Source organism: Erithacus rubecula (genome assembly GCF_903797595.1).
Source record: "Erithacus rubecula genome assembly, chromosome: 1".
NCBI lineage: Eukaryota > Metazoa > Chordata > Aves > Passeriformes > Muscicapidae > Erithacus > Erithacus rubecula.
The window spans coordinates 15,113,511-15,401,868 of NC_136658.1; the positions used below are offsets into that span (position 1 = coordinate 15,113,511).

The window sequence follows — 288,358 nt, forward strand, 5'->3', positions numbered from 1 at the left end:
AAAACTCAGCTGGAAGAAGACAAATATATTTTGTCCAGAAGCAGGATCAAGAGTGCACGGCAAAGAAGGTTTTGCCTGACAAAAATCTCCTCCTCTGCAGAGCAGCAGACCAAGTGGTCCCTCCAGTCCTACATTTTAAGGGCCTAGACCAAACAACAAAGGTTGTGTTAGTCATTTCAGTGATCATCTCAGCTTCCAGACAGGACAGTATATATGATGTTTTCTCCTTTTTTTGCTGCATTTTTCCAGCCAGTCAAGTCCCTATGTGTAATGTTGACTTCAGGCTGCTGGGTTCTAGTGATCTGGTAGATGGGTGGAAATCCTCAAGGGTCCTAGAAAACACAAAAAGAACCCCAGAAAGGATGAGTTGTTGTCACTGTGTTACTATCTCAGGATTTGCTTAGCAGTGTAGTTGCTGTTGGGACAGGAGAAGGAGAAATGCACAGTGGGGAAAGTGAGGAGCAGCAGTTACAAACCCACCCTTTGGTGAGCAACTTCCCTGCTTTTTTAATTTTGGAAATCACACACACTCAGAATATGACATAAGGAATATACACAACCCTGGAAGGATTTGTAAACTGTGAAAAGTAGACCAATTTTCTTCACTTGTAATAATACATCAATAATTAATGAATACACATATATTGCATATGTAAGTGATTTGATATTTCAGAATATCTTTTGTATGCTTGAGATTCAGTTTGCAAATCTATCTTTACAGGGCTTTGAAGAAAATAATAAAATATATGACATCATTACTTTTCATGTAGAGGAGTATGAAAGAGGTTCCTCATCTAATAAACCTGCATTCAGACAAAGTATTTTGTAATGTATTTTGGAATCAGGTATATAAATAATTCTTACCAAGGAAGTGAATGAGAAACTGAAACAGCGAGGCAACTATTCACATATTATAGGAATGCTATTTGCTCTCCCTTTCAGCTGCCAGCATGAATTTTATTTTCTGGTTATATACAAAGCCCTATTATTGGAATGAAAAGGAGAAGAAAAAACCAGAAAATTACTTCATAATGAAATATGAGCACAAATATGATTAACAGGATAGAAATTGTACTAGTCACATATACTAAAAGGCTCCCTGTTTTCAAAGAAAAGGCTTTGTGTTTTAGTAGCATAGACTTCAATGCCTTTCCTTTAGATGTGCATACAAACTCCAAGATATTTCATACACCACCACCTTCCTCCTGGCAGTAGCAAAACAGAATTTATTTCAACCTTCCAGACAAAAACCCCAGCCATGGCCCAGGAGACCAGAGTTCATCCAGTGACCTTCCCCTCCTTCCTCCTTTGCACTTCCTTTTCCCTGGTCTTCTAAATGAAAAGCAGGATAAGGAGCATGCTATTCCCAGCAAAACATGCCAGGGAATACAAATAAAAGAGCAGCAATCCCTGTCCTTCACAATGAAAACAAGTAGTACTAAAGCATGGAAACCTTACAAAGTGTGCTCATGCTCCCTATATATATGATACAGACCAGAGAGTACTGCAGGCACATTCCTGGGAACAGAAAATTAGGTGGAATTACTAGGGAACAGGACCTGTCTGGAAGCACTGTGTGATTAAACCCAGAAAACATCTTCACTTAAGTTGCAAAATATTTATGTCTGCAGGAAACCTGATGGGCAGCCTGAAAGCAGAATTACCCTTTCACCGACATTTTTGTCATAAGGGTTGTTGTTTGGTTTGGTTTGGTTTTTTAATTCCTCCCCATAGTAGCTCTGTTTAAGACTGTTTGTCTATACTGTTTTTATACTGTGATATTTTGGGATTTTTGGTTGGTTGGTTAGCTTGGGTTTGGGGTTTCTTCAGTTTAGTATCAAGATGGGTGAAGGAATGAGGCTGTTGTATACTCATTGTATGTTTTTTTCTATTTTGCAGGAATTCAAAATAGGACAAATATAATCTCCTACTCCCACTAAAGCCACACTTTGAGAGGAAATCAAGCCTCAATGAGCCTCGCCAGCTGGGATGTGACTGCCAGAAACCCATTCCTCTATGAGCAGAGGAAGTATGTCATATCCATCTGTCTCATGAATCAGGGAAATATATCCTGAATTTGTCATGTGATAGTCTGATATTTAGTGGTCTTCTCTGGAAATATTATTCTGAAAGTTCTCCTAAAACCAAGCTGCTACTATACTGTTCTCAACTAACGAATCTCTTCCTAATAAGAAAACCAAATGTCAAAGTAAACACTGAAGAAACATGCCAAGTTGTAAGATAAGAATTGCTGTAATTTTTAACCTAGAGTGTAGAAACAGAGCCTTCCCCAAACTGAATACAGACCAGAGGATACTACTATAATGACTCTTCCAGAATTAATTACTGTCTTTACCATAAACAAAGCAATGAAAAGTGTAACCAAGTACTTGTTCTCATACAGTTTCCCAAAAACTTGAATTCTTGCATAGCACTTACTTCCCAGCCTTCCAGGATATATTTGGCCACCAAAATTTGTGTTTCTCATACCCACATGCTATAGTTGATCAGCCAAGCTGCTACTTTGCATTTACCAGACTTGATTCTAAGCTGTTTGTAGCAACTATCAAATCCAAAAGGCAGCAACCAGGGAATCTTAAATTCCTATGCAGGGTAATAAGTGATCTCCAGCTTATAGCAAAGGGGTACTTTGAACCTGTTTTGGAGTACTTGTCTAACATATTAAGCACCCTGAGGTTCAGCATCTTTTGGTTGTGTTCAGACATCGTAGAGTCATTAAGGTTGGAAAAGACCTCCAAGATCATCAAGTCCAACCTTTGACTGAACACCACCTTGCCAAGTAAACATAACATTAAGAGCAGTCTGCTTACATTTGAGCTCCATAAAATCTCCACTTGAAGGTGAGCCTGAATGTTTTGATTTCCAAACAGGAAAAAAACATTTCTATGCTAGTGCTTTCTGCAGAATGGAATTTTTGGTCTGGCCTAGTCCCTTCCCCTATGACTCTTGAAGTTTTCTTCTTCCAGGCTAACTAATTCTGTTCAGTTTTCTTAACTATTCAATTTCATATTTACTTAATTAGAAGCCCCAATCTTTTCCCCTCGTATTACAGTTTTTTTAAACACAAACATACTATTTGAATATTTCTGAAGCTTTCTACATGGCTAAACCCATATAAGCTACTCAAGAGAGATCAACAGACCAATTAAAAAAACCAAAACCAACCAACCAACCAAACAAAAAACCCCCAACCATTCTGGCCTCTATATTCATTTGTGAAGTAGTCCTTCCTCACGGGTTACCACAAGCCTCCAGAAAAAAAGTATGCGTGGAATTTTATCCCCCTGCAGACTGATGCATCCTGAGAATTAACTATAAAGCTTTTTAATTGGCCAGGCTGAAATAGGAGTGCCCTGCAAGCCATGAAATAAGCAAGTAATGCTGTGGAAAGCATTCAAGTGAGGACATAATTGACAGATAAGTCACAGGAATTTATTCAGGCTAATGGCATTTATTTGGCTTCTACCCAGGCACTTGGCTTCTTAACTGAACTGCTTTATCTCAGTGTGGTCTGTAGCTAAGCTCTATTAGTTAAGTAAGGAATGAAAGGATGTAACTTTTCATCAGATGAGCAGCACCAAGAAGCTTCAGACATGGGAGAATTTATGCCCGGTGATTCTTTGCAGCCTGCTCATTGCACTTACATGGAGTTGGGTTTTCCTGCCTACTTGGTGGAGGATGAGATGTGAATTTTCCAAAGCTGGTGTGTCAGCACTTGCCACAAAGGCTGCTCAGTTTTATTCCAAACAAGTTACTATCCATAAATGTTGTAAAGACACTTCACATGGGAGATTTTCAGGGAGAACCAAAAGGGATGTATGCTTTTTAAGTGGTACACAAGGCAAATGCCTGAGGGATAGGACATCAACTTTCAGCCCCAGATACCTGATTCCCAAGTATCTACCATGAAGAGGAACAAAAATAAAAGCAGAACAAAACTTAACCATACTCTCAGAAGCAAAAGCACTTGGAAGAAGCTTTGTCAGAGAAGGCTCCCCAGCCACCCAGACGAAAAGCTGTTGTTTTACTTTAAAAACTGAGCATCTTGGCAAGCCTGGAGAGGCTGTGCTTGTTATCTAGTGCAGAATGAAAAGAAGTACTGAAATCCCAGACAGACCCTGGTATTCTTGAGCCAGTGCTATTAGCTCTCTATTGTTCTGTTACAAACAGCATGTCCAAAAATATGTGTGTAGGCACTGCATCTCATTTCAGCCAGTCTGAGAACAGGGCAGGGCAAAACCAGAAAAGGGCTTTCTGCAAGATAGTTCTGCCTTTTATGACCAACTACCAGCTACCAACTATGTTATGCTTTAAAAAGCCTAAACATATTTTACAGATGATCAAGGAAATAACAAGTCACCACAAAACCAGGCTAAGAAGTTTTGGGGATTTCCCCATCACTCCACACTTGTGGAGTGATAATACACCATAAATATAAGTGTGAAAAATTACCATAGCTTCACAGATATTCTTAGTATTCTAAGGATGGCCAGAAAAGTGCCACATACATGGAATGATATACAAGATGAACTGTAAGTAACCCTTAGCCACCAGCAGAAGAGAGCATCCTGGGAGAGAAAAAAGAATTAGATGGTGGTGGAGTGATCAAACTGCACCACCACTGAAGTTTTACAGCAAACTAATTAAGGATGCCTTCAGAGAAAGAGATGTAAATTAAAAAGACAGACTGCACATTTTACTAAGATGGTCACTATAGGAAGGAATATGATCAGTTGGTCAAAATTATCCTGAATAAAGTAATTCTGCCTTTTTTAAAAACTGGTCCAGGTCAGTGCATTACATTTTTGAAGCTCAAAACCAAGGTGCAACTGAAAAGATGCAGACTATGGCTGATAAAAACTAGATTATGCTAAAAGAACAGAGACTTAAGGACTTGCAACCTCACTGCAGAAATCACATTCTGCATTAATAATGCATTAGCATTAACCGAAACCCATGAAAACCCGGAAGGAACACAACTGATGTCATTCAAATCCTGCTTTTCTTGATAAACTTTAACCCAACAAACATCCTCTACTAAATGCTGCTCATCTAATTGATGTCCTCTCTCCCACTGAACAGGGATTTATGTTAAGTCTTGACCTTGTGACATGTTGGCACATATGTGAGGCCAGGAATCTTGACATCTTCCCAGGCAGCAGGACATGAGAGCCCACTCCTCTTGGAGACACTGAGGGGTTTCAAGTTTTGAGCCTTTAGCTAAGGAAAAAGAGGTGCTTTCAGTTGAAACTAATGCTTTTCTGTGTCTTATGCTTTCCTTACAAGGCAGGGGAGGGGGCTCTGTTCAGTTTCCCAAATGTAGGCTCTGTTGCTGTGCATCACAGCAGTGACTCCACAGCAGGAAATCGTGTCTTGCATGACCCATGTCATGGCACAAGGATACCTGAAATGGCCTGGGGGCTCCAAGCCTGATACCTAGTGTGTGGTGCAGGCTGTAAGAAATCTGCTGTCACTGCCTACTAGGGATGGCCCTGTTGCAAACTACCACTGAACCCACACAAGGGCATTGCCCAGGGAACTGCTAATATCCACAGGCCAGAGTCATGCCAGGACACATTAACATCCTCAGCTTAAATTTGAACAACTGTTCTTCTCAAGCTGTGTTTCACTGAGTGACACTGGTCCAGCTTCAGGCCCCAGTGCAGACACAGCATCCTAATGTGGTTCTCATCTGCCATGCAATGAAGGGGCTTCAAAACACTGCAGGGCAGCACCTGTGCTTTTTGGCACTCTCTTTTCCTGGTCAATCCCAGATCTGCTCTAGGGGGTGATCCCAAAGCTCTATCAGATCACCTCCACCTCAAAGTCTCTCCTTCAAGATAAGCTTAGTACAAGCTCATTTGTGTTTGAAATGGTTGTTCTAGAATAAAGACACATCTTTCTTGTGAGCATTTAATCTTTTTCTTCTGATCCTTTAAAAAGTAATACTTAAGAAAGAACTCCGTGTGCTTTCATGTTGATCTGAAAATTCAACAAAAATTTTTATCTTCTGAATTTTTTATAGGATCAATGAAAGTCTCACATACATTTTACAATTAAGACATTATATCTGGGGTGTAAGAACTGTTCAATTTTCTTTCTTCTCAGTGAAGACTTTTATGTCTCTGGCAGTAGTATATTCAATAGGTCAAACCCACTTAATAGTAGATGCTGTAGGTCTCTGTTCACAAAAGACAGGTGTGATACTCCTTGAAACCTTTCTTTACTTTATATCATATTATTGCCCTGAAACAGGTATCTTAATAGTCAGGAAATGAGTTAGTATGTGCTGGTGTTTTTAAAAATATTAGTGGAATTTAAAACCAGACATGGAATTTGGATTTAGTTAAACAACAGTGAAACTCCCAATGACTATCAAATTTCTGTGATTTCTGAAGCTTATGGTGGTCCCCTCTGACTTTTTCTGTACACTGTGTTACTACTAATTGAGAGTAAAGAATTGAATTGATCCATGACGAGGTTATTATACACTCAGAGACGTTACACTGACTTCACCTTCTCCTAAATTCATCACTAGGAAACACACTCATGTGCCAAATTTGAGCACACTTCTTCATCATATTACTATATTTGTCTTAAATAATGCAAAGATGGTGCCATCCCAGTAGAAAATGCTTCCCCTGAGAGGTCATCACTCTGCATGAGTGGGCTTCTCTCCAAGGTCTACTTCACCTGCCAAAAATTATCCGAGCATATTGTACTTTGTGGAAAATGTGAAAGATAAATGAATTACTTCTGCTGATACTGCTACTTCAAAGCAAACCAAGAGCAGCATGTCCTGCTCTGCTTGAATCCTCCCCTCAATTTTCAGCCTTGGATTGTCCCTTGGCAGTGGAAAAACAGCTCTTAAACTTACATGCAACTGAGGCAACCTCTAAAAACTGTAAACATATTGCTATTATTATTATTATTATGTTGTCCAATATGACACTCATACCCCCAGTGGTATCCCAACAAAACCTCATTTTTCTCTGCAGGTGATCAGACCTTATTATGAGCTCTAGGAAACCATGCTTCTACACATTGGTGACTTACCACTTCAACTCCTTCTACATAGGATCTTCCTCCAGAACAGAATAATCAGAACTGTGATGACTATTAGAAGCACTGCAATAATGACCAACCAAAGCAGAGATGATCCCTCTTCTGTGAAAACAAAACAACAAAACAACCACATCAAATTAATCTAGTTTACTGAGAAAAAAACCAAAACAAGCCAAGAGGATGTCTGATTAATGACAGCAGTTCCTCTGATATAGTTAAAGGTGTTGCTAAGGTAAATAAAAGCAGCAAGTGCTCAAAAGAGAGGATATACCTATGTATCTTCAAAAATAAACTACTTGCCCACAGAAAATGTGAAGAAAAGATGTGCTCATGGTGAAGAACACTGCCATTCCCATACCTGATAGTGGCTGGCATACACACACAAGCAGAACTTCATACAAGTCTTACTTCCAGAAGAGGTTTTTTTTGTTCACCCAGAATTTTATTGTTTTTACTTTTAAACACTTAACACTGTTGAAAAGGCAACATTAATCTTAAGAAAAGAAGACAGGCTATGTTTTGCTGCCTGGAGATAGCTCTACTTGACAGCTGAATGTAAATGTTTCTCCCTGGTTAGACATTAGCCACTTATTTGGCTGCTATTAATCAAAATAGTATACAAAGGCTCATTTCACTGACATTAGCTGGAAAATTGTATGACTTGAAATTTATTTGACTCAAGCCATAACTATTGTATCTTTTAACAAAGATATCTTGAACTATTCCTTTGAACTTCTTGTCCTCTAAAATAGAAGATTGTTAAAATAACAAGCTGTTAGCTGTTTTGTATCCACTTAGAAAGAGCAACAGTATGAGTTTTCTGCTTTCTGAGAAACACATTTTAAATGACCAAAACAAAATAACATTGGAGATAGGATAAAAAGATTATTATGCTATTTCAGAATTGTAATGTAATTCAGAATTAAAAACGAAATTGCTTTTGAATGTTTAGAGAGCAGATACTGAAAATCATATCCTGTTCTTTACCACTATTCCTATAACAATCACTTCTTGAATATGCAATTTCAGAATTAACCCACAGCTACAACCTGCTTTTCCTGTCTTGCTAATTTACAAGTGGTCTTCAATTTATGTCTCTGGATATAGAGACATGAATTTTAAATCACCCAAGTCAATGCTCCTGTATAAACTAAGAATGGTACTTCAGCTTTTAATGTTTCTGTTCCTTATCTGCAGAAACAGGGTCAAAGTCTTTCCAGCAGAACAGAATGTTAGAAGAAGAAATAAAATTAACACTACAAGATACTCATATGTTACATTAATGTAGTGAAGATTTCTGTATAACCCAAATGTAAGAATCTTCAACTGACCCCCTCCCTGTATGCCTGAAAGTACTATTCCTCCCTGACCATTAAGAAAGTGGACATGTGCCTTAGCAAATAATCAGAGAAATGAAATCATAGTATAGTGGTTAAATACAACAAAACATGCAGTAAGTTGAACTGAAACATTTGACTCACAGACAGTTTGCTATGAATTTGCTATGAAGTTCATCAAGCAACCCATAGAGTTTCTACTCATCTTTCTACTCACAGATATCAGCTGACACATTTATATTAATTTTTGGACTGTTAAAATTATGAAGGCCTACTTGGAAATCTATGTTCAACTTGCTGCAAAATGCACAGTGTCTCTAAACCCCATATCTCCCTAGCTCATTGGTCTGGCATTTTTTTCCCCTCTTGGATAGGACTCCAATATGTAAGTACCTCAAAGGCAACAATGGATGCAAATAGGATTTCCTGACATACACACATCTCATTCCCTCCTCTTCCCAGAAGATTCCTATCCAAATATACTACTGCAAAACATGGAAGCCAAGGGAAAGCTAACAAGTTGCTTGTACTGCTCACCTACCTCCTTTTATTTTCACAGGCAATTCAACTGCTTCATCTGTGTTGTTTACTGTGCAGGTCAAATCCTGTGCACTGATGCTCTGAATGTTGTAGATTTCCAGTTTACTGGTGATGGACACAATCCCATTTTTGTGCTTGACTGTCTGCTGTGTAGGAGTAGAATTGAACAGGTTGTTCCAGGTGATGGTGGGCTCTGGTAAGCCATGAGCATTACAGATGACTATCAAATGATCTTCAGAAATGTTGTGATGGACAGATGCATTGAGACCTTCCAACAGACAAATGAGACAAGTCATCACCACAGTGAGCACTTGGTCATCAGCAGTAGTGGCAGCCTAACCATTACAAATCAGAGCAAAGCTCACTGGATTCACACTGAGCCCAATGGCAAGGAATGTAAGAAGAGTTCCTTGGGTCAGGTCCCCACCATGACTCAATACTCCTCCCCCCACACTGGAGTTTTATACTGTTGTAATCAATCATGCAAGACTCTATTTTCTTCATGTGGGAAAAGCCAATTCTTTATCCACATAACGCATTTTATATAGTTTTTACAAACATTGTGTTCAATTGGTTATTAGTTTTCTTACTACTTCATTTATTGGTCAGAAGGTGATTTTGTGTGTATGTGCTAAGGTTCAAGTGTTTACATTTTCGTTTTGTGCTTTCTCATGGGACAAACCTTAACATTTACACATATGCACTTGTTTTGCACCCAGGAATAGGTTGTTGTGTTAATGAACTTTTCATACTAAGATTGTTTTCACATGGGAACTTGCAAACTGCACTTAGAAGAAGTGACAGGCTAGCTCTAATTTAGCAGAGCAGCCTGATTTTATGAAACCTTTCTTTTATCATTTCTTTACCCCAAAGATTTCATTCAATCTGAAATCCACATATTAAAATATTCTGTTAAGTAAAATAATTTCTTGTTCCTATCTGCTAATTCCTTATCACTGGTAGGGTTTGGCAGAGCAGCTCACAGCACTGGGGTTGTACCTTGCACCAAAAGGAAACTGCAACTGGCAATATTGGTTTGCCCAAGTTCCATCTGGGACTGATCAGGGACTTACAAAGATTCTACTCCTTGCTTTTCAGCTGCTACTCAAGGAATAACAAGTAAGAGCCAAAACAACCACAACAGTCTTGAAGACCCACAGAGTTTTGTGAGTTAGAGTTTTGCTCACAACAGTAGTGCTCTGCTTCTACATCATGTTCCACCAAGGGATGTTCCTATCACTGCAGTTCTTGAATCTACTCAAGGAAATACTGTGGGTGAGAAAACACCTCTTATTTCACTAGAAACACATCCCTGCAGAGAACCTCACCAAAAACACTCAGGTGGATATTTCCTGACAAGGAGCCCACAGGGAAAACACTGAAGAGACACTTGTAATGTCCTGAATCATCCATTCTAGTGTCCCAAAAAGTTATGCTTGTCTTGTTGAGTTCCAAACTTGTGAAATTCATCCTGCTTTTATAGGGCTCATGAATCTTTAGTCCGTTTGTTTTGCTGTATGTAGCTATATTATCATCATTTGATCCTTCTGAGTCCTTTTGCCATGTCACTTGCAAAACTTCCATGGATTTTGTCAGGGCACAGCTCAGAGTTGCATTGTCACCCATCCTCACTTCTGTGTGTCCAGCCTGTGGAACCACTGCAATGACAGTCAACAGTTAATGAGATAGGCAGATATCACACATATTCAGAGCTTAATGTGAATTCTAAAGCCTGGATTACCTACAGACACAATCCCTTCAGTTACATACTGTTTCTATGGCTTTCCCCTACAAAAGAGTCCATCTCCTGCATACTCTAAGAAATCAGTGGAGTTATGTTGGTTTACACTGGCTGAGGCTTTAGCTTTCTTCTAAGCTGTTTAAAAGCCAAAAATACTTACCTATCTCTGTATCCATATCTGCAGACTTCTCTCTTAAATCAGCCCCTGACTCCCTATACTCAGTAAATGCTCAATTTTTGTTCCCTAAGAGCTAGAGGAAGTTTCAATGCATAAGAGAAGTACATGCCAAGCCATTATCAGAGAAGTAAACATCAAAATGCCTTTAAAAGGCTTTTTGAACTGTAGTTTCAGAGTTCATGATACATTTGAGATGAAAGGAAAGAAGTTCTTTAGGGATGCCCCACTCTTGAAAGCTGTCCACTCAGGTTAACAATGGACAGTGTCATTGCAGATATGTGATGCTTCTTGTCCCTCCCATCTCTAAATGCTGGTGTAGGAGATTTTGTGTCACGACTATCAGCTCCATGTCTTTGTCTCAGCTCTTTAAGTTAAACAGCATCAGCAATCTGTATTTCTTTTGTCTCTTACTCTGCTGAAGCCTCAGAAATCTGAAACCAGTTCCCCAAACAATTTCAAGAAGATTTCAGAAAATTCAACTTACCACCTGTCTTTCCAAGTCCAGAATATGCCAAACACAAAACCAGAACTCGTAAAGTCATTTTGGAAGAAAAAATCTGCTTAACCTAAAGAAAGACAAGGCGAGACGACAGATCATCTTCGGGTGATATTGTACATTCAGGGTGCAAAAATTAACAGAAGATTTCTAATGTGAAAGGCTGTTGTTCTGGGGTCAGACAGCAAGGTTTGACAAATCTTATTGCCCTGTTTCCTACAACAGAATTTCAGGGCTGTCTGGAACTGAAGCTAGTGTTAAATTCAAGTGGAAACATTTTGCAAAAAAAATGTCTCTGTAACACACTCTACCCACTGCCCAGTTTTTTTGGCCAGTGCCTGCAAAACTAGCTGAAGTATCTTTGGACTCTGTCAAGAATGTAAGCAAAGCCCAACCTTTCAAAGATTTTCACTGCATGTAAAAAATAAAAAAAACCCAATCAACTGAAAAGGATTTTCTGTATTACACAGGTTAAAAAAGAGGACTGGCAAATAAATAAATAAGAGGAAGACAAAAGTATTTAAAAACAAATTTGCAAATAGCAAACTTGCATACACACACAACCAGTAAACGGGTTAAATTTTAAACATGCTAAATTTCAAAACATGCTAAAACAACTCCCCAGTTACCAAGAATGGAGACCAAGTTGTTATGTGCAGAAACATGAACCCATCAGTAATGAGTGGAATAAAAAGTTTGTGTAGTCAGATATTTGAGCACAGCTGTAAGAAATTCAAATAGATATTCCTACAAACATGCAGAAACCAAGGGCCAGCAGAGCAAGCAGCAGCTACCGAATCACAGAATTGTTTATAAAGCAGTAGAAAATATACCACACCTGCAGGCAAGCAGAGTTTTCAATAACAATCCTTTGCTTCACTGTTTTAGCACCCGTTAAAGCCCTTAATGCACCCTTGCACTCACCCGGGGTAGCTACAAAAATTCACACCGTGAGGAACGAGGCAGTAGCATGTAGCTATAACACAGCAGCTGTACCGGGCACAGAAAAAAAGAAATCTGTTTCGGTCAAAACTCCAATCACAGGTGCCCCAGGCGGTGGGGAAGCAAAATATCAAAACAAACGGGAGAAGGAGGAGAAGAACAAGGAAAAGACAAAAAAAAAAAAAAAAAAAAAAAAAAAAAAAAAAAAAAAAAAAAGCGTTAAAGACGGGGGCAAGTAAAGCTCAAAAAGCTCAAATCCTTTACTGTGCCTTCCCTAAACTATGTCTCGGAGGGCTCCTGAGCCGCGGGCTATGCCCCTCCATGGATAAACCGCTCCCCCGCCACTTCCTGGGAACCGCCTCTAACTTTAAAGAAGTTTAAATTCAGAGTTCACCCTTCTGACGCCACACAGGCTTCCGAATGCAGAGGCCGGCTGAGCCCCCCTTCTTTTCAACAAAATTTCAATTTTACCACTACCTTCTTTTCTACCTTTCTTTCTATCTCCTAGAATCAATCACTATGTCTTAAATCACTTAAATTTCCCTCTGCCAGCCTTCTCCTTTTTGTTCTCTCTAAAAGAGGCCAGCAACTAGCTCAGCAGTCGTTTGAGACTGATGTACCTACAGACTTCACATTCTTTTTGTTTTAATGAGAAAAATGTGCTAACAAGTTTCTTTTGTTCTTTCACTATAGCTGAGGGGATTTTAAAGGGAAGTCCAGAGAGAACTGCCTCTGAAATTTATCCAGAAGTAGAGCAACAAAAGGAGGGAAATCCCAGTGAAATCTTCCTGTTCTTATTACATGAAAATAAAGAGGATGTTGGGGAGATTTGAGTGATATATTATAGTAACTCACATCTACTGAAGTGGAAAATGTCTGTATTTAGGCAAATGTTATTACTTCTTCAGAGGGCTGGAGAAACCTAGAGAAGAAAGAAGAAAATGATGAAAGGGTCTGGAAAACAAGAAGGCTGCTTCTTTAGAAGAGAGGGCATAAATTACAGTTGAGCAGGGAAAGGATGGTACTGAAGTAGTAGGCAAAAACCACAGGTAACATCAGGGCAGACAGAGGCAAATGAAAAATATACCAGACAAACCAGCAATGGTGGAAGATTCCAAATATTTTTATATTTACAGGAGAACAAGGCACAAAAATGCCCTTCTGCCTTATTCTGTGTTCTAATGTCAACAGTTTCTTTTTACAGGAACCTGGCTCAGCTCATTAATCTTTATCAAGTTTTACAAGGTACATTACCTTCTCTGGAGCTGGTGGTAGCCAAGGTGTCATGGACTTTCTGGTATGATAAATCCTCTGAAGTTAGTGAGAAAGAGAGTATGTAGAGAGCTCTTGTCCTAAAATCCAGAGAGGTCTTTGTTAATCTTTATTTATTTATTTATTTATTTATTTAGCTTATGCATGCTGGTGGAAGGAACAATTTAAAATTCCTTCTGTCACAAATGAGGTCTATCCTTTATTCTTTCCTCTGCCTTCTGGGAGGACACATTCCACTGCTAATATCTTCATTTTTGCCTTGATTTCTGGACTTGATTTCTGACCTCTTATAAGCAGAGCCATTTGGCCTACTAGCCAGTGAAACTGTACAGGCTTAAGGCAAATATATAATACAGCTGATCCAAGCTGCTGTTATTTAACACCAAAAAGGAAAAAAAAAAGGTTACTGGAGTCAGTGATACAGATTCCAGTAAAACCAAACACAGTAAGTTTTACTGCCTGCTAGAGGTTTATACCAGGACACCTGTTCTGCTGATTCAACTCCTCTCTGACTCTGCTCACATCAACTAGCATATCCCCCTAAATCATCATGCTCAGACAATGCATCTTCAAGTCACAAATGCTCAAATGGGTCTACAAAAGGTCTAACCTGGTCCAGAGGATCTGTCACCAGCTGTCATTTTGCTGGTGATTCAACCATGGGATCACAGTCAAACCACATCTCTCTCTCCCAAGGTTTTTTCTATAAAACTAGCAAAGATTAAATTGTTTAGAGTTTGAGGTCCTGAAAATTTCTCCTACACAAACTGCACAAGATTTCCCAGCAGAGAAAGTTATCCATGTGGGTGGGGATAAAAGCACAACAATTTTCTGGAGTCCATTTCGGTGTCAATTTATCAGTGTAGGAAGGAATGGGGTGGGTGTGGAATTGGAAGAAGAAGAAAGTGACCATGGTAGTGAAAGCTTTAGCCTGTAACAGGGCAGACAAGGGATTGAGGGGGTGGGGGATGACATTCCCTGCTGCAACAGGTGGTAAGAGCTGAGGAATCCATAGGTGTTAAGGTGTTATATGTATTACACACACACACAGAAACAGTGTTATTATTATGTGTTAATAACAACTGTATTGTTATTAAGGGGTCCTCAAGTGATTTTAGTTTTAGAAAAATATAAAGAAAAAAGCCTAAACAATGCTGCTGGGCTTGTAGTATGGTTATAGAAGAGGGTTCATGAGGACCCATGACAGCCACAAGGGGACAAGAGGGGCTGAGAGAGTAGATAAGGTTGCAGGCAAGAGGCATGAATGATCTAGTTGATGGAGGAGTAGAAGAAAGGATTTTGGGTTTGGAAACCAAGGAAAGGTTTAATCCTGTAGCACAGACTTGTAGAGAAGACGTTAAAATTTAGCAATAGAACCTGTTATAAAGATAGAAGTTTAAGATGTATCAATGTAGGTTTGTGAATATGATTGGTTGAAAGATGGTGCATTGTGGCAAAGCCATAAATAAATAAATAAAAAGCAAAGTAATCAATGATTGGTGTAAAAAGATATTAGCAAACTTTGTAGAAGTATTTAATTGTCTAAAAAAATCAGCATAAGGCACTGTGACTAAGAATTAAGTAGCTTCTGATATTATGGTGTTGGATATAACACCTTTAATGTCTCATCCTTCTATGATACTGATATCATAAGGCAACAAACTGTTGTTTACAACTTCTCTCAATTGCCCCATCTCTTGTAATATTAATCTCCCGGTAAGGAAGGAAAAAAAAAATAACTCTGGGGCAGCAACTGACTGTTTTTGTGCCCTGTACAGTTGTAGCAGTGCTGGAACGAAAAGAAGGACACTGATCATCACCAAGCCAAATGTTAACAGACCAGATAATACTGCTAGAACAAGATGATGTGGAGTTAAAAGTAGCTAACAAGAATCCAGCACTGTTCTTAGCAGCTGTCCTGGTTTGAAAGGACAGGTGTCTGCCAGTAAAGGCAGAAGTTTCCCTTTGAAATAGAGACTTTAGTTCCACTCCAGCCAAGTATTACAATTGTTTGAATCAAGGACTCTGAGGCAGAGATAAGGGGGTAGCAATAACAGCTCTTTTACTAATATATCTAACCGTACAAGCAGAAAACAACAGCAGTTGTTAAAATTGCTAACAGAACAGAATAGATAACTCGGGGTCAGTCCCTTTAGATGCAAGCACGCTGTCTCTGTGCTTAGTCCAGAGCCCGGATCTGCCGAGGGCAGGCGGGAACGGAGGCAGGAGGGGGGGAGGGGCAGCAGTGGCCACGCCGGTCTCGGGCGGGAACGGGCTCACCCTCACCGAGGGCGGCGGCTCCTCGCTCACCGTGTGTGTCCGGGGGATCAGCTGTGTCCGCAGAGGCAGGAGGCTGGAACGGGGCAGATGCAGGGCAGGTGATCACAGAGGGTCTGGCTCTGCTGTGTTCCACAGCGGGGGCTGCAGATGGGGCGTCCTGCTCCGAGCTCCCCAGAAACACGAGTTCCTTCCCCCCCCCCGGAAGCCTCAGAGGCCCCTCCGGGAGCCGTTCCCACCCACCCCTTTTGTCTGGAGTCATCAGAGACCCTGGGTGTAACCCGGCCAGCTCCATTGGCATGATAATGGGAAAAATCCTTTCAATTGACACAGTAATAGAAAAACACTCAACTCCCAACAGCAGCTGACTCATAATGAAAGGAATTTGCCCATGATTGTTTGCAGACCACTGAACAGGTGCACTGAGATGACATACAGAATTTGGAAGACATGGATTGGAAACTCTTTGTGAACGGGAGCAGCTTTGTGAAAATTGCAATCCAAAAAGCCAAGAAAGTCAGTGGTAACTCAGCATGAGGTAATAGAAGCTGAAGCTATAACCTCCAACACATCAGCTCAGAAAGTAGAACTGATTGCATTGACAAGACTGTTGGAGCTCTCACAGGATAAGTCTGTAAATATGTGGACAGACCTAAAATTTGCATTTGGAATGGTCCGTGCCTATGGAGCCATTTGGAGAGAGCTGTTAACCTCCCAGGGATCCTCTGTGAAACATGGACAAATAATACAGAAATTGTTAGAGGGGGTGCAGCTACCTTGAAAAGTGGCATTAGTGCATTGTAAAGCCCATCAGTCTGGACAGACCTCAGCAAATACTGGAAATTGCCTGGCTGACAAAGCAGCCAAGGATGCTGCTGGTGGGGACATCGGATTGGTCTTACTTGAGAAATAACAGAATTTGGACAAGCAAGTTTCTGATTATCAGGGTAAAGATGAGAAACTGGCAGAATTGTTAGATGCTGAAAAGAGTCCTGAAAGATGATGAATTATATCCAGTGAAGAAGTAGTGATTCCCCAACAACTTATGAGGAAAAATCGCAGGGGAAGAGCATTTTTCACTGAGAAATAGAATCTATAGTAGAAGCAATGAAGTCTCAGGTTTTGAACATATGAATGACTGTTACCGTAAAAAGCATTGTTAAAAAGTGCCAAACACTTAAAGACCACTGCATGTCAAATTAGATAGCCTACACTTGTGACTGCTAAGAAAGGAAATTGTCCAGGAGACTATTGGCATGGCAAAAGCAGGTACTTATTGGTACTGGTAGATACTTCTTCTAGATGGCCAGAGGCTTCTTCTTGTTGAACTAACAAAGCTGGTAAAGATTTTGGTAAAGAAAATTATCCCAAGGTTTGGAGTTTGAGTGGGAATGTCACCAGATAGAGGTTCACATCATTGATAAAATAGCACAAAGCCCAGCTAAAATGTTAAAGTGGGGCTTGTGCACTCCATGGAGACCTTGGTCAAGTGAGAAAGTAGGAAGAATGAACCAGAGTCTAGCAGAATATATTAAATCCATGGGAAGGTGTTGTCTTCTCTCCACAGATACGTTGTGCTGGCAGCACCCATGACACTGAATATCACAGCTCATCCATACCAGCCTGGAGACTACCTCAAAACCTGGACTAAAGAGCCTCTCCAAGGAAAGGGGAAGGGACCATATCAGGTGCTGCTAACCATCAACACTGATGTGAAGGTGTAAGAAGTAGATTTGTGGATCCCCAACTTAGTATAGTTAAAACAACTGCTTGTACTTATTGTGGTGTTCTTACTCATGAACTTGGTCACTTGTTGCAATACATACTGCTGTATAGACTAGATCAATACAATAAATGGATATGAGACTATGCAGAAATTATATTAAAGTCCCAAAGGGGAAATTTGTTACTATAGGGAATAAAACAGAGAGTACAATGGAACTAATAAAGGGGCCTGATATCTTGGGCCAAATCAGGCAGAAACTGTGGGAGAGACAAACACAGAAAAATGCTCCCTGTGCAAGAAACATGCTGTGAAACTTTGTGATAATGTTACCAGGTGAGCAATGCCATGAAGAATGTGTAACCCATGGGAAATTGTTACCAAAAAAGGAACCCTATATAAGTGTCATACAAGTAAAACCCTTTATAAATGCCTTGTATACTCAATAATTGGCCTCTGATACAAACTCGAATGTCCCTCTCCCTCTATCACTGATAGTTACCAACAAGTTGTATTATTATGAATAAATATGAATTTTAATATTGATTCATTGCTACTATGAATAAATTATTGTTTGCTTTCTAACCTAGAATACTGTTTGCATAATTTATTTCCTAGTTTTTTGGTGATATAATGTCTTGGTTTAAAAGACAAATGTCTGCCAAGGAGGGCGGGAACCTTTCTGGAACAGAAAGATGACCCGTCCCTTGAAATTACTGTAACTTCAAAATTACAGGGTTTTGAAGCAAAAATATAGGAAAAGGAGTAACAGTTCTTTATTAGAAAATACGTACATGTGCAGGTGTGTAAGAGAGAAGAACAAACCACACCACAGTGACAGAAGTTTCTCACTCTGTGCAGTTATGACCAGTGAATGGACCACTCACTGTACTGAGCCTGCACATTTCCTCTCCACAATTTCCACTTCCTGGTAAAATAAGTTAACATTGAAAATGGAACTTAAACATCATCTTGTGTTATGTTTATACACATACATTGATGGCTTCCAATTATAGCCACAGTGGAAGAACACACGCATATTGATGATAACCATGAAAAAAATACACAGATAAATTCTCAAAAAAGAAAAAAAAAAGAAAAAAGAGATAATAAGCACTTAATCTCAGGAAACTCTCATTTGAGGAATACCAAGTTGCAACTGAGCAACTCTTGCTTAAAACATCACTTGAGATTGATTTCTAAAGGTCCCTTTTCTGAGAAGCCTGTGGTTACTTTCTGAAGGTCCATTCACCAAGAAGCTCAGCTGCATAAAATCCTGCAGTGTGAGGAGGCAACCCTGGGCACAATTTGTCAGAGGAATATTGGCAGTCTAGCTGCTTTCCTGGATGTTACCAAATGGCTGCCATTCCCATTTCTCATTGAAAGGAATGGGAGGAATTCGGCTTTGCAAACAAACTAGTGAGAGATAAGGCAAGAGATAGAGACAAGATGGTTACTAATTGATACAGAATGTTGCTCAACCAACGCCTCGTTAAATTCCTGAACCTAGAAAAGAAGACAGAAAAGGGGTTGTGTGCCCATTAGAAGGGAACATGTGTCTGTATCCTGAAGTCTGTACTTTCCAAGTACCTCAGCCAATGGGGAAAGGGAGAGGGTCATACAGGTAGGAAATTAGGATAAAAAGAGGGCTATGCTCTTCAATGACTTTAGAGACTTCAGGAGAACTGTCCCAAGGCCCTTTCCTTCATTTGAATAAAGTTATAGAACTCTTCTGTCTCCTTTCAGACATAAACCTCTGGCATCATGAATTTATCCACACATCCTCTAGCACCGCACCTTCTACACATTGCTGGCCAGCTTGGAAGCATGGAGAACAGACTTGGGAATATTTCCACATTCCTTTCCCTGGCCCTTTGAAAGCCTCTTTTTCCAGGAGAGGCAAGAAGAACCGATATCCAGGGCCCAGTCCCTTCATCAGTCCCTTTCAACATCTTTTCCAACAGCCACAGTCAAGGCCTGCTGCTGAACAACCCTCATCGTCTCATTTCATCATGGAATGACTTTGGTTATGGTGGTTGTAATTCCTTGATACCAGTTGTGAGAAACAAAACTCACTCTTTAAAATTATGAAAAATTTAATAAGGGATAAAAGGGATAATATCCTGTGCTGGGGTGCCTGAAAAACTGCCAGAAGCACACTGTTAAATATAACAACTCTTCTTATATACTTTCTCATGCATTGGTCAAATGCATGATGAAACCCTCTGGTCCAAGCCTGGACAGTCTGGCTGGTGGTTTCCCCAGGAAATGGCTCAGGTGGCTTCATGGAGAGAGACAGCTTTGATCTGATTGTTCGGAAACAGAACTTTAATGAGGTGAAAACAACAAACTGGAAGGTGTGCACTGTACTGGGAACAAATTGGAAAATAGCAGGGTCCAGGGTAGAGCAGGGACATTTATACACTTGGGTGCAGCGAGGAGTTAAGGTGGGATCTGAGGGAGAGATCCAATGGGAAAGAGCGATTAAGAATATTACAATTTCTGCATGTTACTTTCTGCAGTGAAAAGTAACCAAGAGTAACAAAGAGAGCTGAGAATTTTCTAGTTACAATCTGCATAACTGAACAAGGGGATCTTGGGAGTGAGCCTTTTTTTTACCATGACTTCAAAGGGTTTTCCCATGACCTTAGGCTAAGGTTTTATTCTGTTCTCAGCCTAACTCTAACAGCATATTAATGATTGTTGTCTATATTCAAACATTACTCTCAGTTTACATGTTCTGAGAATTCTTTATCTTAGTTCAACCCTTGACCTAATCTAGAGTACATGCTACAATGCAGATATGATTTTGAGACTGTTGTATTTTATTTTCCTGGTCTGTGGTTTGACAGTTATTGATAGTGGAGGGTCAGTGGTGGATTTCCTCCTTGCTCTTTTGGTGTTATTTCTGGTTCTCTTCAATGCTATCTTATCATAGAGACGTTCTAGACATTTTTACAAATACTTTGAACAACAATAGCTATTTCATTATTGTCAGTTAGTTACAAAAATGAAAGCATTTAATATTATATAGTGTCTGTTTTATTATTATGTGAAGGCCTAAGCTATTTTTACTACATTACTATTTATATAAGCTATACGGTGCATATAAAAGCTGACAGATAATACCGTATCAAAAAGCAGTTAAAAGGGATTACAAATTTTTCAATATCAAAATCATTAGAATTAATAATAACTTGTAAAAGCTAACACATAAATGTGAAAGTCACTATTTATATCGTTGTTTATAACACCAGAGATGGGGCTGTTGGACACTGAAAGACAATTTGAAATTCCAAAGAGGAAAAGCACAGTTAATTCTTAATGGCAAGTTAATATTTTAATGGAAAACTCACTGAAGGTGTTTTCCCTTCAGTGAGTCAATTGGGGATCTCTCCAGCTACTGAATTAAACAACTTAAGTCCAACAGCAAAATTCAGTTAAATAGGGCATTCCATTATTACAGCGCTGGACTCATTCTAGGAATTTTTTTGCCATGAGCATGTCCCATGAGACACAGTTCCCTGGGGTTTAAATACATTGTCACATTTAGGATTTCCTTATAGCCCCTCTCAGAGTCTGCCCAGCCATTACATCCAAGGTGTCTTCTCCAATATCGTCTTGGCGTGGAGCAGGGCTGCCATATAGTGTCCTTTACCCACTATTATTTTGATTAGGGGGCTTTGTTACTTTATCAGAGGGTCTTCATTATTGTCTTTGTCACCTGTCCTCTGGATGATTCTCCTGTGTTGGCAGCTCCCAGATGCCATACATAATTCACATACATAATTCACTTCTGCTAGCTTTCTATCCTACTCTACTGAGTCACTACCATGATATTAATTAAAGATAATCCAGATCTCCTCTTACCTAAAGAATTCTCTATTGAATTTGCTTCTGTAGCGGAACAAATCTCTATACCTAAGTTATTTGAGATGTAAAGGTCTCTGCAGGTTCAAGTTCAGCTATTTCTTCATTTTCTCAGGTTTTTAAACTTCTTTTAATGTTCTACTGAGTTAAACACATTTAATTAAAATTAGAGTACAAAAACCCCCATATAAATTCTAGGGCATGACTCCAAAGTTCAGGGGACTTTGACACTCTTGGCTAAATGAGATATAATTCCTTTTCACTAGGTGGTTATCCCACACAGTGGTCTGTGCTGATGCTGCACTGCCACAGCAGCTGCCAGAGGAGCCTTTGCAAATACATTGGAAGCACACCTCTGAGATACCATGTGTAACGACACACAGAGTTGGAGGGGAGCTTTCCCAGATCAAGGCCTTGAAAAAATACCTTTTTTTTTTTTTTTTTTCCCATTTTTTTCTTTACTTTTTTTCATCCAGATACCAATTCTGGCTTAGTTCTGTTGGTCTTGGCCCATCTACAGCACAGATCCTTCTGCCTGATTGCTTGTGAGACATTAAAGAGCATCCTGGGACATATCTCCTACTCATCAGCTAGTCTGGCTCTACACCTGCTGGCCCTCACAAACTCACCCCTGCTCGCTCCAGGTGCCACACCAGGGACACACAGGCTCTGACCCTGGTCCAGGCTGCTGGCTGGCATTTGGCTTCTCTCACTCAGGTTCCCCAGCTGGCACCCAGCCACATGGGGCCCCTGGTTCTGGCCCAGTTGCTGACAATAGGGCCCCCTACACACATGCACACAATTTGGGCTGTCCCTCACCCAGGAGAAGAGTTAGAAATGGAGTTTAATGAGAAGACAGGACAGACTGTGGTAACAGAGCACTGGGCCAGCCCGGACATGTATACTGACCAGCCTCCTGCAAAAATGAAACCAGACTCTTATATTCCTTCATCTATCCATTTTCCCAGGCTAATTATTCCCAGATGTCCTTGATTCCTCCCTTTCTCACATTTGTTTCCTCCCCTAAGAATCCCAGTCTGGTGCAATCCCCAAATGCTCTTCACTTGCAAAGCATCATGTACCCATAGCCCTTAGGCAGTGATGCCTTGAGTTCAAAAGGTCACTGATGGACTCATCTGGATGGGTTTCCCACATAGACCCTAGGGCTTAGGATTTCCTGGGACATCCCTGGGCAAGCTACCCTTTCCTGAGAACTTAGTGTGGGCTACTGACCATCCCATGGGCCCCTGTGCTCCTCTGGGCTTGTGGAGATGGCTGGTGTCTCTTTTCCTCTGCTGGGCTGGGGAGCAGCTGGGTGTCACTTGGACTCCTTCCCCTGCCATTGCCTCTCTGTCCTCCTTCATGGGATAGTAGCCAAGCTCCTTGATGGATAACCCAGCAGGTCCACTCTTCAACTCACTTTGCAAGCTGCTGTTCAGGTTCTCTCCTTCCTCTAAAACCAAATACCTCCACTTTTTTCTCAATCCCAGGTTTCTATTTGGCTTTCTGTCAAGCAGAGAGCCTGGTGTCTGCTTCTGCAAGAGACCCGGAGCAGAGTGGTGTGGTAATCACTACAGAACTCTACACTACCTGGAAGAGAGAAGTGATGAGTAGACAAGAGGGTTCTGTATTGATGTAGCACAGCCTGTGTTTTGGCAGCAAGAAAGGGCCACAGAGGTGGCATCTGTGAGAAGCTGCTAGAAGGTGTGGCCATGTCCAACAGAGCCAACCTCTGATGGGTCTGAAGATGGACATGGTGCTGACCCAATTGGAGAGGTTGGTAACGCCTCTGTGATGACATAGTTAAGAATATTTAAGAAGAAAATCAAAACAGCACACGCAGAGTTTTTTCCGGGCTGGTGAGGTGCGGCGGTGGCCGTCACCATGCCGGTGTGACCCGTGGCCAGCCTGGCCCGCCCGGCCGCCCCAGGGGTGACAGTGGCAGCTCCCCCTTCCCAGCCCCACATGAGGAGAGGGTCAAACAGCGCCAGCCCCCAGCGCTGCCACTGCCCGCGGCATGGAGGCCACAGGGCCTGGGGGAAACACGGCGAGCGGGGAACCCGAACGAGATCAAACTGCTCGGCACGGCGGGGTCCTGTAGGAACCTCTGAACTGGGGGAACTTGAGGGCAATGGCACCTACAAACAGCAGTTTCTCTTCTGCCAGAGAAGAGGAGGAAGTGAGGACACGTGAGGGAAAACAACATGGTGGCACCAAGGTCAGTGGGAAAGGAAAGAAGGGGAAGAGGTGCCGCAAGCATCAGAGCCAAAATTCCTCTTCAAGCCATTGTGAGGATGGTGGTAAAACAAACTGTCCCTCTGTAATCCATGAAATCCATGGGGGATGCAGAGATCCACTCACAGCCCATGGGAAAAGTGGTCGTGCTGGAGCAGGTGGATGCCAGAGAAAGCTGAGATCCAGTGGGAGACCAAACAGAGAGAGAGGCCTTGATTCCAGAGATAGAGAGAGACCTTGATTCCAGGGATAGAGAAGAGAGGGGCCTTGATTCCAGGGATAGAGAGAGAGTGGCCTTGATTCCAAACTAGAGCAGCTTGTACTTAGAGTACTGCACCCTGTGGTTGAGTGAGCCACACCATGGCAGTTTTGGGAGAACTGTTTGCCTGTGGGAAAGACTGACACTGCAGCAGTTTTGGCAGGACTGCTGCTTGTGAGATTGGAACCACGATGGAGAAGTTCATGAGAGTTGTCTCCTGTGGGGGGGATCCCATGGCATAGCTCTCCCTGAGTGAACAGAAAAAGGTCTTAGGTGACAAACTGACCAAGATCCCCATCCCTGTTTACCTGTGTTTTGTTGGGAAAGAGGGAGAAGCAGGGGGGAAAACCAGGTGTTTAAAGGCTTATTTTACTTCTACATTATTCTCCTTGACTCTGTTAATAGTAAATTTACCTTATACTTATTAACTTGAACCTGTTCTGCCCTGTTTTCTCAACTTAGTCCTTATCTCAACTCATGAGACCTTTGTTAATTTTTTTCCCCTCGCCTCTGCTCAAGTGTAGCAGGAGAGGATAAGCAATGACTTCCATGGGTGCCTGGTGTTTGGCTAGTCAAAGCACAACAACTTCCCAGTTACAGCACAGGAGTACCAAGAACTTGCAGGGAAAACAGGGAACACGTGGGAGGTCAGAGCAAAGTGTCTAGTGGGAGGGATTCCCAGCTGTGACCAATTACTGGTTTTGTCTGTGGATACCAGCAACCCTCCAAAGCATCTTTGAATCTGCACCAGGAGGTGGGCAGGGCAGACCCCTGTGGAGAATTTTTTGTGTGAGGCTGCTCTTAACAGCACCCAAGCTCTGCAGGGCTCCCTGGCCTTGTCCAGAAGGGACACATCCAGTGTCCCTTTCATGCCTTTGCACCTAAATAACTTTGACTAACTTTTGTGCTGCACCCTCCAGGACAGTGGTGCAAAACTTTAAGCAGTTTTCCTGATGGTTGCTAGAGGGTGCACGTTGAGTCATCTATCCAGTGTGACTGTCCCATGCAGCAAAGAACGTGGCAAACAGAGACCTCTAATGGAGGATGTGAATAATCACTAGAAGCCTTAGGTCTTTTTGTGTGTGCAGACTGAGAGGCTCTCTCACCTAGGTCTTGCTGTAAGCCTGTCTCCTTTGCAGGAGTTCTGGGTGCACCTGGGTGTGTCTGCTGCCTGGGAAAAAAACTCCACACCATCACTCAGTCACAGGATGCTCAGTATACCCCTTGTAATTTAGAGTGAATTATGCTATTTTAAAGAAGCTGTTACCAGCTAGATGGGTTTCCAGAACAGATATCTAAAAATACGAAAAAGAAAGAGAAAGGCAAATTGCAAGGCACCTCATTTTCAAGAAAAGGGAAACTATTCTTACTTGTTCTTTCTGCTGTTATTTAGTCTCATGACACAATGGATCAAGAGCAGTTAGAGCAACACAGCTGCTAATATCAGTGTGATGATGACTCTGTTCTTCTGAACATCTACAAAAAGAAACCAGTAAGTTCACACAGAACATGAAATGATACCAACATGTTTCTGCTGTCCTCTTCCAGGGGCTGGGACCCAGAGTGCAACATCCAGCATTGTGTGCTCATTTATTCTTTGAAGGAGAGAAAGGAAGAGTGTAACAATATAACTCTACCAAAGTGGAAGGATTATTTTATGTTTTAAAATAAATACTGACAATGTCTCACATTTCCCTGGTATCAGGTTGTATCAAACCCCAAAAATTTTATTCTTTATCTATTTTGTTTCTCTTTCTGCTAAAAGAAATTTTATCACAAGAGAAGTGTCCCATCCTTCCTGAGACATATCCTCCAGCAAGATATTCTATGTGCAATGTTTGTCCCCAGCATTTGTCTGCCAGGAGACTGCTCTGCTGGTATCTCACATTTGTGTGTACTGCTACTCTACATATATAATTATGTAGAAATGTAGACATACTGTGTATGAACAAATGTACATGTTTATGCCATCTATATGGAATCCACCCCACACACATAAAGGCATCACAGTGGGGAGTCTTCTGGAGTGTTTCAGATCCTGAAATGTTCACCTGGCAGAAGATCTGATCTCACAGAAAGTGGTGTAGCAAGACCTATGTAAGTACAAGATGCTCTCCCACAATTGCACATCCTTCCTTCCCTAAGTGCTCCCCAATACCTGTTACCCATCTCCACACAACTGCAGCCTACCTTCCATTTTCCAGGTGAAGGGTCTTCTTTTTCCTTCCTTGTGGGTGGTCAAGGAGGCAGAACAAGGCATGGAGGTGGCTGGCAGAGAAGTTTAGTCTGCTTGTCACTGTTGCTGTTCTGTTGGTGTTTTGGATGTGGTGTATTTGAGGTGTCTCTTCCAGGCCTCTGTCATCCAGCCATGTGATGCTGGGGGCTGGCTTTCCTGTTGCTGAGCACACTGCAGTGAGGAGACCCTCAGCAGGCAGGAGGGAATGGAATTCCATTGTGAGCTCAGAAATTGCTGACAGCAAAAAGAGAAGGTGCCTTTTACACTCTCTGGTGAGTTTACAGTCAAAACTGGGTGGGTCTCTCTCTCTGTACAAGGTTTTTATCCAAAACATCTGGTAGCTTATGTGCCTTCACTTCCCTTGAGGAAAGGTTGCCTTGGAAATAGAACAGATATTCCCCAAAAAAGTTAGAGTGAATATAAAAGTAAATCTTTACCTGAAAGCTTTCAGGTACACAATATGGCAAAGCCCACACATAGTACAGTAATTCTTCAATTGTTAAAAGGTCAGTTGATGATTATTCCTGTCATTTATTGTTCAGTTAAAAGGACTGTTGGTTAGGTAATAATTCTGGTATGGCAATCTGGACAGCATCCACCCAGGAGATGCTGCTGCATGGAAAATTTCCATGTGGTGGATAGCATAATGATATCCTCACCTCCTGAGTACATCAGACCCAAACTGAGTGTCAGAAAAGATAAAGTGTTAGTGGAAAACTTACTTTGGATGTTGAAGCATATCTCTTTGCTGAAAGAGCCATGACTGAACACACTGAAAATGCATCTGTAATAATAGTCATCCTTAAGAGTGAGATTTTGGAGGGTGATAGCTGATGCACCCATTGCTGGTTCCACTCCCTGGCAGCCTCCACTGAGCAGCAGGTGGCAGAGTTCAGCCCAGAAGAGCAGGGGGAAAATCACTGTGGGACAAAGTAATTGCCCAGGAAAGCTCATCCCTTTCCCCACTTCCCTCAGAGGGCAGCTGAGATGACTAAGGGGACTACAGAAGATGACATCTTTTCTTAGAACACTCCTCATGGCCAGTCAGCAGCATCCTTGTCAGTCATTAATTACCACTGGCTGCCAGAAAGGAAACAGAACAGGAACTGCTTTGTTCTTTCCTTGGTTTTCTTTCTCTCCATCTGCAAAGCATAGTGATATCCCTTGTTCACCCCATCCTGCCCAGCTCAGCTACAAACTATCAAAAATACTTGCACCTCTCACGGTGTAAATTTGGGATCTTCCTGGTATGTAGGGGAGGTATCTGATGGAGAGGGAAGAAGCAAGGGGCCACAGACCCTGACAGACCCCATTCCCTTTCTCTCTGGCAGGAAAGGGATGGTGGACAGGAAGGTGCTGCCTGTGGATCACTGTCTCTGAGGCTTGCCAGACACCACCCTGTGTGCCAACAGTGGAGTCCTCAGGGAGACCACTTTCCTCCTTGGATCTGGCACAGAGGAATCACAAATAAGAGCAACAGATGATCAGGAGGGCGGTGTGGAGACACCTGCAGGTGCCAGTGCTTTGCCACAACCCATAAGCAAACCAGAGCCACCAACTGGACTGTGAAAGGAGTCACTGCAGGGGGCAGGCTTGGCTGAAGTCTCCTCATTCCAAATGTGTGATGTAATTCCAGCAGGGGAAAGCCAGGGGTGTGACAGTGCTCCTGGGCTCAGAGGTGATGCCCTGTGCCCCAGGGGTTCATGGTAAAACTGCACAGTGCAGCTCCTGCCCCCACAGCAACCCAGGGCTGAGATCATGCACCATGTGAGGTTCCAAGTTGTTCTTACAGCAGGTCACCCATTGCACTCTACACAGGCTTTCTGCAAGAAAGGGAGAAGTCTATTTTACAGGAAAATATGAAAAGCAATACCAGTCTCTGTTCATCTCTGCTGTTTATGAATTTGACTCTTTCCTCAATCAGGGGCAGCAGCATCAAGTCATCTAGTTCTCACAAGCTCCATGATTTCTTACAGCTCTATCCTGTCCCTTCTCCCCATTTTGTAGATGAATTCCATACAAGGTGAAATGCAGAACATCCCTCCTGGAAGTTCCTTTAGGGGAAGAGGCTCCATCCAGTCTCTCATTCCTGGCTACAGCACCAGCTTGCATTGCAGGAGAAGAGCAGGGCAGTGAACCCTGTGCACACCACCATGTCACAGCCTTTCCACGGGGCCCCTCAGGGGTTTTCAACTTCTCTCCCCTGATGCCTGGTCCCATCCCAGCCTCCTCTGCCCCAAGACTTCTGCTTTGGGCAGCAGGGTAGTAGGTAGTAGTGCCAGCAAGGCAGAAGCATTTTGGGCTAGGACTGAATGCCCAGGGACTGGCTGAGAGATGCTCCAGAGCAAACTCTATGACATGGAGCAAGAAAGTAATGAAAACTCACTTTTGTCCCCTTTGCCAGGATCAGAAATGGCAAGAAAATCCAGACTCTTTAGTAACAAACTCAGAAATCTCAACAAACATCAGAGGTTTTGGCAGAAGGATCTCAGGATGAGAAAAGACAGGTATTTGTGAGAGGATGCAGCTGATGCTGCTGAGCTCACACAGGGAACTTTGCTGGCTCAGAAAGGCCAAAGAGCCCATGGAAGTGAATATGCTCAGTGCACACAGGCAGCTGCATGAAGGCAGGACATTACTGCCCCAAGCAAACATTATATAACCAGCACAAATACCAACCACTGCAATGTGTATCTTGCACCCAGGACACAACAGACATAGCAGAACAGATCTGCTCTTTTCCATCAATCCCCAGAGCCTGGTTGGAGATGGGAAAGCAGACCCAGGTGCAGGCATCAGTGGAAGGTTACACATGTAGAGTTTTGTGGAGGTACCTCTTCAATTTCTTTCCTCTATAAGAGGGGAGATTGGTGCAGTCATCCTCAATAATGACTAGTTCTTCCCTTCTAGAAGTTCTTCATTGTCCAGGCAACAACGTGGGCTCAGATATTTTGACTACAGCAAGAATCTTTATTCTCAGAACCTCACTGCATTTTTTACCTGGGCAAGGATTTTACTGGCCAGCTGTGTGTTGTGGAGCAAAACTTAGATACAGACAGAATGACAACATACAGAAAATGCACGAGCATCTCCAGAAGGTCCTGGCACCAGGTCAGATTACAGTAACAGAAGCTGTCCAACTTGTTTCCTACATGCCCCTTCCCCAGCTTTTGCTTTTTCTTTTGTGCAGTTCCTGAACTTTGCTCACCCAAATAAGCTAGCTGTTTTTCTATTTTCAGTCATTTATCAAAGTTTTGGAAGATGCAGTTGTTTGTTTAAGCAGAACAGTCAAAGGGGACTGTTTGTCCAAGCCAGACCTTAATGCTTTTAACCTTTCAGATAAAACATGTTTAGACTGTGAGCACTGGAGAGTGTCACATTAATTACTATATTTTACTTTCTGAAGAAAAAAAAAAAAAAAAAAAAATTCAAAGTCTGCCTAATTGCCCTATGCTTAAATTGAAGAGGCAACTTTCTGGGGATTTCTCTCTTTTGGTCTTTAATTTTCTGCTGATGCCAAAGAAAACAATTACTAATGAAGAGAAAGACAGTTCAACAGCAGCTTTAGAGCACTGTATTTCCCTCCATTTCTGGTGGTTCATGTTTGTTATTTTCAGTTTTGTCAGAGACCAAGAGGCATCCTGCTCCTGGTCACAGCCTGTAAATAAAGGGGTGAGGAGAAAATGAAATTTTGACTGCAAGGCCAGACTCCAAGAGGGGCAGACATTCAACTAGAAAATGCCATGAGAGCAGGTTTTCACCAGAAAGGTTCATTCACCTCATTTTCTATTGGTAACATATGTACTTCTGTTAGGAAGTGATGGGAATTTTATCAGAAATCAGTTGAAGAACAAAGTGATATCCAGAGCCAGACCCCTCCTGCAGCATCAGCTCCCTGCTGTGCTCAGTCTTTATCTTCCCTGGCTGCTTTACCCATAGCCAGCCTCATGTCCCATCAAGGGACAAAAAGGAGTGGAAACTGCTCCCATCCATTGCTAATTATCTCTGCAAACTTCACAAAACAGAACAGTTTCTCATAGTCTTAATGAGTTCTCTTTCTAAGCACTCCTCAAATTAGTTTTACCCCGTATCTCTGTGGCTTTGCTGTCCAACTGGTCAAACTTCTCAAATTAATTATTTGTTGATGCCTGCAGAAGTGACAGGCCACAGAGAGCTACCTACAGATTGCAGGTAGCATGCATGTTTCAAAGCTAATTTTGGGAGAAGTTTTGCTCCTGGAAGCAGCCAAGGCCTAAGCTCGTGTTTTCTAACAAATTGCCAACTTGACAGTTTTTCTGGGAATATTATTTTCCTGTATGGCTCCACTTTGAGATCCTTCCCCTGCCTTCGGTCTCTCTGTGTGTGCCCTTTTGCTCTCTTCTCTCCTTCCCTCCTTCCTCCCTAGCTCAGCCCTAGGACAACCCTGGATGGAGAAAAACAAGAGGTGCCCAGCTGATGAGAGGTGATCCAGGTAGGTGCATAACCTCTTCAAAGGTGTGGTAAGACAGAACAATGTCAGGGAGACAAAACTACCAGGAGAGGCAAAATAGGTGGCTGAGTCAAGCAACAAGAATACAAAATACAAATGTTTTTTGAGGCAGAGATACTGCACTGTGGGATAGTTCAGCATCAGGTCATGAACCAGAAAAAGAGCAAAGAAAGAATAAATGTGTTGAGGGAATGAAAGAAGCTGTGGGGAATCAAGTAGGGGCCTCCCAAGCCTTCTTGCTCTCCTTTCAGGGAAAACATCTGTCTCACTGTTGATGACTGATGCTGTTACTTGGCAGTTTCTGGCTTCACTTTTTCCAAGCTTCCCAACCCATGTCTGCCAGACCCACAGCAGAGTGATGGAGAGTCACAAAGCTGAGACTAGAGGCATTAAAACCTGCATGATGACCACTAAATCCTTCTGCTGGGCCAGAGCTGGGAGAGCCTGGTACATCACATCCTTTTAGCATGGGATGTAATTACCTGTGACCCCTTTTTCTTTTGCATCCTAATCAGAAGGTTTCCAGTCCAGGGGAGCCTGCAGGGGGCTCAGCACTTTCTCTTAGTGATGCAGCAAAGGTCTTGTTTTCCCTGTGCAGCCTGAGCTAGATTCCAAAGAATGTCTTCCAATTGTCTTGATGTGGTTGGAAATTGTTACAATACAGACTTCCAGAAAGAAAGGTTGAAGTTATATACAAAAATACCGAAGTATTGAGTAGACAACTGACACCTTATTTCTGTTAATAAATCCTAGAAAGTAGGCAGCTTACACTTAATATGCTTAAAATTAAACCATTCTAAAGTAGGTATGAAAAAATTCTCAGAAAACTACACTAGGACATTCTCCCTTTTTCCTCTTTGTGTATAGGTGCTGGTATTTAGAGAGAAACCTACAGCAAACAATGATATTTCTTGCTACTCAGATGATGGGCAGCTAAAATCTCATTTATGGAAAAAGCTACATTCCTGTAAACGAGGAAAACTCAAGGCAAATTGATTTATTTAAACTGAAATGTAAGCCTGGGTGTTTGTGATGAGACCTGGGCTTTCTGTAATTTACCTAAAGGATAATAGCAAATAAAATATTTTGATTAATATTTTTTTAACTAAGAAACGTAGGGTTCTTTTTCTGCAAGATTTTTCCATCTTAGCCTTTCATGTACAATTTCAAGTGCTCTTTTACTAGACAAAGCTGCCTTTTCCTTAGGGCAGTTAAGGACCACAGCTTCTGACAATTTAAAACTCTGTGTTGTGTAAGGGTCTTGAACTGGGGATTCTCTCAGGCTTCCCAGAAATTTCAGGTAGCTTTTCTCAAAGTTGAGCAGACTAGAACAGAGTCCATCCACAAAGAGTTGGACAAGTATTCAGTGCTCCTTTCACACATGTCCAAAGATGAAAGCAGAGATATAAGAAGACCCTTTGTATGGTTTCCAAAAACATGAGCAATTTCTGGTGTACTGAGAAAACAAAAATACACTTGATTTGTATCTGCCTGGCTGGATAGTCTCATTTATAAAAGAGAAAAATGCAATCAATTAGTGCAATTCTCTTGTTTCCAGGGGCTTAGTGCTGAAGACAGAATGAAAAAACAGTATTTTCTCTCATGTCTGATTTCATAAGAAGATTTCCTGGTGTGGTATTTTAGATGAATCATTCTCCCTGGGTCACATAGAAAATTGATGAATGATGCTTTCAAAGGTATATCACCAAAACAAAGTTTCTTTTCACTGTACTAATTTAGTCCCATGCTTCAGCCAGCACTGGTTTCACAAGAAGAATATTCTTCCTGTTTCAGCCAGAGCCTGTAAAGTATCTAAGACAAACATTTCAAAGTCATGGCTTCAGCCAGAGCTGTTGGGACCAATTTGGTGGCATCTTACTGCTCTCTTAGGATCAGGAACCCAGTATCTAGGCAAAATAAAATACCAATACAAGACACCTCTGAAGTAGCCTAGCATGCCAAAACAGAAACATGGACATTTTATACAGCCTGAAGAACCTTTATTCTATCTATCCATTTAAAAGGACACCTTTTACATGAGTTAAAATCTTAACCTAAACCAGCTAAGGTCAGGGTCAAAGATCCCAAAGCTGAGAGGTGCAGACTACATTTGCTTTATAAAGAGAGACACATTATCCAGAACCAGTTTTATCAAAGTGAGAGGCAAGTAGGATGGTGGCATTCCCTCTTGCCTTTTTTCCCATTAGTTAGGAGAAATTATACCTTGCATCAACACCACTGTCCCTAGGCTGGACAAAATGCAGTGACACAAAGTGGCCAAAGGCAGAGTTGGGTGAGACTGACAGATGCCCAGCCTCAAAACAGGCAAAACCCCTAGTTTTGGGGTTTTTTTTCTCTCTTTTGTTTTGCTTTTGTTGCTGTTGTGGCAGTAGTAGCTCAGAACATTCCCATGGAATTTATTTTGAAAATATGGTCTGCTTCCATTTAGTTACAAAATTAATCTGCTTCATATCCCTTGTACTGGAGCAGAAAAATAGAGCAGTCTAGTCACTTAAATATCCTACCAGTTTTATTTCTATTTCTCATTTCAAGCTCCACACCAACCTCACCTACCACTTCCACCTACAGCCATGCAGGGTCACAGCAGACAAAAGGAGTTGGGGATCAAACCCACCCATTTATTAAAATCACATATTTATTAAAACAAATCTGTATAAACCCATTTGAAATATAACCTCCAAGGAATTCTTACAAATTGTTAACAGAAGTAACTGAACAGACAAGCACAAACTAATCTCAAAGAAATCTCATAACAGCAGTTAGGATGTTCATCATTCATTGTCAAAACTTCTGATTCCCTCAGTTATGCTTTTGTTTATTCCACAAAAGATGGTTTGTATCCATTTCATATTCTTTTTTCCCCTATAGCTATCAGCCAGCCAATTATCCACAGTCTGTATTCTTGCATTCATTTCATTGCTATGTGAAGCCAAACACCATAGCAGTAGCACAGCATTTCATGGCACTGCATCTTAGTAGATGGCTTTGTATAGCATAAAGGTAAATACATGTATTGGTTTTAAGTGTTCTGTGACTGGATGTCATATTCTCATTCCCATATCATGAATGAAAAAGTGGATCTTGTACAGAATTTTACCTGCAAGCCATTGCATCCTTCACTCAGCTGCTGGACCTGTTGTGTTCATAAGCAGAAACCTCTAAAAGCTTTAAAAATTTCCACATTCAGCTAAAAAAATAAAAGCAGCTTCAAACCCATACCTAAACAGATACTGTTGTGACTCCACGCCCTGCTTTCCCACACTCCAAGTGATCAGCTTGCAGAAAATAGAAAGAAATTACTGCAATTTTCCTGTGTTTGAGTAGATTTTTCACTGGCACTATGCCTTTCTCTCTTCCCTCAGGAGATCCTTTTCTTTACCCATGTCTAAACTCCCTATTTCTGCAAGAGATTTTTTTTTTGTTTAAATTAAAAAACCCCAATGAACCAAAAAACAGAAACAATAAAACCTTAGTGTAAATATATCAAAAACTTTATGTTAAAACTCAAATAAACTGCTCTAAACTGCAAGTGCAGACTCTGCAAAATGGCAAAAGCTGAGAACACACAGCCTGCTCAAGAAGGGTGCCAAGGTCTCCACCCCATTCCTGCCCTCCACAAAGCCAGGGGAAAACCTTTTTTTTTTATCCCATGGCCTCTTCCCTCATCAAGGAAGAAATTATGAAAAGAAGCAATGGTGGAAAAGTTTGGACAAACCATTACTTCCTCCTTTGACAATGAGGGGGCTACAGAGAAAAAACCCCAATTGTAACAGCTGCAGCCAGTTCCTCTTTCTCCTCACTCACCAGCTGTGCTACTTTTAGATGCTAGAGTGGGCCTAAAATAACTATTTTATAGCCAAGACCAGGTTTACTCATTCTCAATTCCCTCATCTTCATTTCAGTTCACTTGACTTTCTTAGTGATCCATGTGGGATGCCCATTGGAAATACATGGCCAAGGAAAAAACAGATTACATGTATTTACTCCAGGAAGCCAGAAGAGGAAGCAGCCTGCACTGGTGGCTTCCCACAAGACCAGCATGAGCCAGGTGGGCTCACTTCTCCTTCCCTAAATCTACAAGACTTCATGAGCATATGGTGCAATTCAGGCAACTACAGAAGATTATAGATCAGATCTGACCCACATCTTAGAAGCAAAGAATTGTCAGAATAGGGAACACCCCTTGCTCTGCACTGGTGCTTTATTTCCCATGTGGAAATAAATAAAGCACCCATTTCCTCAGGCTTCCAGCCTGCTGCTTCCCACTGCACTCACCTGCCACTGCACCACGGCACAAACAAAATACATTACACAACCTAACTAGCTCTGCAATTGCCCTTTTATTGCCCTGCTTCCTCCTGCAGTTGGGTGTGATGCCAGGAAACACAAGGTAGTTGTGAAAGATCAAGGACATTAAGAAGGGGGCTGTGGAAATCCTTGAGAAAGAGAGAAACACCTGTGTGCCTTTTACATTGCTTTCTAGGAGACGTTGCTGGAAATTGGACTTGGCACTTCCTCATGACTCCTGGCTTGAAGCCTGTTGCTCCTGGCACTTGGGTTATAAGTTCAGGCTGGCTGCAGTCTCAGCCTGATCTCTTGTGCCCTTCAGGGAACAAGTTCACCATCTGAAGTTCAGAGCAATGTGCTGGGCTGCTCCACAGGTTTTCTGCAGCCCAGCTCCTGCTGGGGGCTCCTTTGGTCCATCAGCAACACTTTCCAAACCAGCAGCCTTACAAAATGCTGACTTATTTCAGATAATCCCCCACCCACTTTTGAGCTTGTAATGTTAAAATATCAAAAAGTAATAAACAATGTTAACCTCCCCCTCAAAGTACAAAGCATGAGTTCCACTAAGTGGATCCACACAGCCAGCCTGAGTTTCAAATAAATACTTTACATTTTTTTCTTACAAAACTGAATATTACAGTGTTTATAAAATAAATAAATATCTATTGTAAATGGTTCCTTTTTATATTTCTCTTGGAGAAAGTCACAGGAGGTGTCCTTGGAAGCTTGAAGTGCCATTTTAAGAGTTTCTCTCTTGCATGTGTGGGTTGGGCAGCTTCTCAGGTGTTCAGTGTTGCACTGAGGCTGGGGGACACTGCAGGAGCCCACCTTCCTACAGCTCTGTACTCCCTGCACTTCTTGGCCTTGGTGCAGGCAAAAGGTACCTGATGAAAGAGAGGTGGTTGTGTTTATTTCTTCAAAATATATGGATGTTTTAGTTGTGAAGGAAAAGATCCTGGATATTTGTATTGCCACGTGAGACCTTGCATCTCTCTGAGGGGAGAGTAAAGTTTCTCCCTTGCAATTTCACTAGCAGTCTTCAGCTTGGACTTAGAGGTGTAACACCCATGGAAGTGCATAACACACTTCTAACACACAACTTGGACCTGTGTTGCATTTCCTCCACTGCTTCTTTTTCTCCAAAATTTTCACCAAAGTCCAGGGTGCTAGGAATATACTATATGCTAGGAATATACTGCAGGGATGAGGATGCTTTACAAACCTGGTCTGTGATTTTCTGAAATGATGGCACTTCACTCAGCTTGCCCCCACCTGAAGCTTGTATCCTGCACCCCCTGCACTAGGATAGCCTTGGTGGACAACCACAGTGCCTCAGCCTCTGCCCAGCGTGGCATCCTGGGCTTCCCTCACAGAGGCACAGTTTTCCTCTAAGACCACATTTTGTTTGAGATCCATCCTCCAAGTTGCTGCCTTCGAGCTGCATTGCCTGTGCTGAGGTTATTTTAGGAGCTGCAGAAGACTGGTGCAAGGGTCTGGCCACTGCTTCCACAACTGTTTTGTCCATAAACATAGTGTAGAGTGATGCTTCCACCACAGCATGCCTTGTCATGGGCACAGTGAATGTTTTCTAGCTGCCAGCACTCTTGGGCACCTGTAGCTGGCTGTGCAGTCAGGTTTCCCCTTCCCAGCTGTCTGTCTGAGGGCTCATTCCTGTGTCCCTCTCCATTCCAGGTTCAGCCTGGCTTGGGCAATGTGCAGGCAGCCCTGGTGTGGCTGGGCAGGGCCAAGTCTGGATTCTGGGCCCCAAGACCTGTGGGGGGGATTGCTGCAGCACCCTGAGGAAAGGCAGACCTACCCAGCAGGGCCAGGCTGGGTTCCTCTCTGGGTCACGCAGGTGCCTGAGGCAGTGGCACAGGAGGCAGGCGAGAAGCAGGAAGATCAGGGGGAGCAGCACCCCCACTGCAATGGCAATGGCTGGTGCCACGCTGCTGTCTGGACCTGTGGGGAAAGCAGCAGGAACTCAGTTTGTGCATGAAGTGAAAAAACAACTCAAAACCCATCTCAAGCATCCCTTGGCCATTCTCTGACGTAAAATGGGGTGGATAGGAGCACTGGGAGCACATTCCAGCACCATGCACACAAGTGGCACTGCCAGCAGACCTGTGCTTGGGGTCTGATGTGAGGGTCAGGCATGCAGAACAGCCCCTCTGAGCTACCCAGTGATGGCACATCTTGGTTTGTCACCTTATGTGACCGGGAACCCTGTCACAAAGCGTCCTTCACAGCGACAGGGATGCTCATGGTGGGTAAGGGGACCTGAGGAGCAGTAAGGCATTATGTGCCATTGGCCAGGGCATCTGGACATTCCATGGCACCTCCTCCATCCCTCCCAAGCCCAGCCACAGCTGCTCTTCCAGCTACCTTCCCCACCTGCTCCCAACCCTCTGAGGGGTTTTCTGATCTACCCCAGGAGGTGCTTCCCAATTTCTGCCCCACTCCAGAACAGAAACAGAGTTTCATACTGACCCTGCTCCAGGCTGTCTGTGGGCAGGACCAGGGTCACGTTTAGAGAAGGGTGTTGGATCATGCAGGTTATGGGGTACTCCTGAAGGATTTTGGAGTGGGTGTGGGTAAAATTGCTGATGACAGTCACAGTCTGGTTGCTGAATTTTATGTGGTACTCCCTTGGTTTCTGTTGCAGGACACTAGGAAGGTGCCAGGTTATTTTTGGAGCTGGTTTCCCTGTTGCTGAGCATCTCATCTCCACCATTTTCTGAGAGTCCTCAGCTTTGTCTGGACTGGGTATAAGTTTAGTTTCCACTTTGGGGTCTGAGATGGCTGTAAATAACAAAGTGACAAAGTCCATTAGTTTCTGCCTATGTTTGAGCAAAAAGCATGTGTATTTACAGTTATCTTGGAGGAAAAGCTTGCTATGGGAACTTAATTCCCCCTTCCCAAAGCCCCAGCAGTGACAAATAAACATGAAAGTGATCATGCAGCAGTCTGGAAGTGAAAAGCCAGAATAAAGAAAGGGCAAGAGGGTAGAAGCATCTGTTTCAGTTCTGTCACTAGCAACAGCATCCCAGCTGAAAAGTGGTGATTATGGCTGAGTTAAAAGCAGAAGGTAATGAAATTGTGAAGTCATATGCCCTTCTCTCTCTAAAAGTGCTGAGCTGCTTAAATAAGTTAGAACTACTTTCCTTTAAAATTACCTGCAGGATTAGCTTTACTGCTCTTTGAGGTGTGTAGGGTTGCAAATCAAAGGACTAAATGCATCTACTTGTGCAAGACAGTAATAGTGAATTTGTTTGTGGTTACACCGTAGGATTTCACCTGTGGAGGGTTTGTGCTTGCATAACCTTGTTTCCTCTTGTAAATGGGTTTTGGGTGCATCATAATATCCCTCAAAACCATCATGGAAGACGACTTCTTCTGAACACTCTCAATCCAGATTTGTGGATGCTGTCACATTTAATTTTAGTCTGGAAGAAGGATGGACTCTACAGGCATCATTCATGCTTACTTACTCACATAAAGCCTACTTGTTGATTCCCATTATACAAACTGAATTTGCAAGGAATAGATAAAAGTGAGAAGAAGTTGGTTTTAACCTGGGTAGAGTTCCAGGTGAGATATGAACATATAAGGTGTGTCCCATGTGAAAAATAATCTATTTATCCTTTGGTTTCAAATCATAACATAATTAAGATCAGAAGGGACTTCAGGAGACTGTCTAGTTCAAGTCTGTGCTCAGTTTGGTAAGGTCAGTTTGCACAGGCCAATATCTATGAAGGTGTGTAGTTCCATTTGGGAGTGCAATCCATGGGTTTCTGCATGGCAGCTCACCTGCCTGCCTTCACTTAGTCCATGTGCTGCTGGAATAGGGGTCTGAACCACACTCTACTTCTAGGTGTCTGTTTCTGAGAATATTGAGAACATTGCTTTTTTCAAAAGCATTTAGGCACAGTGGCAGTTCAAGTTTCAATCAAGTCTGAGTTACCATGAATGCCCTCTGATTAAAAAGGTAACCACTATGATTAGTAGAACTCCATGTGCATATTACTATGTACAGGAGAAAAATAACTGTGGTAAGTGCAATATTTATGCTGAAATTAATTTTTATCCGAACATTAGAATGTACCACTATAATTTAACAATCCTGCTTTTAAACAAGCAAACAAAACTTATTTTCGTCCTTCTTAGGAAAAACAGTGATTTTTCCTTTTGTGAGGTAAATAAAGATTTGGCTGTGAGGTGTAGCAGACACTGCAAAAAAAGGAAAAAGGTATGTGCCAAATGCATAATGGCACCTATAACCTCCTGTCACAATTCCAGATGTACCTCAAAAGGTTGTCTGTCTCTTGTAAGCTATAACTGTCAGAGGGTGAAAGCAACATATTGTATATCAACAATTTTTCTGCTTTTTGTTTGTTGTTTGATTTTTTTACAAGCCAGACTTTATTTACTTACTATGGTTCTGTGAGCCTACAAAAAAACCTTGTATTTCTCACTTTTTGCATCAACCATAGACGAAAAAATTAACCTCCACAGAGCTGCTGAAACCTCTGAGAAAAACAAGGAAAATGTGTAGGGGAATTTCAGTTGGAACTTCTCAAAATCCCCCATGTACAAAAAGAGTAGTATCACAAACAAATTATGTTTTGATTAATAAATGGTCTCTGAACTTCTTCTTTCACTCACAGGATGCATAAAAACAGCAGATCCACCCACTACATTTACTTCAAATATTAGGTTGCAAATTTCAAAAGCAATCAAAGGGAGAAAACACAGATGTTACCATAAAGGATAAGAAAAATTTCTCAGTCTCTTGCCATAAACACATACACTCTGTACGTGCTGCTCTTCTGACTAAGCAGTTCTTTCTCTTCTCACAATGGAGCCCAAGGAATGATCCTGTAGGGCTGAGCTCCTCTCCAGCAAATATCTGTAACAGATGCACTGTCAAAACCTGTAAGTGCTTGTTTTTGCAGTGAAGTCCTGCATAAACTGATGTGCTGGTGTGTTCTGGCTGTTCATGTTTGATTCATACACTTAACTGCTTCTTTTGCCTTTCATCAAAATATTTGTTTCCAGTGAAAAAGTCTTTGCCTGAGATGTTGTGTGCCAGTACTTGCTGAAGTCTCTCTTGTAGATCAGTATTGCAGATGTTCCCAAAATTGAGGTCTGTCAGCATTCTCAAATATTTGAAAAATGGATCTTCTGTAATGACTCTCTGTAATTAGAGGGGGACCATCAGGTCATGATATGTTTTTAATGTTTAAAAACATAGCAGTGGTGTTAACACAGAATGATAAAAGACTGTTGGAGTGAAAATATGCCTCATGATGACAGAAAGCTTCTTCCAACCATATGGGTGTTCACCAGCAGTACTGTGCCTTGGTTTCCTTGTCTAAGAAATTATGATGGCATTTTTCCAACTGTGCTCAAGGCTTCCAGGCAAAAGGTGCCACTTACATTGAAGGCAAAGGCAGGGAGTCTCCAAGGACAGCACAGCAAACATCCAAGGAATTTTGTGACTCGGCAAGTCTTGCTCATCCTCAGATGGTACATCTCCCTCTCTCCATACCTCACCCTTAGTTCTCATCCTGGATTTCATTCTCATCCTGTTTGACTATGAAGGTTGGTAAAATATTTCCAAAGTAAAATGAAGGGGGAAAGCAAAGACTACCAAGCTTACTTGAAACTATCCTGTTTCAAAATGGATTTTGCTGCAAGGTAGGACATTTCTGCTTCTTCCTGGGTTTGCTGTTTTCAGCCAGGCAGGTCTGACATCCCTCCAGTCATACCTGTTTCTTTTTCACAGTATTGTATCCAGTCCTTAGGTGGTTTCAGTTCCCCTCATCACATGGCTCTGGTGCCCCTCCTGTCCCAAAAAGGCTGCTGTAACAGGAATCACCAGCTTGTAAACCCCCTGGCAGTCCCCTCTTGAGGGCAAAGACGTGGCAGGGTTTCATTTTCAACTGGTGACTCTGATTTGCTCACCTTGCTCTGAACCTCTGAGCCTTGGGAGATTCCTGCAGGCTTTGCTCTCCCTCGTGGGACACCCTCTGGGCTTGTTCAGACAAGCTGTTCCCATCATTAGGAGATGAGGAATAACGAGCCAGACTGACTTTTAAGTACCATCATATTAATTAGCCTCAATGAAATAATCATATACAAACTGAAACCTCCTGTCAGAGTGCCAAAGGCTCAGTTTGTCCATGGTGACCCTCCAGGGCTGATTTGGCACAGCACATTACAGGAAAGCCACCATGCCCTTGGTGAGGCATCCTCTGGCAGTGGCCTTTGAGAGAAATCAAACCCTTCTCAGTTGATGCATTTTCATCTGAGGTGCAGGAAGAATATGTGTGGCAGCAGAAAAACATCCCAATTTTTTTTTAGAAGTAGTGCTCTGGTGAAGGACAAACCATAGCCAAAAATTAGTGAGTTTGGGAAGGAATTCCCCCATTTGGATAGAAAAAAAACCAAACCAAAACCAAAAGCCAAAAGAAATCTCTGTGTTTAGATGTACATGATTAAAGAGAATGAGAACCCTCTGCAATGCACTTCCTTGTTTTTCCTGTAAAGTATAATCAGTGTTTGCCCTCTGAATCACTCAGAATGGGATTTCTTTAGGAACTTTCCTCTTCATGTATGAAATACTGCATGAATTTCTCCTCAATTCTCTTTTCTGCCCTAGTTTTCCCAAAAGAGATGGGAAATAATTTTTGTCCCAGACTTGGTTTTCCCTTGTATTTCCCACTACCACCTCCTTTCCCCTGTAAGTTAGGAGCTTCCTTTCTCCACACAGAGAACTCCAGAGACATGCATATGGACATATGTGTCTGTGTCTTTGTCAGCAGAAGATATTAGGGATAAACAAAATACTCTGCAGGGGTCATGCCACCAGTGACAGGGCACAGACACTGATACTCTTCACATATGATCTTTGGCAATCTCATTTCCTGAGAGAGCCAGGAGCAATAGGGTGTCCTCAGAGCATGTTTAATGTATCAGCTTTGTCAGCTGGACAAAACCCAGCAGCTTTCCTCAAAAGATAAGCAGCTTTTTACTCTTGGTTCTTTTGAGATCATCTATTTGTCTTTATTTCAGGTTGCACATGCTAGTTGATAATTTCACATGGAGGTGAAAAATATCATCATCTTGACTCATGATTTGTTTCAACTCTCTTCTTTAAGCTAGTTGATGCTGACCTGCTCAAAATATTCATGTGTCAAATCCCACGAGCTGTACAGTATTTTTGCCACCTTCTTTTTATTTTTTTTTTTTTTTTCCTTTCATCCTTTTCCTGACTCCAGCCCAACCACTGTTATTTTTACTCTAGCTTGAAAACGAGCTTCCAGCTATTTAGGCCATGCACGTGCCTCCTTGCCTTTTGAATACTTTGCAATTTTTTTACTACCAAATGCAGAGCAAGTTAAAAATTGCCTGATTTCCAGGATTAGGGGGTGAGAGCAGCAGAGAAAGGAAGCAGAGGGGCACAAGGGTCATGGCTGTGGCCATGCAGCTGTCAGCACAGCACAGGACCAGGGAAACTTGGAGGAAGTCATGGGTTATGCATCAGGTTTGAATCTTGCTGTGGCTGACTTGAAGGGAAGAGAATTAAAGAACTGTTGAACACTGGTTTCTCATCAGAAGTAAAACCAGTGAGGGAGAGGTGCAGGGAGAACCATTTTTCCCATGTCAGTGTAGCAGTGTTAGGGAAGGTTTTTCACAGGAAAGATGACTTGGTCCTCAGATGAGTGCCCATACACAATTACAGTGCCTTACCATAAACCTTGAGACACATCCTGCCGGTGACAGCTCCCAAGGGAAAGGTGTTGAAGATGCATTTGTAGCATCCTTCATCCTGGAGGGTGACTCCATGAAGGGAGATGGCCGAGGCTTGTAGCTCGCTGTGGGCCAAGCTCATGCGGCTGGCGTAGGCCTTGGCTATCTTTTGGCCATTCAAGAAGCTGTAAGTTGCTATGTTGTCTTCAGCCCCATCTGTCTCCTTCTGCCAGGTCACCTGTAGCACGTCTTCTTTAGTGACTGACTGGCATGAAAAAGTAACATTTTCTCCCGCCTGGACTGACTGGACCTTTCTGTTCATCACCTGCACAGACGCTGGGGGAGAAGCAGGTGACACACTCAGCATTGCTCACATTCAACCCCTGCAGCCCCTCACCCTCATTTCCAAGCTGAGCAACTCTGGAGGACTTCTCTATCCCTCCATCTAGGGAAAAATTGGAAATGCAGCTTGAAAGAGCTACTCAGAGAATTTCACCAGAATTGTCACCTCTCACACCAAGCATGTCTCCAGCCTGATACCTGTGCTGCAGAGAGCACACTGAGAAAGGCAGCTCTGGTGCTGGGAGCCACTGATTTGTCTGCTAGGACTGCTATTCCACGGAGACATTCCCTGAACTTTTAACCATGCTGATGACCAAACAGCCCAATACCACTTTTTATCCCTCCTGTGGCATGGGGTGAAGCAAATCAGTAAAACTGCTAAAAATTATTATGTCTCACTATACAGCATGCAATCACACTTGTCAGAGACTGGCAGATCAGAAAACCAGAAGAAAAAGGAAAGGTGGGGAGGACCTGAGGTAAACTACATCTGTCCTCTTATCTCAGTATCAAAGTCATGCTGCAGAAGAGTCACCTGCAGAAGAGACCCTACTGAAGGCTCACAGGCACAGAACTTTCACATCATAAATGCCATAGTATTAAAAGTCTCCAGGAAAAAGAAGAAAACAATCAGTCTCCTCTTCCAACTTGTAGAACAATTGTTAAGGGTACAGGCAAGGTGAAACTGACAGCTCAGCTCCACAGTTCTCTTGGCATAAATAGTTTTCAAAGTTTATTTGTGCATGTCAGCATGGGAAGGGAGATATCAGCAGTAACAGTTGCAGCACTGAAAACATAATTCAATTTACAAGAAAGGGAAATACCTTTGCAGGGAAGGGTGAGGCTGGTTGCAGTGCCCAGAAGTACATTTACATTAGGCTAACCCACTCAACAAAGTGCTCTGAGACTCTGGCTGTGACCACGGCCAGGCAGATTTGCATCAAAGACCAAGAAACCAGTTGTCAAACTGTGCCAGTCACTTTGCTTTCCAGACCTTAGTAATGCCATAGGCAGCCTACAAACCATGGTCATGGAAGCTAGCTTGAAACTAATTCATCCTTTTCTACATGAATTTTAAATACAATACCAGTATTATACATCCATCCTATTGATGGTCTGAGCAGATACCTACAAGCACAGTTTTATAATTTCCTGCTTTATAATTTCCCCATTGCAATAAATTTATACATGAGTCCAGAATTTATAAATGCACTGGTGCTAAGTTAAGAAGTGGATGCTGTCAATGCAACCAGCAGTGACATGCCTGAGGCTCAGGAAAGTAGTACAGTGCCACAAGTGCTGCTTGCCCCAGGAGGGTGCAAGGTGGGGACTGCAGCACCCAGCAGCACAGAAGGAGGCTGGTACAGCCACTGAGGTCCCTGATGCTTTTGGGATAATGACACAGACACCCAGACAGACAAGGGAGTTACCTGGAGCAGCAATCCAGATGCTGGAGAGGATCAGGCAAGTGACTGTCATCATCTTAGCTGTGTGCTCAGTGAGACGAGCGAGTGTTTCTCTGACTGCTACTTCCCCATTCTTATACACTAACTCGAGGGATATTCCCAGGCATACAAATACTGTAAGCTACACCCAATAAAAACCTTGTGCCTCTGACATGTGACATGACAAGAAATGCCAGAAACTCAGGTTTTCCCAGTTGTGCTGCTAAGCAAAGGTACTGGGTTTTTTACAAGAACTTTGTCCATAAGGTTGGGTTTTCATAAGGATCTAAATGCAAACACAGATTTCAAAACTGGCTCAGCACCCAGTGTCTGTGGGTTGCAGGAGGAAAGGCCACCCTGGCCCTGACCTGAGCACCAGGAAAGGCCATGCTACAATGAGTGGTGCAAATGTCCCTACGTGTATCTCAGGAAACATTCTGGGGTCTGCAACCATCATGTAAATCAGTGAAGACCCAGGAGCTGCTGATGCCTCTGAAACACAACTCTTTTTCTAGGTTAAGGAGACCAAAGCAAGCCAAGAGGCAGACTCAGGCCCTAGGTCATGTGTTGCCTTAGGGAAACAGAGCCTTGGTCTCAGCTCTCTTCCACTGAGGTTGCCCCCATCTCCACAGATTCATGATCCTTTCCCAGCCCTTTCCCTTGGAAAGACACAGTTACCCTTACACAAGCACACCCTTCTTCCTCCACCATCACCTTAGATGACATAAAAATAGATCACAGAACTTGTTGAGTCATTGTTTTTGGGCATTTTTTCTTTGTCATTGTTATGCCTGTGTTCCTCCTTCTGTGTGGCTTGTGCTCACTGCAGAAACCAGCCAAGCCCTCAGCCCACTGCTGGCTCTCCTATGGCACAGGGGGCAGCCAGACTGAGACCTCATTTGCTAATCAAACTTCTACTAGTAAATTCTATTTTATGTTTCTGATTTCTGATTAGGTGGCTTACATTTTTGCAAATTCTTACTACCCCAAATGAATGTGATAGCAAATGAAATGTTTATTCTCAGTCAAATGGCTGCACAGGTTTGCCTCAAGTTATGCAAATCTGGCAGCAGGCCCAAACCATAATGTGATGCAAAACATTCCCAAATACACTTTCACATTTATGGCTCTTCTTCTCTGTAGTGGCGACTAATCTGAAAACAGAAACAGCTCAAGTATCAGTATTCCTCTAAAGAAACATTTTGGTTGTGCTTTTGAATAGGTTCAAGAATTCATTCCCATAAATCTGAAAAAATGCAGTTGCTTCATACTATTGTCTTTTTCCTTTGAGGTATCTTATTTTCCTTTCCTTGAGTTATTTGCATAGATGGACCTTCCTGCAAAATTTCTGGAAGGTCATTCTGGCCTGATCAAAATGTGAGATCACAGTTAGCGATCACAAAAGGAGCTGCACTTGATTTTAAAAATAATTGCAAGCCCAACTGGTGTGTAGGAAATATTCTTGTCAGCTTTAACAACCTTATTTTCTCCCAGAAACTCTGATCTTCCAGAACCCTTAAAAACTGTGTGCTGCTAGAGGAAACACTTTTCAATGAAGAGCAAACTTTCAGTCTTAGCAAAGGACAGAGATGTCTCTGCCAGTGGGAAAAATAGGTTGGCTTTAATTTGTTCCAGCATCCCTGGTGAGAAAGAGCTGTGTATGCTGGCTGCTCCTTCCCAGCTCTGCCCTTCCTCTGACAGCTCCTGGTGCCACAGGGAACCTGAGCCTGCAGGGACCTCTCTAAGAGCCTTCATGAGTCACTGTTTGCATGCACATCTGGCTGCTGCAGCATCTCTGACCACTCCCCTTTCCTCAGGGACCAGACAACATCAGCAGTTGATTAATTGCTTTAAACACGACATTTTACTCACAATGCGAGATCCATTAACCCGACCACTTATTTGAAATTTGTGAATGTATCTTTAAGTGCATGTGTTGCTGCTCTGTTCATCTTTGCATAGACCTTTGATGGATTACAGACCTTCTCCTTCCTTGCCAGTCAGATCCCATGTACTTAGCTTCAGTTGCACAATGTGCTCATTTCTGAGAACTGCCTGAACTTCAGTCACATCCCAAAGACAGCAAAAACTTGGGGATAAATTTGGCAGAAGTAGTTCTGCAACTACTGCTTGAAAAGCACAGTCATTTGTATTATTTTTTTTCATTTCTGCTTCACCACAATGTTCTCTTTAGTTCTGAGTAAATTAAAAAAGGGACATACAAGAATTGCACAGTCACAAAATGCCAGTATGTCCCCACAGATCAAGTGACTAATGCAGTTAATAATTCACACAGTTGAGCTTCCAGAAAACCTTGCTAAGGGAAGTCACTCAGGCACAATTAAAGTCTAAAACATTGGTTTGTCAACCACCAGGCTAAACCACTGTTTTTTCAGATATCCAAGCCCAGGCTAACAACTGGACATCTGCCTACCTTGTCAGAAGGATTCAGTGCTACCTCTCAAGACATTGTCTGTACAGAGAAAAAAGCAGGTGGAGAGGGTTTCATCCATTTCTGAATTGCAGAGACATTTTGGGAGTTGGTTCCTCAGCTCTAGTTGTAGGTGGAGCTGTTGGGAAACAGCTTGAATGCAATTGAACAGGTCTGGAACTTTATAACATGTTTGAGTAGTGCCTGCATATGGCAAATCTTCATCTCTGAGTTTGGAGAGCTGCAGTACACTGGGTTAAGACAGCAGCTGCATCTACCAACATCTGCTCCAGCCTCTGGCACAGCATCAGGGCAGGCTGTGGCAGTTCAAAGCCAAAGGATGCTGCAGGACCAGGTGCTCATTTGAACAGGGTTGCAGACAAATTGTGTTTGTGCACAGGTTTCAGATCAGAGCACACAAGGGTACACAGACACAGCTGCTTATCCTTGTCATGTTTGAATTGGAGGTGTGGGATCTGTGAACTCTCCCCAAACTGGACTCCCTCCCCCTGCTATCACTCTGCTGTCAGCTGCAAGTTGCAGCTTCTGCTGCTGAAATCTGGTGTTGGGCTGCCTAGCCAAGTGCAAAACAGAATAAAAATAGAGGGCTGCTCAGTGGAGACCTAGCTCATGGTGGTGTACCTCTCTCTGCAAAACCACACGTTCCCAGGGGACAGTGTTCTTAGAGTGTCCTGTTTACTGCCTGACACTTCTTACCTCTGAGGTTTGTTGAAACAGACACCTGAAGTCACACAGATTTATTATTTTTTTTGTCTGTCAATGTACGGCAATTACAATGTGTCAACTAAAACTTGCTTCCTCCCCAGCCAACAAGCCCTGCAAATTATATTCAAATTCTATTTTTCCTCTTCTTTGTATCTCAGGAGAAAGAAAAGGAATAAAAGTATAATTTTTTTTTTTTTTAAAGGACAGAAAGGAGACATAGAAGCACAAAAAGACTGTACTGGAAATCTTCAGTAGCAAAGGATATGTTTCATTGTGGTTTGAAGTGTTTGTTTTTTACCATTCAGTTTGTCACAGCATTTCTCAGAAGAGAAGATGGCTAGTGGTTTCCTCTTGCCAAAAGCACCCTAAGTTGCTATTTCAGACTGCAGAACCAGAGTGAGTCCATTCTGCAGCACATTAGCCCTTTGTGGAGGGCAGCAGCTCATCCCTGCACCCCAAGAAGCTGCATCACTCATCCATTCCACCCCTCTTCCTCTCCCACCCCCACTTGTTAATGTCTGCATGCAGTGGAGACCTTGGGGTGGTTTTTGGTTTTTTCAGGTGCGCAACCTCTGAGTGCTGCACATGCTTACAGTGAGATAACGACCTGCTTTGGTCACTGAGCTCCATTCTGTAGAACAGCCAGTACAGAAAACAATTCAACCACACCAAAACTGGCTACCAAAGGGTGCAGAGATCCAGTGGAAGAATGGGAAACTGCCTACCAAAAATAAGGTAGGTCCAATACCATTTTATATTTAATTACTGAACAATAGGATGAAGAGAGTGATCCCGAAACAAACAATACTTGCAATCAGCCTCAAGGGATCATGCAAGGCACCATGAGGAGCTTCTTGATTAACAAAACATAATTTAGCAAGCAAATTAAGATGAACAATATAGTTTTTTGTGTGTCAAAGAGTATTGCCTCAGGATGATGTTTACAGAGGTGACATTGTCTGTAAGGTCCCAGCAGAGAGTATGCTGAAGGGAGACAGGGAGTCCACTCTGGTGAGGAACAAAAAGAACAGAGAATACCTTTCATCTGCTCCAAGTTTCCAGGCAGGAAAACTACACTTAGAGAAGATTCACCTTGTTATCTCTTATCTGTTGCTGCCAGGTCTCATAAAGACAAGCTTTTATATATAGACTATATAGAAATAGACTAAATTCTACTATATATTTCAATGCTGTACATGAGATATGTGAGTATCCTATACTTATGTACAACAGTGATCAGGAATATACTGTCTCCTAAGGAATTATAAAGACAGAGGAGGATGCTCAACAGGAACCACCTGGGATGGGTGGAAAATTCCCTTTCTTGTTCATTGTCTTCTTGATAGGTCAAAGAAAAGTCATGCAACCTCTGAGTAATGCACTCTGACTGCATACTTGGTCTTAAGGAGCACAGATGAGGCACTTCATTGCCAAAATTCAACATTCTTCTTGTTTGCAAAGAGAACACATTTCTCGTGTCTCTTTGCAGGTCTGTGGTCAGATGTCCATGTTGTGACCACATTACCTGGCCTTGAGGAAAAGGGCAGAAGTTCCCCAAAGCATGAAGCCTTGTTCTCAGAAGCAGTCTGAGCTGAGGCAAACAAAATGCATGTGAAACCTCACCTGTGGCAGCAAGAAGCAGTGATGAGCTCATGTGCCTTAAGGATCTCTGGTCCAGCCCTTAGCTCCCAGGCTCACTGGACCCTTCACTGCTTTAAGTGGTCTTGCCACCCTTACACGTGGGATTTGTGCTGCTTTTGAAGTAATTCCTGATTGCTTTCTAGGAGCAGGAATAAGAATTTTTAATAAGAACTTTATAAGCAAGGTTTTTGTAAGGCAGGTTTTTTCTGCTATCTTAATGGGGCCATGAAACTCATATCCCCCTCAGAGGGGAGGGGGCACTGCCATAAAGACATCACTGGCACAGTGCTGTGCCCCAGTCTGTGCTCATGCAGCTCCACACCCTGTTTTCTTCACTTACAAAAACTCCAGCAAACCACTGCCAGGAGAAGTCATTCAGGGAGAGCATTGACCATGGCAGACTGCAACTGCAAATCATCTCACTCCAGCTGCTGCTGCTGAGCTGTGCCAGCTTGGGGTGATTTTTGTGCAGCACATCTCAGTCATAGCTGCTCCACTGCTGACAAAGCCATGCCTTTCAGAAAAATCATAAACTTTGCAGAAGTTCAGAGGGATGGAGAAATGACGAGGGTGGGGTTTTGGATTTGGTTTTGGTTTTTTTTTTCCCAGAGAAACAGTCATTCCTATGCGGCGACTCAGCATCCTTGCAAAACTCTGGTGCTGCAGAGGTCCAGTCCTGGCCACTGCTGCTCTCCAGGCAGTATGAGAGGCAGAGACTGAGGGACAGCTAGGAAAGGATCCTCTGCTCCACAGCACAGGGCCAGCTCAGAGTCAGGCTAAAGGGAAAGCTCAGGTTACAGCACAAAGTTTATGTATATCTCAAAACAGGCAGCTCATCCACATAAAATTCCTAAGTAATGAGGCTCATGAATTTACATCATCCAGCTGTCAGCATCTCTCCTGAGTAACTTTAACTAGATGTGGAAAAGAGTCAAAGTAGATGCTTTGTCAAGCAGCCAGCCACAGAGCAAGAATGGCACTTTTTATTTGGTGCCATATGGGGAGTTTTGAGGGTTTGGCAGTTTTGTGTCAGAGGTGGTGAGTTTAAGGAGTCGGGTAAGAATTGGGTATTTTTGGAGGAAGGTCCAGCTCTTTCTAGATCAGCAACCTCTTATTGTGGGACACCAAGTTAGACAGAGCCAACAGCTGCAGCAGGTCCCTCCTGAAGCCCCACAGCAGCTCAGAGCAGCTTCCCATTTCTGGAAGCAGGTGAGTCTGGCATCACCCCTCACTGAGGTGGCTCTGTGGGTGTGACCTTACCAGCAGCAGCCCACAAACTGCCCAGGATGTGCCCCCTGCTCCAGGGACAGAAAATGGTATTCACTGCCCTGTCTCAGCCCTTTGGCAGCTGGGTTGAAGTAAATTCAGACTGAAGGCAACTTTAGTTTCAGGTGTACAAAGCAGGCAACACAAACTTGAGCTCTTGAGCTCATAAGCAGCAGCTGCTAGGAGAAAATGTTGCAGACCCTACCATTTACCTGTAAACTCTGCTGCTTTCTCTGTAATCAATTTTTTTACTCTTTCCTTCTTCCTATACATCCCCATGGCTACCATTTCACCCTTTCTGTTTGCAGTGTTTGCTTTTGATAGACCTTTCTTTATTTGGTTTGACCACTTCCCGAGCATGACAAGCCCTATAGCATAGTTCATGCAGCTTCTCTGCAAAGAGATAATGAAACTATGGAAAGAAAGAAAGAAAAGGAAATCCTTTGTTCTTATTTTAATGAATCACATTTGTTCTCTTTCACAACTGCTGCCCAGAGCTATTTCCCAGCATTTTTACTAATAAAGTTATAATTGCTTCAATAAGCCTCAGCCCAATAAGAGCCAACCCTTCAGAGCTCCTCTCCACCCACAGGCAAGCTGGGCTCCCTTTCTCTGACTGCTGGGGACCTGCCTCAAAGAGTAGCATGAATGCAGATGCTGAGAAAAGCTTTGAATTCTCAGACCATACAATGCATATTCCTTGCAGGATTACATGATTGACTAAATAAGAATTTATCTAAGAATTATGCATCAGTTTACACATCTAATTTGCTATAGGAACATATTCTATTTATCCTTTGACAGTCCAGGGGAAGAGCTATCCAAACCCAACAGCCTTTTCATCTGAGCAAGACTAAAAAATCCAACTGAAATTCTGGTTTCAGAAACCAACTGAAAATAAACAAGAAAAAGTGGAATAAATAGACAAAACAAAAATACTTATATCAAACTCACAAGGTCTGACAGCTACAACAGCCTCGTAACAGCCCATTATAAATACATACACATTATATTTTAAATGTAGCTCATGGGACTTCCATTGAATTGTATGAAATTGTCACACTGTCATCTCCAACTCAGCTAGAGAATTTTATATCCAGTATAGGCAAAACTCATATATATAAGTCAAAGAAAACCAGGTAGGTAACCTGGAATGAGGTAGTATTATAGCTTTAGTTTTATACCCAGTTGTAATGAAAGCTATCTAAGTTCTCCCACGAAATAGAAAATTGGGAAATTCACTAATATTTGCAAAACTTTCTGCTACTCTTATAAGAGCATCAGGGACATCTACAGAAAGAAATTATTCCAGGTGAGTTGCATAACTTAGGTAGTTTATAAAAGAAATGAGACCTAAGAGCACACATTTAGCAAGGAAAGTATCAACAGCAAAAAAGAATAATGGCATTACCTGTTTTCCTCAGTCCTGGGAAAGAAAAAAATGCAAATAAGCAATCTGAGGCTGATTCATAATGTACCTCCACCCGCATGCTGTGTGTAATCCCTGAATTCATATGACTTGGCAGCTTTACATCCCTTAGCACATTTTTTAAATATGTATAAACCTGGCACACAAATATTAGGACTACATTGTGAAATGTTTGTTAATTACTGGCCTATTACAAGAGCAAAATTGTAAACCATAAGCAACAGTACACACCCCAAAAAGCCTAGCTCTTATTACCAAGAAACTTGCTAACAACAACCTGAACACCATGTAAAGGTTCCTAACTTTGCCAAATAATTTCAGTACTTAAGCCTGCAAGTAAAGTCTTCTGCTTGAACCAGGAGGGATTATTTCAACTGCTAGAGATCAGATCTGCTAGCCTTGCACTCACCCCCATGTGTCTGCTCTTTTCTGTTGCACTGTTAATGTGTTTTTCTTCCTTTTTCTTTTTCCCAAGACATGCTAGAGGTCAGAGTGATGTAGATCATTTGTGGGAACATGAGACTGGTTCTTTCTTTCCTATCTCTTTCCAATATTTACTGCTAGAGCTGTTTAATATGGACAAGCCCAGAAAGGCTGGATGCTCCTCCAACCCCCAATCTTTGCTGCTGTTCTGCCAGGGTTCCCAGGGAACAAAGGCTGTACTTCCCAGGAGCAGCTAAATGCTGTAATACCTGCCAACAGCTGCCACCCTCAATCCCTGGACCTATGATTTGTGCCTCTCTGCCCTGTGGCAGTCCTTGCTTCTGAAACCCTGAGAGCAGGGCTGGGTTCCAGCCTCTGGGGGAGAACAGCAGCAGGGAAGCTGCATAAAGTGCTTGTCCAAACAGCTGGAGAAGGCATCTCCCTATGCATTTACATGTGCCCCTGGCTGGCAGCAGGAGGTGAGGACCATGAAGCCCCAGATCTTCCTGCTCACCTTTATTTCCATCCCCTAGGTGGAAAGTGCCCGTCTCCATCCGGAGAAACAGATACTCCCACAAGCACAGTAAGTAAACAAGCTGCTGGAGCCCCTTGGGGATGGTGTGGCATGGCCTGAGTGGGGACAATGGGGAGCTCTCAGCATCCACTGGGCTGCCAGCACAGCACAGCCTTATCTGCTCACACACCTGACCCTGCTCCCCTGACACAAGCACTGCTTAGGTCTTTCTGTAAACACACATCATCAGTATGAGGTGTTCTCCTAAAAAAACCTGTTTCTTCATACTGAGCATGCAAATAGGGAGACTCTATGATACCAGGATCATGTGCTCATGTGAATCAGGAGGTCTTGGTTTAGGTTCAGGCTGCTGCCTTTCCCCTCTTTTGACTAAAACCACTCATGTAGCAAAGGTATAATATTTTTACCAGTTTCACAAGTTGCAGTATTAGCAAAAACCTTCTTGTTAGTCATCTACATTGTCAGTTTCATGGCAGTGTAAAGGCAGCACAACAATGTTTGAAAACATCATAAATTCTCTAAGATGGCAGCTTTAATGCAATCTTGAGAGACTGACATCTCTCCTGTCATGTTGCAAAACAAGTGGGCTTAAAAAGCCCTGTTATCTTCAGCAAAAGTGAAATTTCAGCTTTGCAATTTTACAGGAACAGCATGTTCAATCCACCTCATATTAAGAACCAGCCAGACTGATAAAGACAAAGCTAGAAGAAAGCAAGATGTAAAATGACAGTCCTCTGCCACCTAGATGTTTATGGGACAGAGACACAAATTTCCAGAAATCTCCATAGTGCCAAACCTGTGCAGACAGACACCAGCACATGTGGCACATGGTAGTGCCTCTGTGCTTCAGCACCAGCCAGCAATTCCAGGCAGAATTAAGGCTGCATGGGTCATAAAGCTAAAACACAGTCAGAAAGCAAGAACTCTCATTTCTAAGACAGACATGCAAAACTAATTTCAGTTAGTTAAATGAAACAAAACCAAAACAAATCGAAAAACCCAAGAAGATTGCACGGCTAGGTTTATTTCAGTTTAGTGAGCAGTGACGTGTGACACAAGTGTGTATAAACTAGAGACAAGATAAATCTCAAAAAGCCATGAGATTTATTTAACTCTCAGAGATTCAACCCTTTTCCCTGCTATTGTCACAAAAGTTCATGCTTTTGCACAGCCTATGTTCAGTCTGTCAATAAATGCTGTGCTGATGAAAATCCTTGTTTAGTGTTGCTACACCAGAGAATGACAATCACATGTGTTTTCTTCCTCTTTCCTCAGCACAGACCTACAGCCATCAACCAGGTTCCATCAAGGTAAAGACTAAAACTGATTTTCCCTCCCCACCACTCACTGGGCAACTGAGTCCAAAACATCCACATATTAGAAGGACAAAGTGTCCATCATGTTCCTGCAGAAGGAAGAAAAGCCCATAATCAGACTATTGCTCAGGATGCAGAAAAACACCAGCTTAAGCCTACATACAAAATAAATGTATGCACATAAAACTGTAACTCTGAGATTTAGCCCCACTCTTGGGCAGCCAGTGGCCAAACAGATTGCAGCACATACTCATCATTTCTGAGGCTGAGTATAATTTGTCTGGCCCAAATCAGACAATTCAGGAGACTGAACCTTGGGATGAAGTCTTGGTGAATGTTCTGTGACTTACAACTCACAGCTGTGAGGATGCTTCTCTCTCCTCCTCCTCCCCTTCTCCACTCAGCTTTTTGGTAGCCAATCTCTTGACTACTGGCATGTTTCCCAAAAGAGTTTCAGCATGACATTTTCTAAAAGGAATTTAAATGGACTATTGCCAACCAGGTTTAGTAATAAATCTTCTGTTGAAAAACAAAGGGAGATTTAATACTTTGAGGCTTAAAGGGTTTTTAGTTAATCTTTGCACTATAAAAAAATGGCTGATGTATCAACAAATGGCTGTCTCTTGGAAAAGACTAAGGTTTCCCCTTCCAGTATCTCACTGCCTCTAGAAGGAAGAAAAGAAAGAAAGAAAAAACTCCACAAAAACCAAACATGCCCTTTCAGGTTGCACCTTTAGTTTCTGATAAATCAGAATAGAGCAAATGGTTGTAATTGCAATGCAGGAAAGACTGGTAAGATGAACACACTGCCTGTTCATCTTACCTCCCTGTTTTGGGGACAGCTTTAGGAGTTCTGGCAATGCACCCCAGAGAAATTTAAGAGGAATTCTGTAACTTGGTGTGTGCCCTGCTGCTCGGCTCCAATTTATCACCCTGGAAGGCAGGGGTGGGGGAACAGCCACTCCCCAACTGTTGCACCTCACACCCTTGTGTGGTTATTTGTCTGTGGTTCTTTGTGTGTATTAACATGCTGAGTTCCTAGAGGCAGGAGCTGAGTGCCTGTGGTTTGCTGCCTCTGTTTTGTAAAAAGTTCATTTTAGCAGAGGGTAAATGAAGTTACTGCTTGAGTCCCTGATGACAAACTATCACCAGAAGCCCCATGTACTGCAGAACAAAGTGCTGCCCTTTAGCAGCCTGAGTTGGTTTAGTTTTGGTTTCTTTCCTTTTTTTTTTTTTTTTTTTTTTAAGAAAGATGACATCAGTATAGCGAAAGTTGGTGCCCAGAAGATAAGTGGGTGTTTAGCAAAAAATTTTGAAGAAAGTGAGCAAGATGACAGAAAAGGGTGTGATGAAATGACTTCATCATGTGTACCTGTGAGCGTGGGATGGACTGTGGGGGAAGAGAAGGGGGTGGAAATGTAATGGGGAACCTGCCAAATAGCTGTCTTGTTTTGAGAGTTTTTGGTGTCCCAAGGAAAAGCCCCAGAGCATGGTTTGAAAACAGTCCTTGCAGAGCTGTTAGTGCAAGAGGAGAGATGCCCCTTCTGAGTGTTAAATTTGGCCTGTGAATAATGGAAATTTTCACACTTGCTCCATTGGCATGTGGGACAAATCACTCCACCTCTGCACTTCAGTCTCCCTGCTGATAAGAGGTTGATGATAACAGCCTTTCAAAACACGATGATTGGAAGGATTCTGGAAAATGTGACTCAGAGCAACTCTTGGTCAAGACTTAGTCAAGTCATAGACCTATGTGTTTGAAGGGATACAAGAGATACTCCAGACTTCACTGAGTAGATTGAGAGTCAGTCATGAAAATCAAGAGCCTACCTCTCCTCATGTCACATGCTAAGAGAAAATCTGCTGTCCTTCTTTGCAATCATGGCTAAGGGAGGAGAGAGCCATGCACCTGATGATAAGCAAGTCTACCCTGATTGTTCTGCTCCTTAAAATTTCTGGAATTTCTACATCTCAAAACTTTATAAAACTTCTAATCAAAAAATCCGAATTTCTTTTCACTGAAGTGTTCTCAAGGTCAGGAGATGTTCCACACAAAGCAGAATCTAAACAGACAATATGATTTATATAAACTTGGAAAAGCCAAGGTGAATTCTGCAGGAATTTTGTTCTAACACTGTTGTTCTTCTAGGCTTAAAAGCTAACCCTTTGAAGTTTTTAACCCATGAAACAGAGACCTCAATTCTACTTACAGAGTGTGGAAGGGAGCTAAAATGTCACCAAGAACCCGGCAGCACTCATTCAGAATATTCAAAATACTGCCAGTACTGCAGACAACAGAGGAAACCACTATAAAACTGGTGTTACTCACTGGCTTCAGTACTCAGTGCATTCCAATCAAGAACATAAGGCAAACAAATTATTAACTTCTGGCTCCAAGTACTTAATCAGTGATCAGTGCACAGTGGCACAAGATTTAATGAGTCATCCTGCCAGATATTTAATGCACAATCACCCACAGCCCATTAGCAAACAGCTTCAGGAGGCAAAAGGAGGGACAAGTCTAAACAGAGCTGGGAAGGCATTTGCCCACAGAATCTTACCTCCTCCTTCTTTCTCTTCCTTCTGTTTCCAAGGACAGCATCAGATGAGGGCTGCTGGGGATGGGATTCCGTTTCTGGACAGTTCATCTCCTGAACAGCCACACACACACACTAAATTGCCTCCCAGACCCTACAGTCTCTCTGGCAGCTTGTTGTGACTCCTGTCCTTTTCTCCCTCTGTTTTCTTATGCTTTTCATTCTACAAGTCACCCTGGCCCCCTTCCTTCAGTTCTTTCCCTAAACCCCCCACATTGTTCAACCCCCCCCAGTGCTCTCCCTTCACATGCATGGGTGCAGTGTCCCATGGAGCTCTCCCTTCGTGCCCATCAGCTCCCAGTCCCTGCTCGGGTGGGTGTCACAGGGCTCATCTCTCTCGGGACAGCCCGGGGTGATCCAGGCTCCATCAGTGCTGTGTGCTCCCTCCTGTGGTGATAAGCTTTTCCCAAGGCAGCACTGATTTACCAAAATACTGTATTGGTCTGATAGCACTACTCAATTGTGATGGAGGTGAGGAAATCTTCTAATACACACTGCAGAATTGCAGGTGATCACAAAGTCTATTTATTAACAAAAGCTTCAAACAAATATATATTCATAATAACAGCCCCTCCCATCCCTCAATTCCTATGGTAATTAGCTTGAATCACTATTAAGCATGTGTGGTTGGCTTCTTAAATTAAGTCTGGGATTCTTTTTGTGGGGAGGGGGTCTTAAAAGGACGAAGTAAGGTGAGTCTTCCTCGCCCTGAACTCTCAACCTTTTATATCATTGACAACACAAGTAGTTTCCAGGGATAGTCCAATTTTTCGCAGAATAGGTGTCTGATTGTATTGTTCACATCTCTTTGGGGTCTGCTTTCTGGCTTCATCTTTTCCCATTGTAAGCACAGTTGAGCAAACATAAAATGACAGGCAATCAATTATTTACGTTTCAGACAGTTATCTCAAGCCCAGTTTTCTTCTAACTTTTAATTATTTTCAGCAAGGCCTTTTAATTAATTCTAGTAAATAGCTAACTTTAACTAAAAGCCTAATTTTTCTAAGATTAGTGTTTCAGCACTGCTAAGGGGGCTGGGGGGTGTTGGGCTCTCCAGATGTGCAGCCACAGCCTGCTCAGCTGGGAAACAACTGTGGATTTACTAACCTAACACTGCATGTATTAATTAGTCAAAAGCACTGTGTGAGTGCACAGGCTACACCAGGTCTGCTCACATCTCCAAACTTCCTCAGGGTATAATCCTACTACTCTTTCTCTCTTCCTCCTTTTCCCCCTCAGGAACACGTTGCCAAAAAGGATTCAATGAACTCCAGTGAACTGTGGTACTCGACTGTCAGCCACGAAGTAAAACACGAAGTCTCTGTCATTGACAGCAATAATGAGACAGAATATGCACTTATCAGTGTGCCCAAGAGGAAGGCAAATGTCACCAGCCCTGAAGAGCATAGTGAATATGATGATGTCCTGGTAACTTAGAAGTCACTGTTTTTTGCAGCCAGGGTAACCATCTCACCTCAAACAAATCTCTCTTTCTTGTTATCAAGCTTACCCATTAAGCTGCATCTATCAGTCATTTACTATGAGACAAACCTGTCCACAAACAGCTGATCAGAGAAAGAAATATGGACTGGGTGCTGGACTTGAGAACTAAACCAGGAGGAATCAGTAGCCACTGCCATCATAAAACAGTGATCCTCTATAGAAAATTAGCAGCTACAATTTTTCTGGACTTTTAGAATACTTATTTTTTTAAAAGGGCCTTAAAGAACTACTGATATAAATCTCAAAAATACAATTATAAAAGGGTCTTTCTGTTTGTTTCATGTTTTAAATAAAAGCATAAACCTTGTGTTAGAGGCACTTAATCTTGTCAAAAATTTTTCTGACATGCTTGATTTGTATCATTATACAATGCAAAATTTTTATAAAGAACTAATTTCTGAAATTCCCCCCTCTCCTTTCTAATGTAATACTACTTATTGTGAAGTCTTAAATCTGGAATTAAATAAAAAAATAAAACCAATATACTGCATGTAAAACAAATATTATGCCCATGAGCAAACAGTCAATACTGATCCTGCCCAGGTGGTAAATACCTCTGAGAAGCAGAAGTCCAGGTGCTGCTTCCATGACACAAAGCTTCCACAAAACGGCATGGGAGAAAATATTGAACAGTTTTTCTGATTTTAAGCCTTCTCTAGTATGTGGTTGCTGGCTGCAGCCCTGGCTTTGTGACTCCCACCTGCCATTTCCATGCTGGAATGGCCCCATGGGTCCCACAGAGCAGTGCATGGACACCCTGCCAGCATGTGCAGGTATCACTGCTGTGCCAGGCAGCTGAGAATGCCCAAAATTCATGCTGGCTGCTGTGGCTGCACAGATGAAGATTTTAAAGGGCTGATTGTACACTCCACAAGCTGCTTTTTAACCACGTCTCAGGTGTCTCAGTCATTAAAGTATTATTCTAATTCCTTCTATTAAAATTTATACTGATCATTCACACAAAATATCTAACTTGATATAATAATGTGTTCTCACTCTGCTGTGTCCCTAATGGATTGAATAATAACAAATTCACTTTTTAATTTTCTTTTACATGATCAATTTACTTCATAGATCTATAACCAGAAACCACTTTTTTTGGACACTTTCTTCAATGAGAGGTCAAACCCTGACTGGATCTAGTCTGTAAAGGCAGACAAGTTCTGCTGAATATCACTTTTTACTGCAGTTGCACCTCCTTCTTTCCTGTGAGGTTCTGGGGCAGAGGTATGGATGTAGAGGAGGATGGCTAGGAAAAAAATTAATGCTTGACTCCTTTCTCAACTCTTAATGCCCATATGGATATCACCATAAAGAAGTCTAATAATTACATTATTTTTCAATTCCTAGAATCAAGATAATGAAGTGTTCAAGGAAAGGATCAGGTGGCTTGGTGAGAGCAGTAAGATTGAGCAGCATCTCAACAGCACTTTATTTCTTTGCTGCTGGTACCTTTATAGCCTGCTGCTTTTTGGGACAAGCCATGCAAGCCATGAAGTTTATCCTTCCCCAGCATAAGAATCAAAAGGAATCTCTCTTCTAGCTGTATGCTGCATAGACTATTTCAGCAAGAGAAATTATAGTTCTTACAGTCAATGCTGTATCTCACAAACCAAGAGGGAATCAGAATAAGTCACAAATATGAGAATCATTCAGACTTCTAATTTGGTCCTGAATGTTCACCAAGCTCAGTTTAAACACATGCAACAACAACAGCTATGGGTTTGAGTGCAGAGCTCTGACAGACATGTTTCATACATTTAGAATTCCAAGGGCTATTTTCCAACTCACACAGCTGAAAGACTAAAGCTGCTAAAGAATGAAAACAGTCACTTTAAGAATAAAAATAAATAATTTAATGCACAATAACATTGTCAGATTACTCCTTAAAAAAACCAACTAGTAATATCAGAGAAAAATAATTTTCCATTACATATTTCTTACAATACAAAATGCTTTTTAAAATAAAAGTGTCCATGCAACAGCAGTAATATTCATAAAGCTATAAATAAATGACAAGATATACTTCACTCACATGGTGGTGAATATGTTCCATTCTGCAGAAAGTTAATGCTTAATTTTTATGTTGTAGCCTGTCATTGTCTGTAACTTTCATGCCATGGTGGCCTATGTTGTTTGCTTTAGCACCTTCCTTCCTCTTGGCACTGGTTCATCTCATCTGGCCTCTCATCAACAATTTACTGCCTTATTAAGGCAAATACTTTACATTTGTTCATTTTAATCCCCTGTGCTGGGCAGGAACTATAATTAAGGGTATAGTCCTCAGATTTACAAAAAGAGATCAAGTATCTATTAACTTGTAGCAAAAGCAGTAATTCTCCTAATTTGATCCTCTCAAGATTCCTGTGACATTCAGGTGCTTTAGTAAACAAGACCTGTCTCTTCATGCTGTTGCTTTCTTCTTTTGTATTCCACTTTGAAGAAGAGAAAAATAGAGAAAAGAGCACCTTATCCAAGGACACTGTAGGAAGAATAAGGAAATCATGAGAGTTAAAGCATTCTTAAGAAGCTAGTGCAAAGGTGTTGCATGTAATTAAAGAATCCAAATATATATATATATATACACACACACACACACACATATATATATTTAGATTTTCAGGCTGTTTTACAAGGAAAGAGCAACAAGGAAATGTGGCATATAGTTTGGAAGGAAAAAAAATAAAAAAATTGAGTGGAAGCATTGAGGTGGAGCTGTGCAGGCAATTTTGCATAAGCCAAGAGAAAAAGAAAGGAGCCAGGTGCAAGACTGCTGTTAAAGTTCATGCAGAGGCTTCAGATTTAATCAAAAGGCAAGACAAAGCAGATCTTTCAAAGTCAAGAGAGCATGCATCAAATACATGATTTTCTCAAGGGTGAACTGATTATTGAAATATAAAAGAAAGAGGCGGTGGTGTTGTAGCAATACAACACTGTCATACCACATTTTCCATTTACAATATTGCATCACAGGCATTATTTATAGGAGAACAATTTTAGAAGTGTTTCTACCTAATGAATAGTTCCCTGCCCTGGGATTACTTATAGATAGGGAATCCCATCTCTTCTAGATGGTGATGAAGATGAGGAATCTTTCCATAATTTCTCTGAAAGTTAAAACAGTACAATATCAATATTAAAATGAAACTTTAGATATTTATTTCAATGTATTCTTTCCTGTTTGCTTTTCACACTATTTTTTCTAAGAATCCTGTAAATATATAAGGAAAAGAATGCTTCTAAAAATTGAAACTCATGTCTCTTGATCTCTTTGATGTCTTGTTCCTTGGTAAGAGTCCCAAAAACCCCCAATACGATTAAATTGCAAACCTTACTTACCTACACTACAATGCTGAATTGTTAGCCTAGGATTATTCTAAAAGCACATAGGTGTGACTTAGTAAATTGGGACTGGGGAAGGCAGTTCCATGAATTGTTTTCAGTATAACTTCAAAGCTCATGTGACTTTCATACAGGCATTCCTATCAGAACAAATATAAATGCACTGGAATCACTATCTAGTCACTGGTAGTCATTAGAGTCACTGCCTAGAAAACACCTGGAAGAATGAACATTTAAAAGCATTTCTTTGCATAATAAATTTTCAAAAAAATACAGAAAGACAAAAATCAGGGGTCTTTTTTGTCCCTTGGATTAAAATTTGTTTTGCCAGTATTCAAAACCAAATGTACAATAAGGAGAAATATTTTTAATTGTTTGTCTCTCCATTATGGTACACACACATATGAGAAGAATGCAATATTAGATCAGAAAAGTTTGGTTGGAGTCCACAGCTAACTGATCTGATCACTATCCCCTTTCTTATCAGAGGACCAAACTGTGAGTCCCAGGTTTTAAGTTAAGACTTTCTGAAAGCTCTTTTAAAATGTTCTTAATATTGTTATGCAAATCATATATACTAGTGAATCTCAATGTGTTTCTAGAAATATTTCCCTCCTTTCCCATAAATACTTCTGCTCTTTGTAAATAGTTTCTCTAATGTACAGCACTTACATGTGAAAGAAGCCGGGTCGAGTTTTAATCTGACACATTCAGATGTCCCAGGATTAAGAGCATCTTCATCATAAATTTTTTGACGTAAAATGTTCCTGATAAAATCTGGGTTCATACTGTTTTCCATAAATCCCTCTATTGACGGTGGTACGGAAAACACTAGCTGATAATTTACAGTGGAGCTTTCATTACTGAAAAACAAAGTCATGCATTAATGTCTTCAAGCTTAAACAGTATTTTTTTTTTTTAAGAAGGCTAACTTTTCATATCAATGTTGGATATGGAATGGATTAACAAAACCACATTTTTCCAACAGAAATATTGTGAAAGAAAACTGTTAAAGATGCCAGATTATGCCTCCCCCCCCCTCCCCCACCCTTCTCAGAAAGAACAGCTCTTTAAACTGGGGACATACTTGAAGCCAGCAAGAGACGTCTTCAAATGCATGAGGGGCAATTGAACACATGTTCTGATGGGATGTGGTTTTCAGCACTGGTGCTTCACAAGAAGCTACTGGTAAGAGGTATTGCAATATCCTGTGCATATTTTAGCTAGGAAATAGCAGGAAGGCTTTTTTTTCCTGTTAGCAGTACCTGGGACCACCCATCTGGGCTCCTCCCTCAGCTCTGGAGGGGATTACACAAACCAGGGACTGGAGACCATCTCTGGAGACTTCATTTTTTGTGGTCTATCAGAACTGACTACATCCAACAGTTACCTTTTGTACTCATAGAATCCTAAACATTTTGAAAAAAACACTTGAATGGGGGAAAATAAAAGGAAAGGAGAGGGAGACAGCAAGAGAGATATCCAAGACGCAGAGAGGGAGAGAGTTGTTAGCTGATCAATATATGTGCAGGTCCTAGGTTACAATGTAAAGATATGCCCGAAGGTATGTATTCTATCACCATCTGCTGAAACCAGGTGGGGCAGTGACTCTTATCTCTGTAGGAGATATCCTCTGCTAATGGGCCAGCTGTTAAAAAACAGGTGGGGCAATCATCTTTATCTTTCCCATGACCCATCCTCCCTCCAGGAAGATTTCATCTGCTGCTGGGCCATTCAGTCCCACTGCATGACTGATAAAATTACATCATCCCATGGGAGATGCTCCACCCAGGGGGAGGAGCCAAACATTTCCTACCTAGATAAAAACTGAGATGTTAGAACATCAAAACAGCCCTTACCCACTGGTTTCCAGAGGACAAGAGCTACCAGACTTTTCTGCAGAAGCACTACTTCAAGAAATCCACTTCATCTGGACTTCTACCACCACCCTAATTAGCAGGGTTTCAGGTTGTATTCTGACACTATCAGTGGTTTTTCTTTTGTATTACTGCATGTGTTTTATTTTTCCCTTTTTTCCTATTAAATTGTATTTCTGACTTAGAGTCTCTCACTGTTTTTGCTGTCAAAACCATTACAGTGCAGAACTACAGCTTTGTACTTGATGCTCTAAGTCATAAAGAGCACCCACAAGGTTCAGGGGCTGCAATTCACTGTTGAGCAAAGCTGGCAGGGCAAGGGAGCAATTCCTCCAGGGAGCAAAGTGCCCTCATGACTGCCCCTTGCCACATTCCAACGTGGCTGTTCCTCTGTCCTTGCTATCTCAAAGGACCTGGGACTTTGCAAAACTGCTTCCCTTGATTTTCTGCTGGCTTTCTGATTTCTTTTCTAAGAGTTCCTTTTTCAGAAGTCCTTGGGGAAGCTCTCTGTCTTCCTTTGCTTCTCTTCTATTTCTCCATGACAGGAGACACGTGTTTTCCTCTTGCCTTTATCTCTTTTGGGAGCAAACTTATTCTCTCCTCCCCATGAACCCTGCTTTATTTATCTAAGATTATTTAAAATATGTCAATCTTAAGTGTCTCCAGCAATCAATTTTCCTTTTAATAAATATCCTTGAATATGTTTATTAAGGGCTGCAACTGGAACCAAAAATAACAGATGTGATACCTCACAGCAACAATATGTGGCTGTCATTATGTAATTTTAGCAGCATTTAACAGCAGGGGATCCTTTGACCAGTTTTCACTGCCTAATACACATAATTTACCCCAAACAACCTATTTTTCACAGATTTAAATATTGTACATATTTACATAAGCACATGAATGTCTCATCAAAAGCCTGTAATTTTCAGATAAGTTTGATGACAGAAATTGCTTACCTGAAAGAAATCACCTGAGCTGACCTAAAGTAACGTCCTAAAGCTGGAGATGAACTGTAGACTTCTGCTAGCTGAGAGAGTGAATAAAATTATGTATCTTCTATTCAATCTCTTTTCCCCCATCACAAAAAAAAAAAAAAAAAGCAGCAGCAAACCCCAAAAGCCCCCCCCCCCCCCAAAAACTAAACCAAACCAAAAAAACACAGCAAATCATTCCTACTACGTGCCTTAAGGAGCATAAAATTCGGTGCTGAAGGTCAAATAACAGCAAATATCTGCTTTGGAAAAGGTAGAGAGTAATTTAAATTTGACAGACAAGTTAATTGTTTGATTTGATTGAGTGATTGCTATGTAACCTTAACACAATGGAGGCACTCAGGGTGAACTAAAAGTCTGTGCTCATGCTGCTGTGTGCAACTGATGTTGTTAGGTTTGGCATTTCATTAGTACCAGCTTCTAACTCTTATTTTGTGGAGGGGACAGTCTCTCTCCTGAGATTGCCTTCCCACCATGTCCAAATGATCACTGCCAGGTAGGCTGAGATTATTTCAGCTGTAACTCAGAGTTGTGCTGGCTCAGCAGAAATCACAGCTATAAACCCAGGCTGTAAAAAAACACGTAAGAGCATGCAGCAGGATGTTCAGCCCATATTGTGTTTACATGACTTTCACAGGCCTCTCCTAAATTATTTAATGACTCTATGAAAAAGGTGAAGACTGTGTCTTAACAAATGGTCAAATTAAAAGGAAAAAAAAAATCTTATTGTGCTTAAAAGCAGACAATTCTTTTTTTACTGGTTCAAGACTTTAAAAGTACAAATTTTATTTGTGAATTTGTAAATGACCGAGTTGCTACGCAGAGAAAGAGAAATTTCTTAAAAGGCAAAACACTGAAGTTGTGTTCTAAGCAGAATCCACTTTGCCAAGGATCACATAAACACTTACCCTCTTAGTAATGTTCTCTGAGGAGAAGTGTGGGAGACCACACATTAACTCCAATGTTCCTGAAAAATAATGAAAGTTTCCAGTGCTTAGTAGTTCATCAGGATCCCAGTAGTCATCCTCATCTGTGTAAGTATCTAACAAACAAAAGGAGATAGAAAGGGTAGAAAAAAAGTTTCAGTTAGCTGAGGTATTGAAAAAAACCCTCTTGGCTTCCTCCACGGTGGCTTTCTTACAAATTTCCTAGGGAAAAACAGAAAGAAAGTGCAAGTCACCTGAAAAAAGTGACAGCACATGGAGATCAATCATCCACCTCCATTAGCAAAAGTCATCTGCTCTGAGAACCTGACAGGCAGTGACACCATGGCACCTAAGTCATCCATGGCACTTGCTCCAGCATTACAAACAATTTCCATCCTCATATCCAAATCCCTTCTTGTGGTATTTTCTCACTTAGCTACAAACTTGAATTGCCACCTGATCAGGATGCAAATTACTGTTAAGATAAAAGCATTCACAACAACTACTGAACTACACCACCACCCTCTGTTGTCAGTATCCCAGCTCCTTCAGCACTTTACTGAAGGAGATTAAAGGATGTTTTTGTTGCATTTGTGTTGTTTGTATTAGTGTAACCCAGAGTGAAACACTTACTAGAATAAAGAATTGGGCTGATGATAATGACCAGGAAGATCACTATAAATATCGTAGTTATAACCATCCATAATTTACACTTCCAGAAAACTACATTCCTGCATGATTTCCAGGGATCTCTCTCCTCCTATAAAAGAGAAGGGCATATTGAATAATCAAATAAGGCAGGAAAAAATATTGAAGCATTTCTCTACTGTCCCATTTAGAAACAAAATCCCCACATAAATGGGAGAGCCTAATTGGTAAACAATGCCCTACATCAGTGGTTCCCAGCCTGGACTACTGCTGCAGGAGAAAATGCAGACCTAGAGAAGGTAAAGGACATTCACTTGAGAGAGATCATTCCCTTCTGTGCAGAATTGCCAACTCCTGAATGGCCTATAAAGCTAAAGTATTGAAAAGGTGATTTCTTGGCTCCATGGTTTGTTTTTTTTTTGACTATGTGAATTAAATATGCATATTCCACAAGCTCTCCTTTTAATGTTTCTCATCTCTCCCAACTGAAAATGTGTCTCTTTTCCAAAATCATTCACCTCTGCAGCACTGATGTCACCCAAAGCAAAGGCAATGCTATTCAATAGATACTATTGCATTAAACCCTCCATAAAATAATTGAGACTTTTAGAGCCGACTTACTTTTTCTTTAGAAGATTGGAAACTTGAAGGCTATTGAGTGTATATAAAAGAGAGTTTAATGCAAATCTCTCCTGTTCTATGAGGTCAAAAGAAAACTTCATTCAAAGTAATTGTGCATGTGTATACATTCATGTGGGAAAGAAAGGACATTACTTTGCCTGTTATTTAATTTTTAATAAGATTGAAAACCATGACAGAAATTAGTCTTTTAATGAGTTAATCCAGCAGAATGAATATTAAAAAAAAAAAAAAAAAAGAAAAAAAGAAAAAAGAAAAAAGAGGAAGGTTAGATGATAGCTAAACAGAAAAGTTAATCTGTTTTGTTGCACAGCCAGAAGAATAAGAAGACTGAAGCAAGGGCTTGAATACATAAACAGGCCATGCTTTCTCTTTAATTAGTTGTCTATCTCCCTCTCCATCCACCATAAAGGCAGCAGAAAACTCCATGTCCTTTTTGATCTCAGTACCAGATCAGGAAAAGCACATGCTGCAGGTTGTCTGGACCACACACATGCAGATTGGCAGGAACCAGCCTCTGCTGGAGGCACTAATCCAGGTTTCCTTCCCTTTTGAACTTTCTAAGAACACAGAATAACAGAGAGGCTTTCACTGAATTTAGCTGAAGCAAGCAGCTGGCAAAAAGCTTTTGTGTGGGTGGTAGGGGAACAGGGAGAGAAAACAGACACACAGAGAAAGATCTTACAACAGAGATCCCTCCAGCAGAGGCAGAAAAAGGGAAACACTGTGTAGACACCTCTGCACACAGAACTTTGCTCTGCTGGAGAACGAAAGGCAAACACTGAGAATGGTTTTGTTTACAGCATGCTTTCAGCTGCGGCCACATTTGCTTTTTAAAAATTTGATTTTAAAATATTTTAGAAGTATGATTTTCAGTTTAATACTTAACACTAGCATGTGGTTCTGTATTTTAAAAATATTTAGAAGACAGTAACTACTGCCTAGAGTGCAACTATGAGATCGTGCATAGCTTTATCAGTTGAGACAGACAGCTGTCAAGCCCAAGTTTTGATTGAGACACTACGTGTTTAGACTATCAAAAAGCAATTCTTAATCACGTATAGCAAATTGGCTTGGTCCCAAGAAAACATTCAGCTCCACAATTCGTCCCACACCTTCTGAACTTTGCCCAGGAGCTGGGAAGAAGCAACAGCAGCTGAGAAAGTCTCTCCCTGGTGGGGAGGGCATCTGTGATTAAATTAACCTGCCACTGAGCAGAAAGCAGAGCATGGCAACTTCCCAGCAGTGTGTGTAGGATGGGCAGCCAGGTGTTATACTCAGCATAAAGAGACCTCGAATGAAAACAGCTCTGGAAAGGGGAAGGACAAACCCAAGGGTGAAGTTTCTCAAGAGAGTCAAACAGATCTAGCTGACCCCTGCCTCTCCTCCCCCCTCTCCTGCTCCTCTTTGCACCTTCTGGAACGTGTCTGACCCTGCAGTGAGCTGTTTCACCTTACCAGACCCCAGGAGAAGTAGCTGACGCCTGACACCACAGAACAAAGGGAATTTTGTCTCTCCAGCAGAATGAATCCTCCTGCAGTAAGTTGTGCAATTCACCATGCAGCAGGCGGGTGTGAATCTGTTATTGCTGTGAATTAGTCTGTTCAATAGGTTTCAACTAAGGGATTAGGAGCTACCTCCCTTGGGATTCACGTGCTGATCTTGTCTGAAGTTCTGGAGTGTTCTATTAATACAAATTCATAATGTTTAACAACTAAAATTATTCAGAGAGTAAGAGAATCCAGCATGCTCTGTTCGAGGACATCTTATTTTTGTTTAGCAGCACTGTTTCCTAGTTAACTTCTACTGAAGGAAAGCCTGGTTTTAAAACTTATTTCAGTTTTTCTCAGTTTTTTTCTTTGTTTTGAACTGAATCCCACTGATAGCACATGAAAAGAGAAAGCAAAACTCAGAAAACCAATTACAGTTTCAGTTCCTAAATTACAGCTTAAATTCCCACCCTCATATTAGAACACTTCATTGATCAAAAAAGAAAAAATTACATTTAATGGATTTTTTAGCCTCTTTCCCTCAAACCACAAATTAAATCACCCCTACAAAATGTGCCATTTCTCTGGCTGAGGAGTACTGCCTCCACCAGAAGGATCAAATGAACAAGTGAAATTCCTACCTTTCTCGTTTGGCCATTTAGACTCTTGTGGTGATCAGCCTTGTTTTCCTCCATATTATGCTGCTGGAATTGAATCACCTCATGGTGCTGAGCAGAGTTCATTGCTTCTGTCTCTGGAGAGGATTCTCTGCGAGGAGCTCTGTCTCTGAAGCGAGCACAGAGCCAGCTCATTTCCTCCTCCTTTCAGCCACTGCTGTGGTCAGTAGCAGCTCTGACACCAGGCTGGACACGGGCAGGGGGGATGGTTTTCACAGGAGAGGTCCCAAATGCTGTTGAATGAGGGGAATTCCTTGGAGGAGCAGATAAAGCGGGCTGCCCTGGCTGCAGAGAAGGGGAAGGCGGAGGCAGTATCGATTTGTGGGAACTCTGACTCTCAGCTGTGCAATACCCGGCTTTCCAGTTTGCCTGCCTTCCTGAACCAGCCCTCTACAAGCAAGTGACTAAACCTTCAGCAATGCTGTCATTTGCTGGGATGATTTTCAAAGGAACCAGAGTGCTTTCAGCCAAAACAATAAAATGTCATTACTGTTATCCATGCAGCTAAGCAGATGTGGTTCTGAACAGCACAAACTGAGTAAAAGTTCATAGAGCATGTTATTTGCTTAGGCTGACGCTTTGTCAACACTTGTAATTCTTGTCTCCCTCTGTAACTGAACACTAATGACTTTTGTGCTCTAAGTTGTTCTCCCTCAAGCTATTATGCTGCCTAAAATCATATCTGGTGTTAAAGAACAATTTATATCCTTTAACATACAACCCAAAATAAACCTGAGAAGCTGCTTTCAGGTAAAAAAAAACCTCAAAGGATATAGCTAAAAAGAAGAGAAAGATGGCCTTGAATTTCAACCTGTGCTCTACATGCTTTTATGAAACAACTGTGATGATTTTGTCTTCACTAGCTTCCCACATGAGCTCTCACGTGCCCTTGGAATCACTCACAACAGCTCGCTCCTTTTTCCTGCCAAGGGCTCAGGGTCCTCTCCCCTCACCCACCATTTGAATTTTCTCTTTGTGCAACTCACCTTGGTTCTTGCCACCAAGATATCACATCACATCACACACATCCAGGCAAAGGTACTCTCTCACCATGAAAGTGAGCACATCTTAGGTTAATCCCACAAATAAAAGGAACTACAAATTGCATACCCCACACCTTTTGGTTCTGGAGGACTGAAGGTGAAGCTGAGCAGTCATCAAGAGCAGAACATGCATCTGGATCCACAGAATCTTACTTGGGACATCTGACACTAGCAAAGCCTTTATCTGGTCCTCACTACTGCTGGATATCAGGTTCATTTGTTTAATTTCCATTCACAGTAGACCTTCCTACTGGATTGTCTGAAACCAAACTGTTCCTCTAAAGAGTTAATGATTATACAGATCTCACCATGCAAAGGCCAAAATCCTTATTTTATATATTTGTGGAGAAACTCCTTAGCTTCTTTCATAAAAGAAAGTCTTTCTTTCATCTGGAGGATCCAACTTCCACACTTGATACATTTCTTCCATGTGAAATACTGACCCTTCTGACATGTTGCTGAGAAGCTCTCAGAGAAAATGGGAAGTCAAGAAATGAGCTGAACTTTCTAGGCTAGGCTTTTATCTGAAACAGAACTGCAGGAAAGCTATTTTCTTCCCTAGGCAGGATATTTCTGGTTTCAGCAAAAGGAAAATAAACTTGTGCCCTTAAATGTACATTTTATTAACAGGGGCACATTAGGCTCAGTTTAACAAAACCAGGAAAGCCCAAGGCACCAATGAAGTTCTGATTGCACTTGGGGTTTAGAGTTTCAGAGGCACATCCAAACAAATAAAACATAACCTCCTCTAGTCTTAGCACGTGTTTATTAAAAAGGAAGATGTGAATAACTGAGTAGGCACTAAAGAAACAAACCTCCTAACACAAAGGCTTTGAATATAACCTGTGAGTTTGACATGAGCCAGGGCAAGATGCCCAACAGGAGAAAGGAAGGAAAAGCAGTAGCAGTGTTGGAAAGGGAATCTCACTGCATGCAGATTACAGTGCTGGTTCTTTTCAACATTTCCCCCACACTCTGCCAAGGTGGGTCTAACACTAAGCAAAGATCACACACATACTGCAGGGTAAGTGTGCTGTGTGGACAGCAATAAAAGGTGTTCAAACTTCCAGCTTAATTTTTAAAATATATATTAAAGGTGAAAGCTTAAAACTTCCAAATATTGAGCACAACTTAAAGACCATCTAAATGGCCTTAGGGCCATCTAGACAATTATTTTATTAAGCTAAGTACTGGTATTCCCAAGTCCCATAAACAGCTTTGGAAATATTAAATTGGCTAGATTTGGAGTGATAAGCTCATCAAGTGATTAAAATGATAAAACCTAGCTTTACTACCAGGCTTAAAGGAATGCTTCTGTCATTTCTTCTTTTACTTACTTTGAGCCCAAGGATGCATTCAACCACATAAATCCATTTTCCTTCTATGTCCATTCCAATTTAGTGTGGTCTTGTGGGCACAGCCCAGAAAGATACGTAAAAGAAATTCCCTGAGCCTGAAACTCTGCTTACTGTGGACCAAGGACAGCAGGAGAAGCAATGCTAACCTATCAGAAACATGCTAAAAATCCACAATGTCTGCCAGAGCTGCAGAAATGCACCTGTAACATATTGCAAACATTAAACCCTACAGTTTGTGTAAATTCTGAAGAGAATTTCAGAAAGCATTATAGTTTCCTTTTGTTTAAAGAATTAATTCCATTCTCATTAATTCCTTCATTTTATTTAGACATTAGTCAAAGAACCCAAATTATGCTTTTCCACTTATTTAATGATGATTTCTTGCATCCTAACATTTTTGAGCTATATACCTGATATTTTTAAGAAAACACAGTAGAGACCCCAAAAGTTACAGTCCAGAAAGTAAAAGTCATGCAGTTGCACATAACTACAAAGACAAAATACACTATTCATATTTTTGAGAACTATGAAATAATTATGTTTAGAATCCTTTTATATCCTGAAAGAGTTGAATATATAAAGCATGTAGCCATTTTTATCCAGATATGCATATGTGGAAACAAACACAGGTAACAAGAGACAAGGAAGGAGTGGAGTTACAAATGAGGTATGGATGGAAATTTGTTACAGCTTCTGATCCATTTCATTCTGTTTTTAAGGCAGTGCTGTTTCTGCAAATAGGCATAAAGAAGATGAATCCATAAACACTCTGAAGCTCCTCTGAGGCTGAGCAATTATTGCTAGGTGAACCACAAATTTGTTCACAAGTTTCTTCATTTAACAAGTGTATTCTTTCACAGAGGAACAGTCAATGGCGTTTTCATGTGGCACCATCACTGGCTGCAGCAGGAAGCAGCTTTCACACAGAGGAGATCTGCATTTTCTCCTTGGCTTTCACACAGAGGAGATCTGCATTTCTCCTTGGCTTTCACACAGAGGAGATCTGCATTTCTCCTTGTCTCATCAGTTTGTGTTGTGACGGATCCAGTCGTGGAGAGCTGTCACCCTGGTGTACACCCCGGGGCGATTGGGCCGAGCACAGCCCTCGCCCCAGCTCACAATGCCAGCAAGGTACCATCTATTGCCCTTCCCTGTGCAGGCCAAAGGACCTCCAGAATCTCCCTAAAATGAAGGGAGTCCAGCCATTAGTGCACACTCACAGAGCACTGTCGCAAAAAATGGGTTATTTAAGAACAGTAAATACCTGCCGCTCTTTTTCTCGAATTAAAACTTAAGATTAATTAAAACTTACTTCTGGCTATAATGTACAGAGCCAGATATCATATTTATTCAATGATTTTAACTTACAGCATACTTATCAATATAAAGCCAGTGCAAAAAGCAGTCTATAAAATTACTCCTTGATAATGTCCCATTGCAGGAATCATAGAATAACTCACCACAGCCCAAATATGGAGAGAAGACAGGGATAGAAATAGGGAATTATACTACTATTTCAACATAAATTGTTCACAGGTTGAAGGCAGATCTCTTATGCTGCAGGTTAAATAGGAACAGAAGGATACCACATACCCCAAATCAGAAAGGCCAACAAACCAAACCAAACAAATCAGGCACAATTAAATATTATCAGCAGCTTTATAATCAAGACTGAGTCTACAGTAGTCTACTTTGTAGAGGGACAAAGACCAAGGAATGTGCAAATAAGAACTGGCTTCTGGAATGGAACATGCAGATTTGGACTGCAATGTAGAAAAATAAAAATTCCCATTCATTTCAGTTCACAGGATCAAAATGCACTGGAGGTTATCAATGCTTTTTTGCCTTTCATTGCTTTGACCTTGTATGTCTTCTGTGAACTGGACTGTTCACAGAACTCTGGGCAGCTACAGTACAGCTCCTCTCTGCAGCTATTCCTAATGCACAAAAGGCAGTTAACAGCCTCCAAACTGACCCTGGGGTTTATTTGAGCCCCCAGCTGGAGCCAAAACATGTAAGAGGTCAGGGGAAAGCTATGTACTGAGAGAAGTATAACAACAGAAAGCCTTCATCACCCACCAAACAAAATTATCTATTATGGTGGTACAAAATTATCTAGAGATAAGAGAAGAAGCCAGAGCTCTTCTCTCTGAGGCTGCTGTCATACTAGGAATGAACAAACTGGATGCTCACAAGTCTGAAAGCAGAGTAGAGGGGGTTTAGGGTGCTGTGGGGGTTTCCTGAACTCCCAGTGTCATTAAAAGAAAAACAAAAACCAAAGACGCTACCCAGACTAAAAACTTAAAGATCCAGAGACCCAGAGGGCCAACATGCTAGAACTCAAACACAGCATGTCATGCTGGAAACTGGCCAGTATGATATACAGCTGAATTGGCTAAAAATGCATTGCTTAAGCAACAAATTTTTGGAGGAATATCACCCCTCTAAAATTAGCATATTTTAACAAAACAATTCCAAGGTCAAAGTTTGCAGACAAACTCTATATTGTGTTAATAAAAATAATAAAATAATAATAAAATATATTTAAAATAATTTAAAAATTAATATTAATAAATGTCATGTTAATAAAAATAACAATCTCATTAGATATTAAACACTGTAAGAAAATTCTACAAATAGTTCACTGTGTTAAAGAATTTTGACCCATTATGAGCTACAATCTTGCAAAAGTTGTCCTACTGCATTAAAATAATAAAATCTATATATTACACAAAAATTGTACCAAATTGCCTTAGTCTAATAATCAGTTACAAATTTCTATCCCCTTTATATGGTAACTGGTATAAAAAAAATATGTTTGTAAAGTTGATATTCATCATCAGAAATCTGAACATCAATGAAGTTCACAACTATACATATTGTACTAGGAGAAAGAAGGCAGGACAGGTGAAATATGACCAAAAAGCAGTTTCTGATTGGGTGTGCAAACAAGCTGGGTTTTATAACTTATACTACTGTGATGTAGTCACAACTTCTAATTATATTCATGAATGAAATTAAAAAGCATCATTGCAGCTGCATTTCCCAAAGCTAGCTTAGTTTTTCCTTTTGTAATTATTTGCAACTGTAACAATACATTACTCATCATAATTTTACATTTTTTAACAATTCCATACCCAGGTATTAAAAAAGGCAAAAAGAAATTAATACAAATAGCATAATTCACAGATGGACCTTGTATCACAGATGATTCCTTTTATCTATATGTATTTTTGTTCTCTTGTATGAAATATAACTGCTGAAGATGAAAAAGAATTCTTCTCAACATATTATCCCTTTCCCTTGCAAAATGATATTTCTCAAGAGAGTCAAAGATTATCTATGATAAAATTTCTTCCTTATTTTGGTGGGCTTTTAGTTGCCATGTTAAATTAACCATAAACTCGCACTCAAGACATCTCAAAAAAACCCAACAAAAACCAACCACACAAACAAGCTAAAACACTGGAGAATTTTCCAGTGCAAGCAAACATTCATTTGCAGTTTTCCTAGCAGTTGCAGATTACCTGGCATGCATCCACACCCCCATTAAGATTCCCAGCACACAGCATGCGTGAAGTAATGAGATTGTCATAGAGCTTGCTGCAAACACTTTGGTTAATCATTCTCACTCGAGCTTCTTGCAGAGTTTTGGCAAGGTGACCTAGAGAAAAAATACAAATGGTATAGCAGAGGTTAGGGTGGCACAAATTTCTTATGGAGGTACCAATTATCAAAACAAAAGAGAATTGCTACAAACTCAAAATCTACCCAGCCAATGACAGCAGAGTAATTTCCATTCCCTTCAAGTTGCCTGCCCTAGTTTTTGAAAGTTGTTGTCCACACAACCCTATAGCTATAGAGATTCCAATGCACCACCTTTCCATTTCCCTACACTTTATCCTTATGATCTTGTTCTGCTAGGAAGTGGTAAAAGTGCCATGCAAATTGTAAGATAAGACAGCATACAGGGTGACTAAATTTGAATGCCATTTCAAATTATGCTTGAAGCTTTTGTTATTATTTACACCATGGTCATGCTCCAAACAACATCCAAGCCCTACAAAATGCAATTTCTGTATTGTTTTCCATCCACTCAGTTCTAGAGAAGAAACTGAGGAATAAAGCTGAGCGTGGAAAACCAAATTATTTTTAAAAAACCCCAAAGAACAGATTGTAACTCACCAAGAGCTTAATTCTGTACTACAGTATTGACATTAGGTGCTCTTTTGAGCTAAATGTCCTGACACCTCTGATGTGCTGAGATGCTGCCCAAGCCCAGGTTTCAAGGTGTTTAATGCTGAGATAGGGCAAGGATCCCTCAGGCTCCCCTGCCACCCCTCTCTAACTCAGTGTGCTTTTTTCCTGCCTCTCCACTGCAGCGGCTGCTCCAAGCTACACAGAGGCAGAACTCTTCATGAGGCACACTTTAAACTACCTTTGGTTAAGACAGAGAAAATGAAAGATCCTCCACATTTTTTTTTTTTCACTTATTGCTGCTTATGGCCCTGTATTGTAAATCAGAAACAAATCCTTTATCTGCAATAGTTACTGATCTCTTTGTCTGCAAGGTTCCATTCACCAGATGAGTCATCAGCATGAAAATGGCCCATTTTTGTAAATCTATAATAATTTGCTTTTTAATGATCTGTGATACCTTAGTATGCATTTTCTCTATTATCACCTGCCACCCAAGCAACCATTCAGAATTCACAGACTGTAGCTAAGGAGATCCTTTACAGCTTTTTATAGACACAGTAAGTAAACTATATGGTTTTTTTTTTGTTTGTTTGTTTTTTTTTTTTTTTGCTTACAAGTATAAATTTCCATTGTTAGAGTTTAAAACTATGCCAAACTTGCAAAAAGTATATCCAGGAAATGAACATACTATTTTCTTTTATGGCTCCCCAGCCAGTTACATAGCAGACAGTTCCATAAAGAAATACTCTAGAGGTGCTGGGTAAACAAATGGGCTGTACCAGCTCACTGAAGAGTACAGGTGTCTCCATTTCCAACAGGGCAATGTCATAGTCTGAGATAGATTTGTCATACTGTGGGTGGACAATAATCCTTATGATTGATCTCATAGCTACACCATTGCTCTTTCCATTAATAGTATGTGAGCCCATATATGCTCTCCATCCCTTGGGAACAGAGTATCTGGAAAAAAAATGGTTTTAGAACATCCCATAGGAAAGCAATGCAGTGTTAATTTACTCCATTTTAACTACTTTTCAGTATTTAGGACATTCATCAAAACCAGAGTGCATGGAGTAGAATATGACTTCAGAAGATAAATGCCCTCTAGTCTCTGTCTGCTAAAACATTAAGTAATGTTTTTACTTGCTGTTATGAAAATAATTAATTTCCTAGAGCTAAGACCATCTCCTTGCTATGCATCATGCTTTGGAACTCAGTTCTATCTCCTCCTTATCACAAGTAGGAGGTATGCATTTTCAATTTACACTACCTAAACTGAACATCAATGAGGTTTTCACTCAAATAGGGCATGTCTTGGGATAAAAGGCCATGTGTATTCAGAAGACCTCTGCCTTTTAAAGGATGGAAAAGAAAAAAAAGGTGTTTACCCTAACAGGACAGTGTCCTATCATGAAGGATTCACTGGCAATGAAAGCAAAAAGAATAACTTCAAAAACTTAAGATTTTTGAAGCCAGCAGACTACACCAAGTGCTTATTTAGTGAGGTCATGTCAACAAGTTATAACGTGGATCAACTTATCTAGACAAGGAATAGCTTCTGCAAATTATTGAAAGCAACTTTTGAAGGTTATTAAACTGCAAATAGTCTAGAAGAGTATAATCTCTTCCTACCTCACAGAATCAGAATCCAGGAAGCAGTGGGCAGCAGATATGAGCCATCTGTTGGAAATCACAGATGCTCCACACACGTGGCCCTGTGCCCCCATGTGCAAACTTGCTTGCCAAGGCCACTTCTCAGATCTCGTATCTTCACCTCCAACAATTCTGCTTTTCTTAAGCTGGCGTCTGCCACAAGCTAACAGAAATCATTTAATTAATGAGTGAAAAGCCCACCAGTTAATTTGCCATGCTTGACACAAACTTTTACTCTTGGACCTTACTGTGCAATTGGTAAAAAGGTGAGTACTTGCCCGTTTTCACTCTATGGGCAGGTGAGATATAAGCAGTCATCCTCTGTAGCTTTCTAAAGAGTTGAATAGCTCAAAAAGGGATTAAGCACAATTTAAAAGTTTATTTGAATCATTCTTGCTTCTTTTCCCTCCTAAAAAACACAGCTCCTTGACTGCATTTCATTCAGCTCAAAAAAGTAGCAAGACCTTCCAGCTTATCCTGGAAGTGCATTGCTTGAAATAAGTCATCATAGACAGAATGGATTAATTGATTTAAAAGAAACAGTGCAAAATTCAAAACAGACATTTGCACACAGTGTTACCAGGAAATAAATTTTTTAAAAGTAATATCTGATTTAACCAATTCTTAATCCAGTAATGCTTATTAGTAACACAAATTGCTGACTAAGTTTCCAAAGTAACCAGCAAATTTTAAAATAAATGTTACCACACCACAGTTCATTTCATCAGATCCATCTGTACAGTCTCTTTTCCCATCACACTCAGGATTTGGTTTCAGCAAGCATTTTCCATTGAGACATTTGTATGCATAAGGGGAGCAATTTTTGTAGGCTGAAATAAGAGACAGAAGATAGTGTCACATGTTTGGAGTCATGCTTTCAAATTATTAACAAAACCTTGCACTTTCAGAAAATTGTTCATAGCTACACATTCTAGCCTGCTTAAAGTTGTATCCTACACTGGTGTGAACTGGTCCTTCTATGGTGAGGGAACAGGGGAATGATCCACTCTAATAAATGATCATACTAATTTCAGTCTCCACTGTCCCTGAAAAAGAAGTCCCTCCAACTCTCCACACTTCCGTTTGACATAACTCTAACCTGAGTAAGTGTGACTTCTCAGATCTGTTCTTTTGCCTTCACCAGCACTACTGGCATTACAAATCAAATCTTCACAGCGTCTTTTAATTTTCAAGTGAGATTGAGAAAACTGTGGAAGAACTTAAAAATTCCCTCCAATAAATTTTCTGACTAAGGAGTATCATAGTATACCATGTGAGAATCCTGGTAGATCTGAGCAATTGACTTCCATTACTATTATTCTTACTACCAGTTTTTTTCAAGGAACTCTAAACAGATGGTTTTTTTTCAACAAAGATTTACTCCTGGCTACCCCAAGATGGAAAGCAAGACAAAAATTAGATAAGCAAAATGCAACAAGTCACTGAGGAGCCATTGGTAGTACCAGCAATGTCCACAAACGTTGTGAATTTGCAGTAAAAAAATCATCAATGTGGCAAAAGTACCCAGCCTGCTATGTCTCTCCTCCTTAAATTATGTGGCATAATTTATATAATATATATAATTTATTACTTTATATAATTTATGTGGTACTTATCTGGCAGCATTTGGGGGGAAAGTGCTCTTCCAATAGGATCACCAGCAAAACGTGGTTTGGTTTTCTTACTAAAATCCCTGTTATCTTGGATTTGTCTTCATTAACTGTCTAAACTCTCCCAAAACCTAGTTTTACTCTCCATGATTTATGTTCACTATTATGAAACTTTTACTTTGTGCTATGAAAAAAAAAATCTAAAAACAACACATTTAACCATTTAAAGATGCTGCAACCTTCCACTGTCTTTCGGAAAATAGCTAAAAAGACATACTTACAGCAATTGTTTTCATCACTGTCCTGCCCACAGCTGTCATCATCTTTACAAGACTTGGACTTAGGTTTGCACTTCCCATCACCACAGTTCGATTGCTCTGGATCACAACCTGAAGAAAACAGGTCAGTAAATTTCTGACACAAACCACAGACTAACAGCCCTGTGCTACACTCCCTGCCAGAGGTCCCTGGATGTTTCTGTGCCATTTCTGTCAGACACTTTCCTGCCTTGGTTTTGGTAGCATCCAGTGACAGAGAAACTTGTGCTGTACCCTCTGACCTTGGAGTACCTCCTGTCACTGTTTCTGGCATCTTTTGTTCCCTCTCTTCTTTGACATGCAGTGCCTGATTTGGTTCAGTACTCTAGCTGAAGCCTTCCCACTGATGATTGGGAAGGTACTTTCAAATTCCTCTCTTGCATCCTTGTGTGACACTTAAAAACCCCCAGAACAAAGGCAGCCAACCAACAAAACACCAAGTACAAACAGAAGTATTTTGTTTGTCACAGAATGTTTTGTGACTGACTCACAAGCCAGCTTTTGAGCGGTAGTCATTCCCTCAGCCATTTTTTAGTAAAAGAAGCAACTTAGGAAATCCACATGTGTTTAATTGCTGCATTCAGAACTTCACAGAATCACAAAACATTCTGAGTTGGAAGGAAGCCATAAGGATCATCCAGTCTGACTCCTGGCCCTGCACAGCACCATCCCCAAGAGTCAAACCCTGTGCCTCAGAACATTTTCCAAATATTTCCTGAGCTCCAGCAACCTCAGGGCTGTGACCATGTCCCTGGGGAGCCTGTTCCAGTGACCAGTCGCCATCTGGGTGAAGAATCTTTTCCTAATATTGAACCTGATATTCCCCTGATATAACTTCAGCCCATTCCCTCGGGAGTGTCACTGGTCAGCAGAAATCAGTGTCTGCCCCTGCCCTTCCCCTCACAAGGAAATTGTACCTGCAATGAAGTGTCCCCTCAGTCTCTTCCAGGCTGAACAAAGTGACCTCAGCCCCTCCTCACACAGCTTCTCCTCTTCATTACCCCATGGACACTCTCTAATAAATTATTATTTTTTATATTGTGGCACCCAAATCTTCCCCCAGCACTTGAGGTGAGGCTGCCCCAGCTCAGAGCAGAGCAGGACAATCCCCTCCCTTGTCCAGCTGATGATGTTCCTGATGCCCCCCAGGACACCATCAGCCCTCCTTGCTGCCAGGGCACTGCTGACTCATTCTTGTCTTTATTTTTCTCCATATATATTCTACAGCTCCTCAGGACCACTTACAAATACACTCCTCTTAAATACATCCAACTTTCTATTGCGTAACACTTTTCCTGCCTCTCTAATCTATAATTTAGACCATGAACAAAAATTTTGTGACATTCCATAACAAAATTGGCAGAATGGTATTAAAAATATCCTTCCTCTTTGGTAATGAGTCTTGACCAATCATTCTGTGGGAACTGTTTCCTTTTTTTATTCCTCCCCACATTTTCTTTACATACTGATAAGCTTGTCATGCAAGACCTTGTCAAAGTACAATTTGTATATTTATCCTCTCACAGCAGAGAGCTAAAACAAAAATTTAATTTTCCATGCTGATTTTAATATTCTTTTCACTATTTACAAATAGCTTACTTTGGCTACTTCTTATGCTTTTTTTTTTCCCTTTGGAAGGTCAACTTATAAAGAGTGATGTAAAATTCCCTTTTGATTTTTCTGTTTTCCCACTCTTTAAAGAGACACATTACACACTCTCTTTTCCACACTTTTACATCTTCACCCACATGATTCATGTGATCTTAAAGATTGCCAGCAGTATTTTAGAGATAATTTCAGCCCATCTCTCAACTTTGTGGAAGAAACTTTTTACAAAAAACAACAAACAAGAAATAATTGCTCTACCCCAATCCAATTCTTCACTACCATGTGGGTAGCCTTTCCAGCATTCAAACTGATTTTTTGAAGGAATGCACATTCTGTCTGCATATCTAATGACAAGCTAGAAAAATAAAAAAATCAATGACACTAGAAATATTGATACAGTCTAAATGCAGCAATACAGGACTCTACCATGAAGAAATATTAAAATTACTACTAAAAATTAAAGTTTGTGTAATTTATAAAATAAATTGAATGTTAAAAAAGAAATAATATCTTGTGTGCTACAAAGATATCAAGGAAATCTGTCAAATATTTTTTATCAAGCAGTCTGAATTAAAGGAGTCACTTAAATAAACTTAGCAAATTAAATTCACATTAATTGCCTCTAAAGGCTGAATGGCATTCACCACAGATACATAATTACTGATAGAAAGCATTTCTTTAATTTGTTAAGGGAATGTGTTTAATACAGGAGAATCTAAGGAGAAGGAAAATTAAATCAAAATTAGGCATTCTCTTTAGTATTACAAATACATATTTCCTGATATTAAAATTTTGTAGAAATTATTCTCTGTGTTACTACACTCAGTGTCTGGTGTGAAAAAGTGCTTTATCAAACACTTCCCAAAACTTGCATTGTCATTATTAAACAGCCCTTAACCAAGAATTTCTTTCACATTCATGTAAACTAACTACTAGTTTAGATGCTAAATTGTTTCTTTCCAACATATAAAAATGTTTATTCTCTTTCAGATGTACAAGAGAAAAAAGTCTCTGAAAGACTAAGTAGCTCAGACCACACCTCCTTCTGCCCAAGTGAAGTCAAATTAAACTTTCTCCCATTTAGCACCATAGGCAAATTAAGAGCTACATCAGATTGAAGGACCAAATCCATTTGCCCCACAGTTGTCTAATCTGCTCCAATTTGGAGTAAATGAATCCTCTTCACTGCCTTGCATGTGATGTCAGTGGGAGGAAAGCACACACTCCCCAGCCCCCAGCAGCTCAGAGCAGGAGTGTCTCCATATTTTGTCACCTCTCTCTGAAGTTACCCAGCTGAGGGATGGCATTTGCTTTCCAGGGCAGCTCAGAGCAGTGCCTGTGGTTTTTAATATCTCTGCTTTGATAGGCACTCAACAATGGGAAAAAACTAACCTCAGGTGGGTGACTGCAGGTGCTCAAGATGTGGGAAAACATAAATTTATTTTTTCCTTCCCTTATTATTACTGGCAAGACTGGTATAGACCAGTTCTCTCAGTCCATGTTGATATCTCAGCCTTCCCCAAACTACTGCATCAAGTTAATACTGACACATCACAGCCATTCCACTCCTCCTGATGAGCCTTTATACACAGTCTCCTGACTGTGACTAATTGATTAAATAACTTTGAGCCATCTGCTTGCTGGCTCAGTGCTAGAAGCAGAGCACAGATACACACAATAAAGACTGGGGATTTTCTCTGTTAAAAAAGGTGTTCTTAGGCTTAGACCCTTAACCATTTTTGAGGCAGTAACCAGAGTAACCAGTGAATAGTTTGTAACTTTTTCTATTGGAAAGAGACCCACATTGGTGGAAGAAGAAATCCCTGAAAATCTATGAGTCTTACAGAATGACTGACCACAAAACACACCACTTACTTAGAGTGAAAGGCAGGAAACAGAAAGCTTTACCTTAATACTTAAATGCTTCTATGTCAACAAGGAACAGAACTACATTCTGACAAGCAAGCTGAGGATTTGAAAAGGCTTCTCAAATTTGATGAACTGATTGCTTGAAATCACAGAGAACTTTACCTAGACATTAATTGGTTAAAAAACCTCAGGCATTTAAAAAATTCTAAATTGCGTATTTTTTAAGAAATGCCACAAGTAAATATGTGTTTCTCCTGAAAATTCCTAACATGGATCCAGAAATACATGGAACGGGGAGTTAGAAAATGCCATAAAAAACCCAGATGTATTTCTACAACATATTCTAGCAAGGGGTCCTCTTTGACTACCAGTAAAACTTAAATAGTTTGTTTAAACCTGGGAACTGATCTAGAGCACCTTGATCTGTGATTTAAAAGAGAAGATTAATATTTAATAATAATAATAACAACAACAACAACAGCAACAACAACAACAATAATAATAATAAATATTTAAGATTAATATTTATTCATGGTTAACTATTGTTGGCAGAAGAGCCATGCTTAGAGGCTCTTTGCCATTCTACTTTCATGTTGCAGCTTGGCTATTTTAAGGTGCCAGCAAAGTGCCATATAAGTAGATCTACAGAAACTGAGAAATTTTACTTTTACTCCCCATTTTACAGAAATGTTGATAAAAGTTAGAAAATAAGTTAGCTTCTAAATGCATCTTATATTTAAATTTGGACCTCTATTTGGTCAACTAAAGACACAACATTTTACACATTTGTCTCCTGCAATAAGGTTAAGAAAATAGGCAGGCTGAGTTGTATACAATTGGTCTGTCAAGCAGGGTTTCTCAAAGGTTTCCCCTTAAAAATTAAAGTGTGTGCTTGATAACTTACGGTCTGTGTGACTGAAAGCTTTGTATTCAATATAAAACCCTCTGTGGGTGACCAGCTCATCAGAATGGAAGTTGATTGCAACAGAATAGCCATATTCTCTGTTTCTGTTGTTTTCTGAAAGAGCTTTACAGTATCTAGCAAGGCAAAAGTGAGAATTATTAATTTCTAACCAAACTGACCTCTACCATCCTTACTGAATGGTACTGATGTTAAAAAGCTTTAAGACAATGCAATGAGGATCAGCTGTGTTTTGGTCTTAAGAACTGCCCAACAAAAGTTTTAGAAAGCCTATTTACAAATTTCTCCCACTCCATAACTTTTTTGGGGATTAGTGGACTTTGAGACAAAATATGGCAAGATGATCAACCAACCTTATGAACATAAAGAGCTTCAAGCATGCTTGATTTCAAATTGCCCATTTAGGTTTGCAAACCCAAAAGTTCCACATCCAGGAAAGGATTAAATCATTCAGCCAAATTAACAAACAACAGCTCTTGCTTGTTTCAATATGGTCCTTCCAAGAGACAAAATTCTCGGAATAGCATTATTTTACTGTTTGTGTAACAATTGCAAACACTGAAGAGCAAGTGGTAAAGAAAATGAAACTTCTGATTACACAAACTCTTCAGCCACATCAAGACCACAGTCAGGAATTTACAGTTCAGCTGCAGCTGCATAAAATCCTATCGTTTTCTACATTATTGCACTAAGGGGAACAAAAGAAAAAGTAAATACCTGTAAGAAAAAAAGCCAGGATGCCTAAATATGCAGAACTTCAATGTACAAAGCAATACACCAGAAAATAATATATTTACTCACCTAACTCCATCAATTTCTAACCAGTCTTTGTCACATTTACTGGACCCTGGAGACTTCTCTTGAATTTGTATTACAAGGATTTTTATTGAGAGTTTGTAGCCAGGTAATGGTGCCTAAAAAGCAAAAGATAAAAATACTGACATGCATGCACAAAAGACATTCTACCTATTACAGGACTGAAATTGCTGCATTTCTATTATTGAAATTACAGCCTCTGAAGACCCAAAAAGCTTTGCTACTTTAAACATCTATAGAAGTCTTTTTAACCCAGCTTTTGCTAGGCTGAGCCTGATGAAGGAGTGTTTCTGCAGCCAGCATAAAGCATTGTGTGTCTGAGGTTCAGGCTGGGGTTGTAATGCCATGTGTTCCTGTCCTGCACAGAGGAGGGTTTTGTGCTACAAGCTGTTAATAATACTGTGAAAGGCAGAGACTTACCAAGTCATATACTTGAAAAGTCTGCTTTACAAGGGAGACTAAAAACATAGATAAATGCTGAATGGAACAGACCAACACATTAGGTATCTGATAGAAGTCATGAGCAGATTTTAAGTCTTGCCAAAGGACTTGCTGGAATTCAGAGGTAAATTTCTGAGCCAGAGAAGGTCCTGGCCCTGCAGAATTCAGGGAAATACAGTGTGATATCCATCATGTGAGGCATGATTTACATGACCTTTTTTCTTTCTGGCATAGAAGAAAAGCCCTGATTATTATTAATTTTCTCTGGCTGCTGGGACTTGTCATCTTACACATTAATTTGTTTCTGTCACAAATAATGCTCAGACTTCTGGAAGTTGGCAGTAATCCCCTCCCATAGCTGGCACCTGCACACAGGACAGGAAAGAAATGCCTGCCTGAGAAGAAGTCAGCTTCAGTGGTCTCACTAGGTTTTTCTCCCTGTTTCACCCACATCAAAAGCCATTTCTCCCAATTTTGCATCTACAGAAGATTAAGAAAAGTCATCAGTACTCAGAAGAGTTCCCAGCACTCACCTTGATAATCCAGGTGCAGTCAATGTTTGGTGGGTAGTAACTTGGGTAATAAGGGGAACTCAGTGTCCCATTCCAGGAGATATAATGACCACCACATACTAGGAGAGAAATACATCAGCAAGGAACACAGTTATCCCAGCTGAACCCAAGTCTACTTCACTTGCTAGGACCCTTCTCTATGTACAGAGTTAGAAAAATACATTGTGACAGTATTAAACTCACATTTTTCTGCATTTACTGAAAAGCACTTAACTTCCACCTCCACATAACACTGAATTTCTCTTATTTTTATCAAATTACAGCTAAGGGTAAGTACAAAAACCTCTGACTGAAGTATTTCTGTTTCAAAATGGCATTTTTTTGTGGTAAGTGAAAGAAGCAACTAGATGTGGATGCAACAAACCTCCCCCTTCTAATTTACTTCTGACAATTCTGTAGGTATCTTCAAAATTAAAAAGCAGTCAGCCCAGTGAAGTGAAAACTGATTAATTTTGTTTAAACAAAGGAGTTAGTCTATCAGTTCTCAGCTTGAAAATTCATGCCATGTTTGAGTCCTCATACCAAGGACTCTCCTAGATATCCAGTCCTTAGTGCTTTTGGTTCCCTCTAGGTAACATTGTGAATGCAAACATAAACATAACAGAAAATAAGATCATTTTGGAATTTAAAAAAATCTTGTGGCAAAACCCGAGATAAATATAATTTGAAATGCCCATCCTCAGAACAATAAAGCCATTTTAATTAGTAATGTGCATGGGGTAAGTATTTGGATAAGCAGCATGCAGAGAGACAAGCTGAAATGTGGCTTTGGAGGAGTTTATCCTCTGTTTATTCTCTGTTAACTTGTTCCACATGTTAAAAAATAGTCACTTGCTTCATTGTCAGAAACTCTTTACCAAATATACCTTACCAAATAACTGTGGCTAAACTTGACCCTGTGAAGCCCCTTTATCTCTTCTAAAATTAGTACTACAATTTAGCTTTACTCAAAATACTTCACCACACTGCACTCATGTAAAATCTGTAGTACCCCAAAGGTTTGGAATGTACTTAGGTGTGGAACACACTTGTGTTACTCAGTTAACTACACTGAACAATGCTTTCAGGAAAAAAACAAAGAGACATTAGAAGTGTTTGCTCTTGATTTCCATTTTCTTTAAAATCATGCTCTACAATCTGTGGATACATTGCCAAAACTGCTGAAGTAGCTGCTCTGTCACTGTCTGGCTTTGCCTAGACACACAGTGCCTGTGCCTGTCCTGCTGCTCCTCTGCCACTGCTCAGTGTTACCCATGCAAGGACTGGCAAGCAAGGCTTGAGTGGTTATCAGGAAGACAAAATCTCCAGAACAAAGATGTTCTCTCCTCTTTGTTCAATTCTCAGCCTTTCTTAAAATGGTTCAGAATGATAATTCCCTATTTTACACACCAACATTCCCTCCCCCAGATTTGTTCAAGGCAATATCAGCTTTTCTTAGAGGCAAAATCAGCAATAATTGTGCTTCCATCAGACACTTGTGTCTATTAACTACGTACTGATTTTAGGAATGGCTTGAAAGTGAGCTTTTAAAATGTTGCTTTCTCCTCTCTGGTCCAGTGAGAAGGTAAGCAGCATTACATTACTTGATGAAGTTAAACGCACAACAGAAGGAGTCCAGGCTCCAGGCCCACACCACCTGGAAGGTTACAAAAAAAAAAAACCAAACAAAAACACAAAACCAAAACACATTAAAAAAAGTAATCCCAAAACATTTCCCACATTCCTTGCTGGGAAACTGGGCAGAAGTAATACTGATCTCAGCATCTGTGTTTTAGAAGTGTTCCCTTGGCTGCCACGTCCCTTTTGTTCTCCCACCCAGCTGACAGTACATGGGATGCTTGGGCTTCCCAGCACTGAGGCTTAGTCACTGTGTGTGTACATCACAGTTTTCTTGCTTAACAAGCGCCCTGGAGTTTTCATACCTATAGAAGCATCAAAAAGCAAGGGCAGACTGTGTTACTTCAGTGGTGATAGAGGCACCCAGAAGCAGAGGTTAGGAATGAAAAGGCAACAAGTGCCATTGCAGCAGTGTTGAGCAGCATCTGTGCAAAGCCCAAAACATTTCCAGTTTATTCACATTCATTCTGTTTTTGTGTCACAAAAGCTATCACATAAAATGTGAAGCCCCATGCTTTTCAACTGTTACTTCCTATTGTTCTTTTACTTGTTAATGTGAGATGCTATTTCTTGCATCTGTAAATTCACTCTTATGCTTATTCCATTTTGCAACCTACATCATATTTTGGACTTTTAAAATTTATTTATAATTCGATGATCCTTGTGGGTCACTTCCAATTCAGAATATTCTGTGATATCTGTGAATCTATGCATTGAAAACTTCTAACAGATTTCTCTTTTTCAATGCACAACAAATGAAAGCAAGTAAGATTAGCCCTCACAGTAAGAGTCCATCTGTTACTGTGTATTTCCATCACAGCTCTGAATCAAGTTCTTGACGTCACTGAGATCCAAATTGGCAGCATTAAAATCAAATTTTGTAACCTTAAGTTGAAAGTAGCTGTCTTCTGCTTTAGCAGCCTGTTCCTTTCATGCATTTGGAGTGAGACTAGTGAATGAATCTCTGCTTTGCCTCTCCCGCAGACATTATTAAATCCTTTTTGTCATAAGAGCTGACAAAACATTTATAAAATAACAATTTAAGTCATCTCCACAATGCCATGTGGAAATTTTTTCAGCATCTTCATCATCCTAGTTGTCTGCCCTGCCTTATCTTCTATCTGTACATTCTGTCACAGTATCATCAGAGCAGCAAGGCAAGCTATGAGAAGAGAGGTCCACATGAGATGCTTACTCTCACAGCACACCTCACCATCTCAGCTTGGACATGCTTTAGGATTTGCCACTGAGCAGATGTATTACTGCAGTGTACAGAAACTGGTGAGCATCAGTTCAGTCCCCATGTGTGACCCTGGACATAAACATCAGGGCTGCTATAGTTACTGGCTCTCTTGGTATTGGACACACCATTATTATTAGTTCTACTTTATGTGTCTTAGCTATGTCACTAGGCTGCTTCTGACACAAGCAGAAAACTAATAGACATATGCAAAACAACACATTTTCTAGGGTGGCAATAGAAGCAAGCAGAAAAGTCATTTTTGTTGAGCTATCATCAGGCTTTTAACATAATTTCAGTCACCAAATTCTGTTTTGGTTCTTTAATAGGCAGACATCAATGCACATTCTTGAATTTTGTCTTTCAGCTTACTGCATCTATGTTCTCTCAATGTGTTAGATCAGACCTGTGTTGGTCTTGCTGTCTTCCAGGTGTTTTCATGCTCATGGCCAGCTCTACATTTGTAGTTCCTAAAAAATCTGAGCCAGTGGTAACAATGCACAATGAAGTAACAGCTGCAGATATAATCCATAATAAGTAGCAGAACAGATGCAGGCCCACATCAGGGACAGGATTCTCCTCATTAAGCTGCAGATTGAAAGTAACTCTTTACAAAAACCTTGTGTCCATTCCATGCCAACAATGGCAATCTGTTATGTCTTATTGTATAGAGAGCATCCAGTACATTAATAGAGCTGAAGAGGACAACTGCTCAATTAGGTTAAAGCACTCCTAAACAAGCGCATTTCAGATTCCTAGCTGAACCTTCGTGCCCAGCTAACCTCTTCCTGAAGGTTCCTAAAAGAAAAAAATTAAGTAAAGTTCCCCTCTTGAAACCACCCATCCCCAGAACCTACTACTTATTTATTTATTTGGTTGACAGAATAATCTGGAAGACAGATCCCTTGTGCTTATACATGAAATTTGACTCATAAAAGTGGGAGCAGTGTAGCAACTCATTTAAATATCTGAATTCACTTATGCAAATAGACTACACAGTGACTCTGAGGATGAAGCTTTCCAACCCCCCTGTTATGAGCAGGAACTCAGCTGTGACTGGACTGGCATAAAACATATTCTAGTATTATATTATAATACTCTAGATAGTCTGTATCTTTTTGAGTTGTGAGAGCATTTTTATGGAAAGGAACCCATTAAGAATTAGTCATAGTGCAGAATATACCCCACAGAAATTTGTAACAGATTCCCCAGCGAAGGGGTCATGGCACCAACCCTGTCAGAGTTCAAGGAACATTTGGACAATGCTCTTAGTCAGATGATTTGGTTTTAGGTAGTCAGCTGAGGAGCAGGGAGTTGGACTTGAAAACCCTTTTCAATCCCTTCAAACTTTTTTAGAAGATCTTTTTATTACCTTACCCAAAACTTTTCATTAACTTGTATTTCAGATCTCACATTTTATCAATTTGGTACAGTTTCAGAGAGTTTCTGTACAGGTCAGTAAAGCATTGTTGTTCTGTGTATCATACCTGGTAATGATCTTGTTCTGCAGTGGGAGAAGGAAATCATATGCTGAAAGGTGGTGAGATGCACAGCTCTCTGGAGTGACACCATGCAAAGTGATAATTACCAGTCTCACCACGTAATTAGAAGGAACTCGAAGTCTCCATTGATAAAAAGACTTTTTGGGATTCATCAGAGTTAGAGTCCTGTTGTTACCTGGCTTGGCATACAGGTCAAAGGACACTGCTACAAAAAAGAATGCAGATCAGTATGGAAAAACTGCTAGATTGAAAGGTAAGTTCTTGGATGGGATTTCAGACAAAGTAGAAGCAATCACCTACCCACATTTCTTGGCTACTCTATTTCTTTTTTGCTCTTACATTCTGCCCCCTTTTCCTTATCAGACTGCATCACCTTCTGCTCTGGCCAAGGAATTTCAAAGCCTCTCCATCACCAGCTCCTGGCACATTCCACAAGCAGGAGCTGATTCAGCTGCAAGTGCTGCAATATCTGCTCACACCCACTGCTCCCTTTGCCATTTTCTCTTCTTCCTTCTCCATGCACTGAGAACACTAAGTACATGAAGACAGATCTCGAGATGTGCTTCATATGAAGAAATCAGGCAAGTGAATTAAAGCTCTACATTATCTGACTGATCACTAACAACATATAACCAAAATTGTCAAATCACAAGCTTGAATTATGTACAGTTTTTTAGAAGTTTTGTTGGGTGTGTTTTTTGTTTTGTTTTTGTTTTTAGAAATGGCAAAAAATAGGAGCTACAGCTCACTGCAATTCAGTTTCAACGATTAAATTTCAACCATTCTAGTCAGAACATCAGAATAAAAGCTGTAAGTTATTTTCATTTGAAACACATGACATGGAGATTCCATAGTCTAGTTTAGTTCATAAGCCTTACAGATATAAGAACAACTGGAAAAATGCCATTTATCTATCACAGGATTCCACTCCCCTCCCCAAAGTGGTATCACTTGGGATTGAAGATAATTACCTGATTTTTGCATCACATCATATTCTGTGAAATCTGAAACTGAAATGTAATAATTATCAGCTACACAAGCCAAAGACACAAAGTGGAGAAAGAAAAATAGACAGAATAGGTATTAAATGACAGGTACATTGTTACCAAAAAGTTCCATTGTATCAAGATCAAAATCTTTCTCCCCAGAACTGAACAAGGGAGCAGCTTGTTTACTACAGATATCTTTTTGTTGTACTGGCGTTAATTTTTTAAGAGAAGCAGCCATATCTTGTGGTGCCCAGAATGTATTCCAGAAGTAAGCTCGTGGCCCAGATTCTCCCTCACTGTGAAAGGAAAAAAAAAGCATCATAAATATAGTCTAATTGCTATTTTGGACATGGTTTCCACTGGTCTGCATTTTCGGCTGGCACAGTTTCATAGCCAGCTGAACTTCTGTGCCCAATAGCTGCTCCTAAACAAAGTGACAAAAAGCTCCCTTGTTTAACAATTATTTTTGCTATACAGAAGAATTATTTTTTACATATATGGCTTAACCAGCTACACAGTGAGACTGAAAACCACACCTTGAAATCCTTCAATAATTTTTATGAAATTGGTTGTTACAATCCCTGCTGTTTAATTATACATTTTTAAGATCATATAATAGCTCCAGGCACACTGTAATTAATATTTTTAATAGAAGTTAGCATTATAGAACAACTCAATATTATGCCTGTACTTTGATACAGCATTTCACACAATCTTTGCTGAAATAAAAAATCCTTGAGCATACACATAAAAGTTATTACTTTAGTGATTCCACCACAATCCTTTTGAAATTGCCTGTGCACTGACCCTTCAGTTTTTTCAGAAACTACCAGGATTATAATAACCTGCTGCTCAATGGATTTAGATTTTTTACCCAGAGCTCAATTAGTGTTTTGCCCCAAATTACATATTTAAGGATTTGTTTTCAGAGGTTAAAAAATAACTTCTTTTGAATGGACAAAACCAAAATAAGCTCCTGCAAATGCTGAATTGTTATTTCAAAAATTAAAAGTAGGTTAATATACAACAAAACAACTCACAGACTCAGGAACAATTAATCAAACTTCATTTCTCTCACCAATTCTACAAGGCAGGACAGAAGTAACACTATTAGCTTAGCTCATATACTCAAATGCATTTCTGTATTTTTAATTCTCTTACAGAGATGTGCATGTTCTTCTAGATAGCTAATTTAAAATGCATTAAAAAAAAAAACCACAGCTGAATATTTCAAATTTCTACTGTATGCTGAAACAGCACCTACCTGAAAGCAGCCACTTCAGACTTCAAGAAGTACTTTCCCAGAAAGGAAGATTCATATGTTTCTTCCAACTGACAATGAAATAATGGTAAAAGAAAAGGTAACATTATATTTTAGTGCCAGTATAATCTCTAATACTATAAAGTGCTTTTTCATTCTTTCTTCTTCCTCACTCTCTTCCTCACATTACCAGCATTGTCCACAACTTTCATAAAATGCATCAAATAAGGATCATAAAGGTGCACTAAAAATTGCTTTTCCACAGCACATTTCAAGACCATTGCTGCAGTTCTTAACAATTCGTAATGAATGCATTCATATTTTTGTTTCAGTCTTTAAACTTCCAGTGTATAGGCTGTGGACAAAGCACCTTTGAGACACCAGATTAGTTCTTTTGGGAAATACAGGCTAACAGAGAACACCTTTGTTTTCAAAACTGCTGTCCACATCTACCTAGGAAACAGCACTGATCTCACAAATAGAAACTCATAAGAAGGGCAAGAAAGCCTGAAAGAATGATAAGGAAAATTTAAAAAGTGAAGCATTGAATAGGAGGTAAAATTAAAAAGCAAAAGAAAAATGTAGAAGGAAGAATAAAGTTTGAATAAAGTAAATAAAACCCAGTCTCCTATTCCCTTCAAGACAAGTAATTTGTCCATAACTCTGAAACCTTACTACCTAGAAAACATTGACCTTACTCTAAGACATACAGCCCCATCTGTCTAGCTGCATTTCTAAAATAAATACTGAAAAATTGCCAAGGCTCTTGCTAGCTTTAAACTTCCTATTTCTAAGGAAAAAAAAAAAAAAAAAAAAAAAAAAAAAAGTTAACTGGACTCCCCTCCTCATTCCCAGCTGATTCTGTATAAATGTTTATAAAGTATTGCTCTATTTATGTGGGAACTTACATAGTTTTGGATTGCTTTTGCTTGCAGGAGGAATTGCTGTGATGTTGGATTATTAAGGTCATTTGTATAAGTCAAATTAGGAATTTCTACACTTCCACTGATATAAATAAAGGAAAAAGCTGGAGCTGAGGAAAAAAAAAAAAAAAAGGTAAAGAATTAGCACACCTAATAACATTACAGAACAAGAGGCTTGCAGAAGTGTGTGGTTTGTCCTTGGCATTTACAGGTATTAGCTTTTAAGAGAAACATTCAGTAATAGCCAGAGCACTGAGTCAGTCCCACTGACAGAGTAATGCCCAGCAGGAAAGAAAAGGAAGGAGATAAAGGTTTAAGCAGGCATTTCTACTAGGAGAACTCTATTGTTCAGCTTCCCTTTTTTTGCAGTGCTCTCCTCCTGAAGATGCAAGGTTTTAATGGCAATATGTTGACATTTGGGAAAGTACATAAGCAATTTAGGTACCCATTCTGTTTTTTAAAAAGTGAAGAGAAAATAGACAAATAATTCCTATATGCTCATGCAAAAGATAACACTTAATACCAATAATGATGGTATTCACCAGCAGAGACAAAAAATAATTAGAGATAAAATGCACACTTTCAATATTCTTGTGCAACTACTAACTTCTAATTACTGTGCATTCTGTTGCCTTAGCAAAGACATTAAGGAGAAGGGGAAGTCAATAGTTTATGTACACATGTTATGTGCATTATTTCACAGTGCAAAATATCCATCCTGCCCAGAACACACTGGGAGTAATACTTACAGAGGGAGTAATGCAGGACTAGCACAATTGCTGTCAAGGTTAAAGAAACTGTGGGTAATATTCCTAGAAGACATCTCTTCCACAAACACAACTTCATCCATTTGAAGAAATGATTCTTTCGGCACAAACCTTCTTGGTAGGATGGGCAATGGCAAGCACGTGGACTTTCCTAGAGAAGGACCATGGATGGCATCAGTTAGTAAGAAAAAAAGAAGAGCTGTTACATCACATTTTGGTGTATTTATTCTTTTAAAGAGAATTGAGCTAAGAGCTTTCATGCTATCAGCTAGGTCATGCATGAAACCCACACCTCTCTGGGCTATTTCCCTCCTATATGCACATCAAGCTGTGAAAGGGGAGGAATTTTTATCACTTGAGTTACGAGCAAGCGATGAAGAATAGAGGTCAAAGCACATAGGAGTGGACAGAGATAATTTCTTTACTGTGTTCCTACCACAAAGCTTTGCTGTGGCTCTTACCTGCCCTGCAGCCCGCCCAGTGTCCGGAGCTGGAATGCTGTACACAGAAATCCGGCCGGAGGGAAAAGCCTGCAGCATGATGCCGTGGCAAAAGCCTTTGGACAAACCTAGCAACACCCCCTAAATGAACCCTGCTTCTTGAACATGACTCTGAGTAGCTGCTCTCCCCACCACACACACAGGGCTTCTCTCATTTCACCTTTGCCATGCTGCTTGAAGCGGGAGCCAGCTGATCTGCAGTCAAAGAAGGTGGGCAGGAAAAGTTACCATCGCTGTAACTCTTTGTTTTCCTGACTGGCTAAGAAGGATATGGATCCCATCAATTGAAAATACATCACTTCTCTCAGAAATACGAGAATAGGGAAGTCATTCACAGCACAATTCAAAGGACATGCAACCAATTTACAGATAAAAGATTCCAGGGCAATATAAATGAGAACTTCTAATAATGACCCTGAGGAATTCATAGAAATATCCATAAGAGAGGAGAAATGCTCAGTTCCACCTTAGTTCACCTTAGTTTTCCAGGTTCAAGACAGTACCACAGAATAAAAGCAATAAATAAATTGGAAACCAGTTTATGTTCACATTTCCTGCTTGAAAGGAAAAACAGCTTAAAGTCAGCAAACCATCAAGTTCAGCATGATATAAAATAAGAAAATCAAGGATGTGTAAGGGGAAATAACATATTTGATACATGTTCAAAGAGAGAGACCACAAAGAACAGAATCTAGAAAAGCAAAAGGGGATGAAGAAATCTCAGCCCCAGAAAATAATACAAAGGGAACAAAACAAATCCCAACAGTTCACACAGAGATTGCAAAAGGGATTAATTGGAAAGCAATCGTCACAGCTCAGAAATTCGAACTACAGCTGCAGACAGATGGTTTTGTTCAAGTCCTCAGCACAGAACCTGCTGACTGACACTTTGCCCCTTCCTTCATGGAAAAGAGAAAAAAAACACAGAAAAAATCCCTAAAGGAAACAAACCCACTTTTGCATAAAATATCTATCAGGACCTTTTAGAAACACTGGCTTTATTTTGGCAAGGACAAGATCTTTGCAATAACACATCTCCATGCTTATTCATCTTGATAAGGTTGTCTGAAACTTGAGAATTCAAATTCTTAGGCAGATGAACTTGAAAATAAAGAAATGAAAGCAGGAAATAAATTAATAGCTCCAAATCATGCAGTTAATTAAAATGAAATGCAACAGTTCACCACTTATAGCAGCAGAATTTCTGATCTTCAAAAATTAGGGCCCTATGGATTTGAAAGGATTGAGTTCACTTTTTGTAGTGTCTCCTCTCCCTTTGTCCCTGTCAGCTGTTCTTGGTGGAAGAGACAGGGAAAGTATTTGCCAGAGCACAAACAGATAATTGCAGCTTCACAGTTGCTTCTGTATGGGCTGCAAACATCTCAGAAGAAATTATGAGAAATCCTGAGGCTCTCTGCTTACATATTAAATGATATTATCAGCTTCCTGACAGATGAGTGCACCTGCACTTAGTTGGTGCCTTGAAAATGAAGTTTATTATTGTACCTCCCCCCGTGTCTCCAGAGATCTGTGTGGAACAAGCACCACAAGGAACAGCCTCCTCCTGTTTCACCAGAGCTTAAAACAATGGTATTTATTACCTCCATATGTGAATTCCAGAATCAGCAAGAGACATGAAAAGAAATCCCACCACTGAACAATTCTTCCAAATACGGTTTTAATGAAGATATCCAGGACATGTTTTATTCCAAGATAACAGTTTTCAAGTTACAAGACTGAAGGCACATATTTGTGTATCCATGGTGCAAAATTTGACACTCTTGTGTAGACACCTGGGAAATTTGGTCTTCCACATCCATAACCCCAGCTCACAATGCCTGTCAAAAACCATTTTCCATCTCCAATGCTTTGACATGACAGTGGTCCACCGGAATCACCCTAAAAATAATGTATCAAGTTATAAGTGTTTACAATACAAATTGTAAAAACTGGGGAAAAAAACCACAGGAGATATTTTGCATAATTCCAGTAATTATGTTTTCACATTCACATAGTTCAAACAATTGATAGGTGTTTCTTTCAAGCAGATGGCATTGCACAGTTTTACCAAAATTTCCTCTTTCACAAGAGAGAGGGAAATGCTCTGTCTTTAAAGACACTAATAGAGATATTATTTTCCATGGACTATATTTGAAATTCACTTTTTTTTTCTTACTTCACACTTACAGCTAAACCCCAAATCTGCTACTTAACATGTATGTACATTCATAGATTACACACTAAAACCCAAAACCAGTAAGCTTTTTTAAAAAATGTTTAAAATAAAATAAGATTAATAAAATGAAGTATTTAATAATTGTATGACTTCTTTCAAACTAGAGGTAAATGGAAACAGATAGAATCCTTCAATTGTTTTGTGTTTGAGCTTTCTCTTGATTTTTTTTATTGTTCTTTTTAAAGGAAAAAGAGCCTAAGGATTGTCCTCTAGTAGATACTAGTCAGTGTATAATGTTTATGGGCCCATAATGTCTTTGCAATTAGAGCAGTTAAAATGAAGTCTATTCTAGACTTCAAAATTAATACAGGATCTCATAATGCTGTAATACAGCACAAAGTGACTAGGACTCTTCCCTTACAGAGTGTTCTTTTAGAAATATATTGGCAGAGCATCAGGTATAAAACCATTGGCCACCATTTGGGGAAAATTCCTTGGACCAAGCTTATTCTTCCCTGTCAGGCTCTGCTATTTACACATCATCTCTGAAAAAGACCCAGTGGCAAATTAAACTATACCAAAATATTGGGTGCAAGAAACAACTTGTAAAAGCAAAAGATGCAACTGGCAAAATTTAGATGTTTTTCAGGAGAAGTGCCTTCTTTGCAGACAAATATTTTGCCTTCACTATGCAGATGTTGGGATATGCAGTTTGGAATGGATCTCTTCCAAGATGCTTAGGGACCACCCTCTCCTCAAATAGGATTATCTTGAATTAAAAAGATAAAGAATTTATAAGACTATTTTTTTTTCCTTCCATGACAAATAAGACTTTACATTTAGGAAGTAAAATTTTCAAGTCTTTTCTTTCTTTCCTAGGACGTAAAAGAACAACACCAGCAGTTTTCACAAAACAGGAATACCACAATTTGATTAGCTCTAACAACTGCCAGACATAGACACAAATCATTTGCCTTTACAAAAATGCAGCCAAAATAATGTCTTTCCTTGGCTATATCTTGAGCAGCCATAAACAAATTCTCAGTTTGAAAACACTTAATATCAATGGCCTCATGAACCTAAAAAACACTTGGTGCATTATACTCTCTCAGTCATTGTAGGCTCACTCATTTTTATGTAGATCAGTGAAAGCTAGAACATCTTGAAGATTCCAGATCTCCATCATAAAAATTGTTGTATTCTTTTTCTAGCAGTAAATTTATTACTGTTTTAGCAGTAAACATGTATGGTTTATATAAGTTCAATATAATATAATATGGCACATAAGGGCTGTAATTTTAAGTGTTATATAGATATATATTGTGTATCTATATAGTTTTACTACTATTCACTAGAAGTAAATTCAGCACTTTACATTTATCACCTTTCAGCTTTTCCAGATCAGAAATATCTTTTCATTTGCAAATTTATGCCTAATTGTCTGCTTATCATCATACAATCCTGCAGTTCCAAATTGGAGGGAGGGGATCCTGAAAAGACACAACCTAGTTTCACATTTTTAATTCAGCTGAGAGTCTATTATGCCAAAAATTGCCTGATTTCAACTTGTTATTGGAACTTGCCAATTTATTGGCTCTTGATCTGCAACTGAAACTTGGTGATGCTACTCATGCACATAAAGCAAAAGTCTGAAATCACCCAGAGAGGAGATTTGCTGACAGACAATTCTTGTATTGCTCTTTTTCAGAACTGAAACATACTTTACACCTCATCATGCAACAATGAAAGACAAGCTAAGCCCTTTGCAAAGTTTGCTGAGATACATACTTTACACCCATCTCTTTTCCCAGATGATAGCCCAGCACAAAACATCCTAGCTGTGATAATCCCGTACGTGGAATGACATAATGTCTGGTCAATAATTTCTACCTCTGCTTTCTGAAGAACTGTTGAACCTTCATCATCTGGAAAATAAATTCAGAGCAGGGTGATTCTACAGACCTTAGCATTTTATTCATCTATTGAAATACAAAACAAGAAGTCTTCAGAAAATGTCCATAGATACTTTTGACCATCAAGTTATTCCAGATTCCAAATGATTAACTGCAACAAAGCAGAAAGCCTCTTTGAACAATCAGGCAATTGTGTAAAGTGATCTGTGTTCTTCAGACAGGCCAAATACTATGGCATCATCCTTAGAATTGTCCAAAAAGGTTTTTTTCTTATCTCAAGACTTCTTAATTTGCTCTCTTTCTATTTCAAAAAGGAAACAGAAGTTTACAAAGATATTTAAATCATCACATGACAGACTTGCAGTGAGGGCAGCATATTGGAAGGAGCTGAATTCAAGATTATGTGTCAGTTCCAGAACACAAATTCTGACAGCATAAAGAACCAATTTCCAAATTTCCTTTTTTCTACCTGAGAGATTTGTGAAACATCTCTTCTTTTTTAATAAGGCATATTCTTAAATAATAACAGAATTAACCCAAAGTTTCCCCTCCTTTCAATATATTAGGCCCAATCTCATAATCAGGTGATCCTTTCAAAATCTGGTTATAGTCAAAAACCCCTCATGCACATATTCAAATATGCAAGCACTGGTTTACATCATGAAAATTTGTTTTAGGATTTGATAAATCTAATAAGTAATAAAGTATACTTTGAAATTAAAAAACTCATTTGGCACTTGTATTGTAGAAGCTGACAGAGGGAATAGAAGGAAACAGGAAAAAAATACATTCTTATGTTTCTTTTTTGAAATAAATTTTTTTATGTTTATCTTCCACATAACCAGCTTTTTTATTTAATGTACTACTAACCAGCAGCCCAAAGAGCGAAACCACACAATGCCTCCCACACTTTCAAGGGGAACAGAGGGGAAAGACAACACTGATACTTTGGGATAAGTGTATCTCCTATACTAACACCACAATATGGAAGACATTCAGATCCATGGGACCAGCAGCCAAGTTTCCTGAGCATACAAAGGCACTTGCGCACTCTGCCAGCTGTGAAGCTGTCTGAGGTTGCAATACAGGATGTGACCAAGTATGTAGTGTGTATTCTATCACCATCTGTTGAAGTCGGGTGGGGCAGTGACCCTTATCTCTGTGGGAGATATTCCCTGCTAATGGGCCATCTTTAAAACCAGCTGGGGCAATCATCTTTTTTCCACAACCCATCCTCCCTCCAGGAAGATATCATCTGCTGCTGGGCCCATTCAGTCCCACTGTATGACTGATAAAATTACATCATCCCATTGGGAGATGTTTCAGCCAGGGGGAGGAGCCAAGCCTTTCCTACCTAGATAAAAACTGAGATTTTGGACACCAAGATATCGTCTCTCACTGGATTCCCGAGGAAAACCAGACCCTTCCACATCATCCCTGGACCTTCAGATGAAAACTGCACCCTTCTGCAGGAGCTCTGCTTCAACTGAACCACATCTGTCACTGAAGGAGGATGCAGCCACCATTTAATGGGACTGCTACCAACACCCTGACTGACAGGGTGCCAGGTTGTATTCTGACTCTGTCAGTGTTTTGGGATTGTTCTTTGCCATGCTGTATTTCTATTTTAATATTCCTAGTAAAGAACTGTTATTCCTATTCCCATATCTTTGCTTGAGAGCCCCTTAATTTTAAAATTATCATAATTTGGAGGGAGAGGGTTTAAATTCTCCATTTCAAAGAGAAGCTCCTGCCTTTATTGGCAGACACCTGTTTTTCCAACTTAGACAGAAGGCTCCTGGGAACAAAATTAGCTTGATGGAGGGGATAAAGCTCACCTGCTTCCTGCTTTTGGCCCCAACCTGTTATCCAGCACTTGTCCCCGCGGCGGGCTGTGTGGGAAGAGGGGGGCAGGCAGATGGGCTGGATGAGGTGGCTCATGGTGTCTGGCCAGGGCGCGCTCAGCTGCAGCAGAGCGATGTCGTAGTCGTAGTTCCTGCTGTTGTAGTACTCGTGCACTATGATCCGCCTCACCCCCGACACAAACTTGGCACGGCCTTGCATTTGCATGCCCAGGTGGGCACGCCATGCTCTGGGGTCAGACAGCCTGGGTGGGAGCAAACCAAGAAGTGGTTTATTAAAAAAGTACCTCAAAATGCCCACTGACAGCAGGGCTTGGGAAAGGGGAGCACGGCACCTCCATGCAGCTCAAACTCTGGAAGCTAAAGGCACTTGTGGATTCTGGCCATGTTTGGGACAGATATAGAGAGAAGAGTGCTCACTTGCTCCCTTGAAAGCAGTGGGCTGCAGACACAAGCCATTCTTTTGATATCACTGATGCTCCACAGTAAGCAGCTCCCACAAAATGAAGGCTGACCTGCCAGGGCCATTCACCTTCCTCAGTGTTTGTGCCACCTACAATCCGAGAGATCAGATTGCTGATCTTGCTACTGCCACAACCTGCAAGAGATATTTCGGGTTATAATCCCCATCTCCAGTAATGGGGATTCTCCATTTCCATAATTTCCTTTAATGAGGAGGATTCCCACATATGGCATGAAGGAATACTGCACTTGGAAATATTTTGAAAACGCAAAACTTCTCTTTGGCTACTCTATTAATGAAACAAGAGGTAACTCCACAAAAAGGCACTAGTCTTGAAATTTTACTAAGTCCTTTTTCTAGCTCTGCTGCAGAAATTACCTCTAAATATTTCTTGTGCCAGAAATGTCATTGATTTAATAAGCAACACAATGAATATATACAAATAGGCAAACCCTCATCTCTTTTCTGATACTGCCAACCCTGACCTGAAAGGAGACCATCAACAAAGAAGTTCAACATCATCAGAACACTTGCTTCTTGCCAAAACAGTGGAACCAATACAAGAAAATTGTATGTGGAGATTGGACATTCATTTGAGAAACAAAGCAATACAATAATTATTTTGTATGGAAATGACAGTCTGACAATATATATTACTAACACATGAAGAAGTCAAAAAATCTGAACTCTTAATTTGAAAAGCAAGGAAGAAAGACCTTCTATAGAGACTCCTGTCTATCCCTAATGCTTGCACAAAGTTTCTGCTCAGGAGTTTTAGTGCCACACTCCCACACACAGGTGTTAATATTTCTGGATCCTTTCTTGAACACATCCAGAAAGCTGAACACAGCCTTGATGTTTCCAAATAAAAATAGATATATGGCCAGTTTCTTAAGACATCCTACTGGATCCAAGGCAAGTACTGACAGGTTTGACATACAGGCAGCACACAGCTGAGGGCCAGGCAAAATCAGAAAATGGTTTGATTTGGAAAGGGATCTCGAAGATCTCCTAGTTGTAATCCCCCCACCGTGGGCAGGGTCACCTTCCTGCTAAAACAGGTTGCTCAGGGCTCTATCCAGCCTGGCCTTTGACAATTCCAGGGATGAGGCATTGACAGCTTCTCTGGGCAGCCTCTGCCAGGGCCTCACTACCCTTACAGTGGAGAATTTCTTCCTTCTATCTGATCTAAAGCTACCCTTTTTTATTACAAAGCCATTCCTCCTTGTTCTATCATTACATGTCCTTGTGGAAAGAGCCTCTCCAGTTCTCCCTTAGGCCCCTTTAGGACTGGAAGGTGCTAAGAGCCTTCTTCCCAAAGCTGTCTTCTCCAGGCTAAACAGCCCCAGCTCTATCACCCTGCCTCCATAGGAGAGGAGCTCCAGCCTGCTGATATCTTGAAAAACCTTTGGACTTGTTCCAACACATCCATGTTATGTAATGCACTTGAAACCATTCAGTTTAAGCAACCAATCCTAACCCCACTTTTATTGCTACTGCAGTGACAGTCATCTGTTTGCTTTACAGAAAAAAAAAATGAAAAGGTTGTATAGAGGTTACTTTAGGAAGATTTAAGACTAGAACCTAACTTGATACTAAGAAGTATTGGGGTCTTCACCTTCTGGAAGAGTCAGAGAAGTGAAAAGTTCAGGGCTTTTTTCTCATTGCAGCTGTATCACTCCTGAAGTCCAAATACAGTCCAACTTCAAAGAAGTGCCTGGCATTGCTGCAGACAACAAAAGTTCCTGCCTCACCAACTAACAAATTTACTGTGTAATTAACCCTGCTGCCCTAATCCTTAGTGTAGTTGCAATAAGCAGTAGAGCTGCCTAAGGCTCCCCATAACTGTAAGCCCACCCTCCCACAGGAACTTGGCAAGTTCTGCAACCAGATCTGAGATAAAGGTAAACTGATAGCTTATCATTACCCAACAATCACAATGAGAATGCAATAAAAATTCAGTATCTGCAGCCCGACTTGTACCCACTCCAAAGCAGGACAAAATAAAGTCTTTATTGTGTAAAAAGTTCAAAGTTCAGAAAGCTGAATATTTGAGAGGAACTTACTGCAGCTGCTTTCATCACTTCCATCAACACAGTCCACAGTCCCATCACACCTTGCATATTGTTTCCTAATGCAAATGTTATTCCTGCACTTGAATGTGTGGTTGGTGCAGGGAATACCTAAAATAGTTAGGTATTAGTTAGGTAATAGTGAGGAAAAAACCCCAAAACAACCATTGGCTCAGTTTAACACAAGAAAACATATCTGCACAGATAGAAGATGTACATGTATTAATACATGTACAATAATAGACAGGAAGTAATAAGACAAAAAAGCATTTTGGCTGGAATGGCTAAACCTCTAAACAGAACAAACTATTCAAATAGAACTGTATCTCTGTGCATTTACTTGGCCAAATCCAAAGAAAGATTCTCACATCCTTTCCCACAGCACCAACACACACAGATATGAAAATTGGATGTAGAGCATAAGGACAGCAAGAGAAAACATCCAGTACTGTGGAAAGGAGCTCTCCTTTGTATTTCAGTATTAAATGTGAAATGAAGGACTGCAGTGAAAGCATCCTTATTAATTGTATCCAGTAAAACTGCAATCCCCAAACTCAGCATTTTCCTGTTTCCCTGTGGCTTGCATTAAATGAGGCCACTCAAACCCAATCAATTTTTCTTGTCAATGCACAGAAGTATTCTGTGATCATTTACACAGACTGTCTTGTCAGAGAGGTCAAAAAAGTTTTCTTTAAAAATGTCACTTGCAGTACTTTTCAGTTGTGCTCCCTTTCATAAGTCCCTTTCATATGTCACAGCCATATGTCATCCATTTATTCTAAAAAGTTCAAGAAAGTTCTGATTCAAAACTTTTATTTGCCTAATGCTAAATTTATGGCTTCCACTGACTGTATAACCCTGAAAACTGCTACAGAGAAACCATAATTTTTATAGTTATTTTACAGATGGTAAAACAGATCCAGGAATTAATTTGAACAGATTATCCTTAAAGACATAAAATTTCAGATTCAAGCTTTAATTCTCTAGATCCCCATCATGCACCTCAAGTACTTAATTCTTCTGCCAGTATTTTGCAGAAACAGATGTTCATAAGCATATTAAAAAGGAACAGTTTAAAATCAGTAATGGCTTGTTCCTAAGTGTATCAGAAGAATGGAACAGAATTATATAGCCCAAGTGAGATTTGACAATGCCTCTTAAACTTTTGAATACAGCATCCAGAACTCAAGTCAGGAATAGAGAGATGACAAAAAAAAGAAAAAAAGTTATTCAGGAGAGCAGCCTTACTGTGGGTGCAGTTCTGCTCATCTTTTCCATTCTCACAGTCATTCACTCCATTGCAGGCAAGCAAGTTGTCCTGTATTGCGAAGCTGGAGTTACAATTCCACTCAGGGATAACTTAAAAAATATAAGCCAAATCAGGCATAGAAGCATTCCTGTAAATGCTAGCACATCCCCTTCTGACTAGGTCTGGATACAACATTAATTCCTTCACAGCACAATACAAGGATGGACATCAGTGCCAATTTATGCATGGAGAGAATAAGAGAGTTCAGTGAACTCCCCAGGTGGAGATGTTTAGTATCATTCTCATCTATTCTATGAACCTCCCTTTGTCATTCCCCCACAAAAATAAAATAACTCATCACAAAATGGGGCAGATCTTTATCATTTGCCAGCTTTTATCACGAGGAAAAACTAAAACTAAAATCCTGCTACAGCTATATCACATATCTAAATTTCTTCCCAGTGCCATACCTTCTTTATCCTTGGTTTTGTCCCTTGCCAATTAACTACGAATTAAGCATTAGAGAGACTGATGGATAATCTGTACCTGGACATACAAAGGAAGCTGAAAACCTCTTTTATTAACCCCTTTTAAAAAAATTCACCTTGTTTCAGCTGCCTTCTAAGATTAGGGAGTACATTCATTGTGTTTTCCAGTCAAGATCCCTGGTAAGTGAATACAAACCACAAGAGAGTTCATCACTTTCATCGAAGCAATTGTTGACGCCGTCACAGCGCTGCATCTGCTGGATGCAGAAGCCAGTAGAACACTTGAAATGTCCAGGTGGACATGCTGGAGGTTAAAAAGGAAAAGAAAATAACACAAAACAAAACAAAAAAGCAAAGCAACTAACCTTCAAAATTTCCTTTTCACAAACACTGACAGCTTGTTTCAATTTGCAGTCACTAAGCTGCTCCAAGGAATGATAAAGTTGATCTAAATTTAATAGCCTGCATACATTGCCAGCACTTAAATTGAATTAAAATGTTGAAAACTGGGATTTAAAGAAGAGGACAAAAATGTCTCTAAAGTTCCACTTCAGCTGTTCCTGAAATATGTACCACAGGCTCTCTAGGGCTGGACTAAATCAGCCAGTGTTTTATGGTGCAACCATAAGACTGCTTAGAATGACATCTTTATTTTAAAGGACAGTGTCACTTCCAACAATCAAAATTTGCAGCCTTTTGCAACTTTGGTAAGTAACTTGCATTGAGGTGGTGTCTGAACTACATAATTTTGCCTTATAAGCTAAAATAATCACATTTCCCCTCTTTTTACATACTCTGCATATATACACTGAATAGAGTTCCTTTAATGTGACAAGTAACTATGCACAGAAACCACTGCTTCTCTGCTACTTTAAAAAGAAGATATAAGACTAACACAAGTGAAAAAGTACAAGTATACAAGTTGTCTGTTTCAGGACTGGAAAAAACTCAGGGTCTCATAGTTTATAAATTTTTGGAGCTGTTTTTCAGCTCAGATGTCAGATTTGCACACACTATATATAAATACATGAAAACACTGAAATCTGCAGGTGGTTATTTGGTACTCTTTTCACTACCTGGAAGCCTTATAGAAATAGAAACATTACAAACAAAATGTTGGGGATGGAAATAAACAGGAATAACAGATTTCAACTGACTGCACCATGGTCGCAGCCATGCAGGAAGTTTGAGGACTATGCAGAAGAGAACAGTGTGCATGCAGGAAACCAGAGCATGCTGCACAGGCCCACAAACCTCAGATGCACAGCCTAGAAAAGGTTCTTTGTTTGCTAGTCATCTGTCTTAGTGAGATTAGAAAAGATAACAAACTGAAACCCAACAGGTAATTTCCTGCATGAACTTAATTAAATCCTACTGGACCCAAAAATGCCACTTCCCAGATCTGAAATGCAAAGAGGGTTGAAAGATAAAATCCATCTTACGTTGGCTGATGTTATAGCTGCCATACTCCACCAGCAGGGGCTTCTCAGAGACCTTTGAACTGCACTGCAGCTCCACACTGGCAGCAGAACTCGTAATGTGGAAGACTGTTTGGTGATCCACATAGTAACCACAGTACCTAAAAGTGTTCAGGCAAGTTCTAGGGCAGCCTGCATGTGAAAACTGCCCTACATACAATTTAAATGTGAACACCACTGAAATTCAGAAATGTAGAAAGATTTACTTTAATTAAGAACCAAACTGAAAAGTATTTCTCAGTAGTCACCCAGCCTTCATCCACCATTAACATTGTGGAAATTTACTTCTGAATGTCACACCTTCAAATAAATAGTCCTAAAAATAATGTCTTGGGTGCACATCTACTTTAAATTGCTATTTTGGCAAAGAGGTTCCTTGGACTTCTGCCTAAGTGCCACTTGATTCAGAGAAAGCTAACTGCTTTCTGATGCCAGCAAACATTTAATCCATCCATTGTTTATTAATTTCTAATGTTTCTTTCATCAAATATGCCAATCTCTATCTGATGGGTGGGGTGGGCAAGAAAAAAACCTACATTAAAAAAAAAAAAAGCAAAGAACAAACACACCCCAAAGCAAAAAAAGCCCACAACCAAACAAAGCCTCTTTGACAAGGAATCAATTATTGCTGGATCATTATTTAACAAATGGAGACAATTTTAAATGTAGTAAACCAGTGAACATCAACAGTACAGGTTGTTCTAGAAGTGGAAATAAAGACTCTCCCTTCTCTTGCAACATTTATAAGAAATGTTTATAAGAAAAATATCTGGCTTTAATATTCCTGCCAAAATCAAAGTATGTATGAATCTTAAATGGATTTAAGAGCACAGGGACCTGTATTGATTTTTAGCAGATTTGGCACACACACTTGGTTTGACAGCAGCACAAGGTCACTCAGTGACAACAAAATGAGCACAAAGAACTCAAGAAAAAATGGATTGTTGTATTGTCAAATGGAGCAGTGGACTGTTAGCCAGAGGTAAATATACCCCTTGTGTGTTTTCCACATCAAGCATTGTACCAGGACTACTCTTCATGTCAGTGAATGGATAAAAATTGGTCAGATTTGTGTGAACAGATGTTGCCTCAGTGTCCTGAGCATCCCAGTGAAGTCTGCTACAGGGAATGGACATTCATGTATTTCCATGTACACCTTATTTCACCTTACTAAAATGAAACATCCTGTTAGCAGATCTAGGAGATACTGTTCCAGCAGTTTGAAAAATAAAGGAAGAAAATAATTAAAAAAAACAAGACTCCTCTTTGACATCCTGAAAACAGATGCAAAAATCTCAGGCTTTTTATTATAGGAAAATTAACTGTAAAAGAAGCCCCAAACAAAGAAGCAAGGAAACAAACCTCTCAAATAAAAAACCAAACAAGGAACCTCAACAAAACAAACCAACAAAACCAAAAAACCGAACCAACCAAAAAAAACCCAACTAACCATCAAAAAAACCCTTCAAACGACAACAAAAACCACAAAAAAACCCTTCTAAAAAAAAAAAAAATCACAAAACCACTTGCCTTGGGTTACAGTGTATAAGGTGCAACCAAAAGTAGTATTCTACTACCATCTACATCAGCTGTTAAAATGGGTGGAACAGTGTTCCTTCTCCATGATTCATGATAATTCCCTCTGGGAAGCAGCATCACTGAGGGGCCACCTCTGCTGATGGACCATCAAGAACTCCCCAAAATTACTCACAGAATTACATTTTCCCATTCTGGAATTCCCTGCCCTGGGGGATGTACCCAACAGTCCCCCTGTATATAATTTGGGTTTGGGACAGCACAATACCCCACTCCATACCCAGAGGACAAGAGCTCTTGACAGCCACCACTGGATCTCCAGAGAAGGACGAGACCTTTCCACAGGATCACCAAAACCACATCCATCACTCCAGCAGGACTGCAGCCACCATTTAATCAGACTGCAGCTGCCACCCTGACCAACAGGGTGTCAGGCCATATTCTGACTTTATCAGTTTAAGCCAGTGTTTCTGCACTGTTGCCTTTGTTGCAATTTTCCTATTAAATTGTAAATCTGACTTGGAAGCTCTTGCAAAATGTTTGTGTGGAGTTAATTCCTCCTGCTGGTTTGCCTTCTTCAAACCAGTACACCCACCCATCAAATCTATCAGTGTTGAGTGAAGACTTCCTACTACAGGAAGTCTAATTGTCACTAATTTTAGTGTTTATCTCCAATGCTCCCAACCTAAAACAGTCTGCCAAAGTGCACAGCAAAATGCCATTTACCAATATGATTCACTTCAACTAGCTCACAGACATTTTCTAGGTTACTCCTTCTGTCAATGACTTAGACAATCTTTCTTCCAACAAACCCTTGCAAAACAAAAAACCCAAACAAAAAACACCCAACAAAACAAAAACCCAAAAAAGTTAAAGTCTGCATTGATCCCTTCTCAGACAAATAAAACAAATTTATCTCACCATAAGCAGAGGAAATTGCTGCCCATCTGTGGAAAAGCTGAAACAGGTAAATGCCATATGCTCATGGGATTTGCAAAACAAAGCTACAGCCCCTCAGGAGCCTTTTGCTGGTGTTTTACTGGTCATATATCCAAATCCAGGGCAAATGGAAGTTGCAAAGCCCCATCTGTAACTCTGTGCCATTGCTCCAGAGAAACATTGATGAAGGGGATCCTGTCCCATATGTTGGAGAAGTGAATGGGATAGTTTTTCAGGGGATGAGTGGATACATGCATGCTGCAGCAGAAGCAATGGGATATTGCACTAAAAGTTTTAAGACAAATAAAGCACCTCTTTGTTCACATAAACCTTTAGTGGTCTGCTCATAAGGTACTCATTGGTATTGCTGCCTCAGAATTTCAGGTAAAAAAGTTCATCAGCTGTAACTTCTTTGACAAGGCAGTGATGTGCACTGGAAGAGAGACAAGGAAGAACTGCATGGTTGTGTCCAATGTCTCTGGTGAGATAAAGCTTTCCCTAGAGGTCTGAAGGAACCTTACCTGCACCATCTGCTTGGTCCCAATGTTTACTAATATCAGTATCTCAAAAGTTCTTAACCATTTTTACATAAGATAACAGAATAATCATCCCATAGGCTGCAACTGCAAGAAGCTGAAAAATGGGGGTCCTGTCTGGCCCCTTCCCCCCCATTTCATTAACAATTAAAATTTGGGGATAAAAAGAAAACATCACCATGTTTCATGCTTGAAGTCATAATTTTTCTCCTTCAAAAGTAAACATGGAACAGAAAATCAGAAGTTCAAAATCGCAACTTTCAATGAAAAACACTCTTTCAAAGGAAAGGTCTACTACTATAACCAGCAACTTGCAACAGAAAGCAGAGCATGTGTTCTTGTGCAGTACTTCCAAAGTAACCCTGACGGCACTTCTAATAATCAAACCATGGACATTTAATTCTGTGGAATGCATAAATGGCAGGTTTGTCAAAATGCTGCTCAGATTCTTTCAGGACTCTCCGTCAAAGAATTCTTCATTATGATTCTATTGTCATTTTTTCCTCCAGATTTTGCCTTTTTTTTTTTTTTTTAAATCAGCCAACCCAAATATCACAAATCTTTGCATTTCTGTCCTAAAAAGACCACCAAAAAGCCCCACAAACATCCTAAGTGTGGTGTTTTTATGCAGTCATCTAGTCCAGCAACCAATTCTCATCAAGGCACAACTACAGGAGCTTCAAATTGAATTTTCACTCTATAAATACAACTTGCTATTGAAGAACAGATGAAGTTTTTTCTTCTCTCTGTAATTCTTTCAGTTGTACTTTTAAGGCCTAATTCACTTACTTCCAGTAGTAGGTTCAGAAATTCAGTTTCAAGACTAATATTACTGAGGTTTCCATTTGAACGAAGTTTAAGAAAAGAAATGTGATGATTTAAATCTAGCCTTGCCTCATCATCCAGCATTCCAAAGATGACTTCAAAACTGAGGAAAAAATGGGTGGACAGCGTGCTGGGGAAGCAGTGATATCTTAATAAAAAAACAGCAGCAATTTTTTAATAAAAAACACTTTAGAAATACAGTGGTTCCTTTGATACACTTTGTGCAGTTTCTCTTTCAAGAGCCAGTGACTGGAATGAGGAAGCAGCTACAGTTCTATTTCCAATTATCTCATTGCAATAGCTTTCACCAAGAAGTTAATTAAATTCACTGTCCTCTTGAGCAATCATGGAATTAAGTTACACTTAAAAGGGCTTTAAACAGACCTTGTTTAATGACCTCAGAAAGCACAGAATTATTTTAGGGTTCACAGGACACCAATCTTCATCCAACTCTTTCCATTTCTCTCTCTCCAGAGAGTACCAAAGACTCCTGTCTTCATCTTTCTGGTAATTTTCAGTATAATACAGAAATATAAATATATATATATGTGTATCTATATCTATAGATATGTACACACACACGTGTTTTATAAGGATCGTTACAGCATCAGCTAAAATGAAAGAATGGTAGAATGAATTCAGTGAAATGAAAGAATTCACCCCAGTGAATTCCTTCTGTCCTTGTGGAAGCTGAGTGAGCTGCAGTAGCATGGGAAGGTTTATTTTGGTACCATTTCATTAATAATCCATGCAGAGTACTTACATGCGTTCATTAATTTTCCACCACCCTCGCTCACAGCCTTTAATATTCTTCTCACTAATGGTATAGTTATGAAACTTCAGAGCTACACCAAGGCTCTTCTGTGGAGTCTGTTGTGAGCAAGAAAGACAGTGCAAGCACTCTTCTTTTTCCCTTTTGTGGGCATAGAACACAAAAGCCTATACAGGTATTTCAGGAATTGGGGAGTTTGGCATTGCCACACCCTGGGAGCTGTGCTGGCTTCACCAGCCCAACAGCCAGCACTTTACACACTTGCAAACTATTCAGTCCTGAGTCAAAACAAGGGTTGGCACAGCCCCACCACAGCTGCAGGCTTTCTCCCCCTCTGGTTTTCTCATCTTCAGAGAGCCACTGGCCAAAGAAAGCAGCTTTTGTATCAAGATCAAAGCACTCAGACACATCCAAATGTACTTGTGTATGGACACAGAGCCCCAGAGGACTTTTAGAGTTTAGGTACTGCCTAGAATACTTGTGTCACTTTTGTAATGCTAGGATTTACTTCTACCACAATATTATAGTGTGCTGCTAGCACCTGCTCAGCCATGCATTCTTTAGCATTTTACAGAACATTTCTAAACCCAGCAAAATCACGAGTGTTCACACTTAATTGGAAATTCCTTTCATAAAAAGAACCAAACCCTTTTTTCAAGGCAAGGCAGTGTTCATTTAAAAAGAAGGGCTGATTCAGGGCAAAAATCCAGAAATGAAAATTTTTCTCCCTCTCTCTTACAGAAAATATATCTTGGGAAATGAGTGAAGTTTCAGTATTGCACAAAAACACAGTATTGAAAATGAAACTGGTTTTGAGCAATAAACCTTTCTATCACAAGTCCAGGGTGAACTGAAGATCATAAATTTAGCCCCCCCAAAACTGCCTTATCATTCTAGGAGGGGAAGAGGCTGTAGGTTATGGCTAGCTGGACTTAATTGATATTGCTGTGATTCAATGTGGGCAGTCATTAGCTTAATGTGTTACATAAGCAGAAAGATGGGTAGACAGTGGACCTTTTCATACCCATTGTTATATTCTTTAAAAGAGGAAAACACTGAAGGGCAAACCCTAACTCAGAGCCCATATTTTAGCAGCACAAATAAGGAAACACTTCTGACAGAGAAAACAGAACTACTTTAAAACAATATCAACTTTCAGCAATTTGCTTTTGGGAGAGTACCTGGAAAGATGCAGAAAAAGGATACCAAATTTAAAAAACAGTCTATGGGATTGTGCTGACAGGACAGACCATTCTGAAGACAAAATAAATGCATTAGGCATATAAAAAGATACCAGAGAAGGGGCAGAAATAACTAGGTTAGAGGGGTGTTTTTTGTACATACTTTTCATCCGAATTTCTGGGGGGTCGGAAAAGAGGAACAGAGAAAACAGTCAAATCTTACATTGCCTGCCATGAAGTAATTCTGCAGGCTAAACATCAAAATTTATCTTAGCTTTTCATCTTTGCAATAGGACAGCTTAGGAACTATGTTCTCTTCCTTAAAAAGAAGTGCACAGAAAGAGAAAAACCTGATACTAAACACCTGAGCACAAGCAGCTACTCAGAAATGCCATTTCTGTAAACTACTACATCTGGGAGGATGCAGTTTACTGCCATCTCAATCACTTCTGCTTTACTTTAACTCTATGTGCCAAAAAACCACACAGCAGTGCCTAAAGAGAGAAATAAATGTGTTACCTGGAAGTTCCATGCACACAGGCATTTTGGAGGATAATAGCTTGGGTAATATGGACTTGTGATTCTCCCTTCATAGCCAGTTTCCTCTTTGGTCACTATTGCTTTTCCACACCCTTGGGGGAAAAAAAAAGGCAAAATTTGGCAAACCTTGATATAATTTCAGTAAAGCTTTACAATGGATTAAAGCATCCAAATTTATCAGAAGTCTGTCACTGCAAGGTGGGAAGGTGGGGAATTATATTTAGCTGGATTCAAGTTGTAAAAAGAGACCCTTTGCAATGATGCACACAGAACACAAAGGATGCAAAGATCCAGGGATGAGTGTTGGGCTCTGCAGGACCAGAAGAACACACTGAAGTTTATCTATGTTATTTCACTGAAGACAGTTTTGCAAACAAGAATATCGATGCATCCATGCTGCAGCACTACACAGGGACCTCTAGCCTTAGAATGCAGCCAGTTAGAAGTGAAACGGACAATATACTAAGCTAATCAGCCTCCTGAAACCAAAACTTGGACTTACAGATTTCATTAAAGTCAAACACACATGCAGAGAAAGAAAACCCAGACTTGAACTTGAAGAAAACCAACCAACCTATAACCCCCACAGAACAGAACTTCAAGTTTATTGTTATGGAGAATTTATCACATGCTTTATGATGGTATATTAATGTTTGATTACTATCAACATGAAAAGTATGCAGCTTGAATTTCCCTGAATTGAGTTGCATGAGATTTTTCTCCTGGTGCCACTATCACGATATTCCTTGAACTATTTGTGATTATGGTCTCACCATTTCTTAAAGATTAAAGCAATAAAGTAACAGACTTGATGCCCAAAAGTTACTGACTCTTTTGTGTTCCTGAGGAGGCAGGGACAGATAGCAAATGCAGACAAATCAACTGAAGCTTTTTTTCCTGAAAGCAGCTTTTAGGGCTGACATCCTTTGACATTTAACATGATCCCAGAGTCCCAAGGCAGAAGGGAGACCACAGCTACACCTGAAATAACAGCCCCATCTACTGGAACATTGCAGTCCTCACCAAATGAATTCAGGGCTGCTTTCAGCCTTTCACCATCACACTTCACAACTAGTCTGACCAGATTACACTACAAAGCACAAAGGCACAAAGGAATGCAGAAGAGATGAAGGAGAGACAGGCACCTGTAAAAAGGAGAAACTCAGACACAGGAATCATTTTCCATAGTCAGAAACACAAAAGACACTTCAGGATCTCAGGAGAAGCAATATAATTAGCACACTTCCAAACACAGAACAAACCTACTTTCTTGTGTAATGACCTCATAATAGCCATGGAATTCCTTTTGCTCCTTTACTTGTGCTGCCTTAAATATTACTAGCATGAGATTATTTGTTGACACAAGTGACACCAATGAATCAGCTGGTTCACAGGCTCTGAGGGGGAAGAAAGAAGAGCAAATGCATAAGCAATCACTTAAAAAGCAAAAAGCTTAACACATTACTCTCACTCTGTGCATAAATTGCCCACTAGCTCAGATCTTACCTACTTCTATGTCCAGACAAATCTCCAAGCTCTTGAGCACAAAAGTACCTGTTACAAGGCCAGTTAGAAACTCAATATTGGAAAGCCTTCTTATAAAAAGAAAGAAACTGCAAACATGAAAATGAATATGGAATGGTTCGGTCTATAATGACTTTCAGCCTTCACTCTTAGTAAAAAATGAATGAAGCAAAAAATTAATTAAAAGCTGGAAGAAAGAGAAATCTTATTTTATTAGACCAACAGTTTTATCTTCTTGTTGGGGGAGTAAGACAAAGTTATTCTTCAAGCCAGAAATTTAGAACCTGAGCCAATCAAGAAGTCTCATTAAAAAAATAAAATACTTTCCATATGTATTATCTAGCAGATACCTTCAGTCCTCTATAGATACTAACATATAAGTGAACAGCATCCAAGTCAATTGGAGATACAGGTTAATACTGGACAGCTCTCAAAAAGGGCTGAAAAGCCAATGCTCTGGTTTTGAGGTTTACACACAGAAATGCCAGAGAAAAGGGTTTCAGGGGTGAAAACAGTGAGGTTTTGTCTACTTGATGGAGGTGCTGTTGTTTCCTTTTGGCTTACAGAGTCCTATGGAACTAATTATCAGGGATTTTAAAGAAAAAACATAATGGATCATTAAAGAGAGAGGAAAAAAAATAGTCCAAATCCCTCAACCCATCACAAATTAAAGCAAGATTTTTATATCCCTCTACACAAATAGAGCAGTTAAAAAAAGCACTCAACTAGTGAGTGTCAGTAAGTGAAAATCATGAGACTTAGTTTCAGAACTTCAGTCTTTATTTGAAGAACACTTCTTTTCAGATATAGAATAGTTTGCTTAAGGGAGGGAAGTTTGACATTCTCTTTTAGTCAGTATCTGTTTCCTGATAAGAAACAGAAAATGTTGCCTAGTAACATATGAATTTTTCATAGGTCTGTAGCTAGGTGAAGATGCAGTCCAGCTAAAAAAAAAGAGAAAAAAATGAAGAAGATGTTCCCTTTTATTAGCAAGATAGCTTATCCAAGAAGAGTAATACATGAAGATCAGAGCAATTTTAACAAAACCAAACTAACCAAAAAATGAAGATGACAGAAAAAAGCCAAAAGTTGTCAATTAATTCTTAATATAAATTTATACTCACCGGTAGAGTACCTTATCTTTGATTGGCATCAGAGAGTCATAAATGGTGAGGGAGTCAGTGATGCAGTTATCTGCTCCAATGTGCAGGGATACTATTGAAAGGCGGATGAGGTGCCCCACAGATGCAATAAGCTTGAAATAGCAGATTGTTCCCTCTGAGGTGGCTCGGGTACCCAGAGGAAAGTGCTCGTGTAGTCGGTCAGCATAGAGATCATACATGCAATTTGTTCCTGTGAAAATGTCACATTTTTCAACATGGGATGCAATCACTCCAAAACTCCTAAATCCACATGGCATTAAAACAAGAAATTCTAAAACTTGTGTTAAACTAAAGCAAAATATGGAAGCATGTCTAACTTGGAAAACAAAGTAGTAATGGAATCATAGAGTAGTTTGGGTTGTAAGAGATCGTCTGGTTCCAAACTCTCTGCTATGACCGGGGCACCTTCCACTCAACCAGGTTTCCCAGAGCCCCATCCAACCCAGCCTTGGACACTTCCACAGCTTTTATGGGCAACCCCCCTTACAGTAAAAAAATTCTTCCTACCCTTTTTCACCTTAAAGCCATTCCACCTTGATCTTGTGAAGCATCCCTTCCTGGCTGTCTGTGCCCCTCACTGTTTTCACCTTAGTTACAACTGTGTGGTCAAAGAACAGTCTACTCATAGAAAGCACAGAGCATGGCTAACTGTGCTGTAACTCAGTTCTTCCAGATATTGCACTAAAGCAGCGTCATTTTGTACAATTCGCAGTTAAATTTCTGCAGTCTCTAGAGGATAAATTACTTAATTCTTCACTGGGAGATATTAATCTATTTTCAAAACATAAAGGAACTGCCTACCACTATGGGAATTAGGATATTTAAAACACATAAAACAAATAAAAGCAAAAAATGCAGTTACATGTCTGTATCCCCCCCCAGTTTTTTTATTGATTGAATATCAAGGTGCTCGATGTTTTATCATTACATGAGCTAGAAGTGCTAGCAACAAATTCAGATTCACCAAGTCCTTCAGTTTGGAAGGGATGCTAGAACTTCTCTTGCTTAACATTCTGCTCAAAGCAAGATCAAAATGAATTCAGACCAGAACTTTGTTCTGCCCAGTCCTGAAAATTTTTACAATGTTAGAAATCACCATTAGAAATGGAAATACTGTGAAATAAAAATCATGCAATCTACCCTACACAATATTTATTAAAAAGGGTTAAAAATTTGGGTCATAATTTAGAAAAGGATAAGAAGAATATTACCCCTACTTGCATCCAGTTTTCCAATTAAGCTGAAAAAACTGCAGTTTCTACATAAAATATATTGAGGTCTTTACTTCAATTCAACATTGCATCTCGTAGCCAGCAAAAAGCTTAGGGAATTTTTGTTTGGTCATATCTAAAACTCTTAGCATAGTTCTTTGAAAGGTAAGAAGGAAGGAAAATGCAAATTAGGGAGAACAAGATCCAAAGTTAATATTTGCATTAGTTTCTGCCTATTACAAACATAAGTCTGAAATAGTTGCCATGATGTAACACCAATTAGAGCAATGTGAAAATTTACTAACAATTGTTAACTCAAATTAAATGTTGACCTTTTGACCAGTAGTTAATCAAGACAGGAAGTGGCAGGCTTTGTCCAACTTCCACTTCTAAATTAAAACCTTGAAACTAATGCTAAGAATGTTTTTGAACAATCTGTAAGGGTCACATTCCATTTAAATGAATTACGGTTATAGCTATTAAAAGCTTTAAGTCATTGCTCTTCCTTCTTCCTTGTTCTTATCTCTTCCCAATAACATTCTTTTTATAGCAGTTTTTTATGCTTATTTAATCACCCTTAGCAGAGCCAACTTTAATCATAATCTCTAAAATTATGTAACTACCATTATTTCTATTTAGTGTTTAATAATGGGATGAGCTTGCTGCTGCTATAGAGCACAGTCCAGAGAATACAGAGTTGACTCTAGAACTACAAGCAGTTCAAGCATGCTGACTTGAAACCAAAACTGGATAAAGTCTTTACCCAAACAAACCCAGTATAACCAGATATTACTGCAATGCAAGAACTTCACATTGGTCCACAAGTCCCTTCTCCAGCACCACCCTTTAGTAAATCTGCACTCCAGACTGTGCCTGAACCAACCATTGGGTGCATCTCCATACCCAGTTAACTCCACTGCTCTCAAAATACAGCCTGCCAGTGCTCATTCTTTTGGTGTTCAGTTTCACCTTTGCATTGCATTTCATACTTCTAAACAGACACAGCCAAAGAGCCCCAACAAATACAGTTGCACCAGTATAAGATTCTCAACTACTGTGGCAATCAGTGTTTTTTATCCCCAGAATCTTCATTACATACCTGCTCCATGCTTCCCACAGATACCTGTGGGTGCCTATAGAAAGTTTCTGAAAGATGCCTAGGATATGACAGGTTATCTTTCTCCCTTCATGTGAAAGATACTTTGTAAGTCCTAAAAAGTCTTAGCAATAATATTTGGATTGTGCTCTTCTTAATTTCTTCTGTTTTAGGGGCTGCATTCTGGAATAAATTGGACCCAAATTCCAACTGTGCTAATTTCTCCACTCTGAAACACCCACACAGAAAACTCTTTCTAGAAATAAAATTCCTGCAAATGAGATGTGATGGAAGCCAATATTGTTATGCTTTGCAGTTTAAGTCAGGAGGCTTTTAAAAAGTGAATGCTGTAGTAAACTCGAGTTTTGAGAAATTTTGGGCTGTTAGCAATCTAAACATTGCAAATCCTGGAAACCCTGGCCATGCTCTGTGACCTGAAGTCTGCCTGTGGACCTCAGAACTAGGAGAGCTTGACCTGGCTGCATGGCAAAAGAAGTAGTTGAATTCTGAAATAAAAATTGCAAGCTAAAACCTTTGCAAGGTAACAGAAATGAAAATTGCAGATAGAAGTGCAACAAAACGTCTCAGGAAAGAAAAATACAAATATGGAAAGCTATAAAGACCTTGAAAAGCCAAAACAGTGCAACTGCCCAAGATGGAGAGTAATTCTGTGCCAAGGAGCAAGGGAGGCCAACACATCTCCAGCTGATTGATAACTGCTGGCCCAACAGGGTCTAGGCAGGTGTCTGCTGTACTATTGCTCAGCCCAGTAGCACGTGTTTTCTAGGTACCTACTCCATGCACTAGTGAAGGTAGATGTACTGTACTTTTGACTTGCTTGTTCAGTGCTTTGCACACTGGAAAATAACCCTCTGGGAGGTTTACAACATGAAACCAAGCAGGTGTACAAATAGTGTCTCCCACAACCCTGGCAAAACTTGACTGCCTAAAGTAATTACTTTTAGCGAATACATTCAAAAGAACAACTCCCCATTAACCTTGGAGAAAAGGGAGTTAAGGTAGATAAAGGATGGACAAAAGCATTGTTACTCTTGTTCAGCATATTAAATTAATTACTCTCCAGTTTAGAAAAGGTTAATCTGCTGAACAACACAATGAATAGCAAAAACTCCTGATTTATTTTGTTTCCCACTGTGTCACCAGGTACATCTAAAAGTTTACCAGGCATATTAAAGGTAAATAGTTTCTGTATTCGCACACAAGATTCTTGGTCATTCTTTTAGAAAGTCAGGACTTAAATACCAAAGCAAAATTTAGCCCTCTTAAATTAACACTGACAGTATCTTTAAGTCCAAGTCATGAACCTAAAGCTTTGTTCTCCACCTCTCCTCTGCAGGAAGCTGCCAAGAGGGTGAATTACCTGTTCCTGTTGTTGACCAATAATCTGACCGAAGACCAGCTGCATGGAAAAAGAGTTGTGTGAGTTTGCCTGAAATCCAGAATTCAGGGTTTAATTCAGTCACACCTCAGTCCTAACACTGAACACACAGGGCAAAACACTTCTCTCAGGGAGGGGGGGTCCTTCATTTTTGGAAATTCTTCAAGCAGCTTTGGAGGTGAGGCAAGAAGAAGCTGCACGACAATTAAGCCAAAGTCAATCAAAGGACTGAGAAAGAAGTAGCCAGGAGGTAATTTACTCATCCTTGGCCACAAAGAGTGTCTCAGCTTTCAGTTGAATAGAATTATTCTGCATGATGTCCTTAGAATGGAAATCATTAAATGTTTTGTAGCTAATTATATTGAACATGCTTGAATCACATATTGTGAATTTGTTCCCCAGACAGGAATGGCACAGGAATTATTTAACAAATGAGCATCTTTATAATCTGTTTTTGAATATTTAATAAAGGAGTGATAAGAGTCTTATTTTCAATGAAGTGATCCATCTTAACCCTTCTTCTTTTTATGCTTTTAAAATCAAAGACTAATGCAAATCTGCCTAAAAAGGTATCCATTTTGCCTCTTGACTATGAACATAAGCACTTCCAGTACAGGAAGCTTTGCAATCACTGTTCACAAGGATAATTTGTACCTTGATTTGACCTAAAATTATTTTCCTTCTCACTTTTTTCCTTTTTAATAAAATTTTAGTATTAGAAGCTAGAGATTCAGGACCAAGATTTTACTTAATTTATAGAATTTACTACTCCAAGATCAAAACATTTGCTCAGTGAATTATTTCCTCAAGGATATGGATATGTTCTAGTACAAACCACTCAGGACAATGGAATCCATGTCAACTGCAAGGCCCTGGAGACTCCCCACCGAAGTGCGGTTGGTGACACTGGTCTGGATGGAATCCTTTAAAATGGCAGCCACACAATCCTCACACAGCACCTGCCCCTTGGCCTGTGGTACCACAAACACGATCCAGAAGTGAATAAGAAGGCCTCCATTGTTGTTGTTACTGAAATAAAGAGCTCAGATTATCATCTTGCTGGAAGTTCTCTGAATTCTCTTAGTCCAAGCTTCTGAAGTACAAATTAGAAGGACATGGCTCATTTCCATATTTTATAAGTACTTTAACCCACTGAATGTATATTTTCCCCTTAAAGAAGCAAACAAGATAAACCCCAAAACACACTCTTCACATCCAGTTGGGAATATTCAATAGGCTGATTTCCTGAAGACTCCCAACTGTTGAGATCTATGGAAATCACATTGTCTACATGTGAATTAGAGCTGGACTATCTCCTAATGATCAAAACAGAAATAGTAGAACAGAAACAGTAGAATTATCATCCCTAGAAGTGTAGAGCTCTGCACTGATACGTATCTCATCCTGCACTGTGTAGGAAATGATTCCTAGACTATTTAGGTAACACAATAGAGGCCCTGTGTGATCACACTAATCTCTGCCTCCTTAGTGGGAACAAAGATCTTTACATGAAACACAGCCTAGAAACCTCCATTTTCTGAACCAAAACTGTACTTGGTTCAAGAGGATTGAAATAACTAAACTTCTAACAGTACCTGCAAACATTAATATTAGAGTAAGAATACTTCATTATTCTTAAATAGAAAATAGTTTTATTCCATAACATTGCTTACAAAATGTGTGCAATTTAGTCAATAACAGAGTTGTGCTCCAACAGCATGTTTAAGTGGTTAAACTTCTGCAGGAGCCAAAGGATCACCTCTTTATTGACATTACTTCTTGCATTGTATTTCTGGCAGACAAGGAACTGCTTATATGACTTTAGTTTGCCCTCAGTTTTGTTAAGTGAATTGGTACAGGTTATAAACCTGTTTTCCTGTCAGTTCAAGTACATAGCAAAGACTTTGAATCATAACCATTAAAAATAAGCTTGTTTTGTGGGCTTATTACATTATATACTGCCCAGCAGGAAAGCAATTACATCAACCACAGTTTTACCTGACTTCTGAGACAGTGGACTGCTTATAAAATTTGGAAAAAGAAGAAGTTGTGTAGACCAAGTTCATCTGAAAGAAAAAGTATAAAGATTTAGCTTTCTAAAATTAGTCACACCTAGAGATGCTGTATTCCTAGCATAGCTATGTGCCTAGGCTTTCCTAGGAACAACCTATTTTCCACCAATATTACACAACATGCACACTCTTCTAAAGACATATCAACCAAGTCAGGCAGAATAGAAGGTGAACAGACCAGCTCTTCAATGCACCCATAACAAATCCAATATTCCCAGGAAACATCAAACCTTCTGCCCATGGCCAGTTGACATATAAAATAATACTCTTTCCATAAAAATGAATTTTGAAAAAGGTGCACATCCTTCACCCAGGAAATCCTGAACACAGAGGGCTTCCCTATCCTGATGCTAAAACTTAAGGCCAAACTTCAAGAAATGTGCACACATTCACACCACTTTTTTCTTTGGTGTTTTTACTAGGGTGCAGTGAACAGCACATACCAGAGCTTTTCCCACAGAATCAGAGAAATACTGAAGCAAGAAAGGGTCTCTGGAGAGCATCTAGTCCAATCCCACTGCTCAAAGCAAGGTCAACTATGCCACGTTGCTTGGGCCATTTTCAGTTGATTACCTTCAAAACGGAGACTCTGCATCTTCCATGAATGAGAACCCCAGTGCTTGATTTCCCTCACAGCTAAGGATTTTTTTTTTAAATGTTTCTATGGAATTCTTTGCACTTTGATTCGTGTCTATTTTCTTTATCAACAGCTTAGTATTAACATATTTCTTCCCAATACACACAACTGTAAAACGTGGAGAAGCAAAATCTCTCCCTGTTCCCTGCTGAAGGATTGCCTTTGGGGAAAGCAAGCTCCTGATAGTCCCTGTTGTTGGGCTGTGACAATACTAGTGACAATAATTTCCCTCTTCCCCTCCTGTTCAAAGCCACAAGGTGGCATGTACCTCCAGCTGTTCAGACCTCACTCTGCTGCCTTATGATTAAAACTAATGCACAAAGGGCAGTGACACAGAATGGTTCAAAGGCTGTAAAAAAAAAATTCACATCCATATTAATCTCTCACTTTCATAGTTTGAAATAGGAAGTTGAAACAATAATTTTAAGGGCCTTAATAAGGTGGGTAGAGCTCAGGCTTTCTCCAGATTAAGGTACTAGGGATTTTATGTATTACTGTTAATATCAAATGGAGAGGTTTTTCTGCTCCCACTTGGGGTCTCAGGGCCAGCAGCCATTAACAAAAGGGTTTTGTGGAGAACAACAAACAAAATCTCAACACCCCCACCCCCTAACAAATTTAGTCAACACTTAATGTTGTCAGTATCAGCAATGAAAAATCCATTGACAGGTTCAGGCAAAGTTTACAGATAAAAAAATAAATTCCAAGTAATGCTCAAGTAGGAGGTGGTGACACTGCCAGCTCAACACCCTCTTTCTGCTGCCTCTCTCCACCATATACGACAAGGGCAGGATGCTCTGAGAGAAGAACAAGACACAGAGAATACAGGACTTTGGAGCTGTTCATTGGAAAAGGGAAAGGTGATGAACTGCACTGGTTATGTGGAAGGACTTTAACAATTAATATGCAGGACTTGGAAAGAGCTGGAAAACAAGAACGTTAGTTCACATTATAAGATGACAATCAGTAATTATTGAAAAAGTTATTGGTTGTATCTAACAATTTTTTAATATTATTTTTATTTAACAGTTTTCATATAGTTGTTTGAATCCTTACATGGTTAGTACTGCAGTTCTTGGTAATAAGGTATTTTTGCTGCCTACATTAAATGCCTTTAAAGTCAAATTCCCTTTAAACCAAGATTCTCACCCCTTTCTTCCCACTGTAGAACAGCTATTAAACCAGAGTTCTGTTTCTGCATTGACTGATGCAAGGTATTTGTGAAGAATAATGGTCTTCAGAATATTTAGTATCAGAAGAAAATGTAAATATGTTTGTGATCTCTATGGTAATTATAGATTCTTTAAAGCAGAAGATCCCAGTGTAAATGCAAAAAAATTTCATCTGTTTGATGTTTCAAAAGTAGCAATGGAGTTTAAGGAGAATTAATGGAGAATTTTAGTCTTAGATTATAATTTGGATGAAAGTATGTAAAGTTTTAAGTTAAATGTAAAAACCAGATCTGTTCAAAACTCAGTTTGTGATTACCAAGCTGAAAGCACTCAATTCCTTCATTCCTCCAGAGAGCCACTGCTTGCACATAATCCTCTGGGGGTGGGGGGAAGGGGTAGAAGAACACCACAGCAGCCTCAATGGCACCTGAACATCACTTGTTCACAGTTGTGATCTTTTTTGCTATGCAAGCAGCCCACCCATCTTACCACATGCTGCACAGTCTGAGCCATAGAGAGGAATTCCTTTGACTCTTTCTGCCTATATTCTGGAAGAAACTCTACGTTGGCAACACGAAACAGTCCAACAAAATACAGTGCATCTTTGTTTTCTGCCTGAACTGCAAGAAACAAAGAAGACAGTTAGCCTTGTTTCTAATAACAATGAAGGTTTTTTATTAAATTCGAAACCAAATTAATCTATTTGGCCTAATCTACTTTCTAGTTTGAAACAGCTACCCAAAAGAACACTACACTTTTACAGCCAAACTGCTCTAGATATATGTGGACTAAATTATGGTTTACTGAGCTCCTGTTACCTACACACAAGCTAAGATACCACCATACAAATGAGCCAGCATAACTGGCAGTATCAACACCCAGATTCTGCAGCATCCCTAAGGTATCTTAGGTAGTATTAGCATCAGGGGCCTAAAGAGGAAAATATGGCTTTTAATGCTTAATTACATACCTATTTATTTTACTCCCCTTTTACTTCCATAAACCTAGTCTGAAAAATAAAGGACTCACCTGAAGCGCAAGAAACAGTGTGGAAGGCAAAATTTCTGAGGAATCAAGCTCATAAAAACCTGTCAGGTCTGTGCAAATGAGCTTGCACATTAAAATATTTTGCATAATGCTGAGATAAATTCCCACTACCCAAAAGCCAGCTTTTCTAATTACTTGTTAAGTCTTAGCAAAGACAAAAGTTTTTCAGACTCGCATTTTAAAATTTCCATGTTTACTTTAGAAACAGCCTTCAGGACAACTGAGATCCTAACGTCATCTGAAAGTGCTATTGGTGATAATGATATATGGAGTTGGCATGAACTTTCAGCAACTCACCAATGAAGAGCCACAGTAATGTCCAGGTTACAACTCCTAAAATGAATAGAATGAGGGTAAAGAGAATTATTTTGTTTTGAAAATTCCATAGCAACTTATCTTTTTTCTTCAATTTGTCATGCTTTTTCCTTGCCAGAATCCTCTTTGCCAACTTGTCTTCTGCAGATACCATTTGGACTGAAATGCTGGCTGCCTAAAATAAGGTGAAAGACAACAAAAATCGTGGGATGTTTCTAGCAGGAGTTGACTGATCAACAGGTCTCAAACAATTTGTTCCTCAGAGAAAAGTCTCCACTTCCTTCAGGCTGTGGAGCAGTGCCTAGGACAGGCTCTTCCTGCATATCTATCTCCCTCCCTCTGAGAAGTCACCTCCAGTGAACAGGAGAGCACAGCACAGGTCTTGCTGAGATGAGACCTGCACAAAATCATCACCTGGATATCCAAATGCTTGACAGTTTATTTTGAATACAAAATTTTCTAAGCTGGATCCAAAATATGTCCTGACCATCTCATCTAGGTACAAAAGACTAGGTGACCATTTCTATATTTGTAGGAGTAGTTTCCACTTCCTGCAAAATAATCTACAGCTTGACTGTTCTGGAAAGCCCATTTGTACCAGACACCACCACCACCCCTCAGGCATTTTCCTCTGCAGAAGATAATCAACACATTTAAGCAGACAAAAAATGTTTAGCAGCTGCTGCAGGCACAGCAAGAGCTGCCTGAAGAAGTCTCTGGCACTTAATAAAATTCTCTCTTAGGGTATCTCCTGTCACAGTCAAATGGTTTGTTATGAGATCAGCTAGAGGTTCAATCCCCTTTCTCATGTCAATTAATTGTTTTACCTCTGCAGAACTTAGCTGGCAAATTCCTGGACCACTCAGAGTATTACTGACCAAGTACACTGGATATGAATACAGTTTTAGCTGTTACACCCAGCTGCACCAGAGTTAAATTACAAGGAAAAACAAACAAAAAAACCCCCACAACAAAATCCCAGCAAACAAAAACCCACCACACGTTTCTTCCCTACATAAAAATTATAGTGTAATTTAGATAATATTGCTACATAAACAAGGAGCATTCAGGAAAAATGCACTAAAATGTGCTGATGGCAGTGAGAGGGAAACTCTTAAGGAGTGGCCTTAGGAAGCTGTGGGCTGTCCATGACTGGAGGTGTTGACAAATACCAGTCAGCAATCAGCAGTAAGAGGTTTAGTGCACAGTCTTCTATGAAGCACAAAACAGTCTTAGACAAAATGACCTGGCTCAGAAGGTCATATATATGAGAATTAAACTGAACTTCATAATTTTAAAGATGAAGACCAAAATAAATAGGTTTTTTTCACTGTTTTTGAAAACAGCTTGATTCATTTTAAGCACATCTTCAAAGCCCCCCTCACCTCACAGCTGAGTTTATGCCACTCAGAGGTCTCTCTAAGTGGTACATCATTTCTAAGCAGTTGTTTGAAGCCTCTCAGAAGGTACCCACCAAAGAGTATGACCTGTTCTAGACTAAAATATGTGGGCACAGTCATTTTTCATCCCTACTAATTATATTGCACTTGATGAGAAAGAAGACTATGAAAGTCAGGAAGTAACCAGCTGAGAATTTCACTTGGAATTTCTGGTGTGGGATGGTGTCTTGGGTTGCAATATAGGATGTGGCCAGAAATGTGTATTCTATCAGCATCTGTTGATGGGTGGGGCAGTGACCCCTATCTCTGTGGCACATACCATCTGCTAATGGGCCATCTTTTAAACCAGGTGGGGCAATGTTCTTTATCTTTTCCACAACCCATCCTCCCTCCAGGAAGATATCATCTGCTGCTGGGCCCATTCAGTCCCACTGTATGACTGATAAAATTACATCATCCCACTGGGAGATGCTCCAGCCAGGGGGAGGAGCCAAGCCTTTCCTACCTAGATAAAAACTGAGATTTTGGACACCAAGATACCTTCTTTCCACTGGATTCCAGAGGAAAACCAGATCTTTCCACATCATCCCTGGACCTTCAGAGGAAAACTGCACCTTCTCCAGGAGCACTGCTCCAGCTGAACCACATCTGCCACTGCAGGAGGATGCAGCCACCATTGAATGGGACTGCTGCCAACACCCTGACTGACAGGGTGTCAGGTTGCATTCTGACTGTGTCAGTGTTTTTGGGATTGTTCTTTGTAATACTGCATTTCTATTTTAATATTCCTAGTAAAGAACTGTTATTCCTACTTCCCATATATTTGCGAGAGCCCCTTAATTTTAAAATTATAATAATTTGGAGGGAGGAGGTTACATTCTCCATTTCAAAGAGAAACTCTTGCCTTTATTGGCAGACACCTGTCCTCCAAACCAGGACAGATGCCAGGTTTAATACAGTGGCTACAAAAAGCTCTGTGCTGATGCAGCTTGACACACAGGAAATGACAAGCACAACTGCTAGCCATCTCCAAAAGTGGTGCTGTGAAATAACCTACAATAAGTGCTTCTTTCCTTTTGCTCAACAGGAGACCCAACTGTGTTTTGGGTCTGTCAGGATAAGAGATGTGGATAATCCAGAGTGATTCCAGAGCTAAGGAGCTGGAGGATATGATGTACAGCAAAAAGCTGAGAGTTTTAGGGCTGTTCAGCAGGAGACAAGAAGGCTAAGACAGTGTAAATCTAATTATAGATTTCCATATCTAAAGTGGGCTATGGAGAAGACAGAGCCACACTTCTCACTGGTGCCCAGTGAAGAGAGAGCCACAAGAGTCACATACAGCAGCAGGAGACATTCCAGCTACATTGGGGAAGAGGAAGGATGTATTTCACCACAAGGGCCATGCACCTGAGCCATGCCCAGAGAGGCCAGAGAACTCCCACACCTCAGAGGATCAATGTTCCAAGAAATATGTTCTTGTTTTGATGTCAGCTCTGCTCTTAAAAAAAATTTAAACCAGCAGAAATCTTCACCAACACAATTTTTATGTTTCTCTGATATAAGGCACTAGTAATACTATTAAGAAGAGACCTCTGTGTATCCTCAGAGGAAGCATGAGAAACATCCCCACAAATATCTTGCTGGTTCTGTAAATAAATACAATAGATGGCAATCTTTGATCTCAGAGTTTTCCTCTCCAAAAGGAGAAGAAAACTTGGTAATAACTAATAACGAGTTAAAAGACTAAGCATGATTCTCTACAATTTCCTCAAACAAAATCTTTAAACACAGAATTGGAACAATCCAGATTCTCTCCTATCTAGGTATTTCACTGCACTTTTTTTGGTGTGCTCTCCACTTGATTTACCCATCTTCTGTATATTTTACAAACCTTATTGAGTCTCTTTAAGGATAAAAACAAATGTTTGTTTGTCTAAAGCTCTGGATTGTCATAGACTTCCTCCATACACTCAGGTGCTCAGTAGCTTGAGGCAGCTCAATGAATGTTGTGTTCTGACATTTGAAACTTTTGTCACTTTCATCAAGATTCTCACAACAATATTTTATATTCAAGTTATCCCATGTAACTCCTTTTTGTGGCTCTAGACCTAAACAGGCAGATTTATTATTAAAAATTACTCAACATTGACATTCACTGAAGTCATGTGGGCACTTGAAACAACTGATGTCTTCACTGGATGTACTGTAATCCTAATTTTATTTTTTTAAAAAAGCAATTCATGTATCAAGCTTTCCATGTCAAAGTTCTTAGTTATGTGAAATTCATAGGAATATTGAATGCTTTGTGCTATATTATTAATATTTCCATATGTTTTATTTATTTACCACAAACATGTTATAGTAAGGAAAGGCAGTAAAATTAAGATGCACCCTTCCCTCAATAAAGACCATAATTCTCAATTCAGCTTTCCTCTCTATAGCACCTTAGTTCTTGTATTCTAGAACTGGTTTTCAGCTAACATTGCAATCTGACCATCACCATACACTAAATTATTTAATTACATCTTTATTGTGAGTTAGCAGTCAATCCCCTTCTCTATCTTCTCTGGGAAGAGCAAAACACTTTGCCTCCTTTAATGCTGCCTTTCCTGACTAGAAGTTAACTTCTTTTTGGAAAAACATGCTGCATGACACCAATTTAAGCATTTATGTTGTCACACTGACATGTCCATTATTTCAATTGTCTGAAAAGACATAATATTAGCAATCCAGAGATAAACACATGTTGACATTTTCAGACTGAGCCATAAACCAGAAAATTATACCAAATCTAACCATCATCTTAGGCTTAATGTTTGAGAATTAGGTCACAAGACATATAATAATGTAAAGAAGTATAGAAAAGCAAGAATGTTTAAGTCACCGACGTACACTTACTTCATCTTCAGATTTAGCTGTTGGGGGATCATTTTTTTCATCCATTTCAGCAGAATTAATTTTATGAATTGTCCAGGCTGAGAAAGTGCCTTGCACCTTTTCTCAGGCACCCTTTCTGTTTGTGAAGCTGAAGACAGCTAATTGCAATGTCCAGAACCAAAAGAGGCATCAATTTACTTTGATGAGTTTCCAGTTGTAACTTCATCTGCCCTACTACTACACCTTTGTAAATGTTAGAAGGCTGCTATCATGTGACTTTAGACTTCAAATTCAGACTGGATAAAATAGGCTTTTCATGGTCTTTATAAAGCTGAAATACTAAAATACAAAATTGCAGTGCTAAAATCTGTACATCACTGATCCTTATGGGTCCTTTCCAATCAGCATATTCTACCATTCTGTGAAAATATCCATTAGTTACATGAACAAGAAAAGTGGCAAGTAAAATGTAAAAGTGAGAGCAAAAATATGCTAAAATAAGGAAAAGAAATCTAAGCATCCTAAGTAAGAGTGTTGAAAATTGCATATGACAACAACAAATCAAGATGAACATTTGGACTCTCTTCTAAAATTTTGTAATGCACCTGTTGAACAATCAAGTTTGGTTATTTTATTGTAGTTGAGAAATAAACTGATCCAGGCAACTTATTTCATATTGTTAAAATAGATCAGGCTTCAAACTGAGAATCCTTTTTGTAATCAGATGCAGGAAGTCACTTGTATTATAACAGTTCCGTCCTATTGTCTTTGTTAATTAAATATTTATAGAGGATGTAAGCCAGTACTTTCCCCAATGGATGCTAAGTATAGAGCTGTCTTTCCTTTTAAGTGATTAACAATCTCAATGCCTTCCTTGGGTCAACCTCAGAAATGGTTCTGGAGGTAGAACTCCCAGCCCACTGAGTCCCTGATGAAGGGAAAGGTGACAGAGGATCCACACAACACCTCAAGGCACAGCAGAGATGTCTGTCTGTATTACACAGATGTATCCTGCAGGAAGCTGGGATTCAGCAATTCAGCCTTCCAGGACAAAAAGCTTGGCTTGCACAGACCTAGCAGTGTGCTGGGGGGAGGTAGGGCTCAACTCACCTGTCTTAGACTGCCTAGAAGTGAGTCATGCAATCCAAGTTTGTTTTCTAGACTGAGTCTATACATGATGGTGACAGAGAAGCATTCAAAACAGAGAAGATGAATCACACCACTGAGTACAGAGAGAAAAGAAGCAATTATTTTACCAAACCTACCCTTTACAAAATCATCTCTGTGTGATGGCAATGTTTCCCTTCTGACCAAAGCTGCCTCCATGCTAAGCTCAGAGGATTTCTTGCTCCTGTAACTGATGGGAGCTCAGAACCAGCCTGACAGCATCAGCCCACTGACACAGCAGGGAGCTCCACAGAGCTACTAACCTCAGACTGACATCTTTTCCAAACTAAACATCAGAAGTGACAGTTTGCTTATACTGCAGGATTGCTTACCAGCAATACCTAACAAGCTGCATGAAATCATGGAGGAAAGTGCCTGCACAAAGCAAAGTTAATTCTACTACAACCTGGTTGTATTGCCTTTAAGAACCCTATTGCATATTGCTTGAATCTGTTTTTTCTTTAATGAAAACTCAGGTAAAGCACAGGTTTTAACAGGTCTGTGAAAACTAAACAGGAGTTTAAATGGCAATTTATAGTAACATTACAGGGGGCATTCATAAACATTCTTAAATCCATCAATTTTCATTGGTACACAATCACACTGTCTGACTCCATACTTTGTCTCAAACAATTTCTGCAAATTGCAGCTGAGATTGCTTCCAACAGAGGAAATAAAGATTTTGGCTGTCCTTCCTAATAAGGCAGCTGAATTTGTTATTCAGCTTCATTTTGAACACAGAGCAAGTCATGCTTACCTTCAGTAAGCATTTAATAATAAGTAATGTGGAATTAGTAGAATGCGAAGACACACAGGCAAGTCATTCACATTTTGAACACATTTCTTTCACCAATGAAGACAGAACCAGCACACAATAGATGCTATTTTGATTTTTGAAAGTGCAAATTGCAAGCAAGATAAAGTGATGCTTTTATTAAAGTATGGAATAGGTGACAATTGATTACTAAATACTAAATTATTAATAAATGTCTAGTAACACATTTCAATATCAACTTTGAACCTCTTTGCCCCTTCTCCACTGAATGAGTGCCATGCTTGCTCTACAGATCTCTGTCATCTAGAGATTCAACTTGGAACCACAGTGTTTTTATTTATTTTTGTTCTCCTTGATCTCTTATTCAATTTCTGATTACTGACAATGCTTGACTGTGCACTAGAGGTCTCTGATGTAACAAGACATTTTTCAACAGATAAAATCACCTTGGAAATTACAGGCAAATTGAGCTGTCTTCAAGGATCCAGAAACAATACATAACTGCCATTGGCAGAGCACATCACCTGAAATGAAGCAGCTGACCATCTTGCACAGCAGCGCTAACAGAGCTATTTAATCTCAACAAGAGACTGAGAATAGCTTAGTTATTTGCAACACATCAATTTGAATCAAATTTAAAATGCTAAGTGAGCACATCTTTTGACACAACACCCATTCATCAGTCTGTGCCATTTTAAGGACAGCAAGCCCTGCCATTCCATCAGTTAATGGTCTTGCACTATTCAATGCTCAGTAGTGCCACTAGCTAATTTTATTCTCCATTTCTCTCTTGCTTATATGAAACTGCTATGTGTAGCACAGCAAGCAATATTGACACAGCATACATGGAGTAATACTGCTAGATTAAATATGACTTATTAGGACAAGCACAGTGGCATGAAACCTGCCACATTTCAAATAAAATAAATACTATAAAAATAGTTTCTGCAATAACGAGGTTGACCCATTTGAAGTAGCACTGAATCCAGTGGTAACACCCTCTACAGAGGCCAAGTCAGGGCAGCTTTTCAGCCAAGCAAAAGCCACATTGGTAGCTTTTCAGATGATTTCATGATGTGCAAACTCCCATCTTTCAGAATACTCAGTCATGTATAGATAGGTCAGGCCTGAGCAGGGTATGACAAGTCAAAACACTTTTACTGGTGAAAGTCTCTCTGCCTGCCCCTGCAAATCACACTTCAGTTGGTGACCTGTCCTTAACTGGTTAATTAATCTCACTTTCTTAGCAGTCATATCTGTTGCCACAACAGAGGCCAGCTGATGTGAGTCTAATGTTTAGTGCAAGCAAACCACAAATATCTTCCTCATGCTTATCTCCCCAGGAAACACAAAGCCCCATGCCAGCCTAGCCTCAGTGTTTGCCACAAACAAATGCCCCTACAAAATGCTAGTATGATCTACTTGTTCTGCCTTTCCACAGCTGCATTTTCCTTGCAATTAGGCACAGAAAATCTCTCATACCCTGGTAGAAGACCAGCATTGGAAGTTTAACTCCTTGTTTTCCTTCCTCTTTCTTTCAGAAACCTACCCATGCCCTTTCTTTTCAAGTCTCGATGCTTCCCCTCATTTCTATTACTCTGTATCACTAAGTAGGAGGATAGACCAAAAATGCCTGGGAGGAGAAAATCCCAACAAACCCAAACAAAACTCAATCCCTAGGGTATTACTTTTACCTAAAAGACTTCAGGATGGCATTGATGCCACCTGTGATATTTTTATTTCTACGTTATTAGTCCTACGATGTTATGATACAGGCAGGGAGAATACGACAAGCACATACAAGCTCAAACTGTTTAGGAGCAACACAGATTTTTAAAAATCTTTTTAAAGCAGGTAACTCAAACTAATCTACTAAACTAATCTAATAAACAGTTAGATTATTTTCACTTTCATATATTAAGCAAGCTATTTCACTGAGTCTGGTGAGTTTGGGGCAACACTTTCTTTGTTCAGGATATTTCATCCCTTGATATTTCATCCCTAGAAGTGACTGACACTGCTGCTGTCATCCCCCACCCACTAAAGATTTTGATGAGCAGAGGACCCAGAAGACCTAAAGAGTTAATTCAAGAACTGAAAAAACCTACTTGACAGGGAGGTGCACCAGGAAGTCAATACACCTAATTTAACAAAGAAAAGTTTACACAAAAGTATTTTTAGTGTTTGAATAACATAGCTCTGCTATTCCCAGTCAATTTACAAGGCAAATCTTGTGCTCAGAATAAAAACCACACAGAAGCACAGACAAGCCTGTCAAGATGAGCTGCTGTCAAGATGAGGGCTGTTATCCATGAATATAACTGACCAAGATTTGCACTGGGTCCTATTGACCAAACTGCTCTGTTGAAATTTTATTATTTTTTTCCAAGAGATGCTCTTGATATTCTACCTAGGTCACTGCAGTCTTCTCTGACCTTGACATCTTTGGGTACTGGCAGGCAATTTCTTTCTCTCAGCTGCAGTGATGCTAATCTTCATTAGGGGTTGATCACCAGCTGAATATCTGCTCGTGCCCTTGGGCCGAGTGCAGGGAAATAACAACAGAAGATAAGAGGATCTAGACTGATGGAAACAAATGAAAGTCTAAATATAAAACTTGTTACTGTGATCCACACAAGCTGCATTTTCCCCCTGTTTGCTTCTAGGTTGTGCCTTACAGAGATTGTTTGTATGTTGGTTGGAGAAGCAGGACTTCAAGGATATGGGCACGTTCTGCATATGGCAGTGTCCTTACACCTTCACTGCCCTGTGATGAAACTGTAAGAACTAAGGAACTATAAACAGGAGGGAGCTACTGCCCTGTCTGCTCCATTTACAGTATAATCACTTAAAAAAATATTGTTGTTTGAACTACAGCTGAGGGGACTTGGTTTTGTTTTTATGTTTGTGTCTGCCATGTGGAAGGTCAGCAGAGAGAAACAGCATTTCCAGCTGCTCTGCCTCCATACAGCCTTCACCACAATGATGTTACTCAGCTCCATCAGTCAACATCTCACAGCAACACCACTTGAGCCAGCTTCTTGGACAAGAGCTTTACCTGGGATTTAAATACTGTGTTTTCCCATTAGCAGGTCCTGTCCCATATTCTTTCAAGAAGTTTAAACTCTCCCAACGTTAAAGCAAATCACCTTGTAAAAGGTAAAATGAAGCTAATCAAGAGCATTGAGGAAATCAGTCTTATCAGTAATTTGCCAAATCAGGCAAGCCACCTGAGATTTGTTTAAGGATCAGGTGGATATCACAGCACACAAGCTGGTCACACATGTACAAGTACAGTGCCTAGTAAGGGCAGCTGGCCACATAAGCCACACCTGCCTAGAGCAGCGAAATTTCAGTATCCTTTGTTGTCTGGAAAGCATGGGATAAGATCCCCACACTAAATCCTTTGTGTACAGTAATGTCAGAACCTGCAAAGACTGCACTTCCTCCATGTAACACAGTAGTGCTGAATGTCTGTGTCTCATGACCTTCAGACACAGGCATCCCTATATTCACTTCCATCTTGGCTACCTACCTACTCCTTGCCTGTCCAGGCTTGTAGTGGGTTTATTTTAACAGATGGATTCCTTACGGTGTTTTGATGAGCCAAAAGGAGCAGAGAGCTAATTTGGGATCATTTGAGATGCTGGTAGAGCCACATTTTTTTTACTGCCATGGTCATGAAATAATATAAACAAGACAAAAAGCACCTATGCTTGTATAAAGACAGCCTGGATCTCTTCTCACACAGCTCAGAATTCTGTGCACCCTCATGTTGTCTCAGCTCTTAGTTTCAGACATGCAGGGCTGTCAGTATTTCTCCTCCAGAGTATTCATTACACACTGAACCCATCACATGGTTGGGATTCTGTTCAAGACATCAAATCTCAGAGCTTGCCTCAGCCTCATCATTTCTCAAACTTCTTTCTCATAATATTTGAAAGAATACATTTATCTCCCATTTCCCTTTGGGGGTGGGCGTGGGGAGATGAGGACATGACACATAACTGTACATGATTTCAGATTGGTTAAAGACATTGTATTTTTCAATGAGTCTTCATAAAACCCTGCATTTTCAGTGCAGCCCACCTCATGATAATTATAAAGAGCTCCCAAACACAATAGTAAGTCTGAGAAGTGCTTTGCATTTGTAGTGAATCCTAAGGGAGGAAACCTGATTCATTCTGTAAAACACTGAGAATAAGGCAATAGCCACATCCTCAATCCCAAAGGACAAAGGGTAGTTACAAGCACCCAGCTCATAAGTAATGCTCTTTACAGAACTATTTTGGGAGTCAGCTTTCCTTGCTCCAAGGAGCAAAACTGTATTCTTAAAAACCAATTTAAAAAAAAACGTTCTTTTAGAGGTCCTGGTCACCTTTTGATGGATAGACACTCATCTATATTGGAATAAAAACACCTTAGTCAGAGCACTGTCTTTTATTTCTTTGCTGTTTGAGTAGCTCCTGCTGGACACAGGAACAGCTTTTCCCAGCACAGCAGCTCTGCTGCTCAGAGGGGAGGATCTGGAGGCAGCATGTGCATTTTGCTGTGCATTCAGCCTTATTTTAAGACAGCCAAATAAACAAGCAAATGCCAGTTCTCTTTAAGCAATGTACATTACCAGTCTTTGCTATGAACAACTTCCCACTAATGTGATAGAGATCTGCCTTCCCTCTTTCCCAGCCAAGATGACAGGACTTGCACCTTCACTTGCTATATATAGATTTAAATTAGAAGTATTAACTGAGCCTTTACAAACACTGGCCAAAGGAACAAATAAAATTTGAGGCCCCTGGTGGCCTTTGGTGACAAAAGGGGTTGTATTGATGACATTAAATATGACTGGTTTATGTTTCCATTTGTAGAGGTCATTAATCTCCCTCTTCTCCCAAATGAGGAAGATAAGCCTTTTTCTGAAGGAGCAGCTGGTTACTCTCCTCTGTAGTCTTTTGTTCCCAAGAACTTTATTCTGTCCATATTTTCCTTTGTTCTATGGGTTATATTTTCATGTATTTAACTGGTTATTTCAAGTCTGCTTATGGGAAAGGCAGCTTTAAAACCATTTATTCTTCCAATTAATTTTTGTTTCCAAAAGACATATCACATGAATAAAACAGGCAGGTTAGCAGCAGGTAGGAAATGTTTGCATTTAGTTTTTATTTGCTATCAGACTGCATCTGCTCCCCTTTTCAGAGTTAAGCAAGATGCCTAGCACTAGTAAGAAAACCAATAACAACAAAAAACTCCTCTCTTGTTTGCTCTGCCCATTAGAGGGGTTGTATTCCTCAGCCCCACCTAGGCCAGCCATGACCAGTTCAGACCCCTGCAGGCTTTGCTGACCACACAGCACAGTTCACCACCATGACACAGCAAACAAATAAATCCAGCTGTTTCCACCCTGCATCTTCTCATACTCTAAAAATACCACTGTAAGGTTTTGAATTTAAAGCACACTCACTGTTCTCTGCTGGCCTTGATCACATGTGTTATACCTATGATACAATTAAACCATCATGTTAAGGAGGTTCTCCTAAACACAAAGCTAAAATGCCCCCTTTATTTCAAAATCACTATAAATAACGTAATATTTTCTGAAATTCATTGTGCTCAAAACTAAGGATTCATTCTAGATGTATGTTAAGGTTTATGATTCACCCCATTATAGCTAGTACAGAGCCTTTTAAAGGAAGAAGACAATGTTCAGAACTAAAACCTCCTTCCTTTATCACTCCTGCTTTTGTAAGAGCCAGCATTTACACTTAGCTAAAGGGCAAGAGCATCATTGCTGCTGCAGTTAAGTGCTCCCTGGGCCCATTTATCTCCAGCTAATAATCCAATTTGCCTGGATGTACTTGACTCCAATAGGAGTGCAATTCACAGAGCAACTGCAGAAGGTAGTTCTTAAGGGACTCATCATATTACATGGAGACAGGCATTTTAAATAGAGAACATATTCTGCCAGAGTGAGGCACACTCATGCTTCAGTGACATGGCAGTACCATGGCTTGCCTTATTTCACAGCTCCCACTTAAAAAGCCAGTAGCACAAAAAACTGTTTATTCATTCATGGATTCATTTTACAGAATGTAGAGGCTGTAAACAGTAATTTTGCTTTTGATTCTCATCCTACACTAAGTATAAAGAAAGAAAGTGAAAAAGACAAAAGCAATAAAGAAAAAAAAAAGAAAAATAGACAATTACTATAAAAGCATCACTCTCTTTTTTCTACTTTGATTCAATGTGTTACAGGTGTCTCACATCCAGAAAACACAGAAATATACCAAAACAATCACTTTCACATAATACTTCTCTTCATATTATTTCTTGAAAGGTTATGGAAAAGCTTGACTTATTAATGCATAACCCTCCCCACCACCACCACCACAAAAAAAAAAAAAAAAATCATCTCTGCTCTAGTCATTGTATTTGACAACTCATAATCCAGCTCACATTGTGGCAATGCTTCTGGGGGAAGGATTTACATAATTAAACATATCACAGTAGAAAAAGAAGGTCTCTACTTTTAAGCAAGACCTCAAGAACCAAGTAAATATCTTACAAAACACAGTATGATTTTACTGGATCTCATTTTCTGGCCTGAGCAGAGATATTTTTTAATTGCAGTAATGATAGGAATGATGGATTTGTCTTTACAAACAAGCTGTGGATCTGCTGGTAGATAAAACTAGCCCTGAGAGATAAAACAAACAGTGGGATGGATTCCACTGATTGATGAATGGAAAAAAAGATATTTACCTTTACAAACAAACTGTAGGTTTAATGTTAAATTGGATATTGGAAGATGAAAGAAACAATGGGGAAAAACCATGAATCCCATAAGAACTAAAGATTAAAAGAGAGGGTTATACGTCAGGCATTCCTGGATGTCTGTGCCTCTCAAGTATCTCAGCCAAGGGGAAAAAAAAAAAAAAAAAAAAAAAAAAAAAGAGAGAGAAATGCAGCCAGGAAATTCGGATAAAAAGGAGCTGCATCCTCCAAAAATCTGAAAGATGCTAGGGGAATGCTCCATGGTCTCTCCCTTTATTTGAACAAAGTAAAGGGACTCCTCTGTCTCCTTTTTGGGCATAAACCTCTGGTGTTTGTGGCTTAATTTTCCTGACACCTAGAGCAAAATTCACCACAAAGTTTACTGCAGTTTACCCACAAGGCTGGGAGTTGTTTAGCCCAGCTTCTCTCTCCTCAGGCAAAGCCTGAACCTTTCACTGCAGTTCCTTCCTGCACTCCAGCTACCAAATTCACCTGGCTACAGTTCAAATTCTTGCTTTTCAGTAGCAAAACCTTCTTCAGCTGCTACTTGTGGGGGAACCCAGCTGCAGCTCATCTTCACAGAATCATCCAATCAATTAGGTTGGGAAAGGCCCTAATATTGAGAAATTTAATCAACTCTGACCATTATCCTTATTCCAAAATGCACTTCTGAGGTAGGGGAATCTAAGAAATTATGCTTTGGTTTAACCTCACTGTCAGAGCTGTTGTAGCAGATCCAGGAAAAAGATCTTTTTAAGAATGGCAGGAGATGATGAACATTCCTGGCACACACACAGTCCTTGATCTCCCACTTGAACCTTCCAAACCTGAATTATTGATTTTTCCTCCTTGAATCAAGAGGTTTTTCTATTCTCTTGGAAAACTGATGTTGCCATGTATCCCAGTACTTTAACTCCACACCTGATTTCATGTGACTTTTCCTGAAGATGAGGAAGGGGATTTGTCCCCATTTACCAAGAACCACACCAACAAAAACCACATCCAGTGCTCAGCAGCCCTGGGAGTGCTGGGGCATATCCATGGGTACAAGTATTCCACCAGCACATTGGAGAACCCGGTCAAAACAATGCTTGGGCTGAGTGCTGGAAGGAGCTGGAAGCAGCAGAGTTACCCTCACATTTACATTATGTGTGGGAGCTAATACAAAGGAACTTAGAATGGAGTGTTGACTCATAATGACACTAATGCAAAACCTGCTCCTAAAAACAAACCCTGTTCATTTTTCCTGGCCTTTCTGTGTCTTGACAAGAAGTGAGAGAAACAGAGCATTTAGTTGATTCTTGTGCAAACATAAAAGCTTTCATCCACCTCACATCTTTGCTGACAAGATGACAATGCATGCCCTTTCTTAAAATTCAGTTTGGAAGTACTCAGCAGAGATTTTTACTTTTCATGTATTTTTCATATACGTGTCATTTTGTACTGTTAATACACAGTTAAATAGTTTCTAGTATTTTTCCTGCCCTTTCTCTCACATTTTAGAACAATAAGCTAACCCTTTCTAACACATTCCTGAAATTCTGTTTAGTCTTATTTCCAAGAAGAGGAATTCTAACAAGGACACTTGCACTAGAAGGCACAACAAGAAAAAGGGCAAAGAAACAACAACTCCAAGGTGCAGACCCCAGGGGCAGGTTGCTGGGTTAACTGGTGCCTTATTGGATGTATCTGCTAGATCTACTAAAAAATTTGTAGTAAATCAATGGTACGTGTGGGCAGAGCCATATTTGTGTATCTGAAAGCTTTCATTCAAGATCTGATTTTTATATTAGCATATTTTACTCTTAATACAGTTTGGAAAGTTTTTGCCTTTGATTGTAGGCAACAGCAGTGACCAGCCCATCTCAGACACGTGCTGCTTCCAGCCCCCAAAGCCACATGCTGCCTCTCCCCTCGCCAGCAAGCTGGGCACTGCACATCTCAGGAAGGCAGAACTCCCTCCTGAGCTTCTGGACATCATTCTGAGCCTAGACATAAACATTGAAGCTGCCACATGGTCTGCAGAGCACTGACTCACTGGAGCATGGATTTACTGCTGCCCACTAACAGAGTAACATTTCTACCTAAGCGAGCCCTTTAACAGAAATTTCATTAGGGAGAAAGGTCGCCTCTCTAATTTCCCCTATAAATCAAATAGTGCCACAGACAAATCTATTTCTACATCTGAGGAATGGCATTATAACTTCACTTTAATGTCAAAGCAACACACACTGTGTGGAAGTACAAACAGTGCAGGTGAAAGCAGAATTTCCTTCCATCCAAGGCAGTGATTTTCACTCTGTGGTAACAGTTAATATTTTTTTGTTCCACTCTTACCATTTTATCTCATGGATTTTTACTGCTAAGCCTTAGTGTTTTTATTTTGGAGATTCTTGTGAGCTAAAAAACCTCAGCAAAGTTAAAATAGATCTATTGATTTGTTAGGGAGGGGAGTAGTGGCTGCCTCTGAGTGCTTTCCTACTAGTGGCTTGTGCTGTCTTTCGTCTGCCCTTTCTGCAGGATGGCAAGAGAAGAGGAAAATAGTATTTCCTGTCAAGGGCATACTGTGCACAAAACTCATGCTGACAAAATTGTCTGTTACTGTCTGTTTGGTGACAGCCTTAAATTTAGCATGTTGCAGATTGTTTTCTTCAGTAGCTCATGCACGCATTAAAATTATCAGCGTTTATGTTTCTCTTAAAGTTTACAGAAGACAAGATAGCTGTAGGAAGGTCTTTGTACACAGGCTTATCTGCAGCCTTGGTAACCCCTCACTCCCTTGCTCAGGACCTACCATGGCAATCACAGAACAGGCCTAGAGTAAATGACTGAATTTCTTTCCCCTAAAGATGCTCACTTCCCTTCTCAACATATTTAAAGCTTATTTCTAGTTAGAAGTCATTACTATATCAGTGGTTCTATTAATATCTGAGCTGTTCAAAGCATTGTTACTCTTTCAGAGGAATGGAAGTAGCCAACCCCAACAATGCAGCCAAATGCAATCAATTACAGATGTAGAAATGAAACTTTTATGTCCTGAGCCATTATCCTTGCTTTTTGGGGACTGTGTTTTGGCCTAAGTCAGTGAAACAAGACAGCTTGGTCTGAATGCATTGTGGCCTGTGAACAACCTACAGAGACAGCTCCCAGGTGAAAGGGACAGGGCTGCTGCTGCCCATTGCTGCAAGGAGCACCTTCCTTCTCCTCTCATGCCTGCTGAGTGTGGGAGAGGCTGTTCAGCACAGGCATCTTAGAAAGTGATGCTGCAGGCTGTTTACTGGAGAGAAAAGCCTCTTCATGCTGTTCACCCTCATTAGTTTTTGGTTTAAACACATCTTGCTACATTAGCCTGACAGTCTCAAGCTCCAGCTTCATTGAACTGGCTGAACTTAATACTGACTTTCTGTTCTTTGTATTTTCTTTCTGGACTTCTTACACATGGAGATAGACTTGCATGCCATGCTGATGTATGCAGTTCTTCCTCCCTCACACAGCTGTTAAGCATCCTTTCAGAAGGCCATTGGATGCCAACTTAATGTTAAAAAGAAGTTACTTAATAATTGTTCATAATGAGGTCACGATCTCAAAACATCTAGATAAATGTAATTTACTTGTCTACAAGTATGGCAAACAAGCTCAAGGATGAAAATGTTTAAAGTATTTCTGGTCCAGCCTGTTCTGATGGGGCTTTCTCTAGTACAGCTGTTGAAGGGGGAGGATATTATGATATTTAAATCACTTCATCACAAAAATATTCTATTCTATTCTATTCTATTCTATTCTATTCTATTCTATTCTATTCTATTCTATTCTATTCTATTCTATTCTATTCTATTCTATTCTATTCTATTCTATTCTATTCTATTCTATTCTATTCTATTCTATTCTATTCTATTCTATTCCTAGGACAGCTCATCAAGCTAGAACCAGGCTTCAAACAGGATTATAGGCAGCGTGTGGGGAATCTAGTCTTAGCTCATCCTTGCTGTCAAACTGAGTCCAAAGCCTTCAGTGAGATGCTGTTCATCTGCAGGGAAAACCCTCCCCTAAGCATCAGAGAGCTGGAGAGGAAACACATAAACCCCTCCTCCCAAACACACACTCTATCCCTCAGCATTCAGAGCTCCTCATGTCTTTATTCTAATGCATATCAAGGCTTTCAACTAATAGCCATGCAGAAGGTGGTCACATAAATGAATCAGCCCTCTGGGAGACCTGCATAGGGGCTTTTGATGCAGCAGGAGCAAATTTACAATAACTTATTGCTAATAGAAGAGAAGTGATATGTTTTTTGCTAACTTGGTTGCAACTGACATGGTACTATATTAATTTACTTCTTAGCTTAGGATATTGGTAAACTTAGCAGTAAGGCTATTTTAATAGAAGAATATTAGTAGACCAGAGCATATTAGCATTTCATTAACAATAACACTAATATTGCTATATGTGTCCTAAGGGGATATGAAAGGATAAAGCTAACTCCCAGAATATAGGATACTTTGCAGCATTGACTGCCAGATATTAAAAGCTACATTGGTTTGATGGATTAAGGTAATGAAAAAATATGTTATGATCTTGAAGATGGGTTGCCAAAAATAAGTTCTTGGAGAATCAGCATTTTTGACCATTGTTCCCACACCAACCAGTATTGTGTCTGGAGCTACATGGTAGAGATTTTCTTTCCCAGAACACTCAGCTGTTTTTCCCTAATACAATTGGTTAATTTTCGTGGTTTTATTTATTTTTTTTTTATATATGCAAGACCACAATATTTTCTATAACTTCAATGCAGCTGTTAGCATCAGAAGTAAAGAAAGCAATATACCCTGGTAATTTAAATGTCATGTAGCTCTTAAAAAATGGTGTTTTCAGAGAGGACATATGAATGAAAAATGGAAAGAAAATTCTGCAGCCAGAGAGGGGAGGCCAAGGTCACCAAATTCAGGATGGATCCTGCAGGCTGTGTCCCCTGTCAGGGTGGTGTGGGGCAAAGAGTCAGCTGGGATCTCTCAGACCTCTTACCTACCTGCAAGGCAGTTCTTCCAGCTCCTCCCATCCAGCCATTTCACCTGCTGTGGCTGTGACTTTGTAGTTTCTATTAGACGAAGGTGGTTGCTGTTCACATTCACCAAGGTGGAATTTCAGGTGTCTTGCCATCAGCCCAGATTTCTTTAATCAGCTTATTTGTCTTAAGTAAAAAAACCTGCTAGTGTCTTCATGCTACAACTAATGTAGGGGGAAGTTATGTACTGTACTTTGAGCTACTGCCCTACCCCAGATGAAATGTGAGCTCCCCTACCTGAGATGCACCATCTGGAGTTATCACCTGCTCCTCTGCTGAGCTAATTCACCTAAGTACAGAAGAATAGCCCAGAACTGGTAGTAAACACAAACCAGTGTGACAGTAGGACAGTAGGAATTTTTGAAGCCACATGAACCTTGTGTGGCTGCCCTAGGGCCACTTAGTAAACCCCAAGCTGTCAGCACGTGTCTCTGGGTTCAAAGCCAGACAGAAATCACCCCATCTATGTATGGCACTCAGAGAGCTGTCAGAACAGATTAATCTGCATTTGTTGCCTGCCTGGATATTATATTTTCAAGCCTTCTTGGAAGCCAGTCACAAATAAAAAAGGAAAAAAAACCCCAAAGAACCCATAGAATTCAATTATCATGTTTCTCTTTCCTCTTGCTTGTGGGGAGTAAGTATATGGCTTTGTGAGAGAAAGCCTAGAGATGTCAATAGGAAGGAAACCCTGCAGAGAAAACAGTGTATGTTACTCAGAGAATGTTCTGGTAACCTTTGGTGGCCAGGTGACTGTGTCAGCCACTTCTATTCACACCCCAGCAAACTGTCTCCAAATGAACCACTAGCCACACTTACAGCCCTTCATAGATGAGCTTAAGAGATTATTTGAATTTCAACTGTGGGTGTTTTTCAGGTCAGAAGCATTCTGGTACTGTTGTTCTATTTCTTGCTTTTAAAGCACAGCTTGTTTTGTGCTTTGCTTGGTGTAGTACCAGCTGTCACAAGATGAAGCCTCTGTCTGACAGACTGTTCATTCACAGTGGAGAATTCCCTAACTTTGGAGACTCACCTGCTGCTGGGTGTCCTGAGTCTGGCTGGATGCTGTGCTTTGGACTGGGGGCTAAACAATTTGATCACTCATCAGTAGTGGCTACTGCTAAACTGCCTGCACAGTGCCAAGGCCTTTTCTCTTTCTCACACAGCTGGGAATGGGCGGGAAGAGATGCACAGCTGGGACAGCTGACCCCACCTGCCCAAAATATTGTGTCATGGTCAGCAGCAAGAGCTCAGGGAAGAGGAGGAAGGGAATAACTGTGGTGACAAGTAACCATCATGCGTGCTGAGGTCATGTTTTCCAGGGAGTGGCTAAATGTCTATCTGCTAATGGGAAATAGTGAATTAATGCTTATTTTCTTTTGTTTTTGCACACAGATTTTGCTTTCCCTATAAAACTGATTTTAGCTTCATGCACAAGTTTTTGGGCTGCAGATGACCCAGCACACTAGGTCAAGAAAAATCTGAGCTAAATTGGCTGTGACTACATGAATCAGACTCAGTAGATAATAAATCTCTTCTTCTTTTTAGGAAAATACTTTGGGCGTGCCTTCAGACAAACACTAAATTGAACATGTAATATAGGCTGTAAACACTATAGCAGAGAGTAACTCTGGGTCAGAGATAAGAGAGATTGACCAATGAAAATATTTAACTTATCTGCACTGTACCATGTGGTTGTTGGTTTTGGCTTTTACCTCCTTTAAATAACGAGTCTTTGAGGTGTCTTTAATTTGTCTTTATTCTTCAGTCAAACAATATCATCACTGAATTGAAGAACGAGGTTACTGGTTGAAATACAAGTGCAGTGTGAGACAAATATGGAAGATAACACTTTGCAAATAAATTAATACAGAATAATTGTCTTTGCATAGTTCAGAAGTGAAAAGTAGGAGGCAGCAGTGCGCACGTGCTGTGAACTGACACACACCACCACAAAAACCCAAGTTCCTGGGCAAACTCTTGCAGCTGCAAAGAAAACAAACCAAACCAAAAAGATCCCAAACCTTAGAGAGCACTAACTATTAAAAACCAGGCAGAAAAGGAACTAATAAGCATTTTTTTTTTAATTTTTTTTTTCTTTGCTTAACAGACCATGCTGCAGAAAGAGTGTTTTCTTCACAGACAGAGATGCTTTAGATAATCTGCCTTGGCATCCCATAGCCTGTCATACCCGACTGTGATGCTCCTTTGTTGCTGCCCATCTGAAGGCCAATTACATTCTGTCCCTGCCGAAGCTGCTCTTCTGAAAACCCTCGTCGATTCTGCTGTGCTTTCCTGGCCAGAGACACAGAAAAACAAAATCAACATACATACAAACCATCATTCTGTGTCATGAAATCACACAGGGATTGTGATCATGAAAATCAGTCTGAAATTGGCTCATATCACTCGTAATGCAATAAGTCATTTGCACCATCCCATGTGCTGGACAATACTGGCTGGGCTAGTTGCTTTCCTGCAGAGAGAAGTAATGCTCTAGTCAAATCAACAACATTTTAGACTTGCACTGTCCCAGAACCCCAAGGGACTTTCCCAGAACCTGTGATAGGAAAACTATCTGTGCAGTGTTATATATAAAACACAAAAGAGGGTTAATTTGCTCTTAATATAGCTCTTAACAGCTGTAGTCCATGGGATCTGATCCATGAGACACTTACCTGTGCTGTACTGTAAGTTAAAACCCATCTAGAGCAACAGTAAAAACTGCTATCATTTAACTCAATGGAGTAAATAAAAGCTGAGTGTACCCAGAGCAGCAATGGGTCAGAGAAGGGACTTGCTCATGTTTTCAGAGGGGACATTGGCTGTCTGCAGGATAGAACTTTTTTTGCTTTGTTGCCATTTCCAGATCTCTCACCTCCTAAGCAATAGATTTTGCCCTTTGCACCTGTGTCTTAGCTGTACGACAGTCCTTTATCTTCTGTCAAAACATACTGACCACTTTTGTTCAGTGTCCCTGGTCTCAAAAGCCCTGTGGATCAATGAACCTTTGTTGGAGCATAAAAGGAACCTTTTTCTCCTTGAAAATAGCACTGAAGGCCAAAGTGGCAGCTAAGAAGGATGAAAGTTTGCACTTTGCTGTCTTGCAAGAAACTGTTCATCTTGGATTCCTCTTTCATTTCTACTTGGAAGGGAAAACAAGTGATTTTCAACAGAGAAGGATCAGTCTGCTGCTGTCAAATGAGCCATATGAATCGGCAGAGCCCCAGACTGAAGGAAGTTTCCATCCCCCAGACCCTGCTCCCATGTGGGTAGAATCTCTTTCCCTGCTGTATCTGTTTGTCCTGTGATCAGGTTACAGGTTACTCTGCAATATGGCATCGAGTTACAGACCCCCTTTTCTTCCCCACACCTCCTCTAGATGAGAATACTAGATTAGGTACCTGCTGTGATTGAAAACCATCAACATGATCCTCTCTGTCAGGGTCAGATCCTGCACTGTGCTGAGAACCCTGGCTCAAGTCCAGAAAAGCATTTAAACTCTCTGCTAGGCTCAGGGTGTTCAGGACATTGCAGGAAATGAGCACACGTCCATGTGAAAGCCCAGCAAAGCAGAATGGGGAGAAAGAACCACAGGACACCAGGACTGACCAGTCATTTTCCAGGAGTCCTCAAGTGGTGAAGTTTAGACTATAGATCCCTCAGCTCTTGCCAGAAAGCTCGCTGTTTGGAGAGCCTCTCAGAACTGCAGTGCCTGAGAAAGCAGGCTCCTCTCAGCACTGCTTAATTTCTTTTCCAGAAGACTTACACAGGCAGCAAACTACTGCCAGGATCTCCACGAGAGGATGTTTTTAGAACAACTCCTATTACCTAATTGAATCTCAGGTTCACTGTGCCTGCCTCTGTTTTAATTAAAAAAACAAGAAAGCATTCTACTGTTCTTCTTATTCCTAGAATTTTTTGCTGTGTTGATGACTACTTCCACAGAAACTCGAAAAGTAATTAAACAGGGGAAAAAAGAGAATTGCAAAGAAAAAAAAAAGGATAGACTAAAGGATAGCCTGGATATGCTAATAAAAGTTGATTGTATACATAGCTTGGATCATATAGATTTTTACTATCATAAGCCCCACATTTAGTATGTGATAGTCTTACAGATAACCTGTACAAGATTTGTTTATAGGTGGGTGGAAATGGCCTTAACTGAGACTAAGGAAAGAAGTGAAGGCAAATCTATTCACCCACCACATCTCATGCTTTATCAAGTTCTGTTTGGCCTGTCTGGCATCACTCTTACCTAAAACCAGATGTGTCAAATTTTTGTGCCAACTTTACACCAGTGCTTGTGTTTGCCAAGGCCCAGGATAACAAACAGCTATGGATCCCTGAACCTTGCTAGGGCATGCAGGTAAGGGGCATCAGTCTGATGCACTGGGCATGTGAGACACTGGCAATGCAAAGTTAAATGGCTTAGCTCAAGAGTGGCATTATCCTAATCACTGCAGATCTCTGCATGGATACCCTTGTGCTGTTTGACATTGCTCTCTCAATTGAACTTAAGGAGATTAAGAGTCAGCCTGGAAGCCCTGAATTATGAGTAACACTGGGTGGCAGTGAGGAGGTTTGGTCTGCCCAAAGGGAAGCTCAGAAAACAACTCTTGACTGGCAACATGCTGTAACACCAGCTTTCCTTAAGGCAGCAGCTATAACATGATATTTCACAGGGACTGCAATAGATAGGGGCTGGCTATCCAAGCAGCATGGGCTGGACAGACAGCCAGAAGAGAAGGGAGGTGATCACATCTTCATCCATGCCAACAAAAACTGTTCCCACCCACAATTAAAAGTCCAGATGAAAATTAATTTTTCCATGTGGGACTTTGTTTTAGTTACACAAAACAAATAAGTATGTCTGGGTCATAGTGATTTCATGTCTGGTTTATATTACAGAATGCAACTGGATTTGAAATCAATTTTAAACCTAATTATATTCCATAAATACAAATCTATTTGTGCTGTATATTAAGATAATGTAATCTGATTTCATAAAAACAATGCATAGGAGCTTGCATTTATTCACCTAAAATTCAAATCTCAGATGCAGTTTAACAAGCTCAGGATTTAAGACAAAGTGAAGTTTGTTTTTTTTTTGCTGAGCCTCACCTAGACATCAGAAAATTCAAGTAAAGAGAATTCAAGCAGTCAGCACTCTATGCTAACCTGCCTGTGACATTTCTGTGTAAGAGATACTCTTGGATGGCAGAAACTCATGTCAATAATATGCCTTTGGGGCAGGAGAGTAACTGTGGGAGGATTTCCTTTTCTTCCTGTTCCTGCTTTACAGCCTCCCTAGCCAAAACAAATGGAATTTCAGAACAAATAAACAGCTTTGCCAAGACAGAGAATTCTTCACAGGTACATGGTGCTCCCCAAGAAAGAAGAAGCCTAGGAAGTGAAATCATTTTTGGTTTGATGAAAAAAGTAGAGACTTCATGCCTCCTCTATGCTCAGTGAAGGGGTCACTACTGGGGGGTTCACAGACATCCTTAACAGCCTTGTCTTCATTGGTCTTTGTGACTGTGAGAGACCACACCTGATAACAAATGTGCACTTTCCCTGCTTCCCTTCTCTAGCCTCCAGAGAGAAAAACCTATTACAAGGAAACTTGGGAAATAGTCTCCCCTCCCTTTCCCAATAAATTTCCTTAAAGCCTAAAGGCAGATGCTATTGCCAGCTTCCCAGGGAAGGCAGCTCTGGGCAGCTGAGCTCTGGCCTTTACCTGTGGAACCAGGAGGGATCTCCTTTGTAGCAGCCATCATCCTTGGTGACTGCCAAGCTGCCCAAAGCCATTAAGGTTCTCTGCACTGCTGCCATGTCCTTCCCTAGAAAGCCAGACAGTGGAATTAACATAGGAAATCCTTGCACAACAAAGAGCTTGAAAAACACACTGGAAAACAGTTTTATCCTGTATTAACTGACTCCCTCAGGTCACTGAGGATGTGCATTAATAGAATTATAAATGCTATCTTACCATTACTGAAAGTACTGACATGCAAGTGCTGACATGCAAGAGCTTATTCAAAGTCAACAAAGGGATGGAGTTAAAGCAAACCTTATTTTTTCAGACATTTCTAGGTTTCCAGGCCTTTAATATTTTAATGCCTTTCTTCTTACCATTTTAAGTCTATAAATCCCTTTGACAAAATTGTCTCCTGAGGAGAGATTACTTTGGTATACAAATAGTGGCAATATACTCAGTAAAATATGACTGAAGGGGAATAGTGTGTTATATAACAGTGCTGTGTTTCAGTTTATTCAGAATAAGTTTGATCCTTGTGCTAATAGAGCTCACAGCAGTGCAGATAAATTCTATTAGTCCTTCCCAAATTAACCATCGAAGCACCTCCCTAAACATTCCTATTTACTCTGATGCTATTCAGTTTCATACCTTTAATTTCTCCATTTGGTCCACTATTTTTCCACACTCTCCATGTACTATCTTACTTCATTCCTCATTTCAAAAAGTCAGGACTTGTCTCATCTTTGGCCAAGTAAAAGTTACATAACTCATTACCCAATCCAGATATGCTACCTTTTGGAATACTTTCTAGCAAAAATAAGTTGCAGGTATTTCCAATTGTGTGAGGTGGCAAGTTATTGGAAATCTGGCTTTTCTTCTCCCTTATGAAGTCCTTCCATAAGCATTTCTATTGCTCCCCACCCCTCTTTCATTCCAGTTCTTCCTCTTTCCTAAAGAAAGATCTGATTCTGGTTCTTCACGTGTGAAAACAAGCAATTCAGAAAAAAGGAGACACCAGAGACAGGATGATAACAGGATTCAGAAATACCTCCAGTGGACCAACATTAATGAACATCACTGTAGATGAGGTGGAGTGTAGAGGGAAGGGAGCAGTGCACACTCTGTTTATGTAGTGCATCACCCTGATTACAGGCAGATGCAGTCCAGGGCTCTGTAACACAGTGGCTGAAGTGAGGACAGCACACTAAAGCTGAAAAAAATCTATCAGCTTCCAACTGTACCTGTCATACAGACTACTAAGGTTTATAAAAATCCTGTCTGCAGGGGACCATTTGCTCAGAAAAGAAATTGTCAGCCCTCCAGAACGGATGTATTTTACATCCTGTATTTTACATTTTACTGCATTTAAGGCAAAGAGCATCAGACAGGGTCCCTGCTCCTGCAGAGCCAACATTCCCCAGGCTCCCATCCCCAGGAGGAGCATGAGCAGGAGCCCCAGAGCTGCCTGGAGCAGCAGATGTACCATATGCTGTAACAGATGCCACATACAGCGTCCTTGGGATGCCTCCCATACAACAGGAGTGCAGAGACTGCCTGGGATGAAAGGAGATGAGGAGAAGGATTTAAAAGTGAATCAGCTGAATAATGACGGCAAGCAAAGGAAAAAAAAAGTGAAAGGAACAAAAGGCAGGCAGTGAAATATGATGATGAGCCTTGCAGAGCCATCTGGCAGCCCCCCCACGCTCTGTGCTCTGCTCTGCTTTATTTGTCAGGGACGAGGGGGAGATGCTGCAGGGGGAAACTGAGTGAGTGGGAGCTGAATGACACGTGACAAAACAAAGAGCAGAGGCTCCTAGCTGTATGTCAGGAGTGCTGTGGTCTCGTGTCACTTGTGCTTTTCCAGCATAGGATACAAAGGGCTGGATGGTCAGCATTAATTTAAAAAAAAAAAAAAAGAACAAAAAAAGAACGACAGGGAAAAAATTTAAATTTCCAGTGCAGTCACCTGACAGAAGGGATCATAGACCTTCCCTAGAGCTGGGCTTGACTCTGGTATTGCAGCAAATTGTAGTCATGCCTTCCCTCAGCTCCAGTACTTGTTTATTGACAGCCATATGGGCCGCCCACCTGGCCCACAGCTTCAGCCTCTCTGCAGGGACCCACACTGATGACACTCCTGCATCTGTGTCCTCTGCAGTGTGCTGTGAATAGCAGAGCCTTGTGCAGGAACTTGGCACTGTTCTCAAGGAGATAGGGGTCTCTGCTCACTTCTTGTGCTAAGCCTTTCTCTTCAGGGGAAGCCTATCTGGAAGGACCTTCTCTCTAGGTCCAGAAAGGAGAAGGTTCAAACACAAAGATGGAGAACTGCTCTGCACAGTACTCCTGACATGCTGTTTTGTAAATGTTGAACAAATACCCAGTGGTGCAGCTGCCTCTTGCCTGCCTGGAAATATATCAAGGAGGGATCTGTAAACTTGTCTTGGGTGTGGATCAGGAAAAGCTGCTCAGCACAGTAAGAAGGGACCAAAAGAGAGGTGATACTTCCCCTGAATCAAGAGGCCACAGAGATGAAAAAAAATGCAACAGATGGACTGAGTGAGTTTGTAACAGCCAACAGCAGATTATATCCTAAAACATTTTCATTAATCATTGCTGATAATTTCAAAGCAAAAGCTCACAGAAAACAATTAGTGCCAGGGGAAAGCTGTTTGTCAGTCACACACTTTTCTTCCCCTATAAACATACACTGACATCTCTCTTTCTAAAGAGATTATGGTGTGAAGTGCAGGAGTGCTACAATTATGAAACAGTGAAAAAGAGACTGTCCTTTCTGCCCAGCTAATGCACCCCTGTTCAGAGAATTGAGCCCTGAAGCAGCACAGATGCCAGAGGTCACAGTTATGGCGAGACACAAAGAGCTCTCACTGCTGTGGAGACATACTGTTTCATCCCAGCACTGAAATGAGCAGCAGGAAGGATGGAAAAGGGAGTGGGAAAGTGAGGAGTCACAGATTAGCTTTGGGAAGTCTTAAAATAACAGTGAAGAAAATCCTTGTATGTCTTCCCCCTAGGTTTGCATGTTGTGTTTTGACTTCCTGTCCTCTAGAAGTTACTATCTTTTCATCTTATATCTGCTGAGAAAAGTGATGAGTGAAAGAAAATTAGGAGACAGCCTCTAGCATTAAGAGCATTTTGTCTTCAAAGCAAGTCCTTTTCTTCATAAGGTTCAATGTACCCTATTTTCAGATGCATGGTGGGAAGCCATCATGAGTTGCAAAAGACTGCAAAGAACAACATCTGAAATGAGTAATTATCATGCCTTACAAGATAGATGGGGCTTCTATCTCAACAGCCTGCTAGGCTGAGGGGTGGGAAGGTGCTACTTCAGGGAAGTGAAAATCCCTTCATTTAAGTCATGTAAAGATAGATTGCATAAACCACTAAAGACTGAACTGGAATAAACAATCCTGCCCTTGTGCCAAAGGTATGGATTTGTCCAGCAAATCTGGCACTCAGACATTTACAGATCCCAGTAACTCCAGCTGTCTGTATGTCCTTTCCCTCTAACCCATTCATGAAGAGCTCTCTGGTCCTTCATTTCTCCAGCTGTCCTTCAGAGGAGTGATCTCTTCCACATATATCCCACTGCCTGTGAAAACACACCCCACTATTTTCTCTCAATGTGTACTCCTACACAAACTCTGCTGGCCAGCTTTCTCAGTGGATTGTTTTCCTCTTTCCACTGTTTGATTCTCATTTTTGACCCTTTCATGTGTGCCTTTCACTGCTCTGCAGCTGTCTTTGCTCTGAGTGCTCAGCCAAAGCATTGCATCACCTTTTCCAGGGGGATGCAGGATCCACAGCCTGTTTGGTTGGAGCACCAGGATGGGGTGTGACAACACAGAAATGGGCAAAACCAGCCCCATGAATGCACAAATGACTCAGCTCTTCAGCAACTAGAAACAAGCAGTTTCCATTTTGAGCATGGGATGGAGACAGATTTCACCTGTCTCACTCTAAAACCACAGGAGCACCCTGAGTTTTTTTGCTGTTGCCATAGTGACCTCTCCTAAAATATTGTCTCCTTGGAGAAGCTCAGCTAACACGGCATTAAGCAGTGAGTTTTGTTTCTCACTAGTCATAAATGAACCCTCATAAGCTTCACAGAGGTATATATGCTCCTGGGAATGCATCTCTTAGCTCCAATTTAAGCTTTGCTTACATTTTGAAGATTGCAATAAAATTTTGTAATCAGAAAATCAGGGTTTCCCATGTTTTTACTAGGAGCTATTTACTTTTAAATAATTAGCAGAGAGAGCAGTTGTTTTATTAGGTCTGTGAATTTCTATCAGAATAATGGGGTTTTGGATAACACATGAGCTTGGGAAGGTTCTGTTACGCCCTCAGGGCAATATAAATCCCTCAGAGGAAATAATGCAGCACTGGAAGGACATGGTAATGAGGTAAGGCAAACAGAAACAAAAGATAATTACATTAGAGAATATGCCTAGACAAAATGCACATCAAAGCAAAGTAAAATGAAGACTGTAAACTGACTTTCAGTGTATTTTTACCTTCCCATAAATCCACTGTCTGGAAAATATCTGTTGTTCTTACTCCGTAGATTTCAGCAGCTTTTAAGAACTGAGAAATTTGTTCCATCTGCTTGAAAGCCATTTTTGATTCAGAGATCTTTGCAATAGGCTCACTTCCCTTTGGATACAAACTGTTTATTAACTTGCATAACAGCTGAGAGATAAAGACAGAAACAAAATTAGAAAGCAGGCACCAAACTAGATGGCAATTTCTGCACATGAAATGATGCTGCATAATGTTTTTGACCTGGCCAGCTTCTGCCAGGGACATAATTTCTTCAGTGAAAAACAAAAGAAGTCAATTGATAATAATCAAAGTATATTAGAAAAGCATTAAAGCTTTCATTAACTGAGGCAAAAAACCTAAACATACAAATCCTAATCTGCTACAAACGACAAAGCAATCACTGGTAGTGGTTATATAACAACTGACAGAGAAGAAGCCTCATGCCCAAGCCAAAAAATAAGCAATGTCAATTGAAATGTTGTTAAAGTCACTTTGGCAGAGATTCAATGATTAGCATAGTCTTACAGCCACTGCAAACAGCAGCATCTGCCTGTTGTTCAAAAACCAATGGATTTCAATGTTTTACATACAAAATCATTCCCAAGAAGACAGTTATGACACAATCTTTCAAATTTGCTATATCTCTTTGCCTTTCCTTGTCAACACTGATTATTTCTTTAAGATAAAAGTATACTTATCAGTTAAAAAAAATCTCATTTAACTGCATGAGAAAAAATTGCTGAAGGAATGAGTCATGCTTATATATAAAACATGCATGACTCATAAGAATCATAAATATTGTACTGATCTCAGAGCACTAGTAGAATAATTTATCTTCTAAGATTAAGACTCTTGGTCAAAAGGAAATAACTCTGATGCTAAGATGTATATTTTTGCACTGACCAAGAGCTCTGACCAATTTATCTAAATGAAGACAGAACACAGGGGCACTGTGCATATAAAAACACAGAAGAATGCAATTGGACAAAGCACTTACCGTTCCATCCATCAGCCAGGTCTGGAAATGTTGCCTTCCAGGAGGAGGGTGCTCTATCTGCTCTCCACACTGTACAATTATCCAGTTCACCAGTCGAGACTCTAATTCTGGGTCATATTTCTGTTCAATCTTTTCCTGAACTTCTCGGCTTAAGCCATAGCTTGGTCCTCTGTTAGCCATCTCTGGAAACAAGGGAGAACTTAGTGGGCAGAGTCCCAGTCTACACCTCTGAAGTACGCACAGGAAAATTAAAGGATAAAAGAGTGAGCAGCCTGCCCCAAATGTTAAACAGTTGAACAGATGTTCATCAACACTGAAAGTAACTGTATGGCACTGGGTTATAGCTCCACAGAACAGGGGAGGGATCAATGAGGGAATATCCTTTTCCAAAAGCACAAATCAGCTACAACATCTTTTTGAAAAGGAAGGAAAAACCAGCAGTCCCCCCTGCCCAACCACAAAAACAGAAGAAAAGCAAGATTTAAAACACAGTGGGTTTTAAAGAGAGACTTCTGCTATGTTTACAGAGAATACAATAGGGTTGTCAGATCAACGTTACAGCTGCCTGCAAATCCAAAAGCACTTTAAAATTGCCTACCTAATACTTGCTAATAAGAAGAAGGTTGTGCATGGGAGCTTAAGCAATCCGATTAAAGATGCAGTCAGTGTCTTCCTGAGCAGAGATGCAAGGATGGATACCCAGAGATCAGCACGCTGAAAAGCCAAGATGAATTTAGGAGCCGAAGGCTGCCACAATGCCCTGCTCCTGCTGCAGCATGGTGGTTTGAAGAGCAGTGTATTGATTTGATTTTCCTCACATATGAGGAGGGTCAGAGCAGGGGCGTTGCTAAGAGCCATTAAAGAGACCTGCCTCCTCAGTCACAGCCCGGGGATCCTGCTTGTCTCGCCCATCTGTGCTCTGTTTTCAAGCATTTTTCCTCAGCCTTGCGCTGCTCACCCCACTGGCTCAGATTTACTCCACCTAGTCTGCATCAACCCAAACTGCACCAAGCATCCTGGTGACAGGCAGAAACACAAACAGGCACTCTGTAAAATGAAGGTGACAGAAATCACCACATATCTAGTTTATTTTTAATCATAAGCCAGAAGCAAACCTTTTTTCTCCCTGTTCTGCATCTTGATAACAGGGCTGAGTGTGACAAATAACTTCTCCACTTCCCCGTTCAAATACTGATAAAAAGTTTGAACAAGGGGACAACAGAATGAAAAGTGAAGGAAGAGAAGTAGAATATTATCATCACCCTCTCATCACTATGTATTAGGCTATCAAATAGTAGATTGGCATCCTGAAAAACAAAACACTGAAACCAAGGGGAAACCACTGAAAACTAGCAAACCTACTATAAAGCACAAGGATTTTACTTTCTGCTGCTAGGAATCAGCTAACCTCCAGGGGTAGGAAGGGAGCTATGCCCATGTACAGTTGTTTAAATTATGATTATACCACTCATACAACATGGAAGGCGAGAGAAGAGTTAAGATGAGACTTTTCTTGTGGTCTGATTTAATCCTATATTAAATAAAACCACCTTGCTTCTTTCTGAGTTACACAAGACTTTGTCCAATATCATTGATTCATGCTGCATTATCCAGACTGGTACGAAACAGTTTCCTTTTGGCAAAAAAAAGAGAAGTCCTTCTGCTGTATTTGGAAAGGTAGAAAAAAGGGAGGAAAGCAATACAGTTCCTTTTATATCTGTTTCATAATGGGCTCTTCAGCCATTACTTTCTCATTTTAAGATTCTGAATTCTCAGACTGAGACTGCTTCTGATGCTGCTGGGCTTGAACAGACTCAAGAGATGAAAAATTTAATAGATGACCTAATTCATTGTTGTCCTCCACAGGCATTTCATTTAGTGCTTTCTCCTCTCTAGACTGGTAGTTTTAAACCCCTGTGAAGCAGTTGATTACATAACTCAGAGCATGCTACGTGACAGGGCCACCACTTGAGCACTTTCCATCTCAGTGAGCACAGGGCTGAAGGCACAGCAGGAGCCAAGGCTGCCAGCCCAGCCTAGAGACCAGAGAAGGAACAGGCTGCAGCTGCAGCAGGAGAGGCAGAATATGAATCTGACATCCTTTCCCTTCAAGCAGCTCTTCAAGGCTGGGCTTCACACTCTTTGGCCAGTCCCACAACCAATAAGCTTTATTTTGCACTTTTTGTGCTCTTCTGTTTAGAATGAAGCTACCTAAGGTGCCTGGATGTTTCTGGTCACACCAAGGGGACTCAGTGCTCACTGGCAACAAGATTTCACTAAACTCACCCACCTTTGCATCAGCCTCTGACTCTGTTTCCTAACTTGGGGGCAGGCATGAGTAATTTAACTCTCCTAATTCACAGCAGAGGTTTCTCCCTTCACAGATGCTGGCTATGCAACCTGTTCTCAAGGGACTGCTCGACACTGGGAAAGCTGAAAAGCTTGTCCATCAATATCAATTTTTAATAAGGCTTTGAAAAACTGGGAAACTGCAGAGGATTGGAAAAATGCCAGCTGCCCACCAACATTTTCCAAAGTGCTGCTAAACAAAAAATAAACCTGCTTTCTGTGCCATCAATCCTGGGGAAAACAATGGAATAATTATTTTTTTTAAAGTGATAATGTTGATGCAATTTACTAAATGCTCTGTAATGTATTAGAGCTGGCTACTCTGTGACATGTTGATTAGGGAACTAAACCAATTCTGAAACAACATGACACATTAGAGAGATTAAAGCTGGCTAACTAGCAGATCCTGTAATATGACTGCAACTGAAAAAATCATTAATGATGGTCATATTTTGTTCAGTTTGGACAAGAATATGTTCCCAGGCCTGAACTATTTCATGTTTTAGAAGTCACATAAAACCCCACAGGCTCCTAAGAAGATCCTGGCTCATGTGAGCAAGCAAAAAGGATAAAGAAATCTCCTTGAAAGCAGACAAAAAGTGTCTTATTGCAGCCAAAGTCCAGCCAAAGTACTTTTAAGAAGGCAGCACTCTGTCCTATGACAAAACATATGTAAAAGAAAAAGCAGAGGATAATGAAGATGTTGGGTAAGACAGTGTGATTGAAGGGCTTGGCTGAATAAAATGTGGGAGGTGCACCAACAATAATGGGAAGGAATATCATATCCAGTTCCGATGATTACTCTTCATAAAAAGGAGTGGAAAAGTAAAGTAAATTTAAAATTATTCCAGTAACTGGAGGATTGCTTTTACAGTAATCACATGAGAAAATTACCTGTTTACCTCACCAAAACAAAAAAAAAGTTAAGAAATGGAAAGCACATGCACCTGCAAGTTAAAGAAAAACTGAAGAAATTCAAGTTCCTTACGTCAGACACAGGCAGATTAAAGCCTGATGGTTAGAAATGGGATGTGGAAGAAAGGGGCAGTTTTACAGCACCAAGGTACTACCATTAGAACACTTCACCTACTGCTGCTAATGGATTTTGTCCTCTTATTTTCTTGGCAACACAAGACTAGAATTTATGACTAAAAATCTATGACTAGGGCTGAAGCTTGAGCAATTGAAATAGCATTTCATGCCTGTAAGCACCATGACTCACCTTATGCTCCCAGATAATCACAATATTATCCTATAAATCTAAAAAATCTTTGCAAACCTATAAACAAGTGCTGCTAAAAATAACAACAAAACTGACATTAACTAGCTCACTACCCACGTATAGATCCAGGGTAACTCAACAGCTTTCAGTGTCTTCCAACTAGAACACAGAAGGAAAAGTAAAACCTATCCTGCCACAGAGCAATCATTAACCTTTGTCAGATTCACTGTTTGGCAATTCATTCCTTAGAAAGAGTCTGGTATTTCAGCTATCCCAAGCACAATCTTACTAAATATGGTGTGTTGAATCCCCATCTCACAAAGTTATCCAGCAATAACTGTGAGGTCCAGGCTCAATTTCCTACCATGTAGGTCATGGTACAATAATGGACCTTTCATTATTAAGTTAAAAAGACCCAAATAACCAAAACAAAAAAAGTTTTCCAAAACTTTAAGTTAACAGCACGCCCCTTCAAATGGAATCATCAGAAGAGCTGCTCAAAGATCCTCCCTGCATCAATGTCTATGTGTGATGTCAGGTTTTCTAGAGTTGCAGAGAGGATTCTCAGGTCCAGTACAAGCTCAGTTCAAGTACAGGGCCTTTTTCTGGGAGCTTCAAGGCAGGAAAGTGCTCTACAGAGCCTTGGTTTTATACATGGCCTTGCTATCTGTTGTAAGATACCTGCAGATGTTCTACACAAGTGAACTAGTCAGACTAGGGGGAAACAGTAATATTGGAATATTGCCCTCTTTTTAACTGTGCAAAATCAGGTAGAAGAGCTATCAGAACCAGAGGACAACATTAATTTTAGAAATTCTAACCTCCCCATTGCTGTGAAATCTACAATCTAGAGGTCCTCGAAGACAGAAAGTGTTAAGCAAGTGTGTTCCACCTGCAAAAAGATTTCTTTGCCAGCTCTGAAGACATTATGCCCCAAGCAAATGCATACTTGTAATATCTCAAATTTGGATTTAAAAGAAAAGTAATTCAGGAAATAAGGCATTGCTATTTGTGTGACAAAAGAGAATGCACCAATACTCCAGTCTGCAGAACAAGGCAGCTCCTAAGGCTGCCATGAACAGGAGTGTTTCTGGAGTTACTTTTACTGGAGTTTTTGTAAAAAACTCATTCTAAGCAGCTTGCTTAGATCAAACCAGAGAGCAAAATTTAGAAACAACCCCACCTCCCACCAAAGGATCAAATCCTCTAACTACATAAATGCTGCTTCTTATGGTTAGGGATTTAACTTTATAGCTCACATTTGCTTTGTAACTGTAGCACCTTATCTCTCAATATATATTTGCCTAGAACAGAAAAATGTTACAGCCTTGGTCATGTAACGTGTAAATCTAAATTACAGGACTTACTGCAGTCTGGTGGTAGACTTGACCTTGTATTTGTCTTTCAAGTCCTGCATATGTATGTTATGTGGTCCAGTGCTTCTATTCCATTATGAGACATAGGCATTCTACACATGATGCAACAATTGCAGCTCACGGGTAGACACATTTTCAGTCTGCTACAGTCTCTAGGTTTGTGTCTGACAAGGAGCTTCAGCTGCAGTGTGTGCAGCCCACTTGCATCACTCCAACCCCCAAGTGTGCTGCTGTCCAGCAGACCTTTGCCACTGACACGAGCACCTGCTTCCACCCCAGCAGCAGCAGTGACCTTCTCATGTTGCCACGTGGGAGGGAAGTGGACAGCATGGTGCAGATCAGAAGACCCAAAAAGAGCACAGCCTTTCACGTGCTAGCCTAGAAACATGTCAGATATGTCTTTTAATTTCAGAACCGAATGACTGGAAGTTTTTGGAGCTGTCATTTGCTTTTCCTTCCAAATATAAATGCAGAGCTGCCTGAAGCTCCTTGCCAGACACAAACCAAGAGACTGTAGCAGATTGAAAATGTGTCTACCTGTGAGCTGCAATCATTGCATCATATGCCTATTTCTCTTTAATGGAAAAGAAGCACTGGACCACATAACATACATATGCAGGACTTGAAAGATAAATACAAGGTCAGGCCTGCAAACAGACTGCAGTAACTCCTATAATTTAGATCTACATATTTCGTGACCAAAGCTGTAGCATTCTTCTGTTCCAGCAAATATATATTGAAGAGAGATGAGGTGCTACAGTCACAAAGCAAATGTGTGCTATAAAAATTGACCAACAAGCAGTAAATCTGTGAGCAGTGCATTTGTGACTTTCATCTCTGTCTCTCTTTCCCAACAGTAAAATCTTCCCTTAGAAAATACCTGTCAGGAGCAAAATGCCATGGACAGGGGCATGAAAACCTCATGCTCAGCAAGCTGGCTGCTATTTAATGTAATGGCTGAGTTCCTCTGCCTTTCCTGTCCCTGATGGGCTTGAGAACAAACCTAGAAGGGTGAGAGTGCACACTGATGTTTGGTATTTCTGTCTGCATTCCTTACACAGCTGGTGAATTTTCACCAAGCCTTGGTGAAATTTTACGTTCATAAACATCTCAATGGATTTGGTCATCAACACAAGTCAGAAAGATTGCTCATCTCAAAGACAGTCCAAACACAGAACTCTCTTCTATTTCCCCACAAGCCTTCAGTATAACAACTTTTCAGCACTTCAAAAAACCTACAAAATTGTTAAAGGGTAAGGTATGTCTCTTTGTACCAGCAAAACTGAGTAGCTTGGAAAACAAGTTCAAATCTCATTATTCCCCAGGACATTATTTTCCTTCCCACTTGTCTGGGTTTTTTCTTGCCACAGAAGAGAAAGAAATTACAAGCACAAACCTAATGTAGAAACTCTTGACCACAGCACTGGTTCAGAAAATGTTGCAACTCTGTATTGCAGCATGACTGGAGCACTGAAGATACTGGAGCAGCTGCAGACAAGTCACCAGCTGAATTCTCCTCTCTAAGCACGTTTTAATTTGATATGAAAAGTATGGTACCATCAATCTTTTAGCCCCATTGAATAACAGCATGTCCTAGAGAGCATGTAACCAAAATTAACATAAAAATGAAACAGCAGGAGGTGGTTCTTCTAAGACCTATCCAGCCAGGCTTTTTTTGTGAACACTGCCTTGTTTGCATTTAGTGTTGATGCAAGAGAAAATAGCTTAGCTAAACTGAAACTACATGAAACATTTAACACCAATTAAGTTAAAAAACCCCCCAAAACCAAAAAACCCAAACCAGATGTGTAATACAAAGCCAAGCAAGAGAAGAGACAAAACAAGTAGAGTATTAAACAAGATTAAAATACATGGATCTAAAACTGTGTAAGTACACCTCAGTATCAGAGTAAGAGCACTTGTTTATTCGAAAACAAGTTGAATAAGCTTTAGAAACTTATTATTTAATGCAAATCAAACTTATTGTTGAGGAAATGTATGTTATATATTCACAAAATATACTTTGCATTTGTAAACAAATCAACAGTCCGTTAAAAAAAAAAAAAAAAAAAAAACAGAACACAATTAATTACAAAAATCGGCATCATGCAGAGGTTTCCAAGTGTGTAATATCTTATTTTAAAACAGTATCTCTACAGAGGACTGAAATACTAGCTTTTATACATGACTAATACTAAAATAATTACTATGTATGCATCTACTGGCAAAGAAAAAAGCAATGCCCCAGGCATTAATGCAGAGGACAAAACAGTACCAGTTTGGAATGACACTGTAATGTGTGAATATCCCATTATTTCAGATTGTCAAAACTTCCTGGTAGGTCAACAGCTGCTCAGAGGTAGGAAGTAAACCTCCCTAGTTATCACTATCCCTTCTTTCAGGCATCCAAACAAACCATGTTGTCAACAGTCACAACTCTGGAAATTTCCAGCATGAGCACAGGAGAAATGTTTATGCTTGCCAAGATAGGTATCAATGGAACTATCACAGCAAAGTCAGAGAAAAAGGTCTGTCTGCACAAGGTCTACCTCAGAGCCAGCTCTACATATTTTAGCAAACCACATTTACAAAAATAAAAAGTGAACACAGAGAGAAGGACACTGGCATTCCCTGAATTTCAAAACACTACCTGGAATACTGTCTTTATGAAGAAATTATCATCTCTGCCATTGCATTTAGGCCATGTAAAAAACTTTGGGTGTACCTGTACTGTAAATGCTACCAGTGATCCCCACTTAGCCAGCAGAGAATGAAAACAGAACTACAGAACAAGTGGCAGCAAAAATCCTTTCCCTAGGATTAAGTTTTCAGTAATGCTGTGCTTTCAGCAACCAATGCTGCAGTTTTGTATTCCCAACAATTGTGCCAACCCTGTTATACTGAATTCTCCTACTTCATGTTATTACAGCAGAATAATGGAGGGGGCAACAACACAAAAGACCAACAGCAAACAAGTAAAAAATCCTCCTGAACACTATTTACACAACTGCACCACTTCACATTTGTTTTCACCTATCTTGCTCTAAGGCATTGCAACAGACACCTCACCTGTAAAATATCAATTATTTAACAAAGGCTAACATGAAGCACAAATACAACGCAACTCTTTCATTAGGAATACACAGCTACAGCTTATGCAGGCACACAAAGCCTTTTCCTTGTATGAAGCATTAAATTGAATGTTTGCAGGTATAACTCCCTATTAAAAAAAAAAAAAGGCTTAAAATTCTTCAGTCACTCCAGTGACTTTAATATGTGTGAAGAAAAAAATACATATATTACAACTAGTAGCTCTTGGCTTTAATTAAAATTAATTACCTTGGAATTACTGCAGTCCAGTTTCAGCCTTTTCTTCCATTATGAGCTAAACCAATCTAAGATGTGACAGAACTGGATTAAAAATACCTATCATGGCTTAGAGCACAAAGTTTTGAAATAGTATTAATTTGGCTGCATCTTTAAAACTTGCAAAATCTGTTTTTAAGGTCCTATCAAGATGCAAGTCATACAAACACACGTAAAGATGATAACTGCTTAACAGTATTAAACGTGAACACAGCTCTAACTCCAGGAATGCAATCTGCATTAACTTTCTCAAAAGTTAAAAACATATTCCAGAGGTTTTAAAGCTAAAGTGAATTGCATAGTGATACAAACAGAACAGTCTATGCCAGAAATACTAGGGAAGATTTAATGAAATGTTCTAATTCCTCAAGCAATTATCCCAACCTAGATTATCCTGAGATGGAGACTATTTAGATGAGCATGTTGTGACAGAACAAGGGGGAAAACGGGTTCAAACTTAGAGGGTAGGTTTAGATCAGATAATTAGGGAAAATTCTTTACTGTGAGGCACTGGAATAGGTTGCCTGCAGGAGTTGTAGATGCCCCATCTCTGGAAGTGTTCAAGGCCAGGCTGGATGGAGATCTGAGCAACCTGGTCTAGTGGAACATATCCCTGCCATGGTATGGTGGCTGCAACTAGAAGATCTTTAAGGTAATTTCCAATCCAAACTCTTCCACAATTCTATGACTAATTGATTTAGGGAATTGGTACACTTGAAGTAGAAAATTTGCATCTAAACAAGGGCCATCATTTTTTTACTCTTTTATCAAATTTTTTGCAACATAGCTTTTTGGTTTTTTGCAGTACTGAAACCCAAATAAAACTGTACTTCACAAGAACTCATCTGAAATTTAGGTCTTGTTGATGCTGGGTTTTTTGTTTTTTTTTTAAACTTTAGTTGTTTGTGTTTTGTTGCTTTTTAAATTAAAATCCACTACCTCAGCAAAGTACCATTCAGCACACTTCTACTGACACAGCTAGAACTGAAAATGACAAACTCTAGAAATATCTTACCTCCAGTAGCTTTAGTCTTCTATGGTAACAATAGTGATGCCATTTACTAATTCAAATAATAAACCCTGAAACAATTATATGCTTTTGACTGATGTTACACATTAAGGCCAGCCTGAACTAATTCCAGCTTCTCACCTAAGCTCCTCTCTCTCAAGTGTGTGAATGGCACCGTATTTCTGTACAAAACCTAGGTAACAGTCCTATTTGCAATTGTCTATTCCCTATTAAATTCTGTGAATTTACATTTTAAGAATTATCCAGCTATCAAGTTTCATTTACAGCTTCTGAGGGTTGGACTCACATAGCTGAAGAAGACACACCTCTCAGTAATCCACACCTCTCAAGTCATGGGAAAGAAGCAGCAGTGCTCTGTGGCACTGTTCTCCCCACTCTGAAGAAGTTACTATAAAGTCACCTTATTGATCCAGTTTCAGTTTACACCAAGATTATTTATTGTTCCCTTAGCAGTATGCCCACAAATGAACAATGACAGACAGGCAGCCTGGAGAAGATGACACACACTCTTACGATAAGCACAGACAAAAGAGCTCTTAAGGCTTTGAGGCCCTGCATTCTTAAGTCAAATTCTTCCCTATGTAGTACCCCAAGCACACCATCAGGGTGTGCCTTCCACTTTTTAACAGCATTTCAGAACAAAATAACCATTTATCTGAAATGTTTATTGTGTTTCATGGTACTCACTATTCTAACTAACTTCAGTAAACACTCAAGTTGTATTTTGCCTTGCACAGATGGTTTCAGACATAAGATAAAACGATGTTACAGCAGAAGGACAACAATAGGTGTCAAAGATGTGAAAATGAAGTTTTACTGTACAGCCCAATAGTAACAAAAAGTAATCAGCATGTCAGTACAAAATTTTAGGAAATTTGTGGAAAAAAATGGTTCAAGTGGTGAAGGAGAGGTTCTGAACACAATAGCAGCACTCCTTCACACTTTGGACTGTGTGCAAATGCAGCAATAATACAATACCTGTATTTATGGAACAGAGGTAAGGAAACGGCAGATAAAGCTCAGTTCCTACTGTGACAGTCACAGGCCTGCCACCATCTGGGTAAGAACAAGGCTTCTGTTACTCAAGGAAAAGAGTCAGGTGTAGAGTTCATGCACTAATGCTACTCTTCAGCTTATACTACTGTTGACAGCTTGTCAATTAGATCATCAACAGTATTGACAAGGAGCTTTGTATCCTCCTTGTCACTCATCCGGTGCTGGCCGATTTTGCGGAGGATAACATCCACGTCCTTGCTCAAAACACGGTCAGCAACTTGCATGGAGATCTGCCAGGGCACGTCACCATCCTCCATGCCGTGGATAAGGCGCACGGGACACGTCACAGGAATGGGACTATTAAGCACACAGTGGTTTTCTGCTTCTCTGATGAAGTCATAGGTCAAGGAGTAATAGCCTGCCTCATTGTGCTTTGTTCGATACTTCCATTCACCCTTTTCTTCTATTTCTTTTTGTGCCTATAAAAAAAGAGACCAAAGAATAGATGAAATAGCTGCTAGGAGTACCTAAGAGTACCTCAACTTATTTCTGTTCCAAAGCAGTAAAACTCCCCCAGGCATAAAATTTCACCTTATTCATTTTGATTAGCAAAAAGGTATTCCTGTTCTCCTCACAGCATCTGAGAAGACAAATCTCCTACCATGTCACAAAAGCTGCTCTCCAAACCTCTCCTGAAAATTCATCTAGTTAAAATTCACCAATGAAGTTAAGTTTCTTAGCCAGAATCTATCAGAAACAGTAAATTTCCTTGGCTTCGATCAGTTCACTGATCCTCCAACTAGGAGAAATCCTAGGGAAAAGACATTTTCCAGTGAATCAGTCTTTTCAGTCTTTGCCACAATAGGTGTCTTTAAACAGTATTTTAAGATTCTTAAGTATTTTCAGATTCACAGTCGCAAATAGTAATATTGACACTATAAAGTACCTTGGAAAAAATCCAAACAAATTGGGAAAATATTCTAAATTATTCTAAAGTACATATTATTTATTGCCATGTAACACATCATTTATTTCCCTGAAGACTAGACATTATTACCATCAAGGAAGAACCTCAAAAAGGCAATTCCCACTACCTAAATCTTATAGTCTTTGCAAACAAACTAATCTGAAGAATTTCCTTGCTGTGCACACAAGCTGTGTCGTGCCACCTCAACTACTTTAGTGGCTACTTCTCCATCCTTCAAAGCACAAGGATCCAATTCCAACACAAATATAAGATATTCAACACTGAAATCTAATAGACTGCAAACAGCAGGCATCTGACTTCACATCCTCTAAACCACAGTAATATAAGCACACTCTGGCTAATGCTCACTCTAGTCTCATACTGTAAGCTTAGATTAATCACAGAAAATCTAAAATTTTCAGGAAAAATACAGTTCAAATAATATAATTTTAAAAATTCTTGGTAAGATTTTAAAACTGCACAAAAGCCAACCATCAATATTTACCTCAATGGGAAGCCCCTTAAAAGTTGTTACAACGTGATCTGCTGCTACAGCTACTCCAACCAGAGCAGCTACTTTATCTGGGCGTGCTATTGCAGCATGAAGCATCAGCCATCCACCCATGCTGGAGCCCACCAGAATCTGGAAAAAGAAATAACAAAAAAAAAAAAAAAGACATGAAAATACAGTGTTTTACAGGAAATGACTAATAGGTTTTTTCTTCTTGCACACAGTATCAGTTTTCACTTGGTTTAACTATTTAAACCTTGGGCATAATCCTGCTGTCCTTACCCAGGCAGAACTGCTGTCACCTCCAGTGGAGATTTTGCCTGAGTAAGCACCACAAGATCTGGTATTTATTATTCTGTTTGGCATGGCTGGTTATTGCTGTCTGAGCCTGAAACACTGTAAACAAAATGAGAGTTGAAACAATTCAGTATCATATGCATACTTTTATGTTTCCTTCTCAAGACAGATGCTCATGGTAAAGGCTCAGTGCAGTGAAAGAAGTAAACAAAAGCAATTCATAATACAAAATTGTTTTCAACACAATACTAGTTATTTCTAGGTTTGTAGGAGATTCCAAGTTTCTCACAGTAATTTTTCAAGTAACTGAAGAAATCAAATGCCACTTCTCCTGCCTCTTTTTTAAAACTATTTAATCATATGGAGTATCTCGTAATCTTCCTGCAAATCCTTTAATTAATGCATCAGTGTGGGACAGTGACACTTTTTCATTAGCAGTGGCACGCTGTACTGGAACAATTCCCTGTCAGGTGGCACCTCCATTATGAGGCTTTCTCAGACTCTCTGGGTCAACAGCCCAGCTCTGAGCAGGAGATTCTAAACAACCTCCAGGAGGTTCCTGCCAACCCATGCTTCCATGATTTTGTGACCTACCTGCTTGCAAAAGAGCACCTGTGAACACAACCTCTCAAATGATTCAGCTTGAAAGTGTGTCAGCTGTTCAGCAAAAGCTAATGTTGACCAGAGCTAGTATGGCATATTTTTGATCAAGGTTCTACCCTGAGGGAAAAACAGCATTCTATATTTAAAAATAAAATATAACCTGTGGTCCATCTGAAAGTTCATCCAGTATAGACAGAACATCTTTTCTCCACTTCCCAATTGTACACTCTTCAAATTTACCATCTGAACTTCCACATCCTGTATAGTCAAATCTGAAAAAATAACCATCAACATAAAAGTCACAGTACTGTCTATAGACACTAACTAAATACTACTCTATAATCAAATCAGCAGGGGACAAGATGCCACAATGAGTATTTTCCTACTTGGTCCTGTTTATCAGTAAGACCAGAAATACACAAAACCAGTTTAAATACAACATACACAACTAAGTTATGCAGCATTCACTATTATTTGATATAGCATCACAATTTACTAGAATAGACAAAAAATTTCCCTTAGAGAAAAAAAAAACAAACCCTCAGAACATTTCAATTTTAAAGGTATTTTTAAAATGTACAAACTCTTTTAAACACTGAACCCAAATGAGGCCTTATGATACAGCATTCAATCTTGTCTATCAAAGGACAGCATCACCAAGCAGGGGCATGTTCTTCTAAACCCATAGAAGAGACAGGGTAACTTAATCAGACTTGGCAGGCAGGACAGTGCTTAGAGTGGTAACTTAAAAAACAACTCCTTAATTTTTATTTTTTATGCCTGCAGCATGATTGTAACATGCAGCACTGGTTAGACTACAGAAAATTAGAGAATTTTCTGAATTACTCTCAGAATACATTCTCCTGATTTACCTCAGTTTCTCTACTGACAGAAATCCTACACTTGGAAGTGGAAGAGAGACTTCTTATCTTGTATACAAGCTCCCTTAGCAGAGAGAGTATCCCGATCCAAATGCCAAAGTTTATTTGTTTGTGTTAAAAACCCTTCCCAGAACCCATGAGACTGTTTCCATTTTGTCAAGAGCAATACTCCTCTATGTACCTGATGAAGGCATGACCTAATGATTTGCAGAAATCTTCAAGGGCAGTTGCTTTCTGACCATTCATATTTGAATTGAAGCCTGGAAGGAAAATAACCCCTGGATTCCTCCCTTTAAGTTTCTGATAAGCAATATTTGGTCGATCTGGTCGAGTAAGAAAGCTGACAGATGACTTCAGCCTGCAAACTAATAAGAGAAGCTGTTTAGTACAATCATCATTATAACCTTGGCAGAAACACAAATTTGTATAAACCCAGGGCTTGGCAAATATGGACATATTATGTGAAAAGATGGTATTCTGGCTCAAAAAAGAAGAAAAAAGCATCTCCTATATTCTTTAATGACTGACAAGTACTGATGAACCTGAATGAGAAAGGCTATTGTGATTCATTCTCAAATCATTAAAGGCCAGCCACAGAGAGAGTTCACTCAGTAATCAGCAGAGTGGTTGACTGAAAATGAACACTAAGGCTTCCCAGACTTCATCAGTTCTCATGTTTCATACCATCTTGAATACAAAAAAATCTTCCCATTTAATATCTGCTTAATTAAACCTTTTATTTTCAAAAAAGCATAATTTTGAGACTAGAGTACTCTGTGCAATGGAAGTTTACAAGTACATGAGGTGACAAATTTTTCATGAAAATGAAAGCTGGAGGATAAAACTTTATCAAAACCTAGATCTACACAATATATGGAGATATAAGGACAAGTTCATAATCAAGAATTGGGAAATAATCTTGTGACTAACTTTTTCATCATGATGAGCATAAAATATTAGCATTGTTTGAACCAAATGAAATAAATAACATCCATCAAGGAAACAGATTAACAGAGGAAATGCTAACTAATTAATAATTCTGCTAAATCTCAACAGCTGCTACAGGATTTAATCTAACTTTAGCAGTCAGTTGTACTTCCACTGCAGGTGAGGACAAGTAATTCGTAGAGAGCTGTTAAGGAGACTTAATCCACTGTATTATCCAACTCAGCAAGGTATTTGTTAAACTGAAAGCTTGGTCAAGTCTTCTAAGACTTTGACACTCTTAATTCTTAGATTAGATGATAACTGGCTCTTTGACAGTGGCCACAGAAACTATGCAACCCAAAATAAAGTGTAAGGGCTTCCCAGGGGTGGTCAAATAGTGCAAAACACAGGCCCTGACAGTATCACAGCACTTTGTCCTGCAGCCTTGAGTTCTGTTCTGTCACTGTCAGAGAGATTCCATTCCAGGGGTTTTGGGGGCTTGGTTTGTTGTTAAACTTGCATGTGCATGAGTAAGTGTGGATACATAACACATTCAACAGGGTGCAGAGCTGGCACTCAGCACTTTCCTACAGTCCAACAGAAATTGTATTATTTGAACTACAGATTAAAACCATTAAACTGCTCCTCAAACTATGAGGTAGTTCTTTATCCTACTGGGGCATGAGTTATTTATAAGGGTGAGTGATTTCCACAGTAAAGGTATTCAGATACATCCAAACTATGGCTTTTAATTTGTGTGTTTCTCTCACTAAGCCAGACACTTCTTCAGTAAGAGGAGACACACCAAGAAGCACAAAATTTAATAGAAAAAATAACTGAGAGTATTTTTCTCCCCCTTAAGACCCGATAGCCATTTCTGAAGCCACTTGTCTTCCATTCTGCAGCACTCTGGAGGTGTCCTCAAATTACTCTGGCACTGGGCAGGGCTTCCAACTGCAGCTACAAGACACAACCACTGTCTAAGCTATTTCACAAACTATTCTTCCATTTAACAAGTTAATGGAAGCACCATCAGCAATTTCAACCTGAATAATGCAAACCCAGCCAACCAAAAGCAAAGCTCAATGCAGTCACTCTTTCAGATTTCTCTTTAGACAAAACCATTAGCAGCTACCCAGTAATTTCTCCTCCTGATTTTAGGAAAGACCTTGGTAAAAGCAGGGAAGCATTTCTGAAGGGTACAAGGCGGGTATTAGTGGTTATAAAAGCAAGTTACAGACAGGTGATAGCTACAGAAAGACCACAGAACCCATGCCTGATGGCATCTATGGAATTCTCTTCATATCCGAGTCACTGTGCATGTTATGAACAACAGAAACTCTGACTGAGACCAGTATTACATTACACATCAAAGCCACAGAAGCTCCCTGAACAACTCTGGGAATGTTCCTGCACTGAGATCTCCCCACTGCCAGCAGCAGCAGCAGATTAACGCTGCTGTGACAGGTAATGGACTCAACTCTTCCACACCCGGTTTCCATTCAGCAGGAACTGCTGCCTGGCCTGGTCCCCAAGCACCTAAAGACACACTCAAATAAACAGATACTCTGATAATGCTACTGTTACACAGAAAGGGAGAAAAACACAGCAACAAAGTCCTACTGTATTCAAGTTTTTATGCAGCTACAAAATGTGCACCCCTAGTGGCAAGTAAATTTTACCCACTGAGCAACCTTAGAAGAGATTCACCTGTCAAATGAAAGACAGTGAATAAACTCAACGGGTCAGACAAGCACGGCGTCTGAGACATCAAGAAGGGGCACAGCGTGTTCGGGCAGGGACCGGTCTCACTCAGCAGTGGATGCAGCAAAGCTTTTCTGAACCTGGCGGAGATTACAGGCGCGTTCCGCACCCGAGCAAGCGAACTGGCGCACGATTCCTCAAAATGCACCAGGGGCAAGAGCTCTGAGCCAACAAACCACACGTGGGGAAGCAGCTATGCACTGACGGGGGGCCTGGCGGGGAGGAGAGGCCTGTCAGCAGCGGAGCTGAAGAATCCCATCCGCACCAGCGGGCCGCGCCCGGCCCCTCCCGATGGAGCACAGGGTGCCACCCGCAGCTGCCCGTCACGGCCGGCACCGACACTCCTCCTGTCCCCTCCGCCTGGCACCCCTTGTGCTCCGGGCTGCCCGCGGCCCTTCCCTTACCCAGGGGCGCCGGGGCCGCCCTCAGCGGCGGCAGCGATCCCCGCAGGGCCGAGGCGCGGCCGGCCCGCAGCAGCGCTCCCGCCATGGCCGCCATGGCCGCCGCCCGCGCACGCGCGTGGGGAGGCGGCCGGGGCGGGGCGGGCCGCGGGCAGGGCCGAGCCGCCCTGCGAAACTGCCCTTCTGTCAATTCAAAAAGCTTAAACGTGCCGCGTGCGTTTCCCAGCTGTGCCTTGCAGCCAAGGCCTGAGGTGTGCACTGGGAAGAGCAGTGCCTGCAGGTGGAGGGAGGTGATCACACAGCACTCCGGAGCGCTGTGTGCACTCTGAGCCCCTCAGGACGGGGGGACACGCAGCTGCCATGGCGGGTGCTGTGGCAGGCGGCGAGGGCGAGGGGAGCGCCTCCCTTGGACAGGCCCGGGGAAAGGCCTGGGCCTGCTCAGCTGGAGAACCGGCGGCTGAGAAGGAACCTCGTTAATGGACTCGCACCTCCTCACCTTCCCTCAGCTATAGGTGTATGAGCACAGGAGCCAAAACTATGTCTTTAGGTACTTTTTATATACAGGTCATGGCAGCTACAAAGGAAAGAAAATAATCACAGAATCTCCATTTAGATTAGAGAAGATCTCAAATATCATCGAGTCCCGCCTTTGACCAAGTACCAGCACATCAACTGGACCACCATATGTCACATCCATTTGTTGAATGCCTCCAGAGATGTCCCTCCACCCGGATACCCCATCCCAATGCTTGACAGGCCCTTCTGGGAAGAAATTGTTCCTGATGTCCAGCCTCCCCTGGCACATGAAAATGAACGCCAGGAAAGGCCAGGGCTTGCTGAGCTAAGGGTGTTTCCCACCCCAGCATCAGGCCAGCACCTGCAGGTCATGGCACACAGCAGAGGAGGCTTTTAAGACTCAGACTGTGGTTTGCAATTTCCTGAGAACCTTCAGGATATGCAGGTATTTGACTCCCAGGCAGGAAAGCTCGAAGGGCTTTAATCACCTGCTCTACTTATGTTGCCGTGATGTGCATGGCTACAGAACCCACCCCACTTCATGATGATGATGGCAAACCTAGTGAAAACAAACCAGTCATAAAACCACACTGGTTTTCATTTCCACAGTGAGTTAATACTCCCATTCAGGTCATGTTTAAGTCAAAATCCTTAAACTCAACCAATTTCTGGTTTGCAGTTACACAAAAAACCCCTAAAATTGTCAACATCCAAAGCTGGTGATAAATTTTTCAAACAGGTTAATAAAAAATGACAAATGTATTACATTATGTACATGCAGGAAACAGACTACACTCCTAATTTCACTGCCCTCCCAAAGATTATTTTCCTTAGCTCTTCTATGAGAAAATACATGGAATAGTTCAATTAAGTGTTACTGAGAAATACAGTATTGTTTGCATGACTGTATACAATTATTTAGAAGACAAACAGAAACGTCTCAGGATAATGCAACAAGAAAATATTTGACACAAGTGTATTTTTAAAAATGTTTATTGAAATGCCTTCATTGCATCATGCAGGATATAAAAATTATTAGAAAACCTTTATAACTATACTTAGGAGTAAAATCAAGATACATCAGGGAAAAATAATAACTGTATAAACAAAAGCAATTTACTTGATAGTGTTTTAAATTATAGATTACAGGTTGTGATCTGCACAGATGATAACAATTATCTTGCAACAACAGTCTCTTCTTTTATGATTCAAGTAGAAACTGATATTTGTCATGCTAGAACAATCACATCACCCGTGTATATCACGAACCTGTTCATTACAGTTACAGGGTTTAAAAAGTATAACAAAAATATTCTGCCAGCATACTTCTATTCTGTTTTCACTTTATTTGTTCAATCAAAAGCCATTAACTTTTCATCAAGGAAAAAAAAAGGCCAATGTGGTTTCTAGTACACAAACCACAGAGCATGTAAGTTTCAGTTACTGAAATAGAACCTCTTTAAAGTCATGACACTTTCTTGAAGTTCATTTCAATTAAATAATTTATATTTTTGCAATATTACTTGACTTGGAGGTGATTTTAAAATGAGAGACCACTGCACCCTCAGTATCTTTGCTGTTTTAGGAATCTCAATCCCTACTGCTTCAAACTTTCAGGGGTTTTTATTCATACACTGCTTAGTGTAAACTCTTAGAACTCACCTCTCTCTTTTTATTCTATTTGACAGCATTATTCTGTGCAGATATACATTAAACAACAAAACAACTCTCTGGGACTGAAAGCTTGGCTCCAAAGAATTCAGATAGGTTGAGATTTTGGTGCTGGCATCAAGGCAGGCAGTGCTTGAGAGATTTCCAGAGCATTCACTTGGCACAGAGCAAGATTAGAACCACACTGGGACCTTACTACATAAAAGAAAATTGCTGTAGGGTCCAGAATCAGCTTATTCTGTTCAACAGGGAAGATTAAAAAAATCTCTCTTTGTGAGGAAGTTAATACATGTGTTTCCATTTCTCATCCTTGTGGAAAAAAATGCATCTTTATAAAGCTATTCTTTTTTTTCTTTTTTTTTTTTTTTTGTTGAGCTCCATAGATGCAAACTTTAAACATACAGTTGTTGCCACAAAGTGTTTAAACACACAGAATATAACAATTTAATTACATTAAAAGTCATTAAGAGTTTTGGCACTGTTCCCTTACAGAAAGTTAGGTACAAGTAACAATAGGAAAATGTAAGGGAATCATGTAACTCTTTGGCTCTGTTGTAACACTTAACTACTAAGGCAAGAACTGTGTGTACCTTAGGGCTGCTTTTTTGCTTGTATTTTTATAAAATACTTGACTAAAAGTTTTAAAAAGTCACCTAATCATTTATAAATGTCGAATGTTGCATATTAAAATATATGCTTATTACAACTTTTTGTTACACTACTAGAATTTTTGCATACCAATGAGAACATACACAATTGTAAACTGTTCAGTGTAAATTTATGAAGACATTCTCATAAAGAGAATTTATATAAGAGAATTTGTAGAAACTTATCATTCAGTCAAGATGCTGTAATTAAAATTGCCTGATTACCTATTTTGGAGCACTGTGATTCTCTCAAGAGCTTTTAGCTCGTTCATTCCTATGAAGATCAATTACAACAGAAAACAACCCCCCCCTTCTCAATGCATTTGTAACCCCCTCTCAGTCTGAGGTTTTGGGTGCACATCATAAGGAGGACATGTCAGGGTTTTTATTATTCACTGGCTTTTCAGCTGTCACTAGCTATGGCTAACTTCATTAGTCAGGTTATTGCAGGATGCCCTGTTGCTCCCCTTGTATTACAGCATGAAGTGGGTGTAGCCTTCTGCTCCTGTGACAATGACATCCATCCATATCCTCATGGCTTCTGGGGAAGGAGCAACCATGTAGTAGATGCGGTCGTGGGTCTTAACACTGAAGGTCAGCAAGGGGTTGGGACTCTACAATAAAACACAAAGAACATATCAAAAGAGTACCAGAAGTGGAATTGCTTCCAGGGATATTTAGGAATAGGATAAAGAAGAAAGATAAAATGCTGTACCACTGCATTTATATTGCAGCAGAGATGCATTTAAAGTGTTTGTAGCCACTATAAACACCTTTTACAGCATTTTCCCAGAAGACTATTATACTACAGGGCTCCAAGCTGTGGTTTCATGCCCAGATAACTAACTCCCCCACTCTGTCCAGTGGCTTTCACAAATTGTTCACAGTTTATTTAAATTACAGGTGAGAAGCAGGGGGTGCCATGAGCTGCTGGCACAGTTAACTCCCTCCCTGGGACAGAGGCATGCAGCCAGCCCTTGACTTGTCCAAGCCACTAACTTCAGTGGTCTTGCCACTGGACTAAGGAACTCCTTGCAGCAAATCCCACTTTGCAGGTAAACACTTATCTCAGCTTCCATCAGTATAAAAACCCCCCCAAAACAGTGCTGATCACTGATTAGCTTCCTCTTCCTTTTCCTCCACTCCACGGCTCTTTTCAGTATTTAGTATTTGTTTATTTTTTCCCCCAATAATGTTAGTTCTCCCTTTAATTTTACAGCAGCTACCATACTTTGGGTACTCTGTGATATGTGGTTAAAACAGCAATAACAAAGTTTACCTTATATGCATTCTTTAGATGATCATAATAGACTTCTTCAATAGCTTGAAAATATATTACACCTTTTAATTTAGTTTCATGTTTGTCTAAAACAGAAAAGAGGGAATGACTTCAGAACTAAAATGAACAGTAAGAAGCAAAAGCTTAATCTGCATTTCCATATGCTCAGCTGATAAGTGACTGACTTAACAGTTCTTCTGAAATCCCAAGGAAACCTTCAACCTTTCTTACTAGTTTGTTGGTTTTGTTGAGAGATGCATTTTTGATTTTAATATATCTTCCTTTTCACCTGGTTTCCAAAGATAAAAGCCTTTGTAATTCCCTCATCTGTTTTCAGTGAAGTTTCTAAATATTATGGAGGGGATCAGCCCACAGAAGGACAGGTGTCTCTCAGTTATACCCACTCCTACAATTCCATGAAAACCAGCCACACATCACACAAGCTAAGACCTCCAGTTTGCCTTCAAGGGAAAACTGTAATGATAATCAAATTTTCAATACAATCTGATAGCAAAACCTTTATCTTAGAACAGAGTTTGTGCATTTACTTTTTTTAAAAAATGCTTCTTCATATGTGAACTTAGGAGTTGCCACTATAATTTTTCAAAATAAAAAGAGCAGGACAGGGTGGCACCCACCCTCCATTTTCCTGCAATGGAGAGAGAAATTGTTAGAAAGCATCCCAACTACACGTGGACACTGAAAGGCAAACTTCCTTTCACTGCCAGCACTTTTGTATGGTATCTATTATATGTATAATGCTTTCTGCCCCCAAGTCATAGTGTCATCTCAACACTGCACAGTCATGCAGAACATCTTTATCAGTCCCATGAGGGATTCTGCTGTTATTTAAACACTTGGGGAAGTGTTTAAAGTCAACTTACATCCTACATGTAGCTGCAGGCAATTCTGAAAGCTTCATCTGATGGCAAAATGAAATCCCAGAGAGCCAACAATGCAGCTTTGGGAATATTCCTGCCAGCCCCCAGAGAAGCAGTACTGAAGCACTGAGGTACATGAGATTGCTATTTATACTGAGATAAACACAGCACTACACAAATTGTCTGTCTGCAGGGGATCCACTCTCTTTCCAAGCCCCACCTGGGGCCTTGGTTACCAGACTATTTCAGGTACCCACAAGCTCCCATCAAAAGTGTCTTGGTAGAGTTCCCTGAATGCTTCAGTTCAGAAAGTGCAGATGCTTCAGTTGCTGCACTAAGCTGTCAGACTTCAGGGTAAGTTCTTGGTTCAGTGCAAGCATTATCTCAGTACATTCACTTAGAGTTCAATTACTTTGAATTTATAGCACCAATATTTATTTTGGAAGTCTACTGTGTATTTAAAGATCTAGATGGATCCTCATACAAGCAGCAGCATTTTAGTGCAGCTGGTACAGACTCCTCATAAAAGTCTGCTTGTTGGCTGGAGTCCTTGAGACATTAGCAAAAGCTTTCTTTGGTAATTGAGATTACATTATGGCAACTGTACTGCACTCAAAAGTGAAACCATTAAATGTTAACATAACTACTAAAAAAAGACAAAGATCAATACCAGATGGGAACACAGCACTGTGTGTTACAGGCCTTCCTAACTAATACACCAGATGTTCAGAACAAAATAAAAATTAAAAAAAAAAAAAAACAAAAAAAGAATGTTTGTCACATTCTTCATTGTATTACTGCAAACTAGTAAAAATATTCAGTGGGTATGTGATGAATGAATGTAATGAATTCAATTTTAAGTTCCTTATGAGTTGCTGGAAAGCAGTTATGTCAGTAAAGTAAATGAAACTGTTTGGGTGGCTTTTGTACTCTGTGTTTTCTTCTGTGTCTCAGCAATGACCATCCTGCATATGCCTCTTTCTGGCCTCTCTGCACAATAAATATTCAGAGCACAATGTTATTTTTGTGGCTTCCTCAGAACTGAAACTTCAAAGTCAAATCACGTGTATATTTGCACAGCATTTGGAGAAATAAATATGTTCTTAAATTCCGCATTTCTGAGTTTACCCTAAGGTAACAAAGTAATATTATGCTTATAAAAGCTCCAGATATTGTATAACACAACTTCATGTACACAAACACCTTTGGAGTATTGCATATTCTTCCTCTGAAATTCCTTACACTTTCAAAATAAGACAAACTCAGTAAATCTATCCCTGTATGTTTAATTTCCTGAAAACCTTTTCTTCACATTAAGTACAGGACTGTGGAAGCATTCACTTCAATTTTCATAATAAGTATAATAAATTATATTCTTCTATGAAGGGTACAAGAAATTGTTCAGTCACTGGGGGAAGTATATAATATTTAAAAATAAAATATGTGGAACCATTATTCTGTCTGCTTGCAACCTGATCACCTTCCATTTCTTCTCCTGCCCATCTGCATCTCCTCCTTTGTTTTGTACACTCAATTCTGCCTTACCTGGCATGAGGATTGAACACTATAGGGAAGGGCTCACATGGCCTCTACATCTAAACTTTATCTGGACTCCCTACTTGTTCATAACTCAGCTGAGTTTGATAAGAAAACAGAAGAACAGATGTACTCTAGTAGCAATCCCACAACCTACCTGCATAATAAGTAAAAGTTCTCTTGTTTCTGTCAAAAACAAACCACCGTTTTTTCCACGTTTTAATTTTCCCTCCCATTTTAATGAGAAAGCCCCGGCAGGTCTTCTCAGTGAGAGAGATGTGGTAGCAGGTCTCTATGTTGTGCCCAGCTGTTTCTATGTGACTCCTTAGGTCAAAATCTTCCTTTCTAACAGGCAAGTAGCGAGTCAAGGGACGAGCCTACAGGAAAAAAAAGAAAATCATGTTGTTTTTAACAGAAGCCTTGCCATCTCCTGCTCTTTCTGTGGAGAGGACATAACTGAAAACTGCTCACAGACTCTAAGAATAAATGTGAGAAAAATAAAGAGCTTTTACTGCGGCTCTAATTTTCTTGAAAAGAAAAATTCTTTAAGCTTCCAACTTTACAGTGTTGGATAACTTCATAGAAGCTTGATAGAGCATAGAACTTTCTTGAAATCAACAGCTGTTAAGCTGGTAAAACAGAGGCCACAGCACAGAAAAGCTGTCTTACAGATTTTTTTTTAATTCTTGACAATTTTTTTAAATTTTAAGACATTAATTAAATGTAAGGGTGTGTTGCTGCCTTAGATGAAGTCCAAGACCTTCATAAGTAGGATGTTAACCAAACCCTTTATTTCTCTGGATCAAATACTCACTGCACACGTCACTCTTTAATTCTACTGCTACAGGTAGGTTCATGCAGAGCATGATATATAAATAACAAAAACATGCAACTGCAGGATACATTAATAATGGGAATGAACTGAGACAACTAGTTGACAGTGTGGTGTGGAGAGCTGCAGTGCATCCCTGTGCAAGAGCAAAGCAGTGCAGGAGACAGAGCCTCCTTCTTGAGTGCAGTTCAAGACTCTGTACCAAACCTGGGTAGTGTCAGCTGGGAGAACAAGCAGGAGGAGAGAGTGATTTGGAACCTCTACCAGCTGAGGGAATATTCTTGTTTTCTGTGCCTGGAGGGTCTATGCACTATCACCACCCCCTCATTTTAGACACAGAAGGCAGAGAAGGCTCCTGCTGCAGCTGAGGCAGAGAGAGACTACTTTGGAACAGAAGCTCATTTTAGATGCTTTCAAGGATCTGTGAAAGGAACATCTCCCTGCCTCTCTCCCCACCTGGACTCCAGATAAGTCAGTGACCTGGAGAAACTAATCTGCCCCTGCTCCATTCCTCATGTTAGCCTGTTAAATCCCACTTTCCCTCAGTGAGGGGACTTTCCCTCACTGCATTCTTAAAAGCCTCTTGGTACAATAGGAGCTGTGTTGCTCACAAAAACTCTTAGCACCCTTCTAAAACCATGCAGTCCTGCATGATATGAGTGGCACCAGCTCTGGCAAGTGCAAAGGTGGAGTTCCTTCCCCTCATTTACATTTCTAAATGTCAAAACATGCTGGGGAAAAAGAAATTGGTCTCACTGTACAAAGGAAAGGAAAAAGAAAAAAAAAAAATCAGCCATTTTTGACAGATATGTTTTTGTCTTCTTGCCAACTCAATCTTCTTCTCTCTGCCAACTCTGACAATTAGCAGTAACTGACAGGACATTCTATTATGACACATGCATGCTCTAATTTGAGATAAAGATACCAGCATTGTTGTCTAGCCATGCTGGAGTTGTCAACAAAACTTCTTAAAAAAAAGGAGGCAGGCAAGTCAAATTTAGTATTGCTGATTGCATTTTAGATAAAAACAAATGAATGAATATATTTAACTAGAAACAGTTGGTTAAACATCAGCAAAGGTAGCACAGATGAAGCCAGAAAGATATTCCAATATGATATTTCAATCTTCTGCCCTCAAATACATCTACTAAGATGGAGACATTGTCTTGCTCTGACATACTAGCAATGACTGCCTAGTCTATTTGCTGTACCTTGTAGATATTATTGATTTTGGAAGAATAAACAAATAGGTAAGACCCTAAGCCTAAAGAAAACTCAAGGTACCTCTAAGCCCAGAGAAGGAAAATTTGTAGGAAGCAACACTTTTTAAATTAAGGAATGTTTATCATATTGTATAGTCCCATTAACTTTAGAAAAAATTATATTTACTCTGTACTGTAGGTATGGAGCTGAAAAAACTTCCTTATTTTGTTTTTTCTTTTTGGTCAAATGTTTGGAGGTAATTCACATTTCAAGGTATTTTATGTATTAAAAGCAAAACAGAAACCCACCAACTCCACACCAATGGTTTATAGAATTAAAATACCCACAAACTTCTGTTGTTCTGGCCAAAAAATTCTTCCCTGCCTATATTCAGTAACAAACTTTATAGAATTAATATTGATACTTTATATATAAAATGCTAAATAGATACCTATGCTGTCATCTAACTTTAAATGAATAGTGGCTCTAAGAGCCCAAAAATACTTTTAGCAAAACAATTGCACGTAAGAAATACTAAATCCATCTGTTCAGCTGAAGTTCTGTTTACCATTGGCAGAAGTACACTTAGTCCTTTTCTGTATATGAAGGGCAAGTCTTGCACTTCAAAACCATTTCACACCCCCAAATCTGACCTGTGCTCTTTGTTTCTCACGTATTTTCACTTCTTTTTCAATTAATTTTTGCCTCTGGCTGGTTTCTTCCTCCAATCTTTTCTCTAGTTGCTCTCTGCGGCGTTTTTCTTCTTCCAGAGCTCGTTTCTTAGCTTCCATCTCCCGTTCCTAAATACCACAGCACACACAGAGAACTTCAGGTATATGCAAAACTGTAGTTGGCAATGCAATTTCTAAGCTAGGGTTAAATATCTTTCTCTCTCTTAAGTAGGTAAAAATATATATCCAGGATATTGGACTGAAATTTGGAGTAGGAAACAGATAATGAAATAGAAATTGAAGTTATTTTTAAGCAGCTCCCCCAGCAGGTGTCAAACCAATGCTGACCAAGTTTCTGGGGATTTTACCATCAACTTATCCTTTGAGGTAGCAGATACTATACATGGGCTCAAGGTGTAGTGTGAGGTGAAGCCAAGGGGGAAGAGGTATTTTTTAAGGGTCTATTAGGCATAGCTGGGTAAGTTTCTGTGTTGCATTAGGAGAATATTATCCAAACTTACATGTCTACTCTTAGTTACTCAAAATTATGCTTACCCTGGTCTCAAGCAGCCGAGTCTTTTCAGCATGTGCCTGTTTGAGAAGTCTCTCCATCTCCTCTATTCTTGCAACGTTTGAAGTGCTAGCACTGCAAAAAAACCCATTATTTCTTATTTAAAATAATAGTTGGTATTTAAAGAAGTATTTTGCAGTCCAAATTTAAGAATGAAGTTGACAGTGTTCACATCCAGTTCAGTGCAATAGTCACTAAAAATAAAAAGAGGTACGTTTGGAGAGCTGAAGATTACAGCAGTTGTTTCTTCTGGACTTTGAGCAGCCACAGATTTTATGCATCTCTACAAAAAAAGTGTTTCTCTCACCTTAAACATAGTAAAATATATTATGCATTTTAAATTGGTCAGAACAAAGCATCACAAATTGTTTTCCTTTAATGTCTGATATGCCTAGAAAAAACACCATCTAAACCAGTCACAATTAATTTTGCTTAAGGGAAATTTTGTCAAGAAAAATTAACTGCCTATCTTCCAGATTTTATCAACAGAATCAGCTCACACTCTTTTTTTTCTTTCACCAGAGTTTGCCTTGAAACAGAAACATCTGTTGTAAAGGGTCCTTTTCTGATTTTTAGTATTGATTTGGGCTATTTGCTTCTTTGTGTTGCTTTCTTTTGTTTTCCTTCTGGCATTGGCTGCAAGAGTCAGAGGGAAGCAGAAGAGCAAACAGTACCAGTGAAATTCAACATCTCCAGACCTGGGCTGGAGATTGGACTCAGAGGGTGGTAATGTCAGACACACACCATCCTCCTTCCAAAAGGCCAGAGCAGGAAGTGAAAAAGGTTTCATACCACTGGCACATTAGCTCAATGCACAGTTAGTTCCCAGCCTGTCTCCAGCTATCAGAAGCTTGCTGACTATCCATTTAAAACAGAAGTCCTCAAAACCTAAGTCCTAATGTTTTTCCTTTAAAAAAACCAAAGCCAACCCAACCAATACAAAAAAGCCCATGCACACCAGTTAGCAAAATGACTGCCACTGCTATTTTCTGAAACTCTTAACACTGCAGTGATAATGATTAAAAGGGGAAATCAGAAGGCTTCCCTGCCACAGGAAACAGATGCTAAGTAAAACACCATGTGCTAGCCAAAAAAGCTGTCCTTGTGTTCACAAGGTATTCACAGTGCTGTGACAAAGTTGTACTTAATGATCAGCCTCTATTTATGCTTGTGAAACTGCTTGGGCAGGACTGTGAGCAGGAATGAAAGCATTACCATAATGTCAAGAATAAATAACAGACTGTCAGGAGAAAATTGTTTGCACACAATTTTGAGACTCATCTGGACTTTTAACACAGACCAAGGAAATTCCTTTCATCTGAGAAATGGAGTCTGAACTGACAGCCTCTACAGATGAGAAAAGCAAGCCTTTCAGTGCCATCTCTTCATTTCTACTGATCCAGAAAAGGAAGAAGAAAGGGCAAAAAGACATTTGGAAGGAAGCCTGAGTGTTTCAGCTTAAGCATCTACTTGGTTAACACGCTGGACTGGTTGAACAAGTGTACATCATCAATGGCACATGTCCTTGAGAAATTTCCTATCAGAGGAAATTCCTTCCCTACAGTGATCACATGAGAAAGCACTGATTGCTTTGTAAACTTCAGCATTATCACTTAACTTTTCCCTATTTTTATTTTCCATCTTTCAATAAACAGATGAGCTGTAATTAAACCTGATTATGAGGAGCTAGACAAATATGATGCCTGTCTGTTGATCTTACAGTTCCTTAACCCATCAGCAACATCCACACTACCACTATATGTACATATTCTCTTTTTTATTATCACCCTATGCCCATTGCAGGATCAGAAGGAAAGAAGACTTACCTGGAAATGTTATCTGGTGAGCATGCTGATATGCTTGTCTCCATACTGTCAGAACTGTCCAAGCTCAATGTGTCAAAGGCATGGTCCTTGTAGCTACGATCTGGGTAGTGGAAACTGTTCAAATACACGTTGGATTCTGATGCTGTTCTGCTGTAGAATTCTGGAGACTTCTGCCTTTGGTTTTCACAGATGCGCTGATGGTTATACCCTGCAAAGAACAGAGGAAACACTGATTTCACACCAAAATTATGTGACAGGAGCATAACTTGTTAGCAGCACAAGCATTTTGAACATCACCTCAGTCTTTACTGTGCTGTGACCAAGGTACTACAACATTATGGTTAATTTTACAAGTTAATCATACTGAAATAAAAGCTTTAAATATCTGTTTTATCTATGATGGATTCAAACATATGCACATTAGTATAGCTGACTTTTCAAGATATGTCCTTGTATGTGTATTATGAAAATCTAATTTGAAAAAATGAAATTTATATTTTAAAATGAAAATTAGGCCTAATCCGGGAAGTAATGCAATTAACTTCAGGAATTTAGAAGAAATGATACTGACTAAATTAAAGAAAAAAAGCAAAAAGTCCTGATATTGAATATTGTTAAGCACTTGTCTGGTTTACTTTAGTGAATAAGGATTTTTTTTTTTTTTTTTGCCTATTTGGGAAACTCTGCTTTCTGGTCACTGCAATTGGACTCAGTTTCAGCTGAAATAATGCAGGCTGCTTGTTATAGAATCATAATTACTAGTGTAGAGATCCTTTTCTAGAATTTTGAAATTTCAGTTCACTCTACAGGATTGGAGCAGATCCTTACAGCTCAATGATTCTGAAGAAAAATAAGGTTCATGCAAAGGTTCTTCTGTTATTTTTCCACAAAAGCTTCCTTTTTTTTCTGAGAAGTCCTTCTTGAACACAGAGAGCTTTCTTTGGCATTGTGCTCTTTGAAAATGTCTCTCCACAATTATTTTTATCTCATGTCTGTGTTGCTCTTTGAAAGTAATGCAGACTTAGAGAGAGGTTGCTGAGCTTGCCTGATGAGGAGGAGCTGTCATTTGAACTGATGAAGTATTTTACAGTGCCCTTTTAAGGCTGTTCCATCTATGTGATTACAAATGCAACCACACTGCTCATCTTTTTCTTCAATGAATGCAAGAAATTAGACTTTCTCATAGTTCTGATAGGTTTATAATATTCTCTGCACATTTCTGATCCAAATTCTGAGCTGCTGGCAGAGCTGGAGATCAGGAAGGACTGATAAGACTACATGAAAACCTCACATTCTTACACTGACATTCCACATATTTAAGATAAACAGACATGGGAAAATGCAGACAAATGTACAAATGCAGCAAGGTCCAGATAAAAATTTTTACTAGAAACCATTAAGACACTGATGTTAAGAAAGCATGCTTCAAGTGCAGTATTTTTCTGCCTTACTCTCATTCCCTATCTGTGCATACAAGGTTACTCTCTGGTATTTTTTGCCATTCCAGAGCTGGGAGTGTCCCAGTTCAGAGAGCCAGCAACTGCAGTTATCTGAAAGGTGTATCTTCAGCTGAATAATTACAACATGTCATTAAAGAAACTGTGCCCTACAAGCATTTCCAAGGTAGTTTTTTCCTCACTTCCCTCTGTACCATACAAAGCTTTCCTGGAGACAGTTAAAGCTGGTTTCTAAGGAACTGAGGGGACTCACTTGCCATTTAGAAGAACATTAAATTTCAATCAAAAATACAATCGCATTGATTAGTAAAAGAGACAAAAGGGACACAAATACACCTCAGCAGTCATAAACAACAGCATCACACAACACAGGTGCTACTGATTCATGGGTGGTTTGCTTTCCCCCCCTTATTTTGGCAAATGCTTCTATTATTGCAGATAAGCAATTACCTTTCATACTTGAACCTTTGGAATGACTAATTGCCCCTGTGAAATGGTTATCAATGATTCATTAGGGAAAGAGAGAAAAAAAATAAATTACTGAAAGAACTTTATTCAAATGCATGCTTTTCTGTTGAGCCCTCTACAAATCCTTGCCTACTTAGAAATTTTAATTCCATATTTTATATTTCCCTGAAAAATAAATTCATCTAAAAGGCACAGAGCAGCATAGCAGTGCTACATACAAACACTCTGCCCCTTAAGATAAAGAACCCATTTTTGAGGAAAACATTTATTAGTCAAATTTATGCAATCATGCAAATACAACTAAACACTGGAAGAAATCAACATTTGTTAGGTTGCAAAATGAGATGCATTCACAGAAACAAAGCACAGTTCAAAGTTGTCCTTTTATCTTCATGCTGTAAGCAGCAGGCAGCTCAAGGCTCAGGATCAGCTGCAGACCAACACCACCAGGCTCCACAACCAACCCCATTACAGCCACACCTTCACACTGGCACAGTCTGTTGTTTAAGGAATTTTTAACTGCTCAGGTGCCTATTCACACAACATGCACTTAAAAATATTAGACTCCTTATAAGATCCAGTACTTAACTAAAATTTCCCACAAGCCAAGATTTGTATCAGGTAAGTCTAACCTGATACAAGAGCTAAAATATTTGTTGTTGCATTGGTTTTACTACAGAGTTCCACTGCTCTGCAACAAACCTGTAAACTTAACATTGTTAACAGCCATACTGTTCAGAAAAATACTGCAAAAATCCATAAAGCCATGTCATCAAAGAAAAATATTCCAAAGGAGTTACTGCAGAATCACAAAATCTAGGTATACCATCACAAAATTATGGTGAGAGTAGAACTAAAGGTGAAAGCTGTTATTAAAAGTGGCACTGTCAAGTATTTAAAAAACCCACTAGTATTTTATGAAAATGATCCCATTACATTTTTCTTTTATTTTTCTTTTATTCCTATTCTTTCTTCTTTTTCAATCCTTTTTTAAAGGCTGACATTAACATGTCAAGATAAGTTTGTTGTGTGGAAACATGCCAAAGTAGGAAGCCCAAGTCTGTCTACCTTGTCATTGTCACCCACAGAGCTACAAAGATTTCTGAATTTTCTGCTCTACTTGAGCTGCTATGAGCAAAGAAGCAAAAAATTAGGCCTGTGCAAAGCCATAGCTCTGCAGATATTAGCTTTAGTCAGAAAGTTTTGTTGTGACAGGTTATTTGACAGCAGGAAAAAAAGAATTTTTGAAATGCTGTCATTATTTAACGATTATTTAAAAGTTTTCAAGAGTCTAGGAACTACTTGACAGTGCTGATGCAACTGGTACTTTTGCAAAAACATCACATGAGAAATACAGCCAGGGAAGGGGATATTTTCATACCTTTTCTGTTTTTTCCTGAGTTTGACAAGAAAAAGAGTGAAAAACAAACAGAAAAGGCAGACTGTGTTGAAAAGTTTATAGATTGTTTGTAGAAATATCCCTTGCTTCCAGAATACTGTTTTTTCTTCATACAGAGCTTACAAAGGACACAGCTAATCATCTTGCTGGTACCCAAGTTCTCTGTCCCAGCAGCTTTGTTCCCAGTGCTGTCTGGTCTTACACCTCAATTCCCAGCTAACCATTCCTTCTTCCCTTCCCTGCAGTCAGTGGAATTGCAGAGGGTACCCTCCCTCCTTGCTGCTGCCTGTCCTTGTGCAAGTTTCTGGCACCCAGCACTCCCTGGGAGCCCCAAGCATCCCCCTGCACAGGGTGAGATCATGCCAAATACTGGCTTCTTCATCCTGTCTTGGCATGTCCACAGGAGGTGAATTTATAAATACAGTCTTTCAAAATAACCTCATCAATGGCTGCTAAGAAATACTTTTTTCCACTAATGATTTATAGCAAATGTGTCCTCTACAACATTTAAGTTGTCCTTAACTCAGGCCATGATTACTGACAGTGACTGTTTCACTAACAATTCTTGAACTCATATGACTGACTGAACATGGTTTGGCAATCCTGGAGTAAAGATTATTTAGTACTTAAAACCCCATGAAAATATTTATTACTGTATCCAGCCAAAAACTTATTCATATATATTGCTTGTTCCTGCATAAAGAAAAATCCATGAAATCCATGTTCAGACCCAAGAGGCTGTTCTCCATTTCCTGATTTCACTTTTGACTTTCCTTTTTTTTTTCAGCTCAGACTTTTACAGTTACATTCATGGACTGAAATAAGAAAAACTGGAGAAAGCATATTAGAGAAAACTCCTTTCAGACCATGACTAGTTTAGTGATAACACTCAGATAATATCTTTAAACCAGCTGAGCTGCTACTGCCTCCAGCCAGCCTTGAATATACTTGCTTTCAGATCTACATGCACACACCAGAACATCTGGTCTAGAACTTGGCTGTCGAGCCCTAAGGAGAACAGGCAGCCACTGCACCACATCTGGAGCACATCATCCTCTCTGGATAGCAGTGTGTGGGTCACTGCCTGGCAGCCAGGGCTCCAGACTGAGTGGATGAAGTGGTATTTATCATGTGAGACCCTGGCTCTGCACTGAGCCCAGTTCCAGTGCACTGGGATCAGGAAGACACTTGGGCTGTTTGCAACAGATCACCCTGGCCACAGAAAACTGAGTGAAAAACCTGTCAAGTGGGGAAAGAAACACAAGGAAAAAGCAAGGGCTGACTCACTACACATGACAGGCAGAGAACACTTTTTATCTACTAATCACGTTTTTTAGGTGAACAACTAATTTTTGGAGCAGAAAGATTAGAGAGCTCATATTTATCTGTATAATCAGTCTCTATACATTTACAGAGTTCCACTGATTTGTCAGTTAATCTTCTGAAAAATATTCACTTATCCTGAAAAGGCAAACCTGATCTACCTCAAAAATGCTTTTACAATAAATAAACTGCATTTATTGTAATATAAACATTTATAACTAAGTGATGGAATAAAAAAGACATCTCCAAGGATGTTCACTGACATGACATCTGGCTTGGTTTTCAAAGATGTATTTAAAGAAGTCTGATTAATTGTAGTTACTCAGACTCAAGTAAGATTTCATCATTTTAATGGACAATGATATTCCATTTCAGTGGTCCTGTGTGGTTCATTGAAGCTGTACATCATGTTCAGAACATTACCCAAATCTCATTGTTCCACAGAAATGCACTTTCTTTACTTTTGACTTTGAAGAAAGTTTATTTTCCTTCTGTGAGCTGAGAATGGGTGTGAGGTGTGCTGGGAAACTAGAAATCCCAGTAAGTTAAACTCAGTCCTTTCCCTGCTCAAACCACAAAGGGACTTCTATTAAGGCTTTACCTGTAAGGCTGAATGAAAATCCCTGAAGACTGTTTCTCTGGCTCTTCTGTACAGCTGGATAGAAATACTCTGGGATCTGACTCCAGCCACCTGACTTGGATATTCCTATCCTTGCTGAGTTCTGCTCTGCAGTGCAGAAAGAGCCCTGCAAACACTTTGTGGTGTGTTACCCAGACAAAGGAGATTCCCCAACGTAGAAACATGGCACTTGAGAGCAAAAGCAGTTACAGTCTTCAAAAGTTCCTCCCACAGCAATAAATTCAAGGAGCTTGAGGTTGAACAGAAAGGTAATAAACTACTAAGAGAGGCCACAAATGATCCTTGTGTTCCTATATCCTTCCTGTTAATGACACTTTGAAAATCCCATAACAGTTCAAATAAAGCACCTGTCAGCAGCAGTGTTTCCCTTTGGCAGAGCTGATGTTTTAGAAAAGGACATCTAGAACTGTCCTCTTTCCCAGTACAAATTAATCCCTCAAGGCTCTTTCATCATTTTCTATTTCCATTCAAACTGCTGTATCTTTTAAAAAATAACAGCCAACTAGTATGACAAGCAGTACAGCACAAGATTCCTCAACAGCATAGGTAAAGTGCTATGCCAGCTGCCCCAATGAATACATCTCTCTCCTTCTCCCCTGCCTAATAATCAGGCTATAATTTGATTTTGATTTGTGAGGTTTCTCTCTTTCTCATTCTGAAGACAAGAAATCTGACTCTACCCTTGGATTGTCTTAATTGCACAGTGACAAAAAATTAAGTCTTAAAAGTGATTTATTTTTAAAACCCTTGCATGTGTTAGGTTTGGTAACACTTTAAAATTCTGTTTTAGGTTAAACACTGACACTCTTTGCAACCATTTTACAGAAGTATTCTCAGCTTTAAATATTTGATCTCTTGTCACAGTTTAGCCAAAGTGTCCCTATTGATTTTCAGACTGAAATGGTGAGTATGAACATAATTGCCAGCTACTCCACCTTTGCACACACATTACATCTTAGGCATTTTCCAAGCTGAGCATGAAGGTCCTTTTGCATTGTACCTGAAATATGTAAAGAAAAGTTAGCCACAGCACTGCAGGTTTGTGTAAGGCCTGCTGCACAGCTAAAGCTCAAACCCAACAAATCCCAAGTGGAGCAGCTCTATAAAGGGGCTGTAGTTAGCCATGATCCCTTTCCAGCTTGCTTGTTCCATCCCTGAGTCATCCTGGTGTGCATGACTGACCTCAGTCATTGCTTTGACCTTTAAGAGCTGCAAGCTCTGACAAGTCCTGTAACAAGGGATGGATCTAGCTCAGCTCAGGCTGTTAGTGCAGTTCCACACAAGGACCTCTTGTACTGGCATCAGTAATGGTGCAGATGCTGGAAAGAAAATAAACTGACAGATGGCAATGAGGAGTTCCTCCTTTTGAAGATGGACACAGATGAATAATAGATCTCATTAAAGCAGAAAATACAAGTATTGACTCCAGTCAGCAAACAACACAGAACCCCACAGCCTACAAGATCATATTTCAGACATGTAGCTTTCTTCTGCATCCAGAATTGCTGAGTCTCTACTAAAAAACACAGCCATCAGAACAGCTCTCTCCCTTCCTATTTTGTAGCCCAAATGTTTAAGACCACTTATAATACCACAGTCACAGCTTCTCAAAGTTCTCTCTCTCTCTGGGGAGTTTATCCAGGCAAAAACATGTGCCTGTGAAAAACAATTTTATGATCCCAACATAAAAAAAGGGAAGGAAAAATAAGAAAGAACATGTAATATATTGCTTCAAAATCACTCACAGAAATCATCCAGTTAACACAATATGTATTTTCAATATATTGAATTATATTTGGTGACCATGTACTTAAAAGCTACACATGCATCTACATAATATTAACCTCTTATTTTGCCAATATCAAAAAAATCAGTTACATTTAGAGCTTGCTTTTGTCACCAAGAAGTAAACTGTTATTTTGCAGACCTGCTGATTATAGCAACACCAGTTTCAGGCTTCTTTCTGAAGAACTGAACACTGATTTTAAACAGAAATGAAAGAATGAAAAGGTCTTACCTTTGTGCATCCTTCTTGACTCCGACTCTTTGGTCATGGTTGCCAGGCAGTGAGGCAGTACACTGCCACAGCTGTTGCTCTGTCCTAATGGTAAATGTCCCTGCAGGAAATTTTGTAAATATGTGCTTAAAACTGTATTTCAAGACTTTTTTTTAATCAGCAATGGCAAAATAATGTGCTTTATCATGGATATTAATGTCTTGTCATATCAATCAGCCATTGGTATTTCAATTGTGTCTCTATTAGGCCAAAATGCTTTCAAAATAGTACCTCCACCTTCCTGCAGTTTGTTGATTCACCACGTCACAAAGAAAGAGTATTTTCACTCATACATAATTTTACCATTTAGAGGCCTCCAGTAGGAAAGAAAACAACAAGTTCCGTCTCTAGAACCAATTTAAACCAGCCCAATAATAGAATCCTTGAGACAGAAATCATGCATTTATGATTAATGTACTACAGCACTGCATTTCCAGAGGTTAGAATAATGGCTGGGAGTACAGAAGGTTCCATGTACATTCCCATTTGTTAATAAACCCAAAGTAATTTCAAAAGTCATGTGAGAATTTGGGGGTTACATAATGTTTAGGGTGCTACCTAGCCTTCCCTTTAACCCAATGTCTTGGGTTGCAATATAGGATGTGGCCAGAAATGTGTATTCTATCACCATCTGTTGATGGGTGGGGCAGTGACCCTTATCACCGTGGTGCATATTCCCTGCTAATGGGCCATCTTTAAGACAAGATGGGGCAATCATTTTTATCTTTTCCACAGCCCATCCTCCCTCCAGGAAGATATAATCTGCTGCTGGGCCATTCACTTCCACTGTATGACTGATAAAATTACATCATCCAACTGGGAAATGCTCCGGCCAGGGGGAGGAGCCAAGCCCTTCCTACCTAGATAAAAACTGAGATTTTGGACACCAAGATACCTTCTTACCACTGGATTCCAGAGGAAAGCCAGACCTTCAGATGAAAACTGCACCTTTCTACAGGAGCACTGCTTCAGCTGGACCACATCTGCCACTGCAGGAAGATGCAGCCACCAGGACTGTTACCAACACCCTGACTGACTGACAGGGTGTCAGGTTGTATTGACTCTGTCAAGGTTGGGATTGTTCTTTGTAATAATGCATTTCTATTTTAATTTTTCTAGTAAAGAACTGTTATTGCTAATTCCCATATCTTTGCCTGAGACCCCCATAATTTCAAAATTACAATAATAACTTGGAGGAAGGGGTGTTTACATTCTCAACTTCAAAGAGAAGCTCCTGCCTTTATTGTCAGACACCTGTCCTTCAAACCAGGACACCCAACAGACGATTTCCTGCAGACGCTGGAGGAAATAATAACAATAATAATAATGATAATGATGATAATGATAATAATGATAGTAGCAGAAGAGCAGAGAGCAGCAGCACGCACCTTGCCTGCGGGGCTGCGCCCCAGCGTGGCGCTGCTGAAGGGGGGGGACACGGCCGGCGCGGTTTTCTTGCGGGGCAGGGTGTCGCTCAGGTACGAGCACTCCCGGTGCTGCTTCTTGCGCTCCTCCAGGCTTCTGAAATGCTTCACGGGGAATTGGTTACAGTTTTGACAAAAGGAATTGATGGGCTTGCTCAGTTATAATCTACACGGAAAATACTGAGTGTGGAAAGAACAAAATCTAAATACAGGGCGCCTCCTGCTTCACAGTGCTTTCCATCACATTAAAAAATGCATTAAATTCGTATGCACATTTCATGTACATTTTACTATTACTTTTCTATTGTGTTAAATATTCAAGTCTAGTGTACAGGTAGAACCCAATTAAAAGGGAAAACTTTTCCTTAGAAGTTATTCTAATGAATTAGTAGCTTAAAACCAATACAGCTTTTGAAAGGCATTGTTCAAATGTATATGAACAATGAATTTAGGATGTCACACATGCATTATTGCTGCAAGTCCTCTGACAGTTACAATGGATCCTGAATATTAATATTTGCCTCTGCATGATAAGGTGAATTTTTGTTCAGAAACATTCTATAATACATCATGTTGATTTTTAAATGAGCAGTGCCTTTAAGCGCAACACTCCGTAAACACAATCAACTGATCACTGTAAAGTCCTCACACGTAAATCAACTTTGTGGCCACCATAACAAAAGCAAACAACACGAAATAATCCCAAGTTATCAGCTTTGAATCTGTTACCTGTTGTTGCCTGCGGTGTTTCTTAGCTGGCAGAGGTGGAGGTGTGTCAGATAAAGGAATAGGATCTACATGAGTAGCCATGACCTCAGGCCAATGGACTGATGGAAGTTGAGCAATAGAGCGAGGAGAAAGAGAGTGAGGAAACACAAATCCAGAACAGAGAGGTGATCTTAGCTTTATAGAAAAAAGAGAAATTACACACAGAGTTTTCTTTTTGGAATTTCTCAAAAGATACGGCACATAAAAGCTGCAGTTTTAGCACTGTGTTTGTTGGAGTGTTTAGCAAGAAAGGAGGTGTACTCTATTGCAAATCTCAAGGCATACTGAGCTACCAGAAGCAGCACACAAATGCCAAATTCTAAACCAGTTTCTGCCTTATTGCAATGCAGAACTACATGGCTTTACAATTATAAAGTTATTCTGTTCCTTTGAAAGGAGATGTATTCAAAATTTCACAAAGAATGAAGAAAAGAAAGTAAGCTAGAAAACAGACTGGACAGATTCCATGGAATAGTTAAGATAGGTAGAAGCTATTCATCTCCCATAACAATTCCAAATATACTTCTACCATGTTACAGGGGGGGAAGAATAAGAAGCTACAAAACACACAAAATGAACACCTGAACACCGCTAATCCAGTTGTCATAAGCTTGTCCACAGATGCTTTCCCAAAGGTGCATTAAATTATAGTGTTTGGCAGGCAAAATTTGTCACTTAGTGCTGCTTAGGTCATAAGAATTCAGTTTTTTTGGCCTTCAGAGTCCCAGGTACATCATCAAAGACACTTTACAGCTGGAGCAATCCTTCAGCTTTACTATTAACCTGTTTCTGACTTGGTAACTGGCAGAGGGCAGTTTGCTTTAGGGTCAGTTCGTTACATGTTGAATTACCAAAATATGAAAAATAAAGAAAATAAAAAAGGCAGCCATGAAAGAACAATGCAAACAAAGGGAAATGTCTCTCAAACAAACCTCTTTATTTTGTGGCTGGCTCGTCAGCACAGCCGTGGAAGGCTCAGTGGCAACTGCTTCAACATCTGAGGGGGTCTGAGTGGAAGGGGATATACTCGTGGAATTGCCATACAGCTCACTAATTTCACTTACACTGATATAGCCCTAAAAGGAGGAATTCAGAAGTTAAAAGGAGCAAAAGCCAAAAGACATGCAAGAGTATTAATGTATCCAGTACAATGAATGTTAGTTTAGAGTGATTCAGCCAAATACTTGTTATCATTGAACTACTTAATCAGAAATAAACTAGAATTAGCATCAAGATTTTTGCACGTTACATACTTGGATTCTGAAAATTGTTCTTAATTTAATTCCAAAAGCATTTGTGTAATCAAAATGGAAATGTACATTAAGTGTCCAAAAGATTTTACTAAAATGCAAATACTCTTCAGAAATTACGTAGCTCTTTCTCAGGAAATCACACTGGACAAAAAGGAAGAATAAATCTTATTCTGAAATCATAATAATGTTTTGTCTTTGATTAAATAACCTGATTGTTTCTTGCCTAACTATTAGGCTAATTTGAGTATACTAAATAACTAACAGAACTGGAAAAAACATTATAAGGACAAGCCATTCCCATAAATTACACTAACACATCTTCCTTTTGCATTGTCTGGAAGACACTTCTAACTTTTATATATTACCAGACGCACTAGGTAAGATGCTGTAAGTGTTAGCCTGCAGCCATTACATTTTGCTCCTTTTTTTTTTTTTTTTTTTTTTTTTTTTTTTAATTAAACAGCCATACAGAAAGTGATGGACTGGGGGATGGCAGGAACATCAGTGTGCTTCTGCCTGATCAGAAGATTTATGCAAGCAGATTGAAGATATGACAGCAAAATATAGTTATTGCATGTATTTTGATGTTAACTGCACAAATGTTTTTTTAAAAAGTAAAATATGGATTCCAATCCATTGTGCATAGGATATCAGGCTGTACAATGTCAAATGTCCTAATTTCTTATCCATAGAAAACTAGGCTATGCAAAAGGAAGAGTAAATCACTGTTGAAGCAATGTCATAAAGATGATCTAGAAATATGTTTATTTTTAAATCAAGATGTAAAGCTGCTTTCACACTGACAGTGTGTGGCAAGGGCTGTGTCTCTATTGCTGCACCAACATAGTGACATACCAGTGTGTACACTTCAGCAATTCCATAAGAGAAGCCACAGACTGCTACAGTATTTCTTCTTTTTAGAAATGCCTAAATTTACCAATGATCATAGAAGACAACTTGAAAAGAAATACCAACGTTACTATCTATTAGCATAATTTTCAATGTATGGTTATCGGTTATTTTGAGCAGATAAAACAATTCTGTAAAATTATGTATCATACAGTGAACAAAGCACTCCACAAATGGGAGGGAAATCTTAACTCCCATATTACTTGATGATCTATTAATTGAGGAAACTGGCTAAGATACTAAAGTTTATCTCTCAAAACATGTGACAACAGTGCAGTAAAATCGAATCCAGTATGAATTAACATAAAACTTGCTTAACCATCTTATAGTGGCAGTTTATCAACCAAAACTCTTTAATTCTGTAATGCAATATTGTGTTAATATTAAAGATATAGACATCATCTTTATATGAAGAACAATACAGTTCTGACTCACAATGCCAGTGAGGATTTAGGAGGGGGATAAAAAAAACTAAGTAAGGAACAAATGACTGTCCTGTACACTAACTCAGACCCCTGTTCATTTAATTAAATAAATGCTTTCAAGTCAGATTAGTCACCCAAGTAATTTTTTCAATGCTGAACTTTTAAACAGCATTGATTTTCCTTGCCTGTTTAAGTGCTGGGATAAGCATCCTGCTTGTTTATGTGAGGCAGTGTTACTCTCTTGCTGTGCAGGCTGTGAGTCAGCTCACAATGGATGGCAGAGGGTTACAAATGTGCCTTGGTGAAGAGGGCTGGCAAACATTGGACTGATGCATGAGCAACACTGTGGTGAAACAAACTGCTGTGCCAGCAGTCTCTGCAAGCCTGTCTTTGGTGCCACGACAGTCACAGAAGAATTACACTGGACCAAGACAAACATGACATCTGACAAAGACATTTCTTTTGTAGGACAGAGCCTATGGAAACACTGAGGATGAAACAGATAACCCTTGCTGTTCCTTCTCTTGATTGCCTTGGAGTAAGTCCTGACTGACTTCACTGCAGTGATCAGAATGACACCACTGAATAATCTATTTCATTAAAAAGAGTCCAGCCTCACTTAATGTAGCTGCATTTTGAAGTATGTGAGTAAACAAGCCATGAAGTGTGTGTGAAAAAAACAACCAGATAGCACCCACTCTCTACTGAGAGAATGGGCAGATCTCAAAAGGAAAAAAAAAAAGAAGCTTAGACTTGCCAGATGTCCTGGTGGGAGGTCAGATATCCCAGTCAGAACACAACCTAGGACACTGGAAGTCTAAGCAAGCAAGGGAGGGTGCTCAATCCCACTGGCATGTGAAACTGCACACTGGGAACTTGGAGGTGAGATAAGCAAGACCCCAGTTCCCAGGTGCTGAAAGGATATGTGGCTGCTTTAGACTTAAAGAGCCCAACTGCCCAGAGTGACACCTACATCACTAGATGTGGCAAACCTTGTTCAGGGCTTCAGTACAAGCAGATTCAGCAAGCCCAGTCAGAACTCTTAAGCAGAAGTTAATCAAGCAGCCATAGATGTCTGTCATATTTTAAATGCTCAATTTTCTGCTTCCTCTAACTGTTCAAAAAAGTGAAATAAATAACTCAATACGTATCTTAGAGCCACAATAGCTCAAAGTCTTTAAATCAATGCTTTTAAAAAGAACAAAATGTACATTTGTCATGCTTTAGCAAAGAACCTTAGAATAAGGGAGGGGAGGCAATGATAAAATCTACAGTGCAAAAATAAGACCAAACTGTATTTGTACTTGAACAGCTAATCCCAGATCTCATTCTTCTTCACTTCAATGAGGTTTAATTGTCTATTTTGAGAAAATCAGACATACACACACACTTCACACACATAAAAACAATCATTTATCCACAGCAAGAGATTAAAGCGATACCAGTTACATTTGGAAGAATGTCAAGAGAAGCTATTTTTGCTCACTAATAAATTTAGACTTCTATGAATAAGTGTAAAAAATGGTATGAAATCACTTTGTAAAGATTTGATGACTTCAATAAATCCTACATACTGAAGAGCTTTTGTATGAAGCATTATTAAAAGTTAGCTATGGTAACATCAAAAGCAGAGAAACTCTTTACCTCTTTCAGACTGTTGGGACTGACAGGAAATCCCTTTCCTCCGGAAAGTGTGGAATATTTCTTTTCCAAATTACAGAGATTTTCTTTTTCCTGTTAAAACCAGACATTTTATATTAAATACCAACAGCCATGCAGTGAAAATGTTAACCATTTCCTTAACTATGTGAAGAATCACACTGGGATAGAAGAGTGAAAGTGCACAGCAGAGCTTCAACTTCATCCTTTTAGAGCAGAACTAAAAAAGGAGGTAGAGAACAAAAAATTTTGTTTAACAACCACAGCCAAGCCAAGTAAGTGCTCCTTCAGCATTTTGAAAATTATGATTCTGCTTAGTGAGCTGAACATAGTACCTCTCATGATTAAAAGCAGAACATAAAACAGACGTGGAGGGTTCATATGCCATTTTCCTATGAACCAGATGTCAGCTGATGTGCAGTAGCTCATCTCATGGACTCACAGGGGCTATCATAAGCCAAAAATCTGAGGACTCTGTGCACAGCCCCAGCAGGCACACAGGGAGCACAGGCTTCCAGCTTCAGAGGGTGGCTGCCTCTGCTTGAGTCCTTGGGAAAGAGGCCACCTCTAAAAACATTCTTGACTATCAAACACCAGTAATGTTTTTTCTTAAGAATATCTGCTGATTGACTGCAAAATATTTCCCTCCTTTTTATTTAAAGGTGAGTGTCAGTCACATTATTACCAACTTGCCATCTTCTGCACAAGTGATGCTCTTCTTGTGCTCTTTCTTTTATTCTATGAAATGCTCTTTTATTGCATGCTAAAAATGTTTGAAAGACAAAAAATACTTACCCTTTGCAGCATCATTATTAAGTTGTTTTTCTCTTTTACAAAATGATCTTGTTCTCTTTGTGCTTGTTGGACAATATGATTGGCTTGTTTTTTGAGAGCAGAAATCTTTTCCTAATATAAGAAAATCATAATTTACATGACTTTTTTTCAAATCTGAAGACAACCTGCAGCAAAGATCCTGTTTATAAAAGTTCATTTACTCATATGCGTGACTAAGCAGCAGGAAAATAAGTTTTTACAAGACAGCTCACTGCTCTGAAGGAGATAATTAAATAAGAATTAGAGAGTGAAGAGAAAACTCATTCAAGAGACAAAAGAATAATTGCATATATTCTTTGAAAATGTAGTGACAAGCATCCATATACTGAGCAGAAGTGGTTTAGAGATACAACCTCTGATTTCTGAAAAAATGGCATTTAATTGATTGAGATAGGACCTTTATAACTAATTTTTAAAATGATTGTGTTTTCTTAATTTAGTATTCTACTATTATTTTAACAAAACAGCAAAATCAATTAGAAGCCCATAATAACTGCAGTTTTGTTCAGAAAGTACAAGTCTCCTTTCTTAAAGAGGAAAAAAAATCTTTGGTACTTTTTTGGAACAAATTAAAGGGTTTCATTTTCACATAAAATATGCACACAGGGCACAAAACGTTATTAATTTCTTTCTTCTTGGATAAGTGCATTATTTGATCTGTGTGGGATATCACTGGGCCATTGTCTTTGCTCTGCTTCAAGAACTCTTTCAAAGAGGAACATTTTGCATTATTTTTTGCAGATGGGCAGGTCATGGATTCCATTTCCTTGCCTTTATGCTCAGCAACAGAGAACAAATTAACTGAGTGTTCTCTCACCTTTCTGCTGACAATGCTGCGCTGATATTCAGCTACTTCATGCAGGAGCTGTTGTGTCAGATTCTCCTTCTCTTCATCTAACCTGCTTTCATGTTCAAGCTGCTGAAATTCTAAATCTTCAAAGTGTTTGCTTTCTATGTCCAGAATATCAGCATCCTTAAGGAAAAAAAGAAAAAGGTAATATAACAAAAACATAATCATGCTTTCACTGACGCCACAGTAGAGGTTCTTGTAAACAAGCACAAAAATCAACCTAAAATTATATTTATATATTTCCTACAACATGTCCCACCAGGATCTCAATACTTTTAATAATCTACTTGAATAGTAAAAGAGCAAATGGTGCTAATTATAATTGTGATGTTGTTTCTCCATCACTCCAGCTGTCCCTCTTGCTCAGATGCCCCTGCACAGTGCAGGAGCTGATCTGCAGCACCCAGAGCAAGCAGAGCCTCCCAAGCTGGCTGGGCTCTGCTCTAGCCTGGCTGGGACACCACCAGAGCCTGAACCCACCTGGTGAGGCTGTCACATGCCAAACTCAGAGGGCATTTGCTTTCCAAAAAGGACAAAGTATCACACCAGTAGCCCTGGAGAACTGCACATGGAATTAACTGCTGAAAATTGCTCTCTGTGCAGTTCAGGACTCAAGTCATCCACCCTAGCCAGCAGGTACAGCACTTCAGAAAAAGATTTTATGCATTCTCCTGAACTAATACCATGTTTTGTCTGAAAAAGAAGAAGTTGAATGCTGCAGAAATGAGCCAAGAAGTAAGAACACACCTGTCTTCTGCTTAGGGATGCTGAGAAAAACTCATGGTGCTTTTCAGCACAAGAAATGAATGCTAATCTTCCTCCTGCAACATCTGTGCATTCATAATATGAATTCCTGCTTACAAGTTTCAGAATCCTGAAGAAAAGGGTGTGTTTAATAATTGCAGCATTAGTAAACAGTAAGGCTGTCTAAACTAAGCACATTGTACATGATTTGCTACACAAGAAAACCTACATCCTGGAAGGAATGCAAACTTGTTCCTTTTCTTATTTCAACCTAAGGCAAAGGTTAGTGGCCAAGATAAGGTACTACTAAGGTAGATCTCTATAAAATGAATTCAAAACCAGGTTCCAGTGTACCAGAGAAAGACACAGGGTGCAGAAACTGAAGAATCCAAGTTACTACTTGGAATAAAAGCATCTTCCCCTTACTCTCCAAAGATGTGCTCTTCACTTGTAGGAGACAGTGAAGAGATCAACAGCAAAGTGTGGGCTAAAATTTAGGGAAAAGCACTTAGCTACAGTACAGAACTGGTCAGACATCTTCACCATCCCCAAAAAACCCAAAAGGGCTTTGCCTGGACCATGAAAGTCAGTAAATTCAGCCTATTGTACACAACAATAATTGCTACTCAGGCAGTACAACAGACTTCAGAGAAGGCAACTGATAATGAAAAAGCCAACTGGGGGCATTTAAAATACACTTCCTGCCCAACAGGGAGAGTGTATTTGCATTCCAGACAAAGGGAAGCAAGAATTTGCCAGCTGTCCACCCCAACCCAAATTCCAGATCACAGAAACTGTGAAATGGGTTGCCCACTCCCCTGGGCTCAAATCACCAAGTTACTGAAGCCCCTCCTCGTTGTCAGTGAAGTAGCACAGCAGAAGGAGCTGCAGACTCAGGATGGTTTTGGTTGGAAGGGACCTTAAGGATCATCTCATTCCAAACCCCTGCCATGGGCAGGGAACCTTACACTAGAACAAGTTGTTCAAAGTCCCATCCAACCTGGCTTTTAACACTTTCAGGGATGAAGAGTCTACAAGTTTTCTGGGCTACCTGTTCCAGTGCCTTACTGACATCAGAGCAAAAAATTTCTTCCTAACATCTAATATGAACCTCCCCTCTTTCAGTTTAAAGCCATTGCCCCTTGCATTATCACTACCTGCTCTTTCAAAAGGTGCCTCTCCAATTTCCTAGAAGACCCCTGTAGGTACTGGAAGGTGCTGCAAGGGCTCCCTGGAGCTTTCTGTTTTCCAGGCTCAAGGCAGCTCTCCCAGCCATTCCTCACAAGAGCACTGCTCCAGACCTCTGGTCTGTCTTTTGTTGGGAGCCCCAGTTATTTCTGGGGAAGATATTTTCTCTATTTTGGGTACAATACTTACATTCATTGAGATCAGTTTGAGAGCTACTGGGCACTAATTCAATTATAACCTCTACTGCATTGACCACAGCAGCCACAGCAAACTCCCACTACAACTGGCCTGGAATAAGATGCAATAGAACTAACTGGACATTTAACTACACCCCCAAATTTCAAGTTTTGTCCCACTTTCAAATCCAAAATCATTATTAACATAACTTTCAAGGAATGAAAAGAAAAATTTAAAAAAAAAAAACAAAACACCATATTTCTAGAAGCCTCTTGGTAGTCAATAATGAAGAGGTTTACTACCATCCCACAGCAACAAGACTGCAGCATCTCATGAATTAATACATTCAAGCATGTGACTGCAGAGGAAAAGCTTCCTTCCTTTTAATATGTATGAGACATTACATAATACTCTCTTTTTTTAAGGCAACATACAAAAATCTTTAACTGTCTAAAAACCAGCACCCTTTTTCTGTAGCAACTGTTGTTTCAAAAGCTGGGCTTTATTTTTTGCTCTTTCAAAAAACAAAAAAAAAAAAGAGTATTTCCCATAAAGCAGAAAAGTCTTTTTTTCCTTACTGACTTTATTCCTGATATAAACACCCAAGACACAAAAATAGATTTAATTTTTAGATGTGCTCTTGAGCTTCCCATACTGATGCTTTTAAAATTATTTCCCCCACCCACTAAAGCTAACTATATGTGCTTTATAAGCCATTTAAGGCTAAGGAATACTAAGATTTTTCCACAGAAATTAAGGCTTCTTTAACTGACAATATTGTAGTTTTTTAAATACAAACTAAAATCAAGTTGCAGTTAGACTTAAAGAGAAGTTTATCATACCAGTGTGACACTGTTGAAAATACAGAACAAAATAAAGATATTTTAGTAAGTGGTAAAATCTTCAAAAATAATTTTTCCAAGTACAGCTCAGGCTAACAGCTAAATTATATATTGAAAAAAGGAAGTTATCATGGCTTCACCAAGATGGTCAGTTCCTATCTTTGCTCACACAGGTACAGAATGATGTTCCACCATCCATCAGAACAGCTTCTACATCTCCCAGCAGGCCCAAAGGGCTAATTACAGGCAGGTGACCCAAAGATTTAGAAACATTCAACACCAAATGATTTCTAATCCACACATTTGCATGTTACTCATTTGCCATCATGCACATAATCTATTACAAGCATTCCAAAAAAAAATCCCCAAAATCCATAATCCTCATGACTATTACAATTCTAAGTTGCAAATATGTAACTGGATACTTGAAAAGAGAAAATGTTACGCTTAACTACAAAAAAAAAAAAAAAAAAAAAAAAAAAATCAACAAAAATGAAAAAAAAATTAGTGCAATCTTGAAACTTGCTACTGACCCTCTTCAGCTGCTGCTGTAACTGTTCCCTCATGGACTCAGGGCAATTATCAAGCTGCGTCTTCTGCTCCGAGTAAAGCTCCTGAAGCCTCTCTAGTTTTTCCCTTTCAGCATCAAGTTTTAATTTTTCCTGAAGCATGAACCAGAAAATAAAGACAATTACCTTCAAACCCAAGCAGTTGTTAGTGATTATGACAGTGTGTGGCAAAACCTTCCTGAACAGTGGGAGCAGGCAGGTCAGAGACAGAAACCTTGTTAGTGTAAATGCAATGGTGGATGCAAAAGGATCAAAACAAAACATTCATCATTTTAGTGGGGTGATTAATTCCCTCCCTTATCACTGTGCTTTGGACCTGTGCCTGGATGATGCTTGAACACTTGTCTCACCTAAGGTAAAAAAATATAATAAGGGAACTGTAGCCATGTTAGTGAGATAACTAATGAGGCTGAGAGAGAAAGAGTGGCTTTTAGAAGGCAGAGTGGATGGAAAATGATTGCAGTTTGGCAGTGAGAGAGAAATGGAGCTTCCCAGGAGAATGAATTTCATGCCTGTGTGGCTCAGTACAGATAAGTATATTTAGCAGGCAGTGAAAAGAATGAGACAGTGCATTATAAAGAAATAATTCTGGGCCAGCCAATCTTGTTGCAGCAGAAACACCAAGTGATCCAGCAAATTTGCTTCAGGATATAGGAACTGTAACCTGATTGTGGGGATCACAGGGAACAGCTTCCCTGGTTTCCTTCAACTAGTTCAGCCTCCCTTTTGTTCCACTCAAGCAGCAGTACCCAGCACACTGCTTCTCACCCCCAAAGCCTTTGGCCTTTTAATCTTTGTAATCAAAGACTACACCATTTCCTGTGCAACACTGCTCCAAAGACTGGGTACACACACTTAAAGCTTGCCTGTAGACTGTTATTTATCTGTGGACCAAAGTTTGGGAACCAATAAATCAGAGCACAGAGTGTTTTTTTTCAATGTCTTTCACTTACATCTACACTGGCCGACATGGCAGAAGCATTTTCTACAATTCAGCAATTGATAACTGAAAAAAACTAATTTATGCCTGATATGCCAGGCATAAATAATCAAGTAAGTCCCTGAAGCCAGGCTCTCTGCTATCTTCTAGCATCACACCTGCATAGTTCTCTTTTCCTATTTGTTGTCCTGCGGTAATGCATCTCCTTGAAGATGGTCTCTAGCTCTCCTTAATACTCAAAAATTAGCAGTATTCTGACTATTCCACTTCAAACTGTGTGAAAACTTCCTCTTTGCTATGCCTGACAAGTTTCTCAAAACCTTATGCATGGCAGAGGCATAGTAATAAACATGTATTAGCAGCTTGCTTTCTTTATGATTTTATCTCTAAGTCTGAATGGGATCAGGGGCTGGGATTCAGTTTTCCCAATATCTAAAAACAACAGGAAGAATTTTTATTCATGTCCAATGTCAACTAGAGTCCCAGCTCCATTATGTTCATTTACAAGTGCAGCTGGTCAGCTCATGCAATCAGATGAACAATATGCTGAACACAAATACATTTTAGTAAGCTTGTGAAAATGAGCAACTGGGCCAGCATATTCTATGACCTGAACTTCCAGTACCAGGAGGGATCAGAAATAGAGAGGAGGAGCACGAGGGAGCTGCACAGTGAGGAGAAGTGTGCAGCTCCTGGGAGGTCACCTCTGCACCACTGTCCCCAAAAAGCCCCATTTGCTGAACCATCCTGACTTCCAACATGGAAGGGAAGCTATGAATAAACTGGTAGTTCCCCTCCTCACAAACTCTGCTGTCCATTCAACATTCAGCCCACAGTCTGCCACCTTGTCTCACACTTGCCCCTTCTGCCCACCTAGCCATCCAAAGCAGCAAGGACTTCTCTGACCTTAGCTGCAGTGCCTCCAAAGCTATAAACAGCTCTCTAAATGTCTGTGCACTGCTACCACCATCTTCATTCATCAACAGGCAAGTCAAACAGCATCAGCAAGGGTAAAACTGCCTGAGAATCCTGCCAGAGGTACTGTTACATGCCTCAAGAAATTAGACATGTATTCCTTTGAGATTGAAAGTGATACTCATCTGCTCTATTTATAGCATAGGAAGTGCTAACATCCCACCAAACTGGCTCCCTTCAAAAAGTGCAGCCTTAACAGGAAATATCCCTTTCAGCAAGGAGAGGCATTGCATGTTTCACAGCTGTGGAGTTAAGTTCACTGATGTCTCAGGCTGTGCATTGGTGAAGTCCACTTAATTCACAAGAAGTTATTTGAATGAGAATGAGAAAAGAGATATGAATGAGAAATAATCCATACAGTGTTTTTTGTGAGTGAATCTTCTAGCAGGGGAAAGATTTGTGACTTTGCAAGGCAAGATGCAGCCAGGCAAGGTCTGTGGCTGACTCCACATCTGTTTGCTGCAGAGCAGCCAGCAGCAGGGCTGGGGACAGAACCCAAGCTCCTGCTGCTCCTCCTCATTTATCCACAGGAGCTGGGATTTGGTCAATGCTCCTCTGCAGACAGCCCCAGCGTGGATGCCAGAGGCACACCAGCTGCAGTCTGCCTGAATTCTTAACTCCCATTTCCAGAGAAAACAAGTGCCACAGCTGGTCTTTGCCTACTGCCCAGCTTGGCCCATGGTCTGTCTCTACTGTTATGAACATGATCTTGGGGTCAGCCCAAATACAAAGCAGGGCTGACTGGGGGTTTGATGGGGCAATGCTTGGGTCAGGAGGATTTCTGGGAATTGTGAAGGATAGCAGTAAAAAGAATTGATGTGTGACACTGTCCCCAAAGGCAGAGATGGGATGTCAGCAGACAACACATGGTATGAACACCGACCATAAAGTGATCAACATGGGTCAGAAAAAGAAATCAATCTTTAGATCTGGTAGAATTGATTTCAGGGCAAAGAAAGAGCAAAAATCCCAAGACTATAATACAAAACACATCTCATAAATGATCATGGCAGGGAGGAGAGAAAAGGATAACATCAAGGGCAATCATAACCCCTACAGGAATGGGAAAAACAGGAAGAAGGAGAAACAAATTATTTCAGTGTTGTCTCCAACAGTTAAAGATACCCTATGGCTGATCAATACTGCTACTTTAAGCCTTAGTGGTTTTCCACACCCTTTCTGCAAAGAACTGCTGCTTTTCAATTTGTCTTTCACCTCAGTCTGCTACTGCAGGCAGGTTGGCTGCTTAAAATTGAAGAGCAACATGTGTCTGCATGGATTTGTGTCCTCCAAACCAACCTTCAGCATAAACTTACTGGAACTCTGAAGAAATTAAAGTAAATTGGATGAAATAGAGAAAACTTCTCAAAAACCCAGCTAAAAACTGGACAAAAAAAACCCCTCAACAAGTAAGAACTCTTATCTATTTTACCAGCTCACTGTAAAATGAATTGTAGGGCTAGGTGATTTGGGCTCACTCATCAAATCCCCCTGCCCTCCAAAATAATGCAAAAAAACTCCCAAATAAACAAAAAGTCCCCCTCCAAAACCCAAGGTATGTGTTAGTTTCAGAGAGAAACTGCAAATGAGCCTACAAGGCAAATGAAAGAAAAAACCCAACAAGCTGAATGATTCACTTCTAATACTTTCCATGATCCAATCTGAAGTACTCCAGGATCTTCTTCAGTCCAACTCACCTATAAATCATGTTTTAAATACCAACAACTCATAACCCACACTAAACTTCAGACATGCACACTGAGTCCCTCTCTGTATGGAATCAGCTAGTCTCACAAGTTTCACAGGTTTCTGAGAAGTGTAACTGCATATAACTGACCACAAAACCCCACTGGAATAAAGAAGTCTCCTGTGCAACCTTACATGCTCATTTTCTGTATTTTCTGACTTCTCTTTCTTGCATTCCTCAATCTCTTAAAGGACAGATGCATTAAACTTGCCACAATTTATTGTCACTAAATCCCTGTCAATTTAATGACAAAAGCTATTAAGATGAGAAAATAAAAAGTGTGCCAGGCATATGAAAAGGAGCATAGTGAGACAGAAGAAGGTTGTTCGTAACAGTTCTTTTTTTTGTATGAGTGGTAGCCAGTTTATAATATAACAGTTTGTATTCAGTGATGGCATCTATACATGAGATCTTAAAGGTTTTATTTCAGTGCCTGCATTAATCTACTGTTAAAAAGCATTTTAAATCAGAGTAAGTGATCCCTCTGGTTCAAATAAAAAAATCCCAACAGTCACATGCATTAACCTCCTACTAAGACAATTCAAATTTTTTGGAATTTCTAAGCTCATTCTCTGACCATTGCAATGTGTTATCCTAGTGAACAGTGTGCAGGTTTTTCTCCTTGAGTCTTTGTACTCATCGTTGTGGTCATTAGTGTTCTCTCTACAGGATATCTTTATGTGGATATATCCAGCAGATAAAATATTCCTTACACATTAAATCTTGTTTGTTGTGTCTTAAGGAGGTAATGCTAAGGATATGGTAGTCATCTTCTTAAAATACTTGCTTACATCTTGCTGAACTGGAATCTGACCAGTAAATATTCAAGAAGCTATGTTACAAAACATAAATTTTTCATATTCATCAGGATAAACCCAGCAGCAGGATTTTTGCATCCACAAGAGAAAGGACTGAGGAGAGAGGCAATCAGTATATTTAACTTCCATTGCTGGTGGCTCACAAGCTGCTTTTTCCTTGACTCTATTCTTGAAAGTCTTTGTAATACTGATTCAGCAAAGAGGTTGAGCTTCAAATGTTTGGGCATGTTTGGGATTTTCTGTTAATGACTGAAAAAACATTTCCACAAAAGCATGTGGACAACATTAAATGTATTCCAAAAAAGATGAGTTATCCCCTGCCAGCTCTTCCCATTTTCTGCTCTTGAAGAGGGACAGGAAACCTGGGTTTATAAAGGATTTCCAGAGTATGAATTTCTCCATGACAAAAGGCAAAGGTTCTCTAGAAGAAAAGGAATAATTTCCCTCTCTTTTTTAAGAGTCTCAAATTTTGCATAAATACTTGTTTTGAAACAGTCTCCCAAAACTCCCTTTTAGTTGTGGTTACCTCCCACAGCACATCTGCTGAATTCACTACTAATTTTCAGTTATTTTTGTTTATTCATGCTTTCTGATCTATTTTTTGTTTCCCTGGCTCTCTGTTACCTTCAGCCTCACGCTTTACTTGGAGACATGGGGTTTGGGGAATCATTAATCACCCCTCTCCACACATGCATGTGTTAAAGTGGCACAGGTTATGGAGGCACTGTGCAAAAGCAAAATACATCACAGGGCTGGATGACATCCAATGGGGCAAATACAATTTCCTCCAATTTCCTTACAAATGTCAATCCTGATCTAAGCCTCAAGAGCAAAGGTTCATCACAAGGAAGTCATAAATGTGAACAGCAGTCTGAACATGAGGTGCTTTCACTGGATACCTCACTGACAGTACCTCCATGGTAACTGCAGGGAGAAGGGAAAAGCTTCACCTGCTTGCTCATTTTGGCTACTGCCCAGCTCAGCTCTCTCTAGAGCAGGCTGTGCTCAGTAATTTCTTCAAGATCCATAACTAAGCTCTTACCCAGAGAGCTTCAAGCTGTATCTGTCAAACTGTGTTAGTAAGGGCTTATCAGGGCTCTCTCTGCATAAATAGAACTTGTGATTAATAGATTAAATAGCTGATATTCACATATATAAGTCATCATCTTTTTCTGTAGAGAAGAAGAAAGGAAGAAGGAAAGGAAGAAGGAAAGGAAGAAGGAAAGGAAGAAGGAAAGGAAGAAGGAAAGGAAGAAGGAAAGGAAGAAGGAAAGGAAGAATAAAGGAAGCTGTTCAGAAGGACAGCCAAGAAGGCAAAGTTGGACTTTTCTCCATACCCTAGCATGGTTTCCAGCACAGCTGAAAGCACAGGGCACATGAAACAGCTCTGACAACTGAGCCCTGACAGCACTTTTGTAGCAGGCAGACAAGGCAGGTACCACATCAGAGCTATGCCAAGTCCTGCAGGGGTGCTGAAAGGTTCTCTCATCTTTTTGAAATGGCAATCACCCACAGCTCTGATTTTCAAAACCCAAGTAAACCAACACAAGCTGCTTCACTCCTTACAATGTGTGTGGTGGCATAATCACAAAGGAAGGGAAATGCTTCCAACTCACCTGAGGGTGTGCACTACACCATCTTCCCACTGGTTCACTTAGTCCTGCCTCATGATCTGAGAGTGCTGAGCACAGGACTTGGATGAGACCAGCACAGAATGCACAAACCCACTCAGAAAATACATCCCTGGTTTACAGCATGGGGCTGGCACACAGACACTGCACCACAGCAAAGAGCACAGCCCAAACCTGAACCCACTCCTGCCTCCAGTATGTTTTCCAGTCAATATTTTTGCCTTGCAATTACTAAAAATTGTGGCTTTGATGCTGTGAAAAAGTTGGCAGAACTTTGTGTTCTCACCTAAATGAAATGTGCAGAGGGCATTAAAAAAAAAAAAAAAAAAAAGATTAAAAAATCCCCAAATAGTCAGGTAGAAGGTAATACAAGAGCTTCTACCTACAGTCTATTTCAAGTACATGGCCCAGAAATTAGACTGTAATTTATTATCTCTGTTTTTAAGAACCTCACAGGTTTTTCAAACAGGTGCACAAGTAAGGATGAGACTCAAGCAGGCAGAAGTTTCCTGTCAAACAGGTGCCAAGATCAGTGGCAAATTCCATGAGATGCTCAAGTTGCTCCAGAGACAAGTGCCATCACATACAGCACTAATGCCCCACCATGGTCCCACAAGTGAAATTAATTCTTCCTCTCACCTCCACACAACCAACACCTCGTGGTGTATTCAGATATCACTCTCTCAGCCTGGCAGAAATGTACCTGCTTTTTGTATGGGACTCCAACAGCTTCTTGCCCCACCAAATCCAAGACCCCAAGTGTCAGTAGGGGTGAAATATTCAGGCAACTTACAGAAACTGTGACCAACCTGTGGACACTTGTTTTAGCAAGACACAACATAAAAAGTACCATCAGCAGAGTGGAAACTCCTAGTCCAAACCCAAGCCTTAATTCTTTCCTAAGTATCAAATTATTTCAGCAAATATTTCAAATTATTTCACTTCCACCTGAGCCCCCTTTTTGTGGGTGGGGGTTGATCCTGTATTACTACAGAGCCAAGATGTTGATTATCTTGCACCAGATCTTCATGGCTGAACTTCAACACAGACACAATAATCAAGCTTTAAAAAATGCTACTGTTTCAAACCAGCCAGAACTTTTATTTGTTGACAGGATCAGTGCCATCTGTTTTGCTGGCTGGCACTGCTTTCCCCAGAACACTTTAGCTGTCACTTTAGGTTTTACTCCCTTTGTAGAAGCCCATCTCCCATTTCTATTTTCAACTTCCATTTTTTCAGATATATTTAAAAAAAAAATCCCCAAAAAACAACAAAGATAATTTCAGTATTGAGCCATGGCTTGACATTTAGAGTACACACTCACAGCTGGGTTTGTTTGTTTGAAACAAAGAGGAACACAAGAAAAAATACAACTAAAATTTTGCAGCTGATGTGACTAGTGCCATGCCTCATACAGAAAAAAATGTTTTGAGTGAACTTGCCTTTAAAACCAAAAGTGCTTTTTATAGGCTGCTTTCCATGTTTCATTTCAATTGAAAATTTAAATGAGACCTGTCATTTGAATTTTCTGACTGCTACCTACACACTAACAGGTGGCTGCAAGGAAATTTAAATTTCCTCCAGATTTTACAATAACTTCCATTAGCTTAACTGAGATTTCAGGCTACTGGAAAGGCAATTCAAAAGAGAAAAGACCTCTTGAATTTCTCATCATGTTATTTATTACCACTTACCAACCAAAATTTCCTGCAGCATCCTTTAGAAGGGGACCTGGTTGCACACCCTATCTGCTGATACCCACTTTAAACTCATCCCTGCCACAAAGCAAATCTGAAACATGTCCCACAGGCAACTTAAAATGTGACCACAGGCAAGAAGCCTAAGGAGAAATGCAGACAGGGGAGTCCAGGGAGGTTCAAACTCAAACTGGATGTGCACTGTCTCCCCACAGAGTGGAGATGTGGGAGCACCATTCTCCTTTTCAGGCACAGGCTTGGTAAGGACAGCCACAAAACAGCAGCCAGGCTCCTGACAGGGCAGGCAGAAACTGAATGCAGAAAGCTCAGAATAAAACAATGCAAGCTGTAAGGTGTGAATTAAATGGGAACTGTGAAAGTGCTAAAAACATGCAGCTTTTCTAAGCAAAAAATGTAGAAGACTTCCAGATATTTCTGGAAAGCTTAAGGAAAGAGAAGAGACTAGCTAGAGCATTTCCACCAGTGACAGGTCTGAATTATGAGGTAGAGGATGAAATTTAAAAAGGAAACAACACTGGCTGAAATACCTGGAAAAACTTCCTGACCTTGAGGTATTATTGGCCATGGCACATCCCCTGTGGAGAAGGCACTGCATGCCTGGAGAGGCCAGCAAAGAACTCACTGGAGGGACCAGCTCTCCCTGGCTTGAGGGATTGCAACTTCATCTTTCCTTTTCTGCACTTAAAATCTCCTCATACTGCTATCTATTTTGGAAATATGTGCCTATCTAATTCTTGTGTAGTTGAGAGCAATTAAGTGACTGTATATCAAAACTAATTAATTTCTGAGACTTAATTATAGAGGGAGTATTCTACAACACAAATTGTCAGTCAGCAAACAAAATAAAACAGTATAATTACTTTAAAATTACATACTAGATAAATGTCTTATATATTCTATATGATATTAGATAAAAACTGCACCCTTTTTCATTTTGCTCCTTTGCTGAGAAAATAATTTTTTTCCCTCCCAAATTATATAATGAAGGGTACTGGAACAGTTCAATTAATACTGTTCTCTTAAACAACAGAAAACCCAAGTAACAAACCCCATATGGTGTTTTTATTAATAAAAGTATCTTCACAGTAGGTCAGGTTTTTTTACTTCAGCTTACTATATTTTGCTTGTCAATCATACCTTAGAAACCAATACTGTTAAAGGGAAATTATGGCAAAACAATTATTGTTTTCTTCCATATTTATCAAGCAAATTTACTTACAGGCAGTATTTCAACAAATAAGCTCCATTAATATTAACCATATAAATATATTTTGAAAATCAAAGGGAACAGAGCACACAGCAGGCTACAATAACTGAATTACCTTTGTCTTTTCACCAATAACATTTCTCTCCAGTTCAGCTATTTTTCTGTTTAGATGATCCAATATTTCCTTCTCTTTCAGCAGCTCTGTTGTTTCAGATTTCTGTTCCCCATCCAAAAGGGCACATTCCATATCCAACTAGGAACACAAAACATCTTTCAGAGGCAGTCCAGACTCAGAAAAGATCTTGATACACATTATTTTCTAGGGGGAGGGGAATGAGTTGGTTCACAAGACAAAATAATTTTTAAAAAGGGGAGGGGGGAAAAATAACCCCATAGATTTTTTTTGCCTCAAAAGTTAAAAAGAGGCCACAAATTTGAGAAAAAGTAAAACTGCACCATAAAACACTGCAAAATTAAGTCCAAACCAACTTTAGCTTGAAGATTCTTTTTTCCCAAACTTTTTGTTTTCTAACTCTTCTCTGTGCTTCCCCCTGTTCTGATACTGTCTCTGTGCCCAGGCTCTGTAGGAAACCCTTGTGGAACAGCTGCTTCTTTCCTGTTGCTGATAATTGGAGCAGGCACAGCCCAAATGCCTGGCCAGCTTAGCTTGCAACTGTGAGATTCCAGAAGTCAGGAGGGTGCCAACACACCCCTGCCACTGCCAAGCCAAGGAGGTTTGAGAGGAAGTTGTCTCACTTCCTTTCTCTTTAAACAGTCACAGGAGATGCCACCATAAAACTCCCCAGTGACACATTAAACAGTGACCCCAGTGACCATTAAACAAGAAGATTGTTCCAATTCCACTTCAGAGTGTAATGGTTACAGCTGGGAAAGGCTAATCCAAGAACCATAAGCATCTCCCCAGCTGGAGAAAAATACCCTTCCTAACAGGAGACTGCCAGGTTTGTGATGCTGCTGGAAAAGCACAGAATATGGAAGCTGTGCACATCCACAAGTTCCCTCATGCTGGACTTGTGCTATGTAGACACATTTAACAGGCAAGACACTGAAAACCAAAACCACATTTCCATACCTCTCTTGAGGATTCATCCATCTGGTCATTTAGATCTTTGATCTTCTGCTCAAGTTCTTCCAAGTTATTCAGTATTACCATGCGTTCCTCCTCCAGCCGGCCGAGCTCCTGCCTCCTCTGCTCTTCACTGGTGCACTCTGACATCTGCAGCTCACATCACAAGAGGTTCATCAGAAAAAGAGGCAAACACTGTCTTTTCTGCCCCCTTTCTAATGGTTTTCATTTTAGACAAGTTGGTTTTGAACCCAGTGCATATTTCCTATCTACTGTATTGCTGTTTCTATATTTAGGAGGTGTACAAGAGAAACAAACATGATACTTTACTTCCAGGCATTGGAAGTAAATACTATACTTAACAGTAAATACTATCCATTCTAAAGGAATTACTAAAACTTAACCTTTGAGAATCCTTTACATGCTGTGCTATTTAGGTTGCAAAAATCCAAATTTTCCCTTATATAAATAACACAGACAGATGAAGATGCTTTTTATGTAAATTTCAGCTGTTCATTTAATACAGGCCAGGAGGTAGGATAGGACATTTTTGTAACCAGCCATTAAGATGGGTGGCTTCTGTAAAATAAGAACAAAAGTTGGTTCCATCTCCCCAGGCAGCACTGAGGAAGCAATGCTTCTTAATGCTCTTAATGCCCTTAATGCTCCTCTTTTCACTGCCATTTCCTTACTAGATACCTGTGTCAAGAATTAAACAAGATTACAAAGAAAATTCCTGTGATCTTAGACCATCCAACACTAGATCAAACAGTACTGAGTTTGACATGCATTCTTCATGTTCACCTGAGCCCAGGGGTTTGCAATCCACTCCTCTGGGAAGGCTGCTGGCTCTTTATGCCCAAGCAGGATTAGAGGTGAGCACCTCTTGGCCACACAGCCCTGCTCAAGACAGGCTCAGGTCAGCTATGAATGGCTACTCAGAGCAGGCATTTTATCCTGAACAAATCTCACTCACTATTTTAAAACAAGCTGCACTTCATTGACGCAGTTGCTTGCTGCTGCTTTTCTCAGGGCTTAGCAGAACTCCCTCTACAATGAATGAATGAATGGTATTCCTTGATTTAGCAATAGTGATCCTAGCAGCAAAGCCTCTTTTTGTCTGCTCTCCTGTTTGGATAATGCTGACATAACATCTTTGATTTCAACTTCCTAATAAGGATTTAAAATAGGATCCCTGACTTGTATGAAGAAAGCAACAAATGAGAAAGAAATTTAAGACCACAGCAGCTTGTAAATAAAATGTGCTACCATCTTTTCAACATGGAAAGACCAAGTCAAGCCATAATAAAGAGCATGCTTCTGCTCAACACAATTTAATACCAGAACACTCAGCAGACATTTCCAGAGAGATCACCCTTTGGAAGTGAAAATGTGTTTCTATCACACCCCTCTCTTCTTCTACACACACACACCCTACTGACTCTCAAGTTGTGAGTGTAGCAGGGTTGTTAAATACAATTCACCTGAGGCATACAACCATGCTGAAGACCATACAGTGTGTAAATGAGAGTAAATGGAGGAGACAAACTATTTTGAAGGTGTGAACTTATTAAACAGAAATCTGCTTTCATGACTTTGCTTGGTCTCATTTTGCTTCTGATTCCAGCTCCTGGTTCCAGCTCTTGAATCCAGTTATGTAACACACTGCCTGCCACTGGGATTTTCTACACTGCTGCTCTGGCACAGCCTGGAGGAGGCTGCTGCTGCACTACCAAGGAAATGGTTAGGGATGCTGTTAGCTCCCTTATTAAAGGACAACTTCCTTTTGGTAATGGAACAGCAGTAAGAAGCACACAGAAAGGAGGTGCAGCTTATTAAAGGCATCAGCTGGGTTGGAGGGGCAGGAGGCTTGCTGTCACTGCATCATCCCCAAAAGACAGCAGCTGATCTGGTAAGTACCTCAAGTCCAACCCCAGGAAAAGAGACAGGATAGTAAATTTGGCTCAGGCAACTCCTCTTCACCTCCCATGAGTGTGAGAAAACATACTCCTCTGACAAGAACCTCAGGTTGGGAGAAAAGAGCAGAGCATCCCTTCCCGCCTACATCTCAGCAGGATGCTAAGCAGGGCTCTGGAAACCTTCTTTATTTAAGTAGCTATAATTGTTCAAAAAAACCCTTCTCCCTTGGAAGATCTTAAAACTCTTCCTGAACAGTACATCCCACTAAAAAAAAACAAAACAAAACAAATTCCAGTACCATTAGCTTCCACAAGATATAGAGGAATCATTTGCTGGCTGCTACATTTTGCTGGCTTATAAAGCTGTATGAGTTGTGAGATGAATTCTCACACCTAAGCCAGCCTAATGGTGGCCCCTGCCAGGACAGGCAGCTGGAGGAGGATTTCAAGCCTGGATTACACAGTCTCCTCCTACCTTTGGTGTGATGCTCAGGTAGGATGACTCGGTGGCATCCTTCAGGAAGCTGGGAGCAGCAAAAGGAGGCTTGGTGCCCTCACTGAAGGGCTCCTCAGCCCTCAGCCCCCGGGAGGGCAGGCAGGCAGCAGTGCCACGGCTGTGGCTGCTCAGCTCCGAGAAATCCGAGTCGCTCGCCGACGACTTCAAGTGGCCCCTGAACCTCACCTCCAGGTTCATCTGGGAGTCTTCAAACACAGAATCCTCATCGGAGAGCTGCAGCTTTTCCAGCTCTTTGTTAATTTTTTGAACGTCAGCGACGGTGGTGGCTGCGGCGGGGTCGCTGTCGGATTTGGAGTATTCTGCACACAGGTTGAGGATTGTCTCCAGCCGCTGCCGTTCCTAGTTCAGGAAAACACAACACACTGAGTGTCAGTGTCAGCTAAAATAGATGAAGTTACAAAGAAGTTTGCTGGGCTTTTTTGCTTTGTTTGGGTTGGGGTTTTGTTTGTTTGTTGCTTTGGGTTTTTTTTTTTGTTTTAGAGTGAAGGATTAAGTCCGTGTGAAGTCCATCTATCACTTAGAGATGATAAACTGTAATAAATGAATTACAGTGCAAGATGAAGAATCAAAATTAATGTGAAAGAAGATTTTAAGAAAATTAATATTTTCTACATTGGAAAGATAACTAAGCATTAGGACATCTTATTTAACTAGCTATATGATTTTCTGTGAAATTAATATACTTTTAAATTTTTTATTGAGGGTTTTATGTCTACAGCCCATTTGTATGTACACATGTCCAGTGATCTCACTATGTAAATCACTAATTGTTCCACTTCACACTTATGCTATATTCCTACCAAGCTGCAAAATATTGCACAGATTTTCCATGAGCTCACCCAGTCCTGACTTTTTCAAATTTTCCATTTTGTTAACTGTGACTCCTCCTTTTGAGAGAATTACTCCACATTTTAAAAAACACAGTTTTAGGAGCATTAACAGAAAGAAGAGGCATCACATTTAAAATACAACACCAGTCAAATGCACCAAAGTGGAGGAAATTTGTGTTTACCAGTTTACTCAAATCCCCTATGGATTCATACCAAGATTGTAAACTTGAGACATGACAGCAGCTGTACCATGTTGACTTGATATGCTTGAAGTTGTAATAAACATTTAATTTCTGAAGGATTTCTAGATCTCTACGATACCTTTTATCAACTGTTAGCAAGCTATATTTGCTTTATTTTACTGTATGCATAGCTTCTGGTAACTTCTATTTCAGATGGATTTTAAAATACCTTTTCATTTTTAAGAGGTAAAGCATTTATGCAATTTCATGTTACTTTTGTTAAAGAAAAAAGAAATAAAGAAAAATTTGCTTACCATAAGTCTATGGAAAATTTTGCCAGGAGAAAGACCACTGTGAGAGTTCCATGCTTGGCATTAATATCTGCACTAATGATCTGTTTTCTGATTTCTAGGAAATCCTTCTCAGTAGTATTTCAAAAGAAAACCAAAAAACCAACGGCCTCAGCCTCCCTCCCCAGGAACCCCTAGAGACATATTTGCTTTCCCAGCTCTACCTGGAATTACGTTTACCTGGCAAAGAGGATTTGCACAGCAGCTGCTTCTGCCAGCCCCACCACTTCCTATGCCCAACAGCAAGTGACAACAAAGATCAAGCAAAACAGGGCAGGCAATGCACTGCCTCAGCTTTCCCTGCAGCAAGGAATGAAGCATGGAATGAAAACTGAACCCTGGTTACAGGTACCCAGTTTTATATGGCTACTGAGAGATTACCTGGCTGTACACACCACACATCACCTGCAGTTAACACCTCTGAGCTGGAGAGCCTGTCTGAAGCCACCCCTTCCCAAGCACCACCCAAACAGGAGAGTGCTGTGAGAGCAGTTTTGCCTTTGGGTGGTTTATTCCCAGGTCCCAGTGCAGCTTTCCTCAGAATCCTCCTGGGACGAGATGAGCTGCTGAAATAACAGAGCCCGGGGCAGTGACTGCAAACTTCTATTGCCCACAGAATAGGTCCAGCAGAGTCTCAGATATCCTTCAACCCCAAACAGTTGACATAATTATAACTCTCCAAAGCCCTTTTCCCTCCAGGCAACCACTGCCAGACCCTCAGCCTCTTCCCTTACCCCTCCAAAGCCGCTATCCTCCCTCTCACTGTTTTGGCCAGGCAGCCCAATTCCTACAGCCCTGTGCAAGGGCTGGCTGGGACAGCTGGGGATTATGCAGCTCTCCCTGTTGTGACAGCATCTGGCCTGTCCTAATGGTTACAGACAGGAAACATGGACATCAGGACACGAGGTCCCACCCCTCCTGCAACAACAGGCTGTATTGGGTTACCCCAGCCAAGCTCCCATCCCTTGGGCAATAATAGGAAACCAAATTTCAAAGCAGGGCCACTGCTCATTCCAGCCCAAGTGCTCAGGTGAGGGGGTCTGGCTGCAAACCAGCAGTCAGGGAAAAAAGGGATTCCTTTTTACCTCCACCAAGTCTCAGTTGCTCAGAAAAAGCTTTAAAAAATGCAGGAAAACCAGTCTTCAAAAAATTCCTGATGAGCTTTCCGACACATTACAGAAATACTGATATTTCTCACTTCTATTTTGACATGTGCTGAGAGGCTTATGGACAGGAAGCTCAGTGGTTATTTTATACACTCTATTCTCATCATTTCATCTCAGCCAGCTCATTCCAGCTCCAGCACACCTGCATGTAACTGTTTCCAGAATGAATTTCTCAGTGAAGAAGCAAGCTAGGAAAGCACCCTTGCAATGAAGAACACAGAAGGAGTAGCACGTGGAAAATCCAGTCAATAATTTTGCAAGTGATACAACACAAGTTATTTGTGGCACTAAACACAGCAGAGGAAAAAAAAAAAAAAAAAGGTATGTCAAAAGCAGGAAATGGCTCTGGTGGGAGGAGGGGATGTTGAATCAAGCCTTGTAAGCTGGTCAGTGTGTTTCCCCATAAAATGTCCTTTCTAACAGATTTAAAAAGGGGTAACAGGTCTTGTGCAGTTTCTGCCTACAGAAAGCATCTTCACTACTCCTGGCTTTGAGAAAGCTACACATCACCTGTGGTTGGCTGCAAATTTAAGTGCTGAAGGACAAGGGTGGGATAAGGAGATAATAACCCTCTTCTGCTATTATCAATGACATTAAGAGACATCTCTGGTACACTGTAAAAAACTTCCAAAATAGCAGATACATATCCCATTTTTTTTAACAGCAACTGTGCAGTGATCCCTAGATTTGTTCATCTGCTACATATCACGTTTATGAATTTTACATATGTGCAGAAGTGCTGCTACATCTGGATATCAAGGCAAGCCTTGGTTAATCAGCTGTAGTAAACAGGAAGCTTTTCAGGTAAGTGCCATTAGGAACTAGATAACCTCAAATTTCATTAAAAATACATATGTAGCCTATCCCTTGTGACAAAGACTAACATGAATTATGGCTGGTCTATGCAGCCAGATTCCCTTTGCCTGAAGAAGCTGTTGCACTTTTTAGCTGCCAAAGAACTGTGTTTTCCTGCTGTTGTTCAGACAGAGAAACCAGCAGCTAGTCAAAAAGGATGGTGGGGAAAGAGGCAGAGAGACTGGGGAAGAGAGCTGCAGAAAATCCCCAAACTTTCTTTCTCACAAGTACATTCACTGCTTCATGGACAAGAGGCTGGGAAAGGTTTCCCTTTCCTTACTTTCTAAGGAGCTAATTTCAACAATAAACTTGAACTGGGACTGGGAATAGCTTGCCACTAGAAGAACACTTCTGGCTGCCAGAATAACACCACTGTTCAGCCCTTCTCCCTATTGTACCTATGTACAAGCTCCTTTTCCAACCACACTGAGGGCAGCAGCCTGAAGACCAGAGTTCCAGAGCAGTGCTTAAGTTCTGTAAATGAGAACATGCTACTCCTATAATTGCTTTCTGGTGTTAATTTGCATAATATATATAGCTGCAAAAATTAAGTGTATGTAATCCAGGCTTATTAAAGACCTCACAGAAATATTTTACAGCACAACTGAAACTGAATCTTCCTGTAAAGTTATGGAGTCATCAATATCAGTTATATTCTGCAGGAGGTTTTATCCTATTATACAGCACTTGTTCAATTACAAAACTAAATGATGTTAAGTAGCTATTCTGTGACACTATAGACTGTCAAATACTAGTGGTGGGAAAAATTACATAGAAGATAGTCTTTGTTTGCTTGGCCAGGGCACCTCTAAGAGCTAATCACTTACAGTTTTACATACAGCTTGGGTACTTTGTGCTTAAAGGGTCTGTAGAAAGACACAGTACCAACAGAGATTTATAAAACAAGCATATGAGGTTTTTTACAAACCCTATGAAGATTTATATAAGCTCTTATTAACCATGATTTTAAAGCAGTACCATCTTTAAAACTCCAAAAGAGTTTAATCTCATTTTCCCTTTACATAAGCACATCTTGTTAAATTGCAAGGCATCAATGCAAGCCAGGCACAGGGATATTCTGTATTATTCCCTACTTCTGAATAAACTAATGAAATTCAGTACTCTTCTGACTGTGACAAAGTGGACTATGGAATAAGCCCCTTTAATTTCATCACTGCTCATTCAGGCACTGATAAATTGAAACCTCTCCCAGTACAAACCCTGGATCTAGTAAAACTTCATTGACAATGTTTATGTATGTTTACAGATCCCTGCAGACAGCTGGGCAATGGGAGACATCACAAAACTACTGCACATCTAATTTTTGGGTACCTACCACCATCTAGAGGAAATACACTGTACTGCCTAAAATCCAGCAACTGAAAACTTTAGTGCTATTTAAACAAGCAGCTATCAAAGAAAACAGATGGCCCTTAATAGCTACCCAACTATGTTGCCTGTGCAGTTCAAGAAAGAAGAAGAGCCCCTTTTAGTTACAGCAGCTACCCCAATTGGGCTTTCATTTCATTTTCTTATGCAAATAAAAGATATTTCCTCTTTAAATAATAACTTTTTTAAAACAGCTAAGTGAATCACACTGAGCACTATTAGAGCCAGCAGTGACTTTCTGCCCTGTTTCTCAGGTTCCTGGGCCAGTGTCAGCAGGAGCTGCTGCAGCCTCTGCTCTGCCCAGCTGGTGTGCACTGGCTGTGTCTGCTCAGCTGGGCTGCAGAGGAAGCAGAAGCAGCTCATGGCACAGATCCATGCCAGGAGCAGCCCTGTGCTGCCCACCTGCTCCCACAGCCCCCATCCCAGGGCATGGCAGCAGTGGGAATGCCATCCCCCTGCTCCTCAAGCCACAGAGGAACAGGCTGGCAAAGCAGAAGGGGCACCAGTCCTCAGCTAATTTATGTGAACCCAGCCACAGACAGCAGATCTAAGGAACTGGATATGGAAAAACTCCAAATCCTACACAAGTACATATACATTTGGTGGAAAAAAAATAACACTTGGGCTTTTAAATAATTAATGAAAAAAATAACTTGCATATTTTTTACTATTTCTATTTCTTTTTTTTAATCTCTGGTTATTTCATTGGGCAAAGACAGCAGGTAATTTGTTTTCATATGCAGACTGCAGCAGCAGCTCTAAACACAAACTTCCAGAGAAGCCTCTGACACTCAAAACCAAACTAAACACAAGTAAAACTCATCAAATAATTTATATGGAAAAGAAAAAGTAAACAAGTGAAAGTAAGCAGAAGAGTTCAAGGGCAGATACTAGGTCAGATGGCAATGAGTGCATGGATTTTACTACCAAAAAAAATCCGGAAGTATCAGCTATCAAATAGAACATTTTCAAGGCTCTCTGTGCCAGCAGAACAGCTACAGGGGCAGTTCTGGTGCAGAGAAAGATACTCTCCACTTGTTATCTGGGGCACAGAGCAGTCTAGCCCTCTAAAAAAGGGTGTTAGTTTTCTGATGGACTTATTTGAGTATTCCTACACAGCTCTTCTCCCTACTGTGCCACAGAAAATAGCAGTATGGAAAATCCTGACTCTTGTGCACAGAGAGACTACATTTCCCCTGCCATTTACCCACCAGCTACTCAGCCTGTGCTTTTACACAGTACTGAAAGCTCAGAGCACACAGTTCTGATATCCATGAGTGCTTCTTTAGTTGGGGTTTTTCACTCACACCTTCCCCAGCCCCATAAAAAAGACAGACCCGAGCAGACATGGATCCTTTGCCCATGTCAGCATACAAAATTGTTCTTTGGAAGCTCTGGCTGGATATATCAAGACCCTGTTTGAACAGATCCTTGACTATCCTTTGGACAGGGATCCACAGAGAAGGACAAAATAAAGTAAGACCAGAACAGGACAGGCCCTAATACACAAAGAACTGATGTGCGGAATTTTTAATATATATCTTTCTACTTCTCAGAGATCTAGAAACCTGCTTATGGCATTTTTCAGACTCTCAAACCATTGGAAGTGTCCTAATATCTCACTCTTCTACCAAACAGCTCTGGCAAATGGAGAATGGAGCAGTATCTTGAGTGTAAGATGAACTTGAGCAGGAGGAAAATCCTTCACAATCAAATTATATGCAGCACACAAAATCTTCTTGTTTTCAAAAGCTTTGGAAAAACAGTAAGCAAATTCTCTTTTTGAAGAATTGGGACTTGAAGGAAGTATTGTTGAGCAAGAGGAAATATTGAGGGATGGGAATGTAACCATTTCATCTAAATATAAAACCAGGATGATTATCAGGTGAAAGAACCCAGTATCTTTCATACCTCACTACCAATAATAATTAAAACAGAAAAAAAAAGAAAGGCTGTTCTCTTTGAAATACAAATACGTTGCTTTTATGACTGATTATCTCAAGTTTTACAGCATGAGTGCCTGCAAAACCTTCTGATAAGAAGCAAAGAAGCAATCACTGCCCACACAACACACCAGGATCAGGGAGAAGATTACTGAAAGGAGTAGAGGAATGCAGGACAAAGGCAGCAAAGAGCGGGAGAAACAACATTTCTTCTGATCTTTGCCAAAACCTTTCTCCTAAACAAAACAGCATTGCAAACAGCAATGTGTATCTTATGAACTACAGTGATCAGTGGAGTGGGGGGGAAAGGCAGACTCCTGTCTGTGTAACAGGCTCCTCACCAGCCTGGATCAGGACACAGAGATGGGGAGGGGGCAGGCATCCCACTGGGTTACAATTCTGTATCCTGAACCTGCTCACTCGCTCAGTTCAAAGGTGAGAACTGTGGCCCTGCACAGGCACCAGGTCATTGCCAGTGGTCCTTGACAGGCATCCCCTTCTCCCACATTCCCAGTACCCCTGCATCCATCCTCCCCATGGCTCTTCACCCCAGCCTGTCCAGAAAGTGAATTTTCCTGCAGGCTTGCTGTCTGCATGCAAACTAGGCAGGTTTAACAGTATCCTATTGCCATTTTAGTCTAATTCATAAGTTGTGAATTAAGGCACACAAATGTAAAGTTAATGTCTCAAATTTAAGACTCAGGAATACCAACTGGCCCATCTAATCACCACTGTTTCTATATGGATGATAAAATAGGAATGCATGTTAATAGGGTCAGAAAGCCTCAAAGCTACCCTGAAAACCCTCTGGAAGAACTGTTATGTGTTCTTCCAGAGACAGTTGCAATACAAAACTCTTTCAACCATCTCTGGGGTTCTGAAGTGCTTTTTACTTTTCCTACCCACAAGTTGTTTCGGCAATACATAAATTACATTTTACTACCTAGATAATCCCAAACTGAGGCAGTATGCACTGCTTTACACTGAGACAAAGAATGAAACTGTCCCCCTCTGCTACTCTCCATCCTTGGGAGGGGGAGAAGCAAGGAGGCCTCTATTTTAACAAACAGAAAGAAAAAATGAAAACTAAGCAGAAAAAACTTCAGCCCACACCAATGTATACCTGACTCTGCAGCACACAAGGCTGAGCAGTTTAAAGCAGAATATCTTTCCCTTTGCCCACTTATCACAAAACAGTGCCATCATCTAACCCAAAAACTCCTGCAGGATCCCTGCAGTGTAATTTATGGGTTTTATGTATGCAGACATTTTAACAGAGCCCACAGGGTAACTGAACACAATTTACATGGGTTCCAACATTTTTTCAGGGTGGCTGAATGGACTGTGATAATAAACAAGGAATCTGGAGCAGGCTGCATTTGAATTTCAAAACAGAACAGCTTATTCTTTCCTGTACCTTCCTGATGGCCAGACCAGGCATGGGTGTTGTGCAAATGCTGAACATCACAGGTATTTACAAATATCACACTCAGAGAACAAATTACCAGCCGCTCCATCTCCTGCTCGCGGAGCCGCTCTTCCCTCTGCCTCCTGTGGTAGTCCATGAGATCCTCCCTTCCTGAAATGGAGCTGATGCTGTTCTTCCGCTCTCTCAGGGATGTTTGCAGAGAATTTGGAGTCTGTCTGTAACTTTCCAGATCTGGGTCATCAAGTTCCACGGAACTGGTGGAAAGGTTTCTTCGCATAGAGAACGACCTGTCAAAATCCACTGGGGAGAAAGAACTGCTGGGACTTGTTCCTGAGAGTCCAAGTCTATCGAAATCATCAGGGAGATATGGGGAAGAAGGTGCTAAAAGCATTTTTTTAGCAACACGAGGGCTTGGAGGAACACTAAGAGCTGAACTGACATAGGGATTACTCCCAGAGATAGAGTTGGCATGTGGTGAAACCCCTGAGCTGCAAGAAGAAAAATTCAGGTAATTATCAGCATCGAAAGCATTCTGAGGTAGATCTTTTTCTCCAAGTTTTTTCCTTTTACTATTACCCAGAGAGCTTCTGGGGGGCAAACTTAATGGCACCAGCTGGTTTTCTGTTGATTTACAAAGCCTGGGCAGGGAACGACTGTACATTCCCATATGACTCAGAGATCCACCAGAGTATTTCCTAGGCCGTGAAGCCAGAGTTTCCATCATCCCATCCTTGTACTTCACTGGCCTTATGTGCAGGGCCAGACTGTTTTCAGCATTCATCCTCCTGCCCTGCTTTGGGCTGGAAGGCATGCTGGCTGCCCCAGAGCTGCTACCAGGTGAAAGCACCAGCTCGTTCCCCGAGCTGCCATTCCACATAGTCAGAAGAGAGCCTGAGATCTTCTTTGACTCCAGCATTCCTGGGAAGTAGATGTTGTCATAAGATTTATTTCTCTGACTGTACTTTGAGTAGTGAAATTTATCCATGGGTCCAAGGGATTTTTCGTTTTCTCTGCTGGCATGAATGTCAAAATCTGTCCTTCCTGAACTATACCCACTGAGGGATGGAGTCATGCCTGATATGGAACCCAAATGCTTTACAGAGATGCTTTTATCTGGAAGATATGGACTTTCACAGGGGAACTGCTTGCCTCCTTGAATTTTGTTAATAGAGTGTGTACTTTTAACACTGGTGGAAAGATTAGGTTTAATTGGCATAGGCTGTGAAAGGGTTAAATAAGAGCCAGCATAGTCCCCATTTGTTTTAAATTTAAGAGTTGATGAATATTTCTTCGTGTTGAGGTTTTCCATAATATCCTGGAGACCATTTTCAAGGGAATTCACCACAGAACCCTTCCCCAAACTAGCATTTTGTAATTCCATCTGTTTTTGTGAGTGGCTATAGTCTGCCATAATCTTACTGGAATCTGTAAAGAAGACAAAACAAGAAAAAAAAAATTAGCAAGTAAATAGCCTCTTGCATGTGCATGCCTGCAAAATAACATGAACACTTTTTGCTTGTAGTTACTAATAATTACTGTGCTTTAGATCACTAAGCAAAGGAGGAGATGTGCAATTTTCCCATCTGTTTGTGCAGAAGATGGGAGACTAAAAAAGAAGGGGTAGAGGCATGAAACCACACCAAAATCAGCAACACAACTGGAAAGAGGCTAGATTCTAGGATAGGCTATCCTATCCACTGCCTTTATAATCCTGAGCCTTTTGAGACATCCACGAAGTAAGGAAAAATTATTGTCCTGATGTTTAGCTGAGGAACTGAGGCACAAGGAGAATATGGAGTGCAGACAGCAGAGTAAAGAACCCAACTCAGGTCTCCAAAGAACCAGGATACTGCTCTGGACCACCTCCTCCTTTAATCTGTAGCTGGTGCATCCGAGCCCTGACACACTAGGGAGCTCAATTTAAAGCCCAGTAGGAGTTTGTCACCTTTCTGCTTACTTTGTGGACAGTCCTGCAAAGCTCAGTGGTCAAGTACAAAAGGCACATTTTTTTTTCAAGGTGTTTCAGCTCATTGCTCCAAAAATGCAAGGCTGTAAGTACATCTGCAAAGAGCACTTTGGTTAAAAGATAACCTAAAGGAAGCAGAATGCTAGGTTGCATGACTTCATTCAAAACAAAACCACATGACTATCAAAAATACAGCTGGGGGGAAGGTTACAGATCCTAATGCTTTTTCAGAAATTTAATTTATACTCAGGAAGAGAGCACAGACCCAAAAAGCCTTTACTGTGGTGGATGTCACTGTTCCACAATTTATCAAGCTCTGGCACACAGTTCTGAGCTTCACCCTGACAAAAGCCAAGAAAGGAATTGAGCTTCTGACAGTGCCAGTTACTGCAGAACATGAACAGGACCCCCAGCAGGCTCACACTTGGACCTCAGCTGATGTAGAAATGACACCACTGACATTCTCAGCAGCTCCTGGGATGTGCTAGCCTATACTTCGAACTAATAAAGCACTCCTGAGTGTCAGCTTCTGCAGTGCCAGCAGTGCTGTCTCTGAAAACAGGGGTCAAATCTGAGATTTACCCTTGGCTCAGTCACATTTCACCTGTGACTTCAGCATCCTCATGAGAAATTGAGTTTCAGCTTGTTACTTGCTGGGAAAATTGAATGTGTAAAGTGCCCTTAACATCCTCAGAGGCAATACTTTAGACCAAATACTGCTCCAGGTAATTATATGAGCCAAGAGACAGAATTTGGGATTCTGTCCACCACCAGAGCTCATATGACCTGGTTTCATTGAGAATCACTAGGTTCAGATCTTGTGGAAGGTGGCAATGCATTCTTCACAGGGGTCCTGGTTTTTGGGACCTCCCTTGCTAATAAGGCACAATGGAAATCTCCACTGCCCCAGGGCATCAGCAACCCCTGCTGCAACCCAGGAGTGCAACAACAGGCTCTCCTCAGTTATTAAGGGAAAAAACATCAGTTTGAGAACAAAGGTAACCATCACTACTAATGGAATTGATAGAAGATAAAAGGAGTCAGCATTAGGGGACACAAACACAAAAATCAAAGTAAAATACAACACCTTCTTGACCATAGTGGACTGGGTTAAGCAGTTGTTAATTACAAGCTCTGGTAGTGGCCAAAAGCATTTACTTGCACCTTCAAAACTAACCTTGAGTCTATCACTACACAGAATTTAGTATTTTTTAGAAATTAAAATATAAGTAATTATGGGATTTATATTATAGCTATAATTTTAACACACTTATTATAATGATACAACTATCTAAGTTGCCTTTGAACCAGTGAGTTCACAGAATTCTCCATCACACCATCACTACTTTGAGCAGTGAAACTGCAGCTTCTTATATTGTGATATTTTACTTGACATTTTTTAGCCATTTTCATAAATTTTGATAACAGCAATGATGAAGTTCAAATGAACAAAAGGATAAATGTGACCCAGATTCAAAAGAACTCGTCAGGACAAGAAAACATCATCTGGGTAAATCAAGCATTCATCATATTAGTGGTGTTTTAAGGAAGAAGAATAAGATGTAGAAGTTATTTCAGAGCCCAGATGTACAGCACAATGCATATGCCTTTCATACTTAACCTTTCATTGTGGAACTGACCCTAATTTCCATCTCAGTCTCCCTTTCTCCTCCCCTCTCCCAAATCTCTCTTAAAGCTGAAATTTCCTATGAAAATTGTACTGTCCAAACCTTAACTAACACAGCTAAGTTCAAACATTTTTGCATAAATTTCACTGGCTCCTCTATAAATAGCTTGGCAGACATATTAATGGGACATTAATAATTGTTCATTACTCCCTTGCAACAGCAGTAGGGCACATTTAATCCTTCAAAGACTGGGTGCTTTTGCCAAAAAACAAGTTAGCTCATGGAAACTTTCATGCCTGCTCACCACAGCAGTGAAGGGTTCATTGTACTTGAAATCCAAGCAAGTACAGTAAGAAAAGGTCACAATACCTTCACATAGACACTCTAGTTCAGCTTTCCTCTACTAGCCCATGTGCCAGCTCTTCTGTGTTTCTGCTTCCAGCACCACAATCATACAGTTAAATCCCAACTGGAGGGCAGCACATGTTTAAATAAACCATAGCTGCTTCCCACCAACCAGATCTCCTTTGTTTTGTTTATTTTTAGGGTCATGTTTGAGTAGAAGCTGCATGAAGCTATTGAGGATGGGAGCTTCAGCTTGTGATGTGCCCTGAACCCATCCTGCATCCAGGTCAGATCCAGCTCATGCTCAGCACAAGGGTCTTCTGTTGAGCAAAGTATTTGCTGCCTGGAGCAACAGAAGGAAATTCTTCCTTTTTTTATTTTTATTTTATTTTCCTTCCCTCATTCCTTTTCTTCCTTTCCTGAGTTGTTTAGCTGGGGGTCACTGATATCTATTCCAGACAGGCATTAAAGTGATGGGGGAGGGCTGGCTGTCTGCAGCATATCCAGCTGTGGCCTTGTTCTGCCTGGTAAATGGAGTTAGACATGGAATAAGAACAGAGCACTGATCTTATCCATGTTCAGCAGAATTAAAGGGCCAAAGTCAACTAAAATTCTAAGATGTCAGTGCACTACAAACAAACTTCATTTTAACTGATTACCTGATCCAACATTCTGGAAGGACGAGAGGTTACTTCTGTTTGGCATCATATTTCTCTTCTACAGGATGGTTAAAATGACACTAATTTGAGTGAACCAGATAAATTTTGACCTGCAAATAAAGTAAAAAAAAAAAGAAAAAAAGAAACAGGACTGTGTTAAGAAGAGTATCCTGGGAACATTTTTCAAGTGCATAATATAGAACACAACTGGGTTTTCTTATGGTAAAATTTCCAGAGACAATTCAAAGAGAAATGTATTAAAAGATATCTGGAAAGAAAATTCCATGTTTAATATGGAGACTGTGAAGGAAAAAAAAAAAAAAAAAAAAAAAGCACCAAACCTGTCTGCAGCTGGTTTATCTGTTTCAAAGTACACATCATCAGTTTTGATAACAAGCCATTATCTATGATCCTGACTCTGTACAGGCAGTTACTAGTCACAGCTCCTGAGTTTTGTCTGTAATCTTGTGGCTTCCTTAAGAAATCACTAACAAGGCTGCTGAAGCCTTTACTTGGAAAGCCCATAGCCCAAGTTCAGCCCATGCAACACCAGCATCCTCCAATCATGAATAAACCTATGCAAAGCCAGGTATGTGATCCAAAACAAAGAAAATGTTTTGGCATGCAGTGATTTCTGAGTTTCCAAAGAAGCCAGACTAGGAATGCAAAGGGAATCCTGAAAGTTTATTTAAGATCAAAATAAAAATTGATATGGCTACAAGAGAGACTTGGTTTAAAAGAAACGCCAAAATTGAATCCCAGCCACTAAAAACTAAAATTAAATCTAAATCCAAATAGAAGACCTCTAGTGAGTTGCTCTATTAAAAGATTTATTTATTTTTTTATACACATCTGCTTTTAAAAGGTTGAGAAAAAAAACTTTAAAATTGCATTAAGTGACAAAATTAATGGTGACCATCTGTAGGTCCTCTGGGCTTAGGTCTGGACAAGCAAATAGAAACGTGTCAGAAAAACAAGTGAAGAATGGAGACAGATGTCTGGGGCTGTCTAGAGACAAGCCACCTATTTAATTAGCTGCAGGCATCACAGCCCCAAGGTTGCAGGTCTGTGGAGCACAGATTTTCCATGCCATGCTTTTTCATGTTATTCTCCTGGGAGGAGAGCCCTGGGAGAAGGGAGCTGGCTGCTGATCCTTGCAGAGAGAGGCTCCTTCTCTCTGACCTCTGCCTTCTGCCTCTCCTGCTCCCCACAAGCTGCTCTCCCAAAAAGCAGGTCCTGGGGGCCACTGCTTCCCCAAGAATGCCCCTGTGCTGGCCCCACTTTGCAATGGCCATCTCTCAGTCCTAAGGGAAGTTTTTACCCCATGTGCACATTCTGCTCCTTGCAGCAAGATGCAGCTTCCTCCAAGATCACATAATCCACTGCTCCCCAAACATGGCACTGCTCTCCAAGGAGCCAGAGAATAGGACTGAAATTCTCCAGAGCAGCTCACAGGAAAGAACCTGGGCAGCAGAGAGGTTTTCAATCCAGCTTTCATCCTCAAAAGGTTCTTTTATAGTCACAAATCATTTACCATCCTTTTAACCTCATTAGTCTTCCAACCCATGGACACACCTAGCTCCTTCCAGCTTGCCTCAGGTTGTCCATAGCATCCCAGGCACCCAGCTTTGCTGAATTTGGGGCTGGGGACTGCCCCTGGAGCCTGGCACAGCTGCAGCTGACCCCAGCAAGGGGTGACAGCAGCTCTCCCACTGGTCTGCAGACCAAACACTGAAGGATCAGGACACAAATCCAGTTAACACTGCCACTATGTTGACATCCTGGCATATTGCTTGTGTCATCTCTACTAAAAATACTGCACTTTGTGCCCAGAGGTCCCCAGAAAAGAACCAAAATTTTAACTTTTCAGGCCATGTTCAAGTTGACACAGAGAACTAGTGACACTCGACATTTCACACTTGTCTGCAACAAAGATGTCACTGTATCATTGAACAGAAAAACAAAACATGGACAACTTGGAATGAGAAGACAGAACAAATGGTTGGTTAAAAAGACAGGAAGATTCACTGCATTTCCCATGTCTCTAATATTACTGATTTATGGTTAAGATCACCAAAACCCCATCCTTCCTATCTCGTGAGGTGACAGCTACCACTTAATCAATGTGGCAAACATTAAGGTGAGCACAGCTGAAAGGGAAGGGTTTCTATGCAATTAGAAATTCAATCTTTTACTCAATTTGGTGAATACCTGGGTTAGCTAATAACCTTTTTTAAGGTTAAATATTTATATGGTTTCATTTCAGGTTTGAGAACTCGTTACACATTTCCCTTCCTAGAGGATGAGAGATCAGAGAAGTCATCACTTAGTAATAATTGGATTTGAAGGGAAAAATAACTTGTAAAAAATCTTTCCACTGTGAGCAAAGCCAAGAAACAATCAATGAATTACTGAGCTAAAGTAACAAACAGCTCAAAATCCACAGTCTATCTGCTCTCTTGAAATCATATTCTTTCAGATGAGGTTGTGCAGGGCCTCCAGCAAGGCTGACTCGTGTTACAGAGCACACGCCACGCTCTGCCTTGCCTGGAACCAAGCAAAATGATTTCATCTGGGATTTATAAAGTCATCTGAAGTGAATGTATACAGCATTACCAATCATGTTTCATCTCTACAGTGCCCAGGCCAAATTAAGTTTTGTTTCACTAACGACCAGGAGAAACAGTGATTCACAACTCAAGCAGAGAGTCAAACAAAGGATTCCAGTTTTAAGATATTATAACATTGGGTGGCTTTACAGCAAGAACTCCTTTCCCTTGTGCAGTGGTTTAGCCCCAGCTGGCAACTCAGGCCCCACAGTTGCTTGCTAACTCCTATCCAGGATGGGGGAGGGAATCATAAAAGAGGGAAAACTTATTAAATTAATGACAGTTTGATAAATAAAGTAAAATTCATGCACAAAACAAAGCAAAATAAGGAATTAGACCCCGAGGAAAGCAGGGTTCCATCACTCTGAATGTTCTGAATGCCCTTTTTCCTTCTTCCCCCAGCTTTATATGCTGACTATGATGCCATAGGATGTGGGATATCCCTGGGGTCAGCTGTCCCAGCTGTGACCCCTCCAAACTTCCCATGCCCCCCCAGCCTCCCCACTGGTGTGGCACAGGAACAGTCCTTGACTCAACAGGAACATCACATAGCAACAACTGAAAACATCAGTGTGTTATCAACATCATTCTCATTCTAAACCCAAAACACAATGCTCTAACAGCTACCAGGAAGAAATGAACTGTACCCCAGCCAAAACCAGGACACTTTAGTGTAGGAGCCAAAAGCTGCAGCTCAACCAAGCCAAGTACACTACCTGTGCACACAGCACTTCCCAGCATTTCATCCAGAGATTTAGGGCAAAGTTTTCCCAGCACATCAACTTCTCACCTCTTCTTCACTTCTGCCTGGGCTGACACCCACCTCCCTTTAGCAGAGCCTGCTCTGGCACCCACTTTGCCCTTATGTTACCAATCAAGAGGTTTGCAGTGCCTCAGGCATCGCCAAGGGCTTCTCTGACTGAAAACAAACAGCTTAAACAAAACTCTCAAACTTGGCCATCTATCTTTTAAGGCTTTCTGCTCTTCATTGTTTTTTCATTTTCAGTTTCTCACTGAACATTAACAGTGGCTCCCTACAGCTCCTGGCACCTCTACTATCTCTGACATTTCTTTTCAGAAACTCCTACAGCAGTGTATCATCAGTCTTGGAAAACAGATGAAACCCCATCTGATGGAGGGTGAGGACAAAAGCCCATCACTGGCACTGTCTGCACATCATTAGAGTTTCATTTGTTCTGCAGCAAGATCTTCAAATGATTAGGGTCTGTTTCAACTATTCCAATAAAACACACACTGGCTTGGAAACAAGAAAGCCTCTTGAATTTTCACACTCTGAACAAAATTTGGTGAACGAGTGCTGATGGCTTTAGTGTCTGGAGATTTCATTTTCCCACAGTATAGCATGCCTACCCTACATGCATAAACAGACTGTTCCATCACCAAAATGATCTACCTTTTTCCTGCATAATCTGAGGACAATGTACTTACTCCTGATTAAATAAATGGTTTTATTCCTGACTTACTCTGCTTATTTACAAACAAAAGCCTTGATAGGCTCAATCTGATGGCAATGTAAAACTAGCTGGAATCCACTGTTTGCCCCCAAAACGCTTAGGTGGAAATCCACCTTTCCCCAAGCCCACTGTCATACTAAATTGATATATTCACAGAAAGGCACAGAAATTTGGTGGAGATTCTGTACCCATGAATGGACACATCCTTAAGGGATCCTTACACATCCTTAAGAAAATAATCTGTCAAAAACTGGACAACCCAGCAAGGCTGTGATCTAAAGGTTGCCTTAAACATCCTTCTTCATTTCCTCCTTCCCCACATCATAATACATTAAACCCCAAACTACACCTAATTTCTTGCCAGGATAGCCCTGAAATCTGCTCCCTGTTTTTTCAATACATAAATCCTGCAACACATAGGTCCTTGCACACAAGTGAGCATAAGGTCTGGTTACAGGCAAAGAGTGCTTTAGTTCTTAAAACTCACAGCTTGGAACCTTCGGCAACAGTAAATAAATTAAAATTCAAGTATCTGTGATTCATATTTGGCTAAGTCACTCCCTTGCAATCCTGCAGACTTCCGATGTGGAAAAGGGAGTGGCAGAGGAAGTGGCTTTTATGGCTTACCCCTTCCTCTGAGAAATTATCACGTTGGATAGTGGAGAATGAGAAGAAATAGACAGTGCAACAGAAAAAACTCTAATATTATCCCCCTCGTAAACCACATATATTTTACTGTATGTAAAAACCCACCTGACTACCCCAAAAACTGCACTTAAATATGGCATTTTTAATTACCCTGTCTTACTGTTAAAACGTGATTCTCTCCTATTTGATAAGGATTGATGTTGCAGGTATTGTCACATCAATTGCTTTTTCCAATAGATGGACACAATCATTTTAATCAGGTCACGACAGCTGACAATTTTAAATGCGCATTGAAAATGAAAACATTCATTACCATGTAAATACTGCAGCTGGGTGGCTACAAACTGAGGGTCAAACCATTGAAAATGTTGAAGCTTTATAACATTTGTGCCATAACAGCTACTCTTATCTGAAATGAAAACTGCTAAAGTGCTGATTTCAATGAATCTAAACTAATTCCTATGCATTTGGTATGACAAGATACTAGACCACCCACTCAATCAGCATTTCCTTAGCACTGCCTCCTCCTCACCTTACAGTCACACTAACCACTGTTTCATCTGGAGGAGTTCACTGAGAGGAGTTGAAGGAAGAAGGAGAGTTAATTCTCTTCTGCTCAAACAAAAGCCACAGACAGGTAGAAACATACTAGAAGAGATTTCTGTTAAAACAATGAACTCCTTTCATCATGCAGAAAAACAGGGTTGACAGAGGACAAGCCAAACTCCAGCCATACTCATCTTTTCTATTTTGGTGCCTTTCTGGTAGTTAAGCTGCAGAGTCAGTTATCTGACCCAATGACTCTATCATCTCATGACAGCTCCCTGGTATCATTCTGAAGCTATTTCATTAACTCTTTTCCTATTGAGAAGTTGAGTACGCTCCAAAGATTTGCAAACTGCAACTTTAAAGTTTCACACAGAGATGGCAAATAGAAACTGTGACTGCTTACTGTGCAGACTAAGAAAACCCAAACCAAACAACATAGCTGGTACAAATAAATACACTTAAATACTCTGGAACAACATAGTTCTCATTCCTGAAGCCAAATAAATACAGATTTTTTTTTCATCTAAAATTTCAGGAAGGGGATTGAGTGCCATCAATTAGGTATTCAAATTCATATCATACAGGAACAGAAATTCTGTCTGTACAAGAGCATAAAGACCTTAAAGAGAAGTTTCTCTGTTCCCATCCTACTTGACGTGACAAACTTGCCTCTAGGGCACCCCTGACAAATTCAATAAGAACAGGCAGGTAAAGCCCAGAAAATCTAAGCAGATAGAAAAATTAATCAAAACAGCTTCATCCACTCCCTTTTTTTTTTCCCCTTGGATGTCCTTAGTAATTTTCTTCTGTCTATTGCATTTTCCCACTCTCAGACAACCTTTGCCCAGGATCTGCTTTCCTCTGTGCTGATTTCTTTCACTGCCACTTTGTGCCTGTCACTTCCTTCTGTTAATCAGTCCTCTCCAGTGCCCACTTACTCTGACAGCTTCTGTCTCTCCTGTTTCACTCGTCCATTTCTCCTCAATTTCTCTCCTTCCCGGCAGCTTGTCCCATATTTCCAAATGTCCCCTCTAGCTCTTTAACACTCATTTCCCAGCACTCAGGGCAGCAAGCATGCCCCCAGACTGAATGCTTCTCATCACAGTGCTTGGCAAAGCCCACCCTGGCAGTGACAGTGACTCCACCTGCACAAGACCTGAGTAAGAAAAAAAAAAACCCCAAACTTGGTTGTATTTATGCAGTTCACACTACTCTGTAGTCTCTGGAGGAACTTCTTCCTACAGAGGGAAACTCCCCTTGGATTTCTGTGGCATCTAGGATGTGCTCCACCAGTCTAAAACAAATCCTAAATGAACAGCACCTGCACAAAACACCCAGAACATCATTTTATAGCTGCTTGCTTAATTCACTGGGAAACACTGTTTGTCTTGCTGTCATTACTACACACCAGAATTAACCATTCATTTTAACAAATTAAAATGGAAATAATACACTCCATGTGCACTGAACAGAGCATTAATCTCTTCATTAACAACCACCAACACTTGCCCACACCTACTTTGATTAGTTCAGCTTTTTTCTGTATCTTCAAGTGGAAAAGACAAAAAAAGATCTTCCCATTAAAACATCTTCAGTACTTCTGATCCAACTCCAGCCTCAAGATGGATCTGCAACCTTCAGCTCACCCAAACTCCACCTCCAAAACCATCCAAACCCAAAATACTTTAAATTTTTCATGATGGACTTTGTTCCTTCTCAGCAACAGTCAACTGATGCCTTTGACTATTTCCAAGGATATGGTTGATAATCATATCTGATAAGCATAGACAGTAAGTGACATGGAAAAAAGTGTCCACTCTTCCTGCCCTGGCTGATGGCAAAGATTTCAATTTCCTCAGTAAAAAGAGACACACCAATGAGTCGATTTAGCATTTGTCAAAATGGAAGCAGAACAAACTGCTGGTGTAGAGAAGGAACTGTGTAAAATGAACTATATAGAAATGGTAGGATGTTCCTACTTGACAGCCCTACAAGTATGTCTTTTCCTGCAACCCTCTTAGCTCAGACTGGCCCTTGCCCATGACAGCAAAGGTAGGCCCTCTCCCATCTTCTGATCACTTAATCTCCTTTCTTTCCTACACTGCTTCCTTCTGCTGTGGGAAAGCAAGCCCATCCTCACCCATCGTAATTCCATTCTATCATGCCTTCCTTCCTCCCATCTCTGATCCTTTCCCATGTTAATAAATTATTTTTCAGGACATTATCCACAAGAATATAGAGAATCCAAAAACTAAAAAGTTCTCTAAACATGAAAATTTGCCAAAAAGGCTGTTCTTGTGTCCCTCTTCCCCTGAAACAGAGGGAAGGTGTGGCATAAGAATGAAATATTCACCATGCTCTGACTGGCAACATGTTCACACAGATGCCTTGAAGATGCAGACACGGAGGATTCGGGCACGGGCAGAGTCAAGGCACAGTGACAAGGTGACAGGTTGACAAGACATTTGGGGGAAAAGGAACTGGTGACAAAAGCCATGCGTGTGAGATCAAGCAAGCACTACAGCGGCAGGAGCAGAAAGCCCATCTCTCGAGTCTTTATGTAAGAGCAGACAGTCTATTTACACTCCTGCACATGGGTAAATTCCTCAGGCAGCTTTGGGGCAGGAGGAGAGGGAGAGGGACCGCAGCTTCCAGCCCCTTCCTGCCTCTGGGGAGCAGGTATGTTCCCGAGAAAAGCTTGATCTCCAGGCTGGACTCACCACCGGGGCTGCGGGCACTGCCGGATCCCAGCCGGCTGCTGACAGGGCTACACGAGGGCGGACAGGAGCTCTGACTGTGTCAGGAGAGATGGAGCCCAGAGCCCGATTTCCGTCCGCAAGCCGATCCGCCGGGCTCCTGTTGCTAAACTCCAGCGATGCCGAGACGGCATCCATCCATCCATCCACCCATCCATCCATCGGCGGCTCAGCGCCGGGAACCCATCATCCATCCCCGCCGGGACTCCATCATCCATCCCCGCTGGGAGCCCATCATCCATCCCTGCCGGGAGCCCATCATCCATCCCCGCCGGGAGCCCATCATCCATCCCCGCCGGGAGCCCATCATCCATCCCTGCCGGGAGCCCATCCATCCCCGCCGGGATCCCATCATCCATCCCTGCCGGGAGCCCATCCATCCCCGCCGGGAGCCCATCATCCATCCCCGCCGGGAGCCCATCATCCATCCCCGCCGGGAGCCCATCATCCATCCCCGCCGGGAGCCCATCATCCATCCCCGCCGGGAGCCCATCATCCATCCCCGCCGGGATCCCATCATCCATCCCCGCCGGGAGCCCATCATCCATCCCCGCGGACACGGCAGCCCTCGCACAGCCGCAGGAGCCTTCCGAAGCCACCAGCCGAACAAAGGATCGCGGACAAAGAGCCTTGCCCTAGTCTTCCCCTCCACCAGGTAGATTATTTACGACGGAAAATCGAACCAAGCAAAGCCGAGCCCCGCCGTCCCTCCCCTGCTTCCCCGGACGGATGTCCCCGGCGCCCCCGGGGCAGAGGCTTTGTTCGCCCGCGGGGACGCGGAAGAAGCGGGGAAACACCCGGACAAAGAGGGAGAAGCGTCTGGCGATGAAGGGGCTAAGACAGGGAGGGAGCCCCGTTTCCTTCAGCCGCGGGGTCCCTGCCGAGCCGGGCGGCACGGGGGGACCCCACCGCCCCCACCCGTCAGACGTGCGAAGGGACCGGCGGCGGGGCAGCGCACGGGGGTGGCGGCGGCACAAACTCCCTTAAAGTAACCCAAAAACCAGAGACGGCTGCGAGCAGCTGAGACTTTGCGTGCCCCAGAGCGACCCTCTTCCCATCCCCGCGGCCCGGGAGGGCTCCCTGCACCCCGCGGGACGGCGCCGGCCCCGCACTCACCGCCGCCGCCGCTCCCCGCGCATCGCGGTGCCCGCCGCCCGCCCGGCCGCGGCAGCGCCGCCGCCCCCGGGAGCCGCCCCCCGCCGCAGCGCCCGCCCCCCGGCGGGCCGGGGCACCCCCGCGGGCGGAATGGTTCGCTCCCCTCCGGCCGGGGTCGCGGCAGCGGGGCGGGCAAAGGGCAGCCGCGATGGGGGGGGAGGGACGGGGTAAGGGGTGGGCGGGCGAGAACGGGGAAGGGGCACGGGGATATCCCCGGAGGGGCCGCCATGGGGATCTTCACGATCCATAAATATGAGTCGCCAGGCAATTTCCTGCCCGCGAGATTAGCTGAGCAAACAGGGCGGCGCTGGCAGGGCGCGGGCCCCGTTTTCCGTGCCTGGGGCTGGGGCGCGCTTTACCTGCGCCCGCCCTGCACCTCATCTTCCTCCTCCTCATCCCCGGGGAACCCCGCGTTTCAGAGGAATGGAGCCGGGTGTCCCTGCCACTCACCCAGCCCGGGGCCACACCCTGCTATTGCCTCTGCCTGAGGTGTCCTAAAATTGAAGATTTTCTCTCATCTGAGAAAAATACACCCATGAAAGTATGCGTGTAATACATAGATAACCTCGTGAGTGTGTACACACAGGGCTCCCAGAAGACCCCATGCATCACCGAAGGATGCAGCTGCCGCCACCAGCATGTTGCAGTTCCCAAAGCACGGAACGGGCTGGCGAGGTTTTTCACACCAAAGCAATCCTACAAACCTGCACCAGCCCGCCAAAGCGCGTTTGCCAGAGCAGCGCGTCCCGCCCGCCCCGTCTTTGGCGAGCGGCTGGAAATGCCAGCCCGGACCCTGCAGAGATCCCGCTCGATAACAGGGGCAGCGAAGCGGAGTTGGGGCGGCTATAAGGGGGAAAAAAGGGGACAAAACCTCCGGGGAGGGGTCGTCCCTCGCCCGGGATTACTGGATGCTGGCAGCCCAGCATAAGCAAGCCTCGCTTCCCGAGCGCCTGGATAAGGAAATCCCGGCGGTGGGAGATGCGAGCCAGCCTGCAGGACTCAGGGCAGCGAGCCAGGGTATCCTGCACAGCGATCTTGTTTCGTGCTGTGTGGCCTCGCCACTCTACTTTCCCCCATTTGTTTCTCCGCGAGGAAATTGGGGAATAGCAGCGCTTACCTGCGGGGGTGCTGCGGGATGGTCTGAGCTCAGCAGAGCCCTGCCAGGTAAATCGCGACTCTGCTGCTCCCGGTGCCACGGGAGACGGAGCTTGCCGAGATCCACTTCCTGCCTTACTTATTCCAGGGGATATTTTACTTGGCTACAACCGTAACTTTACTGCCATATAAACTTGGCAATAACTCATTAATACCTGGAATCTGTACAGTGACACCCACAACACTAGAGAATATTTCTTTAAAGCACCCTTGACTATCCTGGGGTCTATTCTAGTTTACTATAAAAAGACAAGCTTTGAGACTAATTACTCTAAAAGGCCAGAACCTAGATGGTCTCCACAAACAGCCCAATGTTTCATTTTCCACTAGCATTCAACCTGGCCCTTCTGTTTTGTTCACTGACCAAGCAAGGAGTACACACACTTTAAAAATAAAGGCATATGCCTGTAATAAATGCAGAGTTAAGGACATGCTCACAGTTGGTAGAACTGAAAATTACTTTTAATCCTGCCAGAGCCAGAACCAGAACCAAAAGCAGCCAGTCTTCTCTTCATCTCACATGATCTTCCTTTTCCTTTTAAGTGGGAAAAACTGTAAGTAATAGTCTGCAAAAATCTCCCTAGGGAACTTGAAGCCTAGGAGTACAGAAAGCTGCAACTTTGCTCTTGTGGTCAAACTGTTGCTCGGAAGGACTTGTGATATGTCAGCTGAAATGTTCCTACCCAGTAGGTGAGGAGGCAGCAAAGCTGGGTAAGGCAGACCACATGTTTCCCTTGATACCTGTATACTGGGAAAACTTTGTCTAAAGCAGTGTCATGTGTTTCTTTTCAGCAAGAGAAATAAAAATACAAAATAGGACTTATTTCTAAAATAATAATAAGTACTCAAAGCCAGCCATAGCTGAGGCTCTAAAATAACTTGGCGAGCTGTAATGCTTAACAGGCAAGAGTCTGACAATACAAAACAACAACAGAAACCCCATCTTACATTTTATGAATAGGAAATACTTCAAAATTAGAAAACAAGTGAACCTCTCTTGTTGGAGCAAAAGAAGCAATGGTACTATTTAAAAAATGTCAGGAAAAAGTATATGGAAACTTGCATGAGAGGTTTAAGTCATAAATGGGTTCATCTAGCTAGAATTAACAGTTTTCATGGCAATTGCACTTCAGCATCAACTGTACTGCATAGCACAGAGGCTTTTAAAATCCTCCACCCTTCAGCATGCAAGCATGCCTGATAAAAGTTTGGTTTCCATGGTAATTCATATAAGTAGAAATCAAATGTTGGAATGTTTACAAAAAAGCATGCTTTAATCAGGAGCATTGAAAATGGTAATAAAATGCCATTTTGTTACCGTACTTCAATGCCATGTTTCTGCAAGAGAGGAGAGATCACTTCAGAACTGAAATAGTCTCTGAGCAGGCACCTGCAGTCACAACTTCTGTGTTACCTGGTCCCTTACCTTCACAGATTTTATCCACATCAGGTGTGGACATGACTGCATTTCTGTGAAATGAGCCAGACCCACAGCTGTTTGGGCTTTGTGTTACCTGCATGAGGAGAGGCATTCCCAGCCTGACAAAATTGGTTGAGATAAAGCTTCCCATTGATGACTGGGTGCTGTTACACCCAGCCTTTTCTTTGGTGACAAAACTGGTCTGGTGTCTTCCATTTTATGCCTTAACTGCTCATTTGGATCCACAGTCTATGATTTGTTACATTCTTTGGTGGGATTATGCAATTATTTATGAAAACCAGATCCATGACCCAGGTGAAACCTCTTCCTTCCCAACACCTCTACCTCTTCTGGAAAAGGTCCAAAAAGAATTTTGCATTAGTGATTGATGAGAGGAGAAACAAATAGATCTGAGCAGTTGTGCTTGAGAATGAACCTCTGTTTCTTCAACCAGCACCACCAACACACCAGTGGATTATTAAGTTGCACCCTTTTTAAACAAACCTGTCACAACAAATGAAGTTGTAAGAATTCAGTGCTTTCCAGCATGTAACCAGAGCATTTTGAACTGCTTGTTTATAGCTTGAAAACCAGAACTTTGGGTGAAACTTCAAAGCAAGCAGTGATTCCTCTGCTGTAACTTCCTCAAAGACATTTTGAGGCAGCGTAGCAGGCTGGATTCTAGGTTATTAAAGAATCTTGATTTTTAAGGCTCGTTGGGAATCTCTGCAAAATCAAAAGGCAACTGCCTTCATCTGATTAAAAAAACCACACTCTGTAGTTACACTGGTCATCCTAGTTAAAAATCTAAAAATATAATGCAGCACACAGTAGGAATGTATGTCAGTAATAAAAGAAGCTGGGGTTCAACCAGTGCAGTGTTCCTGTGACTCGTCCTGAAACTTTCTTGAACTGTCACACAAGAGCTATCAAGAAGAAACTGCCTGGGGAAAATAAGTTACATGAGTAATCAAATCTCATGCTTCAGGGCACAAGTCAATTGCTGGAAGGGTCAAGAAAGGAATTTCCTTGCTCTCTTCCTTTGCACAGTTGTACACAATTAACTAGGTTGTAATTGCAAGGCAAAACCAGCGATTATATTTTGCATTTTTCTGAGTCGTCAGGCACTGGCTGCTTTTGCAGCTGGATTCAGAGCTTAAGGGACAGGTTTGGTAGGTGGGTTTTATTGCATTTCTGTGAGTTTTTGTCTAGATTTACAGTGCATTTGGGAGGTTTCCTCTTCCTTTATGCTGACTGCCCAGCCCACAGTATAACTGTGTTGCAGAACTACCATTAAAGGGAGACTAATTTTAATTTTGAAATTAATTTTCTTTTAATAATAAGTAGTTAATATTAAAAAAATCCCTCTGTCTATAATTGCACAACTCAAAATGACTCATTTAAGTAGCAGCAGTGTTGTATCCATAATGGCCTAAAGATGTAAACCAGACAAGATTTGTTGGAGAGGTAACCTTTTTTATTAAGCAACTGGACTATTTAATGCAACAGAAGAGCACGCTATTTCTTCATTAAATAGGGTATTTTAGTAATCAAATGAATTTTTGCTACCACAGGATGGACATTGCTTCAGATCACAAGAGCTCTCCCCTGTGAGCTTGTGTATGGTTCTCTGTCTTCCCAGCTGATTAATTGCTTCCCTTTCCTAGAAGCAGCGTGTGCTCTGGTCAGTGGGGGTGGCTCAGGGCTTCATCAGCCAGCTCTGCTGCTGCTGCTAACCTCTCTACAGCAGCAATAAAGTGTTTTTTTCCTGTACACAAGTACATTTTTGATATATGATCTCTGAGAAAACATGTTGAAAACTACAGGCACTGGCAAAACCTTGGTCAGTGCTCCTCCTAGGTGCCAAAAGGAAAGCAGCTGGCACAAGAGATGGTGCAAATTCTGTAGCTACACTGGTTTGCAATTATAGTCACAGATCAGGACACCTACTTGTTTTGTACTCAGTGGTTGGATACATGAGTATTTTCATTCCACAGTTGTCCCTTGTAGTCTTATCTTTTCCCCAGCAAGCAGTAAGCTGATTCATGAGTCCTTACATGCACCAAAGTTTGGGACCCTTTGATTTCCTTCTGATGCCAAGCCAGGGAAATTTTCTATTCTCCTTTGGTCTCCATTTATCAAATCTGGATGCATATATAACAATACTGTGGGTCATATCACTAAGACAGTACTTCCTTTGTGAGTGTGAAGTGAGAAGAAATCTAAAGCAATTTCAGCTATTTGCCCAAGGTCACACAAGAAATCTCAGTGGGGGCATGGTATGGAAGAGAAGAACCAAAGTTACTACTTTAATTTCACAGTGTAGAGATGGATCTCTCTGTGTTGAAATTAATTCTCATTTGTCTTCTTCCTCCTGCAAAAAAGTATTCTTTCCCTTCAAGTGAAATTAAATTAATTAGTATGGAGTCAAAAGAGGTAAAACAATGTATTAGTACCAAAAAGAAAGATGGTTGCCAAAACTCCTTTCATTCTGTTTAGAGTAATTTGGTCTTTTATGAAGGGAAAAACTTTGCCTAATGAAGTTTAGATAAAATATATTCTTACAACTTATTCATGAAGATGTTTTTGCTGACAAGTTTTTATATGTGCATTCAGAAGGGTTGTAGAGGTTTTCTTTTCAGCAGATGGCCCCCAAATGTGGAATTATGTCCCATTAGCAACACAAGGGATGACACAATATTGCTACTACTTTCTTACAGTAATAGGGGTAGAATAAGATGCAGAGATATATTTTAACCTCAGATTTCTGGGGTTTTTTTTTCTTCTAACAGAGGCAGGATTAAAAGCATCTGAAAAATGTAAATTATAACAATTCTCTCCCTATGCAGCCATTATTTAAGATTGCCTTAAATGGTTAGACAAAATATTCTAAACCCAAAGACAGATGTCCTGAAGATGCACAACTACCCAAGGTAAAATCAAGCTAAACTGAAATAGAAGCCAAACCACCACCTAGCTTTTCCAGTGCACTTGCACCCCCTTCAACAAAATCCTAGAAGTATAATAGGATAGTGGAGAATGTCACAGAATACAATATGTTAATTCCCAGCAGAATATGCAAGGGGAAGATGGTCCAGCATTTCCCCACAGTTTTTAATGGATGGGTGCTGTACACATCTGGCTCCTGAGGCTGGGATAATTGTGCCCTGTGCCAGATTAATCTGAATTCTGTTCTTCCCTTCCCTCCTCGTGTCTGGGTTACCCTGGGGAGTGATGGGGACTGTGCCCAGCCATCCTAGAGGCAGCACTGTTCCTGTGCCTGTGTGGGATGTGCCACCATCCCTCCTTCCAGCCCAGAACAGGGCTGGGGCCTGGCAGCTGGGCAGGGGATGGAGCTGTGGGAGGGCTCTGGATCACCTTGCCCTTTGTGCAGGCTGCAAACTGCTGGAAGAGCTTTTGGCACCTGAGCTTATTGTAAAGAAATAAAGCACTTGGGTACTTCAGATTCAGAGCTCTACATCTCTCCTTCTGCCCAGACTGTGATCAGTGGGAATTCTCTCTTCAGCCAAAGCTTTACAGGGCAGCACCCCAGCTAATGGTACAAGCTAAACTGGAAAGCAAATAAACACAGATATTTGGGGGACATGAGTGGTTTGGAAATGCTGTTTTACAGGAGCTGAGCCATGTGAAGTCTGCTATATTATGCACGTGTCCTTGTCTGCATTGCTCCTCACAGAGCTCCTGTCCCTGTCCTGCTGTGCTGCTCCTGTGGCTTGGGCACCCTTTTCCACAGATGCTCTTTGCTCTGGGTTGCACCCCTGTGGCCACGACACCACACATTTCCCATGAAATTCCCACTGACTGATCTAGGATTAGGCCCACAGGAAGCAATAAAATATGCTTGTTGATCCCACAGTATCACAGGAAATTAACATATGACAATCCTTGACATGTTGTTTTAATAAATTCTGATTTTGTACTGTAGTTTAAAGACCCCTGTAAAATCTGAGATAGGAAGCTGGGGGTAGTCTGGCTCCTTTGTCATAATGCCTTGTTTGCACGTTCCTTTTTTTCCCTCCTCCTTTGTGCTACTGAAACCTTAAAGCACTCAAGGGGAGGCATCTCAGTGTTGGTGAGCAACAATCTCATTTTTGGTTGCAAGCTCCTCAGACCATCCTGTAAACTAGAAACCTGTTCTGAACAAAAAGAGAAATGCAGTGATACACTTTGCAAACAGGACATGAATTACTAAGCAATATGAAATGAGGACACAAAAGTAGCTTATAGGAGCCAGGAGATTAATGCAGAAAGAGAGAGGAGGAATGACAGCAGATCCTCATTAGACTTAAAAACAGTTTGTCATTAGTGTATTTTTTTAAACTTCAGAATTTTAACAAGAGAAAAATGTTTCTTTATGCCTCCAATCTCCTCTTTAGTTAAGGGAGGCTTCAGGTTCCCCCTCCCCCTTCATTTCTGGAGAGGCTGCCAAGTTTTCCCAGAGCTAAAAGCAACAACTTTCTGTTAAACGTTACTTCATGCTTCTGGTATTAATCTAATAGGAGGCTGGATGGGGAGGAGGGGGAAGCAGCAATGAAAGCTGATTTCCTGCCATGCAGTGGGAAATCCATAGAAAATTCAGATCTAACACTAATTTTAACAGCTGGATGACTGCTTTGGCTTTTACTTGCCATAGGAACATACAACTGCACAGGGTTTTTTCCTTATAAAAAGAAAACAGACGTCAAGCAAAAGGCAATATAAAAATGAAGGTTGCATTTTTAAATACCCTAATTAAACCATCCTTTGCCACTACTCCAGAAATACCAACAAATTTTGCAAATTGTCTCTCATTTCTGTTAACATTTCTAACAAGAATGTTCATGGAAAGAGAAAATATCCAAGGATATTGTCTTGCTAATAAGCACTTCAACAAATATTTACTTGGGAAGTGCTCCAGCCACCACTTTGAAAAGGGCATTAGTGGGTTTGAGAATCACACAATGGAGACATTTAAATTAATCTCCTTGATGGAGGTGAAAAAATCATAACAAACCCAGTAGATTGTGAACACTCAAAATGTAAGGCAGAGAAAACTGAGCTGTAGCAATTCCTGGCCATGGACAACACGCAGCACAGAACTGTTAGCAGCACATCTCTGAGGCTTGACTATTCTGTTAATAATTGCTTGGAGGGTGATGGCCACAAATGTAATTCTTTATCTTGACTATTTAAAACAGTGGCTGTTTTCTTCTTTCAGTGCTTGTTGCTCAGCCTTTGCTCCACCTGTTTCTTACACACCATATGGCTCAAATCATGACATACTGCAGAAGATTTTTTTTTTTTTTTTTTTACATTGATGCAAAGAAAGCTTAATACAGTACACATGCTGGAACTGAAAGCTGTTTTGCAGATGAAGCAGGGCTGTAGCTCGTGTGTGTACACAAGGACCCTTCCCACAGATTATATTGATTATAAAGCTTTACCTGCCCGCTGATGCATGCAATCAGCACAACATGGCAGCTGGTTTTTATGTCCCTAGCTGCAGCCAGCTGTTAGGCTCAAAGTGTTAATCACCCTTTTCATCGGTCCCAGGCTTGCATTAAGCAAACTAAAGGACTCTCAGGAGCAGCCATGCCTGAGAAGTCCCAGAAGCTAACACCCCAGACATGGAGCAGAAGCTGTGCTGTGTGAGCACTGAGGCTCCTCGAGGGGCAGATAAGCACAGGGCTGGAACGTTTGATAGTCTGAAGTACTGATGGGCAGGAGAGACGAGGAATGAAAGCCTGGAAAACAAGAGAATGAGAAAGGTTCCTGTGGATATCACATTAGAAAGACGTTTCAGCAGCTGAAGCTGCTCAGAGTGTTGAAAAGGCAGAGACCTCTAAAAAGAAAATTGTTTCCAGTTTCTTTTTACTGTGTTCCTAAACCCCAGGACATTATGCATAGTTTTTAAGTCAACAGGACTATTGCCATTGCTCTCTCTCTCTCTGTACTCCAAAAATTCCAGCTGATATCAGGTTTTCCTTGTAATGGAAACAAGCTGGCAGAACTTCAAAGTCTTGATAACAGTTTATACAGAGAAAGGACAGGAACAGTTAGTTATACTTCTCTAATAAAAAAGTTGTTTTCACCTCTCTACTTTTTGCAGAAGTTGGATAGAATTTGGCAATTAAATGGTGCCCCTTGTATTTGGTCAAAGCTCAGGAAGAGAATGTCAAAATGTAGCTCTACTGGAATTTGTTTGGGAAACGTTATCTGAGAGCTCAACTTTTGTTAAATATGCCATGACCAGGGGCTATGAGCACCATGAAATCCTTGATCTCAGCTGGACAGCTTTTAGATGGCTAAGAAACTGAAATGGAAGTTTGGAAAGCAGGAATATATGAGTATCCTATTTCTTTATTGGAAGGCACAGAAATCATGCAATCCTGATAAACACTAAGACAATATGAACCCTCCAAAGAACATAGGAAACTGAGAGTAAAAATGTTGAGTAAGTGAAAATAACACTTTAAAATAAATATGCCGTTGATTAACAAATCCAGTTCAAACAATTCCATCTGAGTCTTAATAATTTCTTTTCTAAGTTTTTACCACAGTAGGATTGTAGCTTCAGTTTCAAAGCTGTGCTAACTTTCCATTTTTACTTCTCTGCAAAAAGTGTTTCTCTTTTGAAGGTACTACAGTCCCTCATTTATTTTCTTCCTCCTTTCCTTCTCCCCTGATAGTATGCAACAGCAGAAATGGCCTTTGTTAGCTTTTTCTGGGCTGGCACGAAGCCCAAAGATCCAGCTGACAAAAACCTCAAGTCAGCAATTCCAGTGAGAAGAATGTCCTTTTCAGAGCCCCTTTCACAAGATCCCTGTCACGGAGCATCCCAGCAGCACCACAGAAATCCTTGCATTGCCCTTCCTCCCGAGGTGAATTATCCTTGCTCTGCCCCTTGGACTCAGAGCCTGGCTCTCGTTGCTGCTGGTGTTTGTGTGCTGAGCTCTGGGGGAGGCTGATGTGACAGCATCACTCCAAAACAAAGCTCCCATCACTGGGTTCAAGGAGCAAGGCTCAGTGGTCCAGCTCCTGCCCCTCCCAGCCCTCGTCACATCTGGAACAGAGCATTCTGCACATCTGGAACAGAGCATCCTGCACTCAGAGGGGAGCAGCTTGAGAGGTTGTGTGAGCCTAGACACAGCACAGTCAGCAAAGGTCCCCAGGGTAAATACACATGTGCTGCTCTAATCCTCACTACTGGGTCACTGAGTCTGCACCAAAATTTCTGACATGAAAGGGTCAAGAGCTTCTCAAAAGTTGCTGGTTCACAGTGGGCAGCACTCAGAAAAACAAATGCTGTGAACAAACTTAAGGGTTTATCTCATGCTTTAGTTGAGTAAGGTGAATTTTGATTTATTTTTTTTTTCCCCCAAAGGAATTCAGTGATTTTTAAGGAAACAAAGAACACAGTAAATAAAGACTTCACTGGGCTGCACAGTGACCTGACCTACAGCTTTGCAGCACGGAAGTGGTTCATCCTGAAATCACAGCACTTCATTTAATATCAAAATAAGCACTTATTTCTCATGCAGTTTTCTTTCCTGAGCCTTTCTTCAGTGGACACAACAAGTGAACACTCTGCTTTTTGTTCTTTCTCCTCCCCTTTCCTCAGTGGTCCTTTGGTATTTACCTCCTCTCATTTTGGATTTCCTGTCTGTACCCTAGGGAAAGGATTTTCCTGTGAGAAACAAATGTCACATTGCTGATCTGTTTGGATGCCAATAGTTTAAGCCTGTCCTCCATGTGAAGCAAAGCTCCCATCTACCTGCTACCAGAAGAGTACTGCTCTCAGATTTTTTTTTTCCTGAACCATTTCATTTGGATCTAGCATTATAGAATCAGTTTTCTGGTCACTAGCAGAGTTGCTATTTAAATTTTTTAAATTAAGGTGGATGCAACTGTTTTGGGTAAGTGAAGACCTAAACTGGATTAAATCTCAAAATACAAACCAAACATAATTCTGAAAACGTATCTACTTTCCATGGAGTCCTGCATAGCACATATCTTTTGGTTACTTAATTAGACGTTTTGCTCTGAGAGGGGGAGAAAAGCAAGTGAGAATACTCTGTATTTCTTCTGCACATATACAGAGAGCAGGGCACAGTGACTCTGGTAGAAACATCCAGATATGGTGATATTAAACATACACAGCTGCTTCTGAAATTATAGAAGGTGGTTTTGTATAAGAGAAGAAATATTCCTGGCAATTCACACCTAATTATTCATAGAAATGAAAGTCACCAGCAGGACAAGAGAAAGAAAATAGCTGTGCATTTGAGTAGCAAAAGTCCCAGAAGATGTGTCTGCTCAGATAGTTGAAACCCAAAACTTTCTGCCCCTCAAACAGATCAGAGCTTTTGTTTTTTTCCAGTGATCAGAGAGACCAAAAAACCTTTTGCCTCTGGGCTGGATCATATCCAAGGCTGCTGAGCCTTGGTGACTTGCTGACAGGCTTTAGAAGTGCTTGGGAAGAGAGATGCCACCTCTCTTCTCTGGCTCTGGAGAGGGACACCACAATTGTGAAGGCAGAAAAGTAGTTTTTGGAAGCTCCCTGGGGATTATGTTTATGTACATGCATGCTCAGAGGGCACTGAGTGTGTGTCATACCAACAGAGAGCAAAAGCAGGGCTAAGGAATGGGGCAGGATATATTGGCCAGTGCATTTTCATTTAGAGGTCTTCAGGGTGTTTGGTGCTTAGGATGTTGAAAATGGCTTAGATTTCTTTGCTATCCTCTCGTGGTATGTGGTAAGAGCTGCTGGATTGCCATGGCCTCTGTGGCAAACAACATTCTGTGTCTTGAATGGTTGTGCTGTACAGCTTCAATCTGTTACAGAGCTCTGGGGAGGGTTTTGTGGCTTGTGGTGCACGCAGGATGGGTGATTTGTAGATTTTCTGGGTGTAACCTGTGTTTGTGAGGCACTGGATTGGATGACCACAGCTTATTCCATGTAGTGTGTGATACCTCACACTGCTCACTGTTTTAAGAGAAATAAATTGCCTTTGTTGTATTCTCACTTTGAAAATTGACTAAAAACTTCTTTAATACACATGAGAGACTGTCTAGATGTTGAACTGTGGGTAATACATTCTGGAAAGCTCAGAAAAGCCAGTGCTCTTGCCAGTGCATCACCAGAGAGCTGTCTGGGGTTCAGAAGAATGCAGCAGAATTATCTACAGCCTTGCTTCAGTCTTACCTTGAACCCACTTGCTTTTCATTTTCTCCAATGTCAGTGTAAGAAGAATCTAAATCTACACTTAGTGATCAGTCATGGGACTAATGAAAGGCTGATGCTGACAGTGCTTTAATAAAAGTCAGACTTGGTTGCAGGGGAAATTGTGTGGAGCCTGCAGACACTTTCCAACCAGAGGAGCAATCTGTGAAAGGCACAGTTCAGAGAACCTTGAACTTTGTCCCACAAACTCATCATGTTAGAAATCTCTTAAGGTCAGGCATATAAATAAACAGTCAAAAGCCCTTCTTTTTTTTCACGTAAAGACATAAGGGACAACCTTTCTGTCACAGCAGACAACCCATTCACATGCCAACTTTAGTCAATAAAACAAACATTGTGCAAAAAACCTCCTAGGCAGTGAGGTGGGTGAATAACCAAGGAAAGCTCATTCAAAGGAGAGACTGTGCTGGACACTGTAGTAATCAAAGAATAAAACTGAACTGTGATCATGCTGACTGTAAAATAAAGAAAGAAGACTCAAACCTCCAAGTACAACTCTCACTTTGCCAAATTCAACTCTGTAGCAAGTAAATACTGCTATGTGGAAAGCTCCAGTAGAATTGACTTAGGGCAGGTGGGTCTGATTTATGTTTTGTTCTGACCTGGCCTTTTCATTCTTATTGATGCTAATTTATATTTTCCACACTGGAATCTGGGGTTGCATTCCTAACAAAAGGTTCACTTGCTTAACTACAGTTAAAAGCCAAGATAGCTGTTTCTTTGTCACTGCAATATTGAGGAGATCCATCAGAGCATTGCCACATTCTAAATGGTCAATCTGCATGATTTATCTCTTGCAGTTGGACAAATGCTGGAATCTGGTACTATATTTTTCCGATACAAAGCCTTCTGATTTTGGAGCAGCTCCTTAAACACAAGTTCTTACATCTCGGTGAGAACTTCAGAGCAGATAACACCTTGCTTGCTTGAAGCTGCAGGTGCCTGACTTCTGAAAACAGCTTTTACTCAGTCAGAAAGTATTTATTTAGCTGTGACTTTCTTTATGCCTTCTCTGCATGCTGCCTTGATATCTGTCTGGTTTCTCTTCCACATGAACAGTATTCAGCGACCTGCATGTTAACTCAGCCTGTTGTCAAACCCTCCACCTACACAACACATTCTTAAACAGCTTTGTACATACCCTCATTTTTGGGGTGGTGGCTCCTATTGTTTCAGCTATCTGTTCCCTAAAGTCTAATTGCACTCTGCAGTTGATTTAAATGAAGGGTGGCTGTTACACCCACTACCTCCAGCAATTTCCAGCATCACAAGATGTGCATTTTTAGTACCCAGGCAAGCCACTGTGTTTATGTCCCTCAACACTGCTCAGCAGGGCACTAACCACAGACAGAAAGTTTCCTCAGACACACAGATCTCTTCCCAGAGAACTTCTAGAGCTGCAGACCACCTTCCTCTGCATTCCTACAGTAATGAAAACCTGTATTTAACTGCAGTGGCTCCCTTTTTTTTTTTTCAACAAAACTAGACTCAGTACTACAGGAAAAGGGCCTGTTCCACTCTATCTCTTAGTCTATAAATTATTTTCCTATCACCAGCTAAATCTGTTTTCCAGTTAAATATGCCGACAGGTTTTCCTGAAAGGTCTGGATTTTGCCTTAACTGTGGATTTAACTTTGTTAAACACAGCTCCACACATTTCAAAATTAACCTGTATTGTCAGCTAGCCTTAATGTGGTAAGATACAGCATAGCCAGAATAAAGAAATTTTTACCTTTCAGTCAAAACTGGCATTTATGGCAATGAGTAAAAGCTGGCTTAATTCTATGGAAAGCTCTTGACATTGGGACACCCACCTTCACATTCCTGCTTGTTCATGTGAGTGGGCCTGGAGTAAAAACCTCTGGTCCAGCTTAGGCAGAACTTCTAACTGGGATCCTGTATCAGGTCAGTGCCTGATACCACAAAACAAACATTCATGAATTAAAGCATCCTGTTAGCATCCAAAGCAAATATTAGTGCAACTGAGTTAATAAGAAAAATATATATGCTAAAACAAAAGAACATTTCAAACAGTTCTCTTTTCACTCCAGCATTGAATGAACAAATGCCAAACTTCCAATGCTGCTGAGGAGCAAGCATTGTACTCCAGCAGTAACAGAGCTGAAGTGCTGATAGCAATGGGATTTGGGCAGGGAAACCTTTAAGGTTCCACTGTTCATAGGATATTTTCAGACTTTTGGATGGTTCTTCAGATATGAGGCTCCTAGAAGCCAAATGGTGCCAACTTGTCTCTCCCCAGCTTGTCCAGGCTTCTTTGCTGCCTTTGCTTCCTGGGCAGAAGCTGAGACCTGATGGAGGCAAGGCTGCTGCCCCTTGCAGAGCTCCCCAAGCACAGGGCAGTGCTCTGGGTGCAGCAGCAACTCTCCTCCCTGCAGTGCTGCAGATCCTCCACCCTCACCCTGCCTCTGCCATCACCCCCTTCTGCTCAGCTTCCAATGCTCAGCCCTGTGCTGGGCCACTGCCAAGGCTGAGGAACAAGCCTCCTTTACCTAATGACACCAGCCTGGCCTGGAGCAGGGATGTCCTTTCTCTGACCCATCACACAGAGGAAATTTATCAGCTTTGGAGCTTTTCCACTTTAAACAGAGACTCGCTTCAGCGCCGCTTGCCAAGAGCTGCTCCAGGAGCACACAAAGGAGCACAGTGTCATGGAGATAAATGAGCCACCTCCTTGGAATTCTTCAGCCTGCCAGTCTTGCCCTGGCAGGAGCCTCACCTGGCACCTATTTTTGTCAACCAACAGGTCATAACCCAGAGGCAACACACTGTTTCGAGCAAGACACAAGCTGTTCATAGGAAAAAAGAAAAGTGAGTGCTTGGGGCAAGCTTTGGAAATCCCATGGAAGTTTTACCTGATGAATGACAAGCAGATTGCAAAACCACTTTGATACTTCTGGGAAGTACCTGATCCCATAACTGCTCCATCCCAGGAAATTGCCTCATCACTGGGCAGAGCAGTCATGCTGCCTCTAGCCTTTTGCTCTGTGGCTTGATGAGTCCTTTTCTGGTGAAATCATGACTTCAAACCACAGGTGAAGTGAAGAGCCTCTCTGTGTCAATCCTTTACCTGGGAAAGCCAATTGTCCTGCACAGGGGGTGTAAGTTTGAGCTGCCTCAGGAAGGGGAAGAAGCTCATGCTGAACTGATTCTCCTGCTTCCAGGATGAGAGATGAGTACTGACACAACTCCAAGGAGAACAGCAAACCCCCCAATGTATAAACTGACAATGCAAGTGCCTGAGCCCAAGCCATGAATCTTGATTTCAAATAATATCTTATTTCAAAGTGAGCATGCAATCAACTTGGGAGAGCACAGGAATTTTTGGCAAATTTTTGTTCTTGTCAAAATGCTTTCCTTGGCTGTTTGCTCTCTGCAGTAGGCTGTGTCTAGTAGCCCCATTTTGGACACTTGGACCAGGACTTGGAAATGCATCCCAAGCTCTCAGTTTTTAAAAGTTAGACATGTTGCAACTCCATGTCTCATCCTGCTCTTGTCCAAAGTGGCATGTGCTGCAGAGTAGACCCACAGAGGAATCACAGGTGACTGACAGCTGGGAATTTTCTAACGTTCAAGCATTTAGTTCTCTTTCAAAGAGATTCTAAAAAACACACCTTGATATGTTTTTAAAAGAAAGTTTTTAAAAGTGTGGAAATTATATCACATAGAAATTTCAGAACATAATGTGAGCCCCTGATCTCCAGGGTTAATGGCAAAGTATGTGTCACATCTCTACCATAAAGCATGAGATGAAAAGGTGTATATACATTTCCCAACCTAAGCTCAGAGATCCTCAGTGAAACATCCTATAATATTCAGCATATGTCTACTTACTGAATAGTCCATGCTTAACTTTTGGAATTCATAACATCCAAAACAGTCAAAGGGAACCCTTGAATGCACATACTTGTATCTGTTCTTTCTGTAACAATACTCAAGGAATGGCTGACAAAGCTTACTCTGCTTCCAAAATGGGCAACCTGAGAGAGAGTGAGCTTTTGCCATGCTCAAGATGAGGCAACAAAACCAGATGTTCAACTGAGCTGGCTTGTCAACACCTTGTCCCCATAATTAGCTGTGCCCTCTGCAACCCCTTATTATTCTACTGACCTAAGAAACATCAACATCTCCTCAGACCTGAAAAGTGTAGAGTCAGAAATGGCATGAGCTCACCTTCCCAGGGATGTGGTGATCCTCAGTGTGTATATCTCCCCAAGTTTAGTTGTCACTCTCCAAAAGCTGGGCTCAGGACCCAGGATTTCATTGATGAAGACATATTAGAGCCTGTCCAGCTCAGAGCACACACACTGAGGCTGCTGAAGGCAGAATAACCATGCAGCCAGAGCCAAGTCACACTGATGTTGTATGGAGCCTATTTGGAGGCTTGGCCTCAATTAGCATATAAATGAAGCGGTACACGCAGTCGCAGCTTGCCAGAAAATGAGACAAAATAATCTCCCCAGTTTGGCAGCCCTCTGGAGCACTGAGTTTGTGAATGAAAAGCCAGGCACACTTTGAAGCCAAGCTGGGTCCACAGCTTACAGCCAATTGACTTTACGTGGCAAAAAGAGGTCTTGAGAAGTCATAAAGGAGAGCAGTGGTTTTCTTGCTCTTAAACTAAGTTTCTGTTGTAGGAAAGTGACTTTACAGATACTCATTGCTGTTCCAGAAGACTGATAGCATTTCACCTATTGCATCCACAGGCCCAGATGAGCTGTGGCATGGCCCTGCTGCTGCAGGCTTCTGGCCATTAGCAGAATGCTTGATTTTACTCCAAGTAAAGGAGAAGGAACGGAAAGTTCACAGGAAAAATGATACAGAGAGATGTGACCACGTAGCTGCTGAGCTTAGACACAGAAATTTTACTTAGGAATCTTGATTAGGCAAAGAATAAGGACACAAAACCAGTATCAAAGACCTTCAAAACTGGTGCACAAACAGCATAGAGGGAATGAGTAGCCATGTTTACTTTTATAGCCTATACAAGCCTTTAAATGTATTTCCACTGAGACAGAAAAAAGAAGGCTTGTGTTTTTGTGCAGATGCCTTTCACATGCATTAGGGTTTAGTTTTTGTTCTTTAAATATTTTCAGTTGTCAGAGGCTCAGCTCAAAAAAGTGGGGGAATCTAAGCACAAAGGTATGCAGATTTTTCCAAGAGTACTGCAGTCTCATAACTACATAGCCTGCTCTGGGGAGAATTGAATTTCCAGGAGAGAAAGCAAAACAGATTAAAATGTGGGTAAAATGCAAAGGGAAGATCAGCTCTGGGCAAGAATGGTATTTCTCTTCATACTTTAAACTCTGGTTTAAATATAGTGCCTTGAAGAAAAAAAAAAAAAATCCATTCTCTATTTGCATTAGCAACCACGGCCAAGACCACTCTGACTATACACATAGCTGCATCTTGTTACCTATCCTGGGAAAATGTTCCTCTTCATTAAAGGGTAGAAGAGTTTGCAAGAAACTTAGAAGGCTCTATTAAAATCCTCTGGGCACCCTTCAGCTAACTCACAGTTTCTTTCTCTGCTGACTTTGTCCCTTCCCTCCTTTCCAAGCTTCAGCTCAGTGCTTTCCTGTGATGCTGCAGCAGCTGCACAGATGATTCACACCTTGCAAACGCCCCTGGGCTCCTCCTCACCGGGTGAGGTGGGTGCTGTGCCTCTGCACTCCTACCCATTTGGCCTTGTAGGCACCTGAACATGTGGGTTCCTGTAAAAATCCAGAGTCATGACCTGGTACCTGGTCAGGTAGATCCAGTCCCATCTGCTCTTCACAACCAGGAAAGCTGTGATGTGAATAAACTCTTTTCCCATGGCACGAAATAGTCAAACAACCTTAATGAAAAGCAGAAATGACAGTGTGCTTGAGCAAGAGCTGGGAATTTTAACAACTTGGATTAAAGAAATATGTGACATCCAACTTGAATCAGTGCAAAAAAAAAAATTAGATTAATATCACAAGGCAAGAAACATCAAAATATAAGTACCCCTTGAAAAGTTCCCCCATGTCCCTCTCATTCATATTTCCCACTCCTCAGCAATCTGCTTTCCTGGTGAGCCATTTCTGGCACAGCTATTGCATGAAGGGTGGTGGTTTCTGAGTTTGCACTCTGTAATATCCCATTCAAGTTGCAACAGGGGAGAAATATTTTACTGAGGAATTAGCATTTGTTTAACCCACCCTCACAAAACAAAAAAAAAAAAAAAAAAAAAAAGAGCGAAGTTGTTCATCAAAAAGAGCATAGCAAAATGAAATAATCCCATGACTCAGGGTACAACCAGAATGATGATGTAGATCTACTAGTAACTTCAACTTGCATCTGTTCAAATTAAAGGGCAAAACTACTCTAATCTTGTTAGGTCTTGTATATTCTGACAACACCACCTGAACTGGAACAGCAACATAATTTTCCAGTTGTCTCCACACTTTGCTTTCTTGTGGTCAGGAACCTAAAAGTAGCTCTGGCAAAAAGAGAGGGCTGCTTCCAAAAAATTTTGCTCTGTAAATACATTTCTTATTCATGCTTCTAGGCACATAACATCACCTCCAGGATCATGAACCTTTTATGGCCATGACCTCTAGCTTAGAAACTACAGTCTGTTACAAAATGAAGATGCTAGCTCTGTCCTGAATTCACCCACAAAAGGCACAGATTAATTTGTAAATCTTGTTTCTGTCTCTCCTTCCTCACCTCAAAAATGCAAAACAGCAAAGCAGCATGGCTTAGTAGAGTAGGAATAATGATAATTATGTGGAGCTTTTTTTTTGTCTGTGTTATTTTAACACACAGTCACATTGGTCACCTTCCTCTGCTTCATCACCTTCCTCTCCTTGCCTCAATGGCTGCCAGAGCTGCATCCAGCCCTGACACCAGCTCCTGCCTCTGGAGCAGCTTCCAATCAGAAAAGTTTACATGGTGAACACATTTTAAGTATTCACAAAGTATTGAGCCCTCCTGCACCTATTGCTTGTAGAACTTCTCATTAAGAAAGGTCAGGACAAAGGTTGATTTCTCATTTTAAGGGAATTAATGTGTAAAACAAAGATCTCAGAGAAGCTGACAACTTTCTGTGAGCTTCAACATAAACTACAGAGACCAGCTGCAAAATAACAGTTGGGTTTCAGCTATAAACAGACTGAGTTCTACAGTGGGTTTATATATCTATTTTGGTGAAGTTATTTATTCTACAGGAAAAATGCTCTTTTAAAGGCCCCAGGAAGGCAGGGGGATGAGAGGAGAAAAGGAAGTCCTGCTTATGTTGTTAGAAGACGCTTCACTTGTAGACTCAGAAAGAGACTCAAAAATAAACGTTTCACAAAGGCACAAATTTGGAAAGTCTTCAAGAAAATGATACCTTTAAAAAAAATCTCACAGCTCTTCTATCAGGATATTTAAAGCTACTTTCCTGCCTTTAAAAGCACACCCTGTCTTTTGTTTCCTGGCTGGGTGGGGAAAAAAAACCCTGCAGAGATACAGAAATTACAGCCCAAGATAAACAACAAAAGTATGTCTCAGAATCTGAGCGAGGCAGTGAGGTAAATGGAATGAACACTGGATTGAATATAAAGGAGAGGAAAGAGAGATAGCTCAGGTTAAAGACTCTTTGAGGATTCAGATTAAAAAATGTCCTCTGTGGTCTTAATAAAAACCATATATTTTAAAGTAATTAATTTTACTCAGTAATTTGCTGCATAAGGGTAAAGCCCACACTGAGAGGTTCAGCTCTAACTAGAAGAAGCTTCTAAATGAAAACAGGTGATATCTGTCATCTTCATCTAGTGCAAAACACAAATACTAAAACATGCCATTCCTCATGTTTTGTCCCTCAGAGAAGTCCAGTTTCTTCCATAGCTAAATCTAAAAAGCAGACTCTTTTGGTTTCTATTTTAAAAAATCAAGTGGAAAAAAACCCCAAAAAGATGAGGTATTTGTTTTTTATTCTCAAATTTCTGCAAAACATCAAAGTGGTCTGGAAAACTAATTAGGAGTAACAGGCACCCAAGTGGCCCCCACCAAAGCAGGAAACATTTCCAAAAGGCTTCAAGCCAGTAGGACCCTGTGAAACCAGCACAGCTTCACTGGAGGGCCCTCCTTGTTCCTTCCAAAGATGAGTTTTGGGACCCGGGAGCCAAATTCTAAGTCTTCAGACTACATCAGCCACTGACTTGCCATCACTTAGTTTCTTCTCCCACCATAACCTATCCTATAGATATTTGGGTGTTTAATCATTAATTTAAACTATATTAAATTATTAATAATATTAACAATTTTAATGGCATTAACTATATTAAATAATTTAAAACCTAGTCTCGTGTTCCCTTTTTCTTGTGCTTTCTGATTTTATTCTCTAGTAATGGATAAAGTGGTTTTTTTCTTGTTTAGCATACAATAAACACTATATAAAAATATATATACTCTGCTAGTTCTGTCATTTATACATTATATTTAATAATTTAGTCCCAGAGCATGCTCTACACTTCTGCTTCATGAAATTTGATGCACAAATAAAATTCTTTCCTTATCAGTATTAGCAAGAGAAATAAGTATTAGCACAATATAGTGAGAAAATTATCCAAACCAAAAGTACAAATTCAGATCAAATTTGCTAAACCATTTTAGGCCAAATATAAAAGAGCAGAAGGGCCAGCAAGTTAGCTTTGTGTCCTCCTCTTGGTGGACTCCAAATGCATCCTGTTGGAAAAAAAATCAAACCACTGAAAATTTTTAGAAGGCAAATTAATGATATTTTTACTGCTGAGCTCATTCAGAGCCTGTTACTGTCACATTTCAGAAGGATGCAGCTCTCCATCAGTATCTCCAGCAGCCAACTTCTGTGATTTTTCTTATCAAAGTTGCAGAAATTACCTGAGTAATATTCCATTCACTTGCTTGTAAATAAGTAAATTTGAGGTAGGTATTGATTTTGAAATAATTATTGTGGATCTGCATCAATCTGAGTAGGGAATATAGACCTTATCATCCAGTGTAATGGAAAGGAGTCAGAATAATTTTCTATAGCTGCAAATGTTTTCTTTTTCCCATTAGTTTTTGGCAACTAACAAAATTTATTTTAATTTATTACAAATGTCATTGACATTTTGGTAGAAAGCCAAAGGTTTTTCTTTGAACATCTTGTATTCAAGTGTCACATCTGGAAAAACTAATATTTTTGAAGTCTTGCTACACTTCACTTAGGTTTTGATTTGTGATATACAAGAAAATCTAGATTTGGGAAAAAAAAAAAAAAAAACCAAAACAAAAAAAACCAACAACAAGAAAAATCCAGAAAAAATGAGTGCCATGGTCTAGTTCACATGGTGATGCTCAGCCAAAGGCTGGACTCGTTCTCAGAGTCTTTTCCAGCCTAATTGGTCCTGTGGCTGATTCAGTGAAAAAGACTGCCAAAAGTCACCATGTAACCAAACTTTTAAACCACAGGCTACATTTTTTCTCTGAATTCAGTCAGAACAAACAAATCTTATAAAAAGATTTTCTTTTTGCACTGCAAGAATTTGAAGTCTTACAACACTCCCATTGCTTAGGTACCCACAGCAACAGGAATGAAATTTGAAGATTGACAAGGTCTATGACAGTGGTGATCTCAAGATAATTACCCTGAAAATAAAATGATGAAGAATAAATTTCCTTATATTTTAGTTCATGTTTTCTAAAGTACCTGTGAGTTTAGATCTCTGATTTGCCATATACAACACAGAGAACTGCTCAGATGGTTTTGCTTTTCAGACAGCATTGAAAACTGTCCCTCTAAAAACCCAGATCCTAGAGAGTATTTTAAGAAGACACCACCAATTGTCACTTCAGAAAATTATGCCATGCAATTTCTCCTGTGCCTGCAGCAGTGACTTCATTGTGCATTACACATGATCCACATGCAGATTTCAGTCACAATACCCAAAGTAAATTGTAAACAGCTATTTTCATGTCCAAGGGAAGGATAGGGTGATTTCACTGTCTGGGTTACATTACAGGACCAGTCTCCTCATGCCCCCACTTTAATCTTTGATCTTTTATCCAGGATATATTAGCAACCAGTCACCCTAATACATCTTTGAAGAAGAGACAGCACACTATGCAGGAGCTGTGTCAGGAGAATCCCTTTTTGTTTCCTTTGTGAACTGCCAGATACCCCTCCCATGCCATGGGATAACTTTGGTTGAAGGAGAATTTCAATTCCCTGGGGGAAGTGAGAGTGTGAAGGAGCTGCTTCTGCAGGTCCCTCCTGGCACAGGCTGCTTGGGGCAGCAGTGAACCCATGGGGCTGCTGGCTGCCATGGGCAAACACAGCCCTGCTCTGTGTGCAGCACCCTCCCTTTCTATTTCCCCATAGACAGAGCTGCCCATGCCCACTGACATCAGTCATGAGTCCAAATAATACAGACAGACATGTTGGAAGAGCTTCTAGTGGTGCAGAGAAAAGGAGGTGGAGTGAGAAGACTCATTAAAAAGAAAAATGTGATACAAGTATCTGTTTAAAGCTGGCTAAAAAAAAAATAAAAAAAATTTCAAAACTGAAAACCAATCTTCTATAAGTTAGAAGTCCCTACACAAAAATCATCTATCAACAGAAATAACCTAAGGAATGTTCCTATGTATTTAAACCCTGAATTGTCTGCAGGCTTTACAGGTGTATCTCCAGTTCTTATTAAATTGAAAAGACTGATTTTCTGACTGACTCTTTAATCATGACTGAAACATATTTTTTAATTGATCAGGAGCAGCCACCCCTAGAGGCTGGGAGGAGCTGGGCAGGGATTCTGCTTGCAAGAGAAACCTAAGCTAGATAGACTAAGCAGGCAATACCTCACAGGACCAGATCAAATGCAGCTATACTAAGGTACATCCTCACTCTTTGCTATAGATTTTGCTTTATTAATGAAGACTGATGACAGATTAGACATCCTCTTACAGATTACTTATTCCCTTCACCAGCAAAAGGAATGTTTAAACTCACCAACCAGATAGTCTCAAAAAACCATCTGTAAATACTATCTAACAAGGTAAAATAATCAAGTATCTATGCCAAATAATTCAGCAAATACACACAATCTTTTCTAAGGAGAAGAAATGGCTTGCCAAAAACATAGTCTGTTTAGGCAGTCCTACTGCTTCTTACAGACAAGCCCCTATTAACAAAAGTGATAACACTGGAAAGACTGAGACAGTGAATTATTTACTTCTGGATATCAGTAACTCAGTGAGGAATACTTTTTTCTTCAGTGCTAATATCTTCTCCCTCAGCAAGATCATATGCCCTTGTGGAAAGACTGCTACTGCCCATATATCCCTTTGCCCTATTTACCACCTATGGCTGCAGCCTGTGAACCTGTGTGCTCAATGAATCCCCAGAATTTGTTTGCATAATGCCCTCTAAGACAAAGCATCACTTTGCAAGATGAAGACTCACATGCTTAATTGCCCTCTCTGAACAAGAAGAGGTAATTGCAAATATCTTGCATGGATGACTCCTCTACAGGTAGGTTCAAAAGGAGAAATGAATGTGAGATGCATTCACCACAGGGCTACAGAAAGGGGTGACTGCAATCAGAGCTGTTTTTCTCATATAAAAAAAATGATTACTCAACCAGTGCTGAGTGTTTAAGAAGGAAAAACAAACTGTAAGGAACAAATGAGCAATACATTCAGCTGAATATTGCTGCACTCCATTGGAGAAGAGCAAAGGTTTTACTATTAATTGCCCAATCATACAATTTGGCCGTCAAGTATAGAAAACCACTTGCATGGACCATTCAGAGATGGAGCCATTTGCCTACAGCTGAGACACTGCAGGAAGTTTATTATCTGGTGCATACATCAGACATTTCTAAGACATCATGGAAAGTTGTAGAAATGTCCAAAGAGGTCTGTTCTAGGGTAAAGCTTAATTTTATTGTCTGACATTAGAAAGCTGCATCAGGGCTGAGCCCATCAGTGGCAATGCCTCTGTTACAGATGTGTCAGAAGGGGAAAAATTATTGTGCAGAAGCAAATTTCAGCCAGAGAAAAGCTGTCCATCCTGGGGCCATGTGGCTCCATCAGACATGGGGGAGGCTTCTGGCAGCTTCTCAGGGAATCCCTGTAGCCCCTCTGCTACCAAATCCTTGCCATGCAAACCCAACAGAGTCAGTTCCTGCCACAGCAAGGAAGGGAAAAGCAGCCAGGGCAGCAGTGATGAGCACGGCAGAGACCCTGGGACCATAGCACAGCATTCCAGCAAGAGAGCCCCAAGGAACCCCAAGGGCCCTGTGGAAATTTCCTGTGGAAAATGATAGCCTGTGACAAACACAAACCCTGTGGCTAGCAGCAATTTCATCAAATACAGTAGCATGGGAAAAGAAAGCTTAAAATACAGCATGGCTTAAAAAAAAAAATGAAACCTGTAACTTAATTTGTGTTCATTTACCAGATCAGAATATTGAACTCATGCAAATGTCTGGGGTTCACCAAGTATTTATAAAACTATTCACAGCTCCTAAAATAATGAGCAGTATTAACAAGATTATGAAATTTAGGATGCCTAAGTGCATTTCCTTTATTTCTTTAATGCTCTTCTGCCAGTGCATTTTGGTCATGTAGTGAGGAAATAGAAATAGCATAATCAAGATTACTAAACCAAGCCCAGAGTACAAATAACAATCTTAAAAAAAAAAAAAAAAGAAGCAAAGCATATATACACCATACAAAAAATGACTAATGCTATGTACATCTGGAAGAAATTAGAGCTAATTGGAAATAATGAACAAACCAAGCAGGGCCAGCTTTATAGTCTCTATTATTTGTGGTGGCTAGAACTAGCAATAGTCAAAAGATACATCCATATTTGTATGTTCCATTTTTCAGCTGTCACTGCAGCTCTACATAATTAATTCTGTTACATCCCCCATCATCCAGACATATTGCCTAATATGTAAAAATAAATTGCTGCATTTCTTCTCATCTCTATCCTATCCAAACCACAGATATCTCCTGTATGCAGTATATTATTAAAACTTTGAGAAAGGCAAAAGTTAATAACTGGTTTCTTCATAGGAAAATATTTTATGCTATGAAGGGATTTATTATCTGAAGTCAGGCAGGCTGCAAAGTCTGCTGGTGAGAAACAACCCCTCTGCCATATTCAACTGTTTTGACAACTGCTAAATACAAGTGATGACACAGTTGAAATACCTAGTCTGAAACCAGATAAGATGAATACCTCACATTAAATGCTTTCTTGTACCAACACCTGCTTTTGCATTTTTTAGCACCAATAGCAGAACAGCACTTGATGCAGATGAAAGTAGAATTGTAACCTTTATGTGAGTCAAATGTGATTCATAGCTCAAGCTATATCATTCCTATCTGTACTTGCTTGTTTCATAATAAACAATGGACCTTTTATATTCTAATTAGCAGGGGATCCACAGCCTGGGCCACATGCTGACTGTTCAAGCCTAGGACAGGGCATGAATGAAGAAAACACTGTTGTTACTGAATAGGGAAGTTCACTAAAAGACATCCCAACATCCCAACCAAATCTCCAGCAGGTCAAACACAGGGATCTCCCCACCTTTCCTGGCTCCCAGCCCAAAGGCACTCTGTTTCTCCCAACATCTTTTCTTATTGAGCAGCAAAGTCACAGAACTGGGTCAAGGAGGCAGGTCTGAGGCTCCATCTCACAAGTGAAAATCCCTGCACTCAGCAGTGAGACTCACCCAGCTTGACAAAAGTGCTCCAGCATCCCTCCAGAATATCCTCAAGGACACAGCAGACTGGGGGAAAATGCCTTGAATGAAAAAAAACTCAGTGCACAGACTTATGCTTGGAAAGATATTAATACATCAGTAATGTGACAGAAAAAGGCAACAGGCAACCAGACTGGAATTTCTTTGTAGGTAGCTTGCCAATAGTCTACACAATAGCTTGCATGGAGTGAATACTGAAATATTGAAAATAAGCTTGTTTTCAAAGGCCAGTAGAAAGCCTCTAAGAGAGAATAAACATAAAGACTTCTAATCTTTACTGTTCTAATGTGTTTGCTGTGTTGCATTTTACAGGCAGGTGAAGAACACCATTCTGTTCCCACATAAACCAATAATGTGTTAGCAGCCTACCAAATTGAAGCTGAGATTTTTGTACTGTGTGGATTTCCCTAAGTCTAGCTTCCAGACTTGGCTAGCAGAATGAATTCTTTTCCTTTGATACAGACCATCAAAATCTCATGAATATTATAACATGCCCAAGTCCAAGCAGCTGCAGAGTCAAGTACTTGCAAGCAGGAGATTACAGCGCTGAGCTGTGGTGGGATTTGTCTCTCTAAATGCAATCACAGGATGCCAGTTCTAAGATGGAACCACACTGAAAACCAAAACATTTCACTCAGCTGCTCCCAGAGCAGGGCAGTGATTCTTCTGATTCCAGAAGGCTACCTTAACTGGTTTAAAAAAAATTAATAAATTCAGTCTACAAAAACAGAGCAAGTGAAAAAGCAATAGAAAAATTACACTAGGTGTTTCAATAAAAACACCACTGGTTTTCAGCTGCTGTCATTTACATATTCTGGATTTACATACAGTTTAGTGGTGTTTCTCTATGAAGCTGACAGCTCCAGTGGCAGCACAGATTCAAATGAAAGCTTATGCAGCCCTAAAGTGAATTTCTCAGCCTTGAAGTGTGAAAACTACCAGGGTTAGATCAACAGCAAAGCACATTAGCTTTTCTATTAAAAAACCTTTCAGGGCAGGGTAGGAGAAAGGGCTCCAAGTCAGTACATTGCATCTGCATGGCAGATCTGTGTTAAAGCCCTCCTGAGGGAATGTTCTCTATTTCACCATACTTGAATCTGAAGGAATAAAAGAGGAATATTTCTGCCCTGCCTCACTGAGACGTGCAGAAGCAGTTCAGCCTCTGTGCCTCTTCTCTCCTCCTTCAAGGAATCTGGAGCAATGAGCCTTTCCTTGCAGCCCCCAAATTCAAACTCTGGACAAGGGTAATCACATTTCACACTTCATGGTTTAAAGTGATCACCATATGGATTAGGAAAGAAACTGTATCTCACTGCATATGGAACTATCCCACAAGTTCATAGCTCTGTGAGTGATTTGTTTGCTGTAGGCTCAAGAATTGGGTGTTTACTCCAGAGGGAGATGTGAATGCTGGACATGCATATCTTCTTGCTGCTTTACTTTTCTATCTCTGTGTCTGTGTGCTTCTGAAACTTGTCCAGAGCAGAAAATAAGACAAGTTTCATTGCTCTGAGCTGAGCATACCTTTTAGGTATTTAACACATTGCACTTTCACATACCAATAATGACTTGCTAGGAAATTCCCTTCCTTGCTCTGCTGGTTAGAATGCACTGGAAGAATGGCTTTGATCATCTTCAGATGGATTCAGTCCTTGGGGCAGATTTATTATTTCAGATTAAGATTTAACATTGTTTCCATAAACACGTTTTGCCATTTTGGGGTGTTTTGATTTTGAGGGGTTTTTGGTTGTCACAAAAAGACACAAATTTGGCATTTTAAAAATGGTGAATTTAAAACTGTTTTAGAGAAATCCAAATTTTATAAAGTGGGTGGGGGTTTAATATTTTTTTGTTTTGTTTTGCTTTGTTTGGTTTGTTGTTTCTTTTCATAGTGCACCTACAGTCTGCCTGCCCAGGTGACTGTCCTTTACAGCTCTGAGAAATCCACAGAGTAAAAGAGCTGAGGACCCTAGCAGTTTCCACAAGGGAATATAACAGCAGTTTCCAGGGCCTGAATCCCCATTCAGGAGATCTATCTTCAGCAGCAAAGCTCTCTGAAACAAGGCAGGTGACAGGAGTAATTCATCCCAGTTTCTCCCCACCAATCAAAAGCAAACAGAATATGGCAGGGACGTTCATCAGAGGTAGAAAGCAGCAAGGCAAAGAAGTGGAAAAAGAAAAGGGGTTTTGGCCCATGTCAAACAGCTCTGGATTCTTCAGTGCTGTGTGTAATCAGCTCTCTAGCAGCATTCCTTCAGACCATGTCCAACTGGAGTCACTTGGCTTCATACCCTGCATCTCTGGCCCCTGTATCTCACTCCCTCCCCAGCAACTATTGTTCATATCATCTCACTTTGGAAACTCCAAAGGCTGTCTTTTCATCACCCCCTTTCCAAACAAATGGCTCTTTCAGCCATCTTTCCCATGGCTGGGGTTTGTTCCCTTTAGGAAGGCTGCACATACATTTCACACAATAGGTGCCATCTCCATGACACCATGGGCTGTCTGCACAAGGAAGAGCCACAAGTTTGCCACATAAATCCTACCATGTAATCGATTTTCGTGCCAACATTTCTGGGTCACAGCGAGCAGTCATGCTCTGGGGAGCTTTTCATAACCAAATGACTCCAGATTGCTCTGCTCTGAATAATCTGCTCTGACAATGGTTATTGTTGATGCCTGCAGTGCCAATCAACACTGGAACCCCACTGATGCCAGATAAACAGGCAGGTAAACACAGCCCTGCCTGAAAGGACTGACTGCACAGTTTATGTCAACAAGCGGGCAGAGCAGAGTCTGAGTTCAGGAATTAGAAGCATGAGGTTGAAGAAAGGCAGAAGCAAACACTGGTCAGAAATTTAGAGCACCACGGGTTAAGGGTTCCTTCCTCCCCCACCAGCTCCCAGCATGATCAGAACACCAAGCAGGACCTTGAATTCACACCACACAGTTCCCAGGCAGAATCAGCTGAGTACACACCAGCCCTGACAGATGTCACCTCGTGGTTTGGACAGAAAATCTGCAACTTGCCTATTCTGTTACTTTCAGCAAGGCCATCTTAATGCCCATTTTGGCCAGCATGGACCAGAGAACAGAGCATTGCTTTTGCTTTGCAAACAACCAATTCAGTTTCTTTCAGCCTTACTTCCCTTAAATTCCACAAGCCATATCTTTATTTTCACTGTATAGGGCCCCAGTCTTATTCCTCCCAAGCCTCTCCAGTTGGTTTTAGAGGGAGTAGGATCCCTTTACATGTATTATCACCTCTGTCAGTTTAACCTTGTGGAATAACTGACAATATATATTACTGATAAATATAAATATGTTACTGAGAAAAAAAAATATATATATCATCTCTGTCACTGACATTTTAAGATCTTTTTCTGCAGAACTGCAATCTATTAATTTCTTTCCTACTTTGTGACCAACCAATCAATTATTGCTTGTTACATTTGTCACATTTGTCTTCTCTGGCTTACATAATCTGTTTTCAAGTATATATTTTTTCAATTTCTTTTAGTTATTTTGAACCAAAAACTTATTGCCTAGAAATCCTGAACCCCACTTCCAGCCCAAATATTCCTTTATCAAATATATTTAATCACTAATCAGTGTTCCATCATCCAAATCTTTAGGGAAAATACTGACTTCAGGCTTCTCTCATTTGGATGGTGATCCCAGCTACTACTAGAAGAGCACTTGCCTGATCTGCTGTTTGATTAGATAATAGGTCCCTAGACTTATCAAGCAAGACAATATCAATATTTAGTGGGAATATTTGATTAACAAAGGACACATCCAGATTTGGCTGCATCAGCTTTTAAAGACTGATGTAAACTACTGTGGTGTTGAAAAGGGACAATCAAAGTCCTTTTTCCTGCAGAGTTCTGACAGAAAACTTGCAGATGAAAACAATTTCAGAAAACACAGACACCTTTTCCCCTTTATTCCAAAAGTTGATCTCTGATATCATAATATCTTTTCCCACTGCTCTCTGCAGCAGATGGGGTTGCCATTGCTCATCTATTTCCACCAAAGACAGGTCCCAAGATGTTCTTTACAGGATTATAGAATGGTTTGAAATGAAAGGAATTTAAAAAAAATCATCTAGTTCCAACTCCTCTGCCGTGAGCAGGAACACCTTTCACTAGACAAGGTTGCTCAAACCCCCATCCAAGCTGGTCTTAAACACTTTCAATGGTCAGGCATCCACAACATCTTGGGGGAGCCTATGCTCGTGCCTCACCACCCTCGTCATAATTGTCATTCTTCAGGAGGACCACAAAGGTTTCACTTACTGCTTGTACTGCATCATACAAAACTCTTTTTTTCTCTACAGATCAAGGAGTTTTTCAGTAACTGCAGAGCAAGAATATGCCTGCAGTGCTCACAAGGACCAAGCCCACCTTGCACATAAGACCCTGCTCCCCTTCCCACAGGCACAGCCAGGCTGTGTCTGGTGTTTGTGCTGAGTGGAACAAAAACATTTTTGCTTGCTGCACCCTGCAAATGTCAGAATGTAAGAATTGCATTCACAAGTGCAAAGGCTTAAGGTCTGACCAATTTCAACAAAGCCAGGATCCAAAAAGAATATGAAAAGAATAAGAAAGGAACAGTACCAAAAATACAGTGCAGCTCAAGTTGAAAAACATCAGCTGATAGTGTCCATGATCAACGTGGTCTGCACATGCTTGGTTTTATTTCCCATTTACTTCCAAGGGAAATATAATAGCACAATAAAACCAGTGTTCTAAGAGGTCTGGATCTAAAAGTATTATTTGACACACACAAAACATTCCATCACTTGAGTCTCAGAGAAACTCAAAATCTCCAGATTTCCAGCACAGCTAAGTTGAACTCTTTTGCAGCAATTTTTTGTTTTACTGCTCACTAATAGTTGTGCTATTCTCTTCCACAGTCAAGCATGGCATTACAGAAACTATTCCTTGCTGACACTAATAGCAACATTTCTCATAAACACTTGTCATTGGATCTTTCACTTTGAGGACCAAAGAAAGCATGGTCTTCATTGATTTGCATGAGAAAACAATTATCTTTGACTGCAAAAGGCATTTAAAGCTGGAAATCAAGAGACAATTGGTCATAACAAAAACTTCTAGAACCTTACAGTTTCAAAGAGTTTTAAAAACTGCCTACTGCAATTTCCTGAGACTTTTCCTTTCAATTGTAAACTTCAGTGTTTCATAAATCTTACAATTCTGCTAAAGCCAAATGTTTAACACCATTACATGTTACTCCACAAAATAATATGGTGAGCACATCACTTCCACAGTGCAGGAAATAGACAATAAAGTAGTAACTTGGTCTGTTTGAGAATCTAAAGAGAGCACAGCTTTTCCACAGTGATAAGTGGCAGCAGCAAAGCTGCCCTTTACACTGTGCCATTGCTTCAGCAGGATTTCCTGCCATTGCAAAATATTCCTTTTTTGGCCATCACCAGAAATATTCCTATTTTGGCCTGCTTGCTAAAGAACAGGCATTATGCCATTTCAGTATTGGCCACCACAGTGTGGGATACCTGAAGTTCAGTCTGGTTCAGCATTGTCCCAGCACTGCCACATCCTGCCCCACACAGTCTGTAGGACACTTTGGAGCAGGTTTCTTCCCTGTAAGCACAAAGCTGAGACTTAGACCAGCTGTAAGACTCAGCATCAAGACCAGGCTCATCACCCAGCACTCCACACTGCTGTCACACACCTCACCTGAAAGCAGCCATGGCCAATCCCCATGGCAAGGAGAATTCAGTGCTCTGAAATTGAGCCCTGCAATGTGATGCTTGAGAATCACCTTATGCAGGGCATTTAAACTGCACCTCCCCTTAGCAGTGGGCAACTCCACCATCTAGAAATGGGAAAGTAATACTAGGAAAGACCTACAAAAATGTGCATTTTGCATCTGTGAAATGCAGCCTTATAAAAGCCACACGCTCTTTTGCACCATCTTTTTCAGCTTTGACATATTTATACAACTTTTAAACACAGAAGTAGACTTTAATCTCTGCAATTTAATAGCCACTCCATACTCTAAAACAGCTATTCCCAGGGTGGGAATTTGCACATCTTTGCTTCACATTCATTGCTAGAGGTGCAAGTCTTCCCCCCATGCCATGCTGCCCCTTGCTCAGACAACTGAGCAGTCTCAGCTCTGTGTTTCTGGTACTTTGGGTTTGTAACACCTTTGGGCTTGCATGGAAATGCCAGTGCTCATCACCATCACTCTGCCATGTCCATCCTCCCAAACAGGGCTTTGCTGAGCCCATCATTGTGTGACTATCCTACTAAAAAATATTTCCACAAAAATGCTAAAAGAGCAGAGCCTAGCCCAGTACAAGGTGGGACTTGTGGAACCTCTGCAACCTCCCAAGGTGGCTTTACCTGCCACAAGGGCTCCTCTGCATGGATTCTCTGGTGTCTATGCAAGATTGTGATCACCTCTAAGTTCTCTCTGGGGAGCAGCAGTATCTTCTCCACCCTTTCACTGCATTTCATTGACAAAAATTAATCTTTGAAAATCTTTCTCACACTATCACACCTAAAGTAGGACAATAGAAAAAAATGTTTTCAGACAGAAAAAGACATGCAGATACAGTCCCAGGTCTGATTAAACAGCTCTGCATCCTTAGAAATCATGTTAATTTTTAACCTGCATTAACCCCCTTTTTGCTCCTAGATTAACTTTCTAAATTTCAGTTTTATTTGGCTGTTCAATACAGACTTTACTATTTCTAGGTACAACATGAGAATCAGCACTTGATTCTCACTACTTTGCAATGCCATAACATGTTTAAAAATAACAGCGTGCTACAACATTTCCTTTTACACAAAGGCTTAGAAGCCATTCCTCCCAGTTTTAAAATTAAACTTACATTTCAGATGGAGGCAGTTCTGAGTCACATTTTCAAAATGTGGTACATGAAAAATATGCAACATCGGCTGCAACTGGCTACAGACTGGTGCCAGTTTAAAGTATTTATGCAAGACAGGAATAGACAGAGGGAAATAACTGTCCCAAACCCTACTGAAGAATATGCCCTTTCCCAGGCCCTGTGTTTTGCTCAGTCCATAATCATTTTCCAATCTGCTGGAAGCCAGTGGTCCTGCTGCCAGGGATCTCTAAACTGGCTCCTTCTAAAGCAATGTATGCTGGTCAGGGACTTCTTTCCCCTCCTGCTTTGTCTCTCACACTTCATTTCCCCATCACAAACATACTTTGAATCTTTTCTTCCCATGGCTTTTCCATCTGGCTGTGGCATCCTCCAGGACCAGTGCAGCACACCAGAAAACCTGCATGCATGTTGTCTTTCCTATGTTTCTGAGGACAATCAGCATTCCAAGTATACACATCACCAATGCGATGATTTTTAAGTTCCCTTGTGTTGCAGGATACTACTAAAAGGGAGTCCCAGTCACATTAACACAGGTGGGGGGTTTGATCTTGTACAGCTTGCCAGGGCAGCACCATTTGGGCTTTTTCATCCAATAATTAAAGCAAATCAAGCTCAGATGTGATGTTGGGCTGGTTGTGTCTTCTCTGCCTGTTCTGTGTGGTACAAAAAGCACCTGGCAAAGCACTGTGACTGGAGGGGGGGTGTTATTTCAAGTAAAGAGGCAAGCAGCCTAAATGAAATAATCAAAACTAATGTCCTGAAGGCTGTTCAGCAGTTAGATAGCTACTTGAATGAAATGCTTTATTGTGGATAAAACAGTCAAGAATCAGGTTTTGTTCTTGAAAATCATTGTGATGTTCAAGAGTAATTCACTCTTAATGACAAAAAAAGGCTGAAAATTTCCCAATTCTAAGATGAATAAAAATCTTTTAGATTCACATTTCAGATTTCAGTCAAGTGAAACCTTGTGGCAAACATTCTTTCTTCACTTTCAAATCCACCCTAAGATACCCAATGCAGTTTGGCTTGAGTATATTCTTCAACCAGCCAAATGAAACACACGACTTTCCCAAAACACAGTTGATTAGGTACAGACATTTCACTTTCATCAAACTGAGGAAACTAATCACTCTTTTTTGTTTTTCCAAATAATTGTTTTCCAGGATCCACAGTGTCATAGGAAGTGATTTAGTTTTGATAAAACTGCGTTCTCTATTCTACAGAAAATCTTTTCATCAAATTTTCCCCCTGCATGTTAAGCTATAATGCTGGAGAAACCCACTGAGGAAGTGCCTCATCCATGGCATCATCAGTTTCTCCCACAGTGGATACCAGTGTTTGCTGGGAGCTGGAAGCACAGCAATTTTATCTGTAAGCTGTCTGCATGCTCTTGACAGACAGCTATTGTGTCTGCATCAACACAGCTGCTATTTGATAATCCAAATCTCTCATTATTGTTTCCAAAGGAAAAGAACGCTTCCCTTCTTTCTTCTCATATCCTTAAAAAAAAATTCTTTTATTTTTTTTTCCTAGGAAAACTAAAATCAAAACCATTCCCTGATTTAAGAATTCAAGTAAATTACCCACAGAGTTGTCTCTAACTGTTCTGATGGTGTTCATATTCTACATTACTACAGAAGAAGGGAGATTTTGTTGCACAAAATCTCATTCCCTAAGGCTACTGGAAGCCTCCCCTTCCATGAGAGGCTGTTCCTCTGTGTCCTGCCCTGGCTTAGGATGGTCTGGAGGGAAACTGCTGTGTCCCAGCTCAGAGATTTCCCCTGCAAGCATCACTCTTCGGCTGGTGCTGCCAACCACAATCAGCCACAGCCTCCAGTTGCCTCGGGGAGATTGGAGCTGTGCCTGTTCCTCCAAGAGGAAGCAGGGAGGGTAGATGAGGATATAAACAATGACTACCTTGTAATTAGCAGCAACACAATTACACACAAAAAGTGCTGGGTTTGAAGGGGCTACATGACTGCTTCAGAGAAACCCTTGTGCCACTGTGCTGGGCTCATTAATATTTTACATCAGACAGCAAAGAAGCTTCAGTGTTATAAAGGATCACTGATAACACATCATTCAAACAACTTTCAACTTTGCACAGACACTTTAACCATTCACCCACGAAACAACATGTCAAAGGCAGCTTCTCAGCACAGGTCAGATGCTGAATGGGAGGCACATTCCACCCCATAAACATTTAAGCCACCAGTAATTAACTTATCGGGGGCCACGAGAGCCCTTTGGTCTGCCAGTGCCTCCTCCAAAGAGACAGGCAGTGGGAGTGGGTTTGTTGGTATGCACCAGGCATTTCAGGCACGAGTCCCAGCCTCGTCCCAAGGCACCCCAGAATGTGGGCACAGGCTGTGAAAGCCTCACAAACCATCTCTAAGAGCGTGGGCAGTGCTCAGAATCAAAACACAGGCACCACGATAACATCAGCATTGCAGAAATCTGATAAGTGCCTGCCTGGATCCTGCTAAAAACCCACAGGGGCTGCAGGAGTGGGTTCATTCCTGTAGCACATCTTGCCTGAGCTAGAGAAATAGATTGTGAAAAGCCACAAGCCTGCTGCATCCCCACTTGTGCACAGGTACTTAGTTTCTTAGTCTCCAAGGGCATGAGAAGATAGAGCTTATCAAAATCCTATACCTTGTCCATGGAAAGGATGCAGAAGAAATACCCACATTTATTAGCCTTGGGTAAGGCCATAGGGAGTAAAACAAGCCACCATTTTAAGGGGATTTTGTCTGCCTTCAGCTCAGTCCTTCATTCACCCTTCAGCACCTCCGTCCAGAGCAGACTCCTGAACTGGTCACACATTTCCAAATTATAACAGTCATACAGCCAGGTGAAATCAGTCCTCAGCAGACACAGACATCTCCAAATATCAGCTCACCATCATGCAACAGTGATGTAAAAAAACCCAGTGCCAGCTATGAGGAAAAATTGCAGTAAAACTTCCAGGGCAATATCCCTAATCCTGGTGTGGAGCCTGAGATGCCTCAAGCACAGCCTGAGATAATCCTGAACCACCTTCAACTCCAACAAGTCATTCACTATTACAAATATTCAGGTACAAACCTGAGCACCAAAAACCAAACAAATCAGTGGTCAGTAGTTATATTGCAAATACACTTGTATTTTTTGGAGTTCTTTGCTCTCTGGCTTTCAAAACCATTTGCAAGACAACTGAGAATGCCATTCACATAAAAAATAAAAAGTTTTGTAATAATTCACATGTTCAAAGGTCTGCCAACTGTCTAAACCATGCAACACTTATGGGAACCAATATTCCCCTCCATCCTACCACAAAGTACAAATATTCACAGGAAGTCTGAAAGCAAGACTCCTTAACTCTAAAATCCTTCTCTTTTCACAGAAAACATTTTGAATGGAGATGACACTAACAGTCCAAAGCAATGTCCCAGGAAAAGTTTTCCTTTTCTCTGTGAAATTTTTATTTTCAGTAAAATCCTTTCCTGCAAGGGTCTTCCTACAAGAAAATTTCAACCATCTGTAGTGAAAACAATCCAGGCAGTAATATACATCGTGAGGAGGCTGTAGCAGGTTTAGAATTACTTTACCAAGAGCAGGTATCAAGAGAGGGCTGTCCTGCTCCTAAATGCTCATATTCAAAAAGCATTTTAGATAATTCATGGTTTTATCCCCTTAGTTTGTGAAGTGACTGAGCTTGAAATGTGGCATGTTCTTGACTGAAGTCTCAGTGGAACCCACCCTCTGCATTTCCTCCATGATTTGCCTCAAGTTGCACATAACAAAAGAGGTAAACTTGCAATGTTTTTCTGGCTTTTTTTTTTTTTTTTTTTTAAAGTTGCATTGTTTCTGTGAGCTGAGAATCATCTGTAAGGATTTTGGCTTGTAATAATTTCTGAAGAGCTAAAACTGCTCAACTAGCAAGAGGATCTAAGCAGTAGGAGCAGTTTAACTACTTACACCTTTGTCCTAACATCTGCCTTGGTCTGAGCTCCCTGACTGCCTGTGACTCCCCCTGTTCCTGCAAGAGTTCTTCCACTTTTTGTCAGATTTTTAAAAAGTGGTTGTGTAGTAGTTACTGCTTCATGCAACACATACTTCAATGCATCAACAATTCTCCATTGCTGTCCACCTTACACTCTTCACCTCAGCCCAAGCATCAACAGGTTTCATGTCTAACAAAGCCCTGAGGTGAACCCTTGTGAACAGGTAAATAAAACCTTCCGTCAGCAGAGGCTTTTGATACCACTCCTGTCCCAAGAGCTACATTTTGTAGGGCACACCTCAAACATATCACTTGACTGATATCAGATATTAAGTCAATATTTATTCCCTAAAACTATGCATATTATTTGGCCAGCTTGTTTTATCTGCTTGTATTTTTCAGATCAATTGTTGTTCATGGGAAAGACTATTGGAAAAATTTTGCAAAAAAAGAAGAAAAAATGACATATAGTCTCAGCTCACAAAAATCCTATTTGGTTTCATTTAAAGTTGTTTTAGACAACTGTGGCTGTCTTGTTCCCAAGCCACTTCCCAAGGTCCATGACTGGCACATCCCTCCACTCCCCCCACCCTTCAATAGCTGCAGTCAAAGTCAAAGCTTGATGCTGGAGAGCTGCTGTGTGCTTGCCTTTTTAACTTGGAGGACATTGGGAATCTGTAACTCTGCCAGCAGCAGACTCATTTGTTATTAACACAGCCCATATTTAGCCATGTGTCTCCCAAGGAAAAAACACATACTTTCTTCTTAACAAAGCCTGATCTCTGTGCAGCCAAATCCCTGGGGACTGCTGGATCCCATTTTGCATGGCCAAATAAGGTAAAGCAAGAATTTGAAAAATGCAAACCTGGCCTGAAATTGCCCACAGCTTTCAGGAGCCATTTTTGCATTTGTTAACATTTTGTTAAATATCAGAAGGTGCTGCAAGACCTTTGTTTTAGCACTTTTTCCTGAACACTTGATTTCTAATAAAGTATTTTGGAACACAACTGAGCTCTAAGGAGATGAAGTGGTAAGAGACCATGGCTGAGAGCAGCAACAGGAAACTATACTGAAGAAAACAGTGCTGAAGCTTCAACCAGAATAAAAATGGTGCAATTCACTAGGAGATACTGATTGGACATTCTCTGGCTTACAGGCAAACACTCTTCTGAAATGAATGAGAGGGAATCCAGTAGGTTACATAACATACTGCATATCTGAAGAGGATTTTAATTCTGGCTTCCCACTGGACTTCACTACCTTTCTTCTGAAGGGGCAGCCAGAGATATTTGTTTCCCTAATAGGAAAAAAATATTACACATTTAAGGCAGAAGAGATAGGATGAATAATTTGTGTCTACGTGCAAATACCTTTGCAAAGGCTTCCTTCAGAAGGAATTCTGACTTCATTTTCCTCTGTCCATCTTCCACCACAAATGTATGCTGCCCTCCAGCACTCTGCTTTGTGACCTGCCACATCTGAGCAGCAGGCAGCTGCTCCACAGGGACCCAGACATTCCAGACCTCCATTATTATTGTGTATTGAAACTAAAGACATTGGGACACGGGGAAAAGTGAGCAGTTTCCTACCATCTCAGCTGAAGAAATGTGTATGCAGAAGTCATGCAGCTTTACATAGAGCAAGTGCAAAGTTACACCCTGTAGGTCATGCATGCATGAACCAAATTCAAGGGGGTGTGAGAAGCAGAGATTTTTCAACAAGCTGGAAATGAAAGCAGAAACTCAGAAGAAAGTGATTTTTGCTATTTGTTCTAACTTAGTAATGAGAAGTGATTAGGCATCATGGGCCTTGTGTGAATGAGAAGCTGCTCTTGGCTCCCTGAGAAGTGAAGTCACTGCCATGCCCTGAAGCATTCTGTGTTTTTCATCATGACCAGTGGTCTTCCATTGGATAATTTTTATGCTAACTCAGCACCTCAGCTGACTACCAATTTTTGTGGAAGCATCCCACCCTTTGTTACCTCAGCACACTGCCTGCTAGCCTTCTGCAGAGACTGAGGAAATACCTGTACCCATGCAGAACAAGCAATTGAAAGTCACTAGGGAGGAGCAGTAATTCCCTTCCAAACCTCAGTGTTCTAGAGGAGATTAGCAACTGAAACTGTTAATGTGCTAACTAATCCCTTTAAGTATTGTCATATTAGCAGCACTCAGCCTACTCTACCAAATTAAAGGTGAAAGAGCAGCTTTTAACATTCTCTTTTCCAGGAAACAATTCAATCAGAAATATACCAAAGTGGAAAACCAACAAGTTTAAAAGTCAGAAAGATTTACCTTTTGCACTCAAGGCACAGGGAACACCTTAGCCCAGGTGACCACATTTCCAAAGCTGCAGATCTCACCACACACTTTTCTACCTGAGGTCAAGAATGTGGCCCATAGCAAAGAAAAAAACCAGCAACATGGATCCAGCAGGACCATCCAGGTTTCAAGTGATGAAGGATTGGGCAATGCCAGACAAAAGCACAGACTGGAAGAAGCAATCACTGAGAGCAGCCCTGTGGAGAAGGACTTGGGGGCTCTCATGGACAAAGAACTGGACATGACCCAGTAATGTGCTCTCACAGCCCAGAAAGCCAAACACATCCTGGGCTGCATCCAAAGCAGCCTGGCCAGCAGGTCAAGGGAGATGATTCTCCCCTTTTGAGAGCCCACCTGGGGTGGGAGCATCCCCAGGAAAGGCATTGGTCTGCTGGAGCAAATCCAGAGCAGGGTCATGAAGATGGTCAGAGGGATGGAGCACCTCTCCTACAAAGACAGGCTGAGAGAGCTGGGGCTGCTGGAGAAAAGAAGCCCTCAAGGGACACCTCACTGCAGCCTTCCAGTACCTTATGGAGGCTTGCAAAAAGGAGGGAGTTTGTATATGAGCAGATAGGAACAGGAAAAGGGGCAATGGTTTAAACTGAAAGAGGAAAGGCTTAGATTAGACATTAAGAGGAAATTGTAAGAGTGGTGAGGCACTGGAACAGATTAGTAGGGAAATTGTTTCGTCTACTGAAGTGTTCAAGGCCACCTTGGATGAGGTCCTGAGCAACATGGTCTAGTGGGTGGAATCCCTGCTCATAACACAGGTGTTGTAGCTAATTATCTTTAAGGTGCCTTCCAGCCTGAGCCATTCTATGATTATATGTTTCTATGGCATAAGAAGACTTTGGAGGTTCCTCCTCTGTGGGTGAATCATTGCTTATCACATGGGACCACATATAGGACTTCTGCTGGTCATGCCAAAATATGAGCTTTGAACTAGGTAAGAACACATGGATTTTAAGAACCGTGATAGGATTTTAATTTTTTTTTTAACAGTCTGAATATCACTTAGAGTTTTAGGACTCAGAGCTAATTTTGCTGCAGATTTCAACCCTGTTCCACTTAGTGTGGGATTAGGGAACAGAGACATAAAAATTCTCCTGTCTGGCCATGAATGATGGAAACACCTCCTTCCTGCCACGCTGATGGTGATGAGAAGCAGCAGCACCCTCCCAAGGGAGGCAGAGGAAGGCTCCTGGCAGTCCCTGATTCCCAGAGGGACAGTTCCTGGCTGCTGCAGCATGCCAAGCTGGCCAGGACCCAGCTGTGCTGCCTGTGGCCAGACTCAGTGGCTCAGCTGTGACCTGCAGAGAGCAGGGCTCCTTGGGGAGGGCTGAGAGCTGCCCCGTGCCAGATGGCTGATGGCCAAAGCAGCTCCCTTTCCAAACCAAAGCCAGAAAATACTACGAAGGCTCTGAATCCAGCTTGAAACTAAATTTATAATTATAGAAGTTTCCTCTTAGATTTTCCACAAGGTTTCCAAACTGAGGAAGGTCCCTTAAAGCTCTTCCAGGTAAAATTTCTACCTTTGCCTCTAGTGTAGTTGAGATCAGTGGTGGAAGTAAGGTTGACCTAATGGTTTTGTTTAGGTTTTGACTCACAGCAAACCAGGATCAGGACACTCCTTGTGAACTGAAGGTCCCAGAGGTGCTGGAAAGCTTTAGTCACCTCATTCTAGAAATATTTGGTTTGTTGTATTTTATTTTTAAAAAGCTGAGTCTAGCTGAGGAAGATAATCATGCCATAAATACCATTGCATATCATAATCAACAGGATTCCTTATTCAGTTTAACCTGGGATTATAAAAGAAAGATGACAAGGAAACACAGATTTTTATATTTAGACTTGGGAGGTGGGAAGATAAAAAGTGGATTTGACTTACCTGGATATCACATCAGGCTGCAGGTACTCTGCAGAGCTGGCCAAGGTTTCCAGCAGAAATGGGCTTTACCAAGTGTAAGTATGAGGTGCTGCTCTGGAAGAAAGCTTGAAGGGGAAGCAAGGGGAGGAAAGTGTCTGGGCAAGAGTCAGGAGGAATATCTTCTGACAGTTGATCACATCTGGAACTTTGCCAGATAGATGCCATTAGCAACCTCCTGGATATCCACAGAAAACTGCCAAGCCAGTTCTCTGACTGACAATTCTCATGCTGCCACATCACATACAACCATCCAGGAAAACCACATCAAAACAGAACGAGACTGACCCACAAACACACACACACACAAAAATCCAACCAAAAAAAACCCCAAATCAATGCTAGTTCTACTTCTGCTAACTGGAGTGAACGAGATTAAATACATCTTTGTGCACGATTACTATCTGTGTGCTCAGTACAATACAGAAGAAAAGGCAACTTTATGTTTAAAAACCTCTTTATAAATTCTGTTTTCTTCATCAGGGTGAAGGTTTGGAGTGAGGACACATTTTCAAATGCTGTACTGGAAACTGAGCTACAGATAGGTTTAAAGTTCAGGGTGTGCTTATATGACAGGCTTGGGACTTGGACTGCCAAAGCTGATTATTTCTTCCTCATACTCACACTGGCTAATGCTCCATATGCTTGGCTAGGGTTTGGACCGCAGTGTCCAAGTGCAGGTCTTAAGTTACCCAGTCAAAGCAGATTTAGGGTTTGGCTCGTGCCCTGCCCAGGCTGAATTTCAGCTGTTTTTGCTCGAGGCTCTGCTCTCTGCAGCTCTTGAGGCTCAGCACTCAGCCCTACCCACCCCTCACATTTGGCCTCCTTCATCCTTGCAGCTGGAATTCTCAGGGAGTGTCCTGCCTTCCCCCTGCCTGCCTCCTTGTGCAAATCACCACAGCAGCCCTCTCCAGACCAAAAGTGTTTGAGAAAAAACCTGCCCCTCCACAGGGTTCCAGCCATCCTTCAGCACAGAAACAACATGGGCCTGTTGGATCCAGAGGTGCCGTGAGGATGATCCAAGGGCTGGAGCACCTCTCCTGTGAGGATAAGCAAAAGGAGTCATGGTGGTTCTTCCTGGGAGGAGAATGCTCTGAGGAAACCTTAGAGCAGCTTTTCAGCAGTTAAAGGGGTCTTTGCAGTGCTGGGTTATGGTTGGAATTGATCATCTCAGAGGTCTCTTCCAGCCTTGATGATTCTCTGATTATAAGAAAGAAAAGGACAAACTTTTCAGCAGGGTCTGCTGTGACAGGAGGAGGGCTGATTTAGATCAGCTATGAAGAGCAAGTCTTTTGTAATGAGTGTGATTAAACACTGGGGTAGGCTGCTCAGAAAGGTGGTGGATGCCTCACTCTTGGAAACATTCAGGGTTAGGCTAGACAGGTCTCTGAGCTACTTGGTCTGGTTGAGAATGTTCCTGCTTATTCCAGGGGTTTTTGACTAGATGGTCTTTAAAGGTCCCTTCCAACTCACACTATTTTATAATTCAACTAAAGGAAACAGTCCCCAGAAAGTAACATCAGCCAGGAGTTATAAAAGATAGTAAAGAAAGACAATCAGGAAAACATGAGTAACAAAAGAGAAAAAGCAAACCTACATCTATAAAAGACTGCTTTGTTTAGTTTCTGAAAGAATGCTTCTGGAAAAAGAGCTTTAGATCTCATGTCTTGGAGTACATAATGGCCAACATCCCATGCACCTACCCCAAGAGTGCCCCAGGACAGGGGTTCTCTCAGCTGGGAATACAGACAGCTGCATTCCCACCTCTGTTCTGAGGCTGGGAATTCAAAGCTCTGTGACAAGGGATAATATAGGTAATAGCTGGTCCAAGAAGTTTGGGAATCAGTGCTGCAGCTTGAAGCCATGCTGGTTGTGAGCAGAAAACAGGCATGCTTCAGTTTGCAGAGCTTCCCAGATGAACTGCAATTTTGTACATCACTTTATAGGCAGAGGAAATCCTTTTTTTTTTTTGTTTCCACCCTCCCACTTGTTCTTCCTCCTCCCTAGAAGTTTTTACACTCACAGTAAGCCAAGCATCAAATGATTTCAATGTGTGGTTGTGCTCAGAGAGGGCAGAGACCCTGAGGAAGCACATAGGGTGGGGAATCCGTGATTGTCACCATTTCTTTTGCCTGTGACTCAGTTGGAGGCTATTTCAACAAGACAAATGAACTACTTTCAATTCACAGCAACTTTTAAATGAAAAAGCTGCTAAGAATCAAAATAAATACTTTCACATTTGTCTGCAAAGATTAAAGAAAGTAGGTCTTTACTGGTCACCTGAATCTATTTTTTACGAAGACATTTGAAAGGCATTTTATCAGCTGCTGAGCAGTATTTACTTATGAAAGTGTTCTAATTGCTTTGGAATGTGCACCCTTACTGCTGGAACAGCTCAGCCCTGCTAACACTCTGAGCAAAGTAATACTGGCTCATAGGACATGCCACTTTTATACAGCATTCATTCTTCCTTCTCAAGGTAAACAGCATGCAATTTGAAAAGCAAAAGCAGCAAACACCTCATAAACAATGACTTTTGCAGAGCTGCCCTACATTTACAAAACCAACTCATCAGCAAAATTAATCATTGCCATGACTGAAATCATCACAGATCAGTAATTTGGAACTAAACCCATCTTGCAGCTGGAAATTGCACAGGCAAAAGCTTATTCCTGGTGCCCAGTAAATAAGTGCAGGAGTCAATATGCAGCATGGAAGAAGTAGTGTGTCCTGGCCACAAGTAAGCAGTCAGACCCTCTCTTAGTAAACCATCAGTGGAGGTCTTGGTAGATCAAAGAAAATCTACTCAATCTTGCCCTAATCTTCTAAAACTGAAGCAGAACTCTGGCCTGCATTACACACGTCCACACTCAACAACAGCCTAACAAAACAAACAAAAAAAATTGGTTATAGCTCTGTCTTTAAGACAAAGCAATCCCAAAGACTGAGTCACAACCTGGAAAATGCAATGGTTTGAACAGCACTTTCTCTTTGTCTGTATCACAAAATCTCCATGTACTTTACCCAGCAGAGTTGAAAAAGCATAAAATAATTGCTATTATGCATGTTGATAGATAAGACATAGAAAATAAAGAACAATAAAGGACAAATCATTCAAAACCTCCTAGCAGTGATACAGAAGTGAACTTCTATATGCAGGAAACAGCCAAGCCAGTCTCATTGGCCTGGGCCAAGTTTTATAAACAGACTTGTAAACTTTGCATGCTTTGAGTTAGTTTCATAGCAGGCAGGAATGTCACATGCTTATCTCCCCTTCAAGCTGAAGTTAACAGAATCCTTGGATAAAGCAGCTTCAGACAAAACCAGGCCAGGCTTGGAGATAACAGCCCTGGTGTGTGCCCAGAGTTCTGCTCTGATCTTGACAGTCAGATCCTGGAGAAGGCTGAAGGTGAGACAGGGTTAGAGGCTGAGAGGGCTCTTCACCTTTCTGACTCATTCCACAAGAAAGTTTCTTGAGTTTTCTGCCTGACATCCCATCCAGCTCTTCTCCTGCTCTGTCAAGGCATTGTTTGCTGTCCTCTCTCATCTCTTCTCCAGATCTGAGCTGTTCAAGCACCCTCAGCCTCCCCAGCAGCTGCTGCCCTTTCCCTCCTGCTGTCACTCACAGCTTCCTCTGCTGACCAGCTACATGCTCCACTCCTGCTCTCCCATCACCAGAGAAGAGTAAATGCCTCTTCATTTCCTGCCCTCCCTCAGCTATCCAAGTTCACATTTCCCTTTGTTTTGTTTCCTACAGCCAATTATTTTTTTAAGCAGCTGGCTTGTTTTCTTATTGGAAAGCCTTTTTTGGCCTTAAGGCAGCATGAGCTTCTCCTTGTTTTCTCCTGCTGAGAAGGGACCTGACCTAGAGGTGAGAGCTTTGAGGCTGCCAAAGTGATCTCCCTGCATGACCTTTTTAATCCTTGGCCTCCATTGCTTCAGTCAACACCACAAGTGCCTTCTAGTATGACAATCACCATTTGTTGCTTAGGAATTAAACATTGACTAAACACATCATTCTGCATAGGCCATTGAACTGGAAGAATGTTTAGTGAGCTCAGCAGCTAAAGCTCTATTAACCATCTCTGGTGACCTTCTCCTTTGCCTTCTCCAAGGCAAAAGCATTGCCAGGGCTCAAAGACTTTCCAAAATGCTCCTTCTGTAGCCCACGATGCTTTTAAAGCTCTGACACCCCCACAACAAAGTCTGCTGTCTACCAGCACATAGATGCTAACTTACCCATCCCATCAAACCATAAAGTTTTTTATTCCACACTTCATGCCTTTCCCAGCTCTCTCCAAACCAGTTTAGCACCACCCACAGCACATCTACAGCTCCTTCTGCCACACCAGTGAGTTTAAGTGCTGCACTCCAACTTAAAAGAAAGATTAGCTTCCTTCCTCAAGCATGCCTGCAATGTTAACAGCTCTCTGGGGCATAGGTGAGCTAAAGGTGTGTTGAAACAGAACTAACAGACAGGACAGCAAACGGGGTTTTACAAACATCAGCAAATACAATAACAGGAGTCCAAAATACTCCTGGGGGAGGATGTTCCCTCTCCAGATATCAAAACCACAAAGAAGTGTGCCATAGGGTAATAAATAGAAGACATGTTAAGGTACCAGCTTCTCACTCTAGCACTTTAAAACAAGCAATGAGAAAAGTGAAATGAGAATTCCTTGCATTTTCTGAATTCTCCTCTTCCTTAACTTGGCATACTCTAAAGAGAAAAGCATGGGAGAGAAGAGCCCACATTTCTCTCAGGCTCAATGCTATTTATATATCCTGCTCCCATCAGATCAGGAGGAAAAACCTGGAAGAGTATTGGGTGGTCTTTTGTGGTTGTTATTCAATAAAACCACCTAAGTAAGAGAGCAGTTCCACCACCTCACTGGAACTGGACTCTGTCCTCTTGGTGGCATCTTGCCAATGCTAATAATTTAGCAGGATGGTTAAGTGTTCTGAAACTAAAAAGCAGCTTTCAGCACTATTCCTAGACCAATCAGATCTGGAAAAATACCTAACCAGTCCAAATATTGTCTTAGCCTGGATCCAGAAAGCCATACCTCATCAGACTCTGCTGTGGGACATAGTTACACGTGCCAGCTACCTTGGGGTTAGGAAAGGAACTGCACCTAACAGCATGAATGATGAGACTTGCTGGACAGAGCAGATTGACAGACAGAAATGAGACAGAGGTCTAAGCATGAGCTTGAGATAGCCCAGCTCATTCTTCTCCTGTCCTACCACATCCAGAAGTTTTAAAGAAAAGAAGAATAAGGTGTGGTGCCCTTAAAAGTTAGAGATAGTATCACAAAACACATGCTTGAGCCTAAGTTTGACCCTGGAGGTGCAAATTCCCCAGGGAGGTGTGCCACAGGAAGAGGCAGGTGGGACAGCAGCCCAGCAGCTCTCGGAGGGTGACGTGGGAGTTTGGTTTCGGTCTGCTCAGCCCCGTGTCAGGCTGTGGATCTGCAATCCTCAGCACTGGAGCAGGAGTGTTCCTGTAATGACTGCAGTGCAGCACCTCTGTCATCTCAGCAGGTATAATCACCACCACTGTCATTTGCAGCATATGAGAAGGCAGTCACTGGTTTCTTCTAAACAAACATAATAACACAGTTTTCTCAGTTTGCCGCTTCCAAAACTTTTTTGTCATTTTGGCAAGGCTTGAGACCCATGCAGGAAATCCTGCCTGTCCATTCCACAGGCACAAAGGGGGTGTGACAACTGCAAAATCCATACCAGCCCCCAAAGCAAGGTCCCAGGAATAGGACACACTGGTGAGCCTGGGAATCTGCCAGCCCAGGCCCCTGGGAGCAGGGGGGGACAGCAGCACACATCTGAGTATTAAATATTGCATTTCAGTAGGCATAAGAACAATGAGAAGGATTTTGCTTCTCATCTTTTAAAATGCCCTAACCAACCACTCAGCTGGTGAGGCACAAAACCAAGGATTTCAAGCTGATTGTTTGTTACCCATCTACAAAAGCACACAGGTTTACTGGGTTTACTCAAGTGTTCTCTGGAAGCTTGATTTTCAGCTCTTTTCCTCAGTCTTTGCTAAGAACCTTGGTCTAACAGCCTTTTCTATTCCAAGAATCACAGGATTGTAACAGCAGAGAACAAATTCACTGGCCAAGTCTCTCATTTCAGAATTGCACTATAATCCTGACCTTGAGAAGCCAGTTCCCTGGTACATTTATTAGTGCTGCCTACATTATCCTTCAGCCTTGGAAAGGGGACAAACTTAGCCTCAAGACAGGAGGAGGGAACATGTGGAAGGGAAGTTAAGCTACTTAAGAATTCTTGGCAATAAATGCAAGAAGACAAGATTATAATTTAGTTTATCGCCATAAACAAGCAATTTTTTAGTAGCTTAGATTTCAGTAAATCTTTCCAGGAGATGACAGTGAAATAACCATCTGAAAAAGCAATCTCCTTTGTGCACAAAATCCAGGTGACATGAAGATCACAGGATGGCTTTGGGTAAAAGGGACCTGAAAGCACATTTAGTTCCAAGTCCCCCTGCCACTGGCAAAGACATCTCCCACTAGACCAGGCTGCCCAAAGCCTCACTGAACCTGGCCTTGAACACTTCCAGGGATGGTGCAGCCACAGATTCTCTCAGGAGCCAGAGCCTCACCACCCTCACAGTGAAGAATTTTTTCCTAGCATCTAATGCAAACCTACTGGCAAGTTCAAGTCATTACCCCCTTGTCCTGTCACTACATGTTCCTGTAGAAAGTCCCTCTCCATCTTTCTCACAGATTCAAGTACTGGAAGGCCACAATTAGGTCATCTCAAGCCTTCTTGTTTCCAGGCTGAACAATCCCAATTCTCTCTCCCACTTTGGCACCACCAAAACTTTTTCCAGAGCTAGTACTATGTAAACAAGCAGTTACCTGCTAGGGATTTCATTGACTCTGCTAGTGTAAACTCGTCTTGCAGCAGCCTTGCTCTTCTTTTGTGGACATATTTCAGGAAACCTACACTGAGTTTCAGATTTATTCTGGATCTAAATGCCTAGAAGGATATGTCTGGCTTCAAGTGTTTTTGCCAGCATTGTGCATGCCTGCACAGTGAACATACCCAGCAGACAGGGCAAAACCAGCCTTGAGAAATGTGAGTTGATAGCTCCCTGTACGTGGCTGTGATGTGCAGCAAGGAGTCAGCCTGTGAGACAGCCTGTGTCATGATCCTCAGACAACCCTGTTACTAAGGGCAATTTTCAAGACAGATTGCTAGAGGACCAGAAGGGGATTATCTTTTCACTACACACTTCTTTATTTTTTGTTTTGCCAATGACCAAAGCCCATTTTCCAGCACTATCCACTATCACACAGGATGAGCTGGCTGCTTCTAATGCTTCAGAGTTCAAGTCATGATTCTTCAAGAAAAGCAGAAATAAAGAACCAGAAACTGTTGCATTTGAGATATTTAGGCTGAAATACTAGCAATTGTTATATTTCTCAGGAGAAATGCCTGGCACGCATTTTACTTGCTGCCAGTGCAGCTTTTCAAAAGATGCAATCAAAACATATTGAGCATATTTGCAAATGTGGAACTGCATTTAATGTATCAAATGAACTTTGTACTGGATGTGGTTCAAAGAGTGAACTTGGTGTAATAATTTGTTCTGTCTCAAAAAAAAAGTGTTCCAAACCAAGAGCTTTATTTTCTGTTCCAAAGGGCAAGTTCCAGCACTATCACTGCTGCATACCTTTCCTCCTCCCTTTCCAGCCTCTCTGCATGATTTTTCTTTCCTGCATTTGTGATTTTAGGTTTTGCAATTTTGAGCTGGAAGAAAACCCAGGAGTACCAAAACCCAACCCTTTGCTCAGTTGCTACGAGCAAAATGAAAAGTGAATGTTGAGTTAAAAAAAAAAAAAAAAAATACCATTTTTAATTCTAATTTACACAGACCTCACCAAATAAGGAATGTTCTTCTCCACCTAATCTGCCATAGGATCACTTTGCAGGGAGAAACACCTCATAGGCAGTGTTTTGTTTTCCCTTTCTTAGAGAGTATTTGCAAGAAGCAATACAATAGAAATAACTCAGCTCTCAATTTCTTCTGTATTTTGCATTCACAAATGTCCAGTCCAAGAGGAATTTGGTATTAGAGCTGCAAACATACCTGAAGTGCCAAGGTGCTGTCCCACAGCATAGAGTGAGGGGCTGGGGGGACATGGCTGATCCAGCCCTTTGCCTGTCCCTCTGCTGAGCCACCCAAACAGCATCTGCACAAACCATATCAAAACTTCCTCATGGTTATAACAGAGATGAAACAACAATGGCACCTGCAACTCTGACCAAACAGAAACTACCCCTTCAAACCCAAGCATGAGGTGCATCATCTGGGCTTTGCACACACCAGCCAAGTTTTTATGCCATCTCACTGAAACTTCCAAACCTTTGCATGGAGACCAACAACACATTGCTCAGCATCTCCTCAGCCACCAGAAGCCTTTTCAAGGTTCATCCATCTGCCTCAATCATAAAGGGACAGTCTGTGCTGGCATTGTACATACATTTCCCACTTTATGCAGCTACCAGCTAAGTTCCCTTGATGCTCTAATGCCTAAGGTACTGCCAGTTGCTTTCTTTCTTCCCCCAAGAAACTGCCCTCTGCAGATAAGGCAGCAGAAAATTACCCTTGCACCAATTTTAGGTTAGATGCAATCTAAGAAATCATATATTGCAACAAATGAAGTTGTTTTACTTTCAAACTACAGAGAACAACAAATAATCTCAAAGCAGACACAAGAAGCATTCACCTCCCTGAAGTACAACCCAATTTACAGCCACATGCAATTTCAGCCCACAGATTATGTTGGAAACCTTAATCCACAAATTTGGGCGTGTAAGCAGTTCTGCCATGGGCATGCATTCTCACTGGTTGCTGAAATGAAGAGTAGTGACTCTGAGGTGAAATTTTTGTTGAACCTGCAGATATAAACCTACACAGCTAGGTGTACAACAGTAGTTTCTCCCTTGAGCAGACTCTGCACCATTCTAAAGTTCTTCCCCCAAGGTATTTTTATTTCTACTGCAGATAAGAGATATACAAGAACGAACAAAAACAACAAGCCTTTTTCTACTCTAAGCAAATTTTTCTTTTAATTTAAACAAACCCCCAAATAGAGGGAAAATTGATTTTCAGTGTGATTGTATTAACTTATCCATACAGCAAGTTACCTGTTAATGATCCTGGTCACACTCACCATCTTTTCCAGAAGAATCCACTTTGTCTTGACTTCAGGCAGTGGCACAATGAACAGAGTGGATCAAACCCTGATCCCCAAGAAGAGCAGCTGGGCTCACAAACCAGTAGTTCAAAATTCACTTGGTTTCGTCTTCCAGCATCTGCTCACCCAAGAGCATGACAAACTGACCCCACTTAGTACATTTAAATTGGAGAGAAGCTTTTTGGTCAAATGCTCTTCTGGTCTAATGCAAGTGCCTGGTGTGTCACCAAGTGATGAGAAGAATCAGGGACATTACCATTACTCAACTCCAGAGCCTGCCAGCATTTTGCTCACCTTCCAGGTAGATGTGGAATGAGAGCTGCTGGCAGCATACACCAGGTTCCAAACTGGCTGTTCTTCAGACAGCGTGGAGGAGTTTATCCTCCACAGCTAAAAAAAAAAAAAAAAAAACCAAACCAAAAAATTGCAGGCAGGTTCAGCAGCATCCCCTAAGAGGTAAATTGCAAGACACATGCAATTCAGCAATGATTCTGTCTGAACAGCTAATCACAGGTTTGTGGCAACAGCGAAACTGGGTAAAAAGGGTGTGCATAAATTTGTCACAGAACATGTTTCTAGTTTTTGCAGTCCCATTACATGCTCCAAAATAATTTATTTCATGTATATATTTACCTGTATATACATGTGTGACCTTGTCGAGCATTGTTACAGGCACACAGACTGGAAAAAAAAAAAAAAAAATCTATTAAATCCCCGGGGGAAGTGATACAATGAAATCATGCTCACTCCTGCACCTGAAGTCCCCTCTAAGGTACATAATATTCCTGGCCTGGGGAAACACGGTGTGGGGGGTGGGAGGTGAAGCCACAGTGCCACTCCAAGCTACTTAACCATCAACTTTTTACACGCTGGCCACACTGCCAGTCACTTTAGATTCGTGCTGCACAGGTATGCTGCTGAAAAACCCAGTGGCACACTCCCTGCCTACAGCACATTGCAGACATTACTGACACCAGTGGTTAGCTTTGAGTGAGTCACTGCTAATGCAGGCTGGTTTGCACATACCTGCTTCGAGGTCTGAGACAATAGGCAGTGATTAAGCTCAAAATTCCCAGCTCTAACTTTGGGATTTTAAAAATACCTATCTACAGATAGGGTGACTGAGGGGGAGCTATCTGAAAGCATGAGGGAATTAGGGCCATCCATTCTCTCCCTCTCCCCAGGTCCAGTACTCCCACATCAAGACAGGCACGCTGAAAGCAACCCAAAAGAGGGGTGTGTCTGATCTCAATGGGTTACAAACATCTGACATTAGCCCAGGCTCCAGGAATCATTGTCAGTGCTTTGTTTCCTGATCAAGTATTACAATGGAGCTTCACCACTTGTATTACAGCAGTAGAGGCTGCACAGAAGTTGTACTTTGCCTTCCAGGACAGAACTGGATCCATGGAATAGCAAGCTGTGTGTCCCAGTGCAGTCAGGCAAAGATGTTAGCTGTGTGTACACACAAGTGCAAGCTCAGACTGATTTCTAATCATTCTGCACTACTACTGGCACTGAGAAGTTGTCAGCATATTCTAAACATGAGGATGTTGTCTGGGGGCTGTCTACTTAGAGGACAAGTGCAACAAGATGTAACACCTCAAAAAAATCCCAAACCAACCTTCAATGACACCATTCTGCATCAAGAGAGCTCAACTGATGTTAGATGGATGACTCTCAATGTAATCATGTTGTATCAAAACAGCAGTACAGAACACACCACAAGGATGATTAGCTCAAATTGTACTTTTTATTTTCAGGATTAAAAACCCCAATGATATAAAGCAGAAGAAACAGATGCAAACCCCAAATTTATCTGCAGTTTAGATGAAGCATCCTGGTTTCACAAAACTGAATCAGACAGGTGGGTAAAGCACAAACTGCACAAAATAAATACTGAGAATTGGTAACTCCTCTTCACCTGATCCTCTCTGGACCCTTCCACAGTATAAATAATAATAAAAAAATCCATCTGGAAAATACATTTGACATTGAGAAAAATCAAAGAAACATCTAAATTATTTTTACATAGGATGTGCTGATCAACACATCTTTTAAAATTAAGAATACTCTGCAGTTCAACATAGATGGTATCACAGGTCTAACAAAGGGTAAAAGAAATACTGTTTAAATGGAAAACACACACAATGAATAAATATTCAGGGATATAAAATATAAGCAGATTCAGCACATAATTCTAAAGTTGACATTCCTATTCCAGTCCCTACAATTAACAATTTACTTGGTAAGACTTGTATAGAAATAAATATGAATATAAAAGTAAACACACTTCAACAGAACAGATGTATTGGATTAGGGGGACTGATTATTTTTAATACAAAATAGAGACTGATTTAACGACCTAAACCAAAGAGCTGATAGGATTACCATTAAAGGTGTCATTAAGTAAATCACCATACTCTTAACCACAGTTACTCCTACATATATGTCCTTAGCATAAAATTTATTTGCTATTCACCATATGCTCTGGCTCTTCTACCCATCTGTTGAGCTAAAAAACAAAGCTGGAATAAGAATTTGTCAAAGAAGAAAAAAAAAAAACCAACTTATTTTTCATTGGCAAAAGGACTGCATTTAGACCTGATCTATACTTCAAGTGAGTTTTTTAATCAGTTCTGCTTTCCACATTAGACAATTTCTCTAAGCTTTAAAATGCATTAAAAATTTCCCTCAAGTTTTGTCCCAAACAGTGGTCTTATGACCAAAATATTTCGCTTATCAGGGGTTGGCAACTATGTGTTCAAGTCAAGATGAAAGTCTTACGAAAACAGCATATGGATGTCATATTAAATACTGCATATTCAAGTAAATCTCAAGTCACACACGCTCAGACTTCCATAGGCAACCCAATTCTAAATCAAAATATCTATGTCCTATCTATCAAGTCCTAAACCCTGATCTTCTAAATGATGCATCAATGAACTCTGACACCTGAGACAAGTAGGCAAAAAAAGTATTTCCAAAGGCTTAGCCAGATGAGAATAGATGAGCACCTTGGGAAAAGCCCTACTCCTGTTGGAGCCAAAATCCCTGCTCTGAAGTGTTTTTTGAGTTCAGGTACTTTTTAAACTCCAACATTCAGTTAAATCAGTACCAACAACAGCAAAACCCATCATGTGTTACGAGCAAAGACCACTTCCCTAAAGCTCTGCCCTCCAAAGTGACTGTTTAAAAGGGGCTGCCTTGCAGTCAGCATTTCTACTCTGAATCACAAAATTAAGGTTGGACATAATTGAGTTCATCACTGTTGTTTTCTTTATTACACTATATCCTCAAGTACACTGTATCCTCAAGTATTTCTAAACACTTCCAGAGATGGTGACT

At 40.7% G+C, this 288,358-nt stretch overlaps 9 protein-coding genes and 2 long non-coding RNA genes across 38 annotated transcripts in view; 3 read left to right on the forward strand and 8 right to left on the reverse strand.

Moving 5' to 3' along the window:
- LOC306808282 (OX-2 membrane glycoprotein-like) overlaps nucleotides 1–12,394 on the reverse strand; it is a 22,679-nt gene extending 10,285 nt beyond the window's left edge. For 4 of the 12 annotated variants that reach the window (XR_013775948.1, XR_013775949.1, XR_013775950.1 and 1 more), the window contains exons 1-6: nucleotides 12,303–12,394; nucleotides 11,367–11,448; nucleotides 10,292–10,621; nucleotides 8,965–9,231; nucleotides 7,078–7,188; nucleotides 1–332 (exon numbers count right to left, since the gene is read on the reverse strand). The exon at nucleotides 1–332 is cut by the window's left edge. Coding sequence is in view for 5 of the 12 variants with exons in the window: in XM_079318688.1 (XP_079174814.1) it covers nucleotides 7,082–7,188; nucleotides 8,965–9,231; nucleotides 10,292–10,621; nucleotides 11,367–11,424 (762 nt within the window). In the remaining 7 variants the exon portion in view is untranslated. Of the gene's footprint in view, nucleotides 416–864; nucleotides 983–3,171; nucleotides 5,242–7,077; nucleotides 7,189–8,964; nucleotides 9,232–10,291; nucleotides 10,622–11,366; nucleotides 11,449–12,216 lie in introns of those variants that run through there. The other 8 variants (XR_013775954.1, XR_013775951.1, XR_013775952.1 and 5 more) reach the window with 8 other exon arrangements.
- A 22,778-nt stretch (nucleotides 12,395–35,172) lies between these two features.
- Nucleotides 35,173–56,929, reverse strand: LOC306808229 (OX-2 membrane glycoprotein-like). Of its 3 annotated transcripts, XM_079318553.1 has the most exons (5): nucleotides 44,514–44,630; nucleotides 42,742–43,077; nucleotides 37,477–37,788; nucleotides 36,806–36,948; nucleotides 35,173–35,873 (listed from the first exon to the last, which is right to left on the reverse strand). In XM_079318553.1, the coding sequence occupies exons 1-5, from the start codon at nucleotides 44,563–44,565 to the stop codon at nucleotides 35,769–35,771; spliced, it is 948 nt and encodes a 315-aa protein (XP_079174679.1). In that variant the 5' UTR covers nucleotides 44,566–44,630; the 3' UTR covers nucleotides 35,173–35,768. The 3 variants fall into 3 exon arrangements, with proteins under 3 accessions (XP_079174679.1, XP_079174678.1, XP_079174677.1); XM_079318552.1 differs by lacking the exons at nucleotides 35,173–35,873; nucleotides 44,514–44,630 and adding an exon at nucleotides 56,857–56,929 and having other exon boundaries at nucleotides 36,450–36,948; XM_079318551.1 differs by lacking the exon at nucleotides 35,173–35,873 and having other exon boundaries at nucleotides 36,450–36,948.
- Nucleotides 48,205–58,889, forward strand: LOC306808316 (uncharacterized protein). The gene is made up of 4 exons (XM_079318761.1): nucleotides 48,205–48,420; nucleotides 52,978–53,027; nucleotides 54,255–54,289; nucleotides 58,132–58,889. Exons 1-4 carry the CDS (start codon nucleotides 48,395–48,397, stop codon nucleotides 58,327–58,329), a joined length of 309 nt encoding a protein of 102 aa, XP_079174887.1. The 5' UTR covers nucleotides 48,205–48,394; the 3' UTR covers nucleotides 58,330–58,889.
- Nucleotides 58,890–59,083: 194 nt separating this feature from the next.
- Nucleotides 59,084–69,128, reverse strand: LOC306798010 (TPA-induced transmembrane protein). 2 transcript variants are annotated; one of them, XR_013773259.1, is made up of 7 exons: nucleotides 68,957–69,128; nucleotides 66,172–66,298; nucleotides 65,521–65,654; nucleotides 64,577–64,647; nucleotides 62,410–62,600; nucleotides 61,408–61,502; nucleotides 59,084–60,877 (listed from the first exon to the last, which is right to left on the reverse strand). XR_013773259.1 is itself a non-coding variant. In XM_079297769.1 (6 exons), coding segments are annotated over exons 1-6 (696 nt in total). In that variant the 5' UTR covers nucleotide 69,128; the 3' UTR covers nucleotides 59,084–61,500. The 2 variants fall into 2 exon arrangements, 1 of the variants encoding a protein (XP_079153895.1); XM_079297769.1 differs by having other exon boundaries at nucleotides 59,084–61,502.
- Nucleotides 69,129–72,416: 3,288 nt separating this feature from the next.
- Nucleotides 72,417–93,838, reverse strand: LOC306808208 (suppressor of tumorigenicity 14 protein-like; the record flags this gene model as incomplete). Its single annotated transcript, XM_079318514.1, has 16 exons — nucleotides 93,683–93,838; nucleotides 92,919–93,043; nucleotides 92,014–92,081; nucleotides 90,867–91,045; nucleotides 90,732–90,770; nucleotides 89,746–89,965; nucleotides 86,898–87,037; nucleotides 85,363–85,460; nucleotides 84,374–84,486; nucleotides 83,555–83,688; nucleotides 79,138–79,245; nucleotides 77,957–78,076; nucleotides 77,226–77,409; nucleotides 76,282–76,553; nucleotides 74,921–75,057; nucleotides 72,417–72,575 (listed from the first exon to the last, which is right to left on the reverse strand). The coding sequence occupies exons 1-16, from the start codon at nucleotides 93,777–93,779 to the stop codon at nucleotides 72,417–72,419; spliced, it is 2,193 nt and encodes a 730-aa protein (XP_079174640.1). The 5' UTR covers nucleotides 93,780–93,838.
- A 1,885-nt stretch (nucleotides 93,839–95,723) lies between these two features.
- TMPRSS7 (transmembrane serine protease 7) lies at nucleotides 95,724–137,346 on the reverse strand. Of its 5 annotated transcripts, none has more exons than XM_079318045.1 (19): nucleotides 137,279–137,346; nucleotides 123,982–124,041; nucleotides 123,849–123,884; nucleotides 122,994–123,124; nucleotides 120,622–120,689; nucleotides 119,459–119,652; nucleotides 118,606–118,644; nucleotides 114,879–115,107; nucleotides 113,497–113,627; nucleotides 112,210–112,322; nucleotides 110,501–110,607; nucleotides 105,866–106,002; nucleotides 104,620–104,727; nucleotides 103,935–104,045; nucleotides 102,681–102,797; nucleotides 100,572–100,749; nucleotides 100,128–100,396; nucleotides 98,165–98,301; nucleotides 95,724–96,099 (listed from the first exon to the last, which is right to left on the reverse strand). In XM_079318045.1, the coding sequence occupies exons 4-19, from the start codon at nucleotides 123,015–123,017 to the stop codon at nucleotides 95,929–95,931; spliced, it is 2,133 nt and encodes a 710-aa protein (XP_079174171.1). In that variant the 5' UTR covers nucleotides 123,018–123,124; nucleotides 123,849–123,884; nucleotides 123,982–124,041; nucleotides 137,279–137,346; the 3' UTR covers nucleotides 95,724–95,928. The 5 variants fall into 5 exon arrangements, with proteins under 5 accessions (XP_079174171.1, XP_079174173.1, XP_079174174.1 ...); XM_079318047.1 differs by having other exon boundaries at nucleotides 98,267–98,301; nucleotides 137,279–137,345; XM_079318048.1 differs by lacking the exon at nucleotides 123,982–124,041 and having other exon boundaries at nucleotides 98,267–98,301.
- A 6,314-nt stretch (nucleotides 137,347–143,660) lies between these two features.
- On the reverse strand, nucleotides 143,661–154,200 carry TAGLN3 (transgelin 3). The gene is made up of 5 exons (XM_079315736.1): nucleotides 153,838–154,200; nucleotides 153,240–153,421; nucleotides 152,215–152,389; nucleotides 147,659–147,761; nucleotides 143,661–144,213 (listed from the first exon to the last, which is right to left on the reverse strand). The coding sequence occupies exons 2-5, from the start codon at nucleotides 153,417–153,419 to the stop codon at nucleotides 144,072–144,074; spliced, it is 600 nt and encodes a 199-aa protein (XP_079171862.1). The 5' UTR covers nucleotides 153,420–153,421; nucleotides 153,838–154,200; the 3' UTR covers nucleotides 143,661–144,071.
- Nucleotides 154,201–163,001: 8,801 nt separating this feature from the next.
- On the reverse strand, nucleotides 163,002–170,076 carry ABHD10 (abhydrolase domain containing 10, depalmitoylase). The gene is made up of 5 exons (XM_079318673.1): nucleotides 169,933–170,076; nucleotides 167,019–167,202; nucleotides 166,117–166,228; nucleotides 165,051–165,188; nucleotides 163,002–164,057 (listed from the first exon to the last, which is right to left on the reverse strand). Exons 1-5 carry the CDS (start codon nucleotides 170,024–170,026, stop codon nucleotides 163,716–163,718), a joined length of 870 nt encoding a protein of 289 aa, XP_079174799.1. The 5' UTR covers nucleotides 170,027–170,076; the 3' UTR covers nucleotides 163,002–163,715.
- Nucleotides 170,077–172,024: 1,948 nt separating this feature from the next.
- Nucleotides 172,025–237,602, reverse strand: PHLDB2 (pleckstrin homology like domain family B member 2). Of its 10 annotated transcripts, none has more exons than XM_079318412.1 (21): nucleotides 235,002–235,239; nucleotides 225,849–225,958; nucleotides 221,327–222,675; nucleotides 213,065–213,445; nucleotides 210,677–210,820; nucleotides 209,699–209,836; nucleotides 200,512–200,640; nucleotides 196,995–197,150; nucleotides 196,139–196,249; nucleotides 195,329–195,418; nucleotides 193,206–193,277; nucleotides 192,030–192,173; nucleotides 191,059–191,232; nucleotides 190,294–190,434; nucleotides 188,867–188,966; nucleotides 181,563–181,770; nucleotides 179,721–179,811; nucleotides 179,148–179,294; nucleotides 176,617–176,836; nucleotides 174,043–174,128; nucleotides 172,025–173,377 (listed from the first exon to the last, which is right to left on the reverse strand). In XM_079318412.1, the coding sequence occupies exons 2-21, from the start codon at nucleotides 225,895–225,897 to the stop codon at nucleotides 173,237–173,239; spliced, it is 4,071 nt and encodes a 1,356-aa protein (XP_079174538.1). In that variant the 5' UTR covers nucleotides 225,898–225,958; nucleotides 235,002–235,239; the 3' UTR covers nucleotides 172,025–173,236. The 10 variants fall into 10 exon arrangements, with proteins under 10 accessions (XP_079174538.1, XP_079174539.1, XP_079174536.1 ...); XM_079318413.1 differs by lacking the exon at nucleotides 235,002–235,239 and adding an exon at nucleotides 233,713–233,825; XM_079318410.1 differs by lacking the exon at nucleotides 235,002–235,239 and adding an exon at nucleotides 233,483–233,683.
- Nucleotides 175,113–175,584, forward strand: LOC306808335. Its single transcript, XR_013775971.1, has 2 exons — nucleotides 175,113–175,208; nucleotides 175,295–175,584. It is a non-coding gene; the product is annotated as an uncharacterized lncRNA (long non-coding RNA).
- A 50,662-nt stretch (nucleotides 237,603–288,264) lies between the features above and the next one.
- Nucleotides 288,265–288,358, forward strand: part of LOC306808338 — a 2,538-nt gene continuing 2,444 nt past the window's right edge. The window contains exons 1-2 of the long non-coding RNA XR_013775978.1: nucleotides 288,265–288,310; nucleotides 288,348–288,358. The exon at nucleotides 288,348–288,358 is cut by the window's right edge and continues 2,444 nt beyond it. This is a non-coding gene — a long non-coding RNA (uncharacterized lncRNA). The remainder of the gene's footprint in view (nucleotides 288,311–288,347) is intronic.

What these genes read in the sequence shown, in the direction of transcription:
- LOC306808229 (XM_079318551.1), bottom strand. Translation starts at nt 44,565, where the DNA reads ATGATGACAGTCACTTGCCTGATCCTCTCCAGCATCTGGATTGCTGCT. An exon ending in CATCTGGATTGCTGCTCCAG is followed by an intron (nt 43,078 to 44,513) that starts GTAACTCCCTTG and finishes CTTCTCCCCCAG; the next exon opens with CGTCTGTGCAGGTGATGAAC. An exon ending in CACAGACAGCCTGGAGCAGG is followed by an intron (nt 36,949 to 37,476) that starts GTCAGTATGAAA and finishes CTTTCCCCACAG; the next exon opens with GTCCAGACAGCAGCGTGGCA.
- LOC306808316 (XM_079318761.1), top strand. Translation starts at nt 48,395, where the DNA reads ATGGGAAACTGCCTACCAAAAATAAG. An exon ending in AACTGCCTACCAAAAATAAG is followed by an intron (nt 48,421 to 52,977) that starts GTAGGTCCAATA and finishes TCCATCCCCTAG; the next exon opens with GTGGAAAGTGCCCGTCTCCA. An exon ending in CAGATACTCCCACAAGCACA is followed by an intron (nt 53,028 to 54,254) that starts GTAAGTAAACAA and finishes CTCTTTCCTCAG; the next exon opens with CACAGACCTACAGCCATCAA.
- LOC306798010 (XM_079297769.1), bottom strand. Translation starts at nt 69,127, where the DNA reads ATGAGCTGGCTCTGTGCTCGCTTCAGAGACAGAGCTCCTCGCAGAGAA. An exon ending in CAGCCCAATTCTTTATTCTA is followed by an intron (nt 65,655 to 66,171) that starts GTAAGTGTTTCA and finishes TTTGTTTGTTAG; the next exon opens with ATACTTACACAGATGAGGAT. An exon ending in GCTCAGGTGATTTCTTTCAG is followed by an intron (nt 62,601 to 64,576) that starts GTAAGCAATTTC and finishes TTTGTTTTTCAG; the next exon opens with TAATGAAAGCTCCACTGTAA.
- TMPRSS7 (XM_079318044.1), bottom strand. Translation starts at nt 128,209, where the DNA reads ATGGATGAAAAAAATGATCCCCCAACAGCTAAATCTGAAGATGAA. An exon ending in AAGTGATGAACTCTCTTGTG is followed by an intron (nt 104,046 to 104,619) that starts GTTTGTATTCAC and finishes ATATTTTTTAAG; the next exon opens with TTATCCCTGAGTGGAATTGT. An exon ending in AAGTGATGAAAGCAGCTGCA is followed by an intron (nt 100,750 to 102,680) that starts GTAAGTTCCTCT and finishes TATCTCTTGCAG; the next exon opens with GTTGTGGCAGTAGCAAGATC.
- TAGLN3 (XM_079315736.1), bottom strand. Translation starts at nt 153,419, where the DNA reads ATGGCTAACAGAGGACCAAGCTATGGCTTAAGCCGAGAAGTTCAGGAA. An exon ending in CCTGGCTGATGGATGGAACG is followed by an intron (nt 152,390 to 153,239) that starts GTAAGTGCTTTG and finishes TTTATCTCTCAG; the next exon opens with CTGTTATGCAAGTTAATAAA. An exon ending in GATCCCTCCTGGTTCCACAG is followed by an intron (nt 144,214 to 147,658) that starts GTAAAGGCCAGA and finishes GTCTCTGGCCAG; the next exon opens with GAAAGCACAGCAGAATCGAC.
- ABHD10 (XM_079318673.1), bottom strand. Translation starts at nt 170,026, where the DNA reads ATGGCGGCCATGGCGGGAGCGCTGCTGCGGGCCGGCCGCGCCTCGGCC. An exon ending in AACTTTCAGATGGACCACAG is followed by an intron (nt 165,189 to 166,116) that starts GTTATATTTTAT and finishes TTCTTTTTCCAG; the next exon opens with ATTCTGGTGGGCTCCAGCAT. An exon ending in TTAAGGGGCTTCCCATTGAG is followed by an intron (nt 164,058 to 165,050) that starts GTAAATATTGAT and finishes CTTTTTTTATAG; the next exon opens with GCACAAAAAGAAATAGAAGA.
- PHLDB2 (XM_079318412.1), bottom strand. Translation starts at nt 225,897, where the DNA reads ATGATGCCAAACAGAAGTAACCTCTCGTCCTTCCAGAATGTTGGATCA. An exon ending in TTGCTGAAGTGTACACACTG is followed by an intron (nt 192,174 to 193,205) that starts GTATGTCACTAT and finishes TCCTCCTTTTAG; the next exon opens with GGCTATATCAGTGTAAGTGA. An exon ending in ATCTAAAGAATGCATATAAG is followed by an intron (nt 173,378 to 174,042) that starts GTAAACTTTGTT and finishes GTTTTATTGTAG; the next exon opens with AGTCCCAACCCCTTGCTGAC.